Below are 288,358 nucleotides of genomic sequence, written 5' to 3'. Positions count from 1 at the left end.
GGATTCTCTTGGCTTAAGGTTTCTGTTCCAGGTAGAAGATGGAAACAGACCCCACCATGACTGCCAAGTCCATCTTTGTGCTCTTAGTCTTAATAGCTATCGGGTTTCATGCCTTTTTCCAACAACTGTGGGTGTGGGTCACAGCAGTGTTGATTCTGCCAGCAACAACACAGAAGAAAAGAGACAAATCTTTTAAGATTGCAGAATTGCTTGATTGTGCTTGTAGGTGAAATGACTCTTGGGAAAGGAAGGAAACATTAACGAGAGCAGAGATGCACACGTGGTGTCCCGAGGATGGTAACTTGGGGACACCTGAGGACACTCCTGCTGTGGCTTTTTCTCAACCCCTCTCTGCCTTAGGTTCCTTTCTTCTCTTCCTTCCTTACCTTTTCTCTCTTTAAGAGTCCACATGGTGTAGCTATGAGAATACTAGAACACAAAGCTGAAGACCTCAGTTTAAGGTCCAGTTCTGACATTTAATAACTAAATGATCCTGTGATCTTGTCCTGCCTACTTCACAGGGCTGTAGTAAAGAAAACCTTAAAAACACTCCAGAAATGTAGGTTATTGTTATTTATTGTTATTGTTATTGCTATTATTACTATTATTATGTTCCCTTCTTCCTTTTTTCATCTGTCCTTTTATTCTCTCCTGACTATTCCTAAGAGATAGCAATAGCTAGCAAAGGCATTGCCAAGGTCCATTTGGAGACTTTTAAGAATGCTGACTGATAGAGCAAAGTAAAACTATTTTCTTCCTTGAAGCAACAGATTAATGTATCTGTAGTGATTAAAATTGTCTTACTATAAAAGAGAATGAGGCGGAGCACTTTATTAAGGATCCATGATCCCTTCTAATGAAGTAGATCTCAGATCTTCCTCACAATCTAAGATGCCCCCTTCTTCCTGTACCTCGTTTTCCTAGAATTTGCTACCCAAATATGCAAAAGAGGCAAGGTGAAACAGAGAATCTCATTGGTTTAGAGGATTAAAAATGACATTATTAGCAGGGGGGGGAATCTCAGGTTGGGTGAAGCATGGGCATCTCCAATGACTAAGTGGTTATTAGATGTCAATCTGCTCATATTGGACATGAAAGAATGGTCTGGAGGTACAAAAATAAATTGAGGGATTTTCCAAAGCATCAAGGCATTCCACCCATGCTTACTTTGGGCATGGAGGTTGAGCAAAACAAGATGGGGATATCTTTGTCAGCATTCTCATGGTTGTGCAAGTGAACCTCATAATTTTGGTAAAGTAGTAAACATTTAAGTTTGATGCCATTACTTAAACCTTTCTATCCTTATATGAGTCATATAATATATCAAATTGATTAATAATGATTGGAATGAATTGTTTCTTTCATATATGCAAGACCAGGAATTTTTAAACATGGTGACTGTACTCAATATAGCTATGAAACGGATGGATGCCTTCAACCAGGAAAAGGCAAATCAGATCCAAAAGACAGTGATTGAACCCTTAAAAAAGTTTGGTAGTGTCTTCCCCAGCCTCAACATGGTGGTGAAGAGACAGGAACAGGCAGTCCAAGGTGGAAAAGTATGAGGAAAAGGAAAAAACAGGACCAGTCCTAGTCAAACTCCACCAGGTATAAGAAGAGCTCCAGCCTGTGAAGGACGATTTTGAAGCCAAGAACAGACAACTCCTGGAGGAGATGCCTCGCTTCTACAGCAGCCGCCTTGATTACTTCCAGCCAAGTTTTGAGTCTCTGATCTGGGCACAGGTTGTATACTATACTGAGATGCACAAGATCTTCAGAGATTTAACCCAACAGCTTGACCAACCTGGTCATACTGATGAGCAGAGGGAGCAGGAGAATGAGGCAAAGCTGAGTGAGCTCTGAGCCCTCTACATCGTGGCTGATGACTGAACTCTACACCGAATCCCCGCTGTGGCTCAAATCTTAACTCAGACACTTACTAGTTGTGTGACCCTGGGCACCTTTCACTCTATTTGCCTCAGTTTCCTCATCTGCAAAATGAGTTGGAGAACGAAATGGCAACCACTCCAGGAGTTCTGTCAAGAAAACTGCAAATGGGATCACAAAGAGTCAGACATGACTGAACAACAACAGGACTTAACCTTGAAGGAATGACCCCCCCACCGCCCCCCCACACACACCAGGATGAGATCCCAACTGGTGGCTTGAATCTTTTTATTTTGAAACTGTGAAATCAATCAATTCTACAGGAAAACTGAGTAAGAAATGGAGGATATTCAAACCATCACAGCTGTTACAAGTAAAATCCCCAGTACAGCAGGTGCTCTTTCTAAAACTCCCTTTCCATTTAAGGAGTATTTGAATGACCTCATAGACAAAGTAGGCATATGGATTTCCAATTCGATTTTAACTTTCCCCTTTTAAGATAATTCTCAAAGTTTGATAATCAAGTGTTTTCCACATTATTTGCAAGCAAATTCAAACTCGAAGGTGGGATGTTCTAGAATCTAGAATAAATTTTTGGTCTCATCAGAATCAAATTCCAAAGAAAGGCTTTAGTCTAAGTGTTTTGGTTGCTAATGTCAATTCTGAATCTGAGGTTCCCATTTAACATGAAGCAACCATGTATAATTAGCAGAATTTTTTCATTTTTCTGGTTCATTATCTACACATGGCAATTTAAAGAATTTGACTGATAGCACACAGTCCTTCAAGGCCCTTCATAACATAACCCATTCCTTTCTTTTTAGTTTTTTTTTGAACTTTTTTCTGGAGGAGGGATTTTGGGGAGGCAATTGGGGTTGTGACAGGTAGTAGGTGTCTGAGGTTAGATTTGAGCTCAGGTCCTCCTTGACTCCAGGGCAGGTGCTCTAGCCACTACACCACCCAACTGCCCTTCCTCTTCCTGTCTTCTTACACCTTAATCACTATGATCCAATGACACTCCTCTCTACTGTTACTGGAACTTTTCTATTGAAGTACCTGAGGATATCCTTGAATGTTCTCTCAAAATAAGAATTGAATGACTTTGCAGAATTGCTTATAACTTTTTCCTTTGAGACTCTATATAAGAACATTAATTCACATTCTAAAAAGGAAGAAGAATAATCTTGCAATACACAAAAGTACTAATAATAAGGGGAGAAGGACCTAAATCTATATCTATGCATGTGTGTGTACAGGACAAAGTTCAAATTAGACCTCAGACACTTCTACTATCTGTGTAACCCTGGGCAAGTCATTTAGCCCTGTTTGTATCAGTTCATCACCTATAAATTGAGCTAGAGAAGGAAATGGCAAATCATTCCAATATCTCTTCCCCCCCCAAAAAAAAACAAATAGGGTCACAAAGAGTCAGATACAACTGAAATGCCTGAACAACAAAATAAATGTATATATGAATATATAGGTTCTTTAGCAAGAGGCACACAAATGAAGTTGCAAAATTCCAAGAAGCATAGAATTTGAAATTGAGAGCATGCCCATCAATTGGGGAATCACTGAACAAGTTGTGCTATATGAGTGTAATGGAATACTATTGATCTATAAGAAATGATAAGCATGCAGATTTCAGAAAAAAGCAAAGATTCACATTAACTGATGCTGATTGAAGTGACCAGAACCAGAACATTGGAAACAGTAACAGCAACATTGTATGATGATCAACTATGATAAACTTAGCCCTTATTAGCAATACAGTGATCAAAAGACAATTCTTCTAAAACACTTATGATAGAAAATACCATCCACATTCAGAGAACTATGCAGATCAAAGCATACTATTTTCACTTTGATTTGTTTTTTGCTTTTTCTTTTGCATGGTTTTCCCCTTCTATTCTGATTCTTTTTTCACAACATGACTCATATGGAAATATGTTTAACATGATTGTACATTATAATCTATATCAGATTGCATGCTGAATTGAGAAGGGGGAAGGAATGAAAGGAGAAAAATTTGGAATTCAAAATTTTATAAAAATGAATACTGAAAACTATCTTTACATGTAATTTATTTTTTTAGGGTTTTTTTTTAATAAGGCAAACGGGGTTAAGTGTCTTGGCCAAGGCCACACAGCTAGGTAATTATTAAGTGTCTGAGACCAGATTTGAACCCAGGTACTCCTGACTCCAGTGCTGGTGCTTTATCCACTACGCCACCTAGCTGCCCCCTACATGTAATTTAAAAGAAATACTATTAACATAAAAAATTCCAAGAAGTGAACATAATTTTAGAGAGGCAATAGTCATACTATGAAATGAATGTTGGCAATCATAGTTTAACAGACCTTACAACATCTATTCTGGAGTGTTATCAGCATTCCTATGGTACTTTATATTTACCTCTATCTTCTGAAATACCAACATGGAAGGAGCCTATTTTTTTAAATGTGATCATTTGGATATGATTACACTGAGATAATGGAATTTCTAAATTATTTATACATGGCTTCTTTTGAATTCTTTTCAAATAATGGGTTCAGAAATTCATTTCTATGACTCAACCTAATCCATAGCTGATTTCCCGAAGCACCTGTAATTCTGGTCTATGGATTATTTATGTGAGTAAAGTGTCTTGCTTCAGTGTGCTACATTATGCTTGTAGAGTATCTCTGGAAAAACTTTGTGTAAAGGGTGTTATTACTTGCCTCAAAATTTAAGAGGGTATTATTTTTCTAAATAATTTATTCCAAATTTAAACATCGTTTTTTAAATTTATATTTATTTACAATAAAAAGAATATATATACATGTATGTGTGCACATACACACTGTCCTTTTACTAGTTCCTCCCAGCTTCAAATACTTTCCCTCCTCAACTCTACTGTCTGACTTCTCTCAAGTTTCAGCTCAGCTCAAATCCTACTTCCTACAAGAAAACTGTTCCAGGACCAATTAAGATGCCTCCATGATTAACTCTACTTTGTCATGTTGTCTACATACTCACACATACACACACACACACACACACACATATGTATGTAGTTTGTATCTAATCATTTGCCTGTTGTCCTCCCCCATTATTATTTTGTAAATATGATGGAATCAGAGAAACATATGAAGATTTGCATAAACTGATGAAGTAAAATGAGCAACACCAAGATAATCACAATAATGTAAAAGAAAATAACCTTGAAAAATAAATTTATTGACCAATAATAACTTTGAAAGACTGATGGATAATGAAATATGCTTCCTACCTCCTGGCAGAGAGGCGATGATCTCGGATACAGAATGAGATGTATATTTACATTAGGGAATGTGTTTATATGCTTTGTTGACTGCTCTTAGCTACAAGAAAGGGCTGCTATTTAGGAGTGGGATGAATTAGTGGATAATAGAAATGTAAATCAATAAAACATTTTAATAGATATAAAAAGAAAAAGCATTCAGAAGTGGATAAGGTGGACAATTTTGCTACTACCTTATTAAATTAAATATAAATGTATGCACACACATATATACATATACATATACATATACATATACATATACATATACATATACATATACATATACATATACATATACATATACATATACATATACATATACATATACATATACATATACATATGGCAGCTGAGGCTAGGTGCCTCTCTCCCAACCAAGGCCCAAAGTAATTCATCCTTCAACAGGGAAGGAAAGAGACTGAATTGTCTCTATGGGAGTTTTTTTTTTTTTTTAATAATCCTCCCCATAACATGTAAAAACAGTTTTTAACATTCATTTTTTAAATTTTGAATTCCAAATTCTCTCTTTCCCTCCACCTTTTCCCCCTCCCTAAGATGGCAAGCAACTTGACAGGTCATACATATTCAGTCATGTAAAAGACATTGTCATATGTCCTGTTGTAAAAGAAAACAGACAAAAATAAACAAACGTAAAAATAGTATGCTTCAATCTGCATTTAGGCACTATCTGTACTTTCTCTGGAGTTTCATTATATGTCCTTCAAAATTTTCTTGGATCATTGTATTGTTGAGAATAGCTAATCACCATAGATACTACTTTTACTTTATACAATGTTCTCCTGGTTCTGCTCATTTCAACAGTTTGGGGAGTCTTTGGTATGAGTTCTAGCTCAACAGCCAATCAAAAAGCCTTTCCTCATCACACAGTCATTTCCCAAGAAATAGCCAGAGAATGTCTACACATATTCTGAAGTAGTTGTTACTCAAGTCTGGAAGAAGATTTCATCATATATGTTAGAAGCATACTAGAACACAACATTCATTTAAAAATGAATAGTTGTTCACACTTTCTCAGACAATCCTCTTTCTTGTTCTTTGATCTTGAAATGTTTGTTGATGATTAAGTTCATAATAAAATAAAAATAAAACAAAATAGCACTACCCATAAAAGAAGAACCATTCTTCAAAGGCATATGTTCTAAGGACATCATAAAGAGAAATGTCCCAAATATACCAAAATATTTATAGTAGCTCCTTTTGTGGTAGCAAAAAAACTGGAGGCAAAATAGCTACCCATTGATTGGGGAATGGCTGATATTTTATCAATATTGGGCAGTTAGGTGGTGCAGTGGGTCGAGCAATGGCTTTTGAGTCAGGAGTATGGGAGTTCAAAGTCTGATCTCAGAAAACTGACACTTAATCCCTGTGTAACCTTGAGCAAGTCATTTAACCTTTTTTTTTTAGGGTTTTTTTTTTTTTGCAAGGCAGTGGGGTTAAAGTGGTTTGCCCAAGGCCACACAGCTAGGTAATTATTAAGCATCTAAGGTCGGATTTGAACTCAGGTACTCCTGACTCCAGGGTTGGTGCTCTATGCACTGCACCACCTAGCTGTCCCTGTCACCTAACCTTAATAGCCTCTCCTCTAGGGTATCTTCAGTCATCCTGATTCTTATCTGGTCATTGGATGCAGATAACTCTGGAGGAGTCAATGAGACTTGTTACTTAGCACAATATCCCCTCACTTAAATCCATGTGCTCATGTGCTTGTCATGGCATCACCTCCCTGATATCATGGTCTTCTTTAAGAATGAAGGATGGGGCAGGTAGGTGATGTAGTGGATAGAGCACCAGCTCTGGAGTCAGGAGGACCAAAGTTCAACTTCAGCCTCAGACACTTAATAATTATCTAGCTGTTTGACCTTGGGCAAGTCAATTAATCTCATTGCCTTGAGAGAGAGAGAGAGAGAGAGAGAGAGAGAAAGGACAAACATCATCATCATAATATTATTGTATCATAAGAAATTGTATAATGTAGGCTATATAGAGTATGTAGAGATAATTTCTGCCCACTTCCTGTAGACTATATGAGATCTCTGAGAGGGCTGGCCTAGGTAGACTAATTGATGAGTTCCTTAATTGCTTTATTTTAATTAGTTAATTTAGTTGGTTGGTTACATATTTGAGTTCTAAATTGTCTCTCTACTCCTTCCCAACCCCACATTAGAGAAGGCCAATATTCAATTTAGATATATTTGAAACCATAGGGTACATATTTCCATATATCAGTTCTTTGTCTGGAAGAGGATAACATTTTCCTTTATAAGTCCTTGGTGATTGATTTGAATGATCATATTACTCAAAATAGTTTAGTCATTCACAGTTACTCTTCAAAAGATATTGCTATTATTGTATATGATGTCATTCTATTGGTTCTGCTCATTTCACTCTTCAGTTTTTTTATGCGTTTCCAAGTTTTTCTAAAACTAACCCACTCTTAATTTCTTATAGCACAATAGTATTCCATCACAATCACACACTACTTATCCAGTCATTACCCAATTGATGGGAAATCCCTCCAGTTCTTGGCCACCAGAAAGACAACTATTATTAATCTTTTAGAACATCTAAGTTCTTTTCCTTTTTCCCTCATCACCTTGGGAAACAGTCCTAACAGTGGCGTTGTTTGTTTGTCCTTCATTCTTGAAGAAGACCATGACATCAGGGAAGTGATGTTATGACATACCCATAAATTGGATTTGAGTGAAGAGGAGCTGTGCTAAGTCACCAGCCTCACTTTTTCCTCCAAAACCATCTGGGTCCTGTTACCAGATATGAATCAAGATGACTAGAGATCACCCTGAATGAGAGGCAATCAGGTTTAGGTGACTTGCCTAAGGTCATATAACTATTAAGTGGCAAGTGCCTGAGACTGAATTTGAACTTGGGTCCTCTTACCTTCAGAACCAGTACTCTATCCATTATACCACCTGGGTCAAAAAGCATATAGAGTTTTTTTTTTTTTGTTTTTTTTTTTGCAAGACAGTGGGGTTAAGTGGCTTGCCCAAGGCCACACAGCTAGGTATTTATTGTTTGAGGCCAGATTTGAACTCAGGTATTCCTGACTCCAGGGCTGGTGCTCTATCCACTGCGCCACCTAGACTCCCCCATATAGAGTTTTATAACTCTTTTGTCATCATTCCAAATTGTCCTCAAGATAAAATTTCAGAGTCTTTTAAAAGAAGAGATGGTTCTTCATTTGTCCCCTTGGCTGCATAAATATTTATTAAACATCTAATATTTGACAAACACTTTGCTAAGTGTTGGGGGAACCAAAGAAAAGGTAAAAGCCCAGTCTAATGGGAAACATGATATGCAAACAAATGGATGCAAACCAACTATATACAGGATAATGTAGAGATAATCCACAGAGGGAATGGCACTTAAGGTTTGGAAACACCTCCTATACAAAATGGGATTTTGGCAGATAGGAAAACAGGAGGCATAAATGAAGATAGAGAGCATTCCAGGCATGGAATACAGTCAGTGAAAATAATGGGAGTAGGGAGACAGACAGCTTTAAGAAACAAGAAGGTTAGTATCATTTTACAGCAAAGTATGTGGTAACATGGAGGAGGTGGCAGGTGAGGCTCAGCTCAATGCTCCATGGGACATATAAGAAGACTAGAAAAGTGGGTGGTGAAGGGCAGGTTTTAAAGGACTTTCATATGGAACTACTTTACTCTGTGTGTGTGTGTGTGTGTGTGTGTGTGTGTGTGTGTGTGATATAACAAGATGGGATTCCAGTGAGTAATGGGAGAAAGAGGTTTTATCTCAACTCCAATAAAATGTTGACCTCCACCCCTGCCTCCAAGTGGAGTACGAGCCCAACTCACCTGTCCTTTCCTTTAGTAGGTGACCTTATGAGTTTCAATAATGTTGAAGTCTATACAACCACCACATGGTAGCATTGACCAGAGTGATTGCAGGCATTACAGTGCTCGGCTCAGGGTGGACCATCAGACATTGGAAATGTCCACCACCAGCAGAGAGGCCAAGCCTGACTCATTTTGTGATCTGCATAAACTGGGAGTTGATCAGACAATGTCAGGTGCAGGTGAGAAATATTGACTAATTAGCAGCCTGGGTGGTTAAAAAAAAAAGTTTTATATCCTGATGAGGCTTATCTACTAGCCATACAGCATAATTGTGGTTATAAGTTAAGCTACTGAATCTTGTTTAAATAGTTCTATTAAAGTGTGACTTAGCATTGCTTTCTGTGTAGGAAGAAACCTATCATCCCATACCTAATTCATATTATTCATTGAATATCTCTACTCTCACTCAATCTTTATGGGAAAACCCTGGTATTTTGAGCAATGACTTTTACCTTAAATGATATCATCCCTGAGATGGCAGAAGTGATTTTCTAATCAACTTTCAATTGGCAGCTGGGCCAGATGAGACATTTATTTAAATCAAGCTCCAAGTTTCTCAGTGGGAAGGTTTCAAGCTCTTTCCACATAGGACATGTGGCTTATGAAGTTGGACCTCTTCTTTGCCTCCTTTGCATTTGCTCTTTTTCATTGTTAGGGGAAGGAATACTGGAGATGTTTGTAACCTTATGAGCTTTCAAAAGTTAAAACAAGCTTCCAGAGTTTTGGCAGCTAGAGTTCATGCAATACTGTATGGTTAGCCAAGTCCCAAGAGAAGAGAAGTCCCAAAAAGTGAACTGAAAACAGCTAAGAATAGGCAAGCTGCTATTGTTAAAGCATTTTCTGTCATCCTCTCATCAACCAATCAAAAAGGCCCCTCCTCAACACAAGGTAAGTGGACCAAAAACAATGACCTGTTCATGCTCTGAATCAGAATGAAGGTCCCTCTATGATAAATAGCATCACACCTTCCTGGAAGGTGCTTCAGATTCTTGCATGTGGGATAGCAAATAGAGGAGTTCCCCTGAACATTCCCCCATTACATCATCTGGTAGGACTCCTAGAAGATAATGCTTCTATTGTGGCTCCCAGTGTTTCAGAACTTCTCTGCAGAGAACATCATGGTTACTCCTCATTGGAGACCTCATTAACCTTTCCTCTTTCACCGTGAGCAGCAGGTTGAACTCTTCTGTAGGTCTCAGCAGGTCATGTTCTCAAAATGATGATCCACAGACAAAGCTGTCCCTATGTAATCTCTCTTGTTACAGGAGATGTAACAAGTATTAATTGGGACAATTGACCTCCTTGTCCAATGCAGTGTTATATAGGGACCCCTTTATATATTTTTCCTTTATCACACAGTTCCTATTGACTTATGACCTCAAGAAAGCTTGCCCAGTGATAAGGTGCACACTGCTCTGCTTATGTTCTTCCTGGATCTCTATCCTTCATACCAGCTAGGATCAAGTCCCCTAGGACTTGCATAACACTCTTAGCTGTGTCAGCACCTCCAGCAGGTCAGTTTCCTATCTCCATCCCTTCCAGTGGTCCCTCTAGTTCATTCATTTCCCTGGAGCATCTGCCAGCTGGGCAGAGTAATTCAAATTATTCAAAGTAGATCCTCCCTTAGACGCAAGAGGAGAGATAATACCTAGTATATATAGTAGGTGCTTAATAAACATTTCTTTTCTTGATTGACTTGTTGACATCCAGGAAAAGGAAACGAAATTAGGTCAAAGTCCCTTGGTTTTCTATGTGCTAAGGGGAAAAAATTCCATGGTCCCCATAGCTAAAACATGATAGATTTGGTGAGAAACCTTTGCTATTACACACACACACACACACACACACACACACACACACACACACACACAAACACACAAACATATGCAGTTATATGTCAGGAGGCATGGGGTAAATTTATTCTGCAAACCCTATAGAAAGCTCAGAGAGCAATCTAAATAGTAAATAAGCAGGAACCATGATGAGTCATTAATGATGCTGGTTAGAGAATTTAAACATACAAGTCAGTTAAGTGATGAGCCCTCTCCAAAAGCTACATTTGCCATCGTTGTCCTGTTCTGTAGGCACAAGAATTCCCAAAATGCATGTCAACATATATTTTAGAGGGAAACTCAAGGATGTTTTTTATTGTTGCTGAGTTGTTTCAGTTTTGAATGAGTTTGAGGTTTTTTTGGCAAAGATACTGGAATGGTTTGTTATTTCCTTCTCCAGCTCATTTGACAGATGAGGAAATGGAGGCAGTATTAAGTGACTTGCCAAGGGTCACATAGCTAGTGTATGAGACCAGATTTTCCTTCACCATCTAATTGCATGAAAAATAAACACCAGAGAAGGTGCTTTATAATCTGAGCCTGATCCCTTAGACCTATTTTTACTTAATGAACCCAATAGCTAAGGACAAAAGAGTCAATGAGAATCAGGAATGTGGATTTCTCTGTATATGTGGACTTCACTGTCCTTCCTATCTGGGTGAGCAAAGCATCTCTACTAAGAAGTATTCCTAAGTGTTTGGAACAAGAAATAAGATCTTAAGAGCAGTAAGTGCCACTAGTCAAACTGAAACTCTAAAATGGTCAAAGAGAAAACTAAGCAAAGGAGGACATAGGAAAGGGGAAATAAGTGATAGAACTATAGCAACCTAGAGTTTGAAAGAAACTCAGAAATCTTCTAATTCAACCTTCTAAATTAGAAATGAAAACTTCAAGGTCAGGGAGATTGAGTTGACTTATCCAAGATCATACAGGAAGTAAGATCTTGGGTCTGCATCTCAGAGAAGATGGGTATCATTCCTGGAATGAGTTGTCAGGATACAGTGTCCATAATCTGGATTCTTCTTTAGATGGATTGTATTGGCATGATGGCCCACTCACATTATATAAAAGTGCTTTAACCTGACATTTAGATGAAATTGTATCACTGCTTTCTACAACCATGCCAATTGATACCACACTCAAGAAGGGATGGAAAGGCAGTAGCTGCTGCCAATAGAACCAATGGGTCATCAACTTCCTTCCTCAGAATACTGAGGTGGCCTACAAGTAGTAGATAAATTAGTAAGGCTCAAAGCTTCCAGACTAAGATTTATTAAACCTGATGCTATCACTAAAAAACTTATTGTGTTGACTAGAGGAAGAGAAAGAGAGCCATGTGAGACCTGGTTGTGTCTGAGTGTATTGTGTTACCCGTATATTCTGATATGTGTTCCTCTGGGGCTGTGTGTGTCTATGTGTCTGTGTGTCTGTGTGTCTGTGTCTGTGTTTTCTAGGGACATCTTTTGCATTGGGATGTGCGGTAAACTGAGGTCTTTAAGCAAAGAATATATGTAATGGTTGAGTTAATAATGACTGTAACAAATCTAAAAAGCATTATTCCGTAGACCTGATTAGAATTCATTTGTAAATTCATCTGGTCCTGGAAGTCTTTTTTTGTGATTAAGTTTTTTAAAATGTCTATTTCTTTTCTTTTAATCTGTGTTTCATATTTTTATAAGTATTCATCATTTCATTTAAATGATCAGGGATTTTTTTTGTTGTTTTTATTATCATGTAATCAGGCAGAATAGGCTCTAATGATTTTTTTCTTTATTAGTTGTAAATTCTTGTTTTAGTTTTCTTAATTTTTGGATGAATACCCAATTTGCTGGTTTTTCCCAGAATCTCCATTTTAAGGGAAAAAAATATTCAGTTCAACTATATCTTTATTCTTCTCCAGGTTCTACTGTTTTGCTACTGTGCCTCAAAATGAGTACTTTCTCTCCCTCAAGTCTTTCTAATATTCCTTTTATATTTTGTCTTCCTCCATTACAAGATAATCATCTTGAGGATAGGAAATATTTTTCTGCTTGTATTTGTATTTCCAGCACTTGGCATAGTGCCTAGAAACCTGATTATTTGATGATTAGATTTGATATTGATAATTTCATTTTTTCTCTGTTTAAAAATAGGTGAATTGTTGATCTGATTTTTTTGAAATTCAATGCCTAATTTTAAGTGTAAATTCAATTTTTTTCAATTTTATTTATCTCTCCTTGTAGTTTTTAGAACTTCAGTTTCAAGTTTAATTTTTTTTAATTTGATGCTTTTTCCAGATTTTTCTTTTAGTTGCATGCTCAATTCATTGATATCTTCTTTATTTTACTGATGAAAATGTTTAGAGATATATGTTTTCTCTAAGGACTACTTTGGCTGAATCCTAAAACTCCTGGTATGCTGTCTCATTGTTGTCATTTTCTTTTGTGGAAATAGTTATATGTAACAGAAATAACCCCAGTACACACAACCTGAAAATCAAGTATATTCTGTTTCACCTCTGCCCCAGAGTGTACTGTTATCTATAAAAGGCATATTTTGCCCCTTTATTATTGCCTAAACCCCCCCTACTCATTATACTTCCCCAATTTTAGGGGGTCTCCTGCACCCAAGTTCCATTTAGCCACTTAACACTCATATTACCTGCTTCAAAGGAATATTTACTTTCCCTTAGGGGACAAAATCCCTCTTCCTCTACAATCTCTGTAGTGAGGAAGGTGATTAAGTTTACAATTTTACTCAGTTTCGATTGTAGCAAGTTCCAGGTCTAAGGTCCCCACCCTGGATTCTAGACCCAGGTTTCCTCGCTAGACTGTCAGTAGCATCCAGCCTGGTCTCTCTCCAAGGTCTCCTTGCTTAAGTTCCTGGGTCTAGGTATTCAATAACTCATACCTATAAATGAAAAGGATAAACAAAACAGATCAAAACCTCAAGTCTGATGCACTGAACCACAGAGCCTAAAAGGGAGAGAAGGGTAGCTGGTTCTTCCCTATACCTAGTTGAGTGCTTACCACCTATGCTTTGGGTGAATAGGACCTCCACTCTGCTGCAGGGAAAGAGGGCAAAGAAGGTAGCGGGGGAGGAGAGGAGAGAGGGAAAGGACAGTAGAAGAGAGGGGGAAGGAGAGAGAAAGGAGAAGGGCATAGAGAGGGGAGAGACAAAAGGTGAAAAAAGGGGAGAAAGGAAGGGAAGGTTGTGATCTGGTAGTTTTAAAGATGAAACCTGTTCTGGCTCCACAAACAATAGAAACAGTCTATGCTCACCCATATGGCAGATGAAAACACTTACACAAAGCCCAATTACATATTGTTTCAATGATTTGTTCTTTGACCCACAGTTCTCTGTGAGACTATATTATTTAATTTCCATTTCAATTTTTGTAAAGGTGCCATGGACAGCTGAGAATATGTATATGTCTTTGTATTCCTACTCAGTAATCACCAGAGATGAATTATATCCAACTTCTGTAAAATTCTGATCAGGGCCTTAACTTCTTTCTTTGTATTTTTGTTAATTTTCTAGTTCTGAAAGGGACATATGTAGGGCAATTATACTAATGCTGTTAGTTTCTACCCATAATTCTTTTTTTTATTATTTAAATGCTAAATCATTTGGGGCATATATATTAAATACTTTTATCATTTCATTATCTACAATGTCTTTAAGCCTAATGTAGCAGTGCTATTTCTTATAACCCTGTCTATTTTTACTGTTATGGAAGGAAGCTAGGTGGTATAGTGGATAGAATGTCAGGTCTGGAGACAAGAAGGCCCATCTTTCTGAGTTCAGATCTGGCCTGAGACACTTACCAGATGTGACTTTGGATAAGTCATTTAATTCTATTTGCTTCAGTTTCCTCATCTATAAGATAAAGTGGAAAATCATAAACCATTCCAGTTTCTTTACCAAGTAAAACCCAAATGGGATCATGAAGAGTTGACCTGTCTGACACTGAGCTCATGAATGCTTCTGTTTTTTTTTAAAGTCACCTAAATCATAATAAATTTGGCTTCATCTCCCCATTTTAAATCAGTGTGAATCCTTTTTTTTGAGTGTATTTCTTATAAACAACTTAATGGATTTCATTTTTCTAATCTATTCTGATATCATGTCTTCATTCTTTTTTCTCTTCTCCTACCTCCCCATCATTTGCAAAGAAGATGGAAAATAGATCAAAGAAAGAATCTGATCACACTAGTGTTTGATAATTGGACATTATTTTTACAACTCTGTCCTTCCTTTCTTCACAAAGACCAAACCCTGATTTCTAGTTCTCATACTTTCTATCATTTTGAATCCCTCTTTTATGATCTACCCTCTGAAGGTACATTTGGTTTTTTTTGTATCTATTTCTTTTCCATATCTGTCCTCCTTCTTAAACATCCTCTTCATTTTCCCTGTCCCTACTTGTTTCCTTTAAGTTTTTTTTATGTATTTCTACAACAAATTGTGTTTTCACATTATTGTATGGAGTTCACCTATAAAAGGATCATGAAATACCCATCCTTTCTTCTCATATGACCTAGAGACAGCTTAGGAGATAGAATGCTAGAGCTCATGTCATGAATACTTTGAGTTCAAATCTAGCCTCAGACATTAACTAGCTATGTGACCTTGGGCAAGTCACAACCTCTAGGTCACTCAGTTTCCTTACCTCTAAAATGAGGATAATAATGGCACCTTCCTTCCATGGTTGTTGTGAGGATCAAATGAGATAATATTTATAAAATACTTTGTAAATCCTTCTCCTTCTTGATTTCTCTGAAGCCTTTGACACTGTCGATCACTCTCTTCTCCTTAAGACACCTCCTTTCTAGGTTATCATGACTGACACTGTTTTCTAAACTACACAAAATTCTGGCTATGCCCAGTCTTCTTAACTTCCCTAACCATCAAGAGTCTGACAACCATCCTTCTAATCACTCAGGCTCACAAACTAGGTGTCATCCTCAATTCCTCAATCTCTCTCACCTCCCACATCCAATCAGCTGTCAAGTTCTGTGGTTTCTACTTTTATAAAATACCTTCTCTTCTCTGACACTGTCATCATTCTGGTTCAAGTTCCCAGCACCTCATACCTCAACCATTAGACTATTTATTGATCTCCCACCTTCATCTCTTCGTTCTCCAGTCCACCCCTCCTTAAATCTGAACATGTCACCCACCTACCTATCCAATAAACTCCAATGGATCCCCATTACCTCCAGGATCAACTATAAAATCTTCTGGCTTTTCAAGCCCTTCAGAATTTGGTCCCTTCCTACTTTTCCAGTCTTCTTTCATCTTACTCCCTTCAACAGATTCTTCCTTTCAATAGCACTGTCCTCTTTGCTGTTCCTCAAATGCCAGACTCCATCTGCTGATTCTGAGTTTCTTCTTTGGCTGTCTCCAATGCCTGGAATGTTCTCCCTCCTCCTCTCTGCTTCCTGGCTTCCTTCAGATCTGAGTTAAAGACTCACATTCTGCAAGAAGCTTTTCCCAGTCCTTAATCTTTGTGCCTTCCTTCTAAGATTATTACCAATTTATCCTATATACCTTGTTTGGATACTCCCCCATTATATTGTGAACTCCTTGAGAACAAGGACTGTTTTGGTTTTGTTTTTCTTTTTTTTTTAGCTTTTAGGTTGTTGAGGTTTTTTTAATCCCCAGTGCTTAGTATGGTGCAAATAATTGTTGTTTTTTTTTATCCTTCTAGGAAGACTGTGACATCTGGGAATTGATGCCATGATATGCAAGTGAAACAGACTGAAGTGAGGGAGGGCTATGCAAAATTCCCAGACTCCTTTTCTCTTCTGACATGTCCAAGCACTTAATAAGTGCCTATTTATTGACTAAAAGTACTTTGCAAACCTTAAAGCACTACATAAATGCTAGCTATTATTATTCTTACCCCCATTATAAGAATCAGAAAGCTTCCCCATCTTCTTCATTTCTTCCTTAGCATATTCAAGTTAAAGAGACAGTTGGGGGAGAATAGCAAAGACAGTTAAGGAAAGGAAATAAGGGATTGCCATGGATCTGGCCACATTGAATTGGGACTACATGGGTTCAGCAGCAGAGTTGGAACATGTGGATCCAAATGGGAGAAGGGAAAAGGAAGGAGAAAGGAAGGGGAAGGGGAAGGGGGCTGTGATGGGAAGAGCAAGGGCAGTGCTTAAAGAGTGATTTAAAATCTGGTATAGGTGTGATTTTCCACTGGGTATGCCATAGAGCAATCCTTGAGGAGTGACTAATCCCTGATGCAGAGAAGCATTCAGTAGTACCACACCTGAGCCGCATGCATTAGAACTGCCCATGCTCCTTCCCCAAAGGGCATGACCAAGGTCAGGCTTACTGTTAAAATCCAAAGTGGCTTAGGAAATGCATTCACAAAGAGCCAGCCCAGAATGGAGAGTACCTCCATAGTACAGGAAAAAACCCACACGATTTGTTTCCAACACAAAAGGGTGACACATTTTTCTATGCCCAGAGTTCCCCCCATTTCACTTTGAGGGGGGAGAGAGAAAAATTCCCCAAACCATACCCAAACTCCAAATTCTTGGATGACAAGAATTTATTAAGGAGCTATTTTTCAACAGGCACTTCAACAGAGTACTGAGGGAAACAACAACAAAAAACAAACAAACCAGTCAGACCTTCAAGGGATTTATAATCTAATGAGAAAGACAAAATACAAACAAGATAAAATATACTGAATAAATTGAAGATAAATTCAGAGAAGGCATCAAGGGTGATGAAGGGGAAAGGTTACTTGTAAGAAAGAGATTTGAGCTGAACTTTGAAGGATGTCAGAAAAGTCAAGAGGTAGAGATGAGAAGGAAAAAGGACAGCCAGGAGAAATGCACAGAATAGGGCGGCTAGGTGGTGTAGTGGATAAAGCACTGGCCCTGGAGTCAAGAGTACCTGGTTTCAAGTCTGGTCTCAGACACTTAATAATTACCTAGCTGTGTGGCCTTGGGCAAGCCACTTAACCCCATTTGCCTTGCAAAAACCTTAAAAAAAGAAAAAAGAAATGCACAGAATAGGAAGATGATGTGTCCTATGTGAGCAATAGGAAAAAGGCAATGTCACTGGAGCACAGAGTGGAGGGGAAGACAGTGGGAGAAGTCTAGAAAAGTCTGAAAATTAATAAGGAGAGTCTTCCAGGCACAGGGGACAATGAGGAAAAACTAGAGTTAAACCGTGAAAGATATAGTAGGAAGGGATCAAGTCAAAAAGAAATTTAAATGTCAAACATTATCATCATGATGATAATTAACATTAAATAGTGCCTACTATTTGCCAAGTACGCTCATTTGATCCTCAAGAGAACCCTGCTATTATTATCCCCATTTTACAAATGAAGAAATCAAATTGTCTCAAATTTAAGTGACTTCTCCAGGGTCATCCAGCTGGTAATTATTGAAGGTCAAATTTGAACTCAGGTCTTCATGACTCCTAGTAAAGGTACTCTATCCACTGCACCACCTATGTGAGCCTAGAGTTAAAGACAGGCAAAGTCTGATACTAAGGTTCATGCTTTCATCCATTTATTCATTAAATATTTAATGATACATACTATTACATATTTTTTGTATGGGTACCTCAGTGGATGGATGCCAGACCTGAAATACTCAGGAAAACTCCTCTTCATGAGTTCTATTCTGACCCCAGATACTTATTAGCTGGGTGGCCTGCACAAGTCACTTCACCCTGCTTACCTCAGTTTCCTCATCTGTCAAATGAACTGGAAAAGGAAATGGCAGACCACTATAATATCTTTGCCCTAAAAAAAAACCCAAATGGAATCACAGAGTCAGACACAACTCAAAATGATTAAACAACAAATTGGAATGTATTTATCTGTGTACATGTTGTCTACCCTAATAAATTATAGGTTCCTTGAGGGCAAGAACTATCATTTTTTTTGTCTTTATGTGCCCTCGCTCTCACCCAGTTAAAACTTATGCACCTATTGCCAGTCCTCCTCAGTCAGAGGTGAGGTGAGGCTCAACTCTGTCTCACCTGCCATCCCCTCACTGAATGTCCCTAGAATTAACAGTACTCAGCACATAACAGGAACTTGTGGCACATGAATATCATGATATATTACTACACAATATGAAACAGCAAAATATACAAAATTCAGAGAAGCATGGAAAGATTCATTTGAATTGATGCAGAACCAAGAAAACAAGATATACAACCACAATATCATAAATGGAAAAAATGGAAATTAAAATCAAAATCAAAACTGTATGCTATGTAATTGTACTGACCAAACTTCATCCCAGAATAGAGCTGAAAAAAAAAATACATTTCCCTTTGTCATTTATAGAGATGGGATATTTGGAAAATATACTACTATGTATCCTTGGTCAGTATTTTTGGTAGTTTTCCTGAAGTAGGAATCATTCTCTTTGTTTTGTAATAGCTGCTATAAGCATTGAGTGAATAGGGGAAGGAGGAGGATGTTGAAAATGATATAAAAACAAAAGCTATCTCTGAGGTACCACCTCACACCTCTCAGACTGGCCAATATGACCAGAAAGGATAAACGATCATTGTTGGAAGGGTTGTGGGAAATCTGGGACACTATTATATTGTTGGTGGAGCTGTGAACTCATCCAACCTTTCTGAAGCTAAATTTGAAACTACACCCAAAAGGCAACAAAAATGTGCATATCCTTTGATCCAGCAATACCACTACTGGGTCTATACCCTGAAGAGATGATGAAAAAGGGTAAAAACATCACTTGTACAAAGATATTCATAGCAGCCCTGTTTGTGGTGGCAAAGAATTGGAAATCAAATAAACATCCTTCAATTGGGGAATGGCTTAGCAAACTGTGGTATATGTATGTCATGGAACACTATTGTTCTATTAGAAACCCGGAGGGATGGGAATTCAGGGAAACCTGGAGGGATTTGCATGAACTGATGCTGAGTGAGATGAGCAGAACCAGAAAAACACTATACACCCTAACAACAACATGGAGGCAATGATCAACCCTGATGGACATGCTCCTTCCATCAGTGCAACAATCAGACAATTTGGGGCTATCTGTGATGGAGAATACCATCTGTATCCAGATAAAGAACCATGGAGTTTGAACAAAGTTCAAGGACTATTCCCTTTAATTTAGGGGAAAAATTGATATCTTATTGTCTGATCTTGCTATCTCTTATACTTTGTTTCTTCCTTAAGGATATGATTTCTCTCTCATCACATCAATTTGGACCAATGTACAACATGGAAACAATGTAAAAACTGACAAATTGCTTTCAGTGGGGGGGGAGGAAAGTAAGATTGGGGGAAAATTGTAAAACTCAAAATAAAATCTTTAATTAAAAAAAGCTATTAATAAAAAGAAAAAATAGGCATGTAGGGTGTATGCAAAGAAGACTAGTACCTTGGTGTGAGGGTTGCCAAGCCTTTTTCAGGGCTGCTTTCCACCTTTGATATCCACCTGTGCCACCTCACTGTCACCTGTGGTTCCAAGAAGCTGTAGCATGCACAGCAGCCACAGTCTGGTAGGAAGGCTAAACTACATTGGGTAACTGAGGGAGTCTCAAACTCATCAATGAGTAGTGTTGGGGGGGGTCTACACCAAGCATGTGAAGTCTTCACTGGTGGAATGGGTAGAAGAGAACAATTCATTCCAGGGGCCATGAAGCCAACTGAAAGCAGGTGCTGTGGAGCACTTAGAGTTTGGTTAGATGCTGAAGTTGCCAAAATCATCTACTGCATCTAGAGCCATCACTAGTTGTCTTGACTATGTCTTGTTATACTGGATCATGATGACTTTGTAAGAGAGAGTGACGCAGATGACTTTGTGCAGCTCTCCTTCACTTCAATCCAATTTATACACATAACAAAAGATATCAGTCATAACCATTCCTCAAAGTCCTGTGGCAATAGGTAAGTGACAAAGCAACAGGTGCAGTTACACTGGGAGCTATGACCAAACCCTGCACAAAGGCATCCAGGCCATAGGGTCATTTCCCCAATGGAAGCAGCAATTAGATTCAGCAATCCCCAGGTGACTGAGCAGCCCTTTTAAGGATCACACTTCTGATGTGAGGAAGGGGCTAGAAAAGATGACCTAAAAATTGTCTGCTTACCCAACCCTGGCCTGATTACCACAGTAGGTGGGGATCCCACAGTGTGATTGAGAAACAACAAAAAAAAATCTACAAAAACTTCTTCAAAGAAGATTCCACTCACCATTGGTGCATGGAATGAATAGAATAGAAAGACAAACAGCTCTTGTTGCAAGAGAACATGGCAGATATCACATTCAAATAGCAACTCTGAGTGAAACAAGGTTGACAAATGAAGGCCAACTTACTGAAGTCAGTGCTGGATACACAGTTTTTTTGGAGTAGCCACAGTGAAGGAGAATGCCATGAAGCTGGGGTAAGTTTTGCAATCAAAACTAATCTAGAGGCAGCTAGGTGGTGCAGTAGATAGAGCACTGGTCCTGGAGTCAGGAGTACCTGAGTTCAAATCCGGCCTCTGTCACTTAATAATTACCTAGCTGTGTGGCCTTGGGTAAGCCACTTAACACCATTGCCTTGCAAAAACCTAAAAAAACCACAAAACTAATCTAGTCAACATTCTGGAATGCCTACCAAAAGGAGTGAACAACAGGCTCATGACAATGAGATTGCCACTTCCAGGAAAATGCAGTGCCACCATCATCAGTGCCTATGCTCCCACCATGACAAACTCTGATGAAGTCAAAGAAAAATTTTATGAAGACCTGGAGACCCTTATCATCGATGTACCAAAAGAGGATAAGCTTATAATTCGGGGTAACTTTAATGCTTGAGTAGGCTCAGATTACCAGACATGGCAGGGGGTCCTTGGGAGGAATGGAATTGGAAACAGCAACAGCTATAGTCACCCACAAATAAAAACGTACACATCTCATGACCTCATCACAAACACTGTGTTCCATTTGCCTAACACAATAAAACTTCCTGTATGTGCCCTTGTAGCAAATATTGACATCTAATAGACTATGTGATTGTTAAGGAGAAGAGACAGACAGGATGTGAGAGTGACAAAGGCAATGTGTGATGTAGAGTGCTGGACTGATCACAGACTCATCCTCTCTAAGCTAAATATTCACATTCAACCAAAGTAGTGGCCCCAAGGGGAAATGAATACAAGAAGAATTAATATCAAGAGATTAGAGTGTCTCTCTCTGAGCAGGAACAGTTTGCTACTAATTTGGAGGGAAAACTGAGCCAAACACAGTGGGCAACAGTGAACAGAATGGATCCCTTTCAGACTGATGTACAGCACTACATCTGCTCATCTGAGCCAGAACATTCAAAACACCAAGACTGATTTGATGAATATGATAGGGAAATACAGAAGCAGCTAAAGAGAACTCCTCAAGTTTTACCAGCAGGATAGTTCAATCATTTTATTTTTTTAGTTTTTGGAAGGCAATGGGGTTAAGTGGCTTGCCCAAGGCCACACAGCTAGGTAATTATTAAGTGTCTGAGGCCAGATTTGAACTCAGGTACTCCTGACTCCAGGGCCGGTACTCCATCCACTGTGCCACCTAGCCTCCCCATAGTTCATCCATTCTAAGACAGCATTTCATTCCACCAAAAGTAGAGTACTAGTGAAGCTTAGAGAGATGCAGGACTTATGGCTCAGTAAGAAAGCAGATGAAATTCTATTTTATGTAGACAGTAACAAACCAAAATGCTTTTATGATACCCTGAAGACTATTTATGGACCAAAGACCTATGGTACATCTCAACTACTCAATGCCGATGGATCCACATTGATTAACAATAGAGACATGATCCTTGACAAATGGGCTGAATATTTTCATAGTGTTCTTAACAGATCATCATCAATCAATGCAGAAGGCATTAGTCATTTACTTCAAGATGAAGTCAATCAGTCCCTAGCTGAAGTTCCAACTGAAGAAGAGGTTTTGAATTCCATTAGGCTCCTTTCAAAAGCCTAAGCACCTGGTGCTGATTCTATTCCAGCTGAGATATACAAAGTGGGGAGTCCTTTGTCATCCAAAAACTGACTGAAATTTTCCAGGTTATATGTCATGAAGGGGTTATTGCCCAAGAATTCAAGGCTGCCTCCATTGTCCATCTCTATAAAGGTAAAGGGAATAGATTGCCCTGTGACAATCACAGGGGTATTTCTCTTTTAGTCATTGATAGTAAGATTTTTACCAGAGTTCTTCACAATAGATAGGCTGATCCTTCCACCTGAAAGATGGTCACCTCCCTGAGAGCTTTCAGAAAGGGTTAAGGAACAGTCAATATAGTGTTTGCTACCTGAAAACTCCTGGAAAAATGGCAGGAACAGAACAAAAGTTCATATACAACATTTGTAGATCTCACGGAGGCCTTTGATACCTTCAGTCATGAAGATTTATGGAAAATTATGTCAAAATTTGGTTGCCCAGAGAAGTTCAGCAGTATTGTATGTCAGTTCCATGATAATATGCTTACCCATCAATGCTGGATTGATGATACCTGATTATTGATGATACCTGATTAATAATATTAGAGCACCAAGGGAAGAGGCACAAAGATTTATAATTTTAAAGGGAAAGAAGGGAGAATGTGAATACTGAGTAAATTATATTTAATAGATTTAACCCAGTGAGGAAATAAGATACGTTCCCACTTGGGTTTAAAAAAATCTAACTTAATCTACAGGGAAGGTGGGGGAGGACTGGGAACAGGGAAAGATAAGGGAAGAAGGGACTGATGAAAGGGAAGGGAAGGTAACAAACTGAAAGTTACATTTTTAAAAGAAAAATCAAAGGGGAAAGGAGGAGGAAAGGAAAGAGATAAATATAAATAGAGAAAGATAGCATGGAGGGAAATACAGAACTAGTCATCTTAATTGTAAATGTGAATGGGAGAAACTGTCCTATAAAACAGAAATGAATAGCAGAATGGATTAAAAACCAGAATCCTATAATATTCTGTTTACAAGAAACACATTTGAAGCAGAAAGATACACACAAGGTAAAGGAAAACAGGGTTAGTGACTTGCCCAGGGTCACACAGCTAGTAAAGTGTTTGAGGTCACATTTGAGCTCAGGTGCTTCTGATTTCAGGACCCATCCTCTATCCACTGTGCCCTTCTCTAAGATTACCTTTCATCTTTTCTGTATGTATCTCATATGTAGCTAGTTGTAGATGTCAGGGACCACATTTTTGTCTTTCTTCACATCCCCTACCCAACACATAGTAGGTCAATAATAAATGCTAGTAACTGATTGACAGAAGTCCTGGAAAAAGCTAAATCACTCTACAGAAGTTAAATAGTAATATGAGACTTTAGTGATGCAAGAGCTGCTTCAGGGCAGCTGTGATTAAGGGCCCAGTGATTAAGTGAGAGGGAAAGGAGAACAGACAGCTGCTGCCACTGGGAGGGAGGTGGGGAAAGAGTAGGTGGACCAGAAAGATGTCAACTCCAAGCTGGTCCAATGCCAAGCAAAAGGAATATAACACACACACACACACACACACACACACACACACACACAAACAGACACTATCCCTGTCAGTCCAAGACTCACTATCAGGAACACCAGAGCTAAAAAGGGTGTGGTTTTGTCCTGTCAGCATGTGGCTACAGAATTGTTAAGTGCCTGAAGCTACAGGCTCTTCCCCACTGACTCACTCTTTCCCCCAAGGAAGGAGGGATGAGCTAAGAGCCCTGAAGGAACCAAAGTAAATGAAAATTTCAAGAACAAGGGCCTCTCTGCTCAAATGGAAGTTGCAAGGCAGGTTTGGACAACCACGGGAAATCAGACTGGGATAGAATTCACTTGTTCTCTGTGCTGGGAAAAAGTGAGTAGCAAGCTGGAAAAGCAAGAATGAACAGAAGACAACATCATATCTGTACCCCACTTCTGAGTGGGTAGAGTAGGAGACTGGACCCCAGGCTGACGAGACAAAAAATCTGAATTTGGGTCCTGATCTTCCCATTTTAAAATCAAGAAGATCCGTATAGTTCTTACATTCTAGGGTTCTGAGAGGTTAAGGAGCTTCAGTCTCTCCAAAAGTCAGTGATAGTAGCCACTGAAATAATCTCCCTATAATTATCATTTGCCCAACCCTCTTCTAAACATATATTAGGTAAATGTGACCATGTCACTCCCCTTCTGTTTAGTATTAAAAACCCTTATTATTACTTATTATGCCCTTTCACTTTTTTTAAATTCTGAGCAAATTGGCCTACTGTTCATCACCTTCCACTTATGTCTGTGTTTGGTTTTGTTTTCACAAACTGTCCCCCATGCCTGGAAGGCTCTCCCTCTTTATTTTATTCTTTGTTTCTTTTTTGGCATTCAGGATTAAGTGACATGCCCAACATCACCCAGCTGTATCAAGGGTCTGAGGTCAAATCTGAGCTCTGACCTTCCTGATTCCAGGGCCTCTATCTACTGGGCCATCTAGCTGCCCCTTCCCTCTTCATTTCTACCTTGTAGAATCTTTAACTCCCTTCAAAGTGCTATCTTTAATGCTAGGCCTTTCACAATCCCTTTGATCATTAGTGCTTCTTCCTTGGAGAAATTACTTTGAATTTTTCTTTATACCTGCTCTTTGACCCTGCCCACAGGGGCACTGCCCTAGAAAGCCCTGGGGAAAGAGAAAACAAACTGCTGCCTTTATGTAGGATTCCTGGAAATTCTAGAGTCAGAAGACCAGGGAGGAAGAAAAGAGAGGTTGCCAGGAAGTCATAACAAATATGAGCTCAAAAATGTCATCAAGGCATGGCCACTGGAACTGATGGAGGTCTGACCAAAAATGAACCTGAGCAAGGGTTGATGTGAATATTCTCATAGTGAATTGCAAGTTGAACTGAACTGGGTTAGCAGAACCATTGTGAAGGGTGACCCTTTGTAGGGAGAAGTGAAATTTTGCTATTTGCTAGTCACTCCTTTGGGCGTTTTGGAAGCATTGTTCTTTTCCTAAAAGTTTACTTCAATCTTACAACAATCAATGATTGTTCTCCCACCCTTAACTCTCTCTACAGATTCAATTCACATCAACCTGCATCTACACTGACCAGAAAGGTCAGCTTCTACAACTACTATTCAAAAGATTCTGGCTATAGACTTTAGAGAGTGGTTATTCTTACTAATACTGTATTTCCTAAACCCTGATTAGTGTCATTCCCATTAACAAATCAGTCTTCGGGATGGCTAAGAGAACTCGGGGCAGCTAAGTGGTGCAGTGGATAGAGCACCGGCCCTGGAGTCAGGAGTACCTGAGTTCAACTCCGACCTCAGACACTTAATAATTACCTAGCTGTGTGGCCTTGGGCAAGCCACTTAACCCCATTGCCTTGTGAAAATAAAAGAACCCTAAAAAAAACCCCACAAACAAATCATTCTGCTAATTCAGTTTACTCTTAATTAAATGCATTTATTAAAAAGGTAAAGCAAGAATATTATATACAATATTATGCCCATAAACTTGGGGCACACTCTCCCACCCACTGAGAGAGTAGGCACAAATTTAAGACTTTCAGACTGATGCACAAGTATTGTGTGTGTGGCCAGGACAACTTATGATTCTGAAACTAAAGATCACAAAGGTCCTTTCTTTCTCTTGAGAACTTAAGTTTATGGGTTGCCAGTGATTAGTATTGGACAGATGACTCCACTGGTCTAATTCATTGGTTTATTGAACTTGCTCCTCACAGGGCAGCTCAGAAGGCAGCTTTAGTCTCCGTCACTTTCAGCTTCAGATTTTACTGTGACTTCCATGAGAAACAGTTTAAGCTTTAAAAAAAAAAAGAGAGAGAGCTGAGGTCCTTAGCTTAGGATTTACAGAAACCTCTCCAGGTCTGCTGCCTCCCCGGGCTCTGTGCTTTTTCTTATCTACTTTCCAGTCAATGTTAACCAATCCAAGACACAAGTAACAGTTCAAAAAAAGTAGGGTAGACCTCCCTCAAGCTTATGGTGAATAATAAAATCCTTATCACTACTGGCTAAGCCATAATCAGGCAATATATATTTGTCCAGTAATCACAAAACCATTCTGGGGTACAGAATTCCCAGTTTATTACTTCTAAAGTTTTCTAGTTAGTTATGCAAATGAGCAATTAACTTAGAACCCTGAAGTTTACTTTTCTGGCTGGAAGTGGGATAGAGTGAATTATTTTGCTGCTTTTGTTCGTATTTTTCATATGTATATCTCACATTTGCTTTTGTCTTTGCTGCTTTCATTCATCAAAGTTTTTGCTCTGAAAAAGGGTTCATACCTTTGCTTTATGATAAAATTTGATGTCCAAAAAACCTAATCTATTTTCTATTTTTATTTAATGCACATATTGAGAGACAGGAAAAGAGGAATTTCCCTTTTCAGAGGCAAGATATATTTTGTTTCATAAGGTCAGGTTGGGAACTGGAGTCATTCAGCAATACACAGAGGCAGAAAAAGAGTTGGAGATGTTTCCCATAAACCCTACAGACTATAGAATTCCCAAATATAGGATAGAATTCTGGACCTGTTACACTTCTCTTTTATGGAGGGAAAAACAGTGAGCCAGAAAGAAATGCCTTGAGGAGGAACAAAAACTGAGGCTATTTTAATGACAGGCTTAGGTTGGTTCCTACCTGTCTCAAAAACCTAATTCCTAGAGTAGAAGGGATAGAGATATACAGTAGCTTGCTGGAAAGCAAGCAGGGTTAAATGACTTGCCCAAGGTCACACAGCTAATAAGAGTCAAGTGTCTGAGGCTGGATTTGAATTCCTATCCTCCTGACTCCAAGGCTAATGGTTCATCTACTGAGGGTTGGAAAAGAGCCAGGACTTTACTCCAAGTAAGTGTCTGGGCAGGAAAGAAAAATTGGGTTAGATTAGATGGTAATGTGGCTAGAGCAATGAGCCTGAAGTCAGGAAAAACTGGGTTCAGATCCTACCTTAGAAACTTCCAAGCAGTATGACTCAGGACAAATCACATTTTCTCACCAATCTTCCCAAAGAAATATAAGGAAATTGTCAAGGCTTGAATTTACACTCTTTCCTGGTAATTATCAATCAATAAGTATTTATTAATAATTTACTATATACCCACATTGGCAAAAGGGGTTATAAAGAAAGCAAAAAAACCCGACCCTACTTACATTCTTTTTTTAAGCTTTAAACATTCAATTTTAATTCTTTTTTCTCAATTACATATAAACAAAAAATTAGTATTCTCTTTTTAAAAATTTTAAGTTCCATATTCTCTCCCTTCATTTTTGCCCTCCCTCCAATTCACATTTTAATGGGAAAGGCAACATGCCCAGAACTATCTACATACAAGGTATATATACAGTATAAATAGGCCCCAGAGAGAAGCTGCTAGCCTCCAGGCTCATTACCAATAAGTCAGTCCCCCTCCTCATCATTTTACAAGCTGTTCCATAAGATAATGATGAATATTTCAATTCAGACTAGGGAAGCCAGGCCATTCAGAAAGAGATTCCGTAAATCCAATATTATATAATAGTAGGCACTTCCTAGTTCTCCTACTATGAGAAGACATAGCTGCTTCCTACTAGCCCAATGTAGGGATATCATACCTTTTGGTGGAATGAACTCTGCTTCCTCATCATAACACCATAACATTATAGGAATATAGATTGAGAGCTGAAAGAAACCCTAGCATAAGAAACTGAGACTTAGATACATTAAAATGATGTGCTCAAAGTTTGTCTTCAATAGGATTAAAACCCAAATCCTTCTGAATCCAAGTATTGATCTCTATTCATTGATCCAAACTGCCTGCAAGATCTGTGAATCCCATCTAGGGCATTCAACCACATAAATAAATCCCCTACTAATGATAGTATGAAGTACCTTTTTCCTCTTCTACCAAGTCTATCTACTCACTGCCTCAGATGCCCAATAGAAGCAGTCACTGTAGGAAGCTTTTTACCACAACCTTTCTAATAATTAGAATAATAATAATAATAGCTAGCATTCATATTGTAGGTAAGCTCTGTGCTAATTGGTACAGCGAATGGACCACTGGCCTTGGAGTCAGGAGGATAGGAATTCAAATCCAGCCTCAGACACTTGACTCTTACTAGCTGTGTGACCTTGGGCAAGTCACTTAACCCTGCTTGCCTCTAATCCAGGGCCATCTCCAGTCATACTGATTCATATCTGGCACCACTGGACCCAGATGGCTTTGGAGGAGAAAGTGAGGCTGGTGACTTAGCACAGCATCGCACAGCATCCTCCTCACTCAAATCCAATTCAAGTGCTTGTCATAGAATCGCCTCTCTGATGTTGTGATCTTCTTCAAACATGAAGGCAAAAAAAAAAAAAACCCAACCCAAACCATTACCATTATAAATATCTCATTTGAACCTCATAACAAACCAGGTATGGTTATTGTCTCAAATTTGCAGTTGAAAAAACTAAGGTCAAGTGATTCGTCCTGAGTCATACTGCTTGTAAGTCTCTAAGGTAGGATCTGAACCCAGGTTTTCCTGACTTCAGGCTCAGTGCTCTAGTCACTGTACCATCTAATCTGTCTCTGCTCCCTTCCCAGTTTTCCTCTCCTGCCCAGACACTTGCCTGGAGTAAAGTCCTGGCTCTATTCCAACCATCAGACTCATTTTTCCTTTCCCATGGGCAGTGTGCCAGATCTTCTAGCATTTGTGCCAATTAGATGGTACATCAATTAGATGAGCAGGGAATCAATTAGAATTCTGGTAAAACAAAGGACCACCAGACTTTACCTGCTACTTTACCACTACCTTGAAATGTCTACCTAGTATTTCCATTTGCCTTGTCACTGTACCCTTCAGTACCACAGGTATTGCAATGATCAAATAAGAAAATATTTGTTAAAGTTGCCTTACCCAGAATGGGTGGCTAAAAATTTATGAGATAATGGGGGCAGCTAGGTGCCGCAATGGATAAAGCACTGGCCCTGGAATCAGGAGTACCTGGGTTCAAGTCTGGTCTCAGACACTTGATAATTACCTAGCTGTGTGGCCTTGGGCAAACCACTTAACCCCATTTACCTTGCAAAAACCTAAAAAAAAAAATTTATGAGATAATGATGATAAGGAGGAAGGGAGGAAGAAGTAAGCTGCCAAGGTATTCTAAGGTCTACAGAAAGGTCCCTTTTTCCCCACCTTACAGAAGAACCTTCCTCTATACCAATTATATTATGGGTTTATTTCACTTTTCTCTTTATGTATTCAGTACTCAGCACAGTTTCTAGAACCTACTAAGGACCTAATAAATGCTTTCTCAATCACACATCATCTCTCCCAGGAAACTGCAGATGGTCTCCTCTGTGATGTCTAGATAGAAGTGACTATGGAGCACTGGTTCCTCACGTTAATTTTACATCTTGTGGTTGCCTTTCGGGATAGAAAGGTCATCTGAGGACAAGTTCCTTTCTGGTAATATCTCAAGTTCTACAGTTCAATGAAAATCCTGTAGGGCTTGGAATGAGAGAAACTGGAATGACATCCTGACTATATTCCGCTCTACCTGAATGTCATTAAGCAAATTATTAGAGCTCTTTGGATTCTGCTGTCTCTTCTGAAAAATTATAGGGAACAAGAAAAATCTTTAAGTACCTCCCAGTTCTTACTCTACAATCCTATGATGCAAAACTGGTTATGCAAGCCCTGTTCCCAAGATTAGCCCTGAAGGATAAGAAGAAAAGCTGGAAATCATTTAAATGAAAAAAATGCAGATGGGTAACATATTATCTTCTTTCTTTTCCAAATAATTGATGTTTGTGTTTATTTCCAGGAACTTAGATGTCTTCTAATGGAGTGCATTTGTTTGGTATTTTTTAAAATAGCAAATTCATTGTTTTTCTTTTAGTTACCATTCTCTGAAACAGATTGTGTAACATGAGCAGAGATGTCCATGATGAAAAGAGCACAGACTACTTTAGATGTCATATGCCTTGGCTTAAATCCCCACCCAAAAGGAGTAACAATCTCTCCTTGGAGACTGGAACCAAGTTCCTAACTGGCAAGCACAGTCAAAGTATCAGAACACAGTTCATTAGAGATGGATTTGGAATCAAAGGAGCAGGGTTTAAAGTCTGTCTCTATTACTAACTATATTATTTTGGCAGCAAAATAGTACAGTAGAAGGGCCTGGAGGCAGGAAGATATGAGTGCAAATGTGACCTCAGACATTTATTGACTCTGGGACCCTGGGCCAGTTACTTAATCCTTATTTGCCTCAGTTTCTACTTCTGTAAAATGAATTGGAGAAGCTAATGGCAAACCACTCCAGTATCCTTGTCAAGAAAATTTCAGATGGGGTCACAAAGAGCCATTCACAACTGAAAACAGCTGAATACATACACATGTGATTTGTGGCCCCATTTGGGAGATTTGGAGAGTTACCTTTTGTAGGCCTCATTCTGCTCAACCCTCACCTGTAAAATGAGGTTGGACTACATGAACTCCTGAGGTTCTTTCAAGCTCTAATTTTATGATTCTAGAAGTACCTAGATGGCTCAAGGGTTAGAGCATTGGGCCTGGAGGCAAGAAGCCCTGAGTTCAAACCTAATCTCAAACATTTATCAGTTATATGACTTTGGACAAGTCATCAAACCCCTGTTTGCCTCAGTTCTCTTCTCTGAAAATGGAGTTGTTTAGAAAATTAAATGAGATTAATGAGATAACACTTGAAATTTTGCACAGTGCTTGTTTATTTTAATGCTATGTAAATGTTAGTTCTTATAATCCTACAAAGAAAAACTAATAAATGTGTATTCATCAGATAAATCACAAAAATCTGAAGCCTTTCAATATCTCAGTCTTGATGCTTAGCATAGGATCTGGCATATACAAAGTAGGTGCTTGAGAAATATTTGTTAATCTGACTTGTCCAAAATGAACATTACTCTATTTCCCATATGGAATAAAGCTTGAATTGTTCCTACAAAGTCAGTCAATCAGCCAATCAATAAACACTTATTAAACTTCCACTATGTACCAGACACTGTGCTAAGCTTTGGGAATACAAATACAAAAAACAAAGACAGACTTGCCTTCAAGGGGCTTGCAGTCTCTTAGCCCCTCATTAGAATAGACCCATTCTCTCTTATTAATTTTTAACTAATCAGGGTTGATTATCACCCTCAGGAACACCCACTCTTCTAAGATCATTTAAACTGTGAGTCCACTGCCAAGATTGGTCTTTGGCATTTGAAAATTTCATTGATCCATTTTATTGGTAACATACTAGCATTATTAATAAATAGAAATTATATCTCTAAAATTCTTTTATATAGACCAGAAATTTCAAGTGGGATCTTATAGATCATCTGATCTAATCCTCTAATTTTAGAGATAATGAACCTGCCCAGAAAGGTCAAGTGATTTGACCAAAGGTCACAGAGGTAGTGTGTTTCAAGGTCAGATTTTGAACTCAGATCCTATAACTCTATTCAATGCAGTTTCTGCTGCCCCTTGAAGTTCTTCCAGCAATAAGAGATTAGATCAGGATTTCATGCTCTTGAGGTTCTCCCAGCATCCTAACTATATTACAAACTTCAGTGACTTGATATCATCTCTGTTAAGTCAGAGCCTGGGATGGAGGAAAGGTCAGTGTCACATTTTCTGACATGAGTAAACATTTGGGAAGTGGTCAACAAAGATGATAGATTCTTACAAAAGACTATCATCTTAAGAAAAATCTTTCTAAATTGCTCTATAATCCCCATCCAGCTCTCCCCATGTGGCAGTCCTGTTCACAAGTTATATGGGTGACTTGTTAATAATGTTTTAGGCTGGTTGTGATTTAAAACTAAGAATGCCTTTGCCAAGCATTTCCTATGAAATTCCACTTTCCATGTGCTGGCAGAAAAAGAACAGAAGTTTCCTTTCTTCTGCCTCATGGAATTAGAAACAATTTAACTTTAAGAGAAAACAGACCAGTCAAACCTCAATAGCATCTTTCCAGAAGAAAACTAATGTCATCAGACATGCCCAGAGTATTTCAAAACCAAAGCCAGAAGGAAGTATTTAAAGACACTTGTCTTTGGTGGGAATAAGGTGGGGGGGTGGCACAAGGATTAGGAAAATACAGACCTGGAAAGACCTTTTCCTTCAGTTTGCCCATCATACCCTTTGGGTAGGTGAAAACTGATTTCAAAAGCTTTCTAGAATTTAAACAGTATTTAGTTGGTCTCCTAACATTTGTTTCCTCTAGGGATAAATGCTTGGTTTTCTTACACCTACCTTCCAAGTTGATCTCAACCTCAGAATGAGGCCATAGATCATAGGAATATAGATTTGGCCCCGATTTATCTTTTTTTTTTTTTTTAATAAAGGGCAGAAAACTAGAGAGATCTATTGGTTCAAAAGGGTGGAGTCTGTTTTCCTGGTGTGCTGATTTCAATTCATTTCAGTTCAACCAACATTTATTAAGCACTAAAACATGTGCTTGACACTTTGTTCCATCTTAAAATCAAGGCGCCTCTGTCCCAAAGGAGCTTACGTTCTATTGGAGTAACAACATGTAGGCAGATTAGTAAAGACAAAACTATGTTAAAAATAAACACAGTGATTTCAAGGGATGGGCACTAGAAATGAGGGAGAGAAAGAAATGTGCCTTGTAGGAAATGTTTCTTGAGCTAAGACTCAGAGTATACAAAGGGTATACAAAAGGCACAAATAGAAAGAATGTCAAAGATAATGAGATGGGAAAGAACAGCCCCCAAACCCCTTCTCTGTCTTCTGATCTTGGATTTGAACTGGGTTCAAATGACCCTAGAAAATAGGCTAAAAGCTTTTCCCCCATGTTCTATTCGATATGGTTAGGAAATTAGGCGATGTCTGGAAATGATCAATATTGCAGAGGATGTGGGAAGATTGGGACATTAATGCAATGTTGGTAGAGTTGTGAACTGATCCAGCCATTCTGGAGAACAATCTAGAACTCTGCCCAAAGAACAATAAAATTGATCATACTCTTTGATCCAAAAATACCAATACTAGTTGTATATTCCAAAGAAATCATAAAAATCAGGAAGTCACATGTTCAAAAACATTTATAGCAGTTCTTTTTGTAGTGGCAAAGAATTAAAAATTAAGGGGATGCCCATCAGTTGGGGAATGACTGAATAGTTATGAATATGTGATGTTATGGAGTACTATTCTATAAAAAATCATGAGTGATTGGACCCTAGAGACATATGGAAAGAATTACATGTATTGATGCTGAGTGAAGTGAGCAGATCCAAGAGAACATTGTACACATTAACAACACTGTGAGATGATCAACTCTAATGGATGAAGCTCATTTCAGTAGGTCAGAGATCAAGAACAACCCTGAGAGATCTGATTTGAACAATAACATCCACACACAGAGAAAAAGACCACAGAGCCCAACTGCATACTATGTTCATGGTTTTAAAATGTCTTTTATGTTTTTCCTTCTTTTCTGGTGTCCCCCCCCTTTTCCCTTAGTTCTAATTCCTCTTTCACAACATGACTAAAAAGGGAAAATTTTAAACAGAATTGTACATGTACAACTTTTACCAGACTGCTGTCATGGGAAAGGGAAGGAAAGGGAGGGTAGTAGAAAAATGTGGAATTCATAAATTTGCAAATGGATGAATGTTGAAAAATGACCATTGCATGTATGGAAAAATAAAATAAAATTTCAATTAAAAAAAACAACAACAAAAAATTTTAGAAATGTAAAGACTAACAGACTGCCTTCAGTGGGGGATGGGGGAGGGAAACAAGATTAGGGAGAAAATAGTAAAATTAAAAATAAATTTAAAAATAAAAATAAATCACCCTAAAAAAAATGTTAGAATTGGTGGACATAGAGCATCCTTTGCCCTATCCTCAGGCAGTCAGGTTCAAAACCTTAGCGTCATCTTTGACTCCCTGGCAATGCTAGCCTACATCTCTAGTTTGTTGCCAAGTCTTCTTTCTGGCAGGTAGGTGGTACAGTACATAGAGTACCAGACCTGGAGTTTGAAAGACTTCTTATGAGTTCAGATCCAATCTTGGGCACTTAGATGTGTAACCCTGGGCAAATCACTCTACTTTGCTTGCCTCAGTTTCTTCATCTGCAAAATGAGCTGTAGAAAGAAATAGCAAGCCACTCCAGGATTTTTACCAAAAAAATGTCGAATGGGGTCATGAATTGGACATAACTTAAAATGACTGAACAACTTATCATTTCTACCTTCACAAAATATCTCCTATTAAACTATTGAAGTTTTAAAATACACTAAGACTTTTGGCATATCCGGTATCATTTCTACCTTCACAAAATATCTCCTATTAAACTACTGAAGTTTTAAAATACACTAAGACTTTTGGCTTATCCGGTATAATCTTGTATGCATATAGCGGTTAACATGTTGTCTTGTGCATTAGAATGTGACACCTTAAGGGCAATTCTTGGCTTTCCTTTGTATCCCTGGAGCATAGTATACTTCCTGGTACATAGTACATGCTTGATAAATGACAGTCAGCACAATGAAATCTGTCATGGTCATAGAGCACATCACGTCTGGTAGAAGCTTTCCATGCAGATATCAAGGACATCTGGCAAGCATAGATGAGCCTAGCAAACCTTCCGCCTAAGTTGGGCTGCAATGAATCCAGAACCCATCATTTCCCAATGCCTAGGGAACTCCTGATGCATTCTCCTTTGTGACTATTCCTTTTTCCCCTCAGCTTCTCACCTGAGGCTTTCCTAAAATACTGTTACAGAAAGGAGAACAACGTTCTTCTAGGGACTTGGGATTATTGTTGTTTATCCTTCATTCTCAAAGAGGACCAAGGACTTTAGGAGGGTGACTTGCAAAGGAATTGGATTTAAGTGAGACAGAACTAGGCAAAATCATCAGCCTCACTCTCTCCTACTGGGTCATCTGAGTACATCTAGGTCAGAATACAAGTGGAAGATCTTGGTCTTTTTTAAGCTAAGGTCTTTTCCAAGTTTCAATTTGTTTGAGGCAACACCCATTCAGTGATTTAAGGCTAGTTAAGAAATGAGGCAAAAGATAGCCTAGGGTACAAACTCCAAAAAAAAAAAATCTAACTGGGAGGGAAAGCTCAGGATTTTGACCAGAAGAGAAACAATTGGTATTTCCTTAGATGTCATCACCAGCACATCAGGGTGTTACATTGAATAGACTTCCCATGGGCGGGAACAATATCCAAAGATTAAATGATCAGCCTCCTGAGAAATATAATTTTTTAAAGACCTTTGACAAAATGGAAAGACAGGCAGAAGGGATACTAGTAAAACAGGATCCTAATGTAGGGCAGTTTTTTTACCCCAGGCTAGGAGTAGTCAATAGGAATCAAAAGCATCCTGGGACTGATTTTAATTTCTGAGGTGAGTGACTAGGAGACAGTTTCTCTTCACAAGTCATAGGGAAAATGCTGAGATACAAAGACTGTTCTAAATCAAGGCAACTTGCCCATGTGAGAGCTCTCATAAGGACTGATGAATTTTGGAAATGTGAAGGAAATGAGCTTACTCTAACCAACCCCACTTCTTTCATGAACAAAAGTATCTCTAGTGACTCTTTTAATAATAGAAATAAACTAAAAACTAAAGGGTTGCCCATCAATTGGGAAATATCTAAACAAATTATATTTTCCAGAAAAAATAACAAAGTATAATTTTAGAGTAATCTTTGAAGACATGAGTGAATTGTTACAGAGTGAAGTTAGCAGAACCAGGAGAACAATTTATACAGTAACAAAACATTGTAAAGATTAACAGTTTTGAAAGACCTAAGAACTCTAAGAAGGCAATAACCAATAGAGATTCTAGAGGCCTCATTTTCCTGTTACTCTCTCCCTGACAAATAACAGACTCCTCAAAGAATGAGACTTAGATTTGTGAACATCAGTGCAGGAATTTGACTTAATTTTACATATTTGTTACAAGAGTTTGGATTCTCTTTTTCAATGATGACTGGAGCAGGAGAGAGAAAAATAAATATCTATTAAGAAAAATTTTGTAATTTTTTAAAAGTAAGCATTGGTTTGCAGTTGGTTTTCATATTATGAGTGAAACTCAACTGTTCCCTTTATACTGAGTTTTGCTCTTCCTTCTATAAAAGTGTGGTCAATCCAGATGTTTATTTCCTTGGATTCATTGGTTTATGGTATAAGTGTGCTTTGCCAAAGTTTTGGCAATTTAAGAAGTTAGCTGGAAAACTTTCTTCCTAGGGATTGAACTCCAAATCTCTCAAACTGGAGACATAAATTATGAGCCATTTATCCTGTTTTTCTATAAAATGCTGTAAACCGCCCCCCCAAGCAGAATTTTAAAACGCAATTCTGAAACATTTAACTTTCCAAACATAAAGAATCTAATTTTTATGATTGTGGTGACCCTGGGACCCTGGTTTACTCATTGACAGGTTCCTGAGGTGGGTTTGGGAAGCATTTAGGAAGAATAGTTCCTTCTGTGTATAGATAGATAGATAGATAGATAGATAGATAGATAGATAGATAGATAGATAGTGTGTGTGTGTGTGTGTGTGTGTATGTATATATGGGAAAGAGTACAATATATTTAAATAGATTTGTTTATATTTTAATTTTTAGATATATTGTTGTTATATGCAATAAAACATTGACGCCTAGTGGTTGCAATGGCAAAGTGTGAGCCTAACAGAGCAGAGTCCATTTGAAAAAGATTGCTCCAATCTAATGGGTCCCTTGGCTTGGGGCTCTAGCAGTGTGAGACTTAGGTCATCAAGAGATAGATGGGGAGAAGGGTCAGGAAATTTATGTGTTCCATACAGCTTCCAAGGCATTTTTTTTTAACTTTTGTCAATCAGTCAAGTATACTGGGCATTGTGTTAAGTTCTTAGGATAAAAAGTAAGTAAAAGAAACTTGGTTCCTGCCCTCAAAAACTCCATATTTTAATGGGGAAGACAATGTGAAAAAATAATAATTATAGTCATTCAGATGGCAAAATGGATTAAGCATTGGGACTGGTTTCAGAAGGATCTGCTCAAACCCCACCTCAGTAACTTAGTAGTTCTGTGACAGTGGGCAAGTCATTTAACTTGCTTCAGTTTCCTCAACTGTAAAATGGGAATAATAATCCCAGGGTTGTTGTGAGAATAAACAAGATAATAAGCATATATAATGTGTGTGTGTGTATGTGTGTATGCATGTGTACACAGATAAGGGCAGAGTAATTTTAGGAATCAGTCACCAGGGATATGATTGAAACAACTCACAGGAGCTGGTTGTTAAATATTCTGAGATGTGAGCATTCACATCTCAGAAATCAGCAAATGTTATAAACATTTAATTTATTGTTTTTCAGTTGTCTGGTATTGAGAAAGTGATGGAGAAATGTTAATAAGGCCTGCAGTCAGGAGGACCTGAGTTCAAATTTGACCTCTGACACCTAATAATTACTTTGAGCAAGTCACTTAACCCCATTACCTTGCCAAAAGAAAAAATAATTCTGACTTCACGAGAAGAAGGAAGGGAAGGGATGATGGTAGAAAAATATGCAACTCATAAATTTGCTGATGGAAAAATGTTGAAAAACTACTTTTGCATTGTAATTTGAAAAATAAAATAAAATTTCAATTGAAAATGTTAATAAGGAAGATTAAGTTTATAAGTATGCCATGCACGCTTTGCTTTTTTTCAGAGAGTCAATCTTAAATATTTACAAGCAACCAATGAATTGGGCTATTTTCCTTTGCTTTATCTAAGACAGCAGGTCCTATCGTGGGTACCTCACATCAAAACAGTAGGTACTAATGAACACCTTGTGAAATGTGTCTTATTGAAGTCAGATCCTAGAAACCCACTGGATTAGAAAATCCTATGTCTTTTAAAGATGATTCCACGAGAGGCTAGGTGGCATAGTGGATAAAGCACCGGCCTTGGAGTCAGGAGTACCTGGGTTCAAATCTGGTCTCAGACACTTAATAATTACCTCCTAGCTGTGTGGCCTTGGGCAAGCCACTTAACCCCATTTGCCTAAACCTAAAAAACAAACAAAAAACCCAACAATAACAACAAAAAAAGATGATTCTAATTCTTAAAGAACTTTCTCAGAGGTAGGATAGCCAAGTGGTATGATGAAACTGATATTTCAAGAGCTCATTAGCACCAGTAGGAAAGGAGCAAGTATTATTTAAATGCCCACTATATAAAGTGCTTTAAGCTTTACAAATATCTCATTTAATCTTAACAATCCTACTAGAAAGGAATTGCTATTATAATCCAAATTTTACAGTTTAGGAAACTAAGGCAGAGAGAGAGACTAAGTGACTTAAACAGAGTCATGAATCTAGTAAATGTCTGAGGTCAAATTTGAATCCAGGTCCTCCTGACTCCAAGTCTAGCACTATACAAATTAGCTGCCTTAGGGCAGCAAGGCTGGAGCCCCTTTGGAAAAAAGTAATGAAAGGAATAACTACTGGCAGTACTGTAGAGGACAATTATATGACATATAGATATAGATGGAACAATTTCAAATTTGGTTCAAAAAATAAAGACTTATTTCCCAAGTGATAGTCTAAGGATATGAGCAGGTCAAGGCAAGAAAACGAGGTTGTTTATAGCTGGGTGGGAAATGCTCCAAATCACTACCTACTAAACAGAGAATTGAAAATGAAAACCATTCTGACATTCTACCTCATACCAATCAGAGTGACAAAAATAACAAAAAAAGAAATTGGTGAATATTTCAAGGGATGTGGGAAAGCTGACACATTTGATGCACTGTCAATGCACCTGTGAATGGGTACAACCATTATGGAAAACAATTTGTAATTCAACACCAAAGGTGACTTGACAGTGCCTGCCCTTTGGCCAGTTGCACTGCTATTAGGCCTATACACAAGAGATCAAGAAAAGAAGAAACGGTCCTTTATGTCCAAAAATACTTATAGCATCTTTTTCTATGCTGGCAAAAGAAAACTAGATACTGAAGGGATGTTCATCAATTGAGGAATAACTGAATAAGCTGTGGTGGAAAATGGTTTGGAGTATAGCATTATAGTAACATAAGAAATGAGGAAACATGTCTTCACAAAAGACAAGGAGAGATTTATGTTGAGTGATTCTGAGCGAAGTAAGTAGGACTGGGGGAAAAAACCAATTTTGCTCTACTATCAATATAGTTAAAATAAACAATTTGAGTATCTTTGTAAACTAATGAAGAATAAAATGAGCAGAACCAGGGAAAAAATATGCACAATACAGCAGCTTGTAAAAACAAATAACCTTTAAAGGATAAGAACTATGATCAATCCAATAGCCTTCAATGATACCAGTCAATCAGTTAGCATTTATTAAGTACCTACTCTATATCAGGCACTATGCTAAGAGATAGGGATGCAAAAAGTCTCTTCATAAAACAAGGGAAATGATGGATTGATGAGGAATATGACTTCACAATCAGTGCTATAATGTTTAAATGATGATCATTAACTTGAACTGTTACATTATTTAATAGGTAGCTGATTAGGACTCAGGTCTATATTTTAACCCAAATGTTTATCTTTAAGGTATCTCTTCAAGGTATCTCTTCCATTTTAGAAATATGTCAATTATTCTGCTAATTTAATAAATAGTGCTCCAGTCTCTGGAAAAGTATTTTTGAGCCTGAGTCCCAAGTAAAACTCATCTGATCTCTTTTTCTTTCCGCCTTGTTCTAATTTCTCTTTCACAACATGACTACTATGAAAATTTGTTAAACACAATTGTATATGTACAACTTTTACCAGATTGTTCATTGTCAGAGGGAGGGGGAAGAAAGGGAAGATGGTAGGAAAATGTGAAACTCATAAATTTGCAAATGGATAAATATTGAAAATTATCTTTAAGTGTAATTGGAAAAATTAAATTAAATTTCAGTTAAAAAAAAACAACTAAACTAACCTTGAATGTACAGAACAATAAATTGTGGCATTCCATTACTAAAAAAAAGTAGGCAGAAAACCAAGTATGAAATGTGCTATCCATTATAGAGAAGTGCTAGAGTTAGGATTCAGAAAGATACATATATTTTTGTTTATATCCATTGAAAGAATTTGTTATCCTTGTTTAGTTGTGTTTCTTTGTGTGAAAGAAGAATCCCTATTTTGGATTTTCTTGGCAAAGATACTTTGCCATTTCCTTCTTTAACTTATTTTACAGATGAAGAAACTGAGGCAAACAAAGTTAAGTGACTTGCCCAGGGTCACACAGCTAGTGTCTGAGGCCAGATTGGAATTTAGGAAGATGAGTCTTCCTGGTTCCAGATTCAACACTCTATTCACTGAGCCACCTAACTTCCCAGTCACCCTTGACTGTGCATACTTATTTCAAGAAAATTGTTTTTATTTACTTTTTTTAAATGGAGTAAGGAGTGGAAGAGAGAGAAAATAGATTTCTGTTATTTTTTTAAAACAGAGAGATGGGAGGAGTACTAAAGATAATGCATCATTACATGCTCTTTGTGGATAAGATCTCTGTATTATTAATTTTATTTAAGTGTTTTATTTTGTGATTAGAGACCCCTCTCAAAATGAGAGTAATCAGTAAATATTTGTCATGTAAAAACAAAATTCATCAATGAAACAAAGGAAGAAGAAGGCCATGATTTTCACCACATAGTTCATTAGGCAAGGCCTTATTGCCTTATCTTCCAGTTTCTAAGAGAGGAAGTTATACTGTCTGATTTGGAGTGGGGGGAAGGGTCAATAATAATATGTTAACTATTCTCATCCCAGACTCAACAGAGGTCAATATCATCTTCAAGTCTGATTTACCATCATTCTGTAAGATAGAATCAGTCTGAGAATCTAGACCTCATCAGTACTCTTAGTACTCTGTTTGGAGGATGGCATAAAGATCTTCTCCCATACCTCGATTTAAGAAAGAGGTTCAACCAGTCATAGTTCTTCATCTCCCATCTTATCCCATCTGGCTGCACCCCACTGGACTTCATCATGGCAATACTAACTCTCTCTCTCTCTCTCTCTCTCTCTCTCTCTCTCTCTCTCTCTCTCTCCCCCCTCTTCTCTTTTTTCTTTCTTCCTCCCCTTTGTTCTCCTCTCCTCTTGTTTTCTCTATCTCTGGCGCTTAGCCCAGTGTTTTATACATAGTGATGATGATGATGATGTTTGCCCTTTGTTTTCAAAGAGGATCATGACATCAGGGAGGTGATGCCATGACAATCACATGATTTGAGTAAGGGGGTGCTGTGCCAAGTCATAAACCTCACTTTATCCTTCAAAGTCATCTGGATCCAGTGACCAAATATGAATCAGGTCAACTGGAGATGGATGTGAGGCCATCAGGGTTAAGTGACTTGCCCAAGATCACACAGTTAGTAAATGTCCAATGTCTGAGGCTGAGAGTTGAACTCCCATACTCCTGACTCCAAGGCCAGTGCTCTATCCACCATACCACCTAGTTACCTCCTTTGCACACAGTAAGTATTTAACAAATGTGCATTGTTGTTCATCCTTCATTTTCAAAGAGGATTGGTGGCATAATAAGTGATGTCTTGACTTTTAAGTGAATTGGATTTTAGTGAAAGCAGAGATATATAAAGTCATCAACCTCCTTCTTTCTTCCAGAGTCATCAAAGTCTAGTGGCAAGACAAAAGTCAGGGCAACTCATGAAAGCTTGAGATGTGATGGAAGACCTTGGCATCTTTGATGTCCGACCAAGCTCTAAGTGCTCCACAGTACCTCCTTCAGTCGCCTTTGTGGTCTTTAGAACAAATCGTTCTCATCCATCTATTCTACCAGAAGTTGTGTGCATTGACTGACTGATTGATTAGGTCTGAAGTTCTCTCAAGTAGCAGTATACTATGGGGGAGAGGTGCAATATTGGGGTTTATTTTTGCATGGAAATGATATTTGCTATTTATTATCTTCAGACCAGCTGACTTAGTAATTCCCTGTTTCCTCTGCTGAGTGAGCAGTTTCCTATTCTTTGTGGACACTGCCATCTGCTGCCTCTCTTTTAAATTGCAGCTGCTAATGAGCTTTCTCCCTATGGGAGCACTTAGTGTTGATACGTGTTTTGCCAGCCGACCTGAGTAACTATATTTCTTTTGTGACTTAGCCCCTAAACAACAATCATCCAAAATAACAAGAATCCCTCAGATCATTGCGTCTTTTTTTTACTATTTTGCTTCCCCTTCAACTGGAAAGTCTTTGGGTTCACAGCATTAGTCATTTAGGGAAAAAAAATTAGGGATTATATCTTGTCCAACCCCGAGTTTACAAACCTTTTCAGAAAAGCTAATTTCTGCCTTAACTAAGTCACCAGCCTCACTTTCTCCTTCAGAGTCATCTGAGTCCCATGGCCAGATATGAATCAGGAAATTGTCCTAGATGTGAGGCAATCAGAGTTAAGTGATTTGCCCAAGGTCACACAGATAGTAAGTGGCAAGTGTCTGAGTCTTGATTTGCACACCTTTCCTCCTTATTCCAAGGCCAGTGCTCTATCCACTGCACCATCTAGTTGTCTCATTTTCGAAATCGTCTGTTAAATGAATGAATAAAACATCTATTAAGGATTACTGTATTTAAAGCACTGGGCTCAGCACTGGAGTTACAAATAAAATAGTAAGATTGTCCCTGCTCTCAAGGAGTTCACATTCTAATGGGAGAGAAAACCCACATGGAAGATTTCCATTGCCAGGCAGACAGGAAAGGCCCCTGGTCCTTAAGGGGATGCAGCAAAGCAGATTAAAATGCCTCTTTTTTGGTGTCATTTCAACTAAAAAAAATTATCCGGTCAGGTCAGTTCTGTCTGACTCTTCATGGCTTCATTTGGGGTTTTCTTGGCAAAGACACTGGATTGATTTGCCATTTACTTCTCCAGTTTATTTTACAGATGAGGAAACTAAGGCCTAAGGGTGAAATGATAATAATAAGTTAATAAAAGTCTGAGGCCACATTTGAACTCAGGTCTTCCTGATACTACAGTGGTTTGCCATTTTCTTCTCTATGAGGAAAGTGGGACAAAAGAGTAAAGTGACTTGCCCAGGTTACACAGCTATTATCTCAGGTCAGATTTGAATTTGTGTTCTTCTGGCACCACAGTTGGTGCTCTATTCCACTGTATCACATAACTGCTTCTAATTAAATGAACTTAAAATCCATGTTATTTCTATATGTAACATTCACATGACACTTCATGTCATGAGGAGAATAAGCAGAGACCTTTTAAAAAAAGATATACTTCTAAATCATTTTCTAGAGAGCCACAAAGCACACATTAGGGGGCTCCTCAGATGATTTATCTGAATGGTTTGATGTAGCCCAAATGTGCCCTCCAGCTACATTTTCCTTTTAATTAAATTCCCTTCTGATCTGAAAATGTTTGCGATAAAGACATCCTCTTATCTTCTGAATAACCCACCCAGGTGTATCTAGAGGACAAATGGCTTATGGGACAATGGGTGAGGTCAAACTTCTGACACAAGAGAAAAATTATATCCATAATAGAAAGGAGAAAAACTCTAAAAAGCTTCAGAACTCACTCAATGCAGTGACTGACCAGGTCTTCATAAGACCAGTAATGAAATGTGCCTCCCACCTCTTGTCATAGAATTAGTCAGGATTTTCAGACATGGCTAATGTGTTTCCTGGGGAAGAAACCTTCTTTTTTCAGGGGTTGAGACAAGGAATCATGGTAGTAGATTGGTGGTTAGGGAAAAAAGGAAAAACATTTATTGTCTATTATAAATCAGTCACTATGCTGAGCACTTTACAAATATTATCTCTGAGCCTCACAATAATGCCAGAAAGTAACTATTATTATGATCTGAGGCAGACAGAAGTGACTTGCCCAGGATTACACAGCCCTTTTGACCTTCATCTTTGAGGGCTTGGCCCCAGAAGTCCCTGAAGTCTATATCCACTAGAATCTTAGATGATTCAGGACTGACAAGTAGCTTGAGGCTTTTACAAGATGTCATAATCTTGGGCAGAATCAAAGAGGCCCCACTGCCCCACCCTAGATGTCTTGGCTTAGTTTTATGAGCATTCATACAGACTGGCCAACAATTACCTCCTTGCCAGCCAGAACACATTACAGGAATGAGTTTCTGTTTACCTAACAGACTCCCGGCTGGGTGCCTGTGCCTCCTTTCGTCATGCCCAGAATCCCTATCTTTGTTTTCATCAATATTTGCCTAGGCAGCTGCTCTGGATGTCCTGATCTTTTGTTCACCGGCTGGCCTGCCCATGCCTATAAAATGGGGTGGCCTTTTTAAAATCTGAAATGGGATTGTGAACAGAATAAAGAATCTGGCGGCTAGGTGGTGTAGTGGATAAAGCACCCTTCTTGGAGTCAGGAGTACCTGGGTTCAAATCTGGTCTCAGACACTTAATAATTACCTAGCTGTGTGGCCTTGGGCAAGCCACTTAACCCCATTTGCCTTGCAAAATCCTAAAAAAAAAAAAAAAAAAAAAGAATCCAACTGCTTTTATCCTGTCTGTTCATATAGAATGGTATGATAGATATACAGTTATCCATTCTACATTATGACTTCCCCCTTTCGTGGTTTTGATATATCATGAGTTGGTATATGAAATTAAAATGGGAATTCTGGGGGAAACTTTGAGGAAGCCCACAAACAACAGAAGTGCAGCGGGTGATAAAGAAAAGGAACTCAGAAATGCATGAAGGATAATTATAGTATTGTATAACATGAGCATATTTTATCTTTAATACCAAAATAATTCAGACTTCTTCTCTGGTACAAAAAGAGGGCCAAAAAATTTTACATGAATTTTCCAGATCAAGGGGGCATTATGTCCTAATCCCTACAATGTAGAACAGAGAACTGTAGTCTATCAAATCCAACTCTTTTAGAAATTTTACCCCTTCCCCTCTTGACCCAATTGAGGAATTGGCTCCTAAGGGGAATTGATTTTTTTCATTCTCCATATTAGTCACAAAAAGGCGGGGGGGGGGGGGGGGGGGGGGGAACAAGCACTGTCCAAGACCTTTTACTGATATAAAAGTAAATCTTTTTAAAACTTCCCAAGCTAATGGATCTCAAAGAATAAGAAAAACCTACATTGGTCTCCACTGAACTGTGCCCTTACCAACCATTAATAAGAAATTCTCAACCAGTTGTTACTCAGATTTATCCTGTAATCTCTTAAGTTCTTTGGTGGTAAAAACCTCATCTTTCAACCACACAAATGAAGGAAGTCATGGGAGATGGAAGGGAGAGGGAGAGGGGAGGAGAAAAATGTAAAATGCTGACTCTTTTACCACCAGGTAGGTTTCTAGTTTTTGTGCTTTTCCCCACTTCATCCTGTTGATTAAGTAAAAAATTATGGGCCAGGACTGACATGGACCAATCTGATGGTTCAGACTTGGAACTGAAATGAAATGAGATGTTCATGGACTAATTTAATGAGGTGTTTATTTAACAAAAGGCAGCTAGAAGGCACAGATTTCCATTTCAGAGACTTATTAGCTATGTAATCCTGGACAAATCATTCAATATCTGTCTCAGTTTCCTCAGTTATAAAACAGAAATAATAATAGCATCCCCATCCAAAGGTTGTTAGAGTATCACATAAGATAAATGTAAATAAAATTTGTAAAGTTATTAAAATAGTGCCTGGTATATATTGTTATTCAATCATTTTTTAAGTCATATCCTATTCTTTATGACCCCATTTGGGTTTTTCTTGGCAAAGATACTGGAGTGGTTTGTCATTTCCTTCTCCAGCTCAGTTGACAGATGGGGAAACTGAGGCAAACAGGGTTAAAGTCACTTAACTCAACAAGGTCACACAGCTGAGGCCAGAGTGGAACTCAGAAAGATGAGTTTTCCTGATTCTAAATCCAATGGTCTATTCACTACACACCTAGCCACCCACTTAACAATGGTCCTTCGGTAATTTTTGTTAGCAATGACCTGGATATTAAGTCACCATAAAACCCCTTTGTTTCTTTAAGCAAAATCCATGACTCATTTATTCTTCCCTTCTTTGTTGACATATTATTGGAAAATGTTACCCATGGAAGGCCTTTTGATTTTATTCTTTGATCTTTGTTACTTAGGTTTCCTCTGGAGATAAATCATTTTCAATTCCCTTTCCCAAATCATAATGGCATGAACCTATTATCAGTTTTTAACTATTGTTCCATTAGTATTTCTATAAGTTTCTAGCCCATTTTTTATGTACTTTCAGATCATCTATTTCTCCTTTTGGGCAAGGACAATTAATCATTCTATAGCTGCCTTAATGTGATCAGCCCCATGTCTCATTAATATTGTATGGGTATTTGTTAGGATATTTTACAAATCTGTTGTGGTCCATTTGACAATTCCAAAAATATACATTAAGATTGGCATTTCATTGGTGTAAATTGCTTTAAATGCATTCTTCCCATTTAGCTTTTGTTATAGATTGCCAGTAAACTCATAATCTATTCAGTAACTGCTTTCTCTTTAATTGCATTAAGCTCTAAGTGTCTTTCCTGGAAGAGACCAATGCATTTATAAGTAAAATCTATCCATTGGTTCAATATGACCTTCTGATTCAAGTTTGAAACCTTCATTCTCTATTTTCCCCACATATACACTTGGTTCATTTGCAACTCAAAGAATAAAAAAGGAGGTGAAGCAAAAACAAAAGGAGAAAAAAGAGAATTTTATATTAATCCCATTCAAATGAGATTTTTTAAGATGGAGAGATGGAGTTGCTCAATGTGTTTTTTTATGGAACAACATTTTATGATGTTATCCATTAACTGATGATTTCAATGCTTTAGCACAGACTGATTTGTTGCCTATGATCACCCAGGCATAATTCTGAGACAGAAAAATTTAAGAATAGCATTTTAAATTGATGCTCCCATCCCAAATACTCCATCTCTAAGCTATATGTAATGAAAAGCTTTCAGAATACAAAGCAAACTAAGGAGAGGGCAGCTAGGTGGAGAGAGGGACTGGCTTGGAGTCAGAAAGATTCGTATTCCTGAGCTCCAAAGTAGTCTCAGATACTTACTAGCTTTTGTGACCCTAAGCAAGTCATTTAACCCTGCTTGCCCCCGTTTCCTCATCTGTAAAATGAATTGAAGAAAGAAACGGCAAACCATTCCAGAATCTTTGCAAAGAAAACCCCAACTGGGAGCAAGAAGAGTCAGACACAACTAAAACAACTGAACAACAAGCAATGAGAAATGACTGAAAGCTGGCCCATTCTTTTATTATCTTGAGGAAACCAATGTAGCTCTCTTCTTACTATCCATTTCTTGTTTCTTATTTTTGCCACATGACAGACCCACACCCTCCTGTTCACACATATGCCCTTGCCTTGAGAGTATCTTTTTTGACACTTTAGTTCAGAATGTTCTAGACCAAAGATGTAAGACATGGGGTAACAATACTCCTGCATGACCATTAAAAGATTAAAAGGTAATTGGAGTGAATGAAGAGATATGAAAAGACATTCCTAACCTACCTTTTTTTTAATTATAAAGATTTTATTTATTTTGAGTTCTACAATTTTCCCCTAATCTTGCTTCCCTCCCCCTACTCCCCACAGAAGGCAAGCTGTCAGTCTTTACATTGTTTCCATGGTATACATTGATCCAAATTCAGTGTAATGAGAGAGAAATCATATCCTTAAGGAAGAAGCATAGAGTATAAGAGATAGCAAGATCAGACAATAAGATACCAGTTTTTTTCTAAATTAAAGGTAATAGTCCTTCCTAACCTACCTTTTGATGGAGGTGAGAGATCCACATTAAATATGTTTTCAGACTTTCTTGATGTATGGATCAGTGATATTGATTTTTTTCCCCCTAAGAAAAACTCCATTATTTGTCAAATGGGTTGGGTTTCAGGATGGGGTGGGGGGGGGCGGGAAGGAACATGGGATACTATGGTGATGTAGGAAACACAAAAGATTAATAAAATATCTTTTAAAAAGATAACTGGGGGGGGCAGCTAGGTGGCACAATGGATAGAGCATGGGCCCTGGAGTCAGGAGTATCTGAGTTCAAATACGAGTTCAGACACTTAATAATTACCTAGCTGTGTGACCTTGGGGAAGTCACTTAACCTCATTACTTTGCAAAAACCAAAAAAGATAATTGGGAAATATTTAACAAAATAAAAACAATAGGAGACAAATGATATTAATATTTGGATTCAACACCACTATCTTTTACTTTGTCCCAATCTTGTCCTCACCTCTCCCACCTAGAAGCTTTTATGAATAGAGTACTAGGCTTGGATTCAGGAAGACTTAAGTTCAAATACAATATCAGATATTTCATAGCTATACCAGACAATTCATGTAACCTTAGTTTGCCTCAGTTTCCTCAATTATAAAATTCTAACACCCTAGTTCCCAGAGTTATTGTGAAGATCAAATGAGATAATATTTGTAAAATGCTTAGCACAATGCCTAGTATATCTAGAAGCTTGTTATACAAATATATAAAAATATAAAATAAAAGTTTATTCCCTTCTGTTAGTGCAGACTGTACTTAAACTTCCCTCTTTTCCATCAAGTGTCCCTTTCATGAAAGACTCTCCTCTTCTTCCTTAGACTTCTTCACTTGATATAGACCTCTCTTTTGCCTTCTTTATCCTCACCTTGGATCATTTTATTTATATATTTCCATTATGAAATTCTAAGCTCCTCATAAGTTTAAGGTATGTGAATTTTCCACTTTCATATTTCTGGAACCTAGCCAACTGCCTTTGCATCTTAAAAAATAAATGAGGGGAGACTAAGGTGGCGTAGTGGATAAAGCACCGGCCCTGGAGTCAGTACCTGGGTTCAAATTTGGTCTCAGACAGTTAATAATTACCTAGCTGTGTGGCCTTGGGCAAGCCACTTAACCCTGTTTGCCTTGCAAAAACCAGAAAGAAAGAAAGAAAGAAAGAAAGAAAGAAAGAAAGAAAGAAAGAAAGAAAGAAAGAAAGAAAGAAAGAAAGAAAGAAAGAAAGGAAGGAAGGAAGGAAGGAAGGAAGGAAGGAAGGAAGGAAGGAAGGAAGGAAGGAAGGAAGAAAGAAAGAAAGAAAGAAAGAAAGAAAGAAAGAAAGAAAGAAAGAAAGAAAGAAAGAAAAAAGAGGAAGGAAGGAGGAAAGGAAGGAAGGAAGGAAGGAAGGAAGGAAGGAAGGAAGGAAGGAAGGAAGGAAGGAAGGAAGGAAGGAAGGAAGGAAGGAAGGAAGGAAGGAAGGAAGGAAGAAAGAAAGAAAGAGAAAGAAACGAATGAATGAGTGGGTAAATAAATATATGAAGTTGAAGTTATATTTTCACATTTGGGTGATAGAATCTATAAATTATGGAAATACATAGACTATATAGTTTAATAAACATCTAAATTCTTAGTGAAAAAGTGATTCTTTGATGTTCTTTTCTTTATTTTCTTCCTTTTTAAAAAATCAGTAGTCTCCCTCTTCTCCCCAATTCTCTTCCCCTACCCCAAAAAGCTATTCCCTTGCCATAAATATGAATGGTCAAGCAAAGCTCCACACCACTCAGACAAGAATTACAAAATGACAAGACATCACCTATCTGATAAGAGATGGGAAGTATTATTCATCATTAGTCATAGTTATGGAAAAAATGAATGCATTAAAAAGTATTGACAATGCTTTAGACATCAAATGAATTATTCCCCTAGTTCTGCTCACTTTACATTAGTTAATACAAATCATTTCATGCTTCTCTGAATTTCCTCATTTCTTTATGTTACAATGATTGGTTAAAAAAACACATGATGGGGCAGCTAGGTGGTGCAGTGGATAAAGCACTGGCCCTGGAGTCAGGAGTACCTAGGTTCAAATCCGGTCTCAGACACTTAATAATTACCTAGCTGTGTGGCCTTGGGCAAGCCACTTAACCCCATTGCCTTGCAAAAATTTTTTAAAAAAAGAAGACACATGAAGCATGAGTTATATTACATCCTATTAATATATAATAATTTGTTCTTATATTTTTCAGTTGGGTCCAGATAGAACTAGTCTTGGAACAAATTACCATTCTACTCATCCCTTCATATTTGGAATTTTCTGGACATAGGGGATAAAATAACTTTTTTTGCAGTTGAATAAAAGTTTTAGGATGTCTTAGCTAACTGAAGGTTAGACATGGCAATATATTATACACCTCATCCTATTCCCATATGATATCAACATCCTTTGTTGTTACTGCTTGTTAAATCATTTCAGCGATGTCTGACCCTTTGTGATCTGATCCCATTTGGGTTTTTCTTGGCAGAGATACTGGAAGGGTTTGCCATTTCCTTCTCACTCATTTGCTCGTTTTATAGAGGAGAAACTGAGGCAAGCAGGGTTAAGTAACTTGTCCAGAGCCACACAGCTAATAAGTATTTGAAGTCAGATTGGAACTCCTGAAGAGGAGTCTTCCTGATTCCAAGTCCAGCGCTCTATCCACAGGCCCACTGAGCTGCCCTCTCCTTTGCTAGATTTGTATTTTGAAAGCTTGGAGCTTGGAGATGAAATACTTGGATTGGAAACATCTATTTAAAATCCTATTCTTAAACCTTTATGTCTCAGTATTATGTCTGAGTAATCATAAGCAATAAATTGGTCTGAGATAAATGATCTGGTTCCAAAAGGATGCATTAGGTTCCTATGGAGATTTGTCAATGATTTTATTACATTGTTGCCATTGTTATAATGATGGTCTCATCATAACAGGTGCTTCATGGAGAAGACCGCAGATGTTTGTTTTAGGACAAGGGAGACATAAGCCTATCAGGAATCAAATGAGTTAAGTAGTTTTGTTCTCAGCTAGTCATTTAAAGTCATCTGAGAGGCTGTTGCTAGGAATATTCAGGATCATGGGCTAGGAGCCATAAGTGAGTTTCCTATGTGGGAGGCACCTAGATGCTAGGTCCCCCTGAGGGTGAAAGGAGAAGAGAATGAAATCAGTTGTTTTCCACATAAGTAAATAGTGGCTGACCTGGTGGGTATACATCTTGAATGTTGTATCTTCAGAATTATATCTTTACATCTGGACTTGATAATTCTTTACACTTTAAACTTTTTTGTTCTATATATTTTATTCTTTAACCCATCCAAAATTTTAAAACTGAAGCTGTGTGAAATGGATTTCAGTTTGGTCATTTTTGTGAATCCATTTGGGGTTTTCTTGGCAAAGATTTACCATTTCTCTTTTCAGTTCATTGAATAGACAAGGCTTAAGTTTAAGTGCAAATAAGGTTAAATGCCTTGCCTACAGTCACATAGCTAATACTGTCTGAGGCCAGTTCGGAACTCAGGAAGATAAGTTTTCCTGACTCCAGGCTATGCCCTCTATCCACTGAATCACCTAGCTGCCCTGAAAGGGTCACAATAATCTTTTAAAATAAACACTTAATTAGATTGTTGACAAAAATGATCCTCTAATTTTTTACCACTATGAGATTCTGAGATCCTCATCCACTTCACCTCTCAAAATTCTATCCATCTTTCAAGACCTAAACCAGATTTCTCCCAAAAGGCTTCCTTGAGTATTGCAGCCAGAGATAAGTTGGTTCTCCTTTGTTAAATTTCTAGTGTGAGCATTTCCACAAATCAAGGACTGATTTTTTTTTTGGCTTTTTTGATTGTTCAGACTTAAGAAAGCTTTTATCTCTATTATTTTATTTTTTCCTCAAGGGTATGTTTTTTTCTCTCAACACATTCAGTTTTGATCAGTGTATAACATGGAAACAGTGTAAAAATTATCAGACTGCTTTCTGGGTGGGGGGTAAAGGGACAGAAGGGAGGGAAAAATTGTAAAATTCAAAACCTTACAAAAAATGATAGAGGGTGGCTAGGTGGTGCAGTGGATAGAGTGCCAGCCCTGGACTCAGGAGTACCTGAGTTCAAATCCAGCCTCAGACACTTAATAATTACCTAGCAGTATGGCCTTGGGCAAGCCACTTAACCCCATTGCCTTGCAAAAACCTAAAAAAACCAAAAATGATAGGTAGAAACTACTATTGTATATAATTGGAAAACAAAATATTAAAAAAAAGAAAGTTATGAAGAACATATTAATGAAGCAGTTTAATTAATTAATTAAGCAGTAGAAAATGTCAATGCTAGAATATTTTATATTCATGTGGGAATTTTTAAAATTTTAAATATACCATTTATAATATCAAGAACAAATAATATTAAATATTCCATTCCACATTTTATATTATATTATTACATATATTATATAAATTATATTTATATTGTATTAAAACCATCATGAAGAAGGTTTTTTACATGCTCTGGTTCTGGCTAACCTTAAATCCATTATCATTTCTCCTCAGCTGTACTAGGTATGGCTTCTACATTAAAAAGGGAGTTGAATTAAAGCATTGTTGTTGTTGTTTAGTCATTTTTTCCAACTCTGTTTGACCTTATTTGGGGTATTATAGGCAAAGATACTGGAGTAGTTTGCCATTTCCTTCTCCAGCTCATTTTACAGGTGAGATAACTGAGGCAGACAGAGTTAAGTGGTTTGCCCAGGGTCACACAACTAGTATCTGAAATCATTAAATGCCACATTATTAAGTGGACTGGCACCATTGGACATGCACTGTGCTAAGTCATGGGTTTAAAAATAAAAAGTAAAAAGAGTCTCAACCCTCAAAGACCTTACATTCTAATGAGAGGAGTCAACTATAAATAGGTACATAGTAGATACTTAAAAGGTGGGTAAAAGACATTATACAAGGACTAAGCAAATACAAGATATATATAAAAAGTAAATGAAAGGTCATTTGAGAGAGAACAGTATTAGTAACTAGGGAACTACAGAAAAGTGCCCTTTCAGGGAGGGTTTTCCCCACTTTGGGAATTCATTTGTGATTTCAATTTTTTTTTCTCATTTTGGATATTTAACTAATATATTTTTTCCTGGTTAATCTGAGTATTTTATATCCTTTTAAGTATTCATTTTATTTAAGCTCTCAGTTTTGTTAGTATATAACTGGACAAAATAGTTTCTTATGGCTTCCTTCATTTCCTTACTATTCAATTGCTGCAAATTCTTTTTCATTTTTTGATTCAGTTTGTATTTCTTTTTATTTTGTTTTTACAAGGCAATGGGGTTAAGTGGCTTGCCCAAGATCACACAGCTAGATAATTATTAAGTGTCTGAGGTCACATTTGAACTCAGATCCTCCTGACTTCTGGGCTGGTATTCTATCCACTGCACCAATTAGCTGCCCCTCTCTCTCTTTTTAAAGTCAGATTATTCATCTATTTTATTGTTCCCCCCAAAAAAAGTTCTAATTTTATTTATCAATTTAATGGGGGGCTCTTGCTTTCAAATTTGTCAGTCTTTTCTTTGATTTTCAATATTTCTACTTTGTAGTTTACTTGAAGGAGGTTAATTTATTGCTTTCCAAGATTGTTGGGTTTTTAAAGTTGAATGTCCACTTCCCTGATCTTTCTTTTGTCAATGAAAATGTTTATAGATTTAAAATTTCCCCCTAAGGGCTGCTTTAATTGTATCCTATAAGTTTTAATATATTGTCTCATTGTTGTTTTTTAAATTAAATTTTCTATTTCTAAGGAGGCAGCTAGGTAACACCGTAGATAGAGCACTGAGCCTGGAATTAGGAAGTTGTCATTCAGTCATTTCAGAATTTTCAAGACCCCCATTTAGGGTTTTCTTGGCAAACATACTGGAGAGATTTGTTCTTTCCTTCTTCAACTCATTTTACACACGAGAAAACTAAGGCAAACAGAGTTAAGTGATACGACAAGGTCACAGCTAATAAGTGTCTGAGGTCATATTTGAACTCAGGTCTTATTGACTTCAGACTAATTACCCAGGTTCTGTTTGAAAGACAAGTTTAGCTAACCCTACTGGTGAAAGATTGTCATCATAGAAATCACCATAATGATGATTTACTGTTGAGAGACCTTTGAATATACTGTATTCTCACCAATTTGTCACCTGAAAATCATATACTGGTGCTTTGCCTAGCATTTTGGAGCGTCATTATGCCTCACTGAAATGGGAAGGACCCACATTCACAAGACCAAGGACTCCCACAGCATCCAGACCATCACCAGAAATCCTGTTTCCTATTTACCATATTTCCCCAGGTATGAGACATACCCTCTTTCAAAAAATTTGGGGTCTAAAAACTGGGAGCATCTTATACAATGGTTGTAGATTTTTTACTTGCATTTCCTGCTTTTTCAAGGTTTTTGTCTTTGCACTCAGTTTTGCATTTATTACCGGTATATTAGATTATGTTTTGCCACGTTTTGCCCAAAAATGGCTCAGAAAAGATTTTCGCACGATGAATTGAAGTTCAAAGTGATCCAGTTTACAAAAGTAACTTAATAGGTTATATGGCCTTGGGCACTTACCCTCTATTTGCCTGTTTTCTCATCTGTAAAATGGGAATAGCACCTGCCACCTAGGGCTGTTGTGAGGGTCAAATGTAATAATTGTAAAATGTTTAGCAGTGTCTAAGCATATGTTAAACACTATATGTTAGTTATACTGTTTCTTTCATGTTCTCTTTGACCCACCATTTCTTTAGCATTAAGCAATTTTTTTTCTCCAATAATTTTTAATTCTTCAAATTTTCTTTATTGGATATAATTTTACTGTGTTGTGATCAGTAAATGATGTTTTTTGTATTTCTGGTTTTCTGAAGTTTTATTATATCTTTATAGCCCAACACAGTCAATTTTTTTTTTAGGTTTTTTGCAAGGCAAATGGGGTTAAGTGGCTTGCCTAAGGCCACACAGCTAGGTAATTATTAAGTGTCTGAGACCAGATTTGAACCCAGGTACTCCTGACTCCAGGGCCAATGCTTTATCCACTACGCCACCTAGCCGCCCCTACAGTCAATTTTTGTAATGATTCTATGCATGAAAGAGAAATATATAAATTCCTTTTTATTCCCATTTGGTAATTGCCAGAGAGCTATCATCCAAAGTTCCTAACTAAAGGGAATACATTAAGATCTCCCACTACTTATAGTTTCATTGTCTATTTCTCCCTGCAATTTAATGAATTTTCCTTTAAGTATTTCGATGCTATGTTAGTCAGTGCATAAATATTAAATATTGGTATTTGCTATCTCCTGTATTCTTATGTTGTCTCCCAGTTTCTTTTTATGTAAATTGACTTAATTGACTGTAGTCTTATCTGAAATCATGATTGCTCCCCTCTTGATTTTTTTGAATTAATCTAAAACAGAATAGATTCTGCTCCAGTTACTCATTTTAAGTCTGCTTTCTAATCCATTCTGCTATCGTGGTCTACCTTACGGTTAAGTGGACCTCATCTATGTTCATAATTATGATTGCTAATCATGGATTTTCTTCCATTCTCCCTTCATGCACATTTCCTTCTTTTTCTCCCATCCCCCCATACCAAATCAGAAGGCAAAAAAAAAAACTTTGCCTCTTTCCCTACCTTTCTTTTCCCTTTGCCCTGACCCTCCACAGGATTTTTTCCTTTTACTTTTTTTTACTCCCAGACCCTTCACTCTTCCCACACATTAGATTTCTTTTTGCTGATGAATAGGGCCAACTTTATCTCTCTTCTCCCTGTCCCTATTTTCTTATTAAATTTAATGTATTTCTATAACACAATTGTGTATATGTGTGTATGTTGACATCCTTTATCTGGTTCAGACAAAAGTGAGGTTCATGAAACATCTGCTCCCTTCACCCCTTCCACCATGTTTGAATACTCTCCATCTCATGCACCTTTCACATGTGAGATAGTAGTTTTCTTCTCCCTATCTCTCCCATTTCAACTGATCAACTGGGTTCACTACCCTATCATTACCCTAAACCACAACAGCGAAAAAAAAATTTTTTTCAAATTCTCTGCTTCAAGTTGAAAGCAGCTTTTTTTTTTTGGCAAAGCAATGGGGTTAAGTGGCTTGCCCAAGGCCACACAGCTGAGTAATTATTAAGTGTCTGAGGTCAGATTTGAACTCAGTTACTCCTGACTCCAGGGTCAGTGCTCTATCCACTGTATCACCTAGCCAGCCTGAAATTTTTCATTAATGTCCAGAGGGTCAAAATTTATTATCTTTTATGAAATTGCAGAATCAAATAAAATTTTTAAAAAGGTGCCCCCCCCACAAAAAAAGACTAATCAAAAACAGATCAAAACCACCCAATCCCTTCTCCCTCATCTCCCTGCCTTATTTAACCTTATCTATGATCCTGAAATGTTAAGATTTTTGAGAAGATCCTTTCTTCACTCCAACAGGTGGAACTTGAGCTGACTAAGTTTTGATGGAAGCCAGGGTGGAGATGAGAGGGGAGAGAGTATCCCAGTCTTGTAATGACCAGCAATACAAAGGCTTTACAAAAGGAAAATGCAGGGCAGCTGAGTGGCACAGTAGCAAGAGTACCAGTTCTGGAATTAGAAGGACCTGAGTTCTAATATGACCTCAAACATTTAATTCTTACTTAGCTGTGTGACCCTGGGCAAGTCACTTAACCCCATTGCCATGCAAAAATAAAAAAATTTAAAAAAGGAAAATGGAGCACCATGTTTCAGGAACTGCAAATAAATAGGCAAGTGTAAACTAAATTGGAGTATGCATGGAGAGGAGTAAGGTATAAGAAAATTGGAAAGAAATGCCCAAAAGAGGAGTTTATAGGGGCGGCTAGGTGGTGTAGTGGATAAAGCACTGGCCCTGGAGTCAGGAGTACCTGGGTTCAAATCTGGTCTCAGACACTTAATAATTACCTAGCTGTGTGGCCTTGGGCAAGTCACTTAACCCTGTTTGCCTTGCAAAAACCTAAAAAAAAAAGTTTATATTTGATCTTAAAGGTAACAGGAAGCTTCTGGAGCCCCTTGAACTGAGGGCTATATGGTCAAACTTATCCTTTTTAAAAATCACCATAATAGAGAACAGATTGGCATGAGGAGAGACATCAGGCAGGGAAACCAATTACAAAGCTATTGTAGTAATCTAGACAAGACTCTTCTATCAATCAATATTATAAGTTCTTCATTCACAGGAAAGTATTCACCGAAAAATAAAACAAATGAAGAGTTAGGCACAGAATTTTTTCTAAAGCAATTTAATAATATAAAACAATCCATTTCTTTCAGATTAGATGAAATCAAAACATAACAAAATCTTTGAGATGTTTTAAATCCATAGGGTAAAATTATAAATTTAATCAAATAATTGTGTAGAGATGATTTGTGTTGAAAATATTTATCTCCAAAAATAGTTAGATGTATTAGTTTCACAGTTCTTGAAAGAAATCTCAATGATTCCCCTGACTGGATCATCACAGGTATAGTGCCATAATTCATGGAACTCATTTTCTCTACAGATATTATGGAAGTTGTGATGGAACCATAGAGGTACACATATATTCACTGAGATATAGAAAAAAAAACATTTGTGACCTTTATATCAAAAGACAGCTATAAAATTTAAAGCATAAAGTGCAACAGCTAGACTGTAAAAACTATGACTCATCCCCCCCAAAAAATGAGGGTGAATGCTTGCTACCACAGTAGACACACTTCCCCTTCCATAGGACAGTAGCAACAGAACCACTTTAATTTAAGAATAAAGTAGCACTCTGATTATATATTGCAGATACAAAAATATGAAAGGTTGACTTAGCAAATATATGAAAAAAAACTGCTCAAATAGTGAGAGATTAGTTTAGGAAGGTAGAAAATATTTATAAAAAGAGAATTCAGCTAGTTAGAATGACTTCTAAGTTGGATTTGATAGCACCCAGATAAAGCTCTTGTTTTTGAAAGGTCCAAAACCTGTTTTGGAAATAACATTTTCTGGGTGATTTTGCCAAAATAAGTCTTAGCCTTCACAAGCCCTAGAGGTACAGTAATTCTATAAACGTGATTGCTATGTGACAGTATTATTATTTTATGCCAAGGCAAATCTGAAAAGGATTCATAAAATCAGAGTCCTACCAAGGGTTGAACAAACAGGGCAAATGGTGGAGCACTGGTCTGGTTCTATTCTAGTCTAAATTTGCATTCTGATCTTTTCCTATCCTCTGGGGAAAAAAACCAAGGAATTGGATAACTTTGTTTTCTTATATAATGCTGTTTTCTAGATGCTTTGGACATGCTGTATCAGTGACAGTAAAATAGCAAATAACCAAAAAGCATAATAAAGTACTTATTGATACAGGATGATTGAAGAATTTTCATGATGAATTAGGCAAGTTCATCAATTAACAGGAAAAAAAGTTGTTAAAAATATTTTAAAATCCTGTATATGCTAATAATTTCTATGCTGGCTTACCTCAGAACAAGAAAATTTTTCCTAACCTAATGTCTCAAACTACTATCTTAGAAATTTTAGTTCATCCTTAACTGTGAACACCGTAATACTCATCACTATCAACCACTTCACATAACTCCAGTCACCACAGACCCTTTTTTTTCTTCTTTTAGAATGTCACGTATAAAGAACAAGGAATATTCTCTAAATTCAAAGGTCAACATTTTTTAAGTTATTAAAAAATAACAAAAATTTTAAAAATCTACTAGGGTACCTGACCCAATTTAAACACAGACTACTCAATGCTTTTTACATCTCAAAACCCAACACTGTGGATTCTGTACAAACTCTGACTGAAATAAAAATTTACTAGCTGTGTCAAAAAAATTTGTCACAACCTAGTACTTGAATATTAAAATCTTTACCCGTCCTATTTAAAAATGTATTCATGATTGCACATCATTTGATAAAATATCAAACCTCTCAAAGATTCAAAGGAGTTCTTTAACTGTTATATCCAACAGAACCAAAAGGATAAGTCTAAGCTGAATGTTCTTTTTAAGGCTTAGTTCAAGGGGCAGCTAGGTGGCACAGTGGATATAGCACTGGCCCTGGAAATAGGAGAATCTGAGAATCAAATTCAGCTTCAGACACTTAATAATTGCCTAGCAGTGTGACCTTGGGCAAGTCACTTAACCCCACTGCCTTAAATAAAATTAAAAAAAAAAACCTGGGGAGCATAGGTTAAACACAGTGCAATTCAAAAACTACTTTTAAAAAAGAACCTCAGGTCCTTTTATTTCATTTATGCCAAAAGATAAATTACCAACATGAAAGAAATCTACTGCTGTGAATAAATAGATAAATAAGAGGTGATGACATAAATACATTTTTAAAACAAAGGCTGATAGGTTTGACTTGTGATACTCCTTCCACTTCTAAATCTATGATCCTAGAACCCTAATATCATCAGAGATATGTATGACAAAGAAAGGGACAATGCCAGTTATGCATTGTGAATAAAGGATTAACCCAAACACTGATATAGGCATCCTTGAGATATTAAAGAACCAGAGAAAGGCCAGAGAGGGTCCTCTATACATTTATGAAAGTACATGAGGCATAGAAGGTAGTGATGGGATGTGATCACTAATGGATGAAGTGAGTACCTATAACCATGAGATCATACACCTTGTTTCTGCTCTGGGTCTCTTTAACAGATTACCATCAACAACGGTTTGCTGCTTTTAAAGCCTAGAAATTTTGACAGACCCAACTCAATCAACTTCCCTTGTAGAAAGAGGGAAAAAGAGGATTCCATTAGCTAGCATCATGATTTTCAATCCCACTAAACTCCTGGAATATTCAAACATTCACCGATCAGCCTCCCAGACACCTCTCAGAATGAAGTTATTTGTCTTTCCATCCCTCTATCCCGCTTTCCAAAGGGAACTTGGAAAATTCTCATTGGGTACCAAGTAATGATGAAAACAGATTTAGAGCTTTGATGGGGTAGGGGTGGGGAAACCTGAACCCCAAGCCCACAGACAAAAATTTCAGAAAATTTCCCCTCCCTGAACCTTCTTAATATCCATTAAGTATAAAATAAGCAGGTCTTAAGACAATGAACCTATTTTTTTTTATTATTCAGAAACATTAAAATGGGCAGTATTTATGCCTATGAAAACTCTTAGTTATCAACCAGAGTTGTGAAAAATTAAAATACTTCCTGCAACTTGGAGAGCTCTATCTGTTTCTGTAGTAAAGAACAGTTGGATGTGAAACAAACAAAACAAGTAAATAAGTCTTCTGGAAACTCCCCTTCCAACAATTCATGACTTTGGCTTGAAGATTGTCAGCAACTAGGCCTAAGAAACCAACCTGTAGCTAGTATTTGAGAGAGAATTCCAAATTGTCGCTGAAACTCTTACAGCAGTTTCATAAAAGCAATTAAAATAAGGCATGGACTCCATTTGCCATTTGAGATCATCAAGTGCTTTTAATCTCCTGATTCTCCATGAATTCCAAGAATAACAAAGTCAACTGGCCTTGATGAGTAAATGCCATGACCTAGTTCTCTGGGATTGAATCATCTGTTATGCCAACATACAGTGTTTTCTGACATCATAAAGAAGATATACAATAATCCTACTTTCCTCCCTCTACCACTAATAGTGGAATGTCATGGACAAGGTAAGAAACACTCCAGTGAAATGAAAATAAAATATCCCTGAGGCTGGCAACGAGCACCACAAATCTTGCAGACATGTGTTGTTGTTGTCATTGTTCAGTCATATCTGAGTTTATGTTTCTTGGCAGCGATACTGGAGTGGTATGCCATTTCCTTCTCCAGATTATTTCATAGATGAGGAAACTGAGGCAGAAAGGTTTAAGAGTCTGAGGCCAGATTTAAACTCAGGAGACATTTACAGACATGCTAGTTCCTGATTCACCCAATGAAGAAGGGGAGCAACTGAGCCCATGGAGTCTTTGTTCAGTTTCAAAACTCAAAAAAGAACATACTGAAAATCTTAAATGAATAAGTCATGTTACTGCCACTTTTGAACATATGTCTAATGAATGCCTTGGTTCATAGAAAGGGGAGCAGCAGTAGTGTTCCAGGCCATAATGGGGAGTCTTGCAATAGGTTAGAATCAGAATACACTGAAAACAAATAAAAACACCCTCATTATACATATGAGGAAAGAGAGGCCCAGAGAGGTTAGTGGCTTACCTAGGGTCAAACAGCTCATAAAAATGGGAGAACTGGGGGGGCAGCTAGGTGGCATAGTGGATAGAACACTGGTCCTGGAGTCAGGAGGACCTGAGTTCACATCCAGCCTCAGACACTTTATAATAATTACCTAGCTGTGTGCCCTTGAACAAGTCATTTAACCCCATTGCCTTGAAAAAAAAAAAAAAGGAGAACTCTGAATCAAATCAAGATTTTTTTGACCTGTCCCCCATTTGATATCCTTTTTACTACAACTACCCATTTAAGATACTTCCAATCTCAATTACTATACTTAGGGGGTAGAGAGAAAAATTCGAGATGATTCATAAAAGTGATTTTCTAAAGTATTGCATGATATTTCAGAGTATTTCAGGTTCCTCTAGGTTTCACATAAGAGGATACCTCAATATAAAAAAAAAGTTTAGTTTCATTGGGTTTGTGACAGTTAAATCATCCCCATGCCCACTAAGAAAGGGAGGGAAAAACTGCCACCAGTTATAGTTGGGCATTTGGCAGCCTGGCCAGATAGTAAGGCTATTGTACTACATTGTATGGTATATATCTATTATTCCTATCTATAAAATAAAGGGATTGACCTAAATGATCTCATAGGCTCCTAAGACTTCAAGTCAGAATGGACCTTATCTAAAACTACCCTTCTTGCTTTCTAAAGAAGGAAACTAAGAATCAGAGAGGTTAGGGTCACACTGCTAATAAAAGTAGGAAACCCTAATTTAGGATTTAGACCCTAATTCTCTGACCCTACCTCTAGGATCCTTTCCACTACAACCATCCACTTAAGATGCCTTCAAACCCTAATATTCTATAATTCTCTTCTCTTTGCTCTTCTACTGTTCTTCAATTCTACAGCTTATTGGTGTATTATGAACTGGGGGGAAAAAGTTGTGCACATTTTAAAGGATGATTTGATGGTAACAATTTCCCCATCTCCATTAATTTTGCCCAATAATAGAAGATTAATCTAGGACTCTCAGCACAAATAACAAAAATAACTTCTAACCTTACTTAAAATCTAGGTTTTGTGAGACTTCTGATTAAAAATTCTTCTCCTAGAAGTCCTTCATATAGATTCTTCACAGACTCTATTGAAAATCTCTGGAACAAAGATGCAAGTTTAGTCCAAAAGAAAAGGTACATTTGTTTGTCATTTCCAACCACAAGAGTTCTGAAAAGATAATATGGGGGTAGAAGAGAGAAGGACAGAAGGTCCCTAGGAGTTGCTAGTAACTTGCTGCTTTGGTCTAACAAGACATTTTATTATCACAGTGTTTTAAGATTCACGAGCCAGTAGTAAGGGATAGTGGGCATCTAAAAATAAAACCTGAAGAAGCTCCCAGGATAACCTAAATTCTACTTGTATTTTCATTCTCAAAAAAAAAAAAACCCACCAAAACCCAATTTTCCTCCTTTCCAAGGGAAAGAGGAAAAATGCATTTCTTAAAGGGGAAAAAAATGCATTTCTTACTGTACATTGTTGAATTCTTACAAGTTCTGAACAGACAAGAGTGAAAAAGTCCAAACAAATAAAGAAGCAGACTCATGTCTCCCTGGCTGTCATGATCATTAACTAAGCACAGTAAGTGAGAAAAAATAAATAGGAAAAATCCAAAGCTGCTGAACTTTTACATCATGTGATCTTGACTGGAGATTTCTTGTTGGCACATAGGAGGGAGACATAGGGGACTCCTATGAAGGCCCATTTTTCACTAGGCCAGAATTTGATGACAGGACCTTGCTCTGGGATCTCTGATGCAGCATCAAAGTATGCAAAGCAGACACAACCCAGATAGGCAGCCAGACAAATGAGGATGTGCCTGAAAAATAGATAAAACAGATAAACCCCAGGGTTAGATACAATATTAGGTGTTTAATAGATGTTTAATGATTGATTGATTGATTGATTGAAGCTCCTTGAAAAAACTTGATCTAGGACACCAGCACTATTCTAGACCAGCTAGGAGGAGATGAAGTTATAGCTCTCCTACATAGCTAGAGAATCCTGACCTGTACAGGGCCAGCTTTCCTCATACAGTATACTGGAAGTGACTCATTTGTTCTCCATGACAGGAACTAATTCTAAAACAGGGAGGGTTAAATCATGTGAAGTGAAGGGACTAAGACTGGGTTATAAGAGTTTGAAAATAAAGTCTATAAGAAGAGGGTAATTAGGGGCTGCTAGGTAGCACAATGGATAAAGCACCGGCCCTGGAGTCAGGAGTACCTGGGTTCAAATCCAGTCTCAGACACTTAATAACTACCTGGCCTTTGGCAAGCCACTTAACCCCATTTGCCTTGCAAAAACCTTAAAAAAAAAAAAAAGAGGAGGGGGAAATGAGCTGAAAACAGCTCTTTTATTCCTGACTTAGCAGAAAATTAAACTGTTACTCCCTGTCTATGTCTCAGGGCACATTCTTGTCTAAAGAAAGTCACCTATTTTTTAAAATTGTGATCATTTGGGCAGCTAGGTGGCGTAGTGGATAAAGCACCGGCCCTGGAGTGTCTGCACTTAATAATTACCTAGCTGTGTGGCCTTGGGCAAGCCACTTAACCCCATTTGCCTTGCAAAAAATCTAAAAATAATAAAAAAATAAATGTGATCATTTAAAGAAGACCTTTACTCTAGGAGCTCTGGGTGTTTTTGTGGCCCTTTAAAATGAACAATTTAAATAACATAAATCTATTTTCAAAGATGAACAAAAATAGAAATAATCAGGTTGGAAAAACTATGAAACCCATTTTCATATATTGTTGATAGAGCTGTAAATAGTTTCAGCCACTGTGGATAATAATTTGAAATTATGCTAAAAAAATAGTCATTAGAATCCAATGATTCATTCTTTTACATGTCTCCAAAGAGGTTGAACATATAAACACAGGTCTAATACATAGCAAACTATTCAGAGAAAGCCCTTTTGGGAATAAAAAAGGACTAGAAACAAAATGGATGGTCACTATTCATAGAAATGTAAAACAAATAATACTATATATGAACGTAACAGACTATTTTTGATCAATAAGAAATGACAAAAATAAGGAATTCAGAGAAACATAGGAAGGATCATATGAACTAATGCTAAATGAAACAGACACACTTTTGGGACACTGCTTCACATGTGTGCATATGCATATGTAGTTTATGTGTATAAGTGTGTATATACAAATATGAATGTCCACATATACAAATATGAGATGGTCCATATATCTCCATTTACACACACACACACACACACATTCTGTAGGGGAAAGTATATATGTATCAGTGTAATTTTAAACATTAATATCTTGGAAACTTTGGGGATAACATGTATAATGACATTTGTTTGGGGTTTGGTTTTTTTTTTGCTTAATTTTTTCAGATAGTGCCATAGTATCAAAATTACAAATAAAGATTCTATTCTGGGATCAGGAAAAGGAAAACATTCAGAAATGATAGTAATATAAAAGGTCATCAATAAACTTAATTTTTAAAATAGATGAGCAATAGGCCATTCATTTTTAGATATTGCATATGTGTTTATTTCAAGACAGGGTAGGGAGTTACTGGAAAGTAGATTGTATGAAGAAAAGGCATCAATAAAACATTTCAAGTATTTATGTGTTGGCATATGCTAAGTGCTTTACAAATATCTCCCTTGATCCCCCAAAACTGAGGTTGATGCCATTATTTTCCCCATTTTAAAGAAGAGGAAACTGAGGCAGACAATGCTTAACTGACTTGCCCAGCCAGGGTCCCTTAGAAAGTAAGGGTCTGAGGCCAGATTTGACCTCAGGTCTTTCTAACTTTGCAGACCTTCATTCTATCCACTGCACCACCTGGTTACTTCTATCATGCTAGCAACACAGCTATAATTTGAAGTCTTACAGAGTTGTTCAGGAACAATGAGAGGTTATGTAAATTGCCCATGACCACACCCTGCATATGTGTCAGAGGCAGGTCTAGAATTAGGATCTTTCTGACTCTAGGCCAGCCCTGAAGACACAATGACTCTCCATGGACATAGTTTTAGACTGGTTAAATTTTCATAGCAGTTTAATGGTGATGTATTGGTGTTTTAAATTTTTGGGTTCAGGTATAATTTTTTTTTTTTTACTAAACCTATGTTTCTATTGATTTGGGGCAATCCCAGGAAAGAAATTCCCTCTACTATTGCAATTCAGTCCTCTGATCTGCAACTTATAGTCTTGTAATAAAATCCATCCATTCATTCATTTTTTCACCAATTCGTTCATTTGTAAAGTTAAATTAGGCAAGGAGAGGTTAAGTTATTTGCTCATGATCACACAGTCCATACATGTTGGAGACTGGACTTGAATTCAGATCTTTTCAACTCCAAGATCAACCCTCTATATTAAACTATATTGCCTCTTCAGGTTTACTAACACTTAAATGATTATAAAATGAAGTATCATTTTTACCCATATTATCTTTGCTAATGTGCCAAATTTGAGAGGGCAACATTAGCATATGACAACAAGCCAAATGAAAAGGAAATAGTTTCAGATTATTACATTAAAACCTGTGTATGAATGATAACGACAATAAAAATGGAAAGAACAATAGAATCAAAGTCAAATGATGTGAAATTAAAATAACCAATTAGGTAACATCTTGCCTTTCTTTTTTGTGAGTGTGGAACAATGCATATCATCTGAATCTTTTTTAATAAAATTGATTAATTTTGCTGAATTTATTGTTTCTTTTTTATTATAAGAGAGGTGATAGAAATACCACGTAAAATAAAGGAGATATAAAAATAAAAATAGTAATAAATATTTTTAAAAACTTTGGTGTAAATTTGAATATAATTTTATGCAGTTTAAGAATATTCTAACATCTATACCATCTCCCAACTACAATTTCAATCCATTAAGTTCTTGAATAATAATTTTTGGATTTTTCTATTAGTACCTGTCACATTTTTCCAATCAGAAATGCTCACTTGCAAATGGAAAGGTTGATAGCCAGAGGCTTCCAGGGAGAAAAATTCACCTTCAGCCCTACAATAGTCAATATTTCTTCACTGTTTTTCCCTCTGTTGGATTTTAGTCCTGACTCTGTCACTAAACAGATGAATGACCTTGAGGAAATCATTTATGTTTTCTGGGTCTCCATTTCCTCTATAAAATGAGAGATTCAGATTAGACTAGATTTAAGATTCCTTCTAGCTGGTATGATTCCATAACAGCTATACTTGTTAATTAATGGTAAGAAGTCAGACCTCGAATGGCTCATAAATTTAGGTGTGGATTCTACTCAAGCTGAGAAATTTCCTGACATTGAATCAAGGAGTGTTATAATTTATACCTTATCTGAATCTCACATCACAGGTTAGCATTTTTGTACTTTTACAATTTGCCAGAAGGTAACAAAAGGTAACTCTTCTGCATCCCACCCCCATTTTGGTATCACACTGCTTTGATTTTGTTGTTATTATTGTTGCTTTAGTTCCCTTTTGGCTAGGTCTGATCCCTTAGGTCTCTACTGCTATTTCCATGACTTCCTGTTGCTGATGAAACTGTTGTATGTGTGACTTAGGAAAGAAGTCATTTATTCCATTCTATTCCCATGATTTGATGAAGGGCCTAGTTAGTCTGACTTCCCCTACAGGGTGGATAAACACATTGAGAGCTAGAACTTCCTTAGAAGAAAGTAAAAGTTAACAAAAAGGTTTCAAAAAATAAGTGGTGGCTACTATGCCTCATGTACGTGAGACTTACCACACACAATGCAGATAGGGGAAGTTGAAGGAGGACCAGAGTTCACAGAAGGCCCGGTCACTGATCCAACAGAAGAGAGCTAGAGTCCACCAAAGCCCGGAGAAGAGACCCAGTTTATAGACCCGTAAGTTGTCACACCTCGAGGGAGAAAAAAACAGTAGCAATGCCATCAGTTCCAATTTGGGTTTCTATACCCATAACTACCCTGAGAATAATAAACTGCCTTTTGATCTGACTGTCTAAATAGATTAACGGGAATTTTGGCTGCCAAGGTTTTTTGCTGTAAATAATTCACAAGGAAAAAAACTGATTTACATCATTGTAGTGATATGTAAGTTTTTTCTTAGTTCCCCTTTCCTTTCACAAGGTTTCCTATAGACTTGGAATTCCCAAAGGAGTTCCTATAGTTTCTAGTGCTGCTTGTGAGGAACAGTCACAATATTCCCAATCTAGATGGAAGGGTGGAAACATTTTCAGAAAGACCTGCCAGCAAAAATTCTCCTAAAATCTGAATACATCAGTACAGGTATCACAGAATTTAAAACTATGGCTTTCCAATTGAGTATCATGGGTTTATTAAGCTATTATTATACATTAATTGAAATAAACACATTCATAGGAATGTATGTGCATATCTATGTATATTTGTACACACATGTGTTATTTGATCATTTAAGTTGCATCTGACTCTTTGTAACCCTGTTTGACAAAGATAATGGAATGGTTTGCCATTGCCTTTGCTAGCTCATTTTACAGATGAGGAAACTGAGACAAACAGGATTAAATAACTTGCCTAGGACTCCACAGCTAGTAAGTGTCTGAGGCCCTATTTGAAATCAAGAAGATGAATCTTCCAGTCTCCAAATCTAACACTCTATCCACTGCACTACCTGACTGCTAAATTTGTACAGATGTATTTCAATTAATATACTCCAACATACATATACGGAATGTATATATATATATATATATATATATATGTATATATATATATATAGAGAGAGAGAGAGAGAGAGACATATATGTTTAAGACAAATTAATTCTGAATCAGAAACTAGCAGACTTGGCAAAGAATAGGATTTATATCTATTTGGCTTTCTAACTTTTTAAATGATATATAACAACAATAAGGAGCAAATTCCAGTCTTTTCCCTTGCTAGAGTCCCATTCAGAGCAATATAATAATAATAATAATAATAATAATGGATTTTTCCTTAAAGAGATAAGAATCATCTACCTAAAAACATAAGCAAACATTATTATAACCAGAAGCTTTGCAATACTATGAAAGAATACCCATTATCATCAGTATTAGTCAGCATCATATTAGAAATGCTAGTAATAGCAATAGGAGAAAAAAAGAACTTAAGTCAAAATGGGCAATGAGGTAAAAAAAACAACCTCTTTTTGCTGATGATATGATATACTTAGAAACTCCAAGAATTCAACAAGCTAATTGAGACAGTTAATAATTTTGACAAAGTGGTAGAATATAAAATAAATCTACACAAATCATAAAAATAAAAAATAAAATTAAAATAAAAATAAAAAAATAAAAAAAATCTACATAAATCATAAAAAAATACTGCAAGAAGAAATAGTAAGAGCTATCCCACTTAAAATAAACAGACAGCAAAAAATGCCTGAGAGTATACCTGCCAAAACAAACACAAAAATGAAAAATAACATCATTATAAAATATTTTTATACAAATAAAGTCAAATATAATATTTGGAGAAATACTAATTGTTCATAATTGACTGAACCAATATAATAAAAATGACAATTTTACCAATCTAGCTATCCAATGTCATCCCAATTAAATTATCAAAAACATTATTTTATTGAACTAGAAAAAATAATAACAAAATTCATTTGGGAGAAAAAAGATCAAGAATATCAAAGGAATAGGGGTGGCTAGAGCACCGGCCCTGGAGTCAGGAGTACCTTGGGTCCAAATTCATCCTCAGACACTTAATAAATACTGAGCTTAGCAATACCAGATCTTAAACTGTATTATAAGGTGGTAATCATAACTTTTTAGTACTAGCTAAGAAATAGAAAGGTGTGGGACGGCTAGGTGGTGCAGTGAATAGAGCACTGGCCCTGGAGTCAGGAGTACCTGAGTTCAAATCCAGCCTCAGACACTTAATAATTACTTAGCTGTGTGGCCTTGGACAAGCCACTTAATCCCATTGCCTTGCAAAAAAAACCTAAAATTAAAATAAATAAAAAAAAAAGAAACAGAAAGATGGATCAGTGACACAGAGTAAGCATACAATACCAATTATGGCAATCTTGTACTTGACAAATATAAAGACTTGAGCTTTGAGAATTAGAATTTACCATTTACCAAGAAGAAACAAGGTGCAGACCAATATCTTACACCATTTACAAGATAAGGTCAGATTGGCTATGACCTAGCTATAAAGGGCAATATTATTTTTCTTATAGAACAAGTAGTATTCCATCAATTGTCAATTCTTTGCCACCTCAAAGAAAACTGCTATAAATATTTTAGAACAGGTTCTTTTGCTTTTTCCCTGATCACCATGGAAAACCTTGGTCAATCTGAGGGTGTTTGATGATATTTCAGTGTTGATTTAATTTTCATTTCTTTAATAATAAGATTTAGAGTATTTTATCATATGACTATGTATAGCTTTGATTTCTTCCTCTAAAAACTGCCTGTTCATATTCTTTGATCATTTATGAATTAGATAATAATTAACAATCTTATAAATTTAACAAAGTTCTCTATATATATTTGAGATACAGGGGTGGCTAGGTGGTGCAGTGGATAAAGCACTGGCCCTGGAGTCAGGAGTACCTGGGTTCAAATCCAGTCTCAGACACTTAATAATTACCTAGCTGTGTGGCCTTGGGCAAGCCACTTAACCCCATTTGCCTTGCAAAAAAAAAAATATTTCCCAACCTATATTTGAGATATGAAAGTTTTATCTGAGAAACTGTTAATAAAATTTCCATATTCCTCCCCCTCCATTTTCTGCTTTCCTTCTAATCTTGGAATAATGGGTTTTTTAATAAAATCTTTTTAACTTAATGTATTCAGAATTATTCTTTTTATAACTTATAGTACTCTCTAATTGTTGTTTCTTCATAAATTCTCCAACCATAAGTTTGATAAGTAATATGCACTCATTTTGAGAATAGCTCCTTGAGTGCAGGTAATCTTCTTGGTTTTTTTCTTTGTCTCCTCCCAGCACATTATTATCATTCTTTCTGACTCCATGGAGAAGTCTATAGGGTTTTCTTGGCAAAGATACTAGACTAACTTGCAATTTCCTCCAGTGTGTTGCCATTTAAATGACTTTATATGACTCACCCAAGGTCACACTATATGATTTTAATTCAGATTTTCCTGACTTCAGGTTCAGTGTTCTATCTATTGTACCATCTAGTTGCCCAGATTTGACTAGCACCTACAAGGCTATAATAAATGTTGAATTAAATTAATTATAGTATGAAACAATTAAGAAATGGGATAAAGAACACAGATTGTAATATGGAGGCAACTAAGGTGACTGATTCAGTTGACAGAACAGAAAGACCTCAGTTCAATCTGTCCTCAGATACCTACTAGCTATGTGACCTGGGGCAAGTCACTTAACCTCTGTTTGCTTTAATCTACTGGAGAAGGAAAATGACAAACCACTCCAGTATCCTTGCCAAGAAAACCCCATGGACAGCATTGGTATGTTAAGGTCACAACACCTATGTTCCACGCATTGTGCTAAGTGGAGGAGAAACAAAGACAAAAATAAAAATAAAAAGAATAACCCTGCTCTCAAGGAGATTGCATTTTAAAGAAACAATGTGTACATATATAAATACTACAAATTTACAAAAAACATCATGGGGAAACCAAACTATTTATATTTCCTTTCATTAAATTTAGTTTTTGTAATTTTTCAAAAATAAATTTGAAAATTTAATTTTAACAAGGCAGGACACCCTGTTATGCATTGTGTCTAAGTTTCTGGATGATACTTTCATCAGCAGAGGAGATCCATTAGACTTTTTCTTGAGGAAGTCACATTAAAACTGGTCTGTATATATCAAAATCTCCTCCTTTGAACCATCTTAAAATTAGGATCACTGAGCAGCAGCTGATAAAAGCTTCTACAAAAACTGAAAAATTGATTGGAGCAATGTACAATATAAGACAATGGTTAGATTAAATTTTAATCGTTTAAAATAGGAAATAATCTTTCAAATTTGGGGGTTTTGTAAATCTGTAGATTTATATTCTATTTCTAAAACTTAAAACTGTACTAAGATTTTGGGACACTCATATCTACAGAATAAAAATAAATATTAGTTATCCCTTTCATATTGGGGAAGGTTAGGGACATGGCACTTCTTTGAGCTAGAAAATTCATATAAAATTTTTGGGCCCTCCCTTCTTACCAGAGAAAGAGTCTGAATTATTATGGTATTAAAAGTTAAAATGTTATTATATAGTAGTATAAATACAATAGTACACATTTTATGCATGTTTGAGTTTCTAAATTTTTCCTGTGTTGTCTGCTGGCTTTTGCAAAATGCCCATAAAACTCCCATTTAATTTCTTATACTTATTTGTGATACGTAGTACGTCATAATCCCAGTGGAGGGGCGGCTAGGTGGCGCAGTGGATAGAGCACCAGCCCTGGAGTCAGGAGTACCTGAGCTCAAATACAGCCTCAGACACTTAATAAATACCTAGCTGTGTGGCCTTGGGCAAGCCACTTAACCCCATTGACTTGTCAAAAATAACAAAAACAAACAAACAAAAAAAAGACAATTACAGTCTCTGCAGTAAGAAAGTCCCATAGCTACAGAGGGTACTCTGTCTTACCGGCTGGTAATACAGTCCATCAGCATCAGGTTGATCATTAATGAATCATTTTAATTGTTTTATTTTACCTACAGGTTATCCAGAAACTGATAGCTCAGCTATCCAACAAGTAGAACAAGATAGTGGAAAATTTTGGAAAAGTTCTTCTCTCCCCTTCTTCCTTTACTCATTTAATAACAACGACAAAAGAGCTGTCCCAGACAACAATCTACAAAAAGGCAAGGTGTACAATAGTGCAATAGGAACAGCAGAATAAAGATTATGAAATCCTTGTTTCCTTAGATCTTTCTTTTTAAGAAACTAGGAGTAAGAATTCCTAACTATGGTCTAGGTAAGCCCCAAGGGAGGCAATGCTCCACTTCGGCTACAACTGCAAGACAACATGGTTACAACTTTCTATGGCAGGAAAACATTTCTAAAGCAATCGTAAATTAAAAATTGATTTTACATATAATTGAGGGAAATAATAAAGTATTATTTTTTAAATGAAGTAATCTTAATTCATGCAAAACCAAGACAAAAATTTATACAGTAACCCCCAGTAGTAACAGAAAGGAATATGATATTGAAGGATGTCAAAACTGTCATCACTACAATTTCTAATCTTGACTTCAGAGAACTGGTTTGATGAAATATGTCTCATTCCTCTAGTCAGGGAGGTAGACAACAAATACAAGATGAAATCTCTGCTTTTTAATTAAGAGGAAGAGTAGTCTTTGAGAAATACAACTACAACTGATCAAGACAAAGATCTATGATAATTCTAAAATAACATAATGAAAAATGCTATCCACCTCCAGAGAGAGGGCTCATAAATTCTGAATGCAGATTGAAATATACTTTTCCATTTTATCTTTTATTTTTTTTTGCAACATAGCTAATATGGAAATATAGTTTGCATGATTTTACATATATAATAGGTAGCATATTGTTTGCTTTCTCAATGTGGGGGGGAGGGGCTATAGGGAGGGAGAGAATTTGGAACCCAAAATTAGAATGTAAAAAATAAAGATATAGCTATGAAAAGTATTAATAAAATATATATTTTAATTAGCTTAGATGGAAGTGTTACAAGGTACTTCAAATAAGAAGACAACTTAATATTCCTCTCTTCCTCAGTAAAATCATTCACTTTTAATAAATGGGTTGATTAGGTAATCTTAGTAGTAGAAAAAGAATTCTTAACCAGTACCCAAAATCTGTCTCACCTGTTTTTGTTTTGCTATATATTAACCATGGTCTAACTTAGTGCACAAAATATTTTCTTATTTTAAAAGGTAAAGAAAAGGATTATCTCTTATGTGTAAACTTGCAAGACTGGTAGAAATATCCTTCTCAAATACTCAAGGCTACTCACTGTCAAGCTCTTTCTTAGGTTCTATTAAATATTTCCTTTCAGATGGTTGGGCTCCTGGTCTTCAGACATGACCATCTCCCCCAGTTTGCTGCAAGTCACATGGGTACTGTTATCTCATGTGGGAAGTCAAATAATATACTATAACCCAAATTCCTATCCTACTCAATGTCATTTGCCAGGGTTATGGACCAAGGATTGAGCACCAAAAGTGTCCTTGAAGCCCCTTCCCTCTCCCTTCTCCTGACCTCACAAAAGCCTTTTTGCTTCCTGTTTGTGACAAGCCCTCCCCCTTATGTCTGTAACTATATAAATTCACAAATTCTTTACGATCTACTGCTCTGAAAAAGGAACAGATCCCCCCCACTGCAGAACTGTGAAAAATAAACTCAGTCTACCTACTAAGAAGAGGGTCTAAGAAGGAAATGTTAAGATGATTGTATGTGTACAACTTTTTAATCAGATTGTTTACTGCCATGGGGAAGGGGGAGGGAAGTGAGGGTGGTAGAAAAATGTGAAACTCAAACTTGCAAATGCATGAATGTTGAAAACTATCTTGCATGTAATTGAAAAAATAAAATTAAAATTATAAAAAAGAAAGAAGGGGGTCTTATTTGCTCAGACCTGGACCTTCAGGGTTGCTTGGCTGATACTGGTAATCAAAGTAACCCACCCGGGAGAAAAATTATATGGAAGGAAAACAATGCCTCTTTCCCTCTCAAAGTGGTGCTGGGCTATGAAAAAAAGAATATTGAAGTCAGTATGAAGATAATAATAACTAGCATTCACATAGATAGTGCTTGAAGGTATGCTAAGCACTTTATAAATATTAAGTCAATTGATCCTCAAAACAACCCTGGGGGGTGGCCTGCCTGGGGCCACATAGCAGGGGGATCTTTGGGTGTCTGGGGCTGGATTTGGACCCAGGTGCTCCTGGCTCAAGGGCCAATGCTCTGTCTGCCACCCAGCCACCCCTACTATTATTACTATTTAATTTCATTTTGGGTCTTTTTTTCTTTTTCTTTTTTTTTTTTTTGGTTTTTGCAGGGCAGTGGGGATCGGGTGGCTTGCATTGTAATTTTAAGTGTCTGAGGTCACATCTGAACTCAAGTACTCCTGACTCCAGGGCTGGTGGTCTATCCACTGAGCCACCTAGCCGCCCCCCAAAATTCTCTTGATGCTAATCAGATTTAGCATGAAAGCTCACCTATATGGTAATGAGCATTCAGCAAGAAATACATAAAAGGCATTTACACATTCATGTACTATCCTGTTTTTCTGTCCTGCTTTGAATTTGGAAATGCTTGCTTTATTTAGTGTTTTTAAGTTTAAAATAAAATTTCTACTGAATGAACTATATTTTACTTTGTTCGTTAACAAGAGGAAATTTATTTATCTGTCATGTGGAAAGATTGTCCATCAAGGATATAGCATTGATTCATCTGGGTATTTCTTCCTGCCCTTCTGCAGCCTCATTGGGGTAATAATGGAATCAGTTACTCTTCCTACAATTAATTTTGTATTCAGATCATCAGGAAGCTAACTCAGTGATTATTAGACCACTGAGTCAATTATGTATCAAGAATGGTTTCAATATTTTTTAAAATGTTTTTTAAAATTATTTTTCTCGGGGCGGCTAGGTGGCGCAGTGGATAGAGCACCAGCCCTGGAGGCAAGAGTACCTGAGTTCAAATCTGGTCTCAGACACTTAATAATTACCTAGCTGTGTGGCCTTAGGCAAGCCACTTAACTCCATTTGCCTTGCAAAAACCTAAGAAAATAAAATAAAATAAAATTATCTTTCTCTCTCACTGCCTCCCCCTCAAACAATAAACAAAACCTTCAAAATAAATACACATAGTCAAGCAAAACCAATTCTGACACTGGTCAAAATGCTTATCTTGTTACTGGACTTTTAAGACTATCATCTTTCTGGCCAGAAGCAGGAAATTCTCCACTTTTTTAGGGAAAAAAAATGGCTAAACTAGGTGTTCATATGAAATTTACATATGTATCATATTGTAGGAATTGAATACTAGAAGAGACCAAATTCTTCCTCCTCCTTCTCCTCCTCCACATGCATTTATTCTAGTACTTATTATGTACCAAGTACCTTCCTAGATATATTCAGGAACCATAATCTAGTGAGACACCCAAGGTGGATGTGGAGGTCAACCCATTCATCAAATGTTTCTGCCATAGTGAAAATCTGAGAAACAAGCACAAATGGAAAACTCACTGACCTTTTCAGTTCTGCAATGAGCAGCACTGTGCATGGAATGCCCAAAGTCATCAGAGAGATATTGTTGATGGCTGGCTTCACAAATGCAAGACATGTAGTGACTCCAGATAGGACACAGACCACAGCTTTGAACCTTCCCCTGAAAGATTGAAAAACAAATCCACAACCAAAGATTTCTAAGTTTGTTTGGGCTGTCTTGTTGTTTTGTTTTTGGGGGGGGGGAGGTATGGAATGAACATATATACCTAGGACACAGTCCAACTATAAGGATTAAGAAGCTTTACATCATAGTGACAACAATATTTTTACAACATTATTTTTTACAAAGAATCATTTAAAATAAAGAAAAAAACCTCTCTCATATTTTGAATTGTCACTCTCCCTTCTGTCTCCATCTCTTACACACACACACACACACACACACACAGACACAAAATCTCTAAGTTGGAAGAGAAGAGACTTCAGAAGCTATCTGAAACAACCTATATCTGGCCAAGAATATTCTTTACAACTTATCTGTAAATGAAAATCAAGGCAAAAACCAGAATAATGGCTCCCTGAGTTTGAGGAATTTTAAGTGAGGAAGAGATAGGATCAGTTTCTCCTCCCCATTTCAATTCTTTTATTTGGTGGCAAGTAAATAACCCAAGCATGTGATAACCCAAGTGTCCATATTAAGGGGAGGAAAAGTACAAAAGAGATTCGTTAAAAGATAGCATTCAAAATCAGCAGAACACAGGAACAGGACACAGCATGTCTCCAAACCTACCCCAGGTTGGGGAGAGAGATGGTACAGCAATTCCCTAGACTGGGTAGTGTGGCAGATCCAAATACAGCTTTTCAAATTTCCTATTTTGTATAGGATAAAAAATCTCAGCTACAACACATTAGAGAAGATGATTGCCAGGCAAGATGCTTTTCTTCTTCTAGATCTCCTCTTTGGAATTTTTGAGCACAGTAATCTATTTGACCACTTAGGTAGCATGATGGATAGAGTATTGGCCCTGCCAGGAGTCAGGAAGATTTATCTTTGTGAATTCAAATCTTAGACATTGTGTTATCCTGAGCAAGGATAACTGAACTCTGTTAGTCCCAGTTTCCTCCTCTGTAAAATGAGCTGGAAAAGAAATGCAAACCACTCCAATGTCTTTGAAAAGAAAACCCCAAATGGGGTCCCAAAGAGTTTGACATGACTGAGATGACTGAATAAAATAGCTTATATTATTAGTCTTTTACTGCCATATTGCTCTGAACTTGCATCAGCATTCTGCTGTCTCAAATTAAAACTTCTAGAACTTTTTCTATATGAGCTGTTATCTAGTTATTGCTTCACCATATTATATTTGAAAAGTTGATTTTTTAAACTCAATATTAAACTTTATATTATTTGATTTATCCCCTTTGTTCCAGGCTTTTAAGCTATTTTTTTGGATCCAAATCCTTAATTTCTTAGCTATCCCTCCAGATTTTGTTATCTAAAAATATGAGAAGCATTCGGCTATTATAGGCTTCTATTTAAGATGAACTAGCAAATTTCCATAACTTAAAAACTCTTCAATGAGTCTATAAATTTATAATGTACCCCCTAAAAAAACCCTTTATCTGAGGAATTTACTTTAGAACTAAATGACATTACTGAAATATCTGATATTCCCCAATTAAGTTCATTTTGCTTTTTCTATTTGATACTTCTGAAAACTCTTAGTAAATAAGGTTGGCTCAGAGATGGGCTTGGAAGTAACAAGGTTACTGCTGTTCTAGAGCTCCCTATCACAATCTAAAACTGGAATTATTAATTTGGGGTTTTTTGTTCCCCCCTCCCAGATATATTTCAGGGATCCAGGAACTTGAATAAGAAAAAAAATTACATCTTTTTTCATTGTAATTGGTTTTCTTCAACATCCTGTATATTTTATTTTATGCATTTTAAAACCTACTGAGGAGGGTGGCTAGATGGCACAGTGGATAGAGCACCTGGAGTCAGGAGTACCTGAGTTCAAATCAGGTCTCAGACACATAATAATTATCTATCTGCATGGCCTTAGGCAAGCCACTTAACCCCATTCGTCTGGCAAAAACCTAAAAAAAAAAACCTACAGAGATAGCTCCACAGGCTTTCACAGACCAGACCATCCAAGGGAAACAAACAAAAAAGATAAGAACCCCTAGTCTAAATTTTCACCATCAGTGTCTGAGGTTTTTCACTCTGTCTCCCTGAGGGAACTAAGGATTGATAAATAAACATAATAGCAACACTTCTTCCCAAAATTGATACATTTTGATTTTACAACAGTATACAAACTCAAAGATAAACTCCTGAAAGTATTTAAACAAAGTAGCATAAAAAGGAACTGAACTTCCCTCTGTCTTATTTTTTCTATTCTATTAATGTTATGGAAATGCTTGTTTTATTTCTTAAATTTGAAATAAAATAAGTAGAAATTTTTTGAAAGTAACTGATCCTGATAGTCCTTGAAATCTTACATTCAAGAAGTTAAGTCATTTATTAAGGGGAAGGGAATATAATCCACTGAAACATTCTTACATGAACCCTAAGAGATACATGATTTTTTTGACCAAAGAACTAGAAGGTTCTGGCACAAGTCACTTCAGTGAAACAAATATAGAAAATAGTCCACTAAACAGAAATGAAAGTTCACTGAGTTGTCAAAAATACGAACTTAGACAAAACTGTTTCTCTGCCACAAGGCAGAGAAAGCCACTCATGTGGCCTCTAACCTTCTTTCAAAAGATGGGATTTATCAAGACATTTCAAGGCTGACCTCAAAGAAGGAGAAAAAAAAATTGTAGCAATAAGACAGAGAAAGTCACTTATATACCCTCCAACCCTCTCTCAAAAGACAGGAATTTATCAAGTAATTTCAAGTCTGATCCCAAAAAAGGGGGGAAAAAGACCTGGAAAAAAACCTCACAAAGACTTGCTCTATCGATAAATCAACAAGCTCTTGCAATGAACTAGAGTTTAAAAAGGGAGAGGGGAGAACAGTCTCTGCCGTAGAGGAGCTTTCTTTCTAATAAAAGATAAAATATTTAATACATATATATAAATATGCAACTGTATATTATATTTATTATATATATTAAAACATAACTATAGATAACATATAATTAGATATAATATATATATGTATATCTATGCATATATGCATCTATAATCCAATTGCTTGCCAGCTTCCCTGATTTCTTTCAGTTCTCAGATCAAGTCTCTTCTTTTTTTAGAAATCTTTCCTGGGGGCAGCTAGGTGGTGCAGTGAATAAAGTAAGGACCCTGAAGTCAGGTGGACCTGAGTTCAAATTTGACCTCAGACTCTTAATTGCTTGGCTCTGTGACCTTGGGTGAGTCACTTAACCCCATTGCCTTAAATAATTTTTTTTTAAATTAGTCTTTCTTGGTCTCCTTTACTGCTACTTCCTTCTCACTGATACTACTCTGATTTCCCTGTACATATCTAGCATGTATATAGTAGTTTACATGTATATAGCTCACCAGAACGTGAGCTCCCCAGTGACAGATTCTAGTTTTGTTTTTCTTTTGGCACGGCTGCCAATTAGTATATGTTTAACAAATGCTCACTAATGTTGAATTATCAAAGAGAGGACACTGAGGATGGGAACTGGGTGAAGGGTAAGAGGGAAGAAAATCATGAAAACTCCTTGATCTGCCTGGCAGCCTGTAATCTCCCAGAGAAAATCTGGTAATTAGCCATTCTCTTTGAGGAGAAGTTTCTAAGTGTCTAACTTCTACCACAGTAATAAATCAGGCACTCCTGGGAGCTGCAGAAACTCTGCCTAAGTCTGCTTCCAGAATTATTTGGCTTTTCTAGGTCAAGAGGATTATATGAAGAAACAGGTTAAGAAAGAACACTATGGGGGAAGCTAGGTGGTGCAGTAGATAGACCCTGGAGTCAGGAGGCCCTAAGTTTAAATCCGGACTCAGGCACTTAATAAGTGTGATCTTGGTTAAGTCACTTAACCCCATTACCTTAAATAAATAAAAATTAAAAAAAAAAAGGGCACTGTGATCTGGCCCAAAAGGTAAGTCGGACATTTCAGTCTCTGTCTTTAGGCAGTGGGTAAAGCTGACTCAACATGAGTTAGAATCACACAAGGCTTGTTAAGGTCATTAGTTACAAAAGAGTACAAAAAACAAAACAAAACAAACAAACACTTTTTGGAATCAGGCTCAAAGAATGTAGAAGCATCCTCCTTGGGCAGAATGTTCAGCCAACTGGGATATCAGTCTGGTAAAGTCATTCTTTTGCAACATGCAGAAAATAAACAACTGTCACATGATTAACCTAAGAAACACTGCATCTTCACTTCTGACCCCTCAGCATAATCTGGAACAGAGATCAGATTCAGAGATTTTTCCAAGACAAAGATCATGTAATAAATTCTAAGACAGTCAGATAGCTCAAATCCAAGAACCAAGAAGACAAGTACATGCTAGTCTCATATTTGAACCTATTAACTAATGAATATTTGTACCCAATTCCTTGAACCTGTATGAAATCTAAACCTACAGGTTAATTGAATTGTAACATTTTGGAATAAACAGAGTTGTTGTTTCAAGCTGGCCATTACCATTCCTAAAGTCAAAGAAAACAGTCTAAAAATAAGATCTATAGTTGAGATTTTTTGGGGGGAGTGAATAATCATTCACTAAATATCAATCTGTAAAGAAAGAGGAAGTATATCAGTCTTGAATCTAGGAGAACATGGGTGTGCTCTATGCAGAGAATTTAACAACCTTCACTGGCAGTTAGATGGCATGAAAGATAGAGCACTGGGCCTGGAGCAAGAGATACCTGATCTCAGATTCTGTCTCAAATACTTATTTAGCTATGTGAGTTACTTAACCTCTCACTGCCTCAGTTCCCTCATTAGTAAAATGGGGGTAATAAAAAATACACTCTCAGAACTGTTGAGATAAAATTAGATATTATTTGGAAAGTAATACTTTGCACATCAAAATTTAGTTAAATCTTTAGGGGAAGGAGGACTTGAAATTCAATAAACCTAGGAGCTTTTTAGGGGTGAATTAATTAAATGTTTAAACAAATATAGCCTGCAAATGATCTTATAAATATCCAGGAAAAATTTGGATAGGAAATTTTGGCTGGAAGAAAGGTTCCCCATCCCTAGTCTACATGGTCATGAAGAGTCAGACACAATTGACTGGTAGTACTAGTAGTAGTAATATTGTTTTGATCTATTTTTAAAACCTAATTGTTTTAGGAAGTTTTACATATTTATTCAGGAAGTTTTCATCAGTTCCTAACATAAGTAAGGACATCTTAACTGGACAGCTATGTTATCTGGGTCACCAGGAACCATAAGCGGGGGTATAATAGTAGGAGCTTAATAAATGCTCCATTGATTGAAATATCCAGAAGGTAAAAGTATAAAATTCCCTATAAAAGTATAAAAGGCCTGAGGTTCAATTTAGAGGGTATGGTTTGGGTACTGATGACATCTTCCTAAGAAACTGTGGAATTCTTTTAATATGAGTAATTCAGATAGCATATCACTAAATATGACTGAATTAACCAACTCCACCTTGATGACAAAGTTGAGGTATTCCTTATTCAGATAACAACTACCCTTCAACTGGGCCTTTATAAAGATCAGGGGATCTAGGAAGGCTGAAATTCTGGATTCTCATCTGAGCTGCAATGGGTTAACACAATTGGATGACTGAATTAAGTTTGACATTAATATAACATGCATCCAGGAGAAAGGGTTACTAGGTTGTCTAAGAAGAGGCAAACAGGCTCAAGTTGGAAACATGCAGGCAAAGCCCCCTGCTATTCAGAGTGGGATCAGACCTGAGAGTGCTCCCATCCACCAAATCCAAACTGATCAGACTTTAAAAAAAAAAAAGATCAGACTTTAAAAAAAAAAAGTAGCAAGGAATAAAGGCCTCAAGCCTAGGGCAGTACTATAAATCCAAAGGACTATAGAGGATGCTGGGGAGAAGTGAAGGCTCTCAGGAAATGGAAACAGAATGGTATTAATTATATAAAGACTTGGGTAGGGAGAGGCTAGGTGGCGCAGTGGATAGAGCACCGGCCTTGGAGTCAGGAGTACCTGGGTTCAAATCCGACCTCAGACACTTAATAATTACCTAGCCCTGTGGCCTTGGGCAAGCCATTTAACCCCATTGGCTTGAAAAATCTCCAAAAAAAAAGACTTGGGTAAAAGGCCTATCTCTTTATCAGGTTAAATTAAAAACCTGTACATGATATTTTGTTAGCTCTGAAACTCCTTTCATTTTGGAGACCTACTCATAAGCTGAATTCTGATATAACCAGAGGAAACCCGAGTAGAGAAAAAAGTAGAAAGATTTTTTGAGATGTACCCAAAATTGAACTTGTTACAAGTAAACCTGATTCAGTTTCTAAGCCATAGTTTTGAGCCATAGTTCTTCCATTATACTACAAGCTCCTTGAGATAAGAGGATTGTCTTTTTTTGTCCTTCTTGCCATCCCCAGCACTTTAGCACATATCTGGCAAGCAGTGGGCAATTAATAAATGCTTAGGACTTAACAGGTCAAAGATATTAAGAAGTGGTGGCAAGAATGCACAAAAGAAGTACACAAGAAATATCCTATCATCAATAACCACTATGATCTATCTAGAGCTAGACATCCTGAAGGAGGATTTTAGGATTTTAGGAAGCATTGCTAAGAATTAGGTTTAACAGAGGTGATGGAAATTTCAGCTGAGACATTTAAAATCCTAAAAGATGATGCTTGTTAAAGATGCTGCTATGTGGGCTAAGAAGAGACAGAACCAAACATAGAACTGATTAGTTTAAGATTAGAAAAGGAGTACAACAAGATCATATATTTCACCTTATTTAACTTCTACGCAGAGTAAATAATATGCAATACAAAACTGGATGAATCAAAAAACAGAATTAGGGTTGCCAGGAGAAATATCAACAATCATTCTGATGGCAAAAAGTGAAGAATTTAGAAGCCTCTTAGATGGTGAAAGAGGAGAATGTACAAAAAAAAAGTCATCACTTGAAGTATAAAATCAAAAATATTAAGAACACGACAACTAGTTCCATTACTACCTGGCAAACAGAGGGAAAAAACATGGAACACCATCAGATTTTATATTCTTGGGGTCTGCAGATGGCAACTGCAGCCTTGAAATTAAAAGATGCTTGCTCCTTGGAAGGAAAGCTATGGCAAATCTGGATAGCATACCAAAAAGTGGAGATATTACCTTGCTGACAAAGATCCATAAAGACAAAGCTATGGTTTTTGCAATAGTAAAGTCTTGTTGTAAGACCTGGACTATAAGGAAATCTAGCCCACAGAATGTAACTTTTTAACTGTGGTACTGAAGAAGATGTCTGAGAATCCCCTGGATAACAAGAAGATCAAATAAGTCTATACATAAAGAAATTAATTCAGACTGTTCATTGGAAGGACAAATCCTAAAGTTTAAATATTTCTCAAATAATGAGAAGACAAGTCACTGAAAAGACCCTCTTGATGGAAAATATTGAAGGCAAAAAGAAAAAGGGACAGCAGAGGATGAGATAGTGTCATGGAAACAATGAACATGAACTTGGACAAACTTCAAGAGATAATGGAGACTAGAAAGGCCTGGTATGCCATATTCCATAGGGTCACAAAGACAATAGTGTTAATACAACTGAATAACAACACTTATTGACTGACTCCTAGATTTCCTTCATAATCAATCAATGAGGAAGACACCTGGTTTCTTTTTCTCATTGTTTGATTTCTTCCCCTTTCATGAAAGTATTGCCATTCACAAGTTATAGAGGTGGTTTCTTTATAAATGATCATGATTTATAAATTATATTAAATGAATACTTATTGACTCAGAGGTAAGGTTTTATTATTTTATTTCTCATTAAATATTCCTTTGGCCATAATTGGAATAATGTTGAGAAGAGAACATATGTATTACCTGTCATTTCTAAAGACCTTTGGTAAGTACCTTCTGGGGAACCACATAGCCAGCGCACACATCAACACCCAGAGAATAGCAAGTTCATCAAGCATCTGACCCAGGAAACTCAGAGTTGCATGGAAGTAAACTGATCCAATTCCTAGAACCAATTAAAAACCAACAGAGAAGATTAGAAGAGAAGATACAAAGATACAATAAATTAATGAAATGTTTAATGCCAAAATTCATTTTGCTTGACACTACTTTGTTTTACTTAATTTTTTTTCAGGCAGGGAGGAGAGGAAAAGTTAGGGAGGGGTGTGGTATGTGTGTGTGTGTGTGTGTGTGTGTGTGTGTGTGTGTGTGTGTGTACACATTTGTTCATTGAAAAAAATTAAATTTTTTTAATATTATTATTCAATATCAATGGTTACATGGATAATGCTGACACCTAATTCACAGACAGCACATCTCTCTCAGGATAGGAAACAGAAAAAACTCATAAAAATAGGTCATTATCTAAATACATTTATAGATGTATTTACAAATGCATATAAATTTATAAATACATTTCACAGATGTTTCGATATGTAAATATCAATGTGTTACAAAGTTCATGGTTAATCACTATCATATCCAAAATGTACCAGGGACTTCTCCAAAACAAAGAGGTGATAAGCATCAACAACCACCCTATCATTCAGAACCTTATCCAATGAAGGACCATAAGCCAAAAGAAACTATTATACAAATGGATCACAGGACACAAGGAAGTTCAAGGCTTTTCAATTATTTTAAAGTCCACCAGCAACAGAAAAAGTCCTGGTTAAAAAAAAAGTTTCTCACAACTCTGTTCTCAAAATTTCCCAGAAAATTATCACCAGCAAATAACTGTAACCTTAAGTAACAGAACTCTTGAGGGGAGTTATGTAAACCTGAAAGTTCCAGACAACCTCAGTGGTTTCTATAACTTTTGTTTAAATATGTGTCAAGCAAGTGAACAAAAAGGTTTTCTAGATGTCAGAGTTGCTTGAGGTCACAAAACATTATGTCCAAAGGAGATCAGGAAGCATGCAGAATTCAACATCCTCCCTTCCAGGTCATGCATGAAAGGCTAATCACAAACTAATTAACTTACCAACAACAACAAGTAGTGTCCATATTAAATATATGCCACTGTTGAAGCATGCTGCATATTGACGGAATAAGCACATGCAGATGGGCGGCAAAATAAAAAATAAGACATTGCTGATCTGGAAAAAATAAAATTAAAAGATGCATATTAAATAAAAGAGAATAAAACAATGTGTTTAAAATGCATTTTGAAATATATTGAGAGAGAGTATCTCACACACCACTTCTCCTTATTCATATCTATATGTATCTATCTGCTAGTGGGGACAGCTAGGTGCTGAAGTGCTGTGTCTAGAGTCAGGAGGACCTGAGTTTAGATGCAGATTCAGACACTTACTAGCTGTATGATCCTGGATAAGTCACCTAACTTGCTTGCCCCAGTTTTCCCAACTGTAAAATGGGGAACCCTGGAAAAGGAAATGGCAAACCCCTCTAAGTTTCTTTGTCAAAAAAAGGTCCATTAAAAATGGGGTAACAAAAAGTTGGACACAACTAACAAATTTAACAATAGAGTACTGAATTCAGGGTCAAAGGAGATAATATTAATCAAGCACTTAGCCCAGTGCATGTCATAGAGTAGATAATTAATAAATGGTTCTTCCTTTCCCAAAAGAGCTTAATTTTGAAAAATGTTTAAAATAATATTTATGCCATGCTCTAAAATAATACAGGAAATTACATGGCTGTCCCTGCCTAGAAGATCTACTAACAAGATCTACTACTGGTCTCTATTGTTTCTTTTAAACACATTTGTATACAAAAAGGAAAAGATAAAATTAATAGTCAATCTTGAAAACAAAAAGAGGAAGAAACTATAAGAGAAATTCAGGAAAGCCAGAAAGTAACAGTAAAGACACAGATTTAATAAATGTCTACTACTGAATGGAAATTTTCCCATGCAAACTGTTTGGGTCACTAAAGTTGAAAAGTAATCAGTTTAAATTAGAATGTATTTGTGGGACTCTATCTGTGAAACAATTTGATTACTTACTAAGAATGAAGCTTTTAAGTAGAACTACATGAAAAAGCTACAAAATTTTAAAACATAATTTCTTTAGACATCTAGAAACTCAAAAGGAATTTGCTCTTTAAAAAAAATAAACCCATGAAAAACACTGCAAATTCTAAGATAGATAAGGGGAAAAGATCAAAGCAGCCTCTTTTCAAAGGACTTTCCTGGGCTATGAAGCTAATGGTCAGCAGGAAACTACACCATGGTTCCACCCAGGTGGACAGATTTTTCTGTTGGTTTTATATAACTGCAGGTTTTCAATTATCCATGCCAACAATGGTGTGGGTAACTGGGAAATAATTAATGATCCACTAATTTAGGGCATGGGCTTTGAAGTATTTTTCCAATGGAGATGAATTTGCATGGATCCATTCATACACCTGCTCAGGTATTCTCCGCATGACCAATGAGCAGTATATGTACTTAAAAGGTGACCTTTGGGGGTAGATGTATAGGGAACACTTGAAACCCTGCTAACTTAGTACATATGTGGCCTTGGGTAAGTGACTTAATCATCATGTACCTTGGTTTCCCAATCTGTATAATGGCAAGGTTCAATGAGAAAGATAAGATCTCTTCCATATGATGAAAGCATTTAAAAGATCCTTTTAGTTCCTCTAAAAATATGAAAAAATACTTTTCGGGGCGGCTCGGTAGCCTAGTGGATAAAGCACCGGAATCAGGAGTACCTGGGTTCAAATCGGGTCTCAGACACTTAATAATTACCTAGCTGTGTGGCCTTGGGCAAGCCACTTAACCCCATTTGCCTTGCAAAAAAAAAATAATTTTCTCTAAAGCCTTTCAAGATTCCTGGAAGAAGCCCCTCAGAAAGGTCAATGGGTTAGATCGTAAAAAAAAGGGGGAAAAGACACTTTTAGATGAATTTACCAAAATAGCCAAAAGTGTGATAATCAGAAATTTAACAGAAAGTAGTAATTCTAGAACTGGAGTCAGGAAGACTCATCTCCCTGAGTACAAATTTGGCCTCAGACACTTATTAACTGTTGGGCAAGTCACTTAACCCTGTTGGCCTCAGTTTCCTCATCTATTAAATGAGTCAGAGAAAGAAACCACTCCAGTATCTTTTCCAAAGACAACCCCAAATGGGGTCACTGAGAAAACAACTAAACAAGAATACCACCACTAGTCTAGATAAGAATATTGTTTTTCTTCTTCCCAGGATGTAATCAGGGCATAAACCTGTCTAAAAGCAATCTCTTCCCTCTGTTCCCTGAGGAAATTAGATTAGGGTCTATCCCCCAAAGGGGTCACACTCCACCTTTTCAAATAGTATTCTCATAGCAATTAATCAATAAATTTCCAGTGTCAGGAATTGGACAAAATAAATCTGTGGGAGGAACCCCATTGATTCCTCCAGGAAAGTGAGCCCAGAAAAAGAGAATAGAGCTATACTTGTTCAACTGTAGGATACTAACTCAGGCTACATTTTTAAGATGGTTTTTCCCTAGTTCAACATTCCTATAAACGTTGCCTGAAATCTTTCTAAGGAAGTGTAATGTTAGAAAGCATGGGGGATTATGCCAATATATATTAAAAATAAATTAAACTTAACTGTGTCTGAGGACACTCAAAATACAGCATTAGTCTCAATATGTTTTCTCCAACTAAATCGAAATCCTATAATCTATAACCTAACATCGATGACGTTATTAGCCTATGTAGTTACATATCTTCCTTATCTCTTGTGTTGTGGGGATACTCCTAAATCTACACCCCTTTAGTCACAACACAAACACACACACACACACACACCCAACATGTTTACTACTAGTGTAGAAATAGGACACTTGGCAAAGCTGTCAGAAAGACATGTTAAAAGCCTGCCTCAGACACAAGTTATGTATGTATCATTGGGTGCTTGATCTTCAAACTTGGATTTGGCCTTCAAGCAACTCCTTATAATTTTACTAATAATTTTAGTAATAATGGAGTCACTGAGGAAATGCCAGATGGTTTACAATTCCAAAGCAGGGGAAAGCCCCATACATAACAACAGCATTACTACTGGAACCCATTTTGCCCAGAACTCTGTAAGCAAAGTTCTCAACTTGGAAGCAAACTCTGCCCCTCTGGCTTCTTCATTCTTAAGTTCATTCTGCCTTGGTAGCCTTTTCACACTGGAAGCATACTTTCAGTCAGTTCCTTTCTCAAACCTCCATTTTAAGGAAAGCGCCTGGGGCAACTGGGGGCAAAAGGTGGTGTAATGGATAGAGTACTAGGCCTCAAGTCAGGAAAACTCATCTGAGTTCAGATTTGACCTCAGAAACTGTGTGACTCTGGGCAAGTCACTTAACCTTGTTTGCCTCAGTTTCCTCATCTGTAAAATGAGCTGGAGAAGGAAATGGCAAACCACTGCAGCACCTTTGCCAAGAAACCCCAAATGGGGTCACAGAAGAGTTGGACATGACTACCAATTGACCCAGACCAGTTAATTTTCAGTTTCAAATAAATGTTGTCTTCCTCCATTAGAGGATAAGCTCCTGGAGGGAAAAGACTGTCTTTTATCAGCTTCTTATTTGTATTCCCAGCACATAACACAGAGGACAGCAAATAGTAAGGACATAATAAATGCTTTTTGATTTGACTTGACTGGATAAAGTATTCTTCCATTATTGAAATATGATCCTCCTTCTGGGAGGTCAAACTAACCACTTCCTACAATCATCTTTTCTTTATTCTAAATACCTTAAGTACAATCTGTTCGTTAAGTAGGAGTACTTGGTTAACTCATTGTTATAGAATTCTCTGATTATAACAAGGGCCACAGCTTTGTCACCCTGAATTCAAATTCAACACACTTTTATTGCAACCCAGACTATCTCAAGCCTCTTTATGATTTCTCTAAAGACCATTGACAAATCTGGACAAAGTAGATATTTAATAAAAACCTGTTAAATAGGTAAGTGTGTAGGTAGTTAAAAAACTTGTTAAACTGAGTGGGACACTGCCCTTCTTTCTTATGTTCATTCAGCCAAGTGTCATCTTTTCTAAGGGGATAGTTAATTGATTCTGCCAGACCTAAGAACTGGCCTTCATGTTCTCCCTCATAACACAACAAATGATGAAAATGATAACTATATCAAAGAATAAAACTTACATCCACAAAAAATTTGAGTGAGAGAGAAATTGTTAGACTTTCTAAAATGTATTGTTGGAATTACACTGATTTCATCCACTTCTCAAAAAAGAAAAAACAAAACAATACCATCTTGAAACTATCTCAAACATGGGGGGGGGGGGCACAATTGTAGAAAACTTGAAATAGACAAGTTGGATTCCTTTGGCTAAAAGCCCTCATACTGACAGTCTACAACCAGTCCCAGATTCCCTGGGGGGAATGATCCTACTTTCTGCTTCACTGCTTATTAGGCCTCCTGCTGTATTATGCCATGGTACTGTTCTGTTGACTGGTCTTTTGGTGCGCTATGGTATTACTTTGTATGTAAGTGACTCTTGTCTTCTAAAGTTCAAAGATTATTTTTCTTTATACTGCCTTTTGTGAAAAATGAGTTGTTATCCCTATGTGACAAAAAGGGAGGGGGCAGCTAGGTGGCACAGTGGATAGAGCACCTGCCCTGGCATCAGGAGGACTTGAGTTCAAAACTGAGCTCAGACACTTAATACTTTTTTTAGCTGTGTGACTTTGGGTAAATCATTTAATCCCAATGCCTTGCAAAAATTAAAAAAAAACAAATAGGGAAAATGAGTCAAGAAGTGTGCTTTTTTTCTTTCTGATCAGAGATTGATGTCCTCTCCCCCAAACTCGGTCTCAATACAACTTTCTACTGTTTACTGATAATTCTGCAAACATCCTCCTAGAACTACTAAATTGATGCCATTCAATTACATTGCAATACAATTCATAGGGTGGATAAAGCACCGGCCCTGGAGTCAGGAGTACCTGGGTTCAAATCCGGACTTCAGACACTTAATAATTACCTAGCTGTGGGGCCCTGGGCAAGCCACTTACCCCATTTGCCTTGCAAAAACAAGGCAAAAACCCTAAAAAATAACTAAATACAGTGCATTAGGAGAGTTGTGCAGCGCTTTCCTTGGGCGATGGAAAGGCTCAAGCGCTTGTGAAGGCGGCTGTCCCGGCGGAGACGCGCGTCGGGGCCCCAAGTGCGGGCTTCTCCCCGCGGCCGGCGTGCTGCTCCCGCACTCTCGGACACGCCCAGGCCAACGCGGGTGGGAGCTCCGGGGCCGCGGCGGCCGCTCCGCGGCTCGGCCCGCTTGGCCCCCTCGGCAGCCCCGCGCCACGGGGCCCTCTCGGAGCTTCACCGGCCTCGTCCGCCCGCGGCCTCGTCCGCCGGCTCCCCGGCGTCTCCGGCTCCTCGGCGTCTCCGGCCCCGCGGCGCGTGCCGGCCGCCCCCGCCGCCCCCCGCGCGCCCGCCCCCCGCACCGTGTTGTAGAACTCCGCGATGGCCGGCACGATGGTGTAGTTGTCCTCGCACCAGTCCACCTCCGAGCTGCCGGCCCGCAGCTGGTCCCAGAAGTGCTGGGCGCTCATGGCCGGGCGGCTGGCCCCGCGCGCTGGAGGCCGCGGCGCGGCACGGAGGGCTGCTGGCCCGGGCTGCTGGCCCCGGCCCCGGCCCCGGCCCCGGCCCCGGCCCCAGTTCCGGCCCCGGCCCCGGCCCCGGCTCTCATCCGGCCGGCTCCAGAGGGAGGAGCGCGCTGCCCGGCCCCGAGCCTTCCGTCGCGGCTGCCCGAGCCCGGGCCCGGCCTTTATCCCGCCCGGCCCCCCCCGCGCCGGCCGGATGTTCGGCCTCCCAAGCTCGGCCGCGGCGCTCGGCCCGTAGGACGCGACCCTCCCGCAGACCCCTCCCCGGCTCCGCCCCCGGCCCGGCCCACCGCCGGCCCCGGCCCCGCCCCCGCCCCGCCCCGCCCCCGGACTCCCGAGCCCTCGGAGCACCGCGCTTTCCATCCCCCCTCCCGCCCCACCTGAGGCGGCCCCCGCGCCCGCACCCCCCGTGTGGTCACCCCCCCACAGTGACAGTGACAGTGACAGACTCGGACACACACACACACACACACACACACACACACACACAGACAAAGAGGTTTGCTTCTCTCGGGGACAGGCAGCAGACCGCGGGAGGAGAGCAGGGCTCCCCACCTCCTTTTTTAGTCTTGGGTCAACGACCAAACAAAACATTTCCCTTATGATCAATCTTAAAATTCATTTTATTGACCAGAAAAACACTGAACACCCTGACAGCAACCTGGGGGTGATGATCAACCTTGATGGACTCGCTCATTCCATCAGTGCAACAATCAGGGACAATTTTGGGCTGACTGCAATGGAGAATACTATCGGTATCCAGAGAAACAACTGTGGAGTTTGAACCAAGACCAAAAACTATTACCTTTAATTTAGGGAAAAAACCTGATATCTTATTGTATGATCTTGCTATCTCTTATACTTTATGTTTCTGCCTTAAGGATATGATTTTTCTCTTCACAATGTATACCATGGAAGCAATGTAAAGACCGACAAATTGCTTTCTGTGGGGCGTTGGGGGGAGGAAAATAAGATTAGGGGGGAAATTGTAAAACTCAAAATAAAATCTTTTTAAAAAATTTCATTTTGTTGATAACGATTTAAACATCCGCCTACTTCCTATCCACATGTAAAAAGAAAAGAATCTTAAGATTTTGGAGGGATCTGATTCCAGAATCAACTAGACTGATCCTTACCCTCTACAATTGCACCAGAGCATAAACAAGTATCTATCTAAGGTTTATGAAGTCCTCAAGAAATCGAGAAAGCATCACCTTCTGATGAAACACATTCGTTCCACTTAAGATCATAGGATTTACAGCTAGAAATAACCTTAGAGATCATTTGACTCTAATCCTCTCTTCCTCTCCCTTCCCCTTGTGTGTGTCTGTGTGTCTGTGTGTCTGTGTGTCTGTGTGTGTGTGTGTGTGTGTTTGTATCTCCTGTTTTTGTTTGGGTTTTTTTTTTTTTGGTCTCTCTCTCCCTTTCTTCCAACAGATGAAGGAACTAGATTGTCGGTTCACACAGACACTAAATAATACTCCAGATCACAGGGACTTTTTTTTTGTATAATTCACATCCTTAGATTTTTTTTTCTTTCCATCCAAAACATAACTGCATCTTCTAGCTGATATTAGTTCTGTCCTTTGAAACCAAGCATTACAAACCCAAGTCCTATTCCACAAATATCCTGTCCAACTAAATGTTTTTCCCTGTTGCAGATTAAAAATTCTGAATTGCTCCCATCCGTCAACCTACATCCTGATTTCTAGTTTCTTCACTAACTGGTTAGTCCTCTTTTGGAGGGACTCCAATGTTTATCAATGTCTTTCCTAAAATATGGGATCCAGAAATATGGTTCAAAGTAGGAACAGAGGGACTATAGTCTCTCAGTACTAGACACCATATATCTGCATACATCAAAATGACAGGAGTGGGGTTGGTCTTATTGGAGGACTATCAAAAATACAACCTGAACTACATTTCACTAAAACCCTCTTGACTATTTCCCAGGAAATACTCTCTTCCGTCTTATATTTGAATGTTTTGTTTTGTTTTTAACACAATAAGAATTTATTTGATTCATTCTTTTAATCTGTTGAGATCTCTCTATTCTCTATCCCAATTTCTTCTTTCCAGAAATACAGGTAGTGAGAGAAGTATTTACTTCAAATTGTTTGACTTTGTTTTTTAGGGAGGGAAGGGACAGTGAGAGAGAATTAACAGAAACAGGAAATAAATGGGATTTGTATTTGATTTGGGATGGTTTCCACTTGTAACCCCTATCTCAAAGCCTGTGATGTCTGACTCTCTCCTCCTTGGTAAGGGATTGAATACTCCTTTCTGCCTGAGGGGCAGGGTGGAGTGGTAAGAACTCAAAAAAAAAACTCAGTTCTCAGCCAATTCCCTTTGAGTGCCTTTGGGTTCTTCAATGTCTGTCTTCTTTTCCTTCTCTTCAAGTTTTGAGTCTTTTTTGGGATGCTTCAGTATTCAGTTGCTTCACGGCCTTCTGACTCCAGAGAAGATGAAAGAAACAGGGCAGCTAGGTGACTCAGTGGACAGAGCATTGACCCTGGAGTCAGAAGGACCTGAGTTCAAATCCTTTCAAAAACAACAACAAAAAAAAAGAGGATGGAAGAGACCAACTTCACTCTACCACCATTTGGAGATATCATAATAAGTGAAATAGAAATTTTTAGAACAAAGGCCTTACCTTCACACAGTTCTCATACCTCTGTCCAAGGGTTCCACTACTGTTAATACTTCCTTATTAGAGAAAGAAAGACAACGCACATGCTCCAACTAATATTTCAAGAAAATCTTCCCAAATTAACCCAACTCTCCAGTATAGAACTTTGCTTCATATTTCTTCCTCAAAGTACTTTTGTAATTTTAAAATAGCTCACTACATGTAATTACATCTTTATCATTTCATTACTATGTTAGGCTTTGAAGTCAAGTCCCATGTTTTTTTTAACATGTATAACATGTATTCTAATAGGGCATAATTAAAGTTAGACCTTGATGATACCACTGGAGTATTATAATCTAACCCTCTTGTTTTACAGATATTGAGAATGAAACCTATAAAATTTAAATGACTTGCCCAAGATCACACAGGTAGCAAGTGAAAGAGCCAGGATATGTATGTGTTTAGAAAAACGTATATCCCAAATGATAAACATAAGTTTTATTACTAAAAAAGCTAATTTCCTTGGTATCTGGAAAAATTTAGCTACTTAAAATGATTTACACTCCAAGAGTGATCACATAAGATCACTTTAGGAAATTGTTTATATAAATTTGTTTAGTATTGAGAGATTGCTTAGTTTATCACAAAGGGACTGGAACACTCATCCCTCCCTGTCCTGTACCCCAAAATTTAGTTTACTCAAGTTTAGTGCCTGAGAAACCACTTTCCTTTTTTTTTTTTTTTTTTTTTTTTTGCAAGGCAATGGGGTTAAGTGGCTTGCCCAAGGCCACACAGCTAGGTAATTACTAAGTGTCTGGGGCCTGAATTGAACTCAGGTACTCCTGACTCCAGGGCAAGTGCTCCATCCACTGCAGGACCTAGGCACCCTGAAACCACTTTCTAATGGAGTAGTGCCTTTTTTCCATAATCATTGGTTTGTTAACAAACTTTCAGCCAGTGATAGTGCTAATTATAACTCACAGGTCAAGGGATTGCCCTAAAAGGAGAAAGTAACAAAGGTATTCAAGATGTTATATGAATTGAGTAGAGGTGTTTTTTTTTTCTTTGTTTTAGGTTTTTGCAAGGCAAATGGAGTTAAGTGGCTTGCCCAAGACCACACAGCTAGGTAATTATTAAGTGTCTGAGACCGGATTTGAACCCAAGTAGTCCTGACTCCAATCCACTACGCCACCTAACCACCCTGAATTGAGTAGAGGACAGGTAATTTACTCCTACGCACAAAAAGGAATGATGAGTATAAAATAATCACTGCATATATTAACAGGATGATTAAAACAGAATTCTGTAATATTACTGGTGCAGTTGGTTAGATGCAATATTTCAGGTTTATCAACACATAAAGCAGTTTTATAAGATTGTTAATTAGGCACCTCACATTTCACCTTGGTTTTGTACTGTCCAACCAAATAGCCAACTTTGGATCAATTTTCGTTCCAGTGGTCACCCTTTCTAATGCAGAAACTTCTGTTGTAGCCAGGTTGCTCCTGCTACAGCTCCCATGACAGTGGATTTTGCTGACACTGGACTCACAGACCCAGATTTTTGAACGTATAACATCATCCACTCAAGGAAAGGAAACACAAATCACTTAATTAAAAACAATCCTGGGACCAAAGGCCTTTAATTTAAAAAAAAAAAAAAGGTGTATCTCATTATGTAATTTTGCTATCTCTTATATTTTATTTTTTCCTTAAGGATATGATTTCTCTCTCAGCTCATTCAATGTTGATCGATGTATAGCATGGAAACAATGTTAATGACTATCAGACTGCCTTCTGTGGGGGTGGGGGAGGGAAGCAAGATTGGGGAGGGAAATTGTAAAATTCAAAAAAGAATAAAAAAATCTTTTTGAAAAAATATCTTAATAAAAATCATTTTAATCACTCTGAAAAAAAAAAAAGAAATCCTAGGGGCAGCCGGGTGGTACAGTGGATACAACACTGACCCTGGAGTTAGGAGGACCTGAGTTCACATCCTGCCTCAGGCCTCAGACACTTAGTAATTACCTAGCTGTACAATCTTGGGAAAACCACTTAACCTCATTGCCTTGCAAAAAAAAAAAACAAAAAACAAAAAACAAAAAGATGTTACTTCATTCCCATCTGATTGGCAAAACTGACTCAAAAATAAATAAAAATGGCAAATATTGCTGGTACTATGGAAAAACAAGTACATCCATGCAGTGTTGATATTCTTTGATCCCTCTATAATATTGCTAATCCTATACTCCCCCAAAGTCAAAGAGAAAATATACAATTATGTACAAAAATATTAATAGTAGCTCCTTTTGTGGTGCCAAAGAACTAGAAACTAAGGAGGTGCCTATGAATTCAGAAATTGCTAAAATGGGTGTAATGAAATTTATCTATTTTCTAAGAACTCTAAGAACTGAGAAAAAAGATCATTTCAAAGAGACATAAAAAGATTTGTAGGAACTGTTGCAAAATGAAATGAGCAGAACCAGAAAATAATTTATACTGTAACACCATGGTTGTAAAAAGAAAGGAACACAAATGAGACAGAGGCTGTTAGGAACCCATGTGAAACCTCAACTAGTTTATGTATTCAAGCACTAGCCACTACATGGACAGTTTGGCCATGACACCAGAGTTAGAAAAGAATCCTATCAATTGAATAGGTGGTGCAGTAACCTGAAATCAAGAAGATCTAAATTCACATCTAGTCTCAGATATTTACTAGTCCTATCACCCTGAGCAAATCATTTATCTTCTGTCTGCCTTTGGTTTCCTAAATTGTAAAATGGGAATGATGAAAATAATAACACATCTCCCAGGATTGTGAGGATCAAGAGATAATAATTATAAAGAAATTGGCACATGAGTGTTATATAAATGTTGGCTGTTAATATTTTTTCTTTTAACAAACACAGCATTTTGGCTCCCACCCCACCCCAGCCCCACTGCTATCACACAAGGGACCATTTAGGGTTTTAGATATCATATGAAAGGACCAATCCCTTTCATCAGTAGGTTACCACATGACTAGAAGCAACACTAACATGTATATGGTCAATCAGAATTTGGAAAAGACTACCTGTGGATGCTCAGATAATCCCAATTATACATATATAATTTAATCTTAGGATTTATACTGGATAATTTGGGGCACTAATAGTTATTCATTCAGGAGTCTCTAGTTTTCTTGGACCCAAAAATCTAACTGCTAGGCAATATATACCAAGGAGGTCAACAATATACACACCAAAATACTTATAGTAATACTCTTCATAATAGTGAAATAAAAAAACAAAAAGCCAGAAATAAAATATATTAAGGATACCTACATGTATTAAATAAACATAATGGATTATAATTTCATAAGCAAAGATGAATTAAGAATAGAAAGAAACAGAATGATTTATACTTTATAGATACCAAGTGAAGTGAGCTGAAACAGGAAAATAATATTCATAATAATTATAGCAATGTAAATGAAAAAATGACAAAAACTAAAATATTAAAACTAAAATATTTTAAATTGCTCCCTTATAGCTGAGCAAGTTGTGGTTTATTATTTTGATGGAATACTATTTTGCTGTAAGAAATGAAAAGCAGGATGCTCTTAAAAAACCTGGGAAGACCTATGTGAACTGATAAAAGTGAAGTTAGCAGAACCAGGAGAACAATGGTAAACAGTAACAATACCATTTGTTGAAGAAATGTCAATAACTTAACCATTCTTAGCTATATGACACAATAATCCAAGACAATTCTGAAAGATTTCTGATGAAAAATGCTTTTCCAGAGAAAGAATTTGTGGAGTGTAAATACAGATTGAAACATACTTTTTTAAAAACTTTATTTTTCTTTTTGTTGGATTAATAATTATTTTGGCCTGTGCTTTTCTTTTGCAACATGCAACATGGAAATATATTTTGCATGAGTGCATATCTATAATCTGTATCAAAGTACTTGACTTCTGGTAAGGCAGGAACAATGGAAAGAATTTATAACTCAAAAGTTTTTTAAATGAATGTTAAAAATTGTTTTTAAGCTTTTGCACGGAAAAAACCATTGTAACCAAGATCAAAAGAAATGTAGTAAATTGGGGAACAATTTTTACAACTATTATTTCTGACAAAAGGACTCATATCTAAAATATACAGAGAACTGAGTCAAATTTAAAAAAAAAAAACAAGGCATTCCCCAATTGACAAATGGTCAAAGGATATTATGCAAAGGCAATTTACAGATGAGAAAATCAAAGCAATCTATAGTCATATGAAAAATTGCTCTGAATTGTACAGTGCACCGGCTACTTGAGTCCTCTAACTGTTCTCAGCTTGCAGTGAATGAGAAAAGGAGGCAGAGATGATAAAGCACTCCAAATTTTATTAGGGTCACACAGCAGTTTATACTCATGGACAACTCATGCTACCAGCTTAAGCACCAATCATATTAAAGATTACGCTTTTTTGCCCGTCTAGCCATCGTGGTGGAAGCTCGGCTGTCATCTCATCATCATGTCCTCTCATAAAACATTCAGAATCAAGAGGTTCCTGGCCAAGAAACAGAAACAGAATCGTCCCATTCCCCAGTGGATTCGGATGAAAACTGGCAATAAGATCAGGTACAACTCAAAGAGGAGACACTGGAGAAGGACCAAGCACGGGTTATAAAGAATGGCCAGGGAAATGAAAGACATTCTACACCAAGACCACCTCCCCCTCCCTACCATTGCATCCATCCATCCATCCATCCATTCATTCATTCATTCATTCATCCATTCATCCATCCATCCATCACTTAAATCACCTCATTGCCCCCAATAAGAAATAACTACTATTGCTGCCCCTCCCATTTTGGAAACCTGTCTGCCAAAGTACAGACATCAAAGAAAACCCCCAGCAAAGTATTCGAGTTGTCTTGCCCTTGAATGTCTTCATCTCTTGCATCCATTCGTTTGGTAAAATATGTATTGTGATATAGTTTAAATTACTGTTCTCTCCATCTCTGTGTGGCATTTGTATGTTTGAGGTTATGCTTAAGAGGCAGAGATCATACTGCAACAAGTTATTCCTGTCAAGAAGAACCAAGCTCAAGCCCTGCCTCAAACAAGCCTTCACAATAACCTCTCTATGTTTTGTTTTGTGTTCTAAGGAGTTAGAAGAGAGCACCTACCTCACAGGGTTGTTGTGGGGATCTAAGATTTGCAAGCCTTCAACGGAAGCCTCCAGTGCTGCTAATCCGGAGCTGTCTCAGCCAGATTAAGCAAAACTGACTGTGTTCATTTCTTTAACTCACAGTCAGAGAAGTAACCTGTTTGACCCCCTGCTTATTTCACACAATAAACTGTCTTCATTCCTTGTTGGGAGGTGGTAAATTAACTGTTGGCAACTTTCTTAAAAGTTGTCGGTTATTTGTGTGTTTGGGAAAGCCCAACCTTTTTGTTAGGAACTACACCTGGTCCAGGTGAATAACTTCATAATTTTCTGAAGATGCAATTCTGCTAATAAAGGGCTTCTACAAAAAAAAGATTACATATTGGTTAGATCATTACACATTGGTTAAACAGTTATACGTTCTTATGCATACTTCATTACTCTTGCTATAATGTGATTCTTGATCAATGTCAAGAGATACAAAGGAACTGAGTTATGCTGATCTTATGGAAAAGCAAAGGGATTTGGGTCATGCTGGTCTCCTGAGAAACTGAATCAGTATGTTTGCAAAACAACAAAAGGCCAAGAGAGACTTTAAACCATTACCTTTGTCATTTCACAGCTGTGGTCCTCAAGGATCCCTAACACTGAATCCCTACTTATTAGAGAAATGCGAATTAAAGCATCTCTGAGCTACCACTTCAAACCTCTCAGACTGGCCAATACAGCCAGAAAGGAAAATGATCAATGTTGGAAGGGATATGGGAAATCTGGGACACTAATACATTGTTGGTGGAGCTGTGAACTCTTGCAACCTTTCTGGAGAGCAATTTGGAATTACACCCAAAGGGCAACAAAAATGTACATAGTCTTTGATCCAGTAATACCACTACTGGGTCTATACCCTGAAGAGATCATGAAAAAGGATAAAAACATCACTTGTACAAAGATATTCATAGCTGCCCTGTTTGTGGTGGCAAAGAACTGGAAATCAAGTAAATGTCCTTCAATTGGGGAATGGCTTAGCAAACTGTGCTATATGTATGCCATGGAACACTATTGTTCAATTAGAAACCAGGAGGGATGGGAATTCAGGGAAGTCTGGAGGGATTTGCATGAACTGATGCTGAGTGAGATGAGCAGAACCAGAAGAACACTGTACACCCTAACAGCAACATGGGGTGATGTTCAACCTTGATGGACTTGCTCATTCCATCAGGGCAACAATCAGGGACAATTTGGGGATTTCTGTGATGGAGAATACCATCTGTATCCAGAGAAAGAATTGTGCAGTTTAAACAAAGATCAAAGACCTTTAATTTAAAAAAAAATCATTATCTTATTATGTAATTTTGCTATCTCTTATACTTTATTTTTTTCCTTAAGGATATGATTTCTCTCTCATCACATTCAACTTAGATCAATGTATACCAGTGTAAAGACTAACAGACTGCCTTCAATGCCAGGTGGGGGGGAGGGGAGTGAGATTAAGAGAAAAATTGTAAAATTCAAAATAAATAAATTTTTAAAAAAATTTATTTTTACCCTGTTTGTGGTGGCAACTAATTGGAAATTAAGTAAATATTCTTCAATTGGGGAATGACTTAGCAAACTGTGGTATATGTATGTCATGGAACACTATTGTTCTACTAGAAACCAGGAGGGATGGGAATTCAGGGAAGCCTGGAGGAATCTGCATGAACTGATGCTGAGTGAGATGAGCAGAACCAGAAAAATACTGTACACCCTAACAGCAACATGGAGTGATGTTCAACCTTGATGGACTCGCTCATTCCATCGGTTCAACAATCAGGGACAATTTGGGGCTGTCTGCAATGGAGAATACATCTGTATCCAGAGGAAACAACTGTGGAGTTTGAACAAAAACCAAGGACTATTACCTTAAATTTAGGGAAAAAACTATCTTATTTTCTGATCTTGAAATCTCTTATACTTTATGTTTCTTCCTTAAGGATATGATTTCTCTTTCATAACACCCAGTTTGGATCAATGTATATAACATGGAAACAATGTAAAGACTGATAAATTGCCTTCTGTGGGGGGGTGGGGGGGAAGGAAGTAAGATTGGGGAAAAATTGTAAAACTCAAAATAAATAAAATCTTTAATAAAAATTAAAAAATCAAAGATAAGGTATCAAATGCTCCAGAGAACTGGGTATTTGTCAAGATACTTTGTGCTTTTTCATCTATTGACTTCCCAAAATTGGCATACATAGAATACCTCAAAAGATTATAAAAGGGGAGCCAAGATGGTGACAAGAGCGGATGTGTCTTAGGCTCTCACTCATAAAACTTATAAACTAAGGATTCTAACTAAATTTTCAAGAGACAAAACCCACAGAGGGACCCAGTGAGGCAGTTCTCCTACTCAAGGTAACCTGGAAAAAAAGCAGAAAGGCTCTGCTCCCTGGGGTCCGAGAGGCGACCCACCAGAGGGATGGCCCACCACAGTGAAATAACTTCAGCCTCCCGGAGGCAGCCCCAGGGAGCTGGGAGCCAGCTCACAGCAGCAGGAGAGTTTCCTGACCTAAGCCTGGGGAACACCAGACACAAATTGGGGGAAGGGGGTGGACCTCTGCTAGAGCAAGCACTTGAAACCGAGCCCTCAGGGCACACAGCCAGCAGTGGCCATGGCAGTCCAGATCCAGGAAACAGAAGCAGGTGGAGCTGGTAAGCAGGAGCCCCCAGGGAATGAGGCCCCAGGGCATGAACCCATTGAACATAGGGAGGGGAGTGAAGAGAGACTGCAGAGCTCTGTCCTCTACCCCTGGAACAGGCCTCTGGGGTTCTGACCACATTCAGATCCTGATCACAGTCTAGGCCCCCCCCCCACCTCAGCCCCATAGCAGAGGGGGGCGCATATGGTCATTCACAGACCAGGAGGGAGGACAAAGCCTCACAAACTGAGACCCTTGTGGGAGTGTCCCAAAAGCTCAGAAAGCACCCCAAAACCAGGATAAGGCTGGGAAAATGAGCAAGCAAAGAACACCATTGAAAAATATTTTGCCTGTGAGCCCAAGAAGGATCAAAACACTCAGTCTGAAGATGAGGAAGCACAAGCTCCTGTATCTGAAGACTCCAAGAGAAACAGAAATTGGGCTCAGGCTATGACAGAGCTCAAAAAAGACTTTGAAAATCAAATGAGGGAGTTAGAAGAAAAACTGAGAAAAGAAATGAGAAGGGCGGCTAGGTGCACAGTGGATAGAGCACTGGCCTTGGAGTCAGGAGTACCTTGGGTTCAAATCTGACCTCAGACACTTAATAATTACCTAGCCTTGTGGCCTTGGGAAAGTCACTTAACCCCATTGCCTTGAAAAATCTAAAAAAAGAAAAAAAGAAAAAAGAAATGAGAGAGATGCAGGAAAAACATGAAAATGAAGTCAGCAGCTTAGTCAAGGAAATCCAAAAAAATGCTGAAGAAAATAGCATGCTAAAAACCAGCTTAGGTCAAATGGATAAAACAGTTCAAAAAGTTATTGAGGAGAAGAATGCTTTAAAAAGCAGAATTGGACAGATGGAAAAAGAGATAAGAAAGCTCTCTGAGGAAAACAAATCCTTCAAACAAAGAATAGAACTCAGGGAGATTGATGAATTTATGAGAAATCAGGACTCAATACTTTAAAAACCAAAAGAATGAAAAATTAGAAGAAAATGTGAAACATCTCATTGAAAAAACAACTGATATGGAAAACAGATTGAGGAAAGATAATTTAAAAATTATTGGAATACCTGAAAGTCATGATCAGGAAAAGAGCCTTGACATCATTTTCAAAGAATTACTACAGGAAAATTGCCCTGATATCCTAGAAGCAGAGGACAAAATAGAAATGAAGAGAATCCACAGATCCCCTCGAGAAAGAGATCCCCAAAAACCAACCCCCAGGAATATTATAGCCAAGTTCCAGAACTCCCAAGTCAAAGAGAAAATATTACAAGCAGCCAGAAGGACACAGTTCAAATACCTTGGAGCTGCAGTCAGGATCACACAGGACTTAGCAGCAAGTACATTGGAAGCTCGTAGGGCTTGGAATACAATATACCGGAAGGCAAAAGAGCTTAGAATGCAACTGAGAATCAACTACCCAGCAAAAATGAATGTCCTCTTCTAGGGAAAAAGATGGACTTTCAATGGACCAGGGGAATTTCAATTGTTCCTGTTGGAATGGCCAGAGCTGAACAGAAGGTTTGATCTTCAAATACAGGACTCAAGTGAAGCATAGAGATTGGAGGAGAGGGGGAAAATATGAGGGACTGAATGATGATGAACTGCATATATTACTGTGTAGAAAAGATGACACTGATCAATACTCATATGAACCTTCTCAATTAACAGAGCAGGTAGAAGGAGCTTTTATAGATGAAGCATAGTTGAGCACTGAATTTGAAGATATAATATATTGTAAAAATGGAGTCAATATAAAAAAAGGAAATGTAATGGTAGAAAGAAAAAGGAGAGGGGGAATAGGCCAAGATATTTCATATAATAAGATTTTTCTTTATTACAATGAGCTATTGCAATGATATGGAAGGGGGGAAGGCAATGGGAATGAGGGAATCTTCACTCTCATCAGAGGTGGCTAGGAGAGGAAACAGCATATATATACTCAATGGTGTATAGATATCTGGAGTAAGAAGGAGGGGGGGGGACAGGGTGAAGGGGTGGGGATGTGAATGAAGGAGGAGAGGATGGACCATGGGGGCAAAGTGAAGCATTTTCCTTTTTACTTCTTGCAAGGGGCTAGGATTGGATGGTCTGTCCGGGACCATAGGGCCGGGTGAATGCTAGGCCTAAGGGGTGGTAGGGGGGCTCAGGGCCTCTTGGCTCCAGGGCCAGGGATCTGTCTGCTGTGCCACTCAGCAACCCTACAGCAGAGTCAGAGTGAAAGGAGAGAGAAAATATAGTACATGGTAGTGGAGAAATAAGAAAAGAGGGAGTTGTGATCAGCAATGGCAATGGTGGAAAAATATGGAAGTAACTTCTGTGATGGACTTATCATAAAGAATGTGATCCACCTGCAACAGAGTTGGTGCTGTTGGAACACAGACTGAAGCACATTTTGTATTATTATTATTTTTTGAGGGGGGTGCAGGGCAAATGGGGCTGGGTGGCCTGCCTGGGGCCGCACAGCAGGGTGACCATTGGGTGTCTGAGGCCGGATTTGGACCCGGGTGCTCCTGGCTCAAGGGCCAGTACTCTGTCCACCACCTAGTCACCCTTATTATTATTATTATTATTATTATTATTATTACTATTTTATTTTATTTTAGGTCTTTTTTCTTTTTTTAGTTTATGCAGGACAGTGGGGTTGGGGTGGCTTGTATGTCACACAGCTGGCTGATTGTTGGGTGTACAGGGCCGGATATGGGCTCGGGTACTCCTGGCTCCAGGGCTGGTGCTCTGTCCACTGCGCTAGCTGGCCATACCTACAATTATTACTATTATTTTTTTTATTTTAATTTAAATTTTTTTCTCTCCCCTTTACTTTATCGCTCAAGTGAGTCTATATTTTTTAGGGGGAGAGGGTATTTTGTTTACTCTTAAACAAGAATATTTTATTAATGTATAAAAAAATTGTACAAAATGAGAATAAATAAATATTAAATAAAAAAATAAATGCATAGAGGTAAACAGAAAAAAAGTGCAGGCAAGCAGGAAGTTATAAAAATAAGAAGTAGAAATCATTATATACCTTTTTTTAAAAGTTAATATAAAATAGAAATTTTTATTTCATCAATAATCCTCATTTTTGTGTTCTATGTTTGTGGAAACAATTTTTTTATTAATGTTTAAGTTCAGAATAAAAAGTAATTAAATCTTTTAAAATAAAAAAAAAGATTATAAAAGGATTTTTGAAGTGAAATATGATTACCAAATCATAGATTTAGAACTGAAAGTGACCTTAGACTCCACTTAGTTCAACTACTTCATTTTATGGATGAGGAAATAGACCTAGTTTAGTTAAATAATTTACCCAATATTAAACAGGTAGTAAGTGCTGTGAGGTTGGATTTGAACCCAGAACCAATGTTCTTTTAACTATATCATTTAGAATTTCTTATTGAATGAGAAAAATTTTGTGACTTTATGACTTCAATGACAATAAAAAAGTGATAAACAAGCAAAAAAATGTTTTTACATGTAACTGGAAAAAATTAAAATCTAAAAATAAGCAAAATCCCTTCCTTTTTGCAGAGGCAGATATGGAACATTGAATATACGATCAGTTTTTTCTTTTTGTGTAATTATTACACAGGATTAATCTTTAAGAAAGGGAGAAACAAACTATCAGATTGGCTAATATGACAGAAAAGGGAAATGATAAATGTTGGAGAAGATATGGGAAAACTGGGATATCAATGCATTGTTGGTAGAGTTGTGAACTGATATGACCATTTTGGAGAGCCATTTGAAACTATGCCAAAAGGACACTAAAACTGTGCATACCTTTTAATGCAATGATATCATTATTTAGTCTGTATTCCAAGGAGATCACAAAAAAGGGGGGAAACCCACATATACAAGAATATTCATACCAGCTTATTTGTGGTGGAAAAAAAATGGAAATTGAGAGGATTTCCATCAATTGGGGAATGGCTGAACAAGCTGTGTTTTATCCTTCATTCTTCTTTTTTTTTTTTTAGTTTTACAAGGCAGTGGGGTTAAGTGTTTTGCCCAAGGTCACACAGCTAGGTAATTATTTTGTGTTTGAGACTGTATTTGAACTCAGGTCCCCCTGACTCCAGGGCTGGTGCTCTATCCACTAGCTGCCCCACAAGTTGTGATTTATGAATAAAATGGAATATTATTGTTTTATAAGAAATGATGAGTAGGCAAATTTTAGAAAAACCTGGAAAGACTTACATGAACTGATATTGAGTGAACTAGGAGAACATTATACACTTTAACAGAAACATTGTGCAATGACCATGATAGATTTATTTCAGAAATAAATGATTAAGGACAGTTCTAAAAGAACTGGGATGGAAAATGTCATCCACATCCAGAGAAAGAACTATGAATGTAGATCAAAACATACTATTTTAACTTGCATAAATTTATTTTTTTTTATCCTCCATGTGGTTTTTCTCCTTTTGTTCTGAATCTTCTTTCAGGTGGGCAGTGGATAGAACACCAGCCCTGGGAGTCAGGAGGACCTTATTCAAATCTGACCTCAGACATTTGACACTTACTGTGTGACCTTAGGAAAGTCACTTATCCCTCATTGCCTCACATCCAGGGCCATCTCCAATCGTCCTGATTGATATCTGGTCCCTTGACTCAGATGACTCTGGAGATGAAAGTGAGGCTGGTGACTTTGCACAGCACCCCCTCACACACATCCAATTCACATGCATGTCATAGCATCACTTCCCTGATGTCATGATCTTCTTTGAGAATGAAGGACAAACAAAAATGATTCCATATAAGTGTGACATATATGGAAATATGTGCAACATGATTGTACATTTATAATCTATATCAGATTACTTGCTGTCCTAAGGGGGAATGGGGATGAAGGATGGCAGGGAGAAAACTTTGCAAAAATGGATGTTGAAAATTATCTTTATATATAATTAGGAAAATAAATAATATTTACAAATAGAAAAGGAGTCAAGGATATATTTGTAAATTAACGTTTTAGAAAAAAACAATTAGTTAAATCATTTTTTAAAAATCTCAAGTTTGCTTTCTTTATTCTCATAACATTTTCTTTTGTAATACATTGAACTTCCTACTTGCAAGTAAGGATATATATAGTCTTAACTCTGGGGGTTATCATACAAAGACTTTTCCAGGTTTTCTTATAAAGATCATGAGCCAAGGTGAGGAAAAAAGCCCAAAATGTATCCAGAGCCTTTCACTTTAAAACATTTCTGTGTTTCTGAAAAAAATAATAGTGTGGTAGAGGAGGGAGCATTACACTAGGGGTCAAAGGAGCCTTTTGCTTCCTCACTAATTTGATTACTTCACATATCATTTTAATGTTTAATGTTTTAAATTCCCTTTTTGATATTAAAATATTTGCCAATAGAAAAAAGTTTATTAAAAACATTCACATAAAACACTGAATAAGTAGAAATTTTTCTTTTCTTCTTTTAAGAATTAAATTATCTTATAGCTTTGCTAAGAAAGGCTAGACACCCTTTTCTAGTTCCCTTCATGATTGCTTCATGTTTCTCTGTTTCTTCACACCTTCTTCTATTGGATATGACTAATAGATGACTATTAACTAATTTCTTTTTTTTTTCTGCGTGGAATAGCATTATTTTGGAACTTAAGAGGTATAAGTCAGTTTAATTCAACAGGCATTTATCAAGTCCCTATTTTGGAACAGACATTATGTTAGGTACTGGGGACACCAAAACAAAATGAAATCCATTCTGGCCTTGAGAAGCTGATATTTGGTTGAGAGAAACAACATGTACATATATAAAAGTCACATTGCAGCCTGGTGAGCTCCCCTCTCCCAGAAGAGGCTTCTATTCTTAATTCACATGGATAGGTTTCAATTATTAACTAATTTCTAATAACTTAAGTATTAGCTGAGCTACAATCTCACTTTCATCTAGAACAGGGCTGATTAACCTTACTTTTATTATTTCTTTTTTTTTTTTAAGGTTTTTGCAAGGCAAACAGGGTTAAGTGGCTTGTCCAAGGCCACACAGCTAGGTAATTATTAAGTGTCTGAGACCAGATTTGAACCCAGGTATTCCTGACTCCAGGGTCGGTGCTTTATCCACTACGCCACCTAGCCGCCCCTAACTTTACTTTTAACATATATTTTGATTCGCCATTTTAGGGAGAGTACTTAGCGGGCAGCATTTTGGACAGCCCTGATCTAGAAGATTAAAAAATAGAAAGTCACAGTAAGGAGTACAAAGGAATAGAGGGAGATTTTTTTAAGATGTGTTCTACAAATTGACTTCTGCCAAAAAGTTCTTCCAGCATAGTAACTTGAGTTGGAAATTAGAAGGGAAACTGTGTGTCCTTTAGGGCATGTAGGGCATGTGGAATCATTTCAGATGGCTTTTGGAAAGCATTTCTTCAGCGCGACACAGGACACCCTTCCAATTTCAAGACAGGAAACCTTTCATGGGCATAGGTTTACTCAAAGAATTGTAGTATTTCATTCTGAAAAGAGCGTTTTAGTTCAAGTCCCAGTCTCTCTCTTTTTACATTGGAGGAAATTGAGACCCAAAAGAAGAGGTAAAATATTAAAGTCCTTACAGGCAGATCTTCCCTTCTTTTGGTCTTAAATTTAGTCCACCTGCTTCCTTATTTCATTTCCATTACCATTTCTTTCATCTGAGTTCCTCCCCTAGACTTACCATGGGCAATGTGTCAGACATCCTCTCCTCCCCTTTCTCTGTCTTTGAATCAAGTACATAAAATTTCAGCATTCTTAAGAGTTTTTCCTGGATATGGCTTCAGAAATGAAAAACAAAAGTAAACTCCATGGCTTACTTTTACCTCCAGGATCAAATAAAAACTCATTTTTTGGCATTTAAAGACCTTCAGAGTCTACCTTTCCAGTCTTATGACATATTAATCCTCTTCTCACGCACTGCAATTCAGACAAACTAGTATTCTTATCATTTCTCATACTTAGCAGCTTTCAGACTTGGTGTTTTTGAGTGTCCTCTCCCATGCCTGGAATACCTGCCTTGTCACCTCTGCTCTGGTAATACTTGGTTTTCTTCAAGATTAAATTCAAAGGGGCAGCCAGGTGGCACAGTGGATATAACACTGGCCCTGGAGTCAGGAGTACCTGAGTTCAAATCCAACCTCAGACACTTAGTAATTACCTAGCTGTGTGACCTTGAGCAAGCCACTTGACCCAATTTGCCTTGCAAAAAAAAAAAAGATTAAATTCAAGCATCATCTTCTACAATGAAACTTCTCCTGTCTACTGGCTGCTGTGCTAGTATATATTTTGTATATAATGATAACTGGGTCCTTATGCGTTAATGAGTGCTCAGTCTTTAGAGCATGTTCAACATCTTTGTGAAGATTTAGTGAGTCTGATTCAGAAAATTTGTGATAGGGATGGGGTGCTCATTCCCTCCACCCTTTCAAGAATATTCAGGTATCAGGGTGGCTAGGTGGCGCAGTGGATAAAGCACTGGCCTTGGAGTCAGGAGTACCTGAGTTCAAATCCGGCCTTAGACACTTACTAATTACCTAGCTGTGTGACCTTGGGCAAGCCACTTAACCCCATTTGCCTTGCAAAAACCTAAAAAAAAAAGGCAATGAAGAAAAATCAGGTATCTCCTATTTCCTATTGGCTTAAAATACAGTGATAAACATTTTAATTGGCTGGTGTGGGGCACTGAGTGAGAACTACTAGACCTTACTATCTGACTTGTCACTGCCTCTTAAGGTCCTCTAGGACTATATGGCTTTACACCCTGCAATGCCTGGGAATAGTCATCTTAAGGTTATTTATGTAACCTAAAGACCTGGGCTTTGTCATCCATGCAACTGCTGAACTCTATGAGGAATTGTGAGTCTTTTCTATCTGTCCAGGAACTGACTTTCTTTTATAGATATTGAGATCAGCAATTGTCTTGATTTTTCTATTTGTATCTCTAATTGGTTACTTTCATGGATAGTGATAGCAATGCCTCATCCTCCCAAAAAAACTTAAAGAAAGAAAAGTACATCACTTAAGCATTTATAAAATTTACTGGAAGTTAAAAGACATGAACAAATTGAGTGAATTGGCTTTATCTTAAATATATATTTTTAAAAGCTCTAATAATAGACTCATGGTTTCATATAACATTCTTCATTTTTCTTCTTTTCATATGAAGTGATCATTATCTTTGATTTTTTCAAGTTCATGATTGAAAACGAGGGAAAAAACAAGAGAAATTTCAATTCAATGCAGCATACAACCAAGTTAAGTTTGAAATATTCATTGCGCCCCCCTAAAAAAACACCTCTAAGTCATATGTACTGGAGATCCATGGCTTCACATATATCCCTGCTTTTCTGTTATTGTTTGGAAATTTATATTGCTATGGTCTAGCATCAGGGGCTTGACTGGAATGAAAGGGAAAATGAGGAGGGAAGTGTGTTTTGATCTGCAGTTTTAGAAGACTCAGTAAAAGGAGCAAACCTAGAGTGGGGTACACAATTCACACTCTGGGACAGGGAAAGAGAGAGATTCATTCACCTTGACCAAGTTAGGAATGATGGTTGGGGCTTTTTTTTTTCCCAGGAAAGGGAAAGTGAATCAGTAAAGTCTTGATAACTGCCCAGGTACTTTTTTGTATGTGGACCAACAGTAGTGGCTATCAGAGGAGCTGGGGGGTGGAGGGTGGGGTGGGGGAGGGAGGGTGATGGTTCTGAGAGGGACAGCTATGATTCCTTTTGGGTGACAAAATCATTAGATTCTCTGACTCAGGAGGGTAAGAAAAATTAAATTCACAGGTTTCTACAAAAAAGTCCCTAGGTGACTTCAAAAGCTTACAAGTTACTATAAAAAGTTCGTAGGTTGTTTTTTGTAACAAGATTAAAGAAAAGTGAGTTTTAGAAGTAGTGAAGTTGGGGCAGCTAGGTAGCGCAGTGGATAGAGCACCAGCCCTAGAGTTAGGAGTACCTGAGTTCAAATCCGACCTCAGACACTTAATAATTACCTAGCTGTGTGGCCTTGGGCAAGCCACTTAACCCCATTGCCTTGCAAAAACTAAAAAAAAAAAAAAAAAGTGCTTTGCAAAAAAACAAAAACCTAAAAGAAGTAGTGAAGTTAAGCAAAGGACAGCTACAAGCTGGGCTGGGGAGGATAGCAAGGAGGACAGAGAAACAAAGGAAGCAGCCACAGCATGGTGGTTGTGGTTGGATTTAGATTGTCAAACATCCAGCAGAATGGACAGAGCACCAGCCCTGGGGCCAAGAGGCCCCAAAGCCTGTCCCACCCCAGAGACTCAGCAACCACCAGCCCCAGACAGGACACCTAATCCCATCACCTTTCAAAAAGTAAAAATGAAAATGTGTTATATCTGACTATTATCTTCTATGATCTACCCTCTCCTCTATCACTTACATCTCCCCTCCCTTCTCCCTCTCCCCCTTCTCTCCTTTTTCTTCTAGATGTCTATACCCTATTGAGTGTGTATGCTGTTTCCTCGATGAGCCATTTCCGATGAGAATGAAGGCTCCCTCATCCCTCCTTACCTCCCCCCATTCCATACCATTGCAAAAGCATTTTACTTTTTTACATGAAATATCTTCTCTATTCTACCTCTCCTTTTCTTTTTCCCAGTACGTTTCCTTTTCACCTATCGACTCCATTTTTACAATATATTATACCTTCAAATCCAGCTCCCTCCTGTGCCTTGTCTATATAGGCTCCTTCTAACTGCTCTATTAAATGAGAAGGTTTATATGAGTATTATCAGTAACATCTTTCCAAGTAGGAACACATGAACTCCATCATTAAGTCCCTCATAATTTACTCTTCTCTTCCACCCTCTCTGTACTTCACCTAAGTCCTGTACTGAAGATCAAACTTTCTGTTCAACTCTGGCCATTTCAATAGGAATATTTGAAGTTCCTGTTTCACAAGGTAAAGACTGGCAAATTGCCTTCTGTGGGGGGTGGGGGGAGAGAAGCAAGATTGGGGGAAAATTGTAAAACTCAAAATAAATAAAATCATTAAAAGGAAAAAAAAATCCCCCTTTCCTTGAAAGTCTATCTTTTCCCCTGGAAGCGGATATTCAGTTTTGTTGGGTAGTTGATTCTCAGTTGCATTCCAAGCTCTTTCAAGGCACTCCTGATTTAAAAAATTCCAGTGGCTCTTTATTGTTTCTGGGATCAAAGACAAATTCTTCTGTTTGTCATTTCTAGACCTTTATAACCTTGCTTCAAATCATCTTTCCAATTTTATCACACATTATTCCTCCACACATTATTCCTCCCATGTAACATTCCATCTCCCAATGGGGGATGGCTTTTACACAGTTGTCCCCCAAATCTAGAATGCTCTTCCTCCTCTCTTCTGCTCCTTTGAATCCCTTGTTTTATGCAAAATTTAGCTCAAGGGCTTCCTCCTACACCAGACCCTTTCAGATCTCTCAGATGGATGCTTCCACCCCCCCCCCCACCATTATCTTGTATGTTTTTTGTATTTATAGGTGAATCATTTTTTTCCTTATTATAATGTAACCTCCCTGACAGCAGAGACACCTAGTTCACAGCTTGGCATAGATTTAGCAAATTTTTGTAGAGGGTTTTGTTCCCTTTCCTCCCTGGAGTATGTTGGTGGGAAATTGTACCCATTCGTGTACAATGTTATATGTGATTAAGAATGATTTCGTTGTTTATTTTCCACTATTTTTTATTTTGCTATTCTTCCCATGTTAAATTCTTTGTTATTTGATTTATGATCTTTATCTGGTCTATTCATACAAAGTGTGTATCATGGAGGGAAAAAATGAAAATTAGTTTCCACAATGAAATCAAGTACCAGTGGGGGGCCAAGACAAAAAGGGATACCTATTTTTTCTTTGCCTTGACTTCTGATTTCATTGGTTGGGGAACTTGTCTTCTGTGTGAAATGAAGGGCTTGTTGATCTTCACAAGGTGTAAAGGGGGGCCCCTTTGAAATTCATTACAGGACTTCCGGCCAAGATGGCAGAGAGAAGACAGGCACAGTTCTAAAGTCTCCTGATCTTTCCCCATTTATCATATGAAACAAACCTCTTAAAAGAAATCCGACCCACAAAACCCAGAAAGAAAAGCCAGGAGAAAGAACATCTACCTCAGGATTTGTCTCCCTCAGCAGCATTGGCCAAATTTGGGCGGGTGAGTCTGGGCTCAGAGGGTGGATCAGCCCTGAATCATCCAGATTAACAGCTGAGTTGGAGCCTGGGAGTCTGATGGCCGGACCTGCTGGATCAGTGGCGGGGCTAGATGGAGGGGGCTTGAGTCAACTAGGGAGCAGGGGTGCACTGACCCTCTGGAGCTTGCCAACAGGGCTGGGTGGAGAGTTCTGATGCAGGAGAGCTGTGGACACCATCCCTGGGCTCCTCTGGTCTGAGGAACTCAGAGTCCACGCCTCCATTGCTGCTGAGGCCTCTTCCCAGAACAAACAATTACAGACTACTTCTGCCTCAGGCCCAGGTGTGTGAGCAGAAGAACCAGGCCAGCTGGCAATAGAGAGAGGAATGACCTCAGGCCAGGGTAAAGCCCACCACTGATTGAAGGTAAAAGGACTCTTTAGCTCCAACTCCTCCCTGCCAGCCTCAATCAAGGTCACAGACACGCCGGAGAAAGCAACCAGCACCTCCTACTGGCCAGTCAGAGAAATTGCACTCAGTGAGTAAAGCCTCTAGCAATACCAAGCCTCTGTGAACCAGCCTCTCCCCAACTCAAGGTCTTAGCAAAATGAAGAAGGGTCAGAGGAAAGGTGGATCCATAGAAAAATTCCTGGAAGGGAAAGACCCCAACTCAAAGACACCTGGAACCTCTAAGGAGAACACGACCTGGTCTACAGAAAGACTTCCTTGAAGAAATAAGGAAGGAGTTTAAAAATCAACTGGAAAATTTGGGAGAGACAATTAATACCTTGAAACAAGAAAACAAATCCTTAAAAAATACAATTGGACAAATACAAAATGAGAATAAATCTCTCAGATCATCAATTGGACAAATGCAAAAAGAAAATAATTCTCTCAAAACCTCAACTGGTCAAATGGAAAGCTCTTTCAAAAGTAGAATGGACCAATTGGAAAAGGAGTTGCATAAGGTTAATGAAGAAAACTCTCCCAAAAAAAAAAGAATGGAGTCTGTAGAAACTAATGACTCCATGAGACAGAAATCCATTACAAAGGGGGAATAGCCCCAGCCAGTCACAAAACTGGGAGAGTTCTCCTAATCCCATTCCAAAAATGACAAACTAGATTAGAACTGGTCAAGAGAACCTAGAGTCTTGACCTTCTCCTTTGTACATGCTCAAGGAGATCCATATATTCTTGCTCATTAGTATAATGAGCAGGGTGGGGAAATGTATATGAATCAATGTACCAATTAGATTTGTGACCCCAGACTATGGTTGGCATGAAGGGGCAGGACAAAGTCTTTCAAAGTGCATAAAATAGCTTGTATGTTGGGACTCTCTCCCACCATGAGAGAAGTGTGCCATTTTGTTAAGATATCTTAATTAAAAACATTTTAATTACTCTGGACTAAGTATTCTTGAGCCATTTATAACATTTTCCTTATATAGAATGGTTTAAGAATTTAATTTAACAATATGTTGCCTACAAAAGTCAAATTTAAGATAGGCTAAACTAAAATTTATTTCAATTAAGATAGATCAAGAACACAGGAAGTTCCAAAGATTTTAGCCAACAAAGTTGAATTTAGACTAATAAGAATTAAGAGCAATAAAAAAGAAAAGTATATTCATTTAAATTGTAATTGCTTTATTTATATAGTGCTTTAAGGTTTGCAAAATGTTTTCTAAATATTATCTCATTTATCCTCATGGCAACCCAAGGGGAGTTTTACAGATGAGAAACTGAAGCAGAGAAAAGTGCAGATCTAGTATAGTGTCTGAAATCAAATTTGAACTAGGTTTTCCTAACTCCTAGTTCAGTGCTCTATCCACTGCACTATAGCAAGATGGGAAGCCAGTGAAGAAGCAGACATTATAGGAAAGGTAGAGCCAAGAGAATTTGATTTTTCAAACCCTAAGTAGGACAGAGTTGTCATAAGGGTTAAAAGCACTCTAAAGGTCAAGAAATGTGAGGCCAATTTGTTTTTTTAAAGGTCAGTGGGCCTGCTTATTAGCAGAGTTAACAGAATTATTGGTGACATTTGAAATAGAAGCTTCAGCAGAATGGTGGACATAGATGCCAGAATGCAAGGGAATAGAGGAGAGAGTGGATAGTTAAAGAAACGGAGGGGCTGAGTGTAGACAACTTTTTCAAGTTTAGTACTGCAGAGAAGGAGAAAGATGTAATGGATAGCAAGTGAAAGGAAATCTCTTACCAGGATTGAGAGACTTAAGGACATCTGAAGGAATGAGGGGTCAGTAGAGCAGGAGACATAATAAAGATGCTTGAAAGGTTATGAATCAAGGGTACAAGTAGAGGGATAAGATTTAGTAAGGAATGAGGACACCTCTACTTCCTGTGATTTGCAGGAAGGATGATGATGATGACAGTTTGTGTTAAGGTATCTTTGCACGTGACTTCTTCTCCTTATCTCAACTAGCTATACACTCACTCCTCATAATTCAAAAACACCTTGTGATGTCAATGGTCATTTTCAAGAACAAATGATTAGCTATTACAAAGGGTTCTCAAAAGTAACTATTGTCTCCACACACCTTACAAAACAAGTCCTTGCCAGCCTGAACCACCCTGTGACACAGAATTTTGTTACTAGAGTTTCTATGCAGCCCAATTATCCTCTTCAAAGCTGTAACTAGATGTGGATGTTGGGACATTCTTCAATATTGCAAACTATATTACTCCAAAGTTGTTCTTCCACCCTGTCCCCTTCCTTTCCCCCTCCCCCCCTCCACCACTGTAGGGGCTGAGTTTGGAAGGGGGGGAGGCTACCCACTCTTTCAGCATTTCCATATCCACTGTGAGTGAATTTTCTTCTACAATATCCTTTCTGTTCAATTCAATTTGCCTTGGATGCCAGAATTCTTGATTCTGATTGTTCTTCAAGGAACAAGAGGAATGTGTCATAACCTGTTATGCTAATAGCAGGGTGGTAATAATAATAATAATAATAAGCATTAACTTTTAGCCATGCAACTGTTAGTACCTCCTGACCCAGTTCCTAATTGCACTCTCATTCTCCTTGGCTAGGATCTTTACTTACATTGAAAAGAGGTAAGGAGGTCTCACATAACACTCTTGTGATCCCTCCTGCTGGGAAGGTTGTGATTTATGGTGTCTGCACTAATATGGTGAACCCTGAGGAGGGGAGGGTCACCAGGCTAACTCAAGAAAGAGCATATTAGCCCAGATCAGAAACAAGAAGCAGGTCTAACTCCTGTTCTGATCAGTAGTAGTGGGATTAAGAGAAAGAGAGAAGATAGGAAGTAAGGAAAGTTTCTCTCTCTCTCAGGAGAGAGAGTGTCTGGTTTTCTGACTGACACATGGTGGCATGAGGCTTTTATTTTAGTGGGTGTGATAGGATATAATTAGTACTAGTGCTGGGAGGATATAGCCAGGTTGAAATCATTATAAAAGGAGGAAGGGTTGTTGCCTGAGCAAAATAGCAATAGTATCATATAACTCAGGAGTTCTAGCAGAAGCCTGACAATCCTAGAACCAACTAGGTGAATGTCTATATTCTAGAGGCTGTAGTAGGTCTTGACATCTATTGCTATTGTTTGTTCTTCCTTCTCTTAAGTGGACCATGGCATCAGGGAGGTGATGACATGACAGGAAAGTGAATTGGATTTAAGTGAGGGAGGGCTGTACAAAGGCACCTACTTTTTTCACAGGAACCATCTGGGTCCAGTGGTAAATTATAAAGATCAGGTCTACTAGAGATGCTCCTGATGGAATGCAAGGAAGACCTTAGCCTTTTTAAGCTAAGGTCTTTAACAGGTCTCAGTTTGACTGGGGCAGCCCCCCAGTTAATGATTAATGCTAGATAAGAAATGAGGCAGAAAAATGACCTCTTTTATCTTGTCAAAAAAAAATCATTTCGGGAGGAAAAGCCCCTTTGGGTTTCTGATTAAAATAGAAATGACTTTTTTTTTTTTTTGCTAGGGAATGGTGTTAAAGTGACTTTGCCCAAGGTCACACAGCTAGGCAATTATTAAGTGACTGAGGTTTTATTTGAACTCAGGTCCTTCTGACTCCAGGGCCAGTGCTCTATCCGCTGCCACTGCGCCACCTAGCGGCCCCTAGACAATGACTTTTTACATTCGCTGAGCTAATCCCATTGTTGGTCAATCAATGAGAGCCAGCATTGTAGGTTTAAGACCAAACCTAAAGGAAATGCAAAATGCTTTACTTTTTCTTCCACTCCATCTTATTGTACAGGAGAAATACCTTTTCTGTCGAAATAGTATCTTTTTGCCTGTGGCAGGGGTGTGTGAGAAAGATTTCACTATTAAATTTATCTTGCTATTCTTTCTTTCATTTAAATACTTGATAGAATCACCTACCTAGCTACTTGATTTAAGGGACTAGTATGGTCCATCAAAAAGCATGTATTGGAGTGAGCATCTGATCTGTAATTACATAATTATGATTACTCTAAATATCCTATGTGGAACTTGGAGAAGTGAGGAACATCTAAAATTGAGGTAGATGTGTGGAATAGTGCAAGAATCAGGGAAGATTTCATGGAAGTGATACCTGAGTAGATCAGGACTGTCCAAAATATTGCCTGCAGTGTGATTTTATGCAACCTGTGGGTTTTAATTTTCATGAGCAAAAAAAAAAAAGATAAAATAATGACGTTCATGGAATGCATATTAGATTTTTTAATTCTATCACTAATAAATGGTCTCATTGATGTTAATTTTCTTTGGTGGTTTTTTGCAAGGCAATGGGGTTAAATGACTTGTCCAAGGTCACAAAGCAAGGTAAGGTCTTATGTCAAATTTGAACTCAGGTCCTTCTTGACTCCAGGGCTGGTGTTCTATCCACTGTGCCACCTAACTGCCCCCTTCTTTGGTGTTTTTTTTGTTTAGGTTTTTGCAAGGCAAATGGGGTTAAGTGGCTTGCCCGAGGCCACACAGCTAGGTAATTATTAAGAGTCTGAGACCAGATTTGAACCCAGGTACTCCTTACTCCAAGGCCGGTGCTTTATCCACTATGCCACCTAGCTGCCCTTCTTTGGTGTTTTTAAGCAGTATTAGATGGAACATATCACGTAGAATTTTTTTTTTAGATTTTTCAAGGCAATGGGGTTAAGTGGCTGCCCAAGGCCACACGGCTAGGTAATTATCAAGTGTCTGAGGTTGGATTTGAACCCAGGTACTCCTGACTCCAAGGCCGGTGCTCTATTCACTGCACCACCTAGCCACCCCAGAATTTTCAATCAATCTGTAGGATGCCTTTGGTTTGTACCATTTAGACTAGTCAGTATGTCATATTGATGACACATTACACCACTTTCTCAAAAGTTAAAAGAACCATGACTTTTCATAGCACCTTGCTAAACTTAAGGTAAGACTACAAATTAACTATTATATTAGTTAGTATACTGTATTTTTTATCCCGGGTGCAGCTCTCGAATAATTATTTTAATGTTGCCCCAAGATAACCTAAGGTTGGATAGACCTGGAGTAGATCATGAAAGAAACAAGAATAAAAAAAATTTAATTTTTTTTAACTGCCCAGGAAATAAAAGGAAAAAAGAATTATCAAAAACAGCTTCTGATTAAGCAGATACAGTACTATATTCAGGGGACTTTGTTAGGCATTGAGGATACAAAAGTACATATTATGATCTCTAACATAAAGATTTACAATCTACAAAGCCACAGTATAGAGATATTATGACAGTTATTGACTTAGTTCTCTGTAAATGAAATAGGAAAACTCAATTTTCTATGGTCAAAAATTAGTGTCATTACTGGTGCTCAGGGGATAACTCATCAGGGTTCATAAGGTTAATAAGCAATTTCAGAAAGTCCCAAAAAATTGTTGTTAGAGTAAAATGTCAGGAAAATATCTCTCTTAAGTGGAACAATAAGTGACATCCAGGTAACTAGTCATTTGAAGGTAAAGAGATGGATAATAATGACCTAGCCATACAAATTGAAAAATTGGATAGACACCCCATCACTGATCATAGGAATAGGCTACAAGTTCTTAGGTATAGAGGAAAAATACAGGGACCACAGCTACTGTGATAAATGTTTAAGTTGAATTTGTTAGAAAGTTAGTTCAATAATTACAGTTTGGATTTTTCTCCAATGCCTCTTCTTTTTTTTTTTTTTGCAAGGCAATGGGATTAAGTGACTTGCTCAAGGTCACACAACTAAGTAATCATTAAGTGTCTGGTCATATTTGAAATTGGTCCTCCTGACTCCAGGGCCAGTACTCTATCCATTGTGCCACCTAGCTGCCCTCTTCAATATCTCTTCTTCAAACTTTAGAAAATTTTAACAACCAAATCAACAATATTTCTCACATTTTAAATTTAGAATATTTTATTTCCTTTTCACCTACCCCCAACTCCTAATATTTATTTTTGAGAGGCAGTATGGAGTAGTGGATAGATAGCCTCCAGATCAAGAGGGTTTTAAATCCTGCCTCTGACACATACCATTAGTATACCCCTGAGAAAACCAATGAATCTCCCAGTGCCCCTTGCAAAATTCCAAGATTGTAAGTTGCAAAGAAAATATTGATTTATAAGCAGGAGGAAGTTCCCATATTAATCACAAGTCTAGCAAAAAAAAAATTTTAATATTTCAATGGATTTGTGATCTCATCAATTTGAGTACTCCCTCCAAGTGGAGAAGACAGCAAAAAATAGCTCTCTTTAAGTATTTGAAGGATTGAAAAAGGAGCTAGGTGAAAAGGTGGGTAAGAGCACTGGGCCTGGAATCAGGATGACCTGAGTTCAAATTCAACTTTAATAAGACACACTAAGCTGTGTAACTCTGGGCAAGTCACTTAGCCCTGTTTGCCTTAATTTATTATTGTAAAGTGACTGGAAAAGAAAATGGCAAGCCATTCCAATGTATTTACCAAGAAAACCTCAAATGGGGACACCAAGATTTGAACAGGAACTGAAAATGACAACAACAACAGGAAAAACTTCCAAATGATTTCAGATATACAAAAGTAGATGAGGCTTCCTAGAGAGGTAGTAAGTTTTCTTTCCTTAGATTCCTTCAAGAAAATCCAAGACAACTATCTTTTAGTTATGATCTAGTTGGAATTCATTTTATGTTTGGTTAGACTATATGGCCATGAAACTCTCTTCTAACCTTCAAACCTGTGAATCGGAATGTTTCACATGAACAATGAGAAGGCCAGTTTGGCTGTATCATTGAATTCTAGAAATAATTTATGAGGTTAGAAAGTTATGTTGGAGAAAGCTTATGAAGGTTACCCCCCACTTTTGTTCTGATTGTTCTTTTACAATGTGACTAATATGGAAATGTTTTAACATGATTATACATGCATAACCTATATCAGATTGCTTACTATCATGGGGAGGAGGGAGGGGAGGGAAAGAGGGAGAAAAATGAGAAACTCAAAATCTTACAAAAAATGAATATTGAAAACTATCTTTACATGTAATTGGAAATCAAATTTAAATTTAAAAAAGTTTAAGAAGGGCTTTAAATAACAAAGTTTGCATTTGATCTTAGACATAAGGATTAACACCCTATTTGGCTAGCTCTTTAAATTGAATATATGTTGATCAAATTATTTATTTCATAAATAGAAAAGGGGAGGGAGAGAGATGTAAATGCTTGTGATCCCTACTGCTGGGGAATCTTTGACTTTTGGATTGTTTGAAATTAGGCATTCTGAACTTCAGCAAGACTAAAGTCTATTGGGTGTCTGCATTAATAAAGTGAGCCCTCAGGAGTGGAGGATCAATAAGTTAACCTAAACAAGGGAATACTGGTCTAGATCAGAAATTTTCAGCAGGTTAAACTCCTCTGCTGATCAGTAGTGAGATTAGAAGAAAGAGAAGGGGTGGAAGGGAAGGAAGAAAGCAAACAAGTTTAAAAAAACCTTTTTTTTTCCTTTAAAAAATATTAAGGACTCTGTCTGGATTATCCTGTGTGGAAAATGGATTGGACAAGGGTAAGGACTTATAGTAGAGAGACCAATTATTTCATTAGTACAGAGAAGACTGGAGAGGAGGTAACATGTGAAACATGGTGGAGGGGGGAAAGGCTAACAAAGGATGGTTTGGGAGAGAGAATCAAGGGAGGCATAAAGGAGTAGTTGGCATTGAGTTGGGTTTTAAAAGGGGGGGGATGGAAAGAAATACAACAAGCAATGAGGACAAGTTAGGAAATGGGAAAAATGGAACTCCTGGAAATAGAAGACTGAAAGGTTATGTGTAGAGCAGATATCAGTTTGACTATAGCAAAAATGTGTAGAAGGGAATAATATGAGATAAGATAGGATAGATGAAGTTGTGCCAGATTGTGGGTGGGTGGGGAGCCAACTGACTGGTAAAGAAGTTAGAACTTCATTTAGTAGGGAATAGAGAGAACAAGGACTTTTGAACAAAAGTGTGTCAGAGCTTGACATAAGATAAGTAGCAAGATGAACAGATTGGAAAAGGGGGAGGAATGGAGATATCTTGTTAGAAGGCTATTGCAAAGGTAATGAGGGTTTATATTGGGGTAGATTTTGCAGAGATAGCATCAACAAGATTTTGTAAATGATAAAATACAAAAGATGAGGAAGAGTCAAGTTAATATCAAAGTTTAAAATATGTAATATTAGCTAGATAGAACAACAGACAGAAAAGGTCATTAGGAGATGGGGTTTAAAGTAAGTAAGCTTGGTCTTGGACAAACTAAGTTTTAGAACTCAAAAGGTAGTTTCTGAGAGGTGAAGATAAGAGATATCCTATAAGAAATTATAGATCTAAGCCTAAAATTTGGGGTAGATTTCAAGATTGAAGATAAAGTTTTGCAAGTGACCAGAATTCCAAGAGAATGTTTGGAGAAAGTCAAGACAAAACCTTGGATGATCAGGAAGAAGATGAAATACTATCCAAAGAGTAGAGGAGTAGAAAAATAAATTGTAAGAAAATAGCATCATTGTATTTATGAAGCTTACACTATACAGGATACAATTTGGTGTCACAGAAAGGTCAAGGAAAATGACTGAAGAAATGCCATGGAATTTAGTGATGAGGCCAAGGGACCTCTGAGAGAACAATTTCAATAGAATGGTGGAGTTAGAAACCAGATTCAAAGACCCTACCTACAATAGTTAGTAAAGAATTAGAAGGCTCCATTGCAGACCTTTTTAAGAAGTCTGGCATGAAGAGGCAGAAATGGACTAATAAGGGTTATACTAGATGGCATATAATAGATAGATGGTTAAACTAGAATGGTCAAAGGAAATATTTTTAAATGTGATTAAAAAGATTTGGGGAGGGGCATCCAGGTAGTACAGTGGATAGAGCCCCAACTCTGAGTTCAAATTTGGCTTCAGACTTAATACTTAGCTGTGTGACCATGGGCAAGTCACTTAACCCTAATGCCTTGCCAAAAAAAAGTTGTTTTGGGAAATCAGTGCAGTAATAATACAGAAAAGGACATAAATTGTAAGAAGTTTGGGGTAAGATAATTCAATTTAGAATCTCTAACTGAACTAAATGTAAATACACTGGAAATGGAATCTGTATAGAAGAATTTAGATTGGGTGAAAATGTAGATCAGGGTCTGCTAGGTGGCACAGCAGTGGATAGAGCACCCTGGAGTCAGGAGTATCTGAGTTCAAATCCGGCCTCAGAAACTTAATAATTACCTAGCTGTGTGATCTTGGGTAAGCCACTTGACTCCATTTGCCTTGCAAAAAAAAAACCTAAAAGAAAAAAGAAAATGTAGATTAAAAAAATAGGGATTTTTTTTTTTGAAAAGGATCATGGAATCGAAGAGTCCTTCATCTTACTCTTAAGAAAACTGAGGCCCACAGTGGGAAAGTGATCATATTGTTGAATGATTCTATCCTGTCTATTAATGGATAATTGGGAATAGGAGGACTTAGGGGTAATTTACAGTTATCTTTTGGGTCTCAGCTTCCTCACCTAGAAAAATAGGAATAATACCACGATTAATAATAATATACTACAACTATTACTAAAACTAGTTTATGGGGTACTTGCAAGGAAAGTGTTTTGTAGCCTTACGGTCCTAGGCAAATGATACTGATATTACTATATTGGAGTGACTATGATATATGGGTGAAGGCTCATGGCAGACTTAGGAATTATCCTCAGAAGTGATAATTAAAAACAGGAAAATGGTCATATCTAAGAGACCAAAGTTAATTCAATGCTCCACGTAGGGGCTTTAACGTCAAAAAAAAATTAAAAAGATAATTTCCAAGAGTTTAGCAGAGTTAAAGAAAGCACTTTAAATGCCCGTTAACCACTTGGGTAGAACTCTGAAGCTCAAAAACTAAGGCTTCAAGTAGAACGGACCCCAGCTGGGTTTTGATGCTAGGAATTTCTCTGCTTTTTTTGAGATAAAAAAGTAGGAATTCTTTGAGGAAAAAAAGAGCAATAAAACAAATTCTAAGTGGTCGACGAACGTCTCGTGACAAAAAGCAACTAGGCGCTCAGACAGGGCCGGGGGGAAGCCGGGGTTGGAAGGGAGATGGGGGCGAGGGTGGGTTCCCCTTCCCACTCCCGCCGAGCGTTGTAATGGAAACCAAAAGGCAAGTTTTAGGACGGCTGGAATTTGGAATCCTTGGGTTTCCCGTCCGCAGGTCGCCACAGGCCAGGCTCGGTATCTCAGACCCGATTGGAGCAGATGCGAAACAATCTGGAACCAGTCCCAGAAAAGAGAAAGGCGACGGAAGTCGCAGGCTCTACGTAAGCATGTCTTCTGGAAAACCCGTCAGTCAAGAGCAAGGGCTCCTGGGAAACCCATTTCGACCAATCTGCTCTTTCCCACCACCTCCGCTTCCCAGGAAGTCCCGCCTACGAGCGACACCGTCCGTCGCTGCGTCCTAATGCAAAATCTCGCGAGATCTACGAGAGCCTATGTGACCCGGAGGGAGCGGAAGTTGGGTCTCTTTCCCGTGGCTGGTCTGAGGCGGGCGGCTGTGCAAAGATGAAGGTAGCGTGTGCCGGGAGGGGAGGGGGTCGGGCACTGCGAGTCTCTTAAGGCAACCTTACCGCCGCCCCTTCTCCTCGACTTCGGTGTCGTGTGAACAAAAGGCAGGGGCGGATAATGCGGATGGCCATCGGCGACCGGAATGCTGGGGAAGAGAGGATGGCGGGGGATTGCATCGGCTCCGGCCCGAGCGCTATGGCGGCCTCAGCGGCGGCCGCTTTGATAGAACGTGGTCCCTTGCCCAGCCCCAAGAAATCCGGGCGCTGCCAATGAGCTGGCACTTAGACCCCGGCTGACTCGAATTCTCTGTGATGTGTGACTGAGCGGAACTGGAGAATTTGCGTCCTCTCTCCGGGTGCTTTAGTGTTTGAGAGAGAATCAAGGGCGGAAAGGAAGCCCTAGAAGAAGGCACTCCATGGGCAGGTTTCTTTGGTCACCCCCGCCCTGCTTAAAATGCCACCCCACCTTGTCTCGGCCTTCTCCACCTTTCTTTCCCGGACCTTCCCCCGCTACCACCTTAGGTTTTACTTTAGACGTAGTGGGTGTGTGATCCCGGGCAAGTCACTTAATAACCACTGTTTGCTTCAGTTCTTATCTGTAAAATGAAGGTAATAATCTCCACTTTCTACGTATCTAATGGAATAATCAACGCAAAGCGCTTCGCATGTTGCCTGGCTCTAATTGTAGTGGTTTGTAGGTTGTCAGCCCACTTCCCCATCCGCATTAGCATGAGTTCCTTGAGCTTCAGGACAGTGCTTGTTGTCTTTATGGCACCTAGAGAGTTTAATAAATATATACTACTTCACTGATAAAAACTGGCAAAAAGTGCTTTCTTTGAAAAAATTAGTGCCATATTTTCTATTGGAGGAAAAAGGAAAGTTTCATGGGAATACAGGATTGTCAGGAACCTTAAAAATACTTTTAGTCATTTTACAGATAAAGGAATCACTCACCTCCCCCCAAGAGAAGCATGTTTTAGGAAAGAGCACTTCATTTTAATTCAGAAAACCTAGGTATAAATACCAGCTCTTCTATTTGTTGTCTACATGATCTTGATCTTAGACAGGTTCTTAGCTTCTCTGCATCTCAATCACTTCATCCTTAAATGGGCTAGACTATTTCTAAGTCTCTTCCTTTAAATCCATGACTTGATACTAAACCCATTGTTATTTTTCATTTTTTCTTTTATTAAGGATTTTATTTGAGTTTTCCCCCATCTTACTTCTCTCTCCCACCCCCACCCCACAGAAATCAATTTGTCAGTTTTTACTTTGTGGTACATTGTCAGTTTTTACAATGTGGTACATTGATCCAAATTAAGTGTGACAGAGAGAAATCATATCCTTAAGGAAGAAACAAAAAGTATGAGAGATAATAAGATCAGACAATAAGATTTTTTTTTTTCTAAATTAAAGGGAATAGTCCTTGAACTTTGTTCAAACTCCACTGTTCTTTCTCTGTATACAGAGAGTATTCTCCATTGCAGACAGCCCCAAATTGTACCTGATTGTTGCACTGATGGAATGAGCCAGTCCATCAAGGTTGATCATCACCCCCATGTTGCTGTTAAGGTGTACAGTGTTTTTCTGTAAACCCATTATTTTCAAAAGGTTACAGAAGTATTTAGTGGTCAGAGTTTGAATGGGGATCATCTGGCCTAATATACTACATTTTTCTGTCTTTACATTGTCTTTTTTTTTTTTTTTTAATTTCAGCTCAACATCTCCTTCCCAGCCACTGGCTGTCAGAAACTAATTGAAGTGGATGATGAGAGAAAGCTTCGTACCTTTTATGAGAAACGGATGGCCACTGAAGTGTCTGCTGATGCTCTGGGTGAAGAATGGAAGGTGAAAGTTAACTTGCATTTACATTAGAATGTTATTTTTAGTGTTTTAAGCATCCTGGTGTATAGGTATCCAGAATCATGATAAGTGTATAGGTGTGTGTTTTGGAAATGACATTTTAAAATATGCAAAACTTCTTAGTTGAGATTACTATTTAATGGACATTTTCTCAACATCTCTGTTTTATATGGTCTTATATGGTGTTTTCCGGTGATTTTGCAATATATTTACAAAGTGAAGAGTGCTTATATAGATTTGCCTATAGGTAAAGATAATTTGATTGTTATTTCGCCCTTTGATGAAAATTTGAGTTGTAAGAAAAGATAATGTTAAAAATGAGTAATGAAGATATTAAAATGAACTTTTTGTATTTCTTCTAGGGTTATGTGGTCCGCATCAGTGGTGGAAATGACAAACAAGGTTTTCCCATGAAGCAGGGTGTTTTGGCTCATGGACGAGTCCGCCTGCTGCTCAGTAAGGGCCATTCTTGCTATCGCCCTAGAAGAACTGGGGAAAGAAAACGGAAATCTGTTAGGGGTTGTATTGTGGATGCTAATCTGAGTGTCCTCAACTTGGTTATTGTGAAGAAAGGTGAGCATTTAAAGTTTTTTTCTAACTAGTTGGTTAAGAAATGCTTGGAGATTTATTTCATAGTGACTGTTACTAAATTTAGCTTATTGTATTTTACAGAAACTTTTTCCTTTTGTGGAACACATGCCATTTGTGTAAGGTCTCAAGAAATGTTAGAACTTTGTCAGTGACCTTTCAGATCTTGTCCAAACCTGATTAAGAAACTGAAGTGATTTATCAGGGTTCTTGATTTTTTGTTTTTATTTTCCCCCTGTCCTCCTGGAAATACAAATTTTCCTATTTGTGTCTAAATTCTAGTAAATTGGTTGTTTAAACTTTAGTAATAGGCACAGTTACTTATAGCAAAATAATATTTCATTGTTTAAAATTATGAACAAATGGATTTTCTCAGTGTCTAGTATTTAGAAAAAAAATTTTTTAACTTAAGGCTTAACTTAATGGGGTTAAGAGTGACTTGCCCAAGGTCACACAGCTAGGCAAATATTAAGTGTCTAAGGGCATATTTGAACTCAGGTCCTGCTGATTCCAGGGCCAGTTGCTCTATACACTGCCCCACCCAGCTGCCCCCTAGTATTTTTTAGTTATTGAATATATTTCTTCAAATGATACATTAAAAAGTAAAATCTGGTTTGCAAGAACTTTTAGTATACTTTGAATTCTTAAGATTTCAATGCAGTTGGTGAGCAATATAGTTCTGTTTTTTTTCCAGTTAATTAACATGAATTTTGAAAATTTTCAGCTGAAGAATATAGTGAGAAATTATTCTTTCAATACTAAGCAAAATTCATAACCATGTATCTGAGGAAGTTTGAAAATAATCATTTTTAATGTGATAACTTTCGACATTTTTTTCTTAAAGGTGAGAAAGATATACCAGGACTGACAGATACAACTGTGCCTCGCCGCCTGGGGCCCAAAAGAGCTAGCAGGATCCGGAAACTTTTCAACTTATCCAAAGAAGATGACGTCCGCCAGTATGTAGTGAGAAAACCCCTCAACAAGGAAGGTAGGGGCAGAGAGTGTATCTTTTGCTAGGGTGGGTACTGTCATTTCCTGGTATTAGTTTTTGCTTTGACACTGTAGAATTTCCTTTAATGTAGAACTGGAAGAAGGAAGCATACAATGAGCCAGTGACAGAAGGGAGATCTAAACTGACAGTTTTATTTTTATTATAATTAATCCTTCTGGTTTCTTTTTGGTTTTGCAAGGTAATGGTATTAAGTGATTTGCCCAAGGTCACACAGTTCAGAAATAAAGTGTTTGAGGTCAAATTTAAGCTCATATCCTACTGATTCCAAGAAAAATGCTCTATCCACTGTGCTGCCTAGCTATTCTTTCTTAAGAGTTGTATGGTGGGTTATCAAGGGATCTTAGTGATATTTAGAATCTCATGATAACCATTTGTTCTGTTAATTCTACACTGATGGGGAAATTAGAAGGTACAAAGTAAAATAACAGTAACTAGTGTATTAAGTGTTTTGCTTGTTTTCAATTGATCCTTCTTTTCATGGATTAGGAAACAGACTAATTCAAGAATCTCAGTTAAGTTTCTCATCTTACTTGGTTTACCACCTCAGTTGGCTCTAGGTGCAACTCAAGAAATAGGATTATTACTCTAAACTTGTATACAAACCTTGGCTTTGTCTTTATAAATGAATGTAGGGAGAAGGTAGCAGCTAGGTGGCTTTGGAGTCAGGAGGATATGAGATCAAATCTGACCTCAGATAATACTTAATCTGTGTGACCTTCAGCAAGTTATTTAACCCCATTCATTACCTTGGGAAAATCCAAAAAAGGGAGAGATTTGAACAAAAAGTCATAGAAATTGATTCTGCCAGGATGGTCTTGCTTTAGAGAGTATTTTTCTGGATCTCTACTTTAAAAAAAAAACATTTTAAGGAGGTGATATGTACTTATTTGGGGTCCTTTCCAGGTGACTCCTGAATTTTGCTCTCATTAAGTAGTAACTTTTAAAAATGGAATTTTTTCTGCAATAAATTTTAAAGTTATCATTAAAGTACCTTTGTTAGGTTTTTGGAGGGAACCATACTGTTTGATTTTTAATTTTTTCACAAGTTGGACTGAAAAAGGTTTGAGAACCACACTTCTTAAGGCATCTGTATTGGGTAGTCTGGTGTATAACTATATAACTTTTTTTCTTTTTTTTTTATAACAGCTTCTGATATCAGGCAAAAGGGTTCCATCTAGATTGGAGTCTCCTCATTCAAGTACTAATGAAATTTAAACATGATAAATTAATTCCTTTCCAGGGGTTCTTGACTTCATAAATTATGAGCAAAAAGTATGATTAAAAATATACACATAATATAGTTTTAAATGATCTAGGACTAGATTCCCCAGGAAATTTAATTATGATTACATAAAGTTCACTTGAGCATGTTAGGTAATTAGTAAAGTTCTTTCCAGCAATGAAAGTCTCATAAATGGTTTTTAATTTTCATGTATGATGGAAAAAAGAGGAAATAAAGTATTGTTATTGGGGAACATGTGACTACTTTGTTGGTGGGTTCTATTCTCCCCTTATTTCCATTTTCTACTGTGGCAATTTAACAATTTTTTCCTTTTTCAGATCTTTAGCTTAAGAAATAAAAACCTACAGTAGTACTTTTATTTGCAAGTTTTCAGGACTTTGTAAATGAGTAAATGTTGCCAATGAAGGATTACAATTAAGGATTCCTCATTTACTTAATTTTAGAGATTTTTAAATTTGAAGTTTAAAGTATTGTTTCACCCAAATGTTAGTGTTTAGTTGTATATGATGTTTTTGTCCTTTTTAATTTTATTTAAGGCAGTGGGATTAAGTGACTTGCCTGAGGTCACACAGCTAGGCAATTATTGAATGTCTTAAGACCTAATTTGAACTTGGCTCCTCCTGACTTAAGGGCCAGTGCTCAATCCACTGTTCTTGCCCTTTGTTCATTTTTTTAAAAAAAAGATTTTATTTTGAGTTTTACAATTTTTCCCCTAATCTTACTTCCCTCTCCCCACAGAAAGCCAATTTGCCAGTCTTTACATTATTTCCATGGTGTACATTGATCCAGATTGAATGTGATGAGAGAGAAATCATATCCTTAAGGAAGAAACATAAAGTATGAGAGATAGCAAGATCAGACAATAAGATATCAGTTTCTTTCCCCCTAAATTAAAGATAATAGTCCTTGGTCTGTCTTTAAAATTCCACAGTTGTTTCTCTGGATGCAGATGGCATTCTCCATCACAGACAGCCCCAATTGTTCCTGATTTGTTGTACTGATGGAATGAGCGAGTCCATCAAGGTTGATCATTGCTCCAATGTTGTTGTTAGGGTGTACAATGTTCTTCTGGTTCTGCTCATCTCAGTCAGTATCAGTTTATGCAAATCCTTCTAGGCTTCCCTGGTTTCTATTAGAACAGTAGTGTTCCATGACATACATACCACAGTTTGCTAAGCCAATTGAAACTTAGTCCTTCATTTTTGAAGAATCATGACATCAGGGAGGTGATACCATGACAAGCACATTGAATTGATCTGCATGAAGAGGTGCTGTGCTAAGTCTCCATCAAGGTCCACTGGTCAGATATGAATCAGGACTGGAAATGGTTCTGAATGTGAGACATCAGGGTTAAAGGACTTGCCCCAAGGTCACACAGCTAGTTAGTGCCAAATATCTGAGGCCAGATTCAAACACCTGACCAACTATACAGTGCTCTTTCCACTCTGTGGCACCTAACTGCCCCATTTTGCTTTATATAATTTAAGTTTGGTGCTTATAAACATTTACCTATAAAATGTTACTAATAAATAACATTCAAAATGCTTTGAGACACTTGTTTATTTTAAATTTTTATTAAAAGGGATAGGCTGGGATGTTGCTTCATGGTAACACTCATTACATCTGCTTTGCTCTAGGTAAGAAACCAAGGACCAAGGCTCCTAAAATTCAGCGTCTCGTGACTCCCCGTGTTTTGCAGCACAAACGTAGACGCATTGCTTTGAAGAAACAACGAACTCAGAAGAACAAGGAAGAAGCAGCAGAATATGCTAAGCTTTTGGCCAAGAGAATGAAGGTATGGTTGGTTGTGTACATGGTTTTTCTCAATTTAAGAAAATGCTACTTTTTAATTTTCTGGATTGATTAGGGGGCTTATGGTGATATTCTTATAGCTCATTGTATATTGTATACACTAGTTCTTTGAACAAATAGCATTCAAACCAATGTGTTTTTTGTTTCTTAGGAGGCTAAAGAAAAACGTCAGGAACAGATCGCTAAGAGACGTCGACTATCTTCTCTGAGAGCCTCCACCTCAAAATCTGAGTCCAGTCAGAAATAAATTTCTAAAAATGTGTTAGAAATAAATATGTTTTCTCAAGTAGAGGCTTGGTTTTTGTTTTTAAATTTACAGAAAGATAGCATTTGGACATGTAAGTGGTACATACAGTTATTTCTAGTGTAATATTGAAATTTCCTCATTAAAAAAAATACTTGGCCTGACTAAAATGAAAGTCAAACAAATGAGAATGTGACAAGTTGAAAACCTCAAAAAGGCTGGCTTATCTTTATCATATGAGCTGACTGAATGCCTGTGCCTTTGTTTAGGCCTTCTCACCCTATTGTAATCACTCTTTATAACTCATTTGGGTTTTAAGAAAAAGTATAGGTAAAAGTTTTCAAATAATCAATCTATAGATGTCTTAAGATGAATTTCTTTGTGAATCATTTGCTCTTTGGGCTCCATTCATTTTCCTTTTCTAATAAGAAATTATACATTTATTTACTACCTCTTGCCAATTGATTTCTCTGCCTACCCAGCCTATTGTCAGGTCAGATAGATGGCATTAAAAGGACTTCTCCACAGCTATTCTACATGACTTAATAAATCACACTCTTGGTTTTAACTAATTAGCATGAGTATTCCCTAAATGAGTGTGTGCTTGGCTTTTCCCCTTATGTATCAAAATGTCTGGTTGCTGCCATTGCCTTAAAGTAGATTTCATCAACTCTTCCACGGTAAAGAGTTGTATAATTAAATCTTTTGGAGGCCATGTAACATTTCTGCTTTATGTCCTAACTTTCAGTCAAACTGGTCAACTTTACTATTCCATTTTATTCCTGAATTTGCCAAATAATTTTTTGTTATCCAGTTATGTCTGACTCTTCTGACACTCATTTGATAGTTTACTTCTCTAGCTCATTTTATAGGTAAGTGCAGTGAGACACATGGTTAACCTTGACCAGTAGCTATAGTAAATACCTAAAGGTCAATAGGGAGCAGACTTCTATCCCCCTTATTGACCTTATTTATCCTACAGTTTTGCTAAGAGACAATGTCTTATATAATAGCAATAGTATAATTAATTTTCTTCCTTTCAGGGTTTTTGGTGGCAGTAATTCATGTAAAATGCTACAAAAATAAACTCAAAAGGGGTCAACGTGAAAAATTTTATTGACTATTGTCTGAAATGGGATTTAAACCCATGTACTCCTGCCTCCAGGGCCAGTGCTAAGAATCAAGCAAAAATGAAGATTTAAAAATCTGAAAAAGCTATGGCATCTCTGCAATCTCTTAAGTAATGAGTCAGAAAATCAAATGCCAGAAATATAAATAATTCATAAACTTTATTTTGAGAATTGCATTAACAAGCTTTATAGTTTGAAATCTATACAAAATTCGCAAAGCACCCTTCTGAGAAATTTGTCAGCACAGTTAAAAGTTGCAATTAACAATTCACAAAGCCTTGGAAACCAGAAGAAATTGATTGCAGTAAGCAGAAAGCTTTCCAACAGTAAACTGATATTTCATGCTTAGTGGAGTACAATTCATTTCCAGAAAGGACTTCAATGTGCTTTGTATCTTCAAGAAACCCTATTTTTTTTTTTGTACCACTGAAAGATGCAGAAACAGTATAGAGCCTTAGAAATAATGCACCAAAGTAGTTTAATGACAACTTCATACACAATTTCAATTTCAGCATTTATTGTCTTTAAAGGCACCTTTGGTGTTAAGTGAGAGCTTATTTGCTAATTTTTTTTTTAAAAAAGTATATTTTCAATTAACCGGAAATATATAGATGTCCTAAGATGAATTTCTTTTCTTAAAACAAGGTTGCTATGACATCAGGTCTAATCATTCCATCTTGCAACACATATTGCATTGAACTGGAAAATAGTAAAAATAGCAATCTACATAATATCAATTTACATTAACATCCCTTACAAATATGAGAGTATTACTATAATTCTCAAGTGTAACATCGATTTTCTATAGGACATTCAAGGAAAAAAGTTAGAAATGCTAAACCAGTTCTTTGGTTTGAATGCTATGGGAAATTATACTTATTACACAGCAGTAATTTTCTGTTAAGATTTGCAAACTGAACCACATTAAATAAAGTTAGTAAAACTAGAGAGGAAATGACATTTTTATGGCTTAACTGATCAGGTTCTCAGAACTGCTGATTAGCACTGTATTTCTTAACATGGAGATTATTTTTAGAATTTTGGATTTTATAGCAAATGTTGCCAAGGAAAAAACTGAGGCTCACTCAATTTCAAGGGACCGAAGAGATACTTAAAAATAAGCAACACCTATTAGGCTATTAAAGCTAGTTAAATGGGAAGAAACTATTGTTTATCATTTATTTGTGAACCTACTAATTATAAAAGTCAAATATTTATTTGAATAGTTGGCTGTGAGTTTTCATTTCTTAAGTTTTATCAGCATGGGGCAGTGCAGAATGGTAAGAACTGGAATTAGGATATCCAGGTTCAAATCTCATCTCATCTGAACCTCTCAGATTTTTTCCACCTGTAAAATGGGCATGATTCTTAATTGGAAAAAAGGCTGTTGTGAAGAACGTGTCAAAGTATAAACCTTGAAGTGCCCAAGAAAATGGTTAATATTTGTTAGAGCAGTATACTGAAATTCGAATATAAGTAAAATTTTCACCCTAATATCAGTAAAGTACTTTGCATCCTTTAAAGCACAATAGCAGGGGGTGGCTAGGTGGCACAGTGGATAGAGCACCGGCCCCGGAGTCAGGAGTACCTGAGTTCAAATTTGATCTCAGACACTTAATAATTACATAGCTGTGTGACCTTGGGCAAATCACTTGACCCCACTGCCTTGCAAAAACAAACAAAAAAAAAAAGCACACTAGCAGTAATTCTGTGAATTGAATCGTGAAGGGATTATTCTTATGGATGAGGAAACAGGTGCCCAATGTTATTCAGCTATCAAGTCTCAGAATAAGGGTTTTAATATGTCTTCTTATCCAAGTCCAGTCTTTTCCCATGACACCAGGATGTCTCTAACTCTCTAGGGCCTTTCCACTAAAGTAATAAAGTCTTCAATAAACAAAATTAATTCATCTGGCTTTTAATTCTGTATGTTATGAAGACTGCAGGTTCCTCATAGTAGAGACTGATGAAATAGGGTCCCCTTACCATCTCTAAACCTTGATAATGACAGAGCCCCATCAATTGGAGAATTGAGCTGATGACTTAACTGTTGATAATCTGGATTACTTCAATAATATCAAATGGATCCTATGCTTTACTATTCTTTACTGAAATATTTTTATGTTAAAAGAATTCATGGAAAAACAGGAATAGGATATTGAATGGTTCAGGTTAAATTACTTATTTTGATACTAAAATGACTTATTTTGATATTAAAAAAGTCAAACTTGTCTGCTTAAGTCATGTAAGCTTTTTCTGTAGTATTATGAAACCTAAATTATCGAAATATGAAGAACTAGAGTTCTACAATTCTAACAGTGATATGATATCAGCAATACTTTCAATGTTTTACTATAAAGAACAACAAAAATGTATTTCTCAACTTTCCAGATACTAATTTGAAAAATTATTTTCAGTAGTCTTCAAGACTTTGTTTCATACAGTGTTTTTATCTATCTCTGGCAGTCAATTAAATACAAATACAATAAATCAAACCAACCCAACCCTAAAAACTATTAACTTTGGTTGGGGGAGGGGAGGAGGAAATAAGCTATTTTATTTTATTTTTTAAATATAAAGCCCATAGAGGTGAAAATATTAAAGATATTATTTACTATAAACTTATAGAATCTTTAGTCTCAGTTAAAAAAAGGCAGATGAGCAGAGTCAAGCAAACATGAATTCTGAGTTCAAAATTAGGGAACTGAAAGAATGGAAGCAGCAGATTTTATTTATTATGTAAATTAAAAAAATAGGACTTATACTCAGTTTAGATTCATCTTATTTAAAGATATGCATTCTCAAGGTAAATAGAGTAAGTTGTTATGGAAAATTAGCACAAGTTGAACAACTGCCTAGAAATATATGACTTGAAGCTTAAAAAAATAAAAGCCAGGTATTGGTAAATACAGTAAAGATGAACTTAGATTAATTAACATGGTCATACATTAATGAATATTCAAGGTCATTTTTGTGAAAATTTTTTTCCAATCAGAAGTGCTTTTACATATATGAGTGAGGAAAAACAAATTCCAAGTCACATTAAAAATCAAGGGATGGATAGAAAAACAAACACCAATTGTCAAAGATGACAAATAACTTAATCCTATTCATTTCAGAAGCCTGAAAACTACAACACACAGAATACGATGAATAGGTTTAAGAATATTTTTGTTCATTTTATTCATCTTCATAATACTACTTTTACTGTGTCAAAAGTTTTAAGTCCAATAACACAAAACAACATTTTATATCAGGTTAATTCCAAATGACTTTTTTTACCCCCAATAAGTGTTACTTTTTTAAGCATTATAAACTTAAATGACAGAGAAAAACCAGGACTAAATTGCAAAAATATATCCTCACAAATAGTGCAAAATATGTTTTTTAAAAAATGGTTATAAAAACTTTTTAGTTATGTCACCTGTTCAGTTGCCATGACTCACTGACATGAGATTATGCCCCTAGCACTCTCAACAATGACTTGAAACTAGAGTTCTGCATTGGTATTGAGCTGATAAATCCAGAAATGTAGAATGGTACAGTGATTATGAAAATCCATTTAAACAGAATACACACTGGGTGGAAGGCAGGTTTGTGTTTTTGAGATATACCATTCAGAAGTGCCTATTTTGAAGCAACTACTTTATTCGCCTACAGTGTTTCCTGGAAATTCAGTCTGAGCTTAATTAATATCAGATCAATCAACAGGAAGCATATAAGTCCCATATAGGAAGCTAAGGCTAGCACACTCTACAATGTGTGTTTTTAATAGAAGGCATACAAGGCATGACAAAATGCTAAGTGCGGCATGTGAGGTCATGATTTTTCTTAAGTTTACTGACTATAATAAGCTTAACAGCTTTAACATTTAAGACAATTCATTAAAGCTTGTAAAAAATATATACACATGCACACTTAGGATGATGTGCATGCAAATCTACAAGTACTAACTTTCAAACATTACAAATATTAAACTTTCATTTGCAGTGCAAGGTATACCACAGGTTTAAAAAAAGTGACCAAGGTGTGCCTGAGAGGGAAGAATTCAGGCCAAGGGCAAATTTTTGCTTTTTATAAGGATCAAGTTCCAATTAATTCTGTATATCATCAAGTAACATGTAATCAAATTTATTTAAACTACCTAATTAACTTGTAAAAACATTTCCACCTTCAAAGTAAATGATCTTGGTACCAGGAAAAAGGAATATGGGGAAGGGAATTGTATATCATGAGTATAACATTCCAACAAAAAATATATATAAACAGTAAAAGCATATATTAAATTTAAAATAAAGCCAGTGGCAGGGCAGTTGTCAAGATTTTCAGAAAAATTTGACTAGTAATAACTACAGCCCAATTTGTGAGAAAGTCAACAATTCACTGGTCATGAGACTCTTTCAGAAAGTTGTATTGCAATGTACAATCTAAGGGTTTTAATAAATATATACACTTATTATATAGGTTGCATATGCATACATCTACAGAGACACACAAGTATGTACACACACACAATCCACTTTCCTCTAGCTCATGCTCCTGGAATTGGGCTAGTAAGCTTCACTTGGAACTTGTGAGAAACAAAAGACATAATTTTTAACTCTCAACTGCAACAAATAGGTCACGAGATGCAGATTTATCAGGAATAGACCATACATACATCGTCAGAGTTTTCATCAGTTCTCAGGAGTCTGACACAAAACCTGAATGTTTCCAGGTTGGCACAGCTTGTTTCTCAAGACTGATGTGTGCTGTGAAAGTTCAAAATCATCCCTAATTTAAATTAGAGGTGCTCCAAAACATTTCCTGCACCACTCCACACTGAGACTTGGGGGAGCATCAATTCTCTGCATCTTTCCTAGAACCTCTGAAGACAGACTCTTATATGCAAGTTCATATTCATTGTCAAAAGCCTCTGAAAAACATTTTTTAAAAAATTTAAGCAATATTAATAAAGAAAACAAAGTTATTTAAAGCAGAACTATAGCACCTTTGGAGTATCAGACAACAAATTAGTATTACTAAAACTATTTTTGGACATAATAAGCAAACAAACAACTCTCTTATTCAAAATAAATGCCTAACTATTCAATTATACCAACTTACCAATATCAATATTTTCTCTTCCAAGAGATACCAATGATAAGAAGAGGATTTCTCTGTATAAACTCCTGTGAAAAAATAAGAGTGTATGCAGATAATGAGAGTTAGGAGGCTTATCCAGATCATTACACACCTGAAACAGATGTTGAGCTGTTTGTCTGCTCATTTCCCCTCCAACCAATACTCTGCTCTGGGACAGAGGAAGCACCCATAGATTAGGAGAAGAAAGCTAAATGAATGGGAGAAGCAGAGCTAGGGGCATCCCCACCTCCACACCAAACCTTGTCTCCTATTAGAAGCCATGAGGAAGAAGTTAAGAGACAACACAGAGTAAGGAGATTTGCAATCACCATTTTCAGTGACCTTTCCTCAATTTTACTTTCCCTTTAATTTCTTTACTTTGCTAAAATCAAATTTATTCCTTCAAAACCTGTGCTTTCCTGGAGTACTTAAAGGATATATGTGCACACAACTTAGATGATACTTTGAAGAAATTTCAGAATATTATCATGAGAGTAACTGAATTGGAAAACAATGCCTTATTACCTTTGTCGTTTTACATCTGGCTTCACTTTTTGCAAAAGAAGATTGATAGGTTTAAGGACATCATTATGTTGAATACTCTGCCTGATGTTTTCTACCAAAGTGCTTGTGGCCTGCTGGTCTTCTGATTCAAAGGTTGATTTCTTCTCTGAGTCTAAGAATGAGAATATAGAGGATAAGTCTCACTTAGAAAAGTGATCTCAAGATTTTTTTCCAAAGATTTTTTTTCCACTTCAACTTGGGGTCATATAATATGCCTTACTTAATTATACTAAACCCACTGCTTGATAATACTCTTCATTACTTATGCAATTTGTACTATATCCAAGTACTTCTTAAAATACTTCTCTAAAAAGTAATTCTCTAACAAGCTATCTGCAATGGAGAGCACCATCTGCATCCAGAGAAAGAATTATGGACTTTGAACAAAGACTAAAGACTATTACCATCAAATTAGGAAAAAAAAAAAGCATTATATTATTATGTAATTTTACTATCTCATACTTTATTTTTCTTCCTTAAGGATATGATTTCTCTGTCATCACATTCAACTGAAATCAATGTATAACATGGAACCAATGTAAATACTAACAGACTGCCTTCTGTGGGGTGTGGGGGGAGGAGGAAAGCAAGAAAGGGGGGAAAAACTGTAAAACTCAAAATAAATAAAGTTCCTTTAAAAAAAGAAAAAAAGGAATTCTCTAGTTGGTCCATGTGTTTCCTCTTTCCAAAAGATTATAAATTCAAAAAAGGTGGGGTCCATATCTTTTATTTTTAAAATGCTACACTGCCCTCTTTGGGAAAAAAAAAACAACCTAGTACAGTAATATTCATATAGCTCAACAAATGCTAATTAAACCATTAATATTTATTTTAAATGCCTATATTTTACTTAAGCTACTGTATATATACTCCTAAATCCCTTTAAAAATAAAGTCATTTGAGGGAAATTTATCTAGTTAAAATCTTTTCTTTCCTTGAGAACTTTTACTGCTCTCTATTTTTTAAAAATGAAGAGGTTAGGGCAGCTAGGTGACAAAGTGGATAGAGCACCAGCCCTGGAGTCAGGAGGACCTGAGTTCAAATCTGACCTCAGACACTTAATAGTTACTTAGCTGTGTGGCCTTGGGCAAGTCACTTAACCCCACTGCCTTATAAAAACAAAAAAAAGAAAAAGAGAAAAAAACACAGGTTAAATCTAAAAGAACTTAACCACAATATAATTGTTTTCTTCAAAAAATAATTTATGATGTAAGGATACAACATTCATGGAGAAAGTGTCCAGATTAACGAGCTGAGAGAAGTTAAAAGCTCCCTCAGAAAGATTTTATGCATGTTTTCTTTTCCCCATATTTGTTCTTACAAGAATAATCTTTTTCTCAAATCCTCTCATGTCCTAAAACAAGAATTTACATGATTTGGCCTAAAACTAAATAAATCACTTACCTCAATTCTCGGTGGTTACAAAAGCAGTTCATTTCAAATAATTTCAAATCTTGCTAGTATCCAAATTTTGAGGCTGTGAAGCTCATTATTTGCCCATTAATCAATTTCAAGGGCAAGGGTCAGTTTTTGTGAATGGTAGGGAGGTATAATACTGAGAAGAATGCAGATTCTGAGTCAGAAAACTTAGGGCTACCAATTACTAGTTTTGTAGCAACGGCAACGTTGCTTAAGCTCTCACTTTTCCTTTCCTATGTGTGAAGAATATGTGTACTGTCTACCCCACCAGAGCAGATGGCCACTTGACTCTCACATCCAGTATGCCTTTATGACTACAGAACTTCAAGCTATTACCTGATGCTCTGATTGTGATGTGATATTTCAAGACTAGATGGCTTAACTGGTGTCTCCTACCCAAGGGAGAATGCAAGAACTCCTAGCCCAAACAGATGGTTTCATGAGTAACTTAAGTAAAGATGCAGTTATTAAAGTTTCTACTATATCCCAGGAACTATACTAAGTATTAGGGATACAAAAAAAAAGGATAAAAAAAAGTTCCTGCTCTCAAGAAGCTCATCAATTAACAGGGAAAACATATATAAAGGTAAGTTTAAGAGGATACATTGGAGATAATTTTAAAGGGAAGGCACTAGCATTAAGGAAGACTGGGAAAGGTTTTTTTACAGAATTTGATGGTCAACCTCCTAGAAACATGCTTCTCTAACCTGATATGGTGGTCCTTGGACAACAAATACAAAATAAAATCAATGCCTGGCCTATCCTTCCATCTTGCTGACAATGGCCTCAGCATGTACTTTACTGGTGTAACCTTTGTACAAAGTCACCTCCACATGGTACTGAGGTAGGACATTAGTAGAGGAGTATCATAATAAGAAGACTCAAAACTAATAACTTTGAAAAACTAGAATTAAAACAAAAAACAACCCAAGATTAAAACAGTGTTAAACCTGTATAAGCACAACTTCTTTATAAACAAATCAAAAGAAAAAAGGGCCCAAATGGTAGAGCATCAAGCTCAGTCATTTCACAAGACCTTCTTTTTCAACTACACAGAGGAGCTTGATATGCAGACTTTAAAGTTTCTGCTGATTTAAGCAGAATAGCAAAAAATATTAAATTCAACCTGAAATACATGTACAAAAAGAACTAAATTGGAAACAGTGAAACTTTTCTTCTTCTAGGAGACTGATCTACTTACTTAGGTTCCTCCAAGAAACATACAAGGGCTCTCCAGGTTCTTGATGAAGGTTGATATTGTCCCATAATAGCTGAATATAGACTAGTTTGCTGTCCTGGGATAGAGATGAAAGAGGAAGCTAAAAGTAAATTAAAAGGAAGTATTAGCCATACCATGAGAATAACAAAGTTCAACAATAATTCAACTAAAAATTTATTAACTGGAAAAAAGTTCACAAGCAGAAAACCCGGAAATAACTAAATACAAACTCACTGAATTTGGATCCAAACCTTTCTAAGTCTAACTCTTTCTATTATACCATGCTTTTTCTTTGGAAGGGGAATAAAATATTAGATTGAAAGGTTGAATAAGGCAGTGTTATAGATTCAAGACATGAACAAAATGCTGACTTCTATGACTTTTAAAAGAGATGGAGAAATTTCTGTGATGTGACAGTGTTTCTATTCAAAACAGAGACCAAGTTTTACTAAGGTGAACTCAAGACATTCCTCTTGTTTTATTTCTAGATACTCTTGTTATAGCTATTCTTTGCAGTAAATGGGTTATTAAGCTGCTTTAAGAGAAATGCATTAACCAGGACTAGGTAAGTGACAGAACTACTAGTTAATCCTTTTAGTTCTGGTGACAATTTTAGAAATGGATATTGATGAGCTAGAGTGTCCTGGGAGGGTAAACAGAATGGTGAAGGATCTCTAGTTCAGGAGTCAAATACTATGTGCAAGGCACTGGAGATTTAGTTTTTTTGCAAGGCAAATGGAGTTAAGTGGCTTGCCCAAGGTCACACAGCTAGGTAATTATTAAGTGCCTGAGGCCGCATTTGAACTCAGGTACTCCTGACTCCAGGGCTGGTGCTCTATCAACTGCACCACCTAGCAGCCCCTGCACTGAAGATTTAAAAAACAAAACAAAACAAAGGAGATGACAGTCCCTGTGCTTAAGGAACTCCCAAACTAATGGGGAGACAACCAAAAATATGTACTATCAAGCTATATATAGGATAAATGGGAATTAACAACAGAAGAAAGTCACTCCAATAAAGAAGGATTTGGGAAAGGCTTCCTGCAGAAATGGGAATTTAGTTGAGACTTAAAAAAAGGAGGGTAACTGTCATATGTGATGATGGAGAGCATTCCGGGCATCAGGGACAGTCAACGAAAATATGTGGAGGCCAGAAATGGAGTATCTCATTTGTAAAACAGTCAGAAGGTCAGAGGTCAGTGTCACTGGATCAAAGATTTTGATAGCTGGGAATGAACTAAAAGAAAACTGGAAAGATAAGAGGGAGGGTTGATTATGAAGGGCTTTGAATGCCATTTTGAGTATTTTGTATTTGATCTTGGCAGCAACAGGGAGCTTACTGAGGTTTATTGAATAGAGAAGGGACAGGGTAGGACCTAAAACTTTAGGAAAGCAGATTAGGCCAGTTGAGGTTGTATAATATAACTATACAATGGATCCAGTCAGAACAGTTGGGTGATTTTCTCCTTTGTTCAGAACTACATTTATAAAAAAGCAAAGACAGTGAATGTTAGGAGCAATCCAAGTTTGAGGTTTAGAAGGGTGTAATCAGCAGAATAATGAGGGGAAAGGGGGTAAGAAGTTAAAGGTAGACAGTCTATCACTGAATTTGTTTACCATGAGGTCAAGAGGAAAGTGACTAGTGCAGAGGAGATGGTCACAATGTTTACAGAGTAGGGTTTGGGCAGCCAGGTGGCGCAGTGGATAGAGCACTAGTCCTAGAGTCAGAAGGAGCTGAGTTCAAATCTAGCCTCAGATAAAATAATTACCTAGCTATGTGATCTTGGGCCAGTCACTTAACTCCATTGCCTTGCAAAAAAAAAAAAAAGAAGAGATTTACCCCACCATGGATTTAAGGTTTTTCTGTACTGCCAATTGTTCATTGCTTCTGCTATCTTGAATCTTTTTTTCTCTTGAACCATGTGGAAATATTTTTCTGTAGTTTCATGCTTTCTTGGTGAGCCACAGAATCCTGGACCTCCTCAGGTATTGCTATATATTTTTTTGTTTTGAAATAGTCATTTACAGGTATGTGGACTTGTTTAGATGTCCTAGATGTCATCTTGCTTTCTATTATTAATAGCTTCCCTTTAATTTATCTGCTCATGGTTTTTAAATAAGTTGGTTTCCTTCTGAAATATTTGATAATTTCATTCAGCCCCCCCCATAGTCCCTAAAAATCACTTTCTGCTTTCTGACTCTTTTCCCTTTGATGGTAGATCCCTTAAGGACTAGAACTCAGTGACACCTCCCATGATATGGAATTCACTTTTCACTAGTCTCAGTCTCTGCCCCCAAGTGATTTCTAAAAGTGAAGGCAGAGCCCTATATATGTTGGCATACTGCTGCAGTTCCCTCTGCTCCTTAGCTTTTTTTTTTTTTTTGACTAAGCACTGTGTAGGAAAGCTGTTATACAAGGCAGAGTAAGCTGCTGCTTTCCTGTACCTCTTACCTCTTCCACACAGAGAGAAAGAAAAGGAAGGGTACAGTGAGTTTTGTTGCCTGTGACCTCAGAATGGCAAGGAAATTGCTGAGTCAAAGATTTCAGGACCAAACCTACTAGGATCATAGTATATATAGCCAAAGGTGTTAAGTGAGCACATTAGGGATTAATCTTTTCTGCACTTAATTCATCAGACTGTTACCTCATTAGAGTGCTGGACATTTTTGACCAGTAAAGCCAACTACAACTTTACCTCTTGGATCTAATTCATATCCTGAAGAGGTCTGATGGGGTTATGGGTTGTGAGGAATTAGTTCTCTATTTTGATTGGTTCTGTGACCCTGAAGTCTACACAGAGACTTTCTTATAAAACTGCACGATATGCTGAGGAGCTGGGTACAGAAGATCCTTTCTATGATAAAATAACATCTAACACCACACCAAAGGAAGTTTAGATATTTTCTACCAGGACGGTAGTATTCTCTAGGAATAAACTCAGAGCGAAGTGTACCTGATTTTCAAAAGATATTCTTAAGGTATCATCAAAAGCTAGTAAGTACTTCTAAATTATTATCTACATCAATTCCTTTAAACAGTTTCGACAAAAATCCAATTTTATATAATCTGGAATTTACTTATGGAATAATATTGGAAAGACCAATAAAAAATAAAAATAAACTCTACCCATATTTATTCTGTAATTATAAACCACTTTTTCAATGCTGTATAAATATTTCTTTACTAATTCCAAAAGGGTTTTATATGGGTCAAAATATAATTCATATTATTCATATTCATATTACCTAAGTACTAACTAATTGTTGTCTCTTTTAATATAGCCTGATGGAATAAGTTAGTACCTACCTGTACTCCTTTATTACAATGTTCAGATGTTAGGATGAGTCCTGGCAAATTGCTGGGAAGGTCCAAACGTCTGAAATACCAAACCAGATTCCAGAAAATGATTGGATGCTGATTGATGAATGAAGATGTGTGAATCACTTGATCTCCCTCATTCTCCAACAGAGATTCAAGTTCTTTACGAAGAACTAAAGGACTCAAGTAAGGCACGGAAACAGGGGAGGGGTTAGGTCTCTTCCCTAAAGGATCCTTACAGTGAAGGGGAAAAAAAAGGCAAATAGAAAACTGTTTACTTCTTTATTTTGCACATTTTAGCAATAAAAACTCAGTTATACATTATATTATTAAGCACAATGAAATAATTTGTTTCAGAAATAATACAATATGAAAATTTCAACAAAAATAAATGATTGCTCAAACTAAGTGTTTAAGTTTTTATAAATATATTTAAAAAGGTATTTGCCAAACTTCCCATTTGAATTTTTTTTAATTTTTAATTTTATTTGCAAGGCAATGGGATTAAGTGATTTGCCCAAGATCACACAGTTAGGTGATTATTAAGAGTCTGAGGCAGAATTTGTACTCAGGTCCTCCTGACTCCAGAGCAGGTGCTCTAACCCACTCTGCCCCCAAACCTTCCATTTTTAAAAAATGAACTTATCAAACATATTATAAGAAGAGGAAAAGGAGGATAACATATGAAAGCATATAAAAATGTTTGTTTTTTTAAAGTTCATGATAAATTTAGACTTTTTTTTTAGGTTTTTGCAAGGCAGACGAGGTTAAGTGGCTTGCCCAAGGCCACACAGCTAGGTAATTATTAAGTGTCTGAGACTGGATTTGAACCCAGGTACTCCTGACTCCAGGGCCGGTGCTTTATCAATTTTTTTATTTTATTTTTTTTTATTTTTTGCAAAGGAAATGGGGTTAAGTGGCTTGCCCAAGGCCACACAGCTAGGCAATTATCAAGTGTCTGAGACTGGATACGAACCCAGGTACTCCCGACTCCAGGGCCGGTACTTTATCCATTGCGCCACCTAGCCGCCTCAGTTCATGATAAATTTAACAAAGAAGTAATAAATTGCTATGTTTTCCATCTGAACTACTTTTTCTCCTATGTATTTCTGTTTTACTGATTCTCTTTTCCTTCTTTTCTATCTACAATCTCCACCACTGTCAAAATCTTTAAAACAGAGGTTCTTAACTACTGTCCTTTCTAGTGAAGACTATAATCCCTTTCTCAGGATAATTTTTAAAAATAACTAAAGGAAATGCTAAATTTCAGTTGGGGAGAAAAGATGTAAATTTTTATTCTCATCTAAGTTCATAAATTCTGTGAAATTGTAATCTTGTTTTAATTGATCCAACCTTTCTGGAGAGCAATTTGGAATTATGCCCAAAGGGCAATAAATATGTGTAGACCTTTTTTTGTTTGTCTGTTTTTTAGGTTTTTGCAAGGCAAACAGGGGTTAAGTGGCTTGCCCAAGGCCACACAGCTAGGTAATTATTAAGTGTCTGAGACCGGATTTGAACCCAGGTACTCCTGATTCCAGGGCCAGTGCTTTATCCACTGCGCCACCTAGCTTCCCCCACTGCACCACCTAGCCTCCCCATGTGTAGACCTTTTGATCCAACAATACCACTACTGGGTCTGTAGCCTGAAGAGAGTACAAAAAAAGGTAAAAATCCTACATGTACAAAAATATTTATAGCAGCTTTTTTTTGTAGTGGCAAAGAATTGGAAATTGAGGGGATGCCCATCAATTAGGGAATAGTTGAGTAAATTGTGGTATATGCATGTGATGGAACACTATTGTTCTATAAGAAATCATAAGACACTATTTCAGAAAAGCTTAGAAAGACCCACATGAATTGATGCTAAGTGAAATGAGCAGAATCAGAAGAATATTATACACACTAACAACAACATGGGGTGGTGATCAACCATGATGAATTTGCTCATTTCAAAAGTACAACAGAAGACAATTCTAAAGACTTGATAGAAAATAGGGAACCATGGATTTTAAATGAAGACCAAAGCTGCTTATCTTCAACTTTTAAAAGGTATCATATGGGGGCAGCTAGGTAGCACAGTGGATAGAGCACTGGCCCTGGAGTGAGGAGTACCTGGGTTCAAATCCAGCCTCAGACACTTAATAATTACTTAGCTGTGTGGCCGTGGGCAAGCCACTTAACTCCATTGCCTTGCAAAAACATATGTATTATATCATTTAAAAAAAATTTTTTTCTTATGTTTGAATCTGATTCTTTTTTCACAACATGATCAATATGTATAAATGTAAGGCCTATATCAGATTGCTATCTGTCAGGGAAAGGAGAAGGAAGAAAGGGATGAAGAAAAATTTAAAACTCAGGGGCAGCTAGGTGGCGCAGTGGATAAAGCACTGGATCTGGAGTCAGGAATACTTGGCTTCAAATCTGGTCTCAGACACTTAATAATTACCTAGCTATGTGGCCTTGGGCAAGTCACTTAACCCCATTTGCCTTGCAAAAAACCTTAAAAAAATTTAAAACTCAAAACCTTGCCACCCCCCAAAAAATGACTGGTAAAAACTAATCATTCCAAGGTAGTTGGGAAAACAAATAAATAAAATATTAAAAAAAAAAAAGAAGAAAAAATTGTAGAATCCTGGGGTAAGAAGCCTAGTTTCAGAATGAAGATTTCTCCATCAAGTTATTTAGAAATCACAGCAGAGAGAGGTTTTTTCCTCCATTTTAAAGTGGGTGTAAAATGTGTACATTTTATATACTCCAGTTACTCTCAAAAATGAATGGTAGGTCCAAAGTTTGAAGTAGGTTGTACAATAAATTTGTACTATTCTTTAATTATACCTTACACCTGACATCTGATTTATATTGAATAACATTTTATAAAATAAAGAATTGATGTGTTAAGGAACTTTTACTATGTAAAAATTGAACTAATTTTTACCTCAAAAGTAGGAAAAATGGTAGAAAAAAAGTTTTTATAAGAAGACTAAAGGGCCCAAGGCACAGAAATCATTAGAGATTGAAGTACAAGTTGTACTGACAAATGAGCAGAGAGAGTTTTTTCCTCCATTTTAAAGTGGGTGAAAATGTGTACATTTTATATACTCTAGTTACTCTCAAAAATGAATGGTAGGTCCAAAGTTTGAAGGAGGTTGTACAATAAATTTGTACTATTCTTTAATTATACCTTACACCTGACATCTGATTTATACTGAATAACATTTTATAAAATAAAGAATTGATGTGTTAAGGAACTTTTACTATGTAAAAATTGAACTAATTTTTACCTCAAAAGTAGGAAAAATGGAAGAAAAAATTTTTTATAAGAAGACTAAAGGGCTCAAGGCACAGAAATCATTAGAGACTGAAGTACAAGTTGTACTGACAAATGAGCTATGTTATGCGAAAATATACTGGATTAATTACATAAATACTTAATGAGAACATGGTATTTACTGTTACTTACCACAACTTCCTGTAAACTGTTTGGCAGACTAACTGTTGAAATGCCATGGAAAGGTCGTTGAGAAAAATCAATATTTTGCAAAGGACCTCCAACGCTGTGGCTTCGAATCAAAGATACTCCTCGACTTGAAAAATTATTTGCTACAGATGAAGTTTTCACACTTGAGAAGTCTCCACTCTCATCCTTTAGCTCAACACTTTAAAAGAAAAACTAATGCTCAAATAAAGTCTACTTTCATTATTAACTGATTTAACCGCCCCCAACATTTCTTCCTTTAAAATCATATTTATATGCTGAGGAATGTGCAGCAATATCCAAAAAATGCCCATTACAATACTAGAAAAGCAGAAATGGTTCACTAGCAGAAAACAACGTGCATAAATTTACCTAAAACCAAATGCTAGCATTATATGTAATGGATAAAAAACACTTGAATTTTCCTATAGAAATTTTTATGTCATTGGTGCTGAAATGAATAAATACTTCTGATGAACAATTAATAGTACATTTAAAGGTCTAATACAAAACAAAGCATGCCCAACTATTTTCTGAGTAATTTCAAATATAAATTCAATCACCAGTACTATTTAAAATTAAATTATCTAATTTTCCCTTCTGAACTTCAAATATTACCTTGCTGCCCTCACTCCTGATGTTTCCTAGAGATTTTTAGTTGCATTTGCTATTTTAAAGTTGTTTTGATTGTACCTCCAGCTGCCTAGCTCTGCAGATTTTTTTTTTTTTTTACTGAATTTTGGTAGCTTTCTAGCAGTATTTTTTTTAGTGGTAGCTATTACTTTACTTTGATAAAAATTATTAGTTTTATAGTTCATTTTCTATTCTTGTACCTATATTGTAGCTATAAAGGTATACTCATTCCCAGGAAGCAATATTTCTAACCTTTCTGTATTTTTTTTATTATAGACAAATTCCCAAATGTTTAAAAGCTGCATTTGTAGCTCCCTATTTTTAAAGAGTTTATTGATAAATTTTGTTTAGACAAGTAATACAAAACTCTATTTATACTAATTATATTTGTCACAACTGATGATCCCCAGAAAGTTAACTAAAACAATATATGAGTCACTAAATGGTACCATGTAATTTAACATTTTGCTAATTTCCCACTGTTAAAACAAATGTAGAATGACTGAACATACATAACTGCTTGCCATCTTGGGGAAGACAAAAGAGAGGGAAAAACTTGAAACTCAAAATCTTATAAAATGAATGCTAAAGTGGATAGAGAATCAACCCTGGAGCAAGGAAAGTTCAAAATCTGACCTAAGACACCTACTAAGACTCTGGATAAGTCAATCAACTCTCATTGCCTCAAACACCAAAAAAATACATACACCAAAAAACCCCCCAACAACAAACCAAAGTTGAAAATTATCTTTAAATATAATTGGAAAAAATAAAATACTATTTATATTAAAAAACACAGAGAAAGAATGGTTTATGCAATTACAAAAGTTTGATTATAAATAAACAGAAAAAGCATTAAGAAAATTGCTTCAAAGGTACATATTAAAAACTGAGAAAAGTGAACAACGTAAACATTAGTTTATGATAATTATATTTCCTCTACAAAAATCTTATTTTTTGGGGGGGGGTTAGGTTTTTGCAAGGCAAATGGGGTTAAGTGGCTTGCCCAAGGCCACACAGCTAGGTAATTATTAAGTGTCTGAGACCAGATTTGAACCCAGGTACTCCTGATTCCAGGGCTGGTGCTTTATCCACTACACCACCTAGCCACCCCTATTTTTTTTTTTTTACACAAACCTGGTCAGAGCAGGATGGTATGTTTGATAGTTAAAGAAAAAAATTAATGTATGTCTATGAAAGAGCACCATATTACAGAGTTGAAAGATCACTGGATTTGGAATTGAAAGAATATTTAGGGGGCACACTGGCCCTGGAGTCAGGAGTACCTGAGTTCAAATCCGACCTCAGTCACTTAATAATTACCTAGCAGTGTGGCCTTGGGCAAGCCACTTAAGCCCATTTCCCTTGCAAAAATCCAAAATATGAAAAAAAAAATTTAAATCCTTCATCACTTCACATTCTCTGGGCCTCAGGTTTCTCCTCTGTAAAATTCAGATATCTAATTCGAAGGGTTGACGTAAAGAAAGGGTTTTACTGGTATTTAGGAACTATTAAAATGATAACTGTTTTGGATAAGAATCCCACACAATCTGCTATTTTCATGATAGATACAATTTTAAAATATTATTTCTATCATTAGATATGAGCTCTGAGGGCAGGGGCCATGGGTTTGGCTGTCTTTGGACTCCTAACACTTAGCACAACAAATCTTAGCTCCAGTGTCCCTTTTTATGGCATCTTTCTTGATACTCCCAGTTTCTAAGTCATTTTCTCTTCTAAAAACTGCCTCGTGTCTGTTTTGTTTATATTCTATACTGAATGCTAAAGTGGATAGTTATATGTGTATATGGTGCTCTCCAATTAGAATGTACACTCTTTGAGGACAGAGACTTTGCACGCTACCTACTAATTGAACAAAAATTGATTAAAAACAAAACAAAACTGGGGCAGCTAGGTGGAGCAGTGGATAGAGCACCAGCCCTGGAGTCAGGAGTACCTGGGTTCAAATCCAGCCACAGACACTTAATAATTACCTAGCTGTGTGGCCTTGGGCAAGCTACTTTAACCCCATTGCCTTGCAAAAACCAAAAACTAAACAAACAAAACCAAACCAAAAACCCCTAACTTACTTAGTTGTATTATATTATGCTCATGGTTATATTAAGTATACTTAATACCTAAAAACATTACATACACTCTGAAAAGACTATATGCATTATGACTAAAATGCATATGCATGCTGAGGACCTCATAACATGAAATCAATATATTGTAGTTGCCATTGTGACTTACTAGCAAATCCATTGATTATCTGAACAAAATTTGAACCTATTTACAAATGAATATTAAAAAGACAAATCATGTTCAGGTAGGAGACAATATGGAGCACTACACAAATCCTGTTTCTGTCACTTTCTAATTATGTCACTGTTTCCCAATCTGTAACATGAGAGGTACTAGATCTCTGACATTGTGAGATTCTATGACATCTAGTTAGGTTTGAATGAAATTATAGAAAGCAAAGAAGTTTAAAAACCAGAGTTAAAACTATTTTTGATTCTTCAGAGTAAATTTTTTAAAGGACATAGAGCTAATAACAACATTTTATATAATCTAGGATACCTTGGTTCAGTAGCAGAACTCGGTCCTTCAGTTATGATCTGGCTGTTCTTCGGGAAATCCATAAAGGTCATCAAGTCAGGTTCTGCTGGACTAGACACAGGTTTGTGTTCTGGGGGATCTGTCATTAAGGGAATGCTTCCACTTTGTAAACTGTCACCAGAGGTACTTGGCTTTAGAAGAAAGCTACATGAGGAAGGGAAATGAGAAAAAGTGAAAACTCCCAATGTTACAGCTATACAATCATTTTTATGACCAAACACAAACATTGCTCTTGCTGGAAGTAAAAGGGGTTGATGCCAGAAAGAAAAGCTTTGAAAGAACAAGGAAGGAAGGAAGGCCAATTCTAGCCAATATTCTTGGTGATTCCTTACACTGAAAGAAAACACATTTTTCAGCTGACTAGCAGTAGAAAGGACTAAATAAATTTAGACTTTAAAATATCTATACGGGGGGCGGCTAGGTGGCATAGTGGATAAAGCACCAGCCTTGGAGTCAGGAGTACCTGGGTTCAAATCTGGTCTCAGACACCTAGCTGTATGGCCTTGGGCAAGCCACTTAACCCCCATTAGCCTTGCAAAAACTAAAAAAAAAAAAAAAAAAAAAAAAAAAAAAAAAAAAGTCTATAGGCAACTTCTAATGTCAAGATAATTTAAATTTTTAGTTTTTCAAATAAGACATGGATGCATGATGTGTCTAAACCCAGAATAATGCTAACTAAAGCTGTGGGCACTGTTTGGTTTACTTAATTTTCTGCATATGGATATGACAGTTCAGGTTTGAAACTGATTTTCATGACTGTTCAACTCAATCTAGAGCAAAGGGGATGGGAGATGGATGAGAAGACAGAAGTAAAGAGAGATTTTAGATACATATGGGGACTTAAATGCATACACATGTTCACCACTGTTGCTAAAATCCACACAGCTTAAAAACCAAGGTTAAGACATACATATATATTTTTTTAATTCCACATTCCATTTTACTTCTCAGAAAGGATTATTTTTCAGAATAGAGAAATATGTCTTTTTTTTAAGGTTTTTGCAAGCAAATGGGGTTAAATGGCTAGACTCCAGGGCTGGTGCTTTATCCACTGCACCACCTAGCCACCCCGAAATATGTCTTATAGGTTGCTTCTGATTACAATTCTGAAAATCAAAATCTAAAAGTAAATTTGTGATGGAATCATAAAAATCAAACCTATAGGCATTGCTCAACTAGTCTTATTGTATGACTCACCTGCATAGGTGATACCTCATAATATAGGTATTGAATATTCATATAATTAAAATAATAACTTCCTCTTTCTTTAGCTTATTATAACTTGACATTGATCTGGAAAAGCAACTCATCCATAAATGGCATTTTCTTTTTCTTTTTAATTTATTTATTCTTATTTTTATTTTGTACAAAGAAGTTTTTATACATTACTAAATTATTCTTGTTTAAGAGAAAACATAATACCCCCTCCCCACCAAAATATAGACCCACATGATCAATAAAGTACAGGGGAGAGAAAACAAATTACACCCAATAATCACCCAGCTGTGTGACCCCGTGCAAGCCACCCCAGCCCCATTGCCCTACGAAAACAAACAAAAAGACCTAAAATAAAATAAAATAGTAATAATAATAATAATAGTAGGGGTGGCCAGGTGGCAGACAGAGCACTGGCCCTTGGGCCAGAGGCACCTAGGTCCAAATCTGGCCTCAGACACTCAACAATCACCCAGCTGTGCGGCCCCAGGCAGGCCACCCAGCCCCATTTGCCCTGCAACCCCCCCCCCCCCAAATAATAATAAAAAATGTGCTTCAATCTGTGTTCCAACACCACCAGCTCTGTCCGGTGGATCACATTCTTTATGATAAGTCCATCAAAAAAGTTACTTCCATATTTTTCCACTGTTGCCATTGCTGATCGCAAATCTTTCCATTCGTACCTCTCTACTACCATATACTATATTTTCTCTCTCCTTTCACTGTGTCTCTGCTGTAGGGTAGCTGAGTGGTGCAGCAGACAGATCCCCGACCCTGGGACCAAGAGGCCCTTAGCCCATATTTTACCCCTTAGGTTCAGCATCCACCTGGCCCTATGGTCCTGGACAGGCCATCCAATCCCAGCCCCTTGCAAGAAGTAAAAAAGAAATGTGTGATATCTGACCATTCTTCCTCCATCACTCACATCCCCCCCCTTCCCTCTGTCCCCCCTCTCTCTCCTTCTTACTCCAGATGTCTACACACCATTGAGTATATATGCTGTTTCCTCTCCTAGCCACCTCTGATGAGAGTGAAGATTTCCTCATTCCCCTTTGCCTTTACCTCTTCCATATCATTGCAATAGCTCATTGTAATAAAGAAAAATCTTATTATATGAAATATCTTGGCCTATTCCTCCTCTCCTTTTTCTTTTCCCATTACATTTTCCTTTTATCTATTGACTCCATTTTTACACCACAATGTATTTTCAAATTAGCTTTCTCCTGTGCTTCAACTATAAAAGCTCCCTCTACCTGCTCTATTAAATGAGAAGGTTCATATGAGTATTATCAGTGTCATTTTTCTATACAGGAATACATGCAGTTCATCATCATTAAGTCCCTCATATTTTCCCCTTCTCCTCTACTTACTCTCTATGCTTCACCTGAGTCTTGTATTTGAAGATCAAACCTTCTGTTCAGCTCTGGCCATTCCAACAGGAACATTTGAAATTCCCCTGGTTCATTGAAAGTCCATCTTTTTCCCTGGAAGAGGACGTTCAGTTTTGCTGGTAGTTGATTCTCGGTTGCATTTTAAGCTCTTTTGCCTTCTGGTATATTATATTCCAAGCCCTACAAGCTTTTAATGTAGTTGCTGCTAAGTCCTGTGTGATCCTGACTGCAGCTCTATGATATTTGAATTGTGTCCTTCTGGCTGCTTGTAATATTTTCTCTTTGACTTGGGAGTTCTGGAACTTGGCTATAATATTCCTGGGGGTTGGTATTTTTTGGATCTCTTTATCGGGGAGATCAGTGGATTCTCTCCATTTCTATTTTGCCCTCTGCTTCTAGGATATCAGGGCAATTTTCCTGTAGTAATTCTTTGAAAATGATGTCAAGGCTCTTTTCCTGATCATGACTTTCAGGTATTCCAATAATTTTTAAATTATCTTTCCTCAATATGTTTTCCATATCTGTTGTTTTTTCAATGAGATGTTTCACATTTTCTTCTAATTTTTCATTCTTTTGGTTTTGAAGTATTGAGTCCTAATTTCTTGTAAAATCAGCAATCTCCCTGAGTTCTATTCTTCTGAAGGATTTGTTTTCCTCAGAGAGTATTCTTATCTCTTTCCATCTGGTCAATTCTGCTTTTTAAAGAATTCTTCTCTTCAATAACTTTTTTTTTTTTTAGGTTTTTGCAAGGCAAACAGGGTTAAGTGGCTTGCCCAAGGCCACACAGCTAGGTAAATTATTAAGTGTCTGAGACTGGATTTGAACCCAGGTACTCCTGACTCCAAGGCTGGTGCTTTATCCACTATGCCACCTAGCCGCCCCCTCAATAACTTTTTGAACTGTTTTATCCATTTGACCTATGCTGGTTTTTAACATGTTATTTTCTTCATCATTTTTTTGAATCTCCTTGACTAAGCCGCAGACTTCATTTTCATGTTTTTCCTGCATCTCTCTCCTTTCTTTTCCCAGTTTTTCTTCCGACTCCCTCATTTGATTTTCAAAGTCTTTTTTGAGCTCTGTTGTAGCCTGAGCCCAATTTCTGTTTTTCTTGCAGTCTTTAGATGCAGGAGCTTGTGCTTCCTCATCTTCAGACTGAGTGTTTCGATGCTTCTTGGGCTCACAGGCAAAGTATTTCTCAATGGTGTTCCACTTTTTTCTGTTTACTCATTTCCCCAGTCTGTACCTGGTTTTGGGGTGCTTCCTGAGCTTTTGAGTATTATTGGGACACCCCCCCCCCCCCCCGACAAGGATCTCTTCGTGTGAGGCTCTGTCCTCCCTCCTGGTCTGTGAATGACCACAAACACACCCCTCTGCCACGGGGCTGAGGTGGGGGGGGGCCCTGCTGTTCTTTGTGGGGGGCCTAGACTGTGATCAGGATCTGAATGTGGTCAGAGCCCCAGAGTCCTGTTCCAGGGGCAGAGGAAAGAGCTTGGCAGTCTCTCTTTGCACTCCCAGCCCTGGACTCAGTGCTCATGCCCTGGGGGCTCCTGCTTACCGGCTCTGCTGGCTTCTGGTTCCTGGATCTGGGCTGCCCTGGCCATGCTTCTCACTGTGTGCCCTGAGGGCTGGGTTTCACGTGAGGTCCCCCCCACTGTCCCCCAAGTTATGCACGGTGTTTCCCGGGGTGCAGCTCAGGAGACTCCTCCGCTGCTGTGAGCTGTGGTTCCCAGTGCCCTGGGGCTGCCTCTGGGAGGCTGAAGTTCCTTCACTCTGGCGGGCCACCCCCTTCGACAAGTGGAGCCGAGCCTTTCCACTCTTTTCCAGGTTACCTTGGGTTGGAGAACTGCCTCACTGCATCCCTCTGTGGATTCTGTCTCTCGAAAATTTAGTTAGAGTCCCTAGCTTATAGGTTTTGAGTGAGAGCACGCACCTAAGAGATGGTCCTCTCTTGTCGCCATCTTGGCTCTACCCCCCAAGGTAAGATATATAAAGAAAGTCCTGTGAAGTCTCTGGTGTTCCCCAGGACCTCGTACAGTATTGGATAATTTGTATTTTACATGTTTTTACATGTTATCCCTTTTAGATTGTAAGAATTAAGAGTAAAGATCACATCCTATTTGATGTAAATTTACTTAGCACCCCTTATACTCACAATATTCTGGCACTTAATACATCTTTCCTAAAGCTGATGTAGGGCATCAAGGTGGATGCCCACTCCCACCATGCTTACTATTGGTCAGCTATTGTTAAATCTAAGAATGTCAGAGAACCTACATTCAATTTCACCTCTGCTGTTTACTTCACAAAATCCCCAAGTTTAGCTTCCATATCTCTAAAATGAAGGGATTAGAGCAGATGTTCTAGCTTACATGCATTTTGTGCTTATTTTGCTGCTGTACCATGCCCCCAGAAAATTCATTGGGAAAGTCTGTCTTATAAGACCCAATCAATGGTTTTTCTTTTTCTTTTTTTTGGCAAGGCAATGGGGTTAAGCCCAAGCTCACACAGGTAATTATTAAGTATCTGAGATGGGATTTGAACTCAGGTCCTCCTGACTCCAGAGCCAATGCTAGGGCCAGTATTCTATGCATGGCACCACCTAGCTGCCATGACCTAATCAGTCTTGTATTTTCACCTGCTCAGTTCCCTCTGTTCTTAGTGGTTCCATGTAAGGAGAGAGGGATGGACAGATGCCTCCTCATTTCCTGTCTAGTTATTAGGATATTGGAGTGCTCTGACCTCTCACCATCCTACTCCTGTCGTGCACCTTCCCTCCCATCTCCACCCCCAGGCCTACCTTCCTTTTCAGCTTTCCTTCACATGTGATCTCCTTGAGAGTAGAGACTGTTTGTCTTTTTCATATTAGTGTCCCCAGCACTCAGCCATCCTGGTATATGGTAGATACTTGATTGACTAAATCAAAGACAAGGGCCCTTCCTAGTTCTCATTCATTCCTAAAGGTTCAATCACTATAGATGCTTCCAAATAGAGATATCCAGGCCAAGTTTTTCCATTACCAGATGTCTGAAGGACATCTCTATTTGAACATCTTAAAGCCATTTCAAATTTAATCTATTCAAGATGCAATTTGTTTTTTTTCCCATTAGTTTGATTCTCTGTCAAAGTGTCCCATGTCTGTTGAAAAAAATGACTCTCTCTTCAATCACTCAAGTTCAAAAGAATTTCTTCCCTCTCCCTCTCCTGCCATATCTATAGACTGTCATGTCTTTTTGAGCCTAGCTCCAATGTTAGTGGTGTTAATATTCATCTTCTTTTTTTCCATCCACAGAGCTGCAAGCTGAAGGCAGGCTCTCATCTGCTGGACTACCCTAACAGGTAAGAGAAATGGCTTCAAAGACAAAAGATCTGAGCTCAAGTGATAGCTCAAAGAGGCTGAGATTTGTGGTGAGTGCTTCAGCTTCTTAATGTTATAGGCAACTCTAAAACTAGAAGTTACACAGCAGGGGCCAATCAACACTAGACCAGCAAAATTTCAGGTGTGGAAAATAGTTCCCAGCATATAACAAGAAATGTAATTGAATTTTAGAACTAAAACAGAACTTAAATGTCATTTAGTACAACCAGTACTTGAATAGGAGTATCTTCAACCACATAACCCAACAAGTAGTCACTATTTAGATTTTGCTTGAAATCCAAGAAGAGAAAACCCAAAACCTAACAAATTCTGGCACAACTGATGCATAGAAATGGCCTATAATTATCCCAGAAAGGATGGATTTATCTGGTTTATTCTATGAATTATACCACAAGGCAATGGGCATCATCAAAGCAATAGAGTCTAAATACTTATGGGATTGAGTATGGGTATTCTGGTGAATGCTTAACAATTGGGCTCATGAGGGAAAATATATATATATATATATATATGTGTGTGTGTGTGTATATACACACACACACACACACACACACACTTTTAACTGCAATCTGCATTGTTAAAATTTTCTACATCATTTTCTTAAGGTTTAGATAATCAACTAGAGAAAAAAATCAAGCCCTAATATGTAGAGATTACCAAGGTGTAAATGCTGAAATTGAAAATATAACAATTGATTCAAGAAATCAATTCATGTTGGCTTCCTCACAGTCTGGGGTAGAAGTCAATCTCCAGGAATAAAGGGTGAAAACCAGATGAGTGACAATAAAAATAAAAGCCCACTTAAACCCTACAATAACAGATTGCTCACATCTTTATTTCTTATCATGAGGGAGAAGGCAGGAAGTTATAGATAATTTTTGTTAAAAGATTTAAGTATTCATTTCCCTTTCTGCTATCTTTATGCTGATTAACATAGGGTGGATAGAGACAAGAAGTTCATGGAAATCAATGTTTTTAAAGCTAACTTTGATTAATAACTGGAGGGACAGAAGTGTCTCAAACTAATTCCCAGAATGAGATTTTTTTTTTGTCATATCCAGATTTAAAATATTTGTGCTCTCAATTCAAAGGAAATGACTGCAAATTGAAAAGGAGAAATACTGAGATTTCTAAGAAATAGTTTTAAGTTCTAAGACTATACTGGGAAATACTAAGACCTTCCTTCCTCTGCTTAATAGAAGCCTTCCATTTCCATGATCTTTTTAGAAATGTACTAACCTGGCAGAACCTCTTAAGTCTTTAAACTCCACATTAAGAAGAGGTAAGAAGTTGCTTTTACAGAATGGACAGGTGGTATTCAAATTTGAATCATCTGCAGCCCATCCAGCCATAATTTCTTCATCATAAACCAAAGCTCCACAAGCTCTACATTGAGAACAACTTGACATCAAGACCTGAAAGTAGAGAAGTACAAAATTTTGAAAACCCTTATAAAACAATAACATTAATGTTTTAATAAAATTGAAGAAAAAAAATAAAATTGAAGAATTTAAAAAATAGTAACTCTAACAAAGACACTTTTTCAGAATTTAAAGAACAAAATTGGATTTTATCTGATTACTTTTTTCCATCAAAGAATAACATGTAGACAGCTCAAGCTGTATGGATGTAAAATCTCATTTGTAGTTTATTTTTGGACATCATCAGCAATTAGATCTTTTTTTTTTGCAAGGCAAATGGGGTTAAGTGGCTTGCCCAAGGCCACACAGCTAGGTAATTATTAAGTGTCTGAGGTCAAATTTGAACTCAGGTACTCCTGACTCCAGGGCCAGTGCTCTATCCACTATGCCACCTAGTCGCTCCAATTAGATCTTTTTTAATAGGTCACTCCTCAGATGAACACTAGATTTTAATGTTTTTTAGATCAAATGTACCTGATTTAATTTTCAGTCAACTTAAAAGAGTCATGTATATTGTAAATATCTATTATTTTGTTAAATATGTTATTTTGCAAAGGCAATATATGAGCTAACCTCATATAATTACTGCACTATTAGCTTTATGAAATTTCTACTAAACTTTCCATCTTAGCTTTCATTGATGAAAAATAACTGAACTAAAAAATAATCTAGAGTTTTCCATATGCTTTTAGCAGAAAATTATTACCAAGTTCAGAATTTCAACAAGTTCCTAATAAAACTTATCTCATGTACCTTTTATGAGTCTAAAAGTAGAACATTTTTTTAAAAAAGTAGAACATTTGATAACCTTTTATTTTTTGCAAGACAAACGGAGTTAAGTGACTTGCCCAAGGTCACACAGCTAGGTAATTATTAGGTGTCTGAGGCCAAATTTTAACTCAGATCCTCAAGTCCTCTTGAATCCAGGGCCAGTGCTCACGCACCACCCAGAATATTTTAATCAGGTTTTCATCCAATTTTGATTACTTGTAAAATATACAGGAGTATATTGGCAGAATGCAGTTTGTTTTTACCTCCATTGCACAATTTTGGTAGATGCTGGACATACTGGTATTTTGAGAAGATCCATGCTCTGACTTTTCAAAGTCTTGACCCTTTATGCCTCTTGTAAATGGAATTTCACCTGCAGAGAAACAGTCATTAATATTATACAGTCAGAAAAGAATTAAATTGAAAAATTCTAAATGTAAACACAGTTTGACCATTAAAATATTTTCTAAAATTAAAATAGCAAATTATGTGAGAGATCCCATAGTCACTCAAAATCCCATGTTGTCCTTGAATTTGTGGGGGGGAAAAATAGACATTTTCACTTCACCTAAAACTAAAATGGGGCAGCTAAATATTCCAATGTATCAAGGAATTTATCCAATTAAACGTATTTTATGAAAACTTTAATTTTTATTTTAAGGATTTGTGGATATTCCTTCCACCAATCTATATCACAAACTGCCAACTTCCAGAGCACTTCCCTCAATTTGTTCTTTATAATTTGTTCTTTCAAACAAGAGGAAGTGGATCATCTCTTGCCTATTCCTCTCATGATAAAACTTAGATAGATTGTCCTTGGATAAAGAGATATATATAGTCCATATCTGGGACAATATACAACTAACTGATTCACTTAAGTCAATTATGCATTAGGCACTCTGTTAGGTGCTAGGAAAACAGACAAAAATGATATAGGTTCTTATATCCATTCAGCCTTCTTGCCTTTGAAACCCTGCCAAGGTGTACATTCTATTAGCAGAGCCTTCAAAAGCCCAGCATCACCTCTACACCATGAGGTCACAGGGCTTTGGCCTGTGGATTTTACCATCTTAGGGAGAATATAATATTATATTAAATACCAATGACACATGAAAAGAAAGTTAATTCCTTCATACCTGTTGGATAGTGCAATTTCCCTACATCCCCACCACTGCTGCTACTGCCAAGACTCGTGGTGCTCTGTGTGAGTTCACTGGTGACTAGCCCTGGGACACACACTTTTGATGTTAGATCATCTCCCAAAATGTGATCTTCTAAACCAGCAGGAAAGCTATAATCTCTACTGGGTTCTTCCTGCAATTAAGACAGAAGAAACACATACAACTTTTATATCATTAATCACAAAAACTAAAATTTATCAAAACCACAAACTTTTCAATTGTTGTTATGCGTGAAACTTTTCCTTTTGTGCTCAGATACTTAGAGAAAAATGTTTTATGACACAACTCTACCTTGGTAAAACTGTTATAAGACACAAGTTTTCATCTCTATTTTCTGTATTAGTGAAATCAAAAGCTTACTTCCTATCCTATGCCTATCCTTATTCTCCTAAAAAGACTTTCTCTTATGTTCATCTTCCACAATGAATTTTTTTTTTTTTTTTTTTAGTTTTTGCAAGGCAAATGGGGTTAAGTGGCTTGCCGAAGGCCACACAGCTAGGTAATTGTTAAGTGTCTGAGACCGGATTTGAATCCCGGTACTCCTGACTCCAGGGCCGGTGCTTTATCCACTGCGCCACCTAGCCGCCCCACAATGAAATTTCTTATTTCTTTCTGCTAAATGTCCAGTCTGAGTATTTTTCAAATATGAAATTTAAAAGAATACTGGCTGTCAATTGTAGCATTTCTATTAAAACCACTGCCTTTAATAACTAAAAAAAATCTTCAGCCTGTACAATTAACAATACAAAGGGGCAGTTAGGTATTGTAGTAGACGGACTCTTACCATGGAGTCATGGAATCATGAAGACCCGAGTTCAAATTTGACCTCTCATTCTTATTAGCTGGGTGACCTAGGCAAGTCCTTTAACCACAATTGCATTTTTATGTGAAACTGTTTAAAGTAACTTCTAAAGCCTGAGAAAGACCGTTTGGTATAGCTGAACAAATTACAAAGCAGAATACCAAAGGTCACCAAAGTTATGCATATAAATTATCTGAACCTCAGTTTTCTCATTTCTTAAATGAGGATCCTACCTGTCCTACAATATCATAGAGTTGTTATGATGAACAAATTACGATTATAAATAGTAAAATGCTATTCTGAATATTTAACTTAAGAATGGTTTTGACTATCATCACTCAGAATTTCTCCCAACCAAAAAAAAAAATAGTGTCTTAATTTACTGGTTTTCACCAGGGTTTAACTTTTGATAAAGTTTTATTGTAACTCTTTCCCTATTCATTTATATTGACTTGTCTCCTTCAGCTTCTCTTACAATGTTTCCCTTCAAGGGAAAGACAAAGTATCATTTACTGACATGGCAGCAAACTAACACCTATGTAAATACTAATCAGCTGAGGTCTTCCTAAACCTTAAAAATTCTTCAAGTTTCTTTTTTTAAATTATAAATATTATATATTTTTTTCCAATTATATATAATAGTAGTTTCTACCTAGCATTTTTTTGATAAGGTTTCAAATTTTACAATTTTTCCTCTACTATCCCCCCCCACCCGAAGGCAGACTATTAATTTTGACATTGTTTCCATGCTATATAGTGATCAAAATTGAATGTGTTGAGAGAAAAATTATATCCTTGAGGAAAAAATAAAATATTAGAGGTTGCAAAGTTATGTAGTACATAAGACAACTTTTTAAAAGTATTTTTTATTTATTTAAGGCAATGGGGTTAAGGGACTTGCCCAAGGTCACACAGCTAGGCAATTATTACGTGTCTGAGGCCAGGTTTGAATTTTGGTCCTCCTGACTCCAGGGCTGGTGCCCTACCCACTATACCCCCTGGCTGCCCCAAGACAACTTAAAAAAAAATGAAGGTAATAATCTTTGATCTTTGTTTAAACTTCACAATTCTTTCTCTGAATACAGATGGTATTCTCTGTCACAGATACCCTAAATCTGTTCCTGATTACTGCACTGATTTTTCCAAGCCTCTTATCACTGTCTTAGAATATCTTAAGTCTATTATTGCATCTACTGTTAATTCTATTACTGTATCAAACCACAGCAATTTTAGAACCAGTATTGAGTCTAGAACACTGAGGACAGAATCTCCAACTCAGACAATTAACATCTTTGTGACCTTAGGAATAGCATTTAACCCACCTAAGCATTAGCTTCTATAGCTATGAAAGGGGAATGATGCCTGTAATTATAATTTCATGGGGTTTTTGGTAAAATGTATATTGCTATAATGTAAGCAAAACATTTTGAAATCCTTAAATCAAACAACAGATACATTAAGTACAAGAGATACAAGGACAAAAATGAAACAATCCCTAATAAGATGGAGTTTACATTCTAATTCAGGAGGCAAGAAGTACATAAGAAAATACACAGCACAGATACAAAGTGAATAAATACACATATATACAATATGGGTGCTAGAAGCTGGGGAAGATCTGGAAAGGCTTTATGCGAAAGATGGTGTTTGAGGTGAATCTTAAAATAAGTGAGGAACTATGTAAGGTAAAGGTAAAGACAATTCACAGGCATGTGACAAGAGATGAATTTTCTTTTTTTTAAAAAATTAATTTTTATTTTTGTACAAATGATGGTTTTTTATAATTACTAAAGTAATATTTAAGAGTAAACATAATACTCCTTCCCCCAAATAATATAGATCCTCATGAGAAATAAAGTAAAGGAAAGAGAAAAAAAAATATGCTTCAGTCTGTGTTCCAACACCACTAGCTCTGTTTTGGGGGGGGGATCACATTCTTTATGATAAGTCCATCACAAAAGCTACTTCCATATTTTTTCCACCATTGCCATTGCTGATCACAACTCCCTCCATTCATACCTCCCCACTACCATACACCATATTTTCTCTCTCCTTTCACTCTGTTCCTCTTCTAAAATGTGCTGAAGGGTAGCTGAGTGGCCCAGTGAACTGATCACTGGCCCTGGGGCCAAGAAGCCCCGAACCCAAATACCACCCCTAAGGCCCTGTGGTCCCAGACAGGCCACCCAATCCCAGCCCCCTTGCAAGAAGTAAAAAAGAAAATGTGTTATATCTGACAAAAAAGATGAATTTTCAGGGGACATACTGAGTTAGGTGTGAAGGCCAGAATGGAGTCATTCTGTTTACGTGACAGTGAGAAAGGGAAAATAAGGTCCAACAAGAATGGAAAGATAGGTTGGGGCTGCTTGTGGAAGACAATAAATGGTTAACCCAAGAGTTTAAATTTTATCCTAAAGGGAAAAGGAAGCTACTACAGTTGACTGAGAAGTGGGATTACATAGTAGGTTCTGTACTTAAGAAAAGCCTCTTTGGCAAATGTATAGAGCATGTACTGGAGAAGTAAGAAAGATCAATTAAGAAGCTCCTGCAATAATCTATGAGAGAGTTTGAGGTATGAGAGTGGAGATGAAATTGAATACAAGATTTCCTAACTGAACAGATAGAATGAGAGAAAATGAGAAGTTCGGGGCAGCTAGGTGGCATAGTGGATAAAGCACCGGCCCTGGAGTCAGGAGTACCTGGGTTCAAATCCGGTCTCAGACACTTAATAATTACCTAGCTGTGTGGCCTTGGGCAAGCCACTTAACCCCATTTGCCTTGCAAAAAAAAAAAACAACAACAAAAAAACCTAAAAACCTAGAAAATGAGAAGTTCAAGATAAGGTCAGACATAAGAACCTGGGAGTTTAGAATGATGGTCGTGCCTCTGATAGAAATCTTGAGGTCAGAAGTAGGGATGGGGGAGTTTGGTTTGGGCCATGCTGAATTTAATATGACTCTAAAACATTCAGTCTGAAATGCCTAAAAAGAAATAAGAGATTCAGGGAGAGAGAGAGAGAGAGAGAGAGAGAGAGAGAGAGAGAACACGGGGCTAGAGTTGCTATTGTTAAGTGGAAGAAATAAGGCACTCCTAATCCTAGATAACAGTAAAACTATAGAAAATACAGCAATCTACTTTATATAAAATTTTTGCATGTCCTGAACTTTGTGCTTACAAGTTTAAGCAGAAATATAATCTTAGAAATAATGTCTAGGGGCAGCTAGGTGGCGTAGTGGATAAAGCACTGGCCCTGGAGTCAGGAGTACCTGGGTTCAAATCTGGTCTCAGACACTTAATAATTACCTAGCTGTGGGGCCTTGGGCAAGCCACTTAACCCCATTTGCCTTGCAAAAACCTAAAAAAAAAATGTCTGTAACCCTTACTGGTCTTATACAATGGAATATAAATTATTCTCTGAAGACCATAATGGTGAAACTTTCACTAGGTATTTTTTCTGTGGAATGTGAATTCAATTAAAAAAATCCTTTCTAATTACAATTTCAATTCTCACCTCTTTTCAACCTTGATTTTATGATTACTGACATGACTGCAAGCTATTCAAAGACTCACAGAGAATTTCATTTGGATCAAATGAAAATCTGAACACAGCTTACAAATATAAGGTGAAATAATTTGGTTTGCCAGAACTCTGAAAACAAGAGTTCCAAGATACTCTAATAATATCTCATTTTTTTTATCATTACATAAGATCAATTACACAAAAGAAAAATTCTGATATGTGGTAACTGTATAATAAAGAACATTCTTACCTCATCATCTGAATAATTATATGCAGAGGCCACAGCTCCCCACATTTTACTTGCTACTGTAGCTGCTTGTTTCATACCAGACTTTAGAACATCTATCTTGGGTCCGGACAAAATATTATCCAGCTTTATTCCTGACAAAGTAGTGACTACGGAACCCAAGGATCCATGTTGTGAAGAACGCACAAGTGCTGACAAAGATGTGGAACGCTCTTTTTGTGTTCGTGGGGAAGCCTGCTGTTTGGAGTGTCCCGTGAAAGTTTTTGACCTGGATACAGAAGGAGGACTCTTCTGCTTTTCAGTTTTTTCCTGGACTGGTGGATTGTGATCCAAGGGCAGGCTAGAACGTCGCTCTAAAGGAGTGAATGCACCAGATACACATTCTGCTGATCCTCTATTTTCTTGTTTGTGCAACTCCATGCTGGAAGACTTGCTCCCCAAAGGACTTTTCAAGTTCATATAGCTCTCTATTTCATCTGCCAGATTACGTGCCACAACAGGAGACAGTGACTTCTCCTCAGAGTCTGAAGACTTCCGTTCTATACACTCAGTGGCTAACAGAGACAGAGGATCAAGACCAGCTTCAACATCTTCCCTTTCAATTGGCTTGGCTCCACTATAAGAACTATTTCTTTTGTTTATTATATATTTGGGTTCTGTTTTTATGTCTTTGGGTTGATCACCAGTCCAAGGTTCTTTAAGTTTATCCTCTGCCAAGGTGACTGAAGCTGCACCATCATCACTATCACCAACAGAGTCTGGCTGTTCTTGTCCTTCCTCTAGCATTCCCAAGCCTGGAGATGACCTATGCTCCAACCCCCAGCCCCCTGTAGACACAGAAGTCCTTGTGTCAGCTGACAGGCTACCCACACTGTCTAAATTCTGATCTCTTTGTACATGAAATAGTGGCATCTTATTATAGGACAATGCTGCAGTAAGGATCTTGGCATCTGCTCCCATCATTATTGCCATTTCACTAGAATTTGAGTCCAAACTGCTCTTTTTTAGCAACATTCCTGCTCGACTTTCAGAGCTAAAACTACAACTCCTTTCTGAAAAATGTTTTTGTCTTTTCTCTCCTTTTTCACTAATTTTCAGATTGGACACTTCGGCGAACACAGTATCCTCAACAGAATCCTGAGCAGAAAATAGTATATTTGATGTACTACCTAAAACAGAAAGTACATTGTTAAAATTTGTTCCCAATATGTTCTGATTTTTTTTTTCAAAATGTTCTTAATACATGTTGGGTTAAAAGGAAGAATCAGGTACGCATTTAAGACTGGATCAACTAACATTGCTGGCAAACACATCTAAAGTAGCCTCTTAACTGTTGTCAGGAAACCATGAGTTTCCTATTTTAAGTAGAATAGTAAAAATAAACAAAACTTACATGTTTAAAATGTCATTGTTAAGTTTAGAAAAACAAATTAGACAACCAAAAAGGAAACCATGTCCAGAAGAAACTGTCCTCTTTTGGATAGCTCTTAATTTCCATGAAAGTTCATATTTATGGAAAAACTTAAGTAGATGCTGCCCATTCTCCATCCCTTCAGCATACACACACACACATACATAATGAATAGCATAAGGAGTACTCTTTATGTAAAAGGAAAACAGTAAAGGTGGAGAAATAATCCAAATTTCAAAATGGTGATCAGCTCTCCAGGGATATGACCAAAGGGGTAGAGTGAGAGTGGGAATCTTTTCGATATTGGGAAAAGGGAGATGAAATCTTTTATATTTTATCAATACAAAGATTTGCTTGCTCCCATTTGAAATCACTTATTTAAACTCAGTAAATTTCATTTGCTTTTGCTTTTTAAACAACAATGATTTTGATAAGAACTTTGGATAACATTCTACCACAATTACCATTTTCATTCCATTCAATTCCAGGATTCTATACTTTTTTCATTTTTCTAAATTATGATAAATTGGTAATTATATGGTTTAATTTCCAGAAGAGTTAAACTTTTTTATGGATTTATTAAAAAAACATTTTTAGCACCTTAGATGAGGCCTTCAACCTAATCTTTTACAAGTACTAAGAAGCCATGGCACCTCTAATATGTTAATTAAATTTTATCTTAGTTAATAGAGATTGCCTTCCCCTTCTGCAATGAAATAAACATTCATAAAAACCTAGGGCACATAAGATATAGAAGTAAACAGGGGAGAAAAGAGAAGAAATTTAATTGTTCCTTGGACTATTTCTTAATTTATTAGTCAGATTTTGAATCAAAGGAAGATCCCAATAACCTTTTTGTCACTGATCTGAATTAGGAGGCCATCTGGAATAAATTTCAAGGCTCAAAAGTCATTTCTACCCCTGCCCCTCCCTTTTCTCCAACATTGAAGGAGAAGAGGTACAAAAGTTTCATAGCAAATATAATAAAAAAAGAGAAGAGCAAACTTTACTTTGCATATTGTCACTGACAAAATATACTCTACTACCTTTTCTGGCATAGCTTAATCCATGGCATTTTTCTACCCACAGTACAGCTGACCTCTCTGAAATCACAGGATTACATATTTAGCAAAACTAAGACCCAGGGAGAGCTTAAGTAACTTGTCCAAGGTCATACATGAAATATATGCTGCAGAGCTGAGATCTAAACCTGGTTCTTGTTTCCAAATCCACCACTCTTTGCTCTGTACCTTGATGCTTTTCTTGGAATTAGCACCATGATCAAATGAGGACATGAGGTGTGTTAATATCAAGATCCTCTGGATATTCAAATCAGATGAATATCATAGGGAAGGATTGACACCTTCATGGATACATGAACAATTACATATTTTCAACTACAACCAATTAGAAGTTTAGCTTCCTAAACCAACTAAATAACTCCATTAGAGCCCCCATTTTGAGGGCTATGGCAACAAATAGAAATGTATGACTACTTTATCATTCATCTGTTACAGAAAAAAACACAGGACTGTTTTTGGTTCTTCTTGCTGGCTCTAGCAAGAATGGGTGGGAACGAAAACTTTTTTCCATCAGAAAAGGCATGCCAAAAAAACTCTTATTCAGTCTTTATGGACAGAAACTCACATTTAATAAATAAATGATTTCCTGTGTTCTTATTGTGGGCATGCAAATAGTCACTGTCTCATTCTGCTTAAATGAATTTTTTTAATACAATTTTCACTTGACTTTCACCTTAATATCTGTTGATGATGTTGTTTCATTACAATTCAGAATTATTTTCTATTCTTCAAAATACGTTACTATCAATTCTACAACTTTAAACCATTCAGACTTTTTAAGTATACTACCATAAGCTGTTTCAATCTATATTATGCTCAATATGGTATATTAAACAATAAAGCAACTCACTGGTGCTACTCTTCCGGCTGCTGATATCAAAAATGCCCGATGGAACTTTCACAATACTGCTTCCCCACGCAGGTGCTTCTGCAGGATTAAGGGTCTCCGGACTCAGCTGCTGTAACTTTTCCACAAAAGCAGGGACATCAGAAGCTTCTAAAAAAAAGCAACATCAATGATATGGGCTAGAATGATAATAAGAAAAACAAATTTTAGACATTCATTCATTCTGTTAAACATTTCAGAATTTTTTATTTTCCCAAAATTACATTTTTAATCTGATTCAGTTCATGGATGAGTTTTATGGGTCATTTGCTGCCAGGCATAAGCTTAGCAGCTTTGGGGTAAAGGGCATTGATTAGCCTGACAATGAGGAGAACTTAGCAGCTTTGGGGTAAAGGGCATTGATTAGCCTGACAATGAGGAGAACTTAATTTTAGTCCTGGATCTGCTTCTATCTGTGTAACTTTAGTTTGTATCTTGACTCATTTAAAATAGCAAAATCCCAAGTTACATTTAAATTTAACTATTTATTGAACATCTATTTATTAGTGTTGAATATCAAGCCAGGTATGTGTAAGGCATAAAACAGGAGACAGAAGTAAATATGCCATCCCAACAAAAGACTTATAATCTAGTATGGCAGATTAATAAAGTAAAGCCACCCAATAGCAAAACTTAACTGTTTCTCTGGGCTTTTGTGTTAGTTAACAATTCTTCCTCAGTGTGTGCTTCTGGTACATGAAGATTTTCTGCATCTTCCTTTATAAGTTCATCCTTTGACCCATATCCTTGATCAGACTGACCACCTGTTAGAACAAATGGAAATCATATTAAACACACATGATATTTGGTATTTATGAACTACTACAGTTCTTTTTTAAAATAATGTTTCATTCATAAAGTTTCACAATTATATCCAAAGAAACAATTTATAGGATTTAAGGAGATCAGAAACTTTATAAAACATAGAAGACACTCTCAAATGACAATAGCAAAGGATATTGAAAACATGAAAATTAAGATCATTATATATCTAAAAATATTGCCCTTTGAATTTGAAATGCCCATTTACTATAGGATATGATGAAGAAAGGCAAAACTGGTCAGCATCAAGAATCACAAAGCAATATACAGAGAAGAGAAAGTACTGCAAACTCTTAAACTCTCACAATCCAGTATGCATTTTTTTCCACCTTAAAAAGAGGCTAATTTATATTTTAAAGCTTGTGGCTATGATGATAAAAGAATTAAGAATGTAATAAAATATACTGATTATTTTTTTAACCAAAATTTTGAGAATTATGACAAAACTTTTTTTGAGCATCTGAAATTAAGCACCTGCTTTTTACTTATAGAAAAATGATCTTGAGCTAGAGTAGCAATTTCTCATATGCCACAAATATCTATTAATACAACAGAGACATTTACAGACCACATCTGCAACTATTATTACTATCTTGAGTTTTAGTCATCCTTTTAAGTAGAATGAATACGTAATTAATGTGGGATGTGAATGCTAGTCTTCTACACCTAGAATACGCCATCCCAGTTGACAGTCAAAACTGAGAGGTCATGGTCCCCCAATATAGATGTTATGTTGCCCTGGTCAAGAGGTCTAGAGAAAGGGAAGGAGAAATATTAACTTTTGTTAGGTAACAATGTTCAGTGAACTAAGCTTACAATATAGAATAAAAATCAGCTCTGGTCTCTTAGGAACAGAATCCCATTTTCTCTACTGGCATTGTGTAATGACTGTGATAGTCATCCTAGCAAACACTCACACTTAAGGGACTTCAAATCAGTTTACAAAACTACCTGTTACACTCAGATTCTTCACTAGTTCCTCAATCATATATACATGCTGCTGAGGGTAGGGAAAGATAATTGCTGACTAATTTGAAATGAGTAAATGGCTTCTTATAAAATATAAGTTTGATATAATGTTATTTATGAACACTGCAAGAACCACAGTGTTTTATACATAGCAGATAAAAAAAGCACATATTAAATATTTGCTGAATGAAAAATAATATGATCCAGATAGTATGGGTGTTATTAGAAAGGACTTTAATTACTAAAGTATCCAAAATACAAAATTATTAAGCTGGTTTCAAGCATGAGGTGGTCCCATTATATAGACTTCAAAGTCAGAAGCTAAAATGAAACTTCAAAATTACCATACAAATTCAGAAACCAGTTTTGAAAGCTACCCAGGAAATCATAGCTGGATATTTGGGGAAGATCCTACACAAAAAGGGAGAAAAGGTAAGGCACCTGAGATAATTTTTCATTTGGGGCAATGTTTACTTTGTAAGTAGAAAGCAATCCCTCCCCTTACTTGTCAGCAAAATTTAACCTAATAAACGGGAAATTACCTGCAGGAGTTAACATTCAAGGGCAGAAATAATGCCCACGTATATCCATGGCATCTGTAACCCACACCACTGACAGCCAAGGACACATGCAGCACCAAGAAACAGCACAGAGCGAAAAGCAGAGCAACAAAGATCAGAGAGAAGGAGACTCCAGGCCTGGAGACAAGAACATCAGAGGAAGCACAGGAACGAGATTCGGGATTCTCTTTAAGAAAAAGCTCTATTTATTAACAAAAACATGAGAGGAGAAGAGGAGGGATGTGCGACACACACACACACTGGCACAGTACAGTCAAATACAAAACACCTATCTCTGACTTTGATTGACAGAGGGTATCATCCAGAGTTAATCATAGCTCTTTAAAATAACTTGCCATTAACAGGCAATTTCACAAAAGAGTGTTCCTCATTGACACCATACCCTTCTTTCTACATGTTTTTATAACCTCAAAATTTTCTGATGTTATATTATGTAATTAGAAAAAGAATTTCCAAATTATACCCCAAATAAAAGTTTTAATTTGACATTTCCATCAATAATTTCACACAGTTCCACGGAATTTGGTGGACTATGAGAGTAGTTTCAAAACATGGTCTCCAAAGGTAACTTTCCCTTTAGAGTACTGCTCTAGTATTTTAAGTTGACAATACTGTACTTTCTTTCCAAGTGAATATATTAAATGGCACTGAAAAATATTCATATCGCACAACCTCAGAAAAGGAAAAGCAATGCTTAAAAAAAATTGGAAGAGATATAACATGAAGAGTATGTGATGGGTTAGTGAAACCCAGAAGGATTTAGTACCTGTGCTAGAGTGATTATCAATGGAATCAAGCCTGATTAAATCTCTGACGAAGAGTGTGTGCTCCCCATTGTTAGCATCATTAGAACTATCCACGCTACCATGGCTCACCGTGTCCCCATCACTTCCACCTGTGGGATTCCGAGGAGCTAAAGATAAGGGCAACAGCAGCTCAATAATACATGTACTAATACCTGTGAAACTAAACACAAATAACTCACTACACATTTAAAGTTGCACCAACAAATAATTCTGGACCAAGGTAAACTGTGATTTTAGTATAACAAAGGCACAATGTAATTCATATCATAACATTCAATTATTAAGTTATTAGAAAACATTAAAAAGTCCATCATACTATACAAAGCAATATATTTCATGATTCAGTGTGGAAGTTTATTGTTGTTCACAGCTTATATATTACCTGATATTTGTGTGGCCTTTTTAAGTGGCTGCTTAAATTGTGCTATGCCACACACCACGTTCCGTACCTTTGTCCACAAGAAGATACCACTGCGATTATTGCTAGGCCATGGGCTCTCCAAAACTACCTGACAACAAAAATCATTTCATTAGGAAATTCTAAAGAACAAGATCATGCACAGAAAACTTGATATTTCAAAAAGCACTGTCAAGAATTATCAAATTATCAAAAATTGTGTATGGGTTAAATAAGAGCCTAAAGGCCTAAGTCTCAATCTTACTTACCTTATTGTAATAACCATAGGTAATAGCATTTGGTTGTATTTTAGCAATTTTCATTTCGTATAAGACCCGAACTGCTATAACAGGATGACCCCAAAGTCCGCAAAGTTGCATTACAACACGATAGCACACCTAACAAAATTTAGAATATGATATGAATTGGTTGAAAATGTCCATACACCTGTGCTAAATTTAAAATGACTCAAACGTACATGGAATATATAATAAATTCATAAAAAAGCTCCAACTCTTTAAAAAACTTTTTTAACAAGAACAAACCACTTGGAAAGACTTGACAAATCTAATTCATGAAATCTTTATTCTTTCATAATGCGGAGAAGGGGAGAAAAAAGGTGTTTTCATGTATTGAAAAAAAGTAAAAAATTAGATTAATAAAGAATTCCAAATAACTAAAAATAAGAAAAAATGAAAATCAATACAATCTCAAGGTTTCATTTCATATTGTGGAAACTAGCAAAGGTAACAAATGATGGAATTGTCCACATTGAATCAGTGTAACTATTCTAGAAAGCTCTTTGGAATGATGCAAATAAAGTGACAAAAATATCCATACACTTTGACTCAGAGAATCCATTGCTAGATGTAATAGAAGTCAATGCTAAGAACAAAGTTGTCAGATATAACAAAATATAACAGGATTTTTTAATGGCACTTTGTGGAAGTAACTGGGGGAAGTTGGATCAGGTTTAGGTCAGGAAGACCTGAGTCCAAATCTAGCCTCAGAAGTTTACTAGATGTGTGTCCAAAGACAGGTCATGTAACATCTGCCTGCCTCAGTTAACTCAACTGTAAAATATTGTAAGGATCAAATAAGATGCTTGGGAAGAACTTAGTATACTGTGTAGTACATAATGGGCACTATATAAAAGTCAGCTATTATTATTATTGTTATTATTATTATTATTATTTTAGCAAAAGAATTGGAAAAATATACACTCATTGATTAGAAAATGATAAATAGAGGTTATATGAATATAATAGAATGACATTGTGTTGCAAAAAACAGTAAATATGATGATTCCATAGGTACATAGGTACATAGAACAATTTATGGGATCTGATATAGAGTGAACTACACAGAGCCAAGAAAACAATATACATATTGACCACAACAATGGAAATGGAAAAAAAAAACACAAAAATAATAAAAGTTAATGTAAAATTATGAAGAACAAGCACGGCTCAAAAGAAGAGACAGAAAAATAACTGTAACCCATTCCTTTGTAGTTCATGGATTTGCACATATATTTTCAGACTTTTTTGTTGAAATTGCATGTTTATTTTAAAATTTTATTTGTTATATAAGATGACTCTCTCGGAGAGGGAAGGAGGGAGATGAAGTAAAAAAAAAAATAAAAATTAATTTTAAAAATCTGCCATTATAAAAAGAGAGGAATCAATCCATAGAACAGATTAAATACACAACATTCAAAGAAGATGAATCTAGTAGCCAAATATTTTTTTAAACCTGAATTGACCAATCCATTTCTCTTTATTCTATGTTATTTTATTTTTTGGTTTTTGTAAGGCAATATAGGTTTAAGTGACTTGCTCAAAGTCACACAGCTAGGTAATTATTATGTGTCTGAGGTCACATTTGAACTCAGGTTCTCTTGAATCCAGGGCCAGTGCGCCATCTAGCTGCCCCAAGTAGCCTAGTATTTGATAAACATAAAGTCTCTAGTCATTGGTAAATTCCTACTAATGGGCAAAAATTTATGAGAAAATGAAACTATAGGTAGAAATTAGGCTTATACTAACACCATGTGCCAAGATATGCTCCAAATGGATATGTGATAGTTATAGAAAAATCGAATCATAAACAAGGTGAGGGAACCAAGAAAACAATTACTTTCCAATGTAGTGACAAGGCAATGGGCACTCTTATTAAGCACAGAGGAAATGATAAAAGGCCAAACACAGTCCTTTGCCCCAAAGATTTCAGTCAAATGGGGAGATAACATACAAATAACTATGCATAAATTATATATATATATATATATATATATATATATATATATATGTACTTGCATTAAGAGAAATCATGAAAAACTTGTTACAAAAAATGGGATTTTAATTGACATTTGAAGGAAGAAGGGAAACTAAGAAATAGGATAAGGGAGAACCTTGAAAGGTAAACATGAAAAGGCCCAGAAACCTAGAATGATGAATTTATTTTAGCAATTAGGAGGAGTATGGATATGTTTTAATGTGGCAGAACAATTAAGTATTCCTTCACATTTGAATAATGTCTAAGGGTATTGAAGTAAGAGAAGGGAAGACAGGAGAGTAGAAAGGTCTAAGAAACAGTTGGAAGTGATTACTTCTCATATTTGGGGTATAGGACAAGAGAATACAAACATGCAGGAAAAATATAGGGAGCAGATATTAAATGGTCCCGACTTTTTTAAACTTTAAAATAATTCTATCTTCCTTTGGTCAGTCAACAGGATAAACAGAGAAAACATTGAATGGAGTCAAAAGACCCAGCTCTGAATCTCATTATTCAATCTTAGTTCTTCCATCTGCCTGGATTCAAGTCCATGCCCTGTTTCCTAATCATTGGGGTCCCTCAAGGACACATTCTTTCTTCTCTTGAGGTTCTCTCTGGGTTGTATCATCTCTAAAGGATTCAATTATTACTTCTATGCAGACAACAAATCTAGATATTCGACTATTATGTCTCCAATCAGTTCCCAAGTCATAAACTGCCTCACAGTCATCTCAACCTGGATGTCTCCCAGACATCTCAAAGTCAGCATGTACAAAATGGAGCTGATTATCATTTTCCCCTTCTCCAAAAACTTTCATTACTGCTCTGAGGGATACCCTTATCCTTTCAGTTATCAAGAACCTCATTCCTAACTCACTTGGACAAAGGAGGGCTGAACAAGGAAGAGGAAAAGGAGGACTGGAACAGAATGAATGCAATGAAAAAATTACTGTCTCATATAAAATGGTATTCATGATTGACCAAAAGGAAAAAAAAATTCTTTCTCTTTATTATTAATATATCATTGTAGAGAATGGTAGGTTGGTTTACTCTGGAGACATTAAATCTGTTTGCAAATCTGTAATTTTCTTTTTTTGACTTTTTTTTGAAAGGCAATGGAGTTAAGTGGCTTGCCCAAGGCCACACAGCTAGGTAATTATTAAGTGTCTGAGACCAGGTTTGAACTCAGGTCCTCCTGACTCCAGGGCCAATGCTCTATCCACTGCGCCACCTAGCTGCCCCAATTGTCTTAATAGTAAAAATAAAATGCATCTTAGAACCAGTCATTTATAAAACATATAAAAAATTTTGTACTTGCCTCATCCAGTGGATCCACATCTAATTTCCTCATCTTGATAAGTACATCATATGCTTGCTGTAGTGCTCTCACTTTAGGATGAGAAACTCTAACATACGCAGGCAAACAAATGAACCATAAGCTGTAACAGTGACTGAAAAGGCACTTAGCCCACTGGGGTGGGTTTGCATAATATCTCTTGGCCAATTTATGAGCTGTTTTTATCTCCTAGAAATAGAAAATTAGAGAAAATTATACCAAATATATCCTAAATTCAAAAAAAAGAAATATATACAATTTTTAAAAATTTATTTATTTTTCATTTAATATTTATTCTCATTTTGTACAAATGTTTTTTATACATTAATAAAATATTCTTGTTTAAGAGTAAATGAAATACCCGCTCCCTCCATAAATATAGACTCGCTTGAGTGATAAAGGGGAGAGGAAAAAAAAACCTTAATACTTAAAAACAATAATAGTAATAATTGTAGGTATGGCCAGGTGGCACAGTGGACAGAGCACCAGCTCTGGAGCCATGAGCACCTGAGCCCACATCCGGCCCCATACACCCAACAATTACCCAGCTGTGTGACATGCAAGCCACCTGAACCCCACTGCCCTGAAAAAAACCAAAATAAGAAAAAAAAGACCCAAAATAAAACAAAATAGTAATAATAGTAGGGGTGGTTGGATGGTGGACAGAGCACTGGCTGTTGAGCCTGGAGCACCTGGGTCCAAATCCAGCCTCAGACACCCAATGGTCACCCTGCTATGCAGCCCCAGGCAGGCCACGCAGCCCCATTTGCCCTGCAACCCCCCCCAAATAATAATAATAATAATAATAATAATAATAATAATAATAATAATAATAATAATAATAAATGTGCTTCAGTCTGTGTTCCAACACCAACAACTCTGTCACGGGTGGATCACATTGTTTATGATAAGTCCATATTTTCTACTGTTGCCATTGCTGATTGCAGCTCCCTCCTTTCTTATTTCTCCACTAGCATGTACTATATTTTCTCTCTCCTTTCATTCTGACTCTGCTGTAGGGTAGCAGACATCTGCTATAGGGTAGCAGACATCTCCGGCTCTGGGGCCAAGAGGCCCTGAGCCCCCATACCACCCCTTAGGCCCAGCATCTACCTGGCCCTATGGTCCCGGACAGGCTTTCCAATCCCAGCCCCTTGCAAGAAGTAAAAAAGAAAATGTGTTATATCTGACCGCTCACTCCCCATGGTCCATCCTCTCCTCCATCACTCACATTACCCCCCCTTCCCCCCCTCCCTTCTTACTTCAGATGCTTATACCCCATTGAGTATATACCATTTCCTCTCCTAACCACCTCTGATGAGAGCAAAGAGTCCCTCATTCCCCCTTGCCTTCCCCAATTCCATATCATTGCAATAGCTCATTGTAATAAAGAAAAATCTTATTATATGAAATATCTTGGCCTATTCCCCCTCTCCTTTTTCTTTCTCCCATTACATTCCCCTTTTTTTCTGATTCCATTATTACACCATATTTTATTTTCAAATTCAGTTTTCTCCTGTGCTTCAACTATAAAAGCTCCTTCTACCTGCTCTATTAACTCAGAAGGTTCATATGAGTATTATCAGTGTCATTTTTCTATGCAGGAATACATGCAGTTCCTCATCAAGTCCCTCATATTCCCCCCCTCTCCTCCAATCTCTATGCTTCACCTGAGTCCTGTATCTGAAGATCAAACCTTCTGTTCAGCTCTGGCCATTCCAACAGGAACATTTGAAATTCCCCTGGTTCATTTAAAGTCCATCTTTTTCCCTGGAAGAGGACATTCAGCCTTGCTGGGTAGTTGATTCTTGGCTTCATTCTAAGCTCTTTTGCCTTCTGGTCCATAGGACTGTAGTTGCTGCTAAGTCCTGTGTGATCCTGACTGAAGCTCCACAATATTTGAACTGTGTCCTTCTGGCTGCTTGTAATATTTTCTCTTTGACTTGGGAGTTCTGGAACTTGGCTATATTCCTAGGGGTTGGTTTTTTGGGATCTCTTTCTTGGGGGGATCAGTGGATTCTCTCCATTTCTATTTTGCCCTCTGCTTCTAGAATATCAGGGCAATTTTCCTGTAGTAATTCTTTGAAAATGATGTCAAGGATCTTTTCCTGATCATGACTTTCAGGTATTCCAATAATTTTTAAATTATCTTTCCTAAGTCTGTTTTTCCATATCAGTTGTTTTTTCAATGAGATGTTTCACATTTTCTTCTAATTTTTCATTTTTTGGGTTCTGAAGTATTGAGTCCTAGTTTCTCATAAATTCATCCATCTCCCTGACTTCTGTTCTTTGTCTGAAGGATTTGTTCTCCTCAGAGAGTTTTCTTATCTCTTTTTCCATCTGGCCAATTTTGCTTTTTAAAGCATTCTTCTCCTCAATAACTTTTTGAACTGTTTTATCCATCCAACCTAAGCTGGTTTTTAGCATACTATTTTCTTCAGCATTACTTTGGATTTCCTTGACTAGGCTGCTGACTTCATTTTCATGTTTTTCCAGCATCTCTCTCATTTCTTTTCCCGTTTTCTTCTAACTCCCTCATTTGATTTTCAAAGTCCTTTTTGAGCTCTGTCATAGCCTGAGCCCAATTTCTGTTTTTCATTGGAGTCTTTAGATGCAGGAGCTTGTGCTTCCTCATCTTCAGACTGAGTATTTTGATCCTCCTTGGGCTCATATGCAAAATATTTCTCAATGGTCTTCCTCTTGTTTCTTTGTTTGTTCATTTTCCCAGCCTAAGCCTGTTTTTTGGGGGTGCTTCCTGAGCTTTTGGGATACTCCCACAAGGGTCTCAGTGTGTGAGGCTCTGTCCTCCCTCTTGGTCTGTGAATGACCATATGCGCCCCCCTCTGCCACGGGGCTGAGGTGTGGGGGGCACTGCTGTTCTATGGGGGGGGCCTAGACTGCGATCAGGATCTGAATGTGGTCAGAGCCCCAGAGTCCTGTTCCAGGGGCAGAGGACAGAGCTCAGCAGTCTCTCTCTTCACTCCCCTCCCTAGGTTCAATGGGCTCATGCCCTGGGGCCTCCTGCTTACCAGCTCCGCATGCTGCTCACTGTGTGCCCGGAGGGCTGGGCTTCACGTGCTTGCTCTGGCACAGGTCCCCCCAGCTGTTCCCCCAATTTGTGCCCAGTGCTCCCTGGGGCATAGCTCAGGAAACTCCCCTGCTGCTGTGAGCTGCACCCTGGGGCTGCCTCCGGGAGGCTGAAGTTCTTTTGCTCTGGCGGGCCACCCCTCTGGCTGGCTGCCCCTCCAACCCTGGGGAGCAGAGCCTTTCTCTACAAAATTTTGTTCTAAAATTAGCACCTAAAAAATTACAGAACTCCTCAGATCTGTAAAGATTTAGACTTAGCAACTCTCCTCTAGAATATCACCTAGAGAAACAAGATCTTGTTACTTATATCAACTGTTTGGAGGAATTAAGAAATTGATCTCAATCATTATTCAAAAAATAGACAAAATAGAGAGCTGCGAGGGCCATTGCAGAAATTCTTGTAAAAAATTATAAATTTAGAACCAAACATCTCATTACCCCATGAAATCTTCATTGGTTCTAAGAGACAGCACAATCTCAAAGCTTGAAGTTGTCTAGTTTCAATGTGACTGAAACAATGTATTCAATTCAACATTCATTATTGTTTATGCTTTGTGCTGGGTATACAAGATAAAAATAATGATCCAATGGCAGAAAGGGTTTACATTATTCTAATAAGAAAAATAATAAATGATCATAAAAAAAGATAATGCAAAGCAATTATTCCCAAATCCTGTTATCCTATAATAATTTCAAAGAAAAGTACAAGATAATTTGCTATGAAAAATTTATGGAAGGGATCATTGAATGAAACAGAGTCAAGGATACAGAGAAGGTCTAATGGAATATGTGGCACTTAAGCTAGGACTTGAAAGAAGCTGAAGACTTCAAAATAAATAGGAATATATGGGGAGTATGTTACCATTGTGGAGATCTGCTCCCACAATGGCAGAAGTGCAAATTATCCTGAGAATTGATTGGATTAGAGTGAGGCAGTAAGAGATTAAAAAATGTTTCTGATATTTTGAACCTGGAAGCACAGTAGTGCCATCTACAGGAACAAGTAAGTGGGAGTAGGAGGGACATGTTTTGAAGGAAATGTGAAATTCAGTTTTGGACATGTTGAATTTGAAGTCGACAGGATGTGGAGGTGGAAGTATTCAGTTGGCAGCTGAAATTGTAGGACTACACAACCAGAGATGGAAATTGAGAATGTATTTAAAACTCCATAACCTTCTAATTTATTATAGATATTACCTTAATGATCAGTATCAAAAAGGAAAAGCTTATTTTCTATTCATAACTAAGCTGGACTTATTGTTAAGCAACTGGACTTAGTTTTCTAAAATGTATTCACTTTTAATATTTTTTTTTTTGGTTTTAATTTAAATTTATTTTTATTAAAGATATTGAGTTTTACATTTTCCCCCAATCTTGCTTCCCTCCCCTCTCCCCCCCACAGAGAGCACTCTGTCAGTCTTTACTTTGTTTCCATGTTGTACCTTGATCCAAATTGGGTGTGATGAGAGAGAAATCATATCCTTAAAGAGAAGAGAAGTCTAAGAGGTAACAAGATCAGACAGTAAGCTATCTGTTTTTTTTCTAAATTAAAGGGAATAGTCCTTGCCCTTTGTTCAAACTCCACATCTTATCTGGATACAGATGGCACTCTCCTTTGCAGACAGTCCAAAATTGTTCCCGATTGTTGCCCTGATGGAATGAGCGAGTCCTTCAAGGTTGAACATCACTCCCATGTTGCTGTTAGGGTGTACGGTGTTTTTCTGGTTCTGCTCATCTCACTCAGCATCAGTTCATGCAAATCCCTCCAGGTTTCACTGAAATCCCATCCCTCCTGGTTTCTAATAGAACAATAGTGTTCCATGACATACATATACCACAGTTTGCTAAGCCATTCCCCAATTGAAGGGCATTTACTGGATTTCCAATTCTTTGCCACCACAAACAGGGCTGCTATAAATATTTTTGTACAAGTAATGTTTTTACCCTTTTTCCTCATCTCTTCAGGGTATAGACCCAGTAGTGGTATTGCTGGATCAAAGGGTATGCACATTTTTGTTGCCCTTTGGGCATAGTTCCAAATAGCTCTCCAGAAGGGTTGGATGAGTTCACAGCTCCACCAACAGTGTAATAGTGTCCCAGATTTCCCACATCCCTTCCAACAATGATCATTATCCTTCCTGGTCATACTGGCCAATCTGAGAGGTGTGAGGTGGCACCTCAGAGAAGCTTTAATTTGCATTTCTCTAATAATTAATGATTTAGAGCATTTTTTCATATGGCTATAGATTACTTTGATCTCATCATCTGTAAATTGCCTTTGCATATCCTTTGAACATTTGTCAACTGGGGAATGGCTTTTTGTTTTAAAAATAAGACTCAGTTCTCTGTATATTTTAGAAATGAGTCCTTTGTCAGAATCATTAGTTGTAAAGATTGTTTCCCAATTTGCTACATTTCTTTTGATCTTGGTTACATTGGTTTTATCTGTGCAAAAACTTTTTAATTTAATGTAATTGAAATCATCTAATTGGATTTTGGTGATGTTCTCCAACTCTTCCTTAGTCATAAACTGTTCCCCTTTCCATAGATTTGACAGGTAGACTAGTCCTTGGATCTTCTAATTTGCTTATAGTATTGTTTTTTATGTCTAAGTCCTGCAACCATTTGGATCTTATCTTGGTAAAGGGTGTGAGGTGTTGGTCTAATCTAAGTTTCTTCCATACTAACTTCCAATTTTCCCAGCAATTTTTATCAAAGAGGGAGTTTTTATCCCAATGGCCAGACTCTTTGGGTTTATCACACTTTTTAATATTTGAATGATATTCTGAGCATATTTGAAATTACATTGAAAGTCTAATAAAATTCAATAGTGATAGCATAAACAGAACTCCAAAATTATGTCATCATTGTGTTTCCCATCCTCACCCTCCATCCCCCACCTCAAGAGAATTTTTGTAGAAGTAGGGATTGTTTTTTAAAAAATAAAATTTTTTGATATTCTCTATATAGTATAGTGTTTCACACATAGTAAAAACTCAATAACAGTGAAATACATAATAACTTGTTATACCTAGATGCATATATTTTTGTTTTAAGAACATATATCAAGATTAACAGTGAAATACAAGCACAAACTTGTTATGCATACATGCACATATTTTTGTTTCAAAAAACCCCACATATCTAGATTAACCCACCTGTTTAGTTCTTTTAGCCATGAGGGCTGGACTGTTTGAAATGTTATTTCCTACAGGATGTCTGTTGAAAGGAATTTTCAATGCCTGTGGTCTATCAAAAAGTTTGAGGTCCAGTCTTGGAAAGTTTTTGTAACTTAAGAAAGAAAAGGGAATGGTATTAATTTAAATTAGGTTTCTTTTTTCTCTCTTTGATTATTAAACCTCCCCCAAAGAAATCAGTTTCTTTTTTTTGCAAAAAATCTCAATTTTATCTATGAATTTGATAAATTTTGCTCCCTAAAGTTATAACAAAGAGAAATGATTTTTTTAAAAAAAATCAAATGAGTTATTTAAATTATTCAGAATCAGATAAAAGACACTTAATAAAACAAAATTTTTTTCATTAGAATGATCATATCTGATCTTATTTGACAGACTGATTACTGTCCTCAAGTCAGAAAACAGTATACAATTGAAACTACAACCCATAAGCCAAAGTCAATGCAATATCTTATCATAAAAATATTTAGTGTAGTCAATAAATTTTAGTTTTAATGAAATAAAAAAAGAAATTTAAAAAATGCCAAATGTCAGGATGAAAATACATTCCTCATTTTTACCTGCTTGTAAAAAAAAATTAGCTAAGGACATACTTGCAATAACAAATAGCTTCTTTTAACAATGTTTCCCCAATGACTTAGTGTATGTAAGTGCAATGACCACACATTTCATATGTTAAGGTTTATGAATCATAAACTAAAAAACTGTTCTTAAAAATGTATTTCCTCAGGGGCGGCTAGGTGGCATAGTGGATAAAGCACCGGCCTTGGAGTCAGGAGTACCTGGGTTCAAATCCAGTCTCAGACACTTAAGAATTACCTAGCTGTGTGGCCTTGGGCAAGCCACTTAACTCCATTTGCCTTGCAAAAAAAAAAAAAAACACACAACAACAACAAACAAACCTAAAAAAAAACGTATTTCCTGGGGGGCAACTAGGTGACGCAGTGGATAAAGCACTGGCCCTGCAGTCAGGAGTACCTGAGTTCAAATCCGACCTCACTCACTTAATAATTACCTAGCTGTCTGGCCTTGGGCAAGCCACTTAACCCCACTGCCTTGTAAAAACTTAAAAAAAAAAATGCATTTCCTTCAATTGTTGTAGGAGACAAAACTGAAGTGGTTACAAGTATTTGAATTTATAGCCAGATTTTTCTTTGATGAGGTGATTTCTAAAAAAGAAAAAAGATATGAAAGGAACCATGAAGCATTAAATTACTTCCAACTTCTATCTCCTCATTTTTTATTCAAGAAAATCATTAAGTTCTGCTTTTTCTTCTGGTCCTACAGATTACCTATATTTGGGTGACAGGTCTTGTCCATCACTAGCAGGTGGCTCTGGTGGCATTATTAATACTGTATGTTCACTCTTTTGGGAATCGTCTAGCTCTATCAATCTGGTATCTTCTGCTGAGTCTAAATCAACCTGGAAAAAAGAAAGCCACACCCCCCCCCAAGGAATTTTTATAAGACATAATACTAGAATGTTGACAAAGATTTCACTTTTATTTAAAAAAAATACCTTATCAGTTTTTTCTGTGCCTTTATCAGGAAATAGCTAGAAAGAAAAAATAAAATCAGATAAATGTACTTAAAAAAACACTTTCTGATTAAACATATATAATTTAAATCAGATTACATGCTGTTATGGGGAGGGAAGGGAGAAAGGTAGAAAAATATGGAACTTAACAGCTTACAAAAAGATGAATGTTGAAAACTATCTTTGCAAGTAATTGAAAAAATAAAAAATAACATTTAAAAAACTGTTTCCTCATATTTCCCTTTTTATAATCAAAGATGATATAGAATAAAAATATGGTATCTCCAATCCAATCTATTTAAACAAGTTAGTGAGTCTGAAAAAAGTGTCTAAGATGATTAAATCAAGGCAAGTAGCAAGAACTGAACAAATATATAAATTAAAAAAATAGCCAAGTTAATAATTTCTTTCTTTTTTTGGATACTTAACATTTTTCTCTTTATCTCTCCACTTAAAAGAATAAATACAGAACCCTTAACAAATACTAATAGTCAAGAAAAACAAATCCTCACATCAATGGGCAAAATGATATTTCATTCTGCAACTTAAATCTATCACCTCTTTCAAAAGATAGTAATCAAAAGAGTATCATTCTGTCTGAACAGTGGTTGATCAAAGTAGTCTTTCAAAGGTTATTTGTTGCTACAAAGTTGTTGCTGTTTATATTGTTCTAGTTTCGATCATTTAGATTTTTAGTTCATATATTCTCATTTTTCTCTAAATCATCCTTTTTATTGTTTCTTTATGACACAATAGCATTCTGTAATACATTAACACAATTTGCTTAACTATTCCCTGAAAGATGAGATTCCTCTGTTTCCAATTCTTCGTCACTGCAAAAACAAGGGTGGTCATTAAATTTTTTTTAACGTATAATAAGCCTTTTGGTTCTTTTGTTGGGGTATAAGTTTTATATACCAAAAATAATGATTTTAAAAGCTTTTTGTTTTAATTTAAAACAGTCAAATAAAATTGTGAAAAATTGTCATTATGATTGATAGCTGTTGTCAACTTCTACTTTAAGGAATTGTCAACAACAACAAAAAAGGATGAGTACTTTTATCAGATCATATAAACCATAATGGCCAAATTTTGTCACCTCTTAGAACTGACTATATTTTCATTGTTATAGACATTATTATTTTATCTTGGCTTTCTTCAATGGGTTTAATCATATATCTTTCATGTGTCTATAAAATTTTCACTCCTTACAGAATGGTAATATTCCATTACAGTTACATATCATTTCCCTAATTATTAGGCTCATACTCTATTTCCATTTTTTGTCATTAAAAATGCCAAGAATGTCTTTGGAGACATTGATCTTTTTTTCCTAGCTCTCAATAATTTCCCTGGAGTGAGTCAGAAGCATTGATTTCTTTGAATCAAAGGGCATGTGCAATGTAGTAACCTTTCATGTGTAATTTCAGTGTTCCATAAGGTGTAAACCAATTCATAAATAAACCAGTAGTAAAATTCGAGGATTTTTTTTCCTTAAGTAACTTGATAGCTCAGAATTGTTTTAATTTCCAAACCTTTTTCAACCCTCCTGAAACTTCCCAAGCCACTCTCTCAGTTAAAAGGACCTGATTTCAAATCCAGCCTCAGAAATTTAATAATTACTTTGTGATCTTGGGCAATCACTTAACCCCACTGCCTTGCAAAAACCAAACCAAACCAAACTAAACCCTAAAAACAAGAAAAAAAAAAGAATTCTGGCTAAAGTTATTCACTTAACTCCTTTATCCCTATCTCCTACCACTCAGGTATCTTCTGCTACTCTCTTCTCTTTCCCTCATCTTACATGATGAAGTGGCCTTATTCTTTACAAAGGCTAACCTCTCTACTTGTTCAAGTGATCCCATTCAATCTGGTTTCCTCTAATCTGATTACCTCTTCTGTCACTTCCACTCTTCAATCTTTCATTCTCTGTTGGCTTCTCTACTGCTTATAAACATGTCCCTTATCCTAAAAAAACCTCACTTGACTTTTTTGTCCTCAATAACTATCATCCAACTTCTCTTCTGCTTTTTTGTGGTTACCCCTTTGAAAGACTCTCTACAATAGATGCTTCTACTTTTCTTATCTCCTAACAGTCCAACTTATCATTCCACTAAAACAACTCTCTCCAAAGTCACTAATTTCTTATTTGCCAAATCTAATTACCTTTGTCAATCCTCATTGTTTAACCTAGTAGATCTTCTCTCTCCCCCAAGATGATCATCTCTCTCAAAGTTTTAGGTACACCACACTCATGTTTCTCTTTCCTGTATGACAACTGCACCTCAGCATCTCAAGCTGGTTTCCAGCAGATATTTTTTTTTCAGATTTTTTTTGCAAGGCAATGGAGTTAAGTGACTTGCCCAAGGCCACACAGCTAGGTAATTATTAAGTGTCTGAGGCCGGATGTGAACTCTGGTACTCCTGATTCCAGGGCCGGTGCTCTATCCACTGCACCACATAGCTGCCCCCTCATCTTAAACTCACTATGTTCAAACCATCATCTTTCCTCCTAAAACCTGTCCCTGTCCTACCTTCCCTATTTCTATGGAGAACAGCACCATTCTCCCCAGTCCCTCAGAGTCCCCATCTAGGAGTAATCCTGAATTCCTTACTATCTCTCATCCCTCACATCCAATTTTCTCCTTCTCCTCAGCATCTCAAAACTAGATTACCACAACAATCTGGCTCAGGGAGCAGCCTGCCTCAAGACTCTCCCCACTGCAATCCATTCTCATCCATTCAATCACTGACGTGATTTTCCCTAAAGCTTTGGTCTAATCATGTGTCTGTCGGTCTGTCTCTCATTCTTTCATGCACGCACACACATGCATGCTGCCTATTGAACAAATTCCAATGGCTACCTAGTGTATCCAGGATTAAATATAAAATGCTTGCTTCATCCCTAGATAGCTAGTTACCTCCTATCCTAGTCTGCTTAGCCCTGACTCCCTTACAAGTATTCTTTGCTGAAGGTATCAAGAGACCCACCTCTAGGCATTTTCTTTGGAATACTATCCCTCCACTGTTCCAGTGAATGACTTCCCTGGCTTCTTTTAAATCCCAAAGAAACTTTCAACTTCTACAGAAAGCCTCATCTAACCTCTTTTAATTCCAGTTCTTTCCCTCTGTTACTCATCTGCTTTTTTAAAAATCATGTATATATATAGTTTGTATATATTTACTTGCTTGCTGTCTCCTCAGTTAGGTTGTAAATTCCTTGGGGGCAGCAGGGTCAATTTCTGCCTCTTTTAGGATGTCCACTTTTTGTACAATACTGCCACATAGCAAGTACTAGATAAACTTCATTTGAAAACTTCATTTTCAGTGTCTAGCCCAACATCAAGTCAAGAAATAAGTTTGAGGAGCAGGCAAATAAAAAGAACCCTCCATAATGGTGTCAAGGAAGCTTAAGACAAAAATCCAGAAGAGAATGATTTGAAAACACCTACAAGCAATGCCTCAGAGAAGAACAAGACTTGGATTTTAACAACTAAAATTTCTGAAAAAAAGGGTTTTCCCCAAAATTTTCTTGATTGTTTTTATAAATGGAGAGAATGCTTGAGGAAAAGTTGGAAAAGAAATGAGATATGAATAAAGAATTGGTAAAGATTATTAAGAGCCTGCCCTAGTAACAGACTCCCTAAAAATTCAAATGGATCAAATAGAAATCAATGACTATGAGGCAACAAGAAATATTTTAAAAATTCAAAAGGATAAAAAAGAAATAAAGAAAATATTTGGTGTCTCAAAGCAAAAACAACTGATTTAGAACACGGGTTGAAAAAAAAATTAAGCATTATTGGGCTACCTGAAAGCCTTCACTAGGAAAAAGTTTATTCATCCTATTTCAAGAAAAAAGAAACCTGCCTTGATTTCTTATAGCCAAATAGCAAAGTAGAAACAGAAATAATTCATTAGTCACCACATCAAAGGAACTCTAATCTTAACCAAAATCCAGGACTTCCAAATCACAGAAATAATATTTCAAGCAGTCAGAAGGAAGAATGCAAAGTAACCTTCTAGTTTCTTCTAATATTAGTTTCATACACATTATTCCATTGAATTTTTGTTCCGTAATTTTTGTAGACATTCTTCAAATCAAGAGACACCAACCTTACTTTTTCAGATCTTTAGCACCATAAAGTTTGATAGATAATAGGACTTTTTATTATATCTTCCACATCAGCAGTGAGATATTAGATTAAAGAATTATAAGAATTTTACTTTCACAATTTCAGACTACTGCCTAAAATGAGTGGACTAATTTAATTCATTACTTCATCAACATTGGTGTATTAGAGATAGTTAAAGCATTAAGGGCTCATTATAAGCCAGGCACTGCCTTAATTGAAGAAAGTACAAATGTAAGAGAACAAGATAGACTCTACTTTCTTCATTTTTGAGGAGAGGCAAAGGCAACTTGTCCAGGTTCAACAACTACAGTCAAGTGTTTGAGAGAGGATTTGAATTCAGGTCCTTGAGATTCCTAGATCTGTGCTTTACACTGGATCACCTAGCTGCCCCCATAGTCTCTACTCTAAAGAATCTTAAGGGGCAGCTAGGTGTCACAATGGATAGAATACTGGTCTTGGAGTCAGGAGGACCTGAGTTCAAATTCAACCTCAGCCACTTAATACTTATTTAATTTAGTGGTATGACAATGGGTAAGTCACTTGACCTCACTGCCTTGCCAAAACAAAAAAAGGGAAAAAAAAAGAACCTTATATTGTAACACAGGAAAATAAAAGAAAGTCCCCATTTGCCTGTATTTCTGTAGCTCTTCCAATAATGACCATTTTCATCTGCTGTCAGTTGTCAGGGCATGAAGTAAAACATCAGAGTTACCTTAACTTGCATTTCTCTTCAATTTCATAATGAGTGATCTGGACAAGTCATCTATCAAATTTACAATTCTTTAGCGAACTCAAGGATAACATTATCTTTATCAAAAATATTTCATGTAAAGACCTTATTCCCTTTTAATAATTTCCCTTCAGATCCTGGCTACACTGACTTTATTCATCAAAAACATTTCAATATCACAAATTTTAAATTGCTTATTTTGTTGTGCAATTTATCCTCTGGTTAAAAAAATTTCTCTTTAGAGAGTTATAAAAATATTAATCTTTCATTTTTTAAAAATAATGGGCCTTTTTATATTTAGATCTTCAATTCATTTGGAATTAGGTATTGATATGTTACAAGATGCTGGCATAAATCTTTTTGGTCTTCAAGAGTGCTTTTTCAGTACTCTCAGAAGATCTGATCAAATAGGGAATCCTATTTCAAATGGTCAATCATCATGTATTTATTAAACCTTGGCTGACTGATTTTATATTATTTCTGACTCTTCTTTATCTAAATGGCTCATTTTTCCTACTTATTATCTTTAAATCATTGCCAAACAATTTTTTATTTCTAATTTACATTTATTTTTTGAACAAATGCTTTTTTATATACATTATTAAAATATTCTTGTTTAAAAGTAAACATAATACCCTTCCCCCAAAAAAATATAGACCCTCATGAGCAATAAAGGAAAGAGGAAACAATAATAATAATAATAATAATAATAATAATAATAATAATAATGGGGCAGCTAGGTGGCTCAGTGGACAGAGCACTGGCCCCCAGAGTCAGGAGCACCCGAGTCCAAATCTGGCCTCAGACACCCAATAATCACCCAGCTGTGCGATGCTGGGCAAGCCACCCAACCCCATATACCCCACAACCCCCCCAAATAACAATAATAATAATAATAATAATAATAATAAAAATGTGCTTCACCACCAGCTCTGTTGCGGATGGATCACATTCTTTAGGATAAGTCCATCACAAAAGCTACTTCCATAATTTTTCACCATTGCCATTGCTGATTGCAACTCCCTCCATTTGTACATACCCACTACCATACACTATATTTTCTCTCTACTGTCACTCTGTCCCTCTTCTTAAATGTGCTGTAGGGTAGCTGAGGGGTGCAGCAGACAGATCCTGGGCCCTGGGGCCAAGAGGCTCTGAGCCCACCTATAACAACCTAAGGCCCAGCAACCACCCAGCACTGTGGTCCCAGGCAGGCCATCCAATCCCAGCCCCTTGCAAGAAGTAAAAAAAAAAAAAATGTGTTATACCTGACCCACTCTCCCCCATGGCCCACACTCCCCTCCATCACTCACATCCCCCCATCCCTCTTCTCCTTATTCTAGAAGTCTTTACTCCATTGAGTATATATGCTGTTTCCTCTCCTAGCCACCTCTGATGAGAGTGAAGGTTCCCTCATTCCCCCTCGCCTTTTCCCCTTTCATATCATTGCAATATGTCATTATAATAAAAAAATATTATATGAAATATCTTAGCCTATTCTACCTCTTCATTCTCTTACTCCCATTACATTTCCCTTTTAGCTACTGACTCCACTTTTACAATATATTGTATCTTCAATATCAGCTCTCTCCTGTGCTTCATCCATAAAAGCTCCTTTTACCTGTTCTATTAAATGAGAAGTTTCCTATGAGTATTATCAGTATCATTTTTCTATGCAGGAATATATGCAGTTCATCATCATTCAGTCCCTCATATTTTCCCCCTCTCCTCCACTCTATATGCTTCACCTGAGTCCTGTACCTGAAGATCAAACTTTCTGTTCAGCTCTGGCCATTCCAACAGGAACATTTTTTTTTTTTTTAGGTTTTTGCAAGGCAAATGGGGTTAAGTGGCTTGCCCAAGGCCACATAGCTAGGTAACTGCAACGGGAACATTTGAAATTCCCCTGGTTCATTGAAAGTCCATCTTCTTCCCTGGAAGAGGACATTCAGTTTTGCTGGATAGTTGATTCTTGGTTGCATTCTGAGATCTTTTGACTTCCACAATATTATATTCCTAGCCCATGAGCCTTTAATGTAGTTGCTAAGTCTTGTGTGATCCTGACTGCAGCTCCATGATATTTGAACTGTGTCCTTCCGGCTGCTTGTACTATTTTCTCTTTGACTTGGGAGCTCTGGAACTTGGCTATAATATTCCTTGGGGTTGATTTTTTGGATCTCTTTCCAGGGGAGATCAGTGGATTCTTTCAATTTCTATTCTGCCCTCTGCTTCTAGGATATCTGGGCAATTTTCCAGTAGGAATTCTTTAAAAATGATGTCAAGGCTCTTTTCCTGATCATGACTTTCAGGTATCCCAATAATTTTTAAATTATCTTTCCTCAATCTGTTTTCCAGATCAGTTGTTTTTTCAATAAGATGTTTCACATTTTCTTCTAATTTTTCATTCTTTTGGTTTTTGAAGTATTGTGCCTTGACTTCTCGTAAAGTCAGCAGCTTCCTTTAGCTCCATTCTAGATCTTAAGGATTCATTTTCCTCAGAGGGCTTTCTTATCACTTTTTCCATCTGGCCAATTCTGCTTTTTAAAACATTCTTCTCAATAACTTTTTGAACTGTCTTATCCATTTGGCCTAAGCTGGTTTTTATTTTTTTTTTTATTTTTTTGTTTTTTTATGACCCTCTCACTATGCTCTTTCTTTTTTATATATAGTTCTCTTTTTTATTTAATATTCTCATTTTGTACAAATGTTTTTTAATACATTAATAAAATATTCTTGTTTAAGAGTAAACAATATACCCCTCCTCCAAAAAAACAGACTCGCTTAAGTGATAAAGTAAAGGGGAGAGAAAAAAATTAAAATTAAAATTAAAAAATAATAGTAGTAATTGTAGGTATGGCCAGGTGGCGCAGTGAATAGAGCACCAGCACTGGAGCCAGGGGCACCTGAGCCCAAATCCGGCCCCGTACACCCAACAATCACCCAGCTGTGTGACATGAAAGCCACCCCAACCCCACTGCCCTGCAAAAACCAAAAAAAGAATAAGTGAAAAAAATACCCAAAATAAAATAAAATAGCAATAATAGTAGGGGCGGCCAGGTGGTGGACAGAGCACTGGCCCTTGAGCCAGGAGCACCTGGGTCCAAATCCAGCCTCAGACACCCAATGATCACCCTGCTATGTGGCTCCAGACAGGCCACCCAGCCCCATTTGCCCTGCCACCCCACCAAAAAAATAATAATAAAAAATATGCTTCAGTCTGTGTTCCAATACCACTAACACTGTCATGGGTGGATCACATTCTTTAGGATAAGTCCATCACAAAAGTTACTTCCATATTTTTCCACCATTGCCATTGCTAATCGCAAATCCCTCCTTTCGTATTTTACTACTACCACGTACTATATTTTCTCTCCTTTCACTGACTCTGCTGTAGGGTAGCTGAGTGGCACAGCTGACAGATCCCTGGCCCTGGGGCCAAGAGGCCCTGAGCTCACATACCACCCCTTAGGCCCAGCATCCACGTGCCCCTATGGTCCTGGACAGGCCATCCAATCCCAGCCCCTTGCAAGAAGTAAAAAAAGAAAATGTGTTATATCTGACCACTCTCCCCCCATAGTCTATCCTCTCCTCCATCATTCACATCCCCACCCCTTTCTCCTGTTCCCCCCCCTTACTCCAGATGTCTATACACACACACATATATATCTATATATGCTGTTTCCTCTCTTAGCTACCTCTGATGAAAGTGAAGATTCCCTCCTTCCCCCTTGCCTTCCCCCCCTTCCATATCATTGCAATACTCATTCTAATAAAGAAAAATATTATATGAAGTATCTTGGCCTATCCCCCCTCTCCTTTTTCTTTCTCCCATTACATTTCCCTTTTTTCTATTGACTCCATTTTTACACCATATTTTATCTTTGAATTCAGCTTTCTCCTGTGCTTCATCTATAAAAGCTCCTTCTACCTGCTCTGTTAATTGAGAAGGTTCATATGAGTATTATCAGTGTCATTTTTCTATACAGGAATACATGCAGTTCATCATCATTAAGTCCCTCATATTTTCCCCTTCTCTACTCTCTATGCTTCACCTGAGACCTGTATTTGAAGATCAAACCTTCTGTTCAGCTCTGGCCATTCAAAAAGGAACATTTGAAATTCCCCTTGTTCATTGAAAGTCCATCTTTTTCCCTGGAAGAGGACATTCAGTTTTTCTGGGTAGTTCAATCTCAGTTGCATTCTAAGCTCTTTTGCCTTCCAGATTATTATATTCCAAGTCCATGAGCTTTTAATGGCTTTTAATGTAGTTGCTGCTAAATCCTGTGAAATCCTGATTGAGCTCCACGGTATTTGAACTGTGTCCTTCTGGTTGCTTGTAATATTTTCTCTTTGACTTGGGAGTTCTGGAACTTGGCTATAATATTCCTGGGGGTTGGTTTTTGGGGATCTCTTTCTCAGGAAGATCGGTGGATTCTCTCCATTTCTATTATGCCCTCTGCTTCTAGGATATCAGGGCAATTTTCCTGTAGTAATTCTTTGAAAATGATGTCAAGGCTCTTTTCCTGATCATGACTTTCAGGTATTCCAATAATTTTTAAATTATCTTTCCTAACTCTGTTTTCCATATCAGTTGTTTTTTCAATGAGATGTTTCACATTTTCTTTTTTTTTTTTTGATGGTTTAGCATCCACTTTATTGTGCTTTTTAGTTTTAATAAAACAAGCAACACATACTACATCCTCCCAACATTCATGGCAATGCAGTAATGATATAAAATTCTCCAAGGAGAATCAAGGTAACTGGAAATCACATGAAATACTGGTTCACTTAGTAATAAGTGCTACATTAAAAACAAATAGCATTATACATTATCTTTCCAATGACTTCAATATGAGAAACCAACAGTAGAAACAGATCTTCTGGCAATCCTGTGAGTTCTTTGAGGTCTGGGAGATGTATCAGCAGGTCACAGGCATAGCTTAACCCTCAGCAAAAAACATGCCTGGAAGAAAAAACATTCTTCAATTCAGGGGAAATGAAACCAAACCTGGATATGACTTGCTGAAATCAAAAAACCACCTGGTAGAGATGACAGCATAAATACTGAGCAGAACCAATAGTCCTGGTGGCAGATAAGAAATGGATTTTGGATTGGGCTGATATACACAGCTCATCATCTTATTAAATTGTTTTGAATTAAAAAAGTGAAATGCTTCATTATATTTTCTCAGAAATAACTACAAAGATTACAGAGTCCTACACAGTTTAAAGACACAAAGTGGATGCTGAGTGACTAGATGTCACCCCAGGAGCGGAATTTTAGAAAGTCCTTGGAGTAGAATGGCACCATGGCTCTGGCAGCAGATACAAAGGAATGATGCTTGGAGAGGAGGTAGGGGACACTTTGCAGTTGGCCGGTGGATAGAAGAGAGTCCCATTCTGAGATGGACTCTTAGACTCCATGGTTTATCTTCCACTGCTCATGCCTCTGTCTTCGTAAATGGTAATTTCAATAACACGAAGTCCTCTCTCAATTGGGTCTGTCAGAAGAAGGCCCTGTGGAGCATATATCTTCTCATTCTGTTCTTATATATACTTGGTGATTTTCTTCAGAACCTTCTCATAATGTGTTTCCATGCACAAAAAGCTAGTATATGCTGTCAAACAAGCTAGACAGCCTTCAAGGTAAGATTGGACCCCAAGCTTTTCTGCTTCTGCATAAAGATTATTTAGAGTATGAACTGTTTCTTCAAACTGCTGCCGATCAATCACGTTCTCCAACTCGGCAGGGAACTTGGTCTGGAACTGGCACCGGGTGCCGCTGCTGTAGTCCCGCTGGATGAAGACCTTGCCAGACATGGGTGCCTGCTGCGGCCTCATGGCGGGCGGGTGGGCGGGCCGGGTCGCGCTGTGGGGATATGATACCATGGTTCCCCTCAGGCTCCGGCCGCGCCCGGGGAGCCCAGGCAGGGGCACGGGCCCATGACAGCGGCCCAGGAGCCCCCGCCCACCCCATGCCACCCGCCCCTCTGTCCTGTTTCACATTTTCTTCTAATTTTTCATTCTTTTGGTTTTGAAGTATTGAGTCCTGATTTCTCGTAAATTCATCCATCTCCCTAAGTTCTATTCTTTGTCTGAAGGATTTGTTTTCCTCAGAGAGCTTTCTTATCTCTTTTTCCATCTGGCCAATTCTGCTTTTTAAAGCATTTTTCTCAATAACTTTTTGAACTGTTTTATCCATTTGACCTAAGATGGTTTTTAGCATGCTATTTTCTTCAGCATTTTTTTTGGATTTCCTTGACTAAGCTGCTGACTTCATTTTCATGTTTTTCCTGCATCTCTCTTTTTTCCTAATTTTTCTTCTATCTCCCTTACTAGATTTTCAAAAACTTTTTTGAGCTCTGCCATAGCCCGAGTCCAATTTCTGTTTTTCTTGGAGTCTTTAGATGCAGGAGCTTGGACTTCCTCTTCTTCTGAATGAGTATTTTGATACTTCTTGGGATCATAGACAAAGTATTTCTCAATCGTGTTCCTCTTTTTTTCTCTGTTTAGTCATTTCCCCAGCCTGTGTCTGATCTTGGGGATACTTCCTGAGCTTTTGAGTATTATTGGGAACCCCGCCCCCAAAGATCTCAGTGTGTGAAGCTCTGTCCTCCCTCCTGCTCTGTGAATGACCACAAGTGCACCCCTCTGCCATGGGGCTGGGGCGAGGCCTACTGTTCTATGTGGGGGCCTAGACTTAGATCAGGATATGAATGTGGTCAGAGCTCCAGAGTCCTGTTCAGGGACAGAGGACAGAGCTTGGCAGTCTCTCTCTACTCCCCTAACTAGATTGAGTACTCAAGGCTAAGTTGCCTGTGGGCTCCTGCTTATCAGATCTGCCTGCTTCCAGTTCCAGGATCTGGGATGCTCACTGCTAGCTGAGTGCCCTGAGAGCTGGGCTTCACAGGCTCTCTCTGGCAGAGGCCCCCCCCCCCCCCCCCACTGATCTTCCAAGTTGTGCCCAGTGCTCCCCTGGGGTGTAGGCCAGGAAACTGCCCCAGCTGCCGTGAGCTGCAGCTCCCAGCACTCTGGGTCTGCCTCCATTAGACTGAAGTTCCTTCACTCTGATGGGCTGCTCCTCTATCCCCGTGGAGCCTAGCCTTTCTGCTATTTTCCAGGTTACTTTGGGCTGGAGAATTGCCTCACTGGATCCCTCTGTGGGTTCTGTCTCTTGAAAATTTAGAGTCCTTATTTTATAAGTTTTGAGAAAGAGCACCTAAAAGAGACTCTTCTCCTATTGCCATCTTGACTCCGCCCCACCAAACAATTTTAATAACTATTTCCCCGTTTATTCTAATTCTACTAAATATACCTTCATAGTATAATTGGGACAATATTAATTTTGTAGTATAATCTGGGTAAGAGAACATCATTTTTACTACATTGGCATGACCCAGTCATAAACACTGTCTATTTCTTTCTTTTTTTTTTAAGGTTTTTTGCAAGGTAAATGGGGTTAAGTGGCTTGCCCAAGGCCACACAGCTAGGTAATTATTAAGTGTCTCAGACCGGATTTGAACCCAGGTACTCCTAACTCCAAGGCCAGTGCTTTATCCACTATGCCACCTAACCACCCCCATTACCATCTATTTCTAAAATTAATTCTTTCTTTATTTCTGTAAAAATTGTTTTTAATGGTATTTACAGAAGTCCTTTATTTATGTAGAATAACTCACAGATATTTAATTCGTCCAGTCATATCCAACTCTTCATGACTCTATTTGGGTTTTTTTTTGGAGTAGTTTGCAATTTCCTTCACAAGCTTAGGCAAATAGAGTTAAGTGTCTTAGGGTCACACAGCTAGTAAGTGTTGGATGCTCATTTAAACTCAAATCTTCCTGTCTCTAGCCCCAGTGCTCTATCCAGAGCACCACCTAGCTGCTATTTTATGATGTATATGACTACTTTTCCTACAGAAATAATTACAGTTTGGGGATTTATTCTGTATTCTACTACTGTACTGAAGCCTTTTTTTTTAATTTAAGTTTTTTTCAAGGCAATGGGGTTAAGTGGCTTGCCCAAGGCCACACAGGTAATTAAGTGTCTGAGGCCAGATTTGAGCTCAGGTACTCCTGACTCCAGGGCTGGTGTTCTATCCACTGTACCACCTAACTGCCCCTATACTGAAGTTTTTAATTGCTTTGATTAATTTTTTGATTAATTCTCTAGGATTCACTTAGCAAACCACCACATCAGCAGCATATAGAAATAACTTTGCTTTTGTCTATGCTTATTCCCTTAATTTCTTCCTTTTGTCTTAATGTTAGCAAATATTTCTAAATAACAGTAGAACAGAAGGAACTGCCCTTCTTTCAAGCTTGATCTCAATGGAATAGCTTCCAGTGTGCTCTTTTTATTTGGAATAAATATTTTTAGGGGTAGATAGGTGGCAAAATGGATAGAGCACAGACACTGAAGTAAGGAGTTCAAATTCAGCCTCATATATTCAATATTTACTTATCTGTGTGACTTTGGACAAGTCACTTAACCCCACAGCCTTGCAAAAAAATCCCTGCAAAAAGTATTTATGACCATATTAAGTAACGGTTTTTATACTTATGTTTTTAAAAATAATGATTTTTGTCAAAATGAATACTGAATTCTTGTCAGAGATTTTCTGAGTCTACTAATGTACTCATGTAATTTTTAAGAATTTCATTAATGTGTCAGATCTATGGAAAGGGAAGCAGTTTATGACCAAGGAAGAGATGGAGAACATCATTAAAAAAAACTAATTCTGATTACATTAAATTAAAAAGCTTTTGCACAGAGAAAACCACCATAACCAAGATCAAAAGAAATGCAGTAAATTGGGAAACAATTTTTATAGTTAGTATTTCTGACAAAGAACTCATTTCTAAAATATACAGAGAACTGAGTCAAATTTTCAAAAAAAAAAAAAGCCAATTCCCCTTTGACAAATGGTCAAAGGTTATGCAAGAGCAATTTACAGATGAGGAAAACAAAGTGATCCATAGTCATATGGAAAAAATTGCTCTAAATCACTACTTATTAGAAAAATGCAAATTAAAGCATCTCTGAGGTACCACCTCATACCTCTCAGACTGGCCAATATGACCAGAAAGGACTATGATCAATATTGGAAGGGATGTGGGAAATCTGGGACACTAATACATTGTTGGTAGAGCTGTGAACTCATCCAAACTTTCTGGAGAGAAATTTGGAATTATGCCCAAAGGGCAACAAAAATGTGTATATCCTTTGATCCAGCAATACCACTACTGGGTCTATACCCTGAGGAGATGATGAAAAAGGGTAAATCATCACTTGTACAAAAATATTCATAGCAGCCCTGTTTGTGGTGGCAAAGAATTGGAAATTAAATGTCCTTCAATTGGGGAATGGCTTTAACAAACTGTGGTATGTCATGGAACACTATTGTTCTATTAGAAACCAGGAGGGATGGGAATTCAGGGAAGCCTGGAGAGATTTGCATAAATTGATGCTGAGTGAGATGAGGAGAACCAGAAAAACACTATATACTCTAACATCAACATGGGGGCAATGGTCAACTTAAATGGACTTGCTCATTCCATTAATGCAACAATTAGGGACAATTTTGGCCTATCTGCAATGGAGAATACCATCTGTATCCAGAGAAAGACTTGTGGAGTTTAAACAAAGATCAAAGACTATTACCTTGAATTTAGAAAAAAAAACCCATCACCTTATTATGTAATTTTGCTATCTCTTATACTTGTATATTTTTCTTACTTAAGGATATGATTTCTCTCTCATCACATTCAACTTAGATCAGTGTATACCATGGAAACAATGTAAAGACTAACAGACTGCCTTCTGTAGGGGGGGTAGGGGGAGGGAAGCAAGATTAGGGGAAAAATTTAAAAAGTCAAAATAAATAAAATCTTTCTAAAAAGAGAGAGGAAAATAAAGAACTTCATTAATGTGATTAATTATGCCAATAGGTTCCTTTGTTGAACTACCCTTCCAATCTGGTCATGTTGAATATATTTTGGATATACTACTCTATTCACTCAACTAATCCCCCTTATTTTTTTCCTTTCTGACTATAAGACTCTCCATTAAAGTGCATGTTATAAAGATCTGACCTATCATTCTAATCTGTCAAGATATTTCTGCATCCTAACTTTATCATCCAACATACTAGTTAACCCTCCCAGATTTTTGTGTTCTGCCAATATTGCTAGGGCAGTTAGGTGGCAGAGTGGATAGAGCACCAGACCTGGAGTCAGGAGGACCTGAGTTCAAATCTAGCCCCAGCCACTTAATAACTGCCTTGCTGTGTGACCTCAGTAAAGTCACTTAGCCCTATTGCCTTAAATAAATATAATTTTTTTAAAAAAGAAAAAACAAATATATCTTCTTTTACTCTAAGTCAAGTCAAAAATATTCAACAGTACATCAGCAGGCAGATCTTTGCGGAAATTTACTACAGACCTTCCTTCAAGGTGATTCAATACTATCTTCCAGATCACTAATTACTCTAGCATTTTCATAAGAATAACATGAAAGACCATGTGAATACTTTGCTAAAATTTTGATAAATAATGTGATATATCACAAAACACCAGAATCTAAGATAAATCAAAATTATAGGTGACCCACAAGATAGTCCATAAATTGTTGCATACTGCCAAAGACTATCTGTCAGAACAAATGACATAAAAGAACAGAATCTTGCAAAGCCACTAATGATTATAACAATCCAAATGTTACAACTGAATTAGGAATTTTTTTTTAAATCAGAGATAGGCTCTAGCACATCAGGTATCACTCTGTATAAGATTTATGGACAGACATCAATAAGAACTGTACAAGATGAAGAAACAATTAGCTGTAATCCCATTCTAGCAGAGACAGAAGCCACTTAAATTTAGGCAGATTCTCTGAAATCTTCTTCATTTGACTATTAAACAGGAAATTATCATTTATCTTTTTGAAAATGTTTCTTTATAGACAAGAACAAAGCTAAGCAAAAGAAGATCCTGGCTCCCAAATAGTAATTTCTTTCATCATTCCATCCCTCAGTTGAGGTTGAACTTTTTAACTGCTACATATAAATGCTAAAATCAATTATTTGTGGAAACATTAATTTTTGGAGGAAGTAAAACATTTGGATAATTTTGGTAGCTCCTGAAAATTTTCAATATTACTAGAAGAAAAGGACAAATTATGCCAACCACCTAAAGTATGCAAAGCATTGTAGGCACACAGATTAAACTGCTTAAATTGAGAGTATTTACTTTTGATATTCTAAAACTTTACAACATTGATTAAAGAGATTAAAAAACAAACAATGAACATGAAGTTCATTCCTTGAGGAATGTGTACTTTAGGCTTTAGAGATTAAAACATTTCCAAACATTATCTACCAAGACTAAAAGGAAACAAAAAGTCATTGCAGACAACTCATAGAAAACGAAAGCACATAGGATTTTTGAATTGAACTCTTTTAAATAAACTCCCCTTGTTATTAACTTCCTATTGCTACTAGAATATAAATGCATTTTACTGATATAATGAAAATAAAACAAAACAATTACATAGAAATCAAATTAGTCTTGTACTAGTAAAAAAAATTAATATCCTAGGGACACAAGATTTAGCCCAATTAAACACCACTGAATTGTCCCTTACATTGGATTCTAAGACAAAAAACATTTAAACATCATAGTAAAACAAAATCTTCAAATGCCTGGTTGACATGTTAGGCAGTTTTACTGCACTTCATTTGTTTCTCTTTTGCTACAACAGTCAATAAAAAAGGAAAAAAAAAGAAATATATGAAAATTAAAGGTGACAGGAAAAGATATCACTTAAAAAATTTTAAAACTGTATGACATGTGTCATACTTGAGATATTTTTAACATTGGTACATAAAAATATTTTTTACCTTTTCTATGCAGTCATCAAAAAATGCCAGTCCAGTATCTTTATCACTTACAAAACTGCATTCTTCAATGAAACGGATAAAAATCTGAGTTTTAGTTAAAAGAGTGTAGAATTTCAAATATGCACGATCTCGGCTTTTTAAAAAAGCTAGAAAAAAAAAGAAATCAAATTGTGTATTATAAATCTAATTTTAAGACAAACCAAATATGTCATAGCAAGTATGATTTAAAATTTTCATCTTTATTTTTCTCATCCACATACTAGGATTACAAAACATATAGTATATATAAAAGGCTATTATTACCAGACTTTTTTTTTTTAATTCTTTCTTATGATGACAAATCAACCAGCTACTGGGGAAGAGAAAGAAGGAAGAGGTAACATAAACTCAATCAACAAGTTCTGATTAAGAACATACCATGTTGGTGAAGCTAGGTGGTGCAGTGAATAGAGCACCAATCCTGGGGTTACAAAGCACCTGAGTTCAAATTTGACCTCAGACAATGATTTCATAGCTTGTGTGACCCTAGGCAAATCACTTAACCCCATTACCTTGCAAAAACATTAAAAAAAAAAAAGAATATTCACGTGCCAGGTGCTAGGGATAAAAGAATGTTATCTTTTAATCTTCTCATAGAGATTATTTCAATAATTTAATATGCATTCAAAATATAATTTAGGGCAAATGTTCATACATATTCTCATTCTGATTATGAATGAGGAAATCGGTTCAGAGTACTTCGGCATTAAAAGGGAACAAAAAGAGGGGAGAAAGAAGACATGTTTAACCCCGGTATGTATGATAGTAAGTTCCACAACTACAGAATCTTATTTTCTGCCCTATCCAGCACAGTACACAATTATCTACAAACAGCAAGCATTTAAAATACTCGTTTAATTGAAATGAAATTTAGATAGTTCTAGAAATAGACTGTATCTGGTTTTAGAAAATAAGAAAAAAAAAGTGATTCTATACTTGTCTTCCTATATTCACTTTGAAAATATGAAACATTCCATTACTCTTTCATTTTACTGGACTGTTTAATCCATTCATATTTCAATTTATAAATACTTGGTTTTAGCTTTCCCACATGTATTTCTCTGGTTTTGATATTCACATATCTAATTAGTTGTAGAATACTGATATTTCTTTCTCCACAACATCTCTCACTATCTATTTCAATACCTCAGTCAATATTCTAGTTCAAGCTCTTATTGTTAGCAGGTCAGGAGGTGGCACAGTGGATAGAGCACGGGCCCTGGAGTCAGGAGAACCTGAGTTCAAATCTGGCCTCAGATACTTAATAATTACCTAGCTGTGTGACCCTGGGCAAGTCACTTCACCCCATTGCCTTGCCAAAAAGAGAGAGAGAGAGAGAGAGAGAGAGAGAGAGAGAGAGAGAGAGAGAGAGAAGGAAGCTCTTATTGTCTCTTGCTTAGTATCCTGCTGAATGCAATCCATTCTCCACAAAGGAGCTAAAGTGATTTTCTTCCCCCAAAGTAAATGTCTGACTGTATCACTCCTCTATTCAATACACTATTTTTTTTAGGGTTTTTTTTTGTTGCAAGGCAAATGGGGTGAAGTGGCTTGCCCAAGGCCACACAGCTAGGTAATTATTAAGTGTCTGAGACCAGATTTGAACCCAGGTATTCCTGACTCCAAGGCCAGTGCTCTATCCACTACGCCACCTAGCCGCCCCTATTCAATACACTTTTAAAGACTCTATACCATCTCTAGTACCAAATATAAACTATTCTATTTAGAATTCAAAGCTCTTTATAACTTGACCCCTTTCCAGTTTTATTATACATTATTCCACCTCCATGCACTCAGCAGTCAGGCAAGAAGGCTTTTTTTGTTCTTTATATAAAATATATCATGGTTATACCCTTTACCTAGAACATACTCCTTTCCAGACCTTGGTCTCTTAAAATCCCCAGCTTTCTTGAAGATGAAGCTCAAATGGTACCTTTATGGGAAACCATTCCTGATATTCTTACCTTCTTTCTGGTGGTCCACACAAACTACCTTCTATCTGTTTTGTATATATTGATATTTCTGTATGTTTTTCTCTCTTTCTATTTCTATTCTATTTCTCTTTCTCTTTCTAGTCTCAGAGCCCAGCAAAATAAATGGCATATAGTAGGTATTTAATAAATGTGATTCCTTCAAGTATGCATAGGTTCTTACCTCACTCTTCTAATTTACTTGTACTATGCCAAGTTTGTTCCTACCACTCTATTCTGAATTTTATTTTCTAATTCATGAACTATAACCTTCTTTCTTCTTGATTCATTTCTTTCCTCTATAGGTAGTATAATTTCACTCATTCAGTCAATAAACATTTATTAAGCATCAACTAATTTCCTGAGCTAAAAGCCCAAGAAAAAGGACAGTTCTTGCTCTTAAGGAGCATTAAAACTATCTTACTGAGGGAGACAGAAGCAAACAAATAAGCTATAGATAGGATAAATGAGAAATAATCAGTAGAGAGAAGGCACTGCAATTAAGGGGGGATTATAAAAGACATCCAAAAGATAGAAGGTAGGATTGAAAGGAAGATAGGAGTTAGAGATAAAGAGAGAGATCAGTGGGTACTAGGTGGCACAGTGGATAGAGCACTGGCCCTGGAGTCAGGAGGACCTGAGTTCAAATCTGACCTCAGACACTTAATAATTACCTAGATGTGTGGCCTTGGGCAAGTCACTCTTAACCCTATTGCCTGAAATAAATTTAGAAAAGGGGGGGAGAGGGAGGGGGAGAGAGAGAGAGAGAGAGAGATTGAGAGATCATTCTAGAGGCAGACAGCCAGTAAAAGTTACTCAGAGGTACAAGGTTTGAGGTACTTCTTTAATACAATTCCCTATTTTTCAAGTTCTTACCTAATCTTCCCTACTCACATAGAAGAGTCTAATCCTACTCCTTTTCTTAACTTTTAAAACATATTCTACAGACCATAGTGATCCTTTAAGGAGTATAGAATTTGGAGCAACTAGAAGGTGCAGTGGAAAGAACACCAGCCCTGGAGTCAGGAGAACCTGAGTTCAAGCTGGCCTCTGACTCTTAATAATTACCTAGCTGTGTGACCTTGGCCAAGTTACTTAACCCCGTTGCTTCGTAACCCCCTCCCCCATAAAGAAAAGAAAAGAAAAATAGAATTTGAAAGAGGTGGATCAGGTAACCTATGTATTGCAGCACAGTGTGTTGTCAACAAAATTTTAAGAAGTCTAGAACAAGGTCTCTGACATGTTGTCTACACTTTCAATCATATATATATATATATATATATATATATATATATATATGAAATAGAAAGATAGACAAAGATTGCACAGGATTAATTTAAGAACAGAGGCGGTGCCTGAGATTTGTAGCAATAAACAGGGTATCCCACAACAAGATTATGGATAGACTATAGCCAAGACTGGAGAAAAAAAGAGAATGAGAATAGAGAGGCCAATCAAGAGATGATGAAAAGTAATATGGAAAAAAAAAAGAAAAAAGTAATATGGGCTAGAATTAACATAGTCTTAAGAATGAAAGGAGAGGGTCTATATAAGAATTATTGCCAGGGTACCATATTGAGGCTAATGAAAAGTGATCAAGCAAGAAGAAAATCAGTGGTGATTTAGAATTGTTATGCCATCAGCTAAGTTAGAAAAGGCAGTCTGGGAGGCTGGTAGAGAGGTTAAGTTCAATTCTGGATAGGTGGAGTTTTTGATACAAACAGAGAAGTGAAGGTATTGAGTAGTCTAGAGAAATGGTGGAATGGAGCTTAAATTACATACTAAGTATTACATTTAGAAGATTTGGGAGAGATGTGAGATGATAACTAAAGCCAAAGGTCAGAGAGAACAGAAATAAAAGAAGATTAAGAATCAGAGATACTCTGTCAATTGAAATTAAAAAAAAAAGGCAGGGTAGCAATGCTAATCTTAGACAAAGCAAAAACAAAAATAGACTAATTAAAAGAGATAAGGAAGGAAATCATATCTTGCTAAAAGGTAAAGAAGACAGTTAAGTAATATCAATACTAAATATAGGGTTCTTTTATAAATTTTTGCAAGGCAATGGGGTTAAATGACTTGCCTAAGATCACACAGCTAAGTATTAAGTGTTTGAGGCTGAATTTGAACTGAGTTCCTCCTGACTCCAGGGATGGTACTCTATCCACTGCACCACCTAGCAGCCACAGCATACAAATTCTTTTTTTGTTAAGGTTTTTTTTTGCAAGGCAAATGGGGTTAAGTGGCTTGCCCAAGGCCACACAGCTAGGTAATTATTAAGTGTCTGACACCGGATTTGAACCCAGGTACTCCTGACTCCAGGGCCAGTGCTTTATCCACTACGCCACCTAGCCGCCCCCAAGCATAAAAATTCTTAAAGGATAAGTTAAGTGAGTTACAGGTTCATGACCAAACAAGAGATAGAGAGGATTACAAAATATAAAATAGATAATTTTGATTATATCAAATTAAAAAGCTTTTGTACAAACAGAAACAATGTAAAGCAGGATTAAAAGGCAGGAAGAAAGCTGGGAAACAACCTCTATAGCAAATATCTCTGAAAAAGGCCTTGTTTCTCAAATATATACACAGAACTAAGCCAAATTTGTAAGAACAGTCATTCCTCAAATGATAAATGGTCAAAGAATATGAATAGGTATTTTTCAGATGAAGAAATCAAATCATTAAAATGAAAACTAAAACAACTGAGCTACCACCTTACAATTATCATAATGGATAATATAACAAAAAAGGGGAAATGATCAAATTGGAGAGGCTGTGGAAGGATGTGGAAAAACTTCAACACTCCACTGTTTTCTGTGAACAGATCCAACCAATTACTCTCTGTCCAAGGGGCAATAAAAGTGTGATCTAGTAATACTTCTACTAGGTCAGTCTTTTATAGATGACAAAAAAGGGAAAAGGACCTACATTTCCAAAAACATAGCAGCCTTTTTCATGGTAGTGAAATATTGGAAATTGAGGGAATGTCCATCAGTAGAGAATAGCTGAACAAGTTGAGGTAAATGAATATAATGGAATATGACTGTTCATAAGAAATGATGAACTGGGGCAGCTGAGTGGTACAGTGGTTAGAGTACTGGTCCTAAAGTCAGGAGGACCTGAGTTCAAATCTGGTCTCTGACACTTAATAATAACCTAGCTATGTGACCTTAGGTGAGTCACTTAACCCCACTGCCTTGCAAAAACTAAAAAAAAAAAAAAAAATGATGAACTGACAAATTTCAGAAATACCCAGAAAGAGCTGTACGAATTAATGTAGTGAATTGAGCAGAACTATGGAAACATCATATCCAGTATCAACACTATTGTGTGATAATCAACTATGAATGACTCAGACCTTCTCAGCAACACAATGATTCAAGACAAATACAAAGATCTCACAAAGGAAAATACTATCCACGTGCAGATAAACAACTGATGGACTCTGAATATAGATCAAAGCATGCTTTTTTTCACTTTATTCTTTTTTTATGAGCTTTATTCTTTTGATCTATTCTTTTTTCACAACTGTGATTAATACAGGAATGTTTTTCATAATAGTACATGGATAACCTATACCAGAATTGCTTACTATTTTTGGATAAGTTTACACCAAAAAAGAATAAACTCTAGTAATTTTTATTATGTTCAAAAACTTTAAAGTTTCAGCATTCTCTTTCTAAAAACTGATCAAACTAAGTCAGGAGAGTTGCATTGCCAGTAGGCTGGTCAACAGCTGATTATTTCTTTGATCATGGCAATTCATGGCAAGGATGGTTGGAGGTGGGGATATAGCAGAGGGAAGAGAATATGAAAATATCCTTAACTCTACATGGTACTCTCCAATTCTGCAGTGATGGCAGCAGAATGATAAAACAGGAAGCAGAAGGTGCAAAGAATCAGTTTTATATCATTAAAACTTTGATTTTTTTGTACTTTAAAAATAATTAGATCCTTGATCTTTCACCAACTCACTGGACATACAAATGTAAGAAATAAAGCACATCAGTTCTGAAGTTCTTGGTACAAATGAAACCTCAGCTAATGGAAAGTTGGCTCACAGAGGCAAATAAAAGAAACAAGAGATGTAGTCTTGTTGCTCATTTTTAAAAGGCTGGAAGAAACATCATTTCGTAAGACACCCATATTGCTTATAGATTATGGACCAAAATTAATTACTAGTGATAAAAAAGTAGGGAAATATATCAAAGAACTTGGTTAGACTTTGCAAATTAAATCAAAATATACTTTCATATTCAAAGCAAGGTAGGAAGAGGTGAAGATGATGAGAAATATATTAGAAAAACATGGGTCAAAAGTAAGAATTGAAAGATCAAAAATTTACACTATGAACATATCGTTGCTTCTCTAATTGGAACACTTCAAGTAAGAATAAAAAGCAAATGTAAATTATTTCTAAGAGTTTAACAGTAAAGGGGGGGGCAGCTAGGTGTCGAAGTAGATAGAGCACCAGAAGGTGCTGAATTCAAATCCAGCCTCAGACACTTAATAATTACTTGGCTGTGTGATCTTGGGCAAGTCACTTAACCCATTGCCTTAAATAAAAAAAAAACAGTGAAGGAGAAGAGAGGTGCTGGCATCAGATCTCTGCTTGTCTTTAATACATTCTCCATGGTCAGATTAACAATCAAAGTCCAGATAAGTGATAATGAATCATTTTTCCCAACTCTTTGCAGAAAGTTGATGGATAATGGGTGTAAAATGATCAGGCACAACCAATATATGGATTTGTTTTGTATAACTATTTTTATTTATAAAAAGGTTTTTTGGTGGGTTTTTTTTTTAATGGAGTATTGGAAAGTCATATAAAGGTAAGGTAATGATAGTGACATCCACAAAGAGAGGGAGAAAATACAAATGAATTATTAACTAAAACATAGAAGAGAGCAAAAGATAGCATAGGACAGTGCTGGACCTAATATATTAAATCTGAGGTACACTTTTTTTGGTAGTATAATTTTTTTGGAAAAGTCATACATAATTGAAATTTACAGGTTCATTTATAGCTTTTTTTTTTGTTTTTTGATGGAGAAATGTTATGATTGTTCATTTTTGCCAAGTTTATAATATTAAAAATGAAAATATAAATGAAAATAAAAATAAAAACTCAGTCCCCCCCCCCCTTATTTTCCCATAAAAATCACCCTAGCTCACGTATCACTCACTCCCTATTCTCAGTTCTCAGTATATGGCTATAACTGTTCATCTGACAGTTAACTGCTGTCTTGTAACATCTATTATACCATTGACTTATATTGTTGCTATTTAACTCTTGTGCTGTTATTCCATTTCTTTGATTCAATGCTCAAAAATATCTATTAGTTTCCTTTAGCTTACACTGGCCTAGCATTTTTTTTTTTAGTTTTTTTGCAAGGCAATGGGGTTAAGTGGCTTACCCAAGGCCACATAGCTAGGTAATTATTAAGTGTCTGAGGCTGGATTTGATCTCAGGTCCTCCTGACTCCAGGGTTGGTGCTCTATCCACTGCGCCACCTAGCCGCCCTGGTAGCATTTAAGGCTTTCGTTTTTTCCCTTTCATATTCCCCAATCTCAGCCCCACCCCCATACTACCCCAGCAACAATTAGCATTCTCTCCCTTCTAAATTATCTCAAATGACTCCATCTGATCTTATTAAATGTCATACTAATCTAATCTAACATTTACTATGGTTATTTGGTGTAATCCAAACAATATACTCTACTCTCCTTAGGGGCACAAACTAGAAGAACTAAAGCGTGTAGCAACAAGATTTACATATACTAGATGTGTGAGACTAAGTGAAATCATTTAATCATGACTGCCTCAAAAAAGAAAAATTAAAAAGAGAAATAAAAAAATGTGAAAATGAAAATATGAGTTTCCCAGGAGCTTGAGAGTCAGTAAGAGGAAAAGATAAAGAACTAGTATGGTTCTTTCTACTTCAAAGTCCTAGAACAAACTGTTTATTTGGAAAGAAGGTATAAATTTATTTTTCAAACTTCCAGAAAATATTTTAAGATTAAAAGAGGAATTAAATTTTAATTACAGCCAAGAAAAATACAAAAAAGCTCTGTTCGATGGTATTATAAAATATGAACCTATTTATAGACTACCTTTTGTAGATTCAGACATTCATTTTACTGACCTAGTATTGTTTCCCTTCAAAGGCTTCATTCCAGAATTAAAAACATCCTGGTTAAAAAAACTAAAAATATAGTATAAAGATAAAATTAATCTCCATTCAATCTCCAATCAATTGTGATTAAATTATAAAGATTATATTTATGCTATTGAATATAAATATATGTTATCTGTAGGAAGTAGGAACCTAGCAGAGATTGTTTCCATCTTTACATCCCCAGTTCCCAGAATAAAAATAGATTTTTTAGCTGAATGGATTATGAACATAATAGAGAAGCACTTTTATTCTGGATATCATTTTGTAAGGAAACAATAGAAAACTCAATCCAATTATGTGGAATTGTGCTCTTCAACATCACTCACCTTGCCGATCAAATAATGAATCTGCAGCTGTGGCTTTATTTGAAGGAGCTTCTGTGATTGGTTTGAGGTATGTTCGATATCCCTTTAAAACAGAAGCCATAAAGCGTAAAAATGCTTCCTGGATTTCCATCTCAAGTTCAGTCATTTTCTTCTGCCAGGAGAAATCTGCTTCTATTGGAGTCATCTCCACAGCTGAGCCTTCTTGTGTTTTTCTGTGAACTATATAATGAAAAGGATAAAAAAAAAACCAGAAATCAATTATCAATCAATCAATAAGCATTAATTAATAGTCAACTATTTGAAGACACTGTGATCTCAGAAAAAGCAAAAACAAAGATAGCTCTCATTAAAAGGGACAAGGAAGAAAACTCATTTTTTAAAAAGGGGTTATAGGCAATGAAGTCATATCATTATTGTTGAACTTGATTTTTGCTTTTGCTTTGTTTGAGATCAGGATTGCTACGCCTATTTTTTTTTAGTTCCGCTGAAGTGTGATATAGTTTGCTTCAACTTCTTACCTTTACCTAGTGTCTATCTCTCTAGTATAAGATTCTGGTTTTTAATTCATTCTGCCATCTACTTCTGCTTTATGGGAGAGTCCATCCCATTCACATTTACAGTTAAGATTACTAATTATGATTTTCCCTTCATATCTTTCCTCATTTATACTTCTTTCCTTTCTTTTTATTCCTCCTCACCAATATCTTGCTCCCTTTCCCCTTTAACTTTTCTTTTAATTTTAACTCTCTCTCTACTTTTTACTCCCTACTCTCCCTACTTTTCCTCAACTATAACAGTTCTTTATGTCTCTTCACCTGGTATTATTTAACCACTAATGCCTTAGACTTCTCCTAGAATAGTCTTTCTTTTTATGTCGTTACTGTTTTAATCTTGGTTTGTACCTACAACCCCTTTGTCACAATATACTCCTTTTCTCTGTCCTGACAGAAATATCATTCTCAAAGACTGGTTGATTGATTGCTTACTGCTTTAATGGTTGATAAGAAACATTGCCTCATGCACTAAGTACACCCCTGGTTCCCACTAGAAATACAGTTCTCAAGAGTCATAAATCACATCAAATTACAATTGATTTATATTGTCCCCCCTTTTTTTAATAGTGTCCCTTTTTCAAGAACCCTCCATGGATACACAAATCTCATGCACCAAAGCATCATGCAAAGTCAAATCATTTCATGAACTGTTTATTATCACCTCCCCCCAACACACTCCCTCCAATTGTAAACAAAATTGCTTCATGATCTTTTATTGTCCAGTTTCTCTAAATACACTCTCTAAACATAGACCTACAACTCTCCCAAATCAAAGTATCAAGTACACTCTCCCTCTAGCTTTCCAACCATGACAGATAAACCCTTGTTTCCTAAAGTATGTATTAACTCAAGAACACTTACTAATTTATTTATGTCCAACTCTTCTAAATAGGCTCCCACTCCCTGTCTCAATTGTACAACCATCCTTTAAACTAAACTATTTAGTAAAGAAAAAGTCATTTTGGATTTAATAATGTATAGAGTCTCTTAAGTATTCTTCCTCCCTCCTTCTCTATAAGAAATATCACTCTCCTAGATGGAAGCAGCTCCTATCAGCAGTTCAGAGAGCTAGAACAACCCTAATAGACCAGCTATGGACAATGTTATCCCCATCCAGAAGAAGAAAAACAATATTAACCCCCCCCCCCCCCAGAATCTGATGCACATGATATTCAATTTTTTTTTTTTAGATTTTTCAAGGCAATGGGGTTAAGTGGCTTGCCCAAGGCCACACAGCTAGGTAATTAAGTGTCTGAGGTCAGATTTGAACCCAGGTACTCCTGACTCCAAGGCCAGTGCTCTATCCACTGCACCACCTAGCAACCCCATGAAATTCACATTTTAAAAAATTTCTCTTATGTATTTCTTTCCCTTAATCCTAATTACTCATACTGAAAATGACTAAATTGTAAACATGTTCAACACAAATGTGTATGTACAATATAAACCTGACTGTTAGCTGTTGAGGAGAAGGGGTAGGAAGGGAAGGTGGAAGGACATTCTGTAACTTAAAAATATGTGTATGCATATGGATGACTTGAAAAACTTTCATAACATGTATCAGGAAAAATAAAATACCAATTAAAAAAAATAGAAACACCACCCTCATAACCAACATAGCACTCATTTCTCATTTATATCCATATCCTCTAAGTACATTTCCTTCAAATATATTCAACCACTTAACTATCCTAAGAAATATACAATTCTCAAGAGTTACAGGTGTTACCTCCCTCTGTAGGGATATATAGAGTTTAATTTTTTTTTTTTTTAGGTTTTTGCAAGGCAAATGGGGTTAAGTGGCTTGCCCAAGGCCACACAGCTAGGTAATTATTAAGTGGAGACCGGATTTGAACCCAGGTACTCCCGACTCCAAGGTCGGTGCTTTATCCACTATGCCACCTAGCCGCCCCGAGTTTAATGTTCTTGACTAGCGTTCCCCCCCCTTTCTGTTTACCTTTTTTATGCATTTCAAGTTTTGCATTTAAAGAACACATTTTCTGTTCAGTTCTAGTCTTTTAACCAGAAAAAATAGCCATTTTCACTTTGTTGGTTCAGCCTACCTATGAATAATTGATATTTCTGCAACAGTTTAGATCTCTCTTTATTTCTGTGAAAAGCATTTTGTCAACATGTTCATATAATCTCTGGGTTTGTCTTGGCAGGTAGACTCCCATGTATTTTTATTGTTAAGTTGTTATTTAAACTCGAATTTCATTTTCTATCTCTTGCTATTGTGTTTTGTTTGAACTTGAAAATCCTCTCCTCCATCCCCTAACAAAAAAATTTGTTGCCATTAGCTTTTTTAATTTAAAAACAATTTTAAAAATTTATTTCATTGACTATTTCCCAGTTACATGTAAAAATTTTTTCATAATCATTGCTAGAATTGTGAGTTCCAAGTTCTCTCCATTCTCCTTCCTTTCTGAGATAGCAAGCAATTCCTCATCTACATAAAAATTTAGAAAATAGATGAGCCCCAAGAAGCACAAAAGAAGTATTTTATTAAGGAAAATTACAGGACAATAACAATTATAAACAAAATTAAAGGGTTCCTTTTAAAAGATTAACAAAAAAAATCACAACTTGATTAAAAACAAAAAAATCAAATGATCAAAATAAAAAGGGAATGAAGTATTGTGTTGTATTCTTTTGAGAATAGTACTTCTTCTACATGAAAAATACTTCACACTTACCTGAAGACAACTGGGGATACAATTTCTTTAAAGTACTAAGCAAATTTTTACAAGGCTTTTTGGGAAGTTGTTTCCAGTTCATGCTCTTTTTTTCATCAGATCTATTTAATAAACAAAAAAATATAGTAAATGCAAAGTGAAGTATCTTATTTTAATCTTAGATGTAGGATGGTACAGTGGATAATCATTCTAGAGACTAAGGTTTGAGCTTGGGCAAATTCCTTGAAGTCTAAGATCCAAGAAAAGACTCTAAGGCTATTTATAACTTAATAAATGGTCTTGGACTAGAATTACTGCAGCTAAAAAATCATTAACAGTCACATCAAACAGTAGGCTTCTTCTTTTAGTATGTTAATGAAAACAATGGGATAGAGAAAAAATTCAAGTAAGATTTAAAAACAAATGTGGAAATGAATCATCTACCTTCCAGTCAAGTCATATTTTTAAGACTGCCTTTTAAAAAAAAACATCTTAAATATCAAGATCAACACCGGTGAACATATAAATGAGAACTGATGCTCTAGAATAAGAATCCTCATTCAACATTCGCTTTGAGCAGGCCCTCTCTATTTTGTTTTTCTTCTTTTGGCTATGTCTTTACTAGGCAAGAGTAATATGATAGTTAATCCCAAGATTAACTATCAACCCTTCCAGAAAATTTATGAACTTGATCTGCTGTCACTCAAAAGAGCAAATGACCAAGTTTTGCAAGTATAATTAAAAACAAGTACATATAATTCCTTTACTTAAGATTAAGGCCTCCTGGTTTCTGTTCTTTTATATCTTAAATAGGATGATATTTTTTTTTCACTTTTTGATCTGAATTTTATGCTTAAATTACATCTTCTAAACGTGTTATTTCTCAGTTCCATTAAAGGTCAAAGAACCTTTTTTAATTATACAGTAACCAAGGCACTCAAAACTGTAATTGAGATGCATCAAGTATGGCTGAAGCACTCATCTAAAGCCAAAAATCTATCTCTCAGCTCCAAAACTTCATATCAAAGTTCTAAACACAACTCCATCTGATATATATCTGTCCCCAAGTGAATCTAGCAATAAGGCATTTTTACTACAAGACAAATATTCTACATAATTTACCTCATGTGAACAGTCAATTCAGCATTTAAAGGCAATCAAAAAACAATTAGAAAGCATTTCTAAGTAGTATCTTACAAAGACTACATTTATCAATTTTTGTTTGCTAAATCTTACAAACCAAAGTACTGATACCAATGAGAAAAATATTAGAGACCAGAATGTAAAAATAAAGCAAAAGTAATGCTGGAAAATAAATGAAATTTTATTATTTGAAATTTGAGAGGATAAAAAATAAAATGTTTAAAATTAAGAGTGCCTCTCAATTGTGGAGGGGGAAGAGGTATGAAAAGGAGAAGTAGGAGGGAGACAATGAAAATCTGAAAATAAAATAAAACTGAATTTTAAAATTATATCCAACATTCACATAATTTATTCAATCTGATAACTGAATAGGAAAGAAAATAGTAACAGTTGGAAAACAGCCCAAAAAAGGTCAGAGGGAATATTAAAAAAAGAGATCTCACTAACCATACACATAAATAAGGAGTCTTAAAATATGTAATACTATAAGTTAGCTAGTTTTTTATTAAAACTACATGGAAATCCTTCAAAAGTAATTTTTAATTGATATAAATACTAAAAAGGGATGTTTAATGCAAATTATTCAGTGCTCTTTATCAATGAACAAGTCTCAATATATTCAAAACCATAGGAGCTTAGTGGTCTTAAAACTACCTATTAATGGTACATTCATTTTAAGATTGAACCAGGGGGTCAGCTAAGTGGCCCAGTGGATAGAGCACCACTTCTGGAGTGAGGAGGACCTGAGTTCAAATCCAGCCTCAGAAACTTGAATTACCTAGCTTTGTGACCCCAGTCAAGTCACTTAACCCACTGCCTTAAATAAAATAAAAAAAGATCGAAGCAACATAGCCTTGATTCAAATACGTTCTTGTGAAAAGTCATTTGGAATTGTTCAAATGGTAAAAACTTTTTTTTTTTTTTGGAGGGTTTTGGCAAGGCAATGAGGTTAAGTGACTTGCCTCACAAAACTGGGTAATTTAAAAAAGTGTCTGAGACCAGAATTGAACTCAGGTTCTCTTGATTCCAGGGCTGGTGCTCTATCTACTGTGCCACCTAGCTGTCCCCCAGTAGAAACTTTTAAACAGAAAAAACCTACTCTTTGGACTCTCTTGATGTTTGTTCTCTCCTTGCTCATTTTCTTTTAATCTCACTGGTACCTAAGCACAGGAAGACTAGCAGCAGGATTCAACTCTTCTTTATAATACTCTCTAGATTTTACAGGTAAAATGTTAGAAAGGACCTTACAAAGCATATAGTTGAATTCCTTTACTAATGAGGACATTGAAACATTAAATAACTCAGCCAACGTGACAGAGCAAAATAGTGAGAGGGCTAGGGTGTGAGCCTATATCTCCTGACTTCCAAGAACAGTGTTCTAGGACTCTATCTGTTCTCTAGATCCCTAATGTTCCATGACTAAAACATTTTATTACCTCTGAAAAATGTGGTATAATTAATATTCAGGTTCAAGTAGCACTTACTTGGCTCCTATTTATAAGAAAGTATATCCCTAATCAGAACTTGAATTGAGCTCTAAAAATTCATCTATTCTGGGGCAGCTAGGTGGCGCAGTGGCTAAAGCACTGGCCCTGGAGTCAGGAGTACCTGGGTTCAAATCTGGTCTCAGACACTTAATAATTACCTAGCTGTGTGGCCTTGGGCAAGCCACTTAACCCCATTTGCCTTGCAAAAACCTAAAAAAAATTCATCTATTCCACTTCTATTGAACCAACAGGAAGAAAAGATTTCAATGAACAATTTCTGGCCCTGGTCAGTATATTTCTTCCTTTTCATATATTATTTACATGGATTTAAAAAGATTTTTCTTTTATCTATTTCATCAGATACACGTAAAAAATGTTAAAAGTAAACTTACATATAAACCATATTTGTATCCAAATCAATACAAACAACATCCTGTGGTGGATCATAGAGATCAAAGTATCTTGAGTCAACTCCAACTATAAATGGTAATGGAGCACTGAGCACTGCTGCCAAAGAGAGAGGACAAAGGGGGATATACGGGCACTGCCACTGAAATGGAAAGATCATCTGGAAAAAAAAAGTGTAATAAAAACAAATATGAAACTTGATACCAAACAACAAACTCCATGTACATGATTTAAATTACTTCAATACAATGGAAAGAGTATATTAAAGTTTCCTCTCATAGCTACCTGAAAATGATAATTTCATTTCAAAAAACAACCTCACCAGAAATTCTAGTAGTAATGTAGTTTAACATGAAACTCTAAGATTAAACAAATTACTATTAAATAGGTATATTATTTCTAATGCAATACAAATATCAAATGTTTTCTTTGGCACCCTATGCATTCTCATTATTTTAGATGAATAGCTAATGCAAAAGGAATTGATTATGGAACCAAATGATAGAGGCTCAATGAAAATTTTGGGCGAATTTTATCAATAAACTTATTTTCTTTTCAAGGACAAATCTACTGAAAGTGCTCTAATCAAATGGTAAAAAAAAAACGATACTTCTGACATCAATTTAATCAACTGAAAGTTTCAAAAATGTTTTCAATTAAAGCAATAATAATCCTTTCTCAACAAAAACTGAATCACACAAATATTTATTAAGCATCACTTATGTTTGTGTGCAAGGTTGGTACCAAGGAAAGACCTTGCTCTTATAATGGGAAGCTATAATAGAAAATACTCAGATATAATCCAAAGTAAGGAATGGTAAATGAGGTATAAGAAGGAGAAAACCCTTTTGTATCGGGCAGGAAAGTAATCAGAGAATGCTTCAATAAAGAGATGGTACCTGTATTTAACCTTCAAGGAAGAAATGACAAAGCTAAGGGAATATATGGCAGACATGAGTCAAAGTCTATGAAAATATATGGAGGAAGAAGGCAGAATGTCATTTTCAAGGAACATGAAAGTAATAAAGCAAGGCTGGAAAGATAAGCTAGTGCTAGAATATGATTGGCCTTAAAAGTCCAACTACAGAGCAGATTTTTGAGGAGCAGAGATTAGATTTGTAATTTAAGACAATCACTTGGTACTTGTGTAAACAACAATTTGAAAGTGGGAGTATCTTGAAGCCAACCAGGAATTGTTACAACAGTCTTACCTTGAGTAAAAACTGTTGATAGAAGCCTAATGAGAACATGTATTCTAAGTGGAAAAAAGGGGAGTAAAGAAACGAAGGGACAGAATCAATATTTACTGATAGATGGGTGAGGAGGAGGAAAAAGGCAAGGGTGATTCTGAGGAGGATGACAGTGTTCTCAAAAGAGAAATTGGGAAATTGGGAGGAAAAACTGGAGTGCAGTATGTAAAGGTTACTAGATTGGGCATCAGAAGACATAGGTTCAAATCCCACTTCAGAGTACCTACATGACCTTGAGCAAATCATTATTCTAGATCTGAAGGGGCCTTTTCAGATTTAAATCTATACTCTTATATAGAGATCAATTTGGGAATGAGAAATGAAGTGGAGAATACTAATAATGAATTTTATAGACCCTATCATCAAGCAGTTAATAATTCTTTATTAAAAAATAGCATTTTATTTTGTCCAATTACATATAAAGACAATTTTTAAATATTCAGATTTTTTAAATGTTCAGTTATCACACAGATAGGTAATCATTATGTATCTGAAGTTGAATTTGAACTCAGGTCCGCCTGACTCCAGGGCTGGTAACTCTATCCACTGCACCACCTAACTGTCGATAGTATTTTTCCATCATGAGTCCTTTGGACTGATTATTTTTCTTGAATCATTTGAATGCCAAGAAGAGTTAAGAAATGATGCTCTAACTATATACAATGTTCTGGGGTTTTTTTGGTTGTTGTTATTTTTGCAGGGCAATGGGGTTAAGTGACTTGTCCAAGGACACATAGCTAGGTAATTATTAAGTTTTTCAGGTCACATTTGAACTCAGGTCCTGATTCCAGGACTGTGCCACCTAGGTACCCTGTTCTGGTTCTTACTTTGATTTGTATCAGTTCATATATGCCTTTCTAGGTTTCTCTAAAATCTTCCTGCTTATCATCTCTTACAGCACAATAGTATTACATAGCACTAAAATACAACAACTTGTTCAGTCATTCCCCTCACTTGATAGGCACACCCTCAATTTCCAATTCTTTGCCATCAGAGGAAGAGTTGCTATATATGGTTTTTATACATGTGGGTCCTTTTCTCTCTATTATGATCTCTTTGGGATACTAAACTAATAATGGTTTTGCTGGATTAAATTGTAAACACAGAATGAGTTTGTAGTTTTCAGAGGGATGGTTTTTGGGAGGTGGGGTATTAATGATAGGTATTTTTATGATGAGCATCAAAAAATATACCAAGGAGTCATTAACAAAAGAAAGGTTCCATATGCAGCAAAATATTTACACTGACTGTGGTAGCAAAGATCTGAAAATAAGATAGATGTCCATCCAACAGGAAATAGTTAAATTATGGCATATGAATGCAATGGATGGACTAGCACGTGCTATAAGAACCAACATGAAATATTCAGATAAGCATGAAAAGACATAAGTTCATGCAAAGTGATGTGAGAGCCTCAAAAATATACATTGTGACAAATATATAAAAATGACAAAATAATAAAAAGCTGTATGTTCAGAATAATCAAGAACATGTCACCAAAGAAGAAATATGAAAAAATAACTCCTTCCAGAATTTTGAAATATAGTATAAAATGTCAGTATTTTAAAAGTTTTTGCTGATTTGTTTTTCTATTATCATCATCATTATTATTATTATTGTTATTGTTATTGTTATTATTATTATTATTATTAACACCCCACCTCCCAAACACCATCCCAGTCAAAATTACAAAGAGAGTTAGGGAAATTTTTTGTTTACAAGGGATGGCTCCCTAGGAAGTGAGAACAAAGAGGATTTATAAAAACAAAAAGCATCAGTAAAAATATATGTATATAAAAAAATGTAATTTTTTTTAAAGTGCCATGGACTAGAAGAATTAACCAAAAGAAAATGGGAACTAAAAGAATATAGAAGCATCTAATTTTTAAGGAATACACAAGAGTTAGTAATAGATGTCAAACATTAAAGAAATACCTTTAGTAGATCAGCAAATACAATTTTTTAACAATTATCACAAATCGCTCCTCTTGACTTATCTGAATTCCACTTTTCCTTTATCATTGAGCTCAAGTTCTAGTTCTTCCAATTACCTAAAAACAGTGATTTCTTCTTCCATTAAATCCTACATGGATTTACTTTACTACTTTTACACTACTAAAGGAGTCATTTATCATATGCTGTGATGACTTCATATACATATGCATATACTTTATTTTCCTCTCCAAGTTGTAAATTTCTAAAAAGCACATTTCCTGCCTTATGCTTCCTTTTTATTCTCCACAATTCATCACATATTTTAAGAGTTAGATGGAACTTAAGAGACTAAGCATTTCATTTTACAGATGAAACTTAAGTTAAAAGAAGTGGCATTACTTACTGAAGAGCACATGGTTAATAAAACAACTGAAGTATTAATTAGGTACTTACTATGGGGACTGAACTAAACCATAAGTGACAAAGACAAGACTAGAACCCAGCTGGGTTTGATAATAATTCTTGGATGCTTTCTACTGCATCATGTCTTCCTGATTTCAGTATAAAAGGTACATCATCATCTATGCTAAGTATCACTAAAATTCTGCATATAACCATAACTGTAATTTCCAGTTAGAACAAACTACATAACTAAATGACTTGGTAAAATGAGTCTTTATTTTGTTCAATGTTCAGTTCATATATATATATATATATATATATATATATATATATATATATATGAATTTATGGCTTTCAAAATATCTAAAAAAAAATAGAAACAGCAACAATGAAAACCTGACTTCTCTTTCCTAACCATTCCCTCATCCCCAAATGTGCCAAACTGGAAACCTTTTTTATTTGCTTGGATTTCTATTTGTCCCAGGTTGAGCTTTAATACAATTTATTATAGTTTCCCTGGTGTAAAAGTTTTTAAAACCTAAAATGGTATTTGCTTTTGGATTTTACTATAAAAAAGGCAATTTTGATGCTATAAATTCTTAGAAGAAACCCGATACTTACAGCAACAACAGCTTCTGCAACCCCTGTCAACACAGCTGGTCTAAGAGAATGAAGCAGGATCTTACTTTCAAGCAAAACAAAAAGAAGCAATGTTGCACAATTTTCAGGACCCAGATTCATCAACAATGTGCTGAAGTCGGCTCCACTGGAAAAATTAAAAATAAAAAAGACTGATAATAATTAAATTATATAACACTTTTAAAAGATTTATTTTGAACACAAAAAAATGGTACTTTGATTTTTTTTTAAAAGAACCCTGAGGTAGAGCACTAATCTTCTGAAAATAAGCAATTTAATACAAGAGGATCTATCTTGATGCCAATATATGATACAGAATGTAATTACATAAAGACAGAATTCAGGTATTTAAGCAAATTTTATTCTCAATGATCATTACTTAAAATTGTATGTAAGGCCAAATAAGGTATTTCTAACTAATGTTTATATTCATTACTCCCATTTGTAAAAGGCTAAATTTGTTGTTCTTACTTCCTTATAATAATTTTATTAGTAATAAAAATAAATTTGCTTGTGATATTGAGTGTAAATGACAAAATTATGAATGAGGTTTTAATTTTAGCTTTTTTTTGCCCTCCAAAAGAAATGAGGGTTGGGAGAGGAAAAGAAGTTGTCAAAAAGATGGTTATAAATGGTAAGGTTTTCAGAATTCACTTGATATTAAATATTGTTTTTTAGGTCATCAGCATGAGTTGCAAAAATTACTACATTTTTTACCTTAATGTTATAACTCAAGTTATGCTAAAAACTGGTACAACAATGTAAATATATTAAAAACTAAGTTGTAACTCCTCAATCTTGGGTAAACAAGTATTTATGCTCCATATTAAGCCACTAATTACATGATTCTTGTGTATAGCTAATTCTAAATAAAGATACTACTAAAAATACTTAGAGAAAGGAATCAGTGAGGGAAGGGGGCAGATTTTAGGAGTGGCTCTTAATCCATACATGGTTTCATATAACATATATTATGACTAAAGCAATGAGACAGATATCTGTAAGTCACATTAAAAATCAGTCAAATTATTTGTCATAACATATACATAGGCAAATTTCATGTTAAAAAGCATATTTAACAGAAGAGTCATGGAAAAAAATCACTAATTTTTGTTCTTATGCCCATGATTAGATTCAGATGACAGTCATATGGCATAAATTGAAATGCTGTCTTAGAAAGGCTGATAATTCCTTTTGATGACTTTACAGAAGTATTTAACTTAACCTAGCCTTAAAAACATTAAGATATTTGCCTTCTGATTAGTGATACATAATTTTAAATATCATTAATTACCTTAGTGGTAAAGGTGTAAAAACCGGCTGGGACAATATTAATGCATCATGGACTGATAGCTGTGAAAAAGCAAGACAATATCTGAATTGGCAAAGCCAACCTTATAAACTAAATATTTACATTTAAGTTAAAACAGTTTGCCAATATAATAGGCAGGAAGGTGGAGTCAAGGTGAAGCATCTATCATAGAAGGACACTAAGTCATATTTACTCAGCTTATTTAAATGTCTGACCTAAATGATGAATGAGGTTGTTCTATCCTGGTGGAAGAATAATAGAAGAGGATGAAGTGGCAAAACAAGGAAAAAGAATTTGAAGGAAAAGCTTCTAATGAAGTGAGAAGATGTGAACGAGAGGAGAAGAGTTCCCAAAGAGAGGTCTCAAAAACAAAGAAATAAAGAATTTTGCACCTAAAAGGTATGTAAAGAAGGATAAATTTTGCAGTGACATAATTGGAAAGACATTATTTGTCTCTGAACAACAGTCAAGGAATTACCTCTGCTCAAAGTTTAATTTTCATATAGATAGTTTAAGCTTCATATAGATAGAGAACAGAAAGGGGCTCAAAGAACATTTCTTCCACTCTCCAGGTTATCAAGAAGAACAAAGAAGCATTTCTTCAGATAAACAAAATTAACACTTCAATATGAAAATAAGAAATCTGAAATATAGGAGAATTTTGATGTGAAGAGGTTAAGAAGTTTAAAAATAAAAAAAAGTAACATGATAAGTCTTTCCTGATACACCAAGCACAAAGTGCCACCCACCCCCACCCATGCATACCTTTGCTCTATTTCCGTATATATTATGTTATCTGCTTACATAAATGTTTGTTTACATATTATTTCCTCTAAGAATGTTTCTCCTTGAAAGCAAGAATTGTTTATCACATCTATATCCAGCCCTTAGAACAGTGTCAGATACATAGTAAGCACTTGAAAATAAACAAAAAAATTACCAAATAAAGCAAAAGGATAACAACAAACAAAAAAGAGGAAAGCAAAGAAACCATGACAGAAAAATCCCCCAAGGAAACTGAAAGATATAAAGACACAAGCAAAAAACAAGTTCTAACATAAGAACAAATATTGTTAAGGGAAAATGAAATAGAATTCTCCAAATCAAAAAACAAAACTGAAACAATAACTGTACCTGAAGAAAAGAGAACAGATACACTTGGAAGAAGTTGAAGGGTATTTTAGAATCACAATGAGTTAAAAAGTAATATGGAATATCTATAGAATGGGAAATAAGGTGACTGAAGGGAAAAAATCAAGACAATGATCATAAGAATCAAGTAGGAAAGATTGTGGAAAAATCTTAATGGAGCAGTAATCTCTGTAAGCAAAAGAGACAATCAGGAAGATAATTAAAAGCTGAGAGGAAAAAAGCAAAATAAAAAGTCATTCAAATGAACAATAAATAATCATTATTATATTAAAAGTACTGTATATAGTGCTGAGGAAACAAAGATAGAAATCAAAGTCTTACCTTAAGAACTAATAAGAATACTACTATATCATTAAGAACTAATAAAAATAATACTGTATCATGTACAAAAATACATAGTAAAAGAAAAAGTGAAGAATCAAAGAGAAAAAATGAAACATATTTGGCTATTGAGAATCTTCCATTTTATCAATAAACACAATACTAATAGATTAGACAGATAATATAATAAGTAATGCAAAAAATAAAAGGTATTTCAAGAAGGGCAGAAAAGGCTTTAATGTAGAAGGCAGTACATAAAATGATGTTTCTAGAAAATGTCAGATATTTACAAACAAAAGCAAGAGAGCAAGCCCAACAAGACAAGCTGGGAATTATAGATTTCCCAAAAAGACATGAAGGGAAAAAAAGATCCTAAATATACTACCAGAAAGCATATAAGAGAAAAAAAAATGGGAGCAGAAAAAAGAGCAATTTGCAAACTCACTGAATCCATAAGTGTCAAAGGGGAATACTCAATTTAACTTAACCAAAAATTACAGAATCAAAAAGCAACTAGCAAGAAGTAATTTGCAAATAAACAAGGACAAAACTGAATAATACAAGAATACTTTACCAGGATAAGAAATGAAAGAAGTCAGAATGAAATATGCCAAAAAGTAAAAGACCAGTTCAATATGATCCTGCCTTCTCAAAATGCAGTTCTGAATTATTTCCGTCATCAAGACCATCACTGATAGTCAAGATGGCAGATAAGGAGATTAACAAGGACATTCCCCTTCCCCAATCTACCACAGCCCAGTTCCCACTAGCTGTCAAACTGAACCCATCCACAAACCTTCTACAAAGAGAAATAGAGTTCCATTTCATTCTTTACCTTTGGACTATTTACCCCTTTAACAATCATTAGGCAGGGGCCATCTACCCCACCAAAATATTCTTAAGAAAACAGCATTTATTGAGCATTTACTATGGGACAGGCACTGGCTTGTCATGGACCTCACCATTTGCTCAATGGCTGCCTGTAATTTAATTTGTCATGAAATTCAAACCAATTTTACGGACTATCTCCCTCAATTAGTATGTGAATTCTTGGAAAGAAAAGACTGACTCCCTTTTCAATTGGTATATTCAGAGTTTTTCACTTTCTATAATATCCCACTCCATTTCTTTCCCAAGAGCTAAGGGAAATCACCTAATCATGCTCCTTAAATCTATAGATAATGTGTATTATCTAGGCTCAAATGGGTTCTTACTGTAGTAAGGCAATTCTACTTTTTAACTGCTTCTATTTCAATCTCCACAAAAAACTTTTCTAAATATTCTCTTTTCTTTTATCCTCAAAAAATCCCATTAAGACTTCCATTGTCTCAATTCAAACACCAGCAAAAATTGCTTTGACAACTTTTTCTCTTCTCATCTCAAATACCCCTGATACCATACCCCACTATTTCCTCCTTTATACCAGTTTACAATGAAGAGGTGAGCCTTTTCATCACCTCCAGGATCAAGCCCTCTCCACTTACATCTGGATCCAACATGCTTCCCATCTTCTCAACCATGTTAGCTGCTTCTAACCATTCCTACTTGCTCTCCAATCTTGACTTTGGCTTATTAAGTTAGTTCCTCCTCCTCCTCCTCCTCTTTTTTTTTTTTGGCAAGGCAATGGGATTAAGTGGCTTGCCCAAGGCCATACAGCTAGGTAATTATTAAGGGTATGAGGCTGGATTTGAACTCAGGTATTCCTGACTCCAAGGTCAGTGCTCTATCCACTGCACCACCTAGCTGCCCCTTAAATTACTTCTTTGAAGCCTACAAAATGTCCCTCATCTCTAAAAAAAAACTCTCATGAAATTCTACCATACTTATTAACTATCACAGTATGCTTCTCCTTTTCTAAGATAATCTATATGACAAGGTCATCTACAATTGGTATTTTGATTTTTTAATCTACAAAGTTCCCCAAACTAATGAAATCATAAAGTCTCCTATTGTGTAAGAGTCATAGAATTGGAATTAAAACTATTTAGGTCCTGAAAAGGTCTAAATTCAAATTATGATTTCACAATTGACAAATTGATAACATTGGGAAAGGTAACTGTAACTAGATGTGATTAAAGGTACCTAATATAATTAATCAATTAATCAATAGTAAATACAGATGTAGTGAATAGTAGAGTACTCAAATTCTTAGACTGAAACAAAACAAAAAAATCCTAAATAGTAAGATGCTAATTACAGTTGACCTTAAAACGATGCCAATTAAAGTTGAACTGAATAAAGCTGACTGTGTTTAACAAATCCAAAAAAGATAAACAAGGTGGAAATTATAAATGTCAAATAAACAGACAATAGGCACCTTCAGAATGGAAATAAAAAAATATTCATCTGCAAGGGTACATGGATATTGTACAAAGATCATATATTAAAGAACAAAGGACTCAAATAAATTCAGTAAGGCAGAAATCAATAAATACTGCAATTACCAATTATAATGCAGCAAAAATTGTAACTAAAAACAATGGAAGAGGTTGATCTAAATACTGTCATTAAAACAACTGGCCTAAGTAGTGAAGGCAAAAGGAAAAATAATAGTAGTAAACAGAATCATAATGAAATAATATCCCAGACTGTGAAGGTAATCAGTATGGTCTTAAGAAAAATTATATATACCTCAAGGCATATCAGTGAATTAGGAAAAAAAAAAAGAATGACACAGCACACAATAAAAAGGAAAAAAGACATCTAGAAGATTGCTTTCCATTATATTCATATATTATAATGAATATGAATTAATGAGGAAAGAAGAGGACAGAATCATACATTTACATAGTTAAAAAAAAACTCTATCAAGACAAATAACTGTGTAAGACTTTAATTGAGATCAGCAAAATGACCAACCTCAATCCACTGATGAGAGTTTTGCAATTTCCAGACCAAGAGATCACAGGGACAAGATGTAGAATGAAGCATATATTTTTGTTTGTTTGCTTGTTTTTTTTTTTAGATTTTTCAAGGCAACTGGGTTAAGTGGCTTGCCCAAGGCCACACAGCTAGGTAATTATTAAGTGTCTGAATTCGGATTTGAACTCAGGTACTACAGACTCTAAGGCCAGTACTCTATCCACTGGGCCACCTAGCTGCCCTGAGGCATATATTTTTGGAACGTGGAAATTTCTTTTGATGACTAAGCATATTTGGTATGGGTTTTTTTGCTACACAGTGGTAGAGGGAGGTAAAAGTTAACATGTCCTATCAAGAATCTTTAAAAATTAATTAAAATCTGGAGGCAGCTAGATAGTGAAGTACTGGCCCTGGATTCAAATCAAGCCTCAGACACTTAATTATCTACCTCTGTGACCTTATACAATTCACTTAAAAATAGAAAATCAATGGAAATGTAAGAACAACCACAAAGGAGAGTATGGAAATTTAAGGAAATATAAGATGAAAGGGAAAGGCTTTAATAAAATGAGTTTTTTAAAAGACTAACAAAACTGAAAAAACCATTACCAACTTGATTTTAAGAATTAAAAAATATGTTAACAATTAAATGAAAAGAAATTCATAATAATGTTGAAAGAAATAAAGAAAATTATCAAAAAAGTACCCTACACTAAAAATTACATGGCCACAAAATGAGCAGTCTAAATATGCATATTTCAAACAAAAAAACTATTATCATCCTGAACTTAACAAACTGGAAAAACAAACAAAAAAAAAATCAAAAATTTAGTATTGGAGGAATTGCATATGAATATATATTCTAATACCATACTGGTAGAGTTATGACTTAGTATATGACCATTAGAACTACAACCAAAATATATTTGTAAAATGAAGAGAATTAGTAAAGGAAAGGGAGGAATAGGATATCATATATTTAAAAGATATGTTCAAAGATGACAAAATTTGGTAATTGTTAATAGTGGAGGAGTTGTGGAATGATATGAAGTGGTTGGAATCATTTTGGAAAGAAATTTGAATTATACTAGTAACATGACTAAATATTCTGAACATTTGAACCAAAGGTTCTACTACTTGGCTTACACTCCTAAAGAAGATATTAAAAAATGGTTTCATATATCAAAATATTTAGAGAAGCACTTTTTGTGGTAGCAAGAAATTGAGCCAAGAAAACAATACATGGGCGGCTAGGTGTCGCAGTGGATAGAGCACTGGCCCTGGAGTCGGGAGTACCTGAGTTCAAATCCAGCCTCAGATACTTAATAACCTAGCTGTGTGGCCTTGGGCAAGCCACTTAACCCTGTTTGCTTTGCAAAAACCTAAAAAAAAAAAAAAAAAAAAACCCCCCAATACACACAAAAACTAAAGAAATGTAAATGAAAAGAACCATAATAAAAAAAAAACAAAGGAACAAAATTATAAAAATCAAACAGTCCTTAATAAAAACATATAAGAGGACACTTCTAACCTAATAGCTTATAGAGGTAGGATGTTCATGGATGCTTTACATTGTACATTTTCAGAATTTTTCAGGGTTACTGATCAGTTGTATTGATGGTTTTTGTTCTCTTTAAAACCTATTATTTGTTTTGGGGGAGAGAGGAAGCAGAGAATATTTGTGATAACTGTGATAATTAAGAAATAGAGGACATTGGGGCAGCTAGGTGGCACAATGGATAGAACATCAGCTCTAGAGTCAGGAGGACCTTAGTTCAAATTCAACCTCAGACACTAGGTGTATGATCTTGTGCAAGTCATTTAATCCCATTGCCTCCCCCAAACAAAAAACAAATGAAGAAAAATACTTTTATATGATAAAATCCAAGAATTTAAAAAGGGAAGCTTATTTTAGATAGAATCAATGGAGGCACAAACATAGGGGATATTTTTTCATTACTGTGTAGTAGAGGCTATATGGAAAGAGGAAATATGCTAAGGAGTCAAAAAAAAACATCAAAAGAATGAAAAGTAGTCAGTATGGAATAAGAGATTTAAAGTATCTGGATAATTGTTGAAATTCTGTCTCATTTAAAATAAATGAGGCAATAATTTCTTGATCAGTTTTAATGATTCTTTAACCTTTCAAATCATGGGGAAAGCAATGAAAGGAATGTCTGTTACAGATCTGATTCTCAGCAATGAGTAAGCAACTATTCCATCGCAAAATTTATGAAAAAGAAAAGGAAAGCTAAACATAATCTGATATACACTCTAGAAATGGAGGAGAGCATGTTTCAAAAGGTTCAAAGGAAGGGCAGATAATACCTTTAAACTATTATATAGGTGGAGCCAAGATGGCAACAAGAATGGATCATGTCTTAAGCGCTCTCTCATAAAACTTCTAAACTGAGGAATCTAACTAAATTTTCGAGAGACAGAACCCCCAGAGGGACCCAGTGAATCAGTTCTCCTACTCAAAGTAACCTGGACAAGAGCAGAAAGGCTCTGCTCCCCGGTCAGAGGGGTGGCCCGCCAGAGCGAAAGAACTTCAGCCTCCCGGAGACAGCCCCAGGGAGCTGGGAGCCCTGGCTCACAGCAGCTGGGGAGTCTCCTGAGCTGCACCCCGGGGAGCACCGGGCACAAATTGGGGCGGGGGGGGGGAGGAGACTTCTGCCAGAGAGAGCACCTGAAGTCCAGCCCTCAGGGCACACAGCGAGCAGCATGGCCAAGGCAGTCCAGATCCAGGAAATAGAAGCAGGTGGAGCCCATAAGCAGGGACCCCAGGGCATGAGCCCATTGAACCTAGGGAGGGGAGTGAAGAGAGACAGACTGAAGAGCTCTGCCCTGGAACAGGACTCTGGGGCTCTGACCACATTCAGATCCTCATCGCAGTCCAGGCCCCCCCAATAGAACAGCAGAGGGCCCCTCCACCTCAGTCCCATGGCAAAGGGGGGCGCTTATGGTCATTCACAGACCAGGAGGGAGGACAGAGCCTCACACACTGAGACCCTTGTGGGAGTGTCCCCAAAGCTCAGGAAGCAGCCCCAAAACAGGCTAAGGCTGGGAAAATGAGCAAGCAGAGAAAAAAGAGGAACACCATTGAGAAATATTTTGCATATGAGCCCAAGAAGGATCAAAACACTCAGTCTGAAGATGAGGAAGCACAAGCTCCTGCATCTAAAGACTCCAAGAAAAACAGAAATTGGGCTCAGGCTATGACAGAGCTCAAAAAAGACTTTGAAAATCAAATAAAGGAGTTAGAAGAAAAACTGGGAAAAGAAAGGAGAGAGATGCAGGAAAAACATGAAAATGAAGTCAGCAGCTTAGTCAAGAAAATCCAAAAAAATGCTGAAGAAAATAGCATGCTAAAAACCAGCTTAGGTCAAATGGATAAAACAGTTCAAAAAGTTATTGAAGAATGCTTTAAAAAGCAAAATTGGCCAGATGGAAAAAGAGATAAGAAAATTCTCTGAGGAAAACAAATCCTTCAGACAAAGAATAGAACTCAGGGAGATTGATGAATTTACTAAAAATCAGGACTCAAAACTTCAAAACCAAAGGAATGAAAAATTAGAAGAAAATGTGAAACATCTCATTGAAAAAAACAACTGATATGGAAAACAGACTTAGGAAAGATAATTTAAAAATTATTGGAATACTTGAAAGTCATGATCAGGAAAAGAGCCTTGACATCACTTTCAAAGAATTACTACAGGAAAATTGCCCTAATATCCTAGAAGCAGAGGGCAAAATAGAAATGGAGAGAATCCAATGAACCCCCCAAGAAAGAGATCCCAAAAAAACAACACCCAGGAATATTATAGCCAAGTTCCAGAACTCCCAAGTCAAAGAGAAAATATTACAAGCACCCAGAAGGACACAGTTCAATTACCGTGGAGCTGCAGTCAGGATCACACAGGACTTAGCAGCAACTACACTGGAAGCTTGTAGGGCTTGGAATATAATATACTGGAAAGCAAAAGAGCTTGGAATGCAACCGAGAATCAACTACCCAGCAAGGCTGAATGTCCTCTTCCAGGGAAAAAGATGGACTTTCAATGAACCAGGGGAATTTCAAATGTTCCTGTTGGAATGGCCAGAGCTGAACTGAAGGTTTGATCTTCAACTACAGGACTCAGATGAAAAATAGATTGGAGGAGAAGGGGAAACTATGAGGGACTTAATGATGATGAACTGCATGTATTCCTGCATAGAAAAATGACACTGATAATACTCATATGAACCGTCTCAATTAACAGAACACGTAGAAGGAACTTTTATAGATGAAGCACAGGAGAAAGCTGAATTTGAAGATAAAATATGGTGTAAAAATGGAGTCAATAGAAAAAAGGGAAATGTGATGGGAGAAAGAAAAAGGAGAGGGGGAATAAGCCAAGATATTTCATATAATAAGATTTTTCTTTATTACAATGAGTATTGCAATGATATGGAAGTGGGGAAGACATGGGGGAATGAGGGAATCTTCGCTCTCATCAGAGGTGGCTAGATGAGGAAAAAGCATATAATATACTCAATGGGGTATAGGCATCTGGAGTAAGAAGGAGGGGGGAGCAGGGGGAAGGGGTGGGAATGTGAATGAAGGAGGAGAGGATGGACCATGGGGGGAGAGTGGTCAGATATAACACATTTTCTTTTTTACTTCTTGCAAGGGGCTGGGATTGGATGGCCTGTCCAGAACCATAGGGCCAGGTGAATGCTGGGCCTAAGGGGTGGTATGGGGGCTCAGGGCTTCTTGGCCCCAGAGCAGGGATCTGTCTGCTGTGCCACTCAGCTACCCTACAGCAGAGTCAGTGAAAGGAGAGAGAAAATAGAGTACATGGTAGTGGAGAAATACGAAAGGAGGGAGTTGCAAAAAAACCTAAAAAAAAAAAATCTAAACTAAAACATTTACTGTGTGACTCTACACAAGTCACTTAATCCTGATTGCCTCAAAAAAAAAGGAAAAAAAGAGAAAAAGAAAAAGCCTTGAAACCTAGGGCTGATTATCAGAGAATTAACTAGAAAAAGATGATACAGTAATATAAGAATATAGTATATGGAATGTTAAAGATCAGAATGATGCACAGACAGTGAAATTAATGTTACATACCTGCTTAGAGAGGTAACTGACTAAATAAGCAGAATGAAACACTTTTGGACTTGGTCAACTTGTTTTGTCCTATCAGACTAGTTAAGTCATCTTTTAAATTTTTTTTTTAATTTAAGGCAATGGGTTTAAGTGACTTGTCCAAGTTCACACAGCTAGGCAATTATTAAGTATCTGAGGCTGGATTTGAACTCAGGTACTCCTAACTTCAAGGCTGGTGTTCTATCCACTGCACTACCTAGCTGCCCATCCTATCAGACTTGTAACAACACATTTGTTATGTGAGTTTTTTTATTGCATCCCTCTTTCCCACATTCTCCCCAGCCTCATTCCTCCTTAAGTGATATAAAGAAAAATAAATGCTTAAAAATTGAAAAAACAAAATCAAAATACCAAAATCTCAATGCAGATCATTTAGCAATATGTTAAAAATTCCTCTCATAAACCACTCTTACAAACAAACTAGAGAGATGTGGGCTACATGATATTGTAATTAGGTAGACTTGGAATTATAGAATGAACATTCAAGGGGCACTTAATTACTTAGCTGTGTGACCTTGGGCAAGTCACTTAACCCCATTGCCTTGCAAAAACCGGAGGGAAGAAAAAAGAACATTCAATTTCAAAATTTACTATATTGTTCCAGGGATCTCTGATCAACTAAGTGATATGTCTCAATGACATTTGATATTTTTATCAATGACTTAGACACATAGATTAATTATTTATTGAATCTTTAGATGACACAAAATCAGGTAAAATAGTTTACATAATAGATAACAGAATCAGAATCTCCAAAGATTAGATTGTTGAGTCAATTCTTTAAAAAAAAACCCAATATTTAAAAGTGAAAGTGTATCAGCCAAAAACTAATGTGACATTGGGCTACATTAAGAGAAGAATACTAACCAGAAGGGTACTAACCAGGTTTTATACTTATACTCCATCCTAGTCAGATCATTTCTCAAGAACTGAGTTTAGCTCTCTGGCATCTTATTTTAGTAAGATCACTGATTATGCATGTTCAAAGTAGCATGACCAGGACAGTAAAAAGTCAAAATCTCATGCTACATGAGGAGCAGGTAAAATGTTCTGGAGATATCCAACCTGGCTAAAAGGACTGTCTTCAGATATCTTGAAGGACTTTCACATGAAGAGGATTAGACTTATTCTTATTGGCCCCAAACATCAATACTAGAAGAAAAAGATGGAAGTTTCAACAAGGTAAATTTAGGCGGAGAGATGATAAATTGTCCTAACAAATAGAACTAGGCAAAAGTAAAATAGAATGTCTGCAGAATCTGTGGGTATACTCCCACTAGAGATCTTTAAATGAAGACTGGATAACAAGTTAAAGGTTACCCTGTAGAGGACCTTCTTATTTAGATACCACTTGAACTAAACTTCCTTAAACATCCCTTCCAGCTCAGATTTCATTCCACTAAAATTCTGTTTTACAGAAATACTTTTAACATAAAGTTATACAGTCTTGTAAGCATCTCAAATTTAGTCAACTGGTCTTAGTACAAACTATGAATTCAAAAAATCCTTGGAAGAACTACAGGATTACCAATAGACTGATTCTCACCATCATACCATGAACAAGGTTTATAAGGGAACTCAACAAGTTCTGCTTTTGCTTTTTAATAACTTCTCTCTATATATTAGATAGAACAAAAAAAGGGCTAAATTTGCTTCTTAAAGACTAATGGGATTTTTTTTAGAGTTTCTAATGTTAAAAAACCCTAAATATCCAAAATAAAACAATAATGATATGTCAGAAGAAATATGACATCTGTTTAGCTCCATTTAATTCAAAATGTAAATGAAATGAGATTGTGTATAAATTTGTAGTACACACACACACACACACACACACGCATGCGCGCGCACGCGTGCCAAAATGAAAAAAAAAAACTAAACTTAAAATTGTGTTTTTTAAAGCTCTGCATAAATCTACTTTATTTCTGATTCTGGGTGTAGTATGTAGGTGTAATGTATAAGTACAAAGTACAAAGTAAATATATAAAAGAAAAATGAGTAAGGAGATGATACAGACAAAAGCATTATGATACTTTGGATACAAGAATAAATTTCATTTCTCCAGCAAACCCTTGAATTTCCCAAAGAAATAACTTCAATAAAGATAAGAAAGTTAACAACAGATATTTGTATTTCACACCAACATCATCCCCCACCCTTGCAATATACCCATTTTCTATTACCTGAACAAGAATTCTTGGTCTTTGTGGTGATGGAAAAGGAATATTTTGCATGAAATGTGAGATGTGCCTGAAAAGAAAGTGAAAACATAAGATTTCCCTCTAATATTTAGTTTATTTAACAAATTCCATTTAAACACAGTAAATATTGACTCACACATATTTCTAAGTTTCATAGCTTTAGGTAAATATTTTTTTCTTTGAACAAATAATCATGTAGTAAAATATACTTAAAGACAGTTATGCAAAAACTGAAGATTTCATTATAGAAAGGCTGCCTACCATCCTACCTAGCCACTGTCAAATTTCAAAGGATTCTTAAATATAAATAAACCAATTTGAACATATTCAAATCAAAGAAACACTTGTAAACAGCCTTATTAGGTTTTTTTTTAGTGTTTTTTTTTTTTTTGCAAGGCAAGCGGGATTAAGTGGTTTGCCCAAGGCCACACAGCTAAGTAATGATTAAGTGTCTGAGACCGGATTTGAACCCAGGTACTCCTGACTCCAGGGCCAGTGCTTTATCTACTGAGCCACCTAGCTGCCCCAAATAGCCTTATTGTTAAAAGTAGATTTTTGTAAAGGTAAATGAAAAATTATCGAACCAAAGAACAGGATATTTTTTGGAATCTATTAAGTTATTTTATGTTTTTATTCTAACAACTTATTCAGTCTCGCCATAAAAAAGAGTGATATGAATACAATGCTTTAAAGAGCTAGATTCATGGCTTCTACGGTGTTACCACAGCAGATGGTGGCCTAAAAACACCTAATTCAATATGATTTCTGGATTAGTTAACTTGGAATGAGAAGACTTGGATTCTAGTACTGACTTTACTACTACAACTAGCATAAGTCATTTAATTTCAGTCTCAATTCTCTACATATAAAAGAAGAGTCCCAACTTCTTTTTTGATAAAACATTTTATTTTTTGCAAAAAAATATGAAATAATCATAGGAAAAAAACTATAAAAATCCAATGAATCAAGGTTATCTCTAATATCACTAGAAGTGATCTAGTTTTACTCTATATATTGGTTTTGTTAGTTTAAATACACAATTTCAAGGAAACATGGGTTAATTATATCATTGCAAACTCCCTCAATGATAATTATCAAGTTTTATTCCAAAGATTTTATTATTGCTGTAGCACTTTTTTTCATTTAAACATTATCAGGAAACAGACAGATAGACAGACAGATATATATATATATATATATATATATATATATATGTAGATAGACAGATACACACACACATGTGCGTGCACATGCGTGCTTGTGTGTGTGTGTGTGTGTGTGTGTGTGTGTGTCTCTTTTCTTTATAAACACACTATAAAGACTATTTTGGTCCCACAAAATACCCACTAAAATTCATAAAGAGGAGATTAAAGTAATTCTACTAAGGAATTCAGTCATGTATGAAAATTTACTTCATAAATATCAGAAAAACTAAATGTTGTAACAAAGAAAACAGTTCAATATAAATATTCACTTATTAAACAAATCAGAAGTTAGTTAAGAAAATGAGGACACAAAAGTATATATCCTGATATTATTAGTAACCTTATCTAAAAATAGATTAATTTAAGTACTGATTTTACTGAGATGCACCGACTGGAGTCGAGATCAAACATATAAATCAGTTTCAGGAAGACAGAGACCAATTCTAGAGCGTAAGTGTTATTTTGCTCTATAAAGAATTACATTTTTATCTGATCTTGGAAAAGAAAACAAGATTTAAAGACTATGGAGAATATAAATATAAAATAATTTTATGACAATAGGTCTAGGACAGGATACATAAATTACATAAAGTGCAAAACAAGATAATGCGGTAAGAGTAAGACAAGGGATTTTTTCAAAAAGAAAAGATATTACACTTTCATATTTCTTATGATAGAAAACTTCTAAATTAAAGGAGATTTGATTATGATCCATAGGTGAAAATTTATAGATTAGCCGAAGCTAAACTTAACCAAAGTTGTTGAGATTTTAACCTTTTTTCCCTACCTTCCTATTATTGAGACTCTATAAAATCTCAGGGCAAAAATTTTGTGCAAATCACAATGAGCCATTGTATTTTTCTGTCATGTTAATGTTTCTGTTCCTATGAATTTTCTTCTGTATAGTTAAAATTTTCCCATTCATTTAACTATCTGTTTAAGTATCTGAAAATATTCTAGAGGAAAACAGACATTATAGGAGATATTTTCTGAAACATATTTAAAAAGACAGGTATAAACATACACCTGTCTTCCTTTCTAGATGTCTTCTTCTCAGGCTCTACAATTTCTTTTCATTTTTTTAAAACTGAGATTTCAATATGTTTGGGGCTTGGGGGTGGGAGGGAATGAACAAGCTTTCCCTCTGTAATATAGCAATCTGAAGACCTGAGTTCAATTCCCCACTTCTGCTACTTAAGATATATGTGACCTGGGCAAATCACTTAATTTTCATGGTCTCCGATATCTAATCTATAAAAAAGGGGGGTTAGGAGAGAAGACCACTATGACAGCTTTCAGTACCAAGTTTATGGTGCTGATGAAACCTGCTTAGTTGACTGTGCTGGAAATTAACAAAGAAGTATAAATTTATACAGATACATACAAACATATATTTGCCTAAATTACTATGTTTTCAATATCAGTATCTTCACCAAAAACACTTTAAGACATACATACTTTTCAATGGGGAGAAGATGAGGTCCAGAAACTGAAAGTTTGTAGATAAACATAAGAAATTTTCTAAAAGCTTCAAAGAAAGGCCACCGTGAGAGTAGACAAATGCATTTGTTTGAATTGATGGATTTGGGAACTACTCTTCTTTCCACAGGTGTCAATAAGCCCAGTTGCATAAGCTGCTTTTCTGTTAGCAGCTCCCAAGAATATGGCTCATAAAACTGGATAGCAGCACCATAGACCTGAAATATAATAGAATATTCATTCTATTAATTTTGAAGTTATCAATATAAGCTATAATGTTCCTAAAATGACATTATTTTAAATAGATGGCTATAATCCCATATTGAATATTTTGTATACTATTCTGTATTTATATAATTATATAGTTTATAATTAAAAAAAACATGATTAACCACTACTAGCTCTGTATCCCAAAGACATTATAAGGGTAAAAACTTCACATGTACAAAAAATATTTACAGTAGCTTTTTTTTGTAGTAGCAAAGAATTGGAAATTGAGGGATGTCCACCAACTGGGGAATGGCTAAACAAATTGTGGTACATATAAATGAGATGGAGTATTATTGTTCTGTAAGATATCATAAGGGAGACTTCAGAAAAGCCTGGAAAGACCTGCAGGAATGAATGCTGAATGAAGTGAGCAGAACCAGAAGAACACTGTATTAACAGCAACACTGTATAATGATCGACTACAAAAAAATAATCAGCAAAGAAAATTAGGAATTTAGTAGGCTAAAAAAAGGGGAAAAAACCTGCACCTTTTAAAAATCATATTTTTAAAGAAAAATCTTTGATAAATACTTCTATTCTTATAGAACTGTGATGAATGAATTTAAATAGATGAAATCCTTGTTATATAATAAGTATTGTGGTAAGTGCCAAACATACAAAAGAATAATAAAGTCTCAACTTCAAAAAAATTGGGAGAGACAATAAATAAAGGAGCATTCAAATTCAATGTAGATAGAAAAGCCTGGTAAATCTTAATGTTGAGCTTCAGAAAAAAAACAGAGAAATTCAGTGGTTTAGGGGGCACAGCAGCAAGATAGCTTGCAAGGTTGCCAACTCATTCCTTTACAAATCATAAAGTTTAACACTGTTTAACACCTCACTATTGAAGAGGAAGACAAAGCAGATCATTGTAAATCTTGTCTTATAAAAATCTATAAATTAACTCTATCCAAATTCCACAGTTCAAGGTGGGGAATGGGTCAGAACTGTCCTAAGTATTATGACCTATTGAACCTCCCCCATTAACATAAACATGCATAAAGAATCCCTTCAATATTTTTTCATCATTTGTAACTATTATTCGTTAATTAATCCCTCTTCTGTCAGTCAGTGCCATGTGGTGAACCATTCTAGGTCTCTTGACTTATCCTTGTCTTTAGTCTATACCACTTCTTAATTCTAGTTGTACATCACTTTGACAAAATTCTCAATGCTACCTTTGGTGCACTATCATTGTGGTCACATACTACAAGATACTTAGATACATATGTATTACTCCAGTAAACACTAGATCATCTTCAATGAAATAGATTAGGCACATATATACAGAAGTAAATGATCCCAGTAATCAAGAGTTTGATGAATAAATCCAAAGAGCCATACCTTGGCAGTAATAACTCACTATCTGACAAAAATGGGAAAGCTGGAAAGTAATCTGACAGAAACCAGACATAGATTAATACCTCAAACATGATAAGCTCAAAATAGATATATGATTTAAAGTTAAAGGATGATATTATAAACAAAATAGGGGAGCATGGAAAGTTTTGGCTAACAAGGAAAGGATCATAAAAAAAAATTCTCTCTGTTGTTACCTCTCCTAAGCAATTCTGTATGACTTTTTTTTTTGCAAGGCAATGGGGTTAAGTGGCATGCCCAAGGCCACACAGCTAGGTAGTTATTAAGTGTCTGAGGCCAGATTTGAACTCACTCAGGTACTCCTGACTCCAGGGCCAGTGCTCTATTCACTGTGCCAGTTAGCTGCCCCCAGTCTGTATGATTTTAACATACATACAGAGGAGAAACATGTTATTAGAGGAATGCCATTAAATTAGCATTTAGACCTGTTTAGAGCCACACAAGCTGTCTAAGGAATTCTATACTTTATATCATGCAGTCAATAATGTGATTTTAAATAGTCTATTGTCAAATATTATCTACATGTTCCCTTTTTTAAAATATATTTAAGATTTCATCCAAAAAACTACTGGAAACAATTAGCAATTTTAGCAAAGTTGCAGGATATAAAATAAACCCTCATAAATCCTCAACTTTTCTATATATGTCTAGCAAGATACAGCAGGAAGAGCTAGAAAGAGAAATTCCATTCAAAGTAACCTCAGACAATATAAAATACCTGGGAGTCTATCTGCCAAGACGGACTCAGAAACTTTTTGAAAACAATTATAAAACATTTCTCACACAAATTAAATCAGATTTAAATAACTGGGCAAATATCAATTGCTCATGGATAGGTAGAACTAATATAATAAAAATAACAATTCTACCAAAACTAAACTACCTGTTTAGTGCCCTACCAACCAAAATTCCAAAAAATTACTTTAATGAGTTAGAAAAAGTTGTAAGCAAATTCATATGGAGAAATAATAAAAAGTCAAGAATTTCTAGGAATTTAATGAAAAAAGTGCAAAAGAAGGGGACTTAGTCCTACCTGATCTAAAATTATAATATTATAAAGCATCAGTCATCAAAACTGTTTGGTACTGGCTAAGAAACAGAGTGGCGGACCAGTGGAATAGATTAGGTGCAATAACAGGAAAGGATTATAGTAATCTGCTGTTTGATAAACCCAAAGAGTCTAGCTATTGGAATAAAAACTCTCTCTTCAATTAAAACTGCTGGGAAAACTGGAAGTTAGTATGGAAGAAACTTAGATTAGACCAACACTTCACACCCTTTACCAAGGTAAGATCCAAATGGATGCAGGAGTTAGACATAAAAAACAATACTATAAGCAAATTAAAAGACCAAAGACTAGTTTACTTGTCAGATCTATGGAAAGGGGAGCAGTTTATGACTAAGGAAGAGTTGGAGAACAACACCAAAAACCAATTAGATGATTTAGATTACATTAAATTAAAAAGCTTTTGCACAGATGAAACCACTGTAACCAAGATCAAAAGAAGTGTAGCAAATTGGAAAACAATCTTTACAACTAATGATTCTGACAAAGGACTCATTTCTAAAATATGGAGAGAACTGAGTCATATTTTTAAAACAAAAAGCCATTCTCCAACTGACAAATGGTCAAAGGATATGCAAAGGCAATTTACAGATTAAAGCAATCCATAGCCATATGAAAAATTGCTCTAAATAATTAATTATTAGAGAAATACAAATTAAAGCTTCTCTGAGGTACCACCTCACACCTCTCAGACTGTCCAATATGACCAGAAAGGATAATAATCAATGTTGGAAGGGTTGTGGGAAATCTGGGACACTATTACACTGTTGGTGGAGCTGTGAACTCATCCAACCTTTCTGGAGAGAAATTTGGAACTTTGCCCAAAGGGCAACAAAAATGAGGATACCCTTTGACCCAACAATACCATTACTACATCTATACCCTGAAGAGATCATGAAAAAAGGGTAAAAACATCACTTGTACAAAAATATTTATAGCAGCCCTGTTTGTGGTGGCAAAGAATTGGAAATCAAGTAAATGTCCTTCATTTGAGGAATGGCTTAGCAAATTGTGGCATATATATGTCATGGAACACTACTGTGCTCCCCACTGTGTCCCCAGGAGGGATGGGAATTCAGGGAAGCCTGGAGGGATTTGCATGAATTGATGCTTAGTGAGATAAGCAGAACCAGAAAAACACTGTACACCCTAACAGCAACATGGGGGTGATGATCAACCTTGAAGGACTTGCTCATTCCATTAGTGCAACAATCGGGTACAATTTTGGGCTATCTGCAATGGAGAATACCATCTGTATCCAGATTAAGGAGCAGTGGAGTTTGAACAAAGTTCAAGGACTATTCCCTTTAATTTAGGGAAAAAAAAAACAAAACAGATGTCTTATTGTTTGATCTTGTTATCTCTTATACTTTATGTTTCTTCATTAAGGATATGATTTCTCTCTCATCACACTCAATTTAGATCAATGTACAACATGGAAACAAAGTAAAGACTGACAGATTGCTTTCCATGGGGGGGGTGGTAAATAAGATTGGGGGGAAAAATTGTAAAACTCAAAATCTTTAATAAAAGAAAAAAAGAAAAAAAAAGATTTCTATGTACAAAGAACAGAAAAAAGGGGGACTGTATAATGAAACTTTGAATCTGTATTGTATACAACCTGAATATGATAAATTTAACATGGCACTAACAATACACCATCTAGTTTGTCTGTGTCCTTTATAAATGTCTTTGGGGACTATTATGTATTTTTAAAGCATCTTAATGACATTCTTTATTTTGCTCTTTGAGGGTGAGGGGAAGGCAGAGGGAAAGTACAATGCTTTTACCACTGACTAACTTTCTCTATCATCATCAATCCAAATAAAAGTCTTTTGTAAATAAAAAATTATGACCAAAAATGTCTGTCTCATTCTGTACCTTTTATAATAGGATCATATAATTAAGTGTTAAAAGAGACCTGGGAGGCCATCTATTCCTGTCCAACTACCTCATTTTGGACATGAAAAAAAGTCTGGTTCAGAAAGGGTTAATACTATGGGCCATAGTTGATAAGCTTCAGAGTCATGCTATGGACTTTTCTAGACAATAATGGATTATCAAAGCAAGACTGACTGGATTATTTTTCATTATATAATCCTACAATGTGACATTGAAATTTATGGAATATTCACAGGTAATCAGATGAAAATTTCACAAAAAGAAATTTCAATTTTACTTATGTTCTGATGTTTAATCTAATTTTTCTACAAATGTTTCATTCTTATAAAATCACAAATACCATCAAATAAAATTCTATTGTCAGATATAGCATCTCACATCTATTTCTTTATAAAAATAAGAGTATAATTTTTTTCACAACAAAATTATATAAAATACAAAACTGACTTTACTTTTTGGCAATACAATACCACCATAAACTGGCAAATGTTCTCTGGAAGCTTTATTACTTTTTATACACATGACACACAAATGATTAGCGTTTTCAAAAGGGACTCAAGAGAGCAAACCCTATCACATTTACTTGTCAGATCTATGGAAAGGGGAGCAGTTTATGACTAAGGAAGAGTTGGAGAACAACACCAAAAACCAATTAGATGATTTAGATTACATTAAATTAAAAAGCTTTCGCACAGATGAAACCACTGTTTCCTACATTCCTATTTCCCAGATTCAAAAGCCCTTAAAAAATACTAAATATGCCAAACAAAGCAATTCATCTAATCAATTCTACCAGACTGAAACTATTATTCTGTACACATATTCTCAAAATTTTACTAAAGGTTAAAATTTAAACTTTTAAGCAAGATTTCATGCATTTGATCAAGTTTATAACTTTAAGCCACAACCTATTGATAATGAATCACTAGATGAGAAACCCAATTAAAAAGGAATAAAGCAGATATCACTGGAAAGCCAACTTCTGTGAAGGAAGATGACTAATTTATAATTAGATATCGAATAGCTATAGCATCAGCCAAAGCAACTTCCAACAACTAAGTCACAAAAGGATTATGTAATCTGCAAACAAATCAATTTTTGTTGATTCAAAATGATTTTTAAAAAAACAATAACAGGGGCTAGGTGGCATAAAGCACTGGCCTTGGAGTCAGGAGTACCTGGGTTCAAATCCGGTCTCAGATACTTAATAATTACCTAGCTGTGTGGCCTTGGGCAAGCCACTTAACCCCATTTGCCTTGCAAAAACCTAAAATAAATAAATAAAAAAACAATAACAACAGAGGATACTGATATAAGCATCTCTATGAAAACTTAAGTGCTAATCTGGAAAGGTTTTTTCCTTTAACTCTGGAAATGTTTCCTATACAATCTTATTTGAATTAACACATTGGAGTAAGTCAATCAACTCATGGCCAAATTAATACTTATTTTAAAAATCAAGAACTTTTTAATGGTTATTATTAATGAAGATTATTATTATTATTATTAATGATAATCATGAAGAAAAAATAGACCAATTTTAAAAGGAAAATCTTCTTTATAATAAAAATGATTTTTTAAAATATATATATATATATATATATATACCTTTTCTGCAGAAGAAGCTGTCAGAACAAAAGTTGAAAAAATTGGAAGTGGGTATTTGGTTTGGGGGTCCCAGCATTCAATAGTAGCTCCCATAGGAAGGCAGAAGAGAGGTACAGATTCTGAGAGTGGAAAAGATTCATAATTTTCTTCAGGATATCTAAAAATTAACCCTTTAGGGAAAAATTAAAAAGCAAATACAAATTATTAGCATTGTAAAAGGATACAAAATTCAGTTTTGGAAAAGCAGATCTTCTGCAACTTGAGACCAAATTAAGTACCAAATTAACTTATAAAAATTAAATCTATCATTTATTCCTTCAATGTCCTATTAACCATGAATAAAAAGTTCAATAACATATAACCCTCTCTTTTGGACACAGCCATTTGTTTTGTTCAACTATAAATATTTATTACAAGGGATTTTTTTAAATGAGGAAAAAAAGAAAATAGATTATTAATTCAAAGAAAATTAAATGTAGAAAATAATAACTGCCCTAGATGCATCAATGAAATACCACCACAGAGAAATATAAAATTTTATAATAACACAGCCACAAATTATTACTAAAGGGAAAAATGTAGGAAATATTTGGAGAGATACCTAGTTGTTTAGAAATTATATAAAGAGCTTTCCCTCTCACTTGGGTCAGGAAACTGAAAAATTATACTATCAGAAGCCCAATTAAATAAACATTGCCAGAAACTCCTCTAAATTCATTTGGAAAAACTTCCAAGTTTCAGAGTAGTCATGGAGGAAAATATCAGAGATTGAATAGTGACCATTTCCTCCTTAAAATTCTGTTATTGCTGGTAACTTTCAGAATATCTAATATAAAATCTCATCATGAGGCCTGGTACATTTAAAAGTCAAGAGTTAGGGGGCGGCTAGGTGTTGCAGTGGATAGAGCACCGGCCCTGGAGTCAGGAGTACCTGAGTTCAAATCCAACCTCAGACACAATAATTATCTAGCCGTGTGGCCTTGGGCAAGCCACTTAACCTCATTGCCTTAGAAAATCTAAAAAGTCAAGAGTCAGACAACAACTTGCTACTGACTCACCAAAGATTTTCCTGGCACTAAAATTTTTAAAAATACAGTACTGTAAGGCCTAGATTCTAACATAATTTTGCTCATAAAACTTGAACACTTTTGTAATATGAGGTTAAGTTTTTAGATGTAGTTCATTTTCCCCCCCAGATTTTTGCAAGGCAAATGAGGTTAATTGGCTTGCCCAAGGCCACACGGCTAGGTAATTATTAAGTGTCTGAGGCCGGATTTGAACCCAGGTACTCCTGACTCCAGGGCCGGTGCTCTATCCACTGCACCACCTAGCCGCCCCCATGTAGTTCATTTTTAATGGTAAAAGAGAGTCTAATAATGCTCAAGCTGAAGAGAGAAAGGATTAAGAATTAGAATTTTTAAAAAACCCTCAATAAGAGCTAATATTAACTGAAAATCAACTTTAATATTTTCCCAAAGAACTGTGCATACACAATGATATGATTACTTCTCACCATTATGATAATATAGAATTTGCTTTATTTCACAACTGGATTCATTATATATTCTAATTCCAAGATATCAAGGGAAAAGAAAAGTCATGTTTTAAAAATCTTTATAACCCATGATATTTCCATTATGCTATGCAGCACTGAGAGATGTCTCGATTACATCTTGGTGGAAAAGCTTCTCATTAGTTCTATCCCAACTCTCCCTTGACCCCTCTTTAATGGCTTGGGGCGGTTTACAATGGAAGAAAGAAAACAAATCTACTTTTTTGGTGAAAATTAAAGTATGACTACAAATTAAAGAAATAAATATAAGAAGTAAAAATATAGGTTGACCTCCAAAATATAATATGACAACCATCCTCAATTTGCACAATAAAATATACAGTATTTTAATTTAATGAATTAGGAAAAAAACAAAACTTTAACCACACATTCTTACCATGAAAGATATTATTTAATAAACATTTAAGGAGAAAATGTTTAATGCATGCTATAAAGAGTTTTATTTTTAAGCATTATTTCAAATACAAATTTTAAACAAAAAACAATATAAAAGATAATTTAATAAGGAAACATTCATCTCTTCTCTTAAAGTATTAATGTGTGCTAATAAATATACCAACAGGGGAGAATTTAAAAATAACTTACCAGCTTTATATGCTATTGAATTAGAAGCAGGTACAGACTTCTTGTAACACAGATACACATTGGAACCCCACTACAAAATATAAATTAAAATTTCACAAAAATCCAACAGTAGAAAAAACAAATTTAGAATTTATTAGATGTTCTAAAAATTGTTATGATTTCAGAGTAGCAATTTAAAATCAAATACATGTCAACACCCAAGACTATCAAACTTAAAAGTAACAGCACATAAAGAGGAGAATTATAACAAAGAAACTGGAGCCACAGATAAAAAACTAAATTTGAAGAATAATATATAAGGAGTATTCCCCTTATTTCAAGAAGTTCTTACTAATTTGGCTTGCTGGTCAGTATTCATAAGAAATCTAGACCAACTATAAATTAAGGTTTGAGAGTGCTCACTTAAAAGAAGATTCAGATGCTCAGAAATGGAGCAAGGGAAGGAGAGTAGAGAGGATTCACTGAAACAACTCTACTGTTACTTCTTCAGATTGCTACTCTACCAAATTCCCAATTTTCTAATGTTGATGTAATCTAAGCATTATAAGGAAATGTTTAAGAGAGATCATTTAATTTTTGTAGGGGACAGACCTTTAAGTGGCAAGAGACAAAAATGATAAAAATTTAAATGCTGAATATAAAATAAAATGCAGATTTTTTTTTATCCCCAAATCTTTAATGTGCAAATCATCCAAAATTTTTCTTACCATTCCACAGTTTAAATTCTTGTCAACTTTGCAAAATGTATGAGGAGGAGTTTCTCCTTTACTAGTTACAATAACACAGATATCTGTTACAGCCAAGGAATTCTGAGGTCTTATTGGAGGAGCCCTTCGATAAGTGATAAAGATTCTTTGTGAATTTGTTGAACTATTGTTGACATTGGCACAACGACCATAGGGTGTAGCTTGGATCACTTCACAACCTGAAATAAGTCGTTCTTTCCCTTCATATAATACTCTGCAATAGAAAGGGGAAAAATTTGTTTACTTTTTATTATTTACCTACCTAACATGCACAAACTGATTTTTAACTGAAATTGCAAACTAAACAAAGTATAATTGTCTAGAACAAAGAAATTTCGACAAATAATATCTCAAAATTTAGGCAAGAATTTTAAAAGGTAGCAAAAAATGATTCAAAAGATTAATTCAGAAACATTTTAAAATTTTAGTTCATGGTAGTTAAGTTGAAAATTTGGTCCTATGAGCATATATTACACACACACATACACAGAATCACAAATACACTCACTCCAGTCTCTATCCTGAGCTATCCCATATCATTCATCAGGTACCTGTTAGATGGAAGATCTATAAGGCATCTCAACTGTAACATCTCAAAATGAAGCTCATTCTGTTGCCCATCATCCTCCCTTATATCAACTAAAACCCATCTCTCCTGCAAATTTTCTTATTTCTCTTTGCTCTTATTAAAAAACTTTTCAGTAAGCATTAACTCTTCTTTTTCTTTCTCATCTCCAATAATCAATCTTTTAACAAGTTCCAACAATTCTACCTCTGTACCGACAATTTAACATCTGTCTTTCACAAGGCCAACACTCCTATTCATCTCTTCCCTTGAACTACTGAAAGATCTCTGAAATGGATTCCCACTTTTCAGTCTTTCTCTTCACCAGAGAGCTGCCCAAATTATCTTCCTAAAAGAAGATTTCAAGCTTTTTTTTAAAGTGGGGGTGGGGTGGGGCAGCAAACACTTTATCAACTGTTGCTCTACCCTTTCTGAAGCCACACTGGCTCTCAGGGAGGTGCCCATCTTCCAGATGAGGATCAGCCTAATGAGGGCTCTGGTAAGAATTTTACCAGCACTGACTAAAAGAGAAATACTCCTGTGATTGTCACAGGACAATTCCCTTTACCTTTATAGAGATGGACAATGGAGGCATCCTTGAGTCCTTGCCATATAACCTGGAAAATTTCAGTTAGTTTTTGGATGAGCAATGGACTCCCCACCTTATAGATCTCAGCTAGAATAATATCAGTACCAGATGCTTAGGCTCTTGAAAGGAGCCTAATGGAATTCAAAAACCTCTTCTTCAGTTGGAACTTCAGCTTGACTAACTTCAACTTGAAGTAAATGGTTAATGCCTTCTACATTCATTGCTGATGATCTGTTAAGAACACTATGAAAGTGTTCAGCTCATCTCTTTAGGATCATGTCTCTATTGTTAATCAATGTGGATCCATCAGCACCTAGTAGTTGAGATGCACCATAGGTCTTCAGCCCATAAATACCTTTAGGGCATCATAAAAAAAATTTTGGTTTGTTATTGTCTACATAAAATTGAATTTCATCAGCCTTCTCACTGAGCCAAGAGTCCTTCATCTCTCAAAGCTTCGCTCGTACTCATTTGATGAAATGAAATGCTGTCTTCTTAGAAATGGATGAACTATCATTTCATCAGTGCAACAATCAGGGACAATTTTAGGGTATCTGCAATGGAGAATACCATCTGTATCCAAAGAAAGAATTTTGGAGTTTAAACGAAGTCCAAAGACTATTACTTTTAATTTTTAAAAAAGGTATCTTATGTAATTTTGCTGTCTCATATTTTATTTTTTCCTTAAGGATATGATTTCTCTCTCAACACATTTAATTTTGATCAACATATAGCATGGAAATAATGTAAAGACTATAAGACTGCCTTCTGTGTTGGGGGATGGAAGTGAGATTGGGGGAAAATTGTAAAAGTCAAAAAACAATTTAAAAAAAGACTGGGGGAAAAAAAAAGAAATGATGAACTATCCTGCTGGTAAACCTTGAGGAGTTCTCATTTTTCATTTAACAGTTTCTGTATTTCCCCATCATTTTCATCAAACCAGTCTTGATGTTTCGGCCCAGATGAGCAAATGCAGTACTAAACACCAGACCTCTGAAAAGGACCCACTCTTTTTCTGCTTCACTGTTGCCAACTGAATGTTGGCTCAGTTTTCCTCCAAGTTAGTAACAAATACATGCTTAGAGAGATACTCTAATCTCATGATATTAATTCTAGTATTCATTTTGCCTTGTGACCACTGTTTTGGTTTAATGTGAATATTTATCTTGAAGATGAGTCTGTGTCTCAGTCCAGCACTCTGAACCACACAGTGCCTTTGTCACTCTCACATTCTGTCTCTTCTCCTTAATGATCACATAATCTATTAGATGCCGATGTTTTCTACAAGGGTGCATCCAGGAAGTTTTACTGTGTTTAGGTAAATGGAAGACAGTGTTTGTGATGAGAAGGTTGTGAGATGCTCAAGTCTTCAGTAATAGGTGACCTTGCTGTTGCTGTTTCTAATTCCATTCTTCCCAAGGACCTCCTGCCATGTCAGGTAATCTGAGCCTATTCTAGCATTAAAGTCACCCAGAATTATAAACTTGTCCTCTTTTGGTATATTGAAGATAAGGGTCTCCAGGTCTTCATAAAATTTTTCTTTAACTTCTTCAATGTTCATCATAGTGGGAGTACAGGCACTGATGATGGTGGCATGGCATTTTCCTGGAAAAGTGGCAATCTCATTGTCATGAGCCTGTCATTCACTCCTTTTGGTAGGCACTCAAGAATGCTGACTAGATAGTTTTGATTGCAAAACCTACCCCAACTTCATAGTGTTCCTTTTCACTGCTGCCACTCCAGAAAAATGTGTATCCATCTCCAACTTCAGTAAGCTGACCTTCATTTGTCATCTTTGTTTTAATCAAGGCTGCTATTTTGATATGATACTTACTGGGCTCTCTTGCAATAAGAACTGTTCATTCTTAACATCCTTTGAATCTTGTATTGTCTATGAGTGTGCATACATTCCATGCAGTGGAAATCTTTGAAGAAGTTTTTGCAGATATTTTTGTGTCTTGACTTCACTGTGGGAACTCTGCCTACTGCAGTAATCAGGTAAGGGTTGGATAAGCGGACAATTTTTAGGGTACATTTTCTAGTCCTTTCTTCACATTAGAAAGCAAATGGTATGATCCTTAAAAAGGGCTGCTCAGTCACCTGGGGGTGCAGAACCTCAGGGCTGTTTTCAGTGGAGAATCCACCCTGTGGCCTGGGCCACCTATGTGCAGGGTTATGACTACAGCTCCCAGTGTATCCGTACCTGCTGCTTTGTCACTTGCTTGCTGCCGCAGGACTTTGAGAAATGGTAAAGTATGGGTGATATCTTTTGATGCCTGCATAAATTGGATTTAAGTGAGGTAGAGTTGGACCATGTCATCTGCCTCATTCTCTCTTCCAAAGACATCATTGTCCAGCAGCATAACAAGAGTCAAGACACATGGTGATGGCTCTAGATGCAGTGGATGACCTTGGTGACTTCAATGTCTAACCAGGCTCCAAGCACTCCACAATACCTGCTTCAGTCGGCTTCATGTCCATTGGAACAAACTGTTCTCCTCTGCCCATTCCACCAGTGGAAGAATTCACATGCTTGGGGTAGACACCTCCCACTGCTCACCAATGAGTTTGAGACTCCCTCAGTTGCCCTCAACCTTGTTTAGCCTTTCTGCTGAAATGATTTACTGGGCTGTGGCTGCTGTGCAGGTAAGAGTTAGGTGGCTAAGGTAGACATCAAAGGATCAAAGGTGGAAAGCAGCCCTGAAAAGGGCTTGGCAGCCTCACACCAAGATACTAATCTTCCATGAATACACCTTACACCCCAGGGTGTCCATTAATTCAGGAATGGCTGGACAAATTATTTTATATGAAAGTAATGGATTTCTTGGAAGGGAGGTGACAGAAAGAAGTCAAGCAATAAGATAGGTTTTCAGATCCCACAAATGTATAAATGTTTTCATTTAACTTTTTTTTAACAAGGAAGGGCAATAGTGACAAAGATTAAAAAAATCAATGCCAATGATTCATTATAAAAATACATAGAAAGGAATAAAAGGAAGTTCAGACAAGCTGGACAGGAAAGTGTTGATACTGTCCTTTTAAATTTGAAATTAACAAAAATTTATAAGTAGTAAAGATTCAGTTTTATATGTAGCCCTTCTCTTTTCTTTGTACATGGAAATGCTTCTCTGTTGGTGGTTTTTAAGAAATAACATTCTGGGGCAGCTAGGTGGAGCAGTGGATAAAGCACCAGCCTTGGAGTCAGGAGTACCTGGGTTCAAATCCCGTCTCAGACACTTAATAATTACCTAGCTGTGTGGCCTTGGGCAAGCCACTTAACCCTATTGCCTTGCAAAAAAGAAATAATATTCTTAGAGTAACCTGATTCTTAGGAAAATATATCAGAAATAAACCTGTTCAAAACTTTAGGATCATTAATAAGTTATCCTTTCTGATCTCACCTCCCCACCACAGAAAAAAGGGGTATCTATGCTTGCCAATAGCATTGATCACTTTGATGGAGGAAATCCAGCAAACAAATAAAAATGTAATAAAGATTCTACAGGCATGATGAAGTCATTTAGATGTTCTTGCTGGGGATGATGTCCTAAATATTGGAGAGGATCCTAGAGGAGAGCTGTAACCACTCAAAATATTCTAGTCTGACCATCCAAACAATAAAGACCAAATGAAAAATGTCTATTACTCTAAATTGTTGTCCTTCATTCTCCAAGAAGATCAAGACATTAGGAAAGTGATGCCATGGCATGAAAGTGAATTGGATTTAAGTGAGAGAAGTCTGTGCAAAGTCACCAATCTCACTTTCTTCCATTCCAATTATAATATTTAAGGAGAGTGACCAAACTAGTCATCTCTTCATTTCCCATCAGACTACATGTACTAATCTGGACTTTTCCATCAAGATCCAGAACCTTCTTCAGCTGGAAAGATCTTTTTGGGCCTGGAACTCATACCTAAGAAGTATCCTTGGCCCCAGAGTCCCTCCCTCTAATCAGAAGGCCCCTCTCAGAACTCCTATTTAAGGAAAGAACTAAGACTACCCATTTCATATCCCACAATCCCACTCTTCTGGAATACCTCCTTCCTGCTTCCCTCAGCTTCTTAGTTTCTTTTTATGTGTGATCTTCCCCATCAGAAAATAATATCCTTGAGGGTAAGGACTACCTTTTCTGTATTTGTATCCCAGTGCTTAACACACTGACTAGCAAACAGCAAACATTTAATAAATGCTTACTGACTGCACAACATACATTTAAAATGAATAAACTATAACTTTTCCTTCATTATCTATCCCTAAGATAAACAGTACAAATAAGTTGTCAGTTAAACTCAGGGCTCTTTTACCCCTCTATTTAAGCAGTTCCTTACTCTCTGGACTTTCTCCACCATGATACAATAGCATGTTCACCCTGTATGTGCCTATTTCCTGTCTTATCTCAAGCCTTTTCTATAAAGAGGGATACCTTCCATGTGATGAACATTCTCACACCTTGTTTTTTCCCCATACACTTTGGTGATTCTAAACCTCTTTAGATCATCATCCAAACCCTATTCTCCATCCTCCTTAACCATTCTATCCCAAAGTACCAACCAAATTCTACCCATTCCCTCCATGATGCCTCCTAGAATACCTGTGGAACAGGTATAAAAAAAATTCCCTTCATTCTAAATCATTTCCTTTCCCACTTCATCTTCTGGCAATCAATAAACCTTGCCCCCCCCACGCCAATGATACAGTCTCTGTTGGCCTCCATTTCTAGCACACTGGTTGCACTTTTACTCATGCCCCTTTGCTGACTGATCATGGAGGGGGAGTTAGTATTACTATAAAGCATCAGTCATCAAAACTGCCTGGTACTGCTTAAGAAATAGAGTAATAGACCAGTGTATTAGAAAAAGCACCAAAGATTTCTATTGTTTGACAAACCCAAATACCAGATTATAGGAAAAGAACTCATTATTCAACAAAAACTGATGGGGAAACTGGGAAAGTATGGCAAAAACTAAGCAGAAACCCATATCTCTTACCTATACCAAAATTAAGGTCAAAATGGGTATAGGATTTAGACATAAAGGGCCAGACCATAGACCATTTAACAGATCAAGAAATACTCTATCTGTCAGATCCATGCAGAGAGGATAAATTTAAAACCAAGCAAGAAATAAAGAACATTATAAATTGCAAAGTTGATGATTTTTTGACTATATTAAATTGAAAAGATTTTACACTAATAAAACTAACACATCCAAGATTAGAAGGAAAACAGAAAATTGGCAAACAATTTTCATAGCTAAGGGTTCTGATAAAGGTCTCATTCTAAAATAGAGAACTGAATCAAATTTACAAGGTTACCAGTCATTTCTCAATTGAAAAATGGTCAAAGGACATGAACAAGAAGTTTTCAAATGAAGAGATTAAAACTATATATATATGGGACGCTAGGTGGCGCATTTGGGTGGCTAGGTGGCGCAGTGGATAGAGCACGGGCCCTGGAGTCAGGAGTACCTGGGTTCAATCCAGTCTCAGACACTTAATAATTACCTAGCTGTGTGGCCTTGGGCAAGCCACTTAACCCCATTTGCCTTGCAAAAAAAAAAAAAAAAAACCCAAAAAACTATATATATATAATCATATGAAAGATGCTCCAAATCATTGTGATAAGAGAAATACAAATTACAGCAACTGAGGTACCATCTCATACTTATTAGAATGGCTAAGATGACTAAAAGGAAAAATCATCAATGTTGCAGAAGTTGTGGGAAGATTAGGACATTAAATGCACTGTTGGTGGTGTTATGAACTAATCCAACCATTCTGAAGAGCAATCTGGAACTATGCCCAAAGAGCAAAAAACTCAATCATACTCTTTGATCCAGTAATACCAATATTAAGCCTATATTCAAAATAAATAATAAAAAAAAATGAGAAGGGGGAGGCTAGGTGGCACAGTGGATAGAGCACCAGCCCTGGAGTCAGGAGGGTCTGAGTTCAAATGTGACCTCAGACACTTAATAATTACCTAGCTATGTGACCCTGGGCAAATCACTTAACCCCACTGCCTAGCCAAAAAACAAAAACAAAACCAATACCAAAACCAAAAAAGAGAGAAAAGTTTCACATGTTTCAAAAATATTTATAGCAAGCTCCTTTTGTAGTGGCAAAGAATTGGAAACTGGGTGGATGCCCATCAAACAGGGAATGGCTGAACAAGTTATTGGATATGAATGTTATGGAGTACTATTGCTCTACAAAAAACTGTATATGGTTGGACTTTAGAGAAAGGATGGAGACTGATGTTGAGTTTCTGCTTGGTACTGGTTAAGAAATAGAGTAATAGACCACTGGATTAGAATAGGCACAAAAGATTGTACACAGTAGTTCAGAGATCTAGGACAATTCTATACCATTCACATTCAGAGGAAAAGAAAACACAAAAATCCCCACAGAATCTGAATGAATACTATGTTCATGTTTTTAAAACTTCTCTTATGTTTTTCCTTCCTTTCTATGGTTTCCTTTCTTTTCCCTTAGTCCTACTCCTCATACACAAAATGACTAATATGTAAACAAGTTTAACACAAATCAACATGTACAACTTTTACTAGACTGTTTGTTGTTAAGGGGATGGGGGTGGGAAGGAAGGTAGTGGACAAATGTGTAACATAAATAAGCATACCCAGGATCACACAGCTAGTTAAGTGTCAGGTACCTGAGATGTATTCTAATTCCCATCCTCCTGACCCCAAGGCCAGTGCTCTATCCATTTCACCACCAAGCTGCCCAAGGGGTTGAGGGGAGGGTCATCAAGAACTCTAATCATAAGAGCCAGTTGTTTATTCACATTTTCTGCTTCTATAACTCTATCCGACTCATCCGCTGACATCCCTTTTTCTTTTTGCCTTTAATCATTCCCAATATCAGAGTCTTTTCCAATGGGTTCTGCCTTCTTATTATGTTGGTAAAAAGTATTTAAGTTTCAATAATTGACCTTCTAATGAAGAGATGCACTGATTAATTTGAGGTTCTCAAAAGTCTTTTCCAGCACCACAATTCAAATGCACTGGCTCAGTTTTCCTTATAGTCCTGCTCTCACAGCTATACATTATAATGGAAAAAAACACAGCTTTGCCTATACAGATCTTTGCTGACAAGTTATCTAATTTTTATTATGCAGTCCAGATTTGCCATAGTTTTCTTTCCAAGGAATAAACATCTTTTAATTTCATGGTTGCAATCACCATCTGTAGTGATCTTTGGTCCCAAGAATATAAAATCTGAGACAATTTTCTTTTCATCTCCCTCTATATGCCAGGAAGTAATGGAACCAGTCTGCCAAGCTCTTACGTTTTTTTTAATATTAAGCTTCAAGCCAGTTTTTAGTCTTTTATTTTACTCTCATCTGAAGGCTTCTTCACTTTCTGTCATCAGTGATATTATCTACATATCTGAGATTGTTGATGTTTCTCCTAGCAACCTTAATTCTAATGTTTGATTCATCCAGCCTGGTATTTTACATGATGTAAATAAGTTAAATAAATAAAATGTCAACTGGACCTGAACTAACCTCTAACCTTAGAGGTGGCTGGAGCTATACAAAACAGGTTAGAGATAGGTCAGAACACAAAAAAATTTAATTTCACAGTGGGAAAAACAATACTTTCAAGTGGCACCTCCCCCTGGGGGAGGGGGAGAGGAGGAGCCTTTATCTTGCTGGAGGAAAGGCAAAGTCTATATACATAAATGACAAGAGGTCTAGACCATGATAATCATTTTTAGGTCTTGAGTTGCTGTTCACATAGCAGGCTCATGCATGGAGTTCCTAGGTCCCATGGGACAGTTCTTAAGCTGCTTGTCTCAAATTTTGGAGGATCGTAATTACTCTGGGGATACAGAACCAGAGTTTCTGTGATGGGAACAGGAGTGTAGTATTATAAGCATGTGAAGAGATGTGATGGATATTGGCTCTCAGGTCCTTGGGAAACGGGGGGAGCAAAAACATAAATCCTTCAGTGAACACCTGATTAAAGCAATACATTTTGCCAGAGGATGAGATCACCCAGAGTGCAATCATTGTATAGTATTGGTGTTCTAGTCCACAAATGCTCTCCTGGTTCTGATCACTTCACTTTGCATCTTACATATAAGTTTTTCCAGGTTTTTCTGAAATCATCCTGCTCATCTCTTCCTACAACTCATTAGTATTGATTAAATTGATTAAAGCAATACATTTTGCCAGAGGATGAGATCATCCAGAGTGCAAAGGAATTGCTGTTTTGTCAAGCTCAGGGTCTTAGCTCCAGGAAACAAGGTGTCTCCAAAATATTTTGACAAAGATGACAATAATATAGCCCTGTCAGACTCCTTTTTCAAACTTAAGCTGAGTAGTAGTTTCATGTTTAGTTCTAAGTGTTGATTTTTGGTCTCTCTGTAGATTCCTCAGGAGACAGTGATCTGGTATTCCCATTTCTTTGAGGACTTACCACATGTGATCCACATAACTTCTTTGATGATCTGCAATCTCCAATTCCAAGTGCTTTTCAAACATCTAAAACTGGATCTTTAGTAGCTATCTTCAATTCACCATGTTCCAAAGTAAACTCATTTTTTTCCCTTCAAATTTCCCTCTTACTGTGGAAGGCAACTCCAAGCTCCTAGCTTCCCAGACTTGCAATCTACATGTCATCCTTGACTTCTTTTCACAAAATAAAGATCTAAATAACTGGAGGAATATTAATGGCTCATGTATAGGCCAAGCCAATAATAAATAAGTCAATTCTACCTAAATAAATGTACTTATTAGTGTCATACAAATCAAACTACTAAAGAATTATTTTAAGGAGCTAAAAAAATAATAAAATTAATCTGGAAGAACAAAAGTTCTAAGTCTCAAGGGAATCAATGAAAAAAAGAAGCAGCCTAGTGGTGCCAGTTTCCAAACCATATTCAAAGCAATCATCTGTTGCCAAGGTCTATTGATTTCCCCTTTGTAAAAGCTCTGTAATTTACTCCCTTCTCTCCTCTGATACTGTCACCATTCTGGTACAGACCCTAATCACCTCATGACTGTATTATGACAATAGCCTACAGAAGAGTCTGCATTTCTCATACCTCTCACTACTTCAATCCATCCTTCAGTCAGCTACCAAAGGGATTTTCCTAAAACATTAGTCCCATCACATCCTCCTCCTTCCTCCACCCTAGATCAAACACCAAATCCTCTGTTTGTAATTCAAAGCCCTTCTACCATTCCAGTCTCCTATCTTATTACTTATCAAGTCCTCTTCAAACCAATGATATGGGGCTCAAGACATTCATCTCTCTTTTTTTTTCTTTTAGTTTTTGCAAGGCAATGGGATTAAGTGGCTTGCCCAAGGTCACACATAGCTAGGTAATTATTAAGTGTCTGAGGTCAGATTTGAACTCAAGTACTCCTGACTCCAGGTCCAGTGTTCTATCCACTGCACCACCTAGCCACCCCAAGACATTCATCTCCAGGTGTTCATTTTCACTGCTATCCCCCATGCTCTCCCTCCACAACTCTGTCCCCTGGCTTCTCCAGGTTCCTTCACATCCTAACTAAAATAACATCTATAAGGAAGTTTATTAGAACCTTTTAGTCCTAATGCTTCTTCTCTTCAAATTATTTCCTATTAATCCTGAATATAGTTTGTTTGTACATACTTGTTTCCATTTTGTCTCCCCCATTAGCTCCAGAAGAGCAGGGACTATCTTTTGCTTCAGGTTGTTTCCCCCACCAAACCCAGTGTTTAGCATGTAGTAAGGCAAGTAAAAGTGGCTTAATAAATATTTAATGACTAACAGACTCAGGCCCTACAACCCCTTATTGGTCGGCTCCTCTCAGGCATATTGAGTCATTTCCCTCAAGGCACCTACCCACAGCATCCTCTCCAGATTTTCTCTCTTTTTTAAAAAAGGTTTTTGCAATTCAGTGAGGTTAAGTGGCTTGCCCAAGGTCACACAGCTAGGTAATTATTAAGTGTCTGAGGTTGGATTTGCACTCAGGACCTCCTGACTCCAGGGCCGGTGCTCTATCCATTGCGCCACCTAGCTGCCCCTCCAGATTTTCTCTACCTTTTCCCTCCATTACATCCACCCACCTCACCCACTTCTCTTTTTAGCTTCCCCCATTAGAATGTAAGTAAATATTTGCACAAAAATATTTATAGCAGCTCCTTTCTGTGACAGCAAATAATTGGATGCCCATCAATTGGGAAATGGCTGAACAAGTTAAGGTATATGATTGTGGATGGAATACTAATGAGCTGTAGGACAAGATGAGCAGGATGACTTCAAAAAAACCTGGAAAGACATTTATGTAAGATGTAAAGTGAAGTGATCAGAACCAGGAGTGCAGTGTGGACTAGAACAGCAATACTATACAATGATCAGTTGTGAAAGACTTACCTACTCTGATCAAGACAATGATTCAAAACAATTTCAAAGGATCCATGATGAAAAATGCTATCAATTTCCAGAGAGAAAACAGATGAAGAATGAAGTATACTTTTTACTTTATTTTTCTTGGTTTTTTGGCCTGTTTTCTTTTGTAACATGGCTAATATGAGAATATATTTTGCATAAATTCATAAGTATAATCAATATCAAAATACTTGCCTTCTGAAGGAAGGAGGAAGGGTAAGAGAGAGGGAAAGAATTTGGAACTCAAAATTTTTTTACATTATAATTGGGAAATATTTAACAGAATAAATAACAATATGTTGAAAGTTTGCTTTAAAATAAGAATGTAAAGTCACAAAAATTGTCTTTTTGCTTATATTTGGATTCCACAGTGCTTGGCTTATAATAAGGCTTAATAATTTCATAAGAAAAGAGGCTAATATGCTGAATTACCTTCAAGTAACTGCAAATCTCCTTTAATGAGTTTCTCCTAGAAACAAAAAGCTATCTTATTTAAGCTATTTTTTCAATTAACAAGATTTTTTCTTCCTCCTACCCTGTAAAAAATATATATAATCATGCAAAACAAATATCTGCACTGGCCATGTTTAAAAATCTGTCTCATTCCGCATCCTTAATACATCACCTCTTTGACTGGAGAATAGTAGACTTCATCACTGGAAGGGCCCATTTTTTTTTATATCAACATTCTACTACTGTAGTTTATATATATATATATATATATACATATATATATATATATATACACACACACATATATGTATATACACAATAAAAATCTTTTTTAAAAATAGATAAATGGTTAAAAGATGAATTTTCTTTTTTTTAAGAAAGATTTTAAGGGGTACCTAAGTGGCATAGTGGAGAGAGCACCGGCCCTGGAGTCAGGAATGCCTGAGTTCAAATACAGTCTCAGACACTTAATAATCACTTAGTTGTGTGGCCTTGGGCAAGTCACTTAATCCCACTGCCTTGCAAAAATAAAAAATAAAAACCTAAAAGAAAAAGAAATATTTTATTTATTTTGAGTTTTATAATTTTTTCCCCCTATTCTTGCTTTCCTCCCACCCCCCCATCCCCACAGAAGGCAGGCTGTTAGTCTTTACATCGTTTCCATGGTATACATTGATCTAAGTTGAATGCGATGAAAGAGAAATATCCTTAAGGAAAAAAATAAAGTATAAGAGATGGCAAAATTACATAATAAGTTAATGGTCCCCCACCCCCAAATTGAAGGTAATATTCTCTGGTCTTTGTTCAAACTCCACAATTCTTTCTCTAGTACTCTCCATGGCGGATAGCCCAAAATTGTCCCTGAATATTGGATGGAATAAGCAAGTCCATCAAGGTTGAGTACCACCCTCACGTTGCTGTTAGGATGTACAATGTTTTTCTGGTTCTGCTCATCATCTCACTCAGCATCAATTCATGCAAATCCTTCCTGGATTCCCTGAATTCCCATCCCTCCTAGTTTCTAATAGCACAATAGTGTTCCATGATATGCATATACCACAGTTTGTTAAGCCATTCCCTAGTTGAAGGACATTCACTTAATTTCCAATTCTTTGCCACCACAAACAGGGCTGCTATGAATATTTTTATACAAGTGATTTTTTTACCCTTTTCCATAATATCTTCAGGGTATAGGCCCAGTAGTTGTATTGCTGGATCAAAGGGTATACACATTTTTGTTGTCTAAAGGATGAGTTTTCAAAAGAAGCACATTAACAGTGACCACATAAAAATGCTCTGAATCATTTCTGAGGAAAGGAAATTGAACTTTGAGGTTTTATCTTACACTCTTGTTTTGTTTTGTTTTAGGATTTTTGCAAGGCAAATGGAATTAAGTGGCATGCCCAAGGCCACATAGCTAGGTAATTATTAAGTGTCTGAGACTGGATTTGAACTCAAGCACTCCTGACTCCAGGGCCAGTGCTCTATCCATTGTGCCACCTAGCCACCCCTGATCCATTTAATATTGATAAGAGTTTTGAATTGATCTGATAATTGTGAAAATAATTTGAAATTATACAAAGTCACTAACTTTTCAAAACCTTTGAGCACCAGCACTGGTATCAGGAGGACCTGAGATCAAATAATTACCTACCTACCCCATTGCCTTGCAAAAAAATCCCCTCTGAACCACTGAAACACTATAGAATAAATGACATCAAAGATGGGAAGAAACAAAGGTAAATATATTATGCATAGCAGTTCTTTTCATGGTACCTAAAAGATGGGAAATAAAATGGATATCTATCAACTGGGGTAAAGCTTAACAAATTGTGGCAAGTGAATGTTATAATATCATAATATCATAATAAATGATGACCACAAAAGAATTCATGAAATTTATGGAAGTTTAGATGAACTGATAAAGAAAATATGGACAAATATAATATATATATAAAAATAAGAATAAAATCATAGCAGCTAAGCTTAGATTAATTTCAATGAAATAAGTTTTATCAATTGGTTTTGCATAACAAATGTTATCAATAAAACTTATTTTTAAATCATATTAAAAAAGGCATACCACAGAATTACCACAGTAATTAAGATTATTAAGATGTCTCTTAGTAGAGTACTCCAGGGATCCTTCCATCGTACTATTTTGTTTTAACACTTTTATCAGTGACATGATTAAAAGTATTGATGATATATTTACCTATTTTTCAGATAATAAAAACGTGGGAAGAATAGATAATAAACTATAATGTTGGACTTGATCTATAAGATTAAAATTTAATAAAGATAAATAATTAGATGCTTATTTACAACAAACAATTTCACAAGTATAAAATAGAAGAGGTATGGCTAAACAAAGTTTATCTGAAAAAGAGCTGGGAGATTTTTGTGAGTTATAAAGTCAATGTGGTTGATTATGTAATAAGGTAGCCCATAAAAACTAATGTCATCTTCAAGGTTAAATACATACTGATAACATGTGGATTTATTTTATATTCTACTACTTTGCAAAAAATCTTCTTTGTTTCAACTGATTTATTAGTTGAATCTCTTAGTTTTCCAAGTTTACCATCATATTGATTCCAAAAATATATTTTCATTTCCTTTTTAGCCCATTCTGATTGCCTCAATTTCTTCTTCTCATAATGTTATTGCTAGCATTTCTAGTACAACACTGAGTAATGGTGATGATAATGGACATCTTTGTTTCACTCTTGATCTCATTTGGGAAGACTTCTAGCATATTATTATTATAGATAATGCCTGCAGATGGTTTGGAATAGATGCTTCTTATTTTAAGAAAAAATGTCTTTGTTTTCGATTGATTTTTAATAGGAATGAGTGGGCAGTGGATAGAGCACAGGTCTTGGAGTCAGGATGACAGGAGTTAAATTCAACTTCAGACAATTGACATTTACTAGTTGTGGGTCTTTGGGCAAGTCACTTGACCCTGACTGCCTCGCCTCTGGGGCATCTCCAATTGTTCTGATTCATATCTGGTCACTGGATCCAGATGGCCCTAGAGGAGAAAGTAAAGCTAGTGACTTAGCACAAGCATCTCCTCACTCAAATTCAATTCATGTACTTGTCATGGCATCACCTCCTTGATATCATGATCTTCGAGAATGAAGGACTAACATCATTCAATCAATCAATGACATCTTACGCTATATGAAAAGGAATATAGTGTGCAGAACTAAAGAAACAATAGTTCTACTGTACTCTGACCTAATCAGACCATAAACTATAGTTTATTATATGTTCCCTTCTGGGTATCACATTTTGGGAAGGACTAACCAGCTAGAATTTCCAAAGAAAAGTACAATTAAGAACCTGGGATTATGCTATGTCAAACTGGTAAGGAATCTGGGGGTGTTTCCTAGCAAAGGCTTGGAGGAACGATATGAGTTTTTATGCTTGGACCTTGTGAGCATGGTTTCCAAAAATGGATTAAAAGGACAAACTAATATAGTATATGAATGTACTATTGTTCTATAAAAAAGTTGGATTGTTCAGACTCTAAAGAAGCATGGAATGGGGGGCGGAGCCAAGATGGCAACAAGAAGGGATAGAGTCTTAGGAGCTCTCTGATAAAACTCATAAGCTAACGATTCTAACTAAACTTTCGAGAGACAGAACCCACAAAGGGACCCAGTGAGGCAGTTCTCCTACTCAAGGTAACCTGGAAAAGAGCAGAAAGGCTCTGCTCCCCCAGGTTGGAGGGGTGGCCCGCCAGAGCAAAAGCACTTCAGCCTCTTGGAGGCAGCCCCAGGGCACTGGGAGCCGCGGCTCACAGCAGCTGCACCTGAGCTGCACCCCGGGGAGCACCGGGCACAAAGTGGGGAAACAGTGGGGGATCTCTGCCAGAGCAAGCACGAGCACATGGTGCCCAGCCCTCAGGGCACACAGCCAGTAGCTTGGTCTTTCCTCAGCCCAGACCCGGAAACAGAAGCAGGTGGAGCTGGTAAGCAGGAGCCTCCAGGGCATGAGCCCATTGAGTTCAGGGAGGGGAGTGAAGAGAGACTGCAGAGCTCTGTCCTCAGCCCCAGGAACAGGACTCTGGGGCTCTGACCACATTCAGATCCTGATAGCAGTCCAGGCCCCCATAGAACAACAGGGCCCCCCCACCTCGGCCCGTGGCAGAGGGGGGCGCTTATGGTCATTCACAGACCAGGAGGGAAGAGAGAGAAGCACACACTGAGACCCTTGTGGGAGTGCCCCAAAAGCTCAGGAAGTACACCAAAACCTGGCCCAAGCTGGGAAAATGAGCAAGCAGAGAAATAAGAGGAAGACTATTGAGAAATATTTTGCAAATGAGCCCAAGAAGGATCAAAATACTCAGTCTGAAGATGAGGAAACACAAGCTCCTGCATCTAAAGACTCCAAGAAAAACAGAAATTGGGCTCAGGCTATAACAGAGCTCAAAAAAGACTTTGAAAAGCAAATGAGGGAGTTGGAAGAAAAACTGGGAAAAGAAAGGAGAGACATGCAGGAAAAACATGAAAATGAAGTCAGCAGCTTAGTCAAGGAAATCCAAAAAAATGCTGAAGAAAATAGCATGCTAAAAAACAGCTTAGGTCAAATGGATAAAACAGTTCAAAAAAGTTATTGAGGAGAAGAATGCTTCAAAAAGCAAAATTGGCCAGATGGAAAAAGAGATAAGAAAACTCTCTGAGGAGAACAAATCCTTCAGACAAAGAATAGAATTCAGAGAGATTGATGAATTTACCAGAAATCAGGAATCAATACTTCAAAACCAAAAAAATGAAAAATTGGAAGAAAATGTGAAATATCTCACTGAAAAAACAACTGATATGGAAAACAGACTTAGGAAAGATAATTTAAAAATTATTGGAATACCTGAAAGTCATCATCAGGAAAAGAGCCTTGACATCATTTTCAAAGAATTACTACAGGAAAACTGCCCTGATATTCTAGAAGCAGAGGGCAAAATAGAAATGAAGAGAATCCACTGATCCCCCCGAGAAAGAGATCCCAAAAAACCAACCCCCAGGAATATTATAGCCAAGTTCCAGAACTCCCAAGTCAAAGAGAAAATATTACAAGCAGCCAGAAGGACACAGTTCAAATATCGTGGAGCTGCAGTCAGGATCACACAGGACTTAGCAGCAACTACATTGGAAGCTCATAGGGCTTGAAATACAATATACCGGAAGGCAAAAGAGCTTAGAATGCAGCCAAGAATGAACTACCCAGCAAGGCTGAATGTCCTCTTCCAGGGAAAAAGATGGACTTTCAATGAACCAGGGGAATTTCAAAGGTTCCTTTTGGAATGGCCAGAGCTGAACAGAAGGTTTGATCTTCAGATACAGGACTCAGGTGAAGCATGGAGATTGGAGGAGAGGGGGGAAATATGAGGAACTTAATGAGGATGAACTGCATGTATAGCAAAATGATACTGATAATATTCATATGAACCTTCTCAGTTAATAGAGCAGGTAGAGGGAGCTTTTATAGATGAAGCACAGGAGAAAGCTGAATTCGAAGATAAAATATGGTGTAAAAATGGAGTCAATAGAAAAAAAGGGAAATGGAATGGGAGAAAGAAAAAGGAGAGGGGGAATAGTCCAAGATATTTCACATAATAAGATTTTTTTATTACAATGAGCTATTGCAATGATATGGAAGAGGGGAGGCATAGGGGAATGAGAGAACCTTTGCTCTCATCAGAGATGGCTAGGAGAGGAAACAGCAAATATACTCAATGGGGTATAGACAACTGGAATAAGAAGGAGGGGGGAGCAGGGGGAAGGGGTGGGGATGTGAATAAAGGAGGAGAGGAGGGACCATGGGGGGACAGTGGTCAGATATAACACATTTTCTTTTTTACTTCTTGCAAGGGGCTGGGATTGAAGGCCTGCCCAGGACCACAGGGCCAGGTGGATGCTGGGCCTAAGGGGTGGTAGGGGGGCTCGGGGCCTCTTGACCCCAGGACCAGGGATCTGTCTGCTGCACCACTCAGTGACCCTACAGCAGAGTCAGAGTGAAAGAAGAGAGAAAATAGAGTACATGATAGTGGAGAAATAAGAAAGGAGGGAGTTGCGATCAGCAATGGCAACGTTGGAAAAATATGGAAGTAACTTTTGTGATAGACTTATCATAAAGAATGTGATCCACCCGCGACAGAGTTGTTGGTGTTGGAACAAAGACTGAAGCACATTTTTTGTTATTATTATTTGGGGGAGGGTGCAGGGCAAGTGGGGCTGGGTGGCCTGCCTGGGGCCACATAGCAGGGTGATCTTTGAGTGTCTGGGGCCGGATTTGGACCCAGGTGCTCCTGGCTCAAGGGCCAATGCTCTGTCTGCCACCCAGCCACCCCTACTATTATTACTATTTTATTTTATTTTATTTTGGGTCTTTTTTTTTCTTCTTTTTGGTTTTTGCAGGGCAGTGGGGATCGGGTGGCTTGCATGTCACACGGCTGGGTGATTGTTGGGTTTATGAGGCTGGATATGGACTTGGGTGCTCGTGGCTCCAGGGCTGGTGCTTTGTCCATTGTGCCACCTGGCCATACCTACAATTATTACTATTTTTTTTAATTTTAATTTTTTTTCTCTCCCCTTTACTTTTTTCACTCAAGCAAGTCTATCTATATTTGTGGGGGGAGGGGTATTTTGTTTACTTGTAAACAAGAATATTTTATTAATGTAAAAAAACATTTGTACAAAATGAGAATAAAAAATAAATTAAAAAAAAATAAAAATTTCTCTTAAAAAAAGAAGCATGGAATGAATTACAGGAAATGATACTGGGTGAAGGGAACAGAAACAAGAGAACATTGTACATATTAATATGAACATCATAAGATGATCAACAATGGATTGCAGCTCCTCTCAGCAGTTCAGAGAGCTAGGTCAACCTTAAGAGACCAACTATGAACAACACTATCCCCATCCAGAGGAAGAAAAACCTACAGAATCTGAATGAATACATTCACTTTAAAAAAATTTTCTCTTATGTTTTTTTCTTTCTGACCTCATGGTTTTCTTTCTTTTCCCTTAATTTTAATTCCTCATACAGAAAACGACTAGTTTTCAAACATGTTAAATACAAATGTGTATGTATAATATTCACCAAACCATTCGCTAATAAGGGAGAGGAAGAAAGGAAGGTGGAAAGAAATTATATAATTTAAAAAAATGCATATTTCATGTGGATGAATGTTGAAAAACTTTCATAACTTATAACTGGAAAAAGAAAAGAAAATATCAATTGGAAAGAAATAAAAACAAAAATGAGAGGTGGGACATTACAAAAAAAAGACAAACTGATGTTTGATGTAAGCTCTTACAATAAGAATAAGCTCTCAACAATAAGTTAAGTGAATATATTGCCTGGGAAAGTAGTAGGCTTTCCTCTCACCTGAGCTCTTCAAGCAGAGGCAAGATAATCAGTCATTAGGTATGTGTAAAGAAGATTCTTATTCAGACTAGAGTAGATGATCATTGAGTTCCCTTCTAACTATTAAGATACTGTGACTGATTCAACCCCAAGCAGACTGGGATCACACTCAAAACAGATCACATTCAAAAATAAAATTTCATCTGTTTCTGAGAAGTGAGTTCAGGGCTCTTTCACTATGTTTCTAACATCCATATCATACTAGAGTACATGCCATAATACTTCATTCCCCAATAAAATCGAAGTGCCTTAAAGTTGTGATGAGCTTCATTTCTGTCTCTGTACTAAGATTCAAGATGCTACTTTACACATGTGTTATCAATGAACTGAAATCAACTTAAGCACCTCCCCAGTTTCTGGTTTCTTCATTTTCAGTGAAAATGAGTTATCACCTTTGGCCTGAAAATCTGGTAACTATAACCAAGAAAGCAATGAGATTTCATATTTCAATAACATTACTCCTTACAAAGACAATGACTTAACAACTAAAACAGAAAATAAAAGAAATAAACTAAGTTTTGGTAGAGAAAATGCAGTGTTTTATACTCAAATGGTTCTAAAATGTAATTCTAATAAATAACACTTAAGTATTTAATCATTTCTCCTATTACCTTAGTAAATTGAAAATTCACTGAAAAAATGAAGCAAGATGATAAAATCCCCTAACTTTATATTTACTAGATAAATAATGAATAACTCACCCAATGTCTGTGAGAGGTGGTTTGTCTCTTCCCCTCTTATAGCAAAGAAAAAGCTCTGGACTTTTCAAGCTTCCATAGTTCAAATTTGCCTGGAGAGCTGATGGAGTAGCCTCAACACAGGTGAAACCTTCAGGGACTGTTTCCCCTGCTGATTTGATAATAACAGCAATGTCTGTAATTGGAGCTTTGGGTCCAGTTGATTTTGTATCTAAACGGTTTATTTCTTGATCCAGAAGGGTAGATGTATCAGTAAGACCTGCGACTACAAAGTAGTCAATCACTCTTGGACCTTTGTCTTCTAGCATGACTGCTATTCTACTGTCAAGAAGAAAAAAAAAAAAAGGAAATTGGTTAAATCCAAGATTTATCTTGTCTCAGATTTTGTTAAAAAAAAAATAAACAGCTTTTCACATCTCAACCTTAAAGTTCTCATCACAGAAAAAGGATTTAATTAGCAGTGATCTGTCCAGGTTTTTGTTTATTTGATTTTTAGACAATGGATAGAAGTAAAAGGTACAAGTTTAGAATTACTACTACGACAATTATATAGTCACTAATATGCAAAATTATATTTGATGGCAAACACACAAACTGTCAGAATGAATATTCCCAAAACAATTTGGGTCACTCATTAGCAAAAAATAAATAAATAAACAATTTCCTGGAATGTCTAGGAACCAAGACAGTAGAATAGAGGAATCATTCTACCAAACCCTCAAACCACCATTCCCTCTAAACAATCTTAAAATAATGTACTAAATCAAATTCTAGAGTGTCAGAGCCAACAAAAAGTCAAAGTGAGCCATCTTTGCAGGTCAACAGGAAAGGTCAACGACATGGAATTGGAACCAGCCTGGGCCTCACATGATAACCAGATGCTAAGATTAGACAAGAGAAAAAAGAAATTCCAAGGGATCCCTGTACTCACACTGTATGCAGAATCAGGAGCAATTTGGCAATGTTAATGCCTATATCCAATACCAGGTAAGAAAAGAGTAGTTGTGGAAAAGGAACAAGGGCCTTATCACAATTCTTAAATAGAGAGAAGTAGTAGCAGATACAACAGAGCAGGCCCTTTCTAGTGGTAAAGACAAGAGGTGAGGTTAGGAGAGTAGTGACCACACTTTGCTCTTCCTGGAACATATTATCATGGAAGCACCGAAAATATATAGACCCCCAGAACTTTAAAAACAGCAGGACAAACAAGCCTGAAGCTTGGAACATTCCTGACGTTCCCTCTCCCCACAAGGTGATCTGAGACCAATTTGATGTTGAATGCTTATATTCCTACATGGGAAGATGAAACCAAGAACTCAGATGAACTTTCTCATTTATTAGGATAGTTAGAAGGAGCATATATAGACAAGGCACAGGAAGGGATAGCAAATATAAAATATGGGGGCAGCTGAATGGCACAATGGATGGAACACCAGCCCTTGGAGTCAGGAAGATCTGAGTTCAAATCTAGCCTCAGACACTTAATAATTACCTAGCTGTGTGTCCTTGGGCAAGCCACTTAACCCCATTGCCTTGCAGAGAGAGGAATGTACTGGGAGAAATGAAAAGGGGAGTTAAAATGAAGTAAGCTACTTCACACAAAAGCTTTTGCAGTGGAATGGGCGAGGGAGGAGTTGAGTGGGAGTAAATGAGCTTTACTCTCACATAAAATGGTTCAAAGAGGAAATAATACATATACTTGGTTGGATATAAAAATCTATCTTACCCTAGAGGAAAGTAGGAGAAGGGAATGGGAGAAAGGAGGGGGTTGTCAGAAGCAAAACACTTTTAAGGAAGGACAGGGTGAAGAGAGAGAGAGAGAGAGAGAGAGAGAGAGAGAGAGAGAGAGAGAGAGAGAGAGAGAGAGAGAGAGAGAATAGAATAAATAGGGGTAGAGGAAATAGAATGAAGGGAAATATAGTTAGCAATACTAAATGCAAGGGAAAAAATATTGAAAAAAAGTTTCTCTGATAAGACCTCACTTCTCAAACACTGAAAACTGAGTCAAATTTATAAAAAATAAAAGCTATTCCTCAACAGATAAATGATCAGTTGAGGTTATCAATGCTATCTATGTGCCGTATTAAAAAAAAATATCCTAACTCACTACTGACTGAAGAAATGCATATTAGTACAATTCTGGAGGTATACCTTTAGGATGGTCTAATAGAACAGAAAGGGTAAAGATCAAATGTTGGAAGGGATATAGGGAAAATGAAATATTAATGCACTGTTGGAGCAACTATGACATGATTCAACCATTCTGTAGGGTAATTTGGAACCATGCCCAAAGGGCTATAAAACCATGCCCACCCTTTGACCGAGCAGTGTCACTACTAGGTCTGTATTCCAGAAGAGATAAAAAACAAAGGAAAAGGATCAAGGGGGTGGTGCAATGGATAGTGCACTGGTCCTGGAGTCAGGATATACATACATACATACATACACATATGTATGTATATATATATATGTGTGTATATGTATGTATAGCAACTCCTTTCTCGCTGCAAGGAATTGGAAATTGAGGGGATGCCCATCAGCTGGAGAATGGTTGAACAAATTCAGTGGTATGTTATGATGGAATGCTATTCTGCTGTAAGAAAAGATGAGAAGGGAGCACTAGGTGTTGCAGTGGATAGAGCACCAGCCCTGGAGTCAAGAGAACCTGAGTTCAAATCCAGCCTCGGGCACTTAATAATTGCCTAGCTGTGTGACCTTGGGCAAGTCACTTAACCCCATTGCCTTAAATAAATAAAATTTAAAAATAAACAAAGAAATGGTGAGAAGGATGGTCTCAGTAAAACCTGGAACTTGCATGAACAGGTGTAATGGGAAATGTACTATATACAAAGTAACAGCAATTCAGTAGGATGATCAGCTGTGAATGACTTAACTTTCCTCAGCAATGATATGGCCAAAAACAACGGAAGGCCTTTTAATAAAGTATAGTAGTAGATAGTAGAAACCAGGAATAGACCAACATCTCACACTTCATACTAAGGATGTCCAACCTTACTTTTAAATGTTTTAATTGGAAAAATAGGGGGCCACATAAAATTGTACTGCCTGTGGCCACATTTTGGACAGTCCTCCCTATACCAAGATAAGTTCAAAATGGGTGCAGATTTAGACATAAAAGATAATATTGCATGCCAATTAGGAGAACAAGGAAGAGTTTACCTGTAAGATCTATGGAAAGAGGAGTTTATGACCAAAGAAAAGAAAGAGAACGTTATAAAAAACAAACTAGATAATTTTGATTACATTAAATTATAAAGTTTTTACACAAACAAAATCACCATGACCAAAATTAAAAGGAATTTAGTAGGCTGGGAAGCAATTTTTACGGTTGGTATTTCTGTCAACAGACACATTTCTAAAATATATAGAGAATAGAGTCAAATTTATAAAAAACCAAGTCATTTCCCCATTAATAAATGGCCAAAGGATATGGGAAGACAATTCTCAGATAAAGAAATCAATGCTATCTAATATCATATGAAAAATTATTCTAAATCATTATTGATTAGAGAAATGCAAATTAAAGCATCTCTAAGCTAACACCTCACACTTCTCAGATTGGCCCAATATGACTAGAAATGATAATGTTCAATGTTGGAGGGGAAGTGCAAAAACTGGGGCACTAATGCATTGTTGGTAAAGTTGTGAACTGAAACAACCATTCTGGAGAGCAATTTGGAATTATGCTCAAAGGGCAAAAAAAATTGATCCAGCAATACTACTAGAGTCTGTATCCTAAAGAGATCATGAAAAAGAGTAAAATTCCCACATTACAAAAATATTTACAGCAGCTCCGTTTGTAGTGGCAAAGAATTGGAAACTGATGTCAACTGAATAGGGAATGACTGAACAAACTGTGGCATATGAATGTAATAGAACATTAATGTTCTATAAGAAATCATGAGGGATGAGATTTCAGAAAAGCCTGGAAAGACCCACATGAATTGATGCTGAGTGAGATGAGCAGAACCAGAAAAATATTATATACACCAACAACAACATGGCATGAACTTGTTCATTTCAGCAGTACAATAATCAGAGACAATTTTAAGGGACTAGTGATGGAAGATACCATTCATATTCAGAGAAGGAAACTGTGGCATTTAAATGAAGAGCAAAGCTTATTATCTTCAATTTTTAAAAGTTATCTTATGTATTATGTCATTTTGCTATCTCTGATGTTTTCTTTCATCCTTTTGGATCTCATTTTTCTCTCACAACATGTTCAATTTTAATCCATGTGTAGTAGCATGATTACAAATATAGAGCCTATATTGGATTGCTTTCTGTCAGGGAGGGGGAAGGGAAGGAGGGAGAAAAATTGTAATCTCAAAATCTCCAGAAAAAATGATTGGTTAAAAACTACTACTGTTTGTAGTTGGAGAAGCAATAAAATATTTATATAATTTTTTAAAAAACAAAATGGGGGTAAAAAAGAATGTTATCTATCACCAGAGAGAAAACTAATGGTATCTGAATACAGATTGAAAGATAATTTTTTTAACCTAATTTTTTTTGAGGTTTCTTTTTGGAGGGGTCTATGTATACTTTCACAACATGACTATTATGCAAATGTTTTGCATGACTACACATTTTTAACCTCTATCAAATAACTTGCTTTCTCAATGGAGGACTGGGGGAATGAAGGGATGGGAAAGGAGAGAATTCAGAATTCTGCTAATTTAAAAAATGTATATAAAAATTATTTTTACATCTACTGGGGGAAAATAAAATAATATACTTTAAAAAATAGTAGCATAGGGGCAGTCAGGTGGTGCAGTGAATAGAGCACTGGCCCTGGAGTCAGGAGTACCTGAGTTCAAATCCAGCCTCAGACACTTAATATTATTATTACCTAGCTATATGGCCTTAGGCAAGCCACTTAATCCCACTGCCTTACAAAAACCTAAAAAAGAAAAATATAGCATAGTGAAAAAAATGTCAGATTGGCAATAAAGACATAAAAAATTTCTCCTACTGATTGTACCACTAAATAGTGAAAAGACTAAGCAAATCTCATCCAGTTCTCTACATTTCAATTTCCTCATTTTAAAAGGATTGCAGGGAGCTCATCTATATTCTCTCCAAAGTTTCTTTCAACTCTAAAATCCAAATTTCTCTATATCATAAAGCAATAATATGCTTTCTTGCTAGCTTTCCCTCCCTCCTACTTTCATTAGAATTTGAACTTTCTTTTCGTCTCTTTCTCTCCATTCCTCTTCCTCCCCCCCCCCAACCACAGCATTACAAATCTCGATCTCTCTCTTTCCCCCTTCCTCTTTCCCTCTCCCAACCACAGCATTTGAATCTCAAGAGGAAGTTTGACAGTGTTCTCCATTCACTGCCTTGCTCCACCTATAAAAATCTATATAGAATATCTATCTATCTATCTATCTATCTATCTATCTATCTATCTATCTATCTATCTATGGAGAGAGAGGTGCCAACTTTAAAACCTCAGTTAGCCTCATTTTTGTCTCTGCCCAGCCTCCATCCTATGTGTGACCATTTCCATAATCTTCCCTTCCACAAAGCCTGAGTTCTTTTCCTTATTCTCTGTAGTCCCCCCTCACCTGTTCCTATTTTGCTAATATTCACTCTTTTTAAACTCTTTTTAAAAGGGTTGAAAAAAAAATATGAGTTGAGTTGACCAGATCCACTACAAATCTAGGCTAACTTCAAATGGGACTCTAGAAGTGCACAGAAATCCTTTTGCCCATTTCTTCATAATTTTTTTATTCTCCACAACTGCTAGAATTTTCTTCTTAAATCCTACTCCCTTCCTCCCTCACTCAATGCTTTTCATGTCCTCATACCATCTCCACTGGGGTCAAATACGGTTGGTTCTATCCACTGAAACCTTGGATTCTTTCTCTGAAGGTCAGCTTTGGCCTATTGCATTCTCTCCCAAGACTTTCCCCTCCCCTTTATGTATTATTCTTCGATTTCAGTATAAATTGCCAGAGAGCAGAGACTGCCCTGCTTGTATATATTTATATCTACAGAACTTATGATGGCCACTATAAAAAAAAAGCTCAATTTAGCTATCTACCAAAAAGACTGTGGCCTTCAACTCAACTCTGGAGTTCCTTCTTTATTTAAGTTCTCATTTATTCCTCACCGCCTTTTCTCCAGTTCTCAACTATCATTCTTTCCTCTCCAAGAAGATGCTAAAGTCTATATCTGTCCTCTCAACCATTTCCATTATAATCTTGCTCCATTTATCACTCCATTTCTTCTTTTCTGGTTCCCTTCCCTTAACCCTCTAAAACACTCTCCAAAAAACCTAACTATCTCTACTATTTCTCTCCTTTTTTCCATTTGTTGATTTCTTGAAATCAGTCTCCTGATTCTACCCTTCTACTGAAACTGCTCTCTCCAAAGTCAATAATAACTTCATCACTAAATCCAATAACCATTTTTCTTCTTTCATCATCTTTTTGTATTAGTCACTGTACACTATCCTCTCAAAAATTTCCCTTCTCTCTGATTCTAATACTACTACTAATAATAATGATAATAAAAATAACTAACATTTATATGAGCTTACTTGTCATCATGATTCTCCTATCTCAGACATTTCCCATGACTTACAAGTGTCCCATTTACAACCCTGTTGTTTCTTCTTTTTTCTTTTGGTTTTTTTTTTTGCAAGGTAAATGGGGTTAAGTGGCTTGCCCAAGGCCACACAGCTAGGTAATTATTAAGTGTCGGAGATCAGATTTGAACCCAGGTACTCCTGACTCCAAGGCCGGTGCTTTATCCACTACACCACCTAGCCGCCCCCTTGTTTCTTCTTCATTCTTGAAAAAGACCATGCCATCAGGAAGGTGGTGCCATGACACACATAAATTGGATTTGAATAGGGGGGTGGCAAAGTCACCATCCTCATTTTCTCCTCCAGAGCCAACTGAGTCCAGTGGCCAGATATGGATCAAGACAACCAGAAATGGTCCTGGATGTGAGACATCAGGGTTAAGTTTCTTGTCTGAGGTCACAGAGGTAGGAATTGTCAATGTCTGAGGTCAAATTTGAACTCGGATTCTCCAGACTCCAAGGAGTCTATACTGATCTAAGACTGGAGACTACCATCTTCTACAAATATTCTTTCTTTTCTGAATTTCCTTGACATTTCTCTTACCTGCCTATCTAGTCTTTCTTGTCTTCTTTGCTGGTTCATTATCCATTATTATTCTCCCCAATTATAGAAATATACCCAAAACTGTTACTGAGACTTAACCTTAACCTCTACCTTCTCTCATGGATGCAATTATCTCTACAAAAAATGCCTCTAGATGAATATATTTAGCCTCCTGACAATAAGTTCCCATTATCAGAAACCACCCAAAAGATAGTTTAAACTAGACATCCCAGTGACATGTCAAATTCAACCTGTCCAAAACAATCATTACCTTTCCTTTTCTTTTTTCTTTCTTTCTTTCTTATTATTTTTGTACAAATGGTTTTTTATACATTACTAAAATATTCTAGTTTAAGAGTAAACATAATACCCCTCCCCCCCAAAATATAGAGCTGCATAAGCAATAAAGGAAAGAGAAAAAAATTAAAATTAAAAATAACAATAGGTGCAGCCAGGTGGTGCAGTAGACAGAGCACTGGCCCTGGAGCCAGGAGGACCTGAGCCCAAATCCAACCCCAGACACCCAATAATCACCCAGCTGTGTGACTCTGGGCAAGCCACCCCAATCTCATTGCCTTGCAAAAACCAAAAAAAAAAAAAAAGACCCAAAATAAAATAAAATAATAAAAATAATAATAGTAATAGTAGGGGTGGCCAGGTGGTGCAGTGGACAGAGCACCAGCCCTGGAGCCAGGAGGACCTGAGCCCAAATCCAGCCCCAGACACCCAATAATCACCCAGCTGTGTGACTCTGGGCAAGCCACCCCAATCTCATTGCCTTGAAAAAAACAAACAAAAAAAAAGACCCAAAATAAAATAATAAAAATAGTAATAGTAATAGTAGAGGTGGCCAGGTGGCGCAATGGACAGAGCACCAGTCCTGGAGCCAGGAGTACCCGGGTCCAAATCTGGCCTCAGACACCCAACAATCACCCAGCTGTGCAGCCCCAGGCAAGCCACCCAGCCCCATTTACACTGCAAATGTCCCACAAAGTAATAATAATAATAATAATAATAATAATAATGATGATGATAATAAATATGCTTCAGTCTGTGTTCCAACACCTCCAGCTCTGTCACCGGTGGATCACAATCTATATGATAGGTCCATCACAAAAACCACTACTAACATATTTTTCCACCATTGCCACTGCTGATTGCAACACCCTCCATTTGTACTTCCCCACTACCATATACTATATTTTCTCTCTCCTTTTACTCTGTCCCTCTTCTTAAATGTGCTGTAGGATAGCTGAATGGCACAGCAGACAGATCCCTGGTCCCAAGCCCACATACCACACCTTAGGCCCAGCATCTACCCAGCCCTATGGTCCCAGACAGACCATCCAATCCCAGCCCCTTGCAAGAAGTAAAAAAGAAAATGTGTTATATCTGACCACTGTCCCCCCATGATCCCTCCTCTCCTCCTTTATTCACATCCCCACCCTTCCCCCTGCCCCCCCTTCTTACTCCAGATGTCTATGCCCCATTGAGTATATATGCTGTTTCCTCTCCTAGCCACCTCTGATGAGAGCGAAGGTTCCCTCATTCCCCCTTGCCTTCCCCCCTTCCATATCATTGCAATAGTTCATTGTAATAAAAAAAATCTTATTGTATGAAATATCTTAGCCTATTCCACCTCTCCCTTTTCTTACTTCCATTACATTTCCCCTTTAGCCACTGACTCCATTTTTACACTATATTATATCTTCAAATTCAGCTTTCTCCTGTGCTTCATCTATAAAACCTCCTTCTACCTGCTCTATTAAATGAGAAAGTTCATATGAGTATGATCAGTATCATTTTTTCTATGCAGGAATACATGCAGTTCATCATCATTAAGTCCCTCATATTTTACCCTTCTCCTCCACTTTTAATACATCACCTGAGTCCTGTATTTGAAGATCAAACTTTCTGTTCAGCTCCGGCCATTTTAACAGGAACATCTGAATTCCCCTGGTTCATTGAAAGTCCGTCTTTTTCCCTGGAAGAGGACATTTAGTTTTGCTGGTAGTTGATTCTCAGTTGCCTTCTGGAATGTTATATTCCAAGCCCATGACCCTTTAATGTAGTTGTTACTAAGTCCTGTGTGATCCTGACTGCAGCTCCATGATATCTGAATTATGTTCTGGCTGTTTGTAATATTTTCTCTCTGCCTTGGGAGTTCTGGAACTTGGCTATAATATTCCTGGGGGTTGGTTTTTTGGGATCTCTTTCTCGGGGGAGATCGGTGGATTCTCTCAATTTCTATTTTGCCCTCTGCTTCTAAGATATCTGGGCAATTTTCCTACAGGAATTCTTTAAAGATGATGTCAAGGCTCTTTTCCTGATCATGACTTTCAGGCATTCCAATAATTTTTAAATTATCTTTCTGAATCTGTTTTCCAGATCAGTTGTTTTTTCAATGAGATGTTTCACATTTTCTTCTAATTTTTCATACTTTTGGTTTTTAAAGTATGGTGTCTTGACTTCTCGTAAGGTCAGCAGCTTCCTTCAGCTCCATTCTATATCTGAAGGATTTGTTTTCCTCAGAGAGTTTTCTTATCTCTTTTTCCATCTGGCCAATTCTGCTTTTTAAAGCATTCTTCTCCTCAATAACTTTGTGAACTGTTTTATCCATTTGACCTATGCTGGTTTTTAACATGTTACTTTTTCAGCATTCTTTTGGATCTCCTTGACTAAGCTGCTGACTTCATTTTCATGTTTTTCCTGCATCTCTCTCATTTCTTTTCCCAGTTTTCCTTCTATCTCCCTCATTTCACAGCCTGAACCCAATTTCCCTTTTTCTTGCAGTCTTTAGATACAGGAACTTGTACTTCCTCATCTTTAGATTGAGTATTTTGATCCTTCTTGGGATCATAGACAATGTATTTCTCAATGGTGTTGCTCTTTTTTCTCTGTTTACTCATTTCCCCAGTCTGCACCTGGTTTTGGGGTGCTTCCTAAGCTTGAGTATTATTGGGACACCCCCCCCCCACAAGGATCTCTGTGTGTGAGGCTCTGTCTTTCCTCCAGGTCTGTGAATGACCACAAACACACCCTTCTGCCGTGGGGCTGAGGGGGGGGGGGGCCCTGCTGTTCTATGGGGGGGCCTAGACTGTGATCAGGATCTGAATGTAGTCAGAGCCCCAGAGTCCTGTTCCAAGGACAGAGGACAAACCTCAGAAGTCTCTCTACTCCCCTACCTAGATTGAGTACTCAAGGCTCAGTTGCCTGGGGGCTCCTGTTTACTAGCTCTGTCTGCTTCCAGTTCCTGCTCATTGAGTGCCCTGAGAGCTGGGCTTCACATGTTCCCTCTGGCAGAGGCCCCCCCACTGATCTTCCAAGTTGTACCCAGTGCTCCCCTGGGGTGTAGGTCAGGAACTGCCCTCAGCTTCCATGAGCCACGGTTCCCAGAACCCTGGGGCTGCCTCTGGGAGGCTGAAGTTCCTTCACTCTGGCGGGCCGCCCCTCTAACCCCATGGAGCAGAGCCTTTCCACTATTTTCTAGGTTAACTTGGGCAGGACAATTGCCTCACTGGATCCCTCTTGTGGGTTCTGTCTCTTGAAAATTCAGTTAGAGTCCTTATTTTATAAGTTTGGAAATAATCAGAGAGAGAGAGAGCATTTAAGAGAAGATCCTCTCCTGTTGCCATCTTGGCTCTCACCTTCCCTTTTCAAACACAAGACTTTTCTAAACTTTGCTTCTACTGAAGGCATTACTATCAGTCTCCCTGATTCACAGCTTCAAAATGTCCCTCCACTCCTCACGCACTCTCTCATCTAACTTATCCACTCAGCTGATAAATCCTATTGTTTCTATCTATATTATATCTCCTAAATGTCATTTAATTTTTTTTAATCGGCCACCCACCCTTAGTTTAATCTTTTGAATTTGGGTCCTCATTACCTATTCCTGATCTAATTTATATACAAAAGCCTCTTAACTGGTCTCCCAACCTCAAAGTCTCACCTCTTCAAAATATCCTCCTGAGAAGCCAAGCTGATTTTCCTTAAGTTTCCAAAGCCTGGAATGTAAACCTCCGCCTTTCCACTTCATACATACTATACTTTTTACATTGGTACTTCTCAAACTTTTTGTCTCTCTAACCCTTCTTCACATTCTTAAAACTACTGAGGACCCCAAATAATCTATATAATATTATATTTATTGATTTTTTTTACCACATTAAAAATTAAAACTGCTAATTTTATTTTATTCATTTTAAAATAAAAACTAAATATATATATTAACATGTACATTTATGAAAAATAACCATATTTTCAAAAACAAATTTGGGTTGAGGGGTTTTAAAATTCTTTGTTTTATATCTCTGAAAATCTTTTTAATACCTAGATTAATAGAAAACTGCTTAATTCTCCGATGCTACAAAATGATATTTCAGTTGAAGGATGAGAAGAAAGACTGGTTTCAGAGAGAGATAAGTGGGGCAGAGCCAAGATGGCAACAAGAGCGGATCATGTCTTAGGTGCTCTCCCATAAATCTCTGAAACTAAGGACTCTAACTAAATTTTTGAGAGACAGAACCCACAGAGGGACCCAGTGAGGCAGTTCTCCTACTCGAGGTAACCTGAAAAATAGCAGAAAGGCTCTGCTCCCCCAGGTTGGAGGGGTGGCCCACCACAGCAAAAGAACTTCAGCCTCCCAGAGGCAGCCCCAGGGAACTGGGAGCCATGGCTCACAGCAGCACGGGAGTTTCCTGAGCTACACCCTGGGGGGAGCACCAGGCACAAATTGGGGGAACAGCAGGGGACCTCTGCCAGAGCAAGCACATGAGGCCTAGCCCTCAGGGCACACAGCAAGCAGCATGGCCAAGGCAGTCCAGATCCAGGAAATAGAAGCAGGCTGAAAGGATAAGCAGGGACCCCCAGGTCATGAGCCCATTGAACCTAGGGAGGGGGAGTGAAGAGAGAGACTGCTGAGCTCTGTCCTCTGCCCCTGGAACAGGACTCTGGGGTTCTGACCACATTCAGATCCTGATCACAGTCTAGGCCCCCCCATAGAACAGCAGAGGTCCCCCCCACCTCGGCCCCATGTCAGAGGGGGGCGCTTATGGTCATTCACAGACCAGGAGGGAGCACAGAGCCTCACACACTGAGACCCTTGTGGGAGTGTCCCAAAAGCTCAGGAAGCACCCCAAAAACAGCCTTAGGCTGGGAAAATGAGCAGGCAGAGAAAAAAGAGGAACACCATTGAGAAATACATTATCTATGATCCCAAGAAGGATCAATATACTCAGTCTGAAGATGAGGAAACACAAGCTCCTGCATCTAAAGACTCCAAGAAAAACAGAAATTGGGCTCAGGCTATGACAGAGCTCAAAAAAGACTTTGAAAATCAAATGAGGGAGTTAAAAGAAAAACTGGGAAAAGAAATGAGAGAGATGCAGGAAAAACATGAAAATGAAGTCAGCAGCTTAATCAAGGAAATCCAAAAAAATGCTGAAGAAAACAGCATGCTAAAAACCAGCTTAAGTCAAATGGATAAAACAGTTCAAAAAGTTATTGAGGAGAATGCTTCAAAAAGCAAAATTGGCCAAATGGAAAAAGAGATAAGAAAATTCTATGAGGAAAACAAATCCTTCAGACAAAGAACAGAACTCAGGGAGATGGATGAATTTATGAGAAACCAGGACTCAATACTTCAAAACCAAAAAAATGAAAAATTAGAAGAAAATGTGAAACATCTCATTGAAAAAACAAGTGATATGGAAAACAGATTTAGGAAAGATAATTTAAGAATTATTGGAATACCTGAAAGTCATCATCAGGAAAAGAGCCTTGACATCATTTTCAAAGAATTACTACAGGAAAACTGCCCTGGTATTCTAGAAGCAGAGGGCAAAATAGAAATGGAGAGAATCCACTGATCCCCCCAAGAAAGAGATCCCAAAAAACCAACCCCAAGGAATATTATAGCCAAGTTCCAGAATTCCCAAGTCAAAGAGAAAATATTACAAGAAGCCAGAAGGACACAGTTCAAATATCGTGGAGCTGCAATCAAGATCTCACAGGACTTAGCAACAACTACATTGGAAGCTCTTAGGGCTTGGAATACAATATACCGGAAGGCAAAAGAGCTTAGAATGCAGCCAAGAATGAACTACCCAGCAAGGCTGAATGTCCTCTTCCAGGGAAAAAGATGGACTTTCAATGAACCAGGGGAATTTCAAAGGTTCCTTTTGGAATGGCCAGAGCTGAACAGAAGGTTTGATCTTCAGATACAGGACTCAGGTGAAGCATAGAGATTGGAGGAGAGGGGGGAAATATGAGGGACTTAATGAGGATGAACTGCATGTATAGCAAAATGATACTGATAATATTCATATGAACCTTCTCAGTTAAAAGAGCAGGTAGAGGGAGCTTTTATAGTTGAAGCACAGGAGAAAGCTGAATTTGAAGATAAAATATGGTGTAAAAATGGAGTCAATAGAAAAAAGGGAAATGTAATGGGAGAAAGAAAAAAGGAGAGGGGGAATAGGCCAAGATATTTCATATAATAAGATTTTTCTTTATTACAATGAGCTATTGCAATGATATGGAAGGGGGGAATGAGGGAATCTTCACTCCCATCAGAGGTAGCTAGGAGAGGAAACAGCATATATACTCAATGGGGTACAGACATCTGGAGTAAGAAGGAGGGGGGGGACAGGGGGAAGGGGGGATGTGAGTGATGGAGGAGAGGATGGACCATGGGGGGAGAGTGGTCAGATATAACACATTTTCTCTTTTACTTCTTGCAAGGGGCTGGGATTGGATGGCTTGTCCTGGACAATAGGGCCAGGTGGATGCTGGACCTAAGGGGTGGTATGGGGGCCAGGGATCTGTCTGCTGCGTCACTCAGCTACCCTACAGCAGAGTCAGAATGAAAGGAGAGAGAAAATATACATGGTAGTGGAGAAATACTAAAAGAGGGAGTTGCGATCAGCAATGGCAACAGTGGAAATATATGGAAGTAACTTTTGCGATGGACTTATCATAAAGAATGTGATCCACCCGCAACAGAGCTGGTGGTGTTGAACACAGACCGAAGCACATTTTTTATTATTATTATTTTGGGGATGTGGAGGGCAAATGGGGCTGGGTGGCCCGCCTGGGGCCACATGGCAGGGTAATTGTTGGGTGTCTGAGGCCAGATTTGGACCTGTGTGCTCTTGGCTCAAAGGCCAATGCTCTGTCTGCTACCCAGCCACCCCTACTATTATTACTATTTTATTTTATTTTGTGTCTTTTTTTTTCTTTGGTTTTCTCAGGGCAGTGGGGTTGGGGTGGCTTGTATGTCACACGGCTGGGTGATTGTTGGGTGTATGGGGCCAGATATGGGCTCGAGTGCTCCTGGCTCCAGGGCTGGTGCTCTGTCAATTGCACCACCTGGCCATACCTACAATTATTACTATTATTTTTTTTATTTTATTTTTTTTCTCTCCCCCTTTACTTTATTGCTCAAGCGAGTCTAACAAGAATATTTTATTAATGTATTAAAAAACATTATTTGTACAAAATGAGAATAAATAAATATTAAAAATCAAAATAAAAAAAGTCTGGCTTCACACAGATAAACAGTCGTAAGAGGGAGAAGTTTCTTAATAGCCTTATATTCTTCTTTGATACCACTTAAAACGTGAAAAGTGATGGTTTCTTAAAGATAGTTACAATGTGGAACCTGGAATCATATCAATGAACTTTCCATATTGTTACATTAAAATCCATTGACTTATCGTGTAATCTGAAAAGATCTTTTTTTAGGCTTCTTTTTTGGCAAGGCAATAGGGTTAAATGACATGCCCAAGGTCGCATAGCTAGGTAATTATTAAGTGTCTGAGACTGCATTTGAACTCTGGTCCGCCTGACTCCAGTGCAGGTACTCTATTCCCTGCACCAACTGGCTGCCCCCTGAATAGATCTCTTACAAAACTTCGCATGCTTTTTTAACAACATGCATTGGTCATCTAGAAAATACTGGTCCATTTAGTTGTACAAATTTTCCAAATGCTGAAATACTGCACTATACAATATTTTTAAGAATCAAGTTTGTTAATATCACCATCAATCGCCTTAGAAAAGTCTTAGAAAAGTATTGGGAAACCGTCAAGCTCACACATGGCAAACAAGTTTTCTAAAATTCTAATTTTTCCTTATGAGCTCTACTTTAATTAATGGTAATAAAAATGACCAGTTATTTAACCAGAAGGGACATGTTCACTTCATTCACTTTTTTTTTAGGTTTTTTTTTTGCAAGGCAACTGGGGTTAAGTGACTTGCCCAAGGCCACACAGCTAGGTAATTATTAAGTGTCTGAGACTGGATTTGAACCCAGGTACCCCTGACTTCAAGGCCAGTGCTTTATCCACCACGCCACCTAGCCACCTAACACTTCATTCACTTTTGAGAACATGTCTGCTACACAATTAAATTTGAAAAGACATAGTAGGTCTGTCGTTCGTTCCTTTAAGCATTCCATGAAAGAAAAATATGCCAGATCAGTTTGCAATTGAAAAAACACACAATAGTGATGCGGCTTGATTGATGTTAAGGAGTCAGTAGTTTTATCCACCAGTGCCATTGCATCATCAGTTAACATAGTTGTTCTGGGATAAACCAAGACATTCAAATAAGTTTTTCAACACTAAAAATTTCAATATCTCTTGATTTTGCTAAGGATTTGAATAAAAGAAGATTTTTGTTAATTAAATTGCTGCAAATACCAGATAAGTACACAGCAACTCATTACATCTATGGATTCATTCATTTCTAATGCAAAAGTATAATTCTGAAGACAAAATAATAACTCAGTCTTCTGTTTGCAGCTATATCTGGAATTCTTTTTTTTTTTTTTTTAAGATTTTTGTAAGGCAATGGGGTTAAGTGGCTTGCCCAAGGCCACACGGCTAGGTAATTATTAAGTGTCTGAGGCCGGATTTGAACTCAGGTACTCCTGACTCCAGGGCTGGTGCTCTATCCACTGTGCCACCTAGCTGCCCCTATATCTTGAATTTTTAAGTCATGTAACCTCTGGAAAATTCCAATCAGGAAAAAAAATGAGTAAAAAGGGTAGATAAAAAAATGTGTGTGTGTGTGTGTGTGTGTGTGTGTATAAAATGTATACATACCTTAAGTCCAAAGATAGAATGTAAACTCTATGAGGTCAGGGGCAGTTTTATAAGTAAAACAACTTTGTTGATTTATTATCAATAAAGCCTGCAGGACAATGAGATAGACACAGTAGGAAGAAAGTTCCAAAATAGGAAAAGTAAGGAGATCTATAATATGTCACAAAACACAATGGGAAAGAGTAAGAAGGGACACTTCTCCTTCAGCCAGGTTAAAAAATAGTCTAATCCATAAGAATTAAAAAAGTAAAAACAAAAAGGTTAAAAGCAATAGTTAAAGTTATAGGTCTCTGTATTATGCTGTACATGTTGTCAAACTACAAGATGCTCAAAGATCCTTTATTAGTAGTTCCTGGAGAGTTAGTTTAAAAATTTTCTCATTTCTTTACAGTAAAATTTTATAGGTAATTTGTTTTCATTTGTTTAATCTCTTATTAATGGTGACTCCCTAATATATAAGCTTTAAGTAACTTTGTTCTTCTCTTTGTCAAGTATTTAAAATATTTCAGGAACTTTTTAAAAAGAGCTTTATTATCAAAGACAATGCTTAAAGGACTTGTGACACATCCAGAGAAAGAATTATGGAGCTCAATGCAGACCAAAGCCCACTATTATCCATTTAAAAAATTTGTTTTATGCTTTATGGTTTTTCTCCCCTTTTGTTCTGATTCTTCTTTCCTAACAAGACTAACATGGAAATATATAATCTATATCAAATTACTCATTGTCAAGGAGAGGGGGGAGGGAATGGAGTGAGGAAGAAACATATGAAATTCAAAATCTTACAAAAATGAATGTTGAAAACTTATCTTTGTATGTAATTGTAAAAATAAATAAATTGATATATTAAAAACTAAAAATAAGACTTCATTATATACAGTTGTTTTTAAAAAATACTGGCTCTGAAATGTTGAGGTTGTGAGTTCAAATATCACTTCTGACACTATCTGGACTGGATTCAATTTTTCTCAACTTCAATTTCTTGCTGTATAAAATGGGATATATGGACCAGATAACATCTGAGGTCTCTTCTAGTTAGAGGATGAGGTGTTCTTAATTTTTTTTTTCATAGATTGGCAGTCTGGTGATATCTACTAGCCTCAAGATCTGTCATACTGTAGCCAAGATGACAGAAATCACAAATCCAATAGTAAATCTATCAATTTACAGAAACTTCAAAATGTTAATGAGTGAATTATATTTTTGAGATATGAGCAATTATAAAGTAATATGAAAATATTTGCTATCTATTAGTCAAAGTCATAAGTTTTCCTAATATTTTGTGGTTTATTGCTCATATTCAAAATGGAAGGTAACAATAAACTTCTGTTAGAGGTGAGTGAAAATAAAGAAGCAACTTTTTTTTTCATAGAACATCAAACACCTCCTAAATCTATCCACAAATCCACAAATGGAGATCCATGAACCTATCCTAGATCTAGGATCTTATGAATCCTGAAAATTAAAGATGATTTCTTTTTAAAATCTCAATTTCCACAGAACCCATTTTATTAAAGCAAAACACAACTAATCATATTCATTCAAGTTTAAAAATTCTAAATAATTAAAAAAGCAAGATACCTTGTAATATTTAAATTCTCAAGTAATCTAGTAAGGTAGGGAAGAAATTATTTATCTTCCCATTCTAATGTTCAGTTAACTGTTACAGAAATTTACAAAACACTCTAAAGAACAAAAATTAGTAAGAAGAGAATAGTGAATTCATGTTTCCTCACTTCTTATCTTCAACTTAATTAAACCATTAAAAGATTACATTAAGTACAAGATGCTATGCTGGCTATTACGGATTCTAAAATAAAACAATAAAGTCCATGCTCTGAAGTAGTTATGAGATAGCACAAGAGACTAGAATTTTAATCTATCAATAAACATTTATTAAAGGTCCAATATATGCCAGGCATTGTACTTTGCATTACATATGCAAAAAAAGTTTCTGCCTTCAAGGAGCTTTCAATGTGGGAGATAATGTATAAATACATGCAAAGCAACCTATACACAGGGTTATGTAATAGTAACTAACTAGTAACTAAATAGTAACTAACAGGGAAAGCAATAATATAATAAGAGCTAATAACAGCACACCAAATGCTTATTTTTATTATCTTATTTGATTCTCACATCAATCCTAGGAAATAGAAGCTATTAGTATCCCCACTTTACATATGAGGAAACTGATGCTAAGTGTCTTGCCCAGAGCAAGTAAGAACCTCAGGTCACATTGTCTCCCAGGATGAATGCTCTATTCGCTGCGCTACCTAGCTGTCTAGAATTAAGATGGGTTGGGGAAGGCTTTCAATAAAAGATGTGCTTTTTGTTGGGATTTAAAGGAATCCAGGGAGGTAAGTAGGTGAACTGGTGGAGAGATGGGGAAAGCCAAAGAGAATGCAAGAAACAAAGAAATGTGGTCTTGTTTGTCAGAAGGCTAATGTCACTGGATGGAAGAAAATATGATGGAGAAAGTATAAGGAAACTAAAGAGGTAGGAGGGACAAGGTTATAAAGGGTTTCCAATGATAAAGTGATCATTTTGCAATTGGTTCGAGAAGCAAAAGGAATTTACTGGAGACAGGAGGAGCTGTCCTGATTCCACCAATTTTTTAGGAAAATCATTTTAGTGGTTGATTGGAGGATAGATTGAAGTAGTGATAGTCTTGAGACAGACAGATCCACAAGCAAGGTTGTTTCAATAATCCAGACACAAGATGAAGAAGCCCTGAATCAAATGTGGCAGAATCAATTTAACTTGAAGGAGAGTACAACTAAGGAAGAGGAGTAACAGAAAATTTCACAGAGGAGGTGGTATCTGTCTTGACAAAAAATAAGGAATTCTTCTCAAAGACAAAAATAAGTAAGTATTTTACAGACAAAAAGAAGAGCTACATGAAAGAAGGTAGAATGCAATGTTCAAGGAACAGCTAGGTTTTTTTGAACAGCAAGGTGGTACAATGGTTAGAGCACTGACCTTGGAGTCAGGAGAATAGGAATTCAAATCAGCCTCAGACACTTGACTCTTACTAGCTGTGTGACCTTGGGCAAGTCACTTAACCCTGACTGTCTCACATCCAGGGCCATCTCCTGTCTTCCTAAAATTCAGCTGGTTCTAGAGGAGAGAGTGAGGCTGGTGACCTAGCACAACAGCCCCTCACTCGAATTCAATTCATGTGCTTGTCATGGCATCACCTCTCTGATGACACTGTCTTCTTTGAGAATAAAGGACAGTTTCATTTGAATGTAACAAAGAATGCATGAAGGGGACAAATGTGAAGACTAGAAAGATAAGTCAGGGGACAGCGAGGTAGTATGGGATAGAGCACTGGTTCTGGAGTCAGGAGGACCTGAGTTCAAATTGGAACTCTAACACTTAACAGTTACCTATCTGTGTGACCTTGGGCAAGCCACTTAACCCTACTGCCTTACCAAAAAAAAGATAAATCAGAAACATATGGAGGGTCTTCAATGCCAGATTGAAGAGTCTGGCAATAAGGAGCCTCAGAATGTTATTCAACAAGACAACTACATAGTCAGATCTGTGATTTTGGAAAATCATTTTAGCTGATGCCTAAGGGCCAAATGGGAGAGGGCAAAAACTGGGAAGAAAGTCAGCAGGAGGTACTTCCAGGGGAAAGGTGATTAGGGGGTAGATGTGATGAATGGAGCTGAACAGAGTGACTAGAACTGGACCTAATCCAACCTCCTCCTTTTATAGTTGAGAAAGGTGAGACCTAGAATATTTATTAGTAATACTTATAGTGATTTAAGGTAAAATAAGTGCTCCTCACACAATCACCTCATTCAATTTTCACAATGATTTTGAAGGAGCTTTTACCTTCATTTTAGAGAACAGGATCATATAACTACTAAGCCTCTGAGGCAGGTTTTCATATTTGGTAGTAAATCTCAGAGGTAGGAAACAAAAACTGTTAAATAGCAAATAGCTAGATATAAAGGGTAAAAGTAAACAAGAATGACTCAAGTTACAAACAAAAGAAACCAGGAGAATCAGGTCATCAAGTCACACTTGTATCTTTTATACAAGTGACATTCCACTTTAAATGCAACATTAAGAATTACATGACTTATATACTCAACTAGAACACAAAAAGTTTACAAATCAGCTGACATCTTCATACTAGATATTAAATTTCAAATAACATCCTAAAGTTAAAATGATTTTGTAGGGCATCTAGATGGAGCAGTGGATAGAGGTCCTGGAGTCAGGAGGACCTGAGTTCAAACCCAGCCTCAGACACTTAATAATTACCTAGCTGTGTGGCCTTGGTCAAATCACTAAACCCCCATTGCCTTGAAGGGAAAAAAATCCCCCCAAAATGATTTTGTAAATCCCTACTCACCTGATGCTGAAGGTCACAGGTCAATCATTTTCTACATTATTATGGTGTGTTTTTATTTAATCAAATCCCAAGGTTTGATCTGTGGTATCTGAATTTACATATCAATCAGTTCTCATGCCAGGGTTCTCATTTTAAAACAAATCTACATCTACTTAGGACACTAATACAATTTGTTGTTTGAAAGATATTATTTATGTTCCCTTCATAAATACCTGCACTACAGCAAGTATGGAAAAACCTAGGGAGGTAAAATTCACAAAACTGAACTTTTCTACATAAGCAGCAATTCCACTTTCCAGGTTAGAAAAACTGAGACACTCAGAAAAACTGAGTCTGATTCAGCAGCTTTTCCCCCTTTCTATCATATACTTAAGTCATAATGGTTGTATAGTACATGTAAAATCAATATTTATCTTTGCAGAAAGAAAACCCAATATTTAAGTGTAATGTTACAGTCTTGACTGGAAGATATATAGATGTCAGAAATAACAATCAAAATTTTTATTTTACAAATTACTTTTTATTTCAAATATTTATTGAATGCTTTTTCTAAAAAGTACTTCCATTTAAATAATCACTAGATAATGCTTTCTCACAGTCTATACTGCAGTTCCCTTTAACTTAGGATTATTTAAGTTTCAAGAACAATTTCCACACACCCACTCCACTGCTAAAAGCTCAAGTTTGCAATACATACAGTGGTTTACATATTAAACAGAAGCAAATGACTCCAACACAAAACTGCGAAAGAGCGAAAGCCCTTACCTGCCCACATTTTGAACAGCAGTTTTTATATTACCCAGAACAACTCTAAACTGCTTGTGCAAGTACTAAAATCAAGGTTCATTTACTCTAAGAGCCAATCAGCAAAGAGCAATTCTAAGATACAATGGAGACTGCATCCTTTAATTTTATCCAGTTTGTAAACTTGTGACCTTGGACAAAAACTCTTAATGGAAAAAGGATAGATGGACTTTCTTCAATCAATCGGGGGGGGGGGGGGGGGCGCAAAGTCAAATAGATGAGTAAGTGGAGTATGAGGGACAATGGGAATTGTGTGACACAAATAGTAAATTTACTTCTGATTTCAAAGTGCCACACATCATGTTTGATTCTTTTAATTTATACAAGTGGTTCAAAGATAAACTACAATTTCTCACTTCCATTCTATCAAACAACTCAGAAGTGTTTTCCCCATTTCAACAAGTATTTCAGGGCCTAAACTGGACAAATAGGTGGCACTGAGTATGAAAGTTGGGAAGACCTGAGTTCAAATCCAAACTCAGACACTTACTAGCTGTGTGACTGGATACCTAACCCTATTTGCCTCACTTTTCTCATTCCTAAAATAAGTTAGAGAAGGAAATAACAAAACCACTTCAGTATGTGTGTGTGCACACAAGTGCACGTGCACATACACGCGCGCACACACACACACACACACATTTTGGCAAGGCAATGGGGTTAAGTGGCTTGCCCAAGGCCACACGGCTAGGTAATTATTAAGTGTCTGAGACCGGATTTGAACCCAGGTACTCCTGACTCCAGGGCCGGTGCTTTATCCACTTCGCCACCTAGCTGCCCCCCCCCCCAGGATATATATTTTTGCAAAAAAAAAAGAAACCGTCAGGAATCAGGGAAACTTAGACAAGTCTGAAAAGGACAAAAAGGGGGGGGGGGGAACATTTTCTGCTCTCAAGGAGCTCAAAATCTAATGGAGTCTTTTGCCTTTGCATAGTACCTAAGAACACAATCACGAATCTGGACCTCATTCCTCCCCTCATTAAATATTCCTTCATCTTCGAAAGGAAGAAAGAAAAGAAAAGAAAAGAAAAGAAAAGAAAAGAAAAGAAAAGAAAAGAAAAGAAAAGAAAAGAAAAGAAAAGAAAAGAAAGAGGAAGGAAGGAAGGAAGGAAGGAAGAGAAAGAAAGGGAAATTCAACATCTAGGACCGGTTAGGAAAGAAAAACCAGAGGGTATGGCACAAAATTAAATCCCTTGTCCTAGAACAGTTGACATTTTTCTATTTAGAGTAAAAATGGAACAGTGGGCAGTCTTCTCTTTAGAGTAATTTAGAGTAAAAATGAAAGTTAAGTCATACCAAATGACACTAATTCTCATAAAATTTCCATCGCATTTGTCTAAGAAACTACCTCTAATAAAAAAAAAAAGGGCTGACATTAATGAAGTGCCAACCCTATCCCAGCTCTACAACTGGCGAGGAGCGTGAGGCGAGGAGGGTGACTAGTGGAAGGTCACCCGGGGAGCTAAGCTCGCTAACTACCAGGTAGGAGAACAATATGCATTACAGGTGATGAAACGTTCAAGTTCAGCGCATTTGGCCCTAACGCCACAGCTACCTAAATAACAATGTCACTTATGAAGTGTAAATTAAATGTTAAAGGGTGAATGATGATGGCAGTCAGGGAGGAAGAGAGTGAAGGGGGCGGGGCCTCTCGTGAGCGAAAGCCCTTTACCTGTCCGAGCCCGCAAAAAAAGTGTCTAGTTTCTAACGAGAAACTGCGGGGGACAGGGATTCGTTAAATCTCTTTCTTAGTTTTTTAACAGGCTGGGAGCGAGACGGGGCCAGGTCGGCGCTCCGAAGCCCCAGGGCGGAGATCCAGGAAGAAGGCCCGGCCGGGCTCACCTGCGACACCTTTCCTCCCCGCCCACCGCCTCCCCAAAGCCCAGCTCCGGCCCGAGGCGCCGCCCGCGAATCAGTGTGTCCCCAACCTCCCCCGCCCCTGGCGGCGGGGCTCCCCGCGCCCCCTCCCCCCACCCCAGCCTCGGGGCCGCTTCCGCCCGGGTGGCTCCCCCTGCACCTTGGGAGCCGAGGCCGCGGCCCGGCCCGCCGGCCGCTGGGGGCCCCGGGGCCGCCGGCCGCACTCACCCTCCGCCTCCGGATTCCGGCGCTGCCCTACTCGGCCTCCGTCGGACGCATAAAAGCGGCGGCTCCTCGGTCCGAGCGCCGTGGCCTGGGCCCCGGACTGGCCGCCGCCGCCGCGGTGGTTACTGCGCCTGCGCCGCACGGGCTTCGGCGCCGCGAGGCGGAAAGCCCCAGGCTGCGCCGCCGAGCAGTTTCATTCGAAACCGGCCGTCACGCGCCGGCGGGCACGGCCCGATCCGCTCCGTTCCCTGGGCCCCTTTTTTTTCCTCCTTCCTCCCTCCCTCCCACTTTTCCTACCGCGGGGGCGGAAAGGAGGGGGCGGGGAAAGGAGGGAAAGTGAGGAGAAAGGAAGGGGCTCTAGCCCCGCCCCCAGGCGGCCGCGTGGCCGCCCGCAGCCCCGCCCCCGCCCCACCTGAGGGCGCGCTCCTACGTCCCCCCCCATGCCGCTCCGCTCCCCCCTCCCTCTGGCGCCCCCCCCCGCCGCTACCTGGCGGCGCCGCGGCACTCCGCGGCCTCCGCTCTCGGAGCCTCCGCTCCGGCTTCGCCCAAGGTCACGGTGTGCGTCAAGGACGGAGCGGGCGGCCCGCGGCCCCAAGGGAGGCTCCCCCTCCTGCGGGGCGCAGAAATGGGGAGCGTGGCACAGCCGGGCAAGAGGAAGTGGCCCGGCCCGGCCCGGCCCGAGTCAGCCTGCGCCGCCGCCGGCCGCAGGGGCCGCCCAGGTGCGAGAGGAGCCGCGCGGCCCGGCCCCGAAGCCCAGAGCCTCCCCACGCGGCACAAGGGAGGAAGCTGGCCCACGCGCACACCCCGCTTCAAAGAAAAGCTTTCCAAAAGCGTTACAACCAGGAAAAAAACAACCAGGAAGTTATAATTTAGGATCATTTAAGGCAATACTCTGAGCCTTCAGGGAATGACTAAAGTCCAAAAGAAAAATGACCATTATTGTCTTAGCACCGGAGAAATTCGAATTAGGTTGAATTGATGAGAATTTCCAGGTCGGGTCTAAATGGAAAAGCCCTTGTAAAGTTCCAGAACAGAACACATTTGTGTTTCTGTAGAATAATTGGTGGCTTTTGAGGTACTTTTCCTAAAGGAATAAAATGCACACACTGGAAAGTTTTGATAAGTTCCTGGGGACTCTGGATGAAACATTTCACTTTCTGAAAAGTCATGGACTTATAGTTCAGATAGAGACGTAGTTTTTTTGAACATAGTCAATTTAAGAATTTGTTTTTCTTTTTCTTTTCTCGGGCACAGGAATAGGAGGGAGGGAGGGAATCCTCTTTAAAAAAATAAAAGTAAATAAAATTTATTATAGTAATAATAAAGTTTAAAAATAAATAAAATTTTTAAAAAATGGATCAGGAGGGGTGGCTAGGTTGCTCAGTGGATAAAGGACCCCCCCTGGAATCCGGAGTACCTGAGTTCACATTTGACCTCAGACCCTTGGCCTTGGGCAAGCCACTTAACCCCATCGCCTTGCAAAAAACTAAAAAAAAATGGTTCAGGGGGCATCTCCTTTCTTAGTGAGCTTCCAGACCACTTTGTAGCCTATGCCATATGGCTGATCTGGAAAGATGATGCAATTTTAGTTTATTTCATATAAGCCTATGTAATTTTTTTGAATGTTATTTTATAACAATTACATGCAAAGATAGCCTTTAACATTGCTTTATTTGGAAAATTTTTGAATTCCTACCACCCTCCTTTTCCTCTTCCCCTCCCCATGACAGCAAGTAATCTGATATTTATATAGATACAGATATATCTGATTATAATCAGATTATAATAATAACATATTTCTGTATTAATCATGTTGTCAAAAAAAGAATCAGAACCAAAGGGAACAGGAAAAATATGAGAAAAAAAAAGTTTTAAAAAGTGAAAATAGTATGCTTTGATCTGCATTCAGACTCCATAGTTCTTTTCTCTGAAGTGGATTGCAATTTCCATCAGAAATCTTTTAGAATTATCCTTGATCACTGAACTGCTGACACAATGATGCTCTTGATGTGTAGAACACTCTCCTAGTTCTGCTATTTCACCCAACTTCATGTAAGTCTTACTAGGCTTTTCTAAAATCAGCCTCTCATGATTTCTTATAGAGTAAACAGCACTCCATTACATTCATATACCACAATTTGTTTAGCCATTCCCCAATTGATGGGCATCCCTCAATTTTCAATTCTTTGCCATTACAAAAACAA

At 36.9% G+C, this 288,358-nt stretch overlaps 4 protein-coding genes and 2 pseudogenes across 11 annotated transcripts; 3 read left to right on the top strand and 3 right to left on the bottom strand.

The window, feature by feature from the left end:
• Nucleotides 1–1,367: 1,367 nt before the first annotated feature.
• On the top strand, nt 1,368–1,890 carry LOC141498890 (bridging integrator 3 pseudogene; annotated as a pseudogene).
• Nucleotides 1,891–57,919: 56,029 nt separating this feature from the next.
• ACER2 (alkaline ceramidase 2) lies at nt 57,920–90,758 on the bottom strand. The gene is made up of 6 exons (XM_074207868.1): nt 90,586–90,758; nt 85,155–85,269; nt 84,035–84,176; nt 76,059–76,196; nt 67,601–67,738; nt 57,920–63,696 (listed from the first exon to the last, which is right to left on the bottom strand). The coding sequence occupies exons 1-6, from the start codon at nt 90,691–90,693 to the stop codon at nt 63,510–63,512; spliced, it is 828 nt and encodes a 275-aa protein (XP_074063969.1). The 5' UTR covers nt 90,694–90,758; the 3' UTR covers nt 57,920–63,509.
• Nucleotides 90,759–97,850: 7,092 nt separating this feature from the next.
• Nucleotides 97,851–98,072, top strand: LOC141502620 (large ribosomal subunit protein eL39-like). The gene has a single exon (XM_074207430.1). It carries the CDS (start codon nt 97,881–97,883, stop codon nt 98,034–98,036), a length of 156 nt encoding a protein of 51 aa, XP_074063531.1. The 5' UTR covers nt 97,851–97,880; the 3' UTR covers nt 98,037–98,072.
• A 25,129-nt stretch (nt 98,073–123,201) lies between these two features.
• Nucleotides 123,202–130,116, top strand: RPS6 (ribosomal protein S6). Its single transcript, XM_074199894.1, has 6 exons — nt 123,202–123,310; nt 125,023–125,154; nt 125,532–125,742; nt 126,602–126,748; nt 129,653–129,810; nt 129,979–130,116. The coding sequence occupies exons 1-6, from the start codon at nt 123,305–123,307 to the stop codon at nt 130,072–130,074; spliced, it is 750 nt and encodes a 249-aa protein (XP_074055995.1). The 5' UTR covers nt 123,202–123,304; the 3' UTR covers nt 130,075–130,116.
• DENND4C (DENN domain containing 4C) lies at nt 127,935–286,263 on the bottom strand. Of its 8 annotated transcripts, XM_074199887.1 has the most exons (34): nt 286,158–286,248; nt 271,672–271,770; nt 262,628–262,942; nt 242,442–242,694; nt 241,735–241,804; nt 239,577–239,746; nt 233,330–233,568; nt 230,649–230,715; nt 218,961–219,019; nt 217,649–217,793; nt 213,425–213,600; nt 210,424–210,524; nt 207,174–207,392; nt 198,660–198,805; nt 181,877–181,912; nt 181,650–181,780; nt 180,319–180,451; nt 174,056–174,262; nt 170,727–170,855; nt 170,443–170,569; nt 170,021–170,167; nt 167,521–167,646; nt 166,847–166,993; nt 163,507–164,672; nt 158,890–159,067; nt 158,017–158,126; nt 156,801–156,976; nt 149,541–149,723; nt 146,310–146,505; nt 142,835–143,080; nt 139,510–139,627; nt 136,851–137,001; nt 136,308–136,372; nt 127,935–136,116 (listed from the first exon to the last, which is right to left on the bottom strand). In XM_074199887.1, the coding sequence occupies exons 3-34, from the start codon at nt 262,930–262,932 to the stop codon at nt 135,980–135,982; spliced, it is 5,859 nt and encodes a 1,952-aa protein (XP_074055988.1). In that variant the 5' UTR covers nt 262,933–262,942; nt 271,672–271,770; nt 286,158–286,248; the 3' UTR covers nt 127,935–135,979. The 8 variants fall into 8 exon arrangements, with proteins under 8 accessions (XP_074055988.1, XP_074055986.1, XP_074055990.1 ...); XM_074199885.1 differs by lacking the exon at nt 271,672–271,770 and having other exon boundaries at nt 262,628–262,945; nt 286,158–286,263; XM_074199889.1 differs by lacking the exon at nt 271,672–271,770 and having other exon boundaries at nt 127,935–131,627; nt 262,628–262,945; nt 286,158–286,263.
• LOC141497254 (golgin subfamily A member 7 pseudogene) lies at nt 190,487–192,604 on the bottom strand (annotated as a pseudogene).
• Nucleotides 286,264–288,358: the final 2,095 nt, after the last annotated feature.

This window comes from Macrotis lagotis, chromosome X (assembly GCF_037893015.1).
Source record: "Macrotis lagotis isolate mMagLag1 chromosome X, bilby.v1.9.chrom.fasta, whole genome shotgun sequence".
NCBI classification, from domain to species: Eukaryota; Metazoa; Chordata; class Mammalia; order Peramelemorphia; family Peramelidae; genus Macrotis; species Macrotis lagotis.
This window is presented reverse-complemented; position numbering and strand designations above follow the sequence as displayed.

Coding starts and splice junctions, on each gene's coding strand:
- ACER2 (XM_074207868.1), bottom strand. CDS start 90,693: ATGAGCGCCCAGCACTTCTGGGACCAGCTGCGGGCCGGCAGCTCGGAG. Junction 84,177..85,154: donor GACACTACTTGTTGTTGTTG/GTAAGTTAATTA, acceptor AATTGGTTCTAG/GAATTGGATCAGTTTACTTC. Junction 63,697..67,600: donor CCCTATCTGCATTGTGTGTG/GTAAGTCTCACG, acceptor TCTATTTTTCAG/GCACATCCTCATTTGTCTGG.
- LOC141502620 (XM_074207430.1), top strand. CDS start 97,881: ATGTCCTCTCATAAAACATTCAGAATCAAGAGGTTCCTGGCCAAGAAA.
- RPS6 (XM_074199894.1), top strand. Junction 125,155..125,531: donor CTCTGGGTGAAGAATGGAAG/GTGAAAGTTAAC, acceptor TATTTCTTCTAG/GGTTATGTGGTCCGCATCAG. Junction 129,811..129,978: donor TTTTGGCCAAGAGAATGAAG/GTATGGTTGGTT, acceptor TTTGTTTCTTAG/GAGGCTAAAGAAAAACGTCA.
- DENND4C (XM_074199885.1), bottom strand. CDS start 262,932: ATGCTAGAAGACAAAGGTCCAAGAGTGATTGACTACTTTGTAGTCGCA. Junction 233,569..239,576: donor CAGCTTCTTCTGCAGAAAAG/GTATATATATAT, acceptor ATTATATTTCAG/GTCTATGGTGCTGCTATCCA. Junction 181,781..181,876: donor GCACAGAAAAAACTGATAAG/GTATTTTTTTTA, acceptor TCTTTTTTCCAG/GTTGATTTAGACTCAGCAGA.